The sequence below is a fragment of the Lissotriton helveticus genome, chromosome 7, assembly GCF_964261635.1.
Source record: "Lissotriton helveticus chromosome 7, aLisHel1.1, whole genome shotgun sequence".
Taxonomy (NCBI): domain Eukaryota; kingdom Metazoa; phylum Chordata; class Amphibia; order Caudata; family Salamandridae; genus Lissotriton; species Lissotriton helveticus.
Window position 1 is genome coordinate 743,029,807 of NC_136068.1, and position 280,527 is coordinate 743,310,333.

The following is a 280,527-nucleotide window of genomic DNA, read 5'->3' on the forward strand; positions in this document are numbered from 1 at the left end:
CTCCAATATATAGGGCTTACAACTAGAAACATTTAAATCAGAATACAAGAGCATTTGAGCACCATAAGGACAGGAAAACTAACCACGAAATCGGTGCAACACTGCTACCTGCAAAAACACAGTTACACCTGGGTAGTCCTTGAAAAGGTAATGGGGAACCCACAGAATGTTGACAGGATTTTGGCTTCTAAGGAAGCACGCTGGATATTCCAAGAAAAAAGCGACCAACATGGGCTTAAAGAACCTATTGAATGGAACAAAGTTGGTTAAGGTCAAAGATGGTGTCAGGCTCCACCGGTCGATCCTCAGGATGGTGCAGATGTAGTTTAAGAAGCCCACCTCTAGATCGCCCCAAATCTGGCTCGTGAACCAACACAGACTTAGAGGAAATCAAGCGAGGGGCGCGGGGAGGGAAGGGGGCAGCGGGGAGGGAGATCTTGTGGGAGACAAAAGAAGGAAACAACCATAAATAACACTCTATAGATTATTAATATAGCATATAAATGACAGTGTTAACACGCTTTACTCCTTCCCCTCACCTGTAAAGCAAAATACGTAATGCTGTAACCATAGAAGAGAGAAGAGGGCAGAATAAGGCGGCTACACACCCTCTGAAGGCAACACAAGAGACAAAGAGTACAGGGTTACCCTGGGTTATGTTGCACATGTATCACGTTTCAGACAGATTATAAGGAGAGCACGCATACCATAACCACTGTGGTGCGAGGCTTAACCTCATCTCTCCTTGAGTACTGACCCCCCTACTCTCTCCTGTAAAACAAAACAAGGAAAACGTTGAAGGCTTGTATCCCAAGACCATAGAGTTTCACACGTAGAAATGAGTTCACAACCAAGAGCACTTTCTTTTGTAATCACATTGGTATGTATAACGGTTCTGTATGAGTTGATCCCCAATGCATGGAAGAAACAACCAACAGTTATGGCTTTTTTCCCTGAGGACAAGTTCACCGTACAGCTACCGTAGCAAATACCTCTTTGCTAGATACCTCTTGAGACTGTAAGGGGAGTCCCGTTCAATTGGGGTAACCAAGGTTCATAACAGAGTCCCAGAGCCGAGTCGCTTCTGCAAGAGACCGTTTGGAAGTCACGGTCTCCTCCAACAGAGGAATCGGTCTGGACTCAACAACAGGCCAGGAAACAAACACCGCTCTCGGAGCCCTCCGAGCGTTCAAAGAAAAACACCAGGTGATACTCCCGGGTGGAAGCGGTCGTAGGTTTGGTGAAGGTGCACCCTTACCGCCTCTCCGTGGGTCTCAGCAAGAGTCGCTGGCGCATAACCACCAACACAGGACTGTTACGAATTATCGGCGCTCTCTTCCTCGAACGCGTCATGATATTGCGGCTGCGGGGAGGACGTCGCTCACGTGCTGCGTGCCCCGCCAGGAGTCTGGGTATTTTAGTTCCACTTGCTCCCGTACTCCTATGGCAGACAGTGATTGCCAGTACCAGAAGCATGACAGATGGCTTAGCACTGTTGGTACTGAGAAGCACTTCAAAAAATGTGGGATATACTATAACTACCATCATCAGTGCCTGGGAGTGCTCTTATGTCTCTTTTACTATTAGGGGCTCCTGATATGTTGAAATATTCCTTAGGAATCAATATTTGGTATCAGTGGTAGAAGTACAAAATCATGACCCCTGCTATGGATTTCATAAAAAATGTTCATGGAAAATGCTGTGAAGAAACATATTGAACGATATACCCGGTAACAAGGTCATAAGTTATGAATGCTTATCTGTTTCGTAGAGGAGTATAGTGGGGGGCTAAGTAGTAGCTTGCAGTAATAGCACACACCACTATGAAATAAGCGCATAGACTTTTGTGTTCCATGACAAAGTCTAGATGCGCTAGGAATTTTAGCTGTTCTTTTTTCTGAAATCATTAAAGTTTTTCTAAAAAAAAGTGTGTGACCTATAGGATTCCAGTTACACATAAGAAGACTGAGTGGTAACAACAAGGTTTAAAACGCAATGTGAGAATGGAGCAGTAATCTATTTTCATTTTATTGAATAAATATCGAGATATTAAAATCAATTTTATGGGAAGTCCTCAAAATCAACTTATGAGAAATCTCGAGCAACCGTGGTGCTTCCATTAAAATGCCACTCGTTTGGGTTTCCTTCCTTCCCATTTGAAAATGGCGCTTTCGATCCCACACGACGTGACAGTGACGAAATCACCCTCACGTGACCATACGTGCCCATGTGATCGTCAGGGAAGATGTTCTGGCGCGCATATAGCAGGAACCTACGGGAGCTGACTACGTGCTCCGTGAGGCCCCGGGCGGTAAGGAGGAACAGGGAGGTTTGTTGCGGGTGCAGAAGTGGGTGGCACTTGAAACGGGTAAGAATTTTAAGGGACCTACTTTTGGCTAACGTCAGTTAGACGTTAGATGCGACATTTCTTATGACTACTATGGAAGGGAGCAATAAAATGTGATTATGCTTCACATTAATATAAATGAACATTTTACATCGGGCATTTGAAATAGTGGCGTTGCACTTTGTTCACTTGTCTGTTTAGTTGCATGTGGCTGAACGTTTTTTTGAATCCCGGTGTGGTTTCACTTCATATTGACACAATACACGTATGGTCAATCCATAAGGAGGACTCATTTATGGAGTTTTCTGGCTGACCTCAGCAGCGAAAGCCGGTACGCAAGACATTGGCTATATCAGGGTGAATATGATCATAAAAATCTGATTGAAAACAGAGTTCATTTTTAATTGGGAGAGGGGAGAGTGACGCAGTATGTTGTGTGTGCTTATTTGCATTTGACAGTCTTCCATTACGGGTGCTTTGGCGAAGTGCTTTGGCCCTGAAGAATTTGCCTAAATTTCTGAGGCAAAGAAACATGTTGGCGTTGGAAGTAGTATGCATGAATGGCAACCTGTCCATTTTAATTTGATAAAAAACACTCAGTAAATAATAAAGAGATTGCTTTTGGAGTGTTTCTTTCTCAATTTTAATCACATCTGGTTACATCGTGAGATGTGGCCTGTCTCACTTCCCTGCACCTGATTCTAATTTTTCATTCTTCTTGGACACTTTCTTCTTTACTTTCTAGACAAAATGACCACGATGATGATAAAAGTGGACGCAACTGGTGAGTACCAACCAGTGACCCCATTGGCGGTGCGCACGTGAGGGGTCATTTTGTCTGTTCACATTTTTTATATAGACAATTGTCTACACATTTTGTGAGATTGGGGTTTCCACTAGGTTAAGTTTAAGTACCTTAGTGTTTGACCCATGGAGGACTGTCTACTGAAAAAATTATGATTTTAAAGAAAGGCGGATAAGCGTGTTGTGACTACCTCATAAATAAGAAGGAAAGAGGAGTATATGGAATTTGGTAAATGACAGCATTTCGCACACGTTTAATAACGTTTTTGAATTTGAAAAAGGCGCCTTAGAAACCAGGTTTTGGTATTTTGAGGATTTGTAAGTGGAGGGTGACCTGGTCTTCTTTTCCCTCTGTTGCTCCTTTGTGAATATATTCAATTCAATTCAGTAATCTTTATTTCGGTCATAAAAGACCATAAAAGATATACAAATATACAAGTAATTTCCATCATAAAAACATTTGGGCTTATACAGAAAAACTCATGATTAAAACTAATTACTAAAAAACATTTATAATACAAAAAGGGGAAAGAGAGGGAAAATAGAAATATTTCATACAGCTTTAGTATTCCTAATAATCAATGCACGTGTTCGCCACATTGCCGTCAAGAATTTTGCCATTACAAACACAGTAGGGGGTGCTAGATCTGTCTTAAGGACTCTATAGGCGGGGGCAAAAGTTCTAAAGCCCAAATTCCTTAGGTAAGGGACCAACCAGTACCTCCTAATTCTGTTGTAGGCTCTGCAGAACAAGGCCACATGAAGGTCACTTTCCAGTTTGTAATTGCACGCAGGACATGCCCCTGATTCCAAATTACCTTCCCAAGATTTAGTAAGGGATCTAAGTGGGAGACAACCGTACCTCCATTGCATATAAATCTTCCGGACAGACACAGGTGTCATACTGTCCAGTACATATTCAGGGCTGTAAGAGTCTTTTATTTTAATAAATGAGTCAGATAATGATCCTTCCCGGAGTGAGGTCATAGTTTTCTGGAGCATAGCGCTGTAGAATAAATTTGAGAGTTCTTTCCTAGAAACCCTTACAGACGCTGCTTCCGGGTTGGACCATAGTTCTGGGACTCCAAGATGGGATGGCAACAGCAGGTAGGGATTCTCAACCCACGAGGCAAAAGCACGAACAGCCGCAAAAGACCGGGACCCTCTCTCAGCACAGGAAGCGCCGAGGTCCCTGCCCGCAGTTCTTTTTAAATCCAGGCGGGAGGGGGCGGGAAGAGGACCAGCTGCGGTGAGTCAAGAACACAACGCCCGCTGGTCCTCGCAGTCCCGCAAGGGTGGTAGGCGTCTCCAGCAGCTCCTCTCCCGGGGGTGTGTCCCAAATGTCAATTCTCTCGAGCGACCCCGCGAAGCGGGGGCCGCGAGGAGTAGGGATGGCAACAGCAGGTAGGGATTCTCAACCCACGAGGCAAAAGCACGAACAGCCGCAAAAGACCGGGACCTCTCTCAGCACAGGAAGCGCCGAGGTCCCTGCCTGCAGTTCTTTTTAAATCCAGGCGGGAGGGGGCGGGAAGAGGACCAGCTGCGGCGAGTTAAGAACACAACGCCCGCTGGTCCTCGCAGTCCCGCAAGGGTGGTAGGCGTCTCCAGCAGCTCCTCTCCCGGGGGTGTGTCCCAAATGTCAATGCTCTCGAGCGGCTCCCGCGAAGCGGGGGCCGCGAGGAGTAGGGATGGCAACAGCAGGTAGGGATTCTCAACCCACGAGGCAAAAGCACGAACAGCCGCAAAAGACCGGGACCCTCTCTCAGCACAGGAAGCGCTGAGGTCCCTGCCCGCAGTTCTTTTTAAATCCAGGCGGGAGGGAGCGGGAAGAGGACCAGCTGCAGCGAGTCTAGAACACAACGCCCGCTGGTCCTCGCAGTCCCGCAAGGGTGGTAGGCGTCTCCAGCAGCTCCTCTCCCGGGGGTGTGTCCCAAATGTCAATGCTCTTGAGCGGCTCCCGCGAAGCGGGGGCCGCGAGGAGTAGGGATAGCAACAGCAGGTAGGGATTCTCAACCCACGAGGTAAAAGCACGAACAGCCGCAAAAGACCGGGACCCTCTCTCAGCACAGGAAGTGAATATATATATACACCTTCATTTTAGTGCCAATTCCCCAGCGAAACAGATTGGCGGTACTTCTGGAGTCCAAGGTGTAGACCAAGAAGTAGTGGTTTAGGAAGGTAAAGGTGGACAGCTGGACAATAACTTGGAGTTTTCATTCTCCAACATTCTGGACAAGGGCACCAGACTTCACCCTGTCTTAATGTGCTGGCACCCCCACTGGTGGTCGAAGGATCAAGACTCGATGGGAGTGTCTATTAATATTCAGCCATCGGTTCATTGTCCTTGTTAGATGTAATTTTACTTATGCAGAACACGTTACATGCTATTTAGAGACTCTAGTGGTGGTTAGCACTAATCAAGCTGACAGTTAAAAATGTTGAGCTATGTAAGGCTAACAACTGCATGCCAATATTAAAGGATTGTACGGAGCACAAGTTGGGGAATCTCAAAGTAATAACTGGGCATGAATAAGATACAATAAATGATAGAGGTGAACACTAGGACCCAAAGGGTACAGTTTATGTCTCTATATGCCCAATGTTAGTTTAAAAAAATGAATAATTAAACCAGAATTAAAACATCTTTGGAGTTGACCTTCTAGGAAGTCCCAGCTAATAAAAGAACGTACTAGTGCATGCACTGGTACCTCGGTGCTAGATAAGGGGAATGGGCCTAATACTCTGGGGTTTAAAGGGAAGAGTAAAGAGAACATTGTTCTGTCAGAGAAGCCACCGACTCTGGAACCAGTGACCCATGTTCTCGTGTTGGATATAATTCGCCGGGGAAGAAAGCCAAGAAACTGCGCCCACTCAATCACTCTAAAATTCGAACCATATTTCAGCAGATTCCCTCACTGTGTTGGATTTCCTCAGACGATTTAGCCCATGTGGGGTTTCAGGTGGGGGAGCAAGGGAGAGATTTGATTTTATCTCCCCTTGCATTGCAAATATGGCAGCTAAGGCAGAAATGGATCTAGCAAGTGTTGGTTTGGAAATAAAGATATCCATAAAAGTGAAGACAATGATGAATGGGTCAACCTGCACCTTCTTTTTGAATACGCATGGTGGGTTGGCACCTAGTTAGTGGGAGTTGATTTCATCTTACCCCACAGCTGGATTGATGTCAACCGCTAAGGGATGTGGGCTGGACTGACAGGACACAAATAATCTAAGGGTAGTTTTTGTGAATGACAGAATGCCAGAACAGTGTGTAATCCCAAAGTAGGAACATTAAAATAGATTCGTCCCCTGATGAAGCTTTGAGATACGTGATAGTGGGATGATTGATTCAGTGCTCCATAGAGGGAGGATCATTTTCCCAATCTGAGAATCCTAAAATGGAATATCCATGAGTGTGAGCATTTCAAGAGGATTGTCAACTTGGAATAAAGAATAAAGTCTTACCATGTGGTGTTCCTTCAGGAATCTTGGTTGATAGAGGATAAAACAGTTGAAGGCTTCGTAGCCATAAATAGTAAATGCTTCAAACAAGGAAAGGGTAGAGCTTCTGCAGAGGTAACAACCCTTATCTCTACCAAAGTAATTAAAAAATCCTTTGAGGTTGTCAATCTGTCCAGTGGTTTACAGCTGGCTGTCATAGAATTTGGGCTGAAGAATAGGGTATGCAAACACTTCATATTGATAAACACAAACATCCATAAAGAGGAGTATTGTAAAATGAATATTTGGTTAGAATCTTTTGATCAAGCTTTTCAGGTAATACTGGGGAAATTCCCGATTACATCCTGATCAGATGGAAGAGGTAGTTCAATGTGATAATATTCATCCAGCCTCTTTTCTGTCCGGTATGATAAAGAAGGTGGCTAAGGCACTGGGCCAATAACTGGTAAATTACAGGTTGCTATGTCTCAGTGGATGCTTTAAGAAGCATTGGCATAGCCAATAGGTCTCACCTTTGGGACCTTATAAGTGTTTAGCCATGCAACAGTTGATGTTGTTGCACCAAGGATATTGTGCTGCTGTAATCCCCTTGTTTCCTCAGGATTGGGGCAGCTAAGAACACTGCACACACGCGCTACCTCTCAACAGAGAACAGACCTGTAGGTTGGTTTAACCAGCTTTATTCTGCACCGCACAACAAAATAAGGGGTTACAGCCTGCAAGCGATCACGGTGAACCGTTCACCTTGGTTCCAACCGTCCTCTGCACGAATGCCGGTCCCGGCATTCACCAACAGAGGACATTGTGCTAAGCAGTGGCCGACAATGCCACTCGATCTTATGATGAGGGTGATGGAATTCCTCAGGTCGTCCCCCGTATGAGTGTCGGTCCCAACACTCTCCAACGGAGGGCTAACACGTGTGGCAAGGATCCTTGGGTTTGCGGCTTTCAGTGTTCACACACTCGAAACCCTCGAGTGGGGACAGGGGCCAAGGAGAAATGCTGGAAGCGCCCCTCGCGCTCGATAACCCTCGAGCGGGGACTGGGGCAAGGTATATACAAAGTTAGCATCTCTCGCGCTCGATAACCCTCGAGCGGGGACTGGGGCAAGGTATATACAAAGTTAGCGTCTCTCGTGCTCGATAACCCTCGAGCGGGGACTGGGGCAAGGTATATACAAAGTTAGCGTCTCACGCGCTCGATAACCCTCGAGCGGGGACTGGGGCAAGGTATATACAAAGTTAGCGTCTCACGCGCTCGATAGCCCTCGAGCGGGGACTGGGGCAAGGTATATACAAAGTTAGCGTCTCTCGCGCTCGACAACCCTCGAGCGGGGACTATGGCAAAGGTCTGGCAGCCTGGGCTTCTCTCCTGCTCGATAACCCTCGAGCGGGGACTGAGGCACAAGTATAGCAAGTACAGGCTCCCGTTGGCGTTGTCTCAAGCTCGGTAACCCTCGAGCGGTGACGGAGTGTTTGCACCCGCAGGTTCGTGTCCCTTGCTCTCGTTGCCTTCAAGCGGGGAATGCAGCGCCTCTGACAACAGCGGTATGCAAACTGCTTACCCGAGACCGATGCTCTCTGTCGGTGATGCGTGTCTCAGCGTCTGGTCTCACCTTCCGTCTAGTGTAAGTGTTCGGCAACCTGAACACGGAATATCCGACGCCGCGTCCTGCCACCGATGTCTGTTTTATGGCGGCGTCTGCTTCCGTCCCGCGCGGTGCCTTCCTGGGATTTGTAGTTCAAGGCGTGGGGTTTTTGGGACTTGTAGTTCCGGACTCGCTTCGCTCGTTTGCGGGACGTTCAGCTGCTGCGTGTCCTAACAGCTGCATAACTAAATACTTATATGGTCCCAAAAACGAGACCTATTATCTATGCCAATGCTTGTTTACATTACTGCGGGCAGTCTGCCTGAAACACGGAGGTGATCACAGCTAGTAATCTTACATATAGTGGCCACTAATGCAATCACTTCTGATGTGGTTTCTAATACATCTCTAATAATATTAGTAGCTTGGGGGGATTGTCATTGAGCACAAGTAGCTCTTATCACAGAAAAGGTTGGAAACCCCTGACCGAGATATTGCAGCAGGTGGCTTTGTGCCTGCATCCCTGAAATAGCCAGATGACTGCATGTGAATATGGTGGACAACCAAGATGTGGTGGCAATAGGCTGTTCCTACACATTAGATATTATTACACCTTGTACAGTCCCTGTTCCTCAAATATGGTTTCAGTGGGTCCTTTCTCTGAACACCGTATATGCATGCAGTGTTCTGTTCTCCCACGCTAGCTATGGTAGCTACCACTCTGCCTCTGTCCCCAGGTTTCTAAACCGAGCTTAGCCCAGCAGTCCAGCTATAACTCCCCGGTACACTTTGTCTACACATGATATACATCTGTGCACGGATCCACCACTGCTCCTTGGGCATGGCTGTATAATGCTGCCTGCACCGATTTGGCCATGATTCAGGTGTGGCTTTGCAGGCTTGGCTTCTGCACCCCCTGTATGGCTGTGTCGACACCACAGAGATGCCCGCATAAATATTGCTGTTGATGAGCACTTAAGCACCTGGCTTTCCCTGCACCCTAGATGTGGCCCACCAGAGCAGGTCTGCTTGGTTGAGCATAGAGAGGGCATCGTACACATGAGTGTAAACTGCTGTGTAACAGCACTCCGGAAATATTTGCACCATGATCTGTCCTGGTATTCCAGATACGGTTGTGCATACTCTACCTATACACCTACTATGATACCACATAAGGCAGTGATACTCAAAGTGCAGCCCTCCCGACCTTTATATGCGGCCTCCGGTCAACGGTGGCACTGGGCTGCTGTTTACTTGACTCGGCAGCAACATTAACAAAAATGCTAAATGGTAAGGATTTATTTCATGGTTAATTGAAGTTAAAGAAAGGAAGTAACTAGGGTGTCCTGCACCGCTAAACTTTAAAAACACCTTCAGTTTTTAAAGATGTCTTGCAGAAAAAGTGTTAAAGTATTATAAAGTCTTTTCAAAATTCAAACAGTGTTCTTCATTAGCATGCAGAACCATTTCACCTTAGTACATCAGGTTATATCAAGGCGTTGAGAAGTATATTTTTTAAAGTGATAATTTTCAAACATGAATTTAAAAATATTCAGTTATCTCCCGCCCCACTCTAACAACAATGTCAATAGTGAAATAAGAAGCAGGTCAGTTGCTATGTTAACTGGGTTTCTATCAACATGAACATTATGGTTTATTAAATCGAACACAGAACGTTTTTGTAACACATCCGGAAGTTATGTTTGTGTTAATGAAGAAAAAAGGAGGTACAATGAAATAAAACATCTGCCTAGGATCACACAATTTGGTTAAGAGAAGAAGCTGTGATTAATCATAAGCTTTTAGTTTAACAGTGGGCAATTCAGACTGTAGATGTATATGCTTCACTTCCCCTAAACCCACCATGCCACAATCCCCACCCTTGTCCCCTCTTCCCGACCACCACCCTACTGTGGCCCTTGATCACATCTCGGACCAAACGTTGTGACCCCAGGGAAAATAATTGTGAGTACCCATGACATAGGGCCTTCTCCCTAGTCGCAAACATGGCAGCTTCAGGTTCGGCCCCTGCATTATGGATACAACTGCACATGTCCCCCTGAACCACTGCCGCAACAGCACTCCACACAACATGTCACCGGATGCAACATATGGCCGATCTGCGCACCGGAAATAGCCCCACAAATGTTCTGCCATTGATAGATGGGATCAGTGAATGTGGTGGTGGCGGTGAGTTGAGCGAGCAGAGAGTAGTTGATCTGTGATGCTGAAAGCATACATGCCAATAGACCCTATCCAGGCGGGAGACTCCCGCTTTTTTAAGCAAAAAAAAGTTTATTCTAGCTGTCTCCCGCCTGAAATGGCTTATATTGTTTTAAGATTATTGTATGCACTTATCTTAATGGAATTCCAAAGAGGTCCTTTTATGGTCGTATCTTGACCGAAAGAAAAGCACATTGATTGATTAACTTCTGCTTCAGTAGAAGTAAGTGGGGAAAATACACACCCACCCCGATTTTTTGTTAAATCTCCCTGTAACCGGAAGTACTCGACACTTGAGGATAAGGCGCCTTCATTAGACTGGTGGGTTGCTGACGCCTCGTCTCTCCCCTCTTTTCGACGACCACAGATTGACTGGAGTTACGAGGACGATCCGCTGTGGGGGAAACAAGAGGAGAAGGAAGGCGAGTGGCCCTTTGAGGAGGCGTATACAGCTGTGAAAGAACCGCCCGGGAGTGACGTGGCCACGGGAGCATTGGTGAAAAGGGAGGAAGTCCTAAAGTCGGCGTGTGACGTCACCGACGCTGGAGATCGAGCAAATTCCTGGGTACGCGACCGGAGGGAAGAAGGAGTAGCGGACCGAAGAAACGACTAACGGAAAGAAGCAGACGAGAAGCCAGGAGGCCAACGTCCCGGCGAATCGCCCAGCCAGACCCACGGAGGAGTCTGGCTCTCCCAGGTACAACAACGGGTGTCGACTTGGGTTGGGAGGCGGGGCGGGTCTGACAAGAGGTAGTGAAGTGGGTTAGAGCGGGCACGTCCTTCCAAGCTTCATCACTCCTCTACAACCCCCCCTCCATTTGCACTCTCCGTTACACTCCAGCCCGTAAGGCTATACAAAGTAAAATAGCACTGGTGGTCACCTCACACCCCGGGTCCCCTACAAGCATAATTCTCAGACGGACGTCTGATTCTTGTCCTCTTTTGTTCTTTTGGGATCCATCATGCTTCAAACCCGGAGGAAGACGCTGAACTACCCTATCTACTGGTTCTGGGATAGAAGACCTTACGAAGAGGAGGGACCAGTTTAAAGGCAGATCCCTAAGGCCAGCACCGTCACGACGGATCCAGCTGCTTTTTCCCGCGAAAGACACTCATTCAAAAAGAAGAAATCATTTATTAAAATAAAACCCTATATCCCACGACCTGGTCTCCGGTCTGTCTCTCCTACTCTGCTACACTCCCATTTTGAAATAGTTGGCATGTATGTGCAAGCAAGGGGTTTATCAGTGAGTGAAGATCGATCCGTGAGTGAGGTAGGGTGCAGTGAGTAGTGACTCTCAGGCAAACAGCAAAATACCCCCGATATAATACAAATCTTCACTGTCCTGACAAAGGCCAATAAGCAATTAACAGCGCCAACATCTCCCTGTAATGGATACAGATGTCACCAAGGTTTCTTCAAAAGGCTAACAGTGTGGGGGGCGAGGTGTGTTGTTGACTACATTATGTGAGTTAGTTGATGAGCCGTCTCTGTCTCAGCCTCCCTGAAGTCCTGCCTTTAAAGTTGGGGTTTCCCTATTGAGGTGCGCAGGCCAAAAGATAAGATCTGCCAGAGGCGGGAGCTCGGGCTGAGCGCGGGCTGAGGAGGGAAGGCGCGGAGGCAGGAAAAATGCTTGTCAGAGAGGGAAGTGAAAAGGGCAGGGGAGCAGGCAGAAAACGAAGCGCGGAGAAAAGAGAGTAGCAGTAAAACATGAAAAGGAAATAATAGAGGTAAGGAAAAAGGCACCATCTGTTTGCAAGATAATTGCAAACAGATGTCGCCAAAGCTCGCTCCCGCAAGGGAAACGCCAAACATGCACGCATTTTGCGATTGAAAGCAGTGCAAAGCGTGCAAGTTTTTGGGCAAAATAGCTAATCGATTCCAAGAGGTCTCCTCCTAAGTAGCGCATGCGCGCTGCGTAGGCGAGACCTAAAAATGACATCCCAGCAGCTGAAACATTCCGGCAGGGTTGCCTAGAGGGCTCCATTTACTATTTGTTCATCCCAGCCTGGCAGTCTGGACTTTTTCTAGATTTTAAAGGAACAAAATATGGGGGCAGTGATTATTGGGCTACTGCAGCTGCCCTATGCTTCCAAGAACCAGTGGCAGCCGCAAAGTGCCTCCGCTGGGGATAAGCTTCTCACAGAGACGCACAACACAACTTGATCCAGTCCACCTCCAGCATTTGGCCGCATGCCAAATTTCGGAACATTCTGATGTTTTTCTGTGGGACTAGAGAATAGAATTGTGTGGTTTAATGAGATTATAGAAAATATGCTGGATTATATACGTGTAAACATCAAAACGTCTGGGGCACAGACAACGGACCAAGGCAATGGGAAGGGCTGGTTCCATTCTGCCTATCTGGAAATGAAAAGCCTTCGGAGAAAGGAATCCGAACAATCTAGATTGAGTTCAGAAGAATTTTCCAAACAGGTACTGTATAGCTAAAGTGCCAGTATAGGCAGTTGCTTTATAGAAAAAAAATCACTTTTTATCGTAGTAAGTGGGATGGTTTGTTGGATGTTATATACTCTGGAGATTGGAGAGAGTTTTGGAAGAAAGTAAATGAAACCTGTAGTCCTTATGTGGGGTCTCTAACGTGTATGATTGAAGAGGATATCTGGGCTACATACTTGGAGGGTTTATATGGTATTTCACCACTGAGCCCTTATATGAGCACCTCCAAGAATATGGAGCCCAGTTGGTGCTCTGAGAAAGTGGTAAGGGCGGTAATTGATAATGTTAAGTTAACAAGAGAAATTGACCCATAATATCCCAGTAGTTTTAATTAAGACAAACAATGAATGGTGGGCAAGAGTTTTATCTCTTCTGTTCTTCTGGATACCTACAAAGGGCAATATCCCTCATCATAGAGTGGGTCAATAGTGAAACGATTAAAAAAAAAGGGTTTGTTTTAGTATTTTGGGGCCCTTGGAGAAGCAATGTAAAGCCCGATAGAGAGGAAGACGGGAGTAGGTTTTTGCGGGAGGGGGAGGAGGGAGGGGGAGGAAGGGTGGTGGCTGATGGTTTTTTGTGACATGCCTGTTGTGTTTATGCACTGTAAAAAGCAACGAACATATTTCCCCCCCCAAAAAAAGGGGTATAGTTCGGCTCCCTCTCACTATAGACTTCCATTGTCTCACTTGGAAGATTGGGTGCAAGAGCACCAGATCATACCGGTTGAGCAAGGAGGGTCCCGAGAGGCTCACACAACCATAGGTCACTGTTTTGCTCTCTTGGCAATTATTTGGAAATCCCTGGAACTTAATCAAAGGCTGTGCTTCTGTTTTATTGTTTTTCGTACAGCCTGTGATACAGTTGACAGGGGTCTTCTGTGGGGGAAACTCTGCTCCATGAAGATACCAATTGTACTCCTCAATTCAATGCAAGCATTAACTGGACACAGAATGAACTTCATAAAGCTGGTAGATTATCGCAAAAGATTTCAATTCAGAATGGCCTTCGCTAGCGGTGTTTCCTAGCGCCATTGCTTTTCGGCCTACTCTTGGCAGACCTATAAAATTGTCACATTCACTCTCTCCTAAAGTTGGGGAGTGGCCTATCCTGTGCCTGCTGTATGCTGATGATCTGATTTTGCTGGTGTACACTCCTATCGGTCTGCAAAGGAAATTGGACTCCCTTGGGGCACATTGCAAACAGAATTCCTTGAAAATGAATATGGAACAAAACAAAAGTAATGGTCTTTAGGTGGAAAAGGTGAACAATTTTAAATGGTTCCTGAACTTTCTAGCATTTAAAGTTGTGGACTCTTATAAGTAATTAGTGCTGGCTTTCTATATGGACTTAAAATGGGATATTCACATGGGGCCTACCAAGGATTGGTCCACATTACAGGCTGGCTGTCTGGTTAAATTTTACCATAGGTATGAGGGCTTGGCTCTTACCTCTCTTATGAAAGCATATGACGGGAAGATACCCCCCTTGGTGCTGTACGGTGCAGAGGGTCTTGCACTTGACCCCTCCTGCAGTTGGGAAATGCTGGAGACGGTTGTCCTTAGGAGGCTATTGTCCATCCAACGGGAACCATGGTACAAAGTATAAGAGGAGAATTTAATTTGGTTTCCTGGCACTTGCAGGCAAGTTCCCACATTTTGAGATTTCTTAAAAAGTTATCGGTCGATAATGTAGCCCTAAAGATCTCTAGATTATGCTGGGAAGAAATCTGCACCAGTGAAAGGTAGTGAGCCAGGGATATTCGCACACAGTCGCTCGCTGCAAGCTTTATGTGCCAAGCCAAAGCTCACCCTTGCTGCTGCCTCAGAAAGGTGCTACTTGTTTGCTGTCTAAGGAGGGTTACTTGTTGTTGTGCATATTTGACCACTCCAGACGCTTGCTTCATCGACACTGGGCATGTTTCTTATTTATTAAGAATTTAAATGGAAAGGGTCCGTTTGATCCCTTCAGGACAGAGAACAGTGCAGCCTGTATTCCACGTCGGGAACATTGGCCACTTAACAAACAGTAGAGTGCCCCGGGGGTTATCACAGCTGCCCTGGCTGCGCTGGAGCCTCTGAGCTAGACGGTGTGTTGAGTTAGAAGGTGGTTTGTTTCCACCAACCTCCCCTCCCCCACTGCTCCCTTTGGCTGGTCTGCTCGGAGCTGCTATACTATAGCGTGAGTTGCAAAGGATATGTGTTCTGATGGATCTAGTGTTGGAGCTTGCAAAGGAAATTAAACCAACAGTAAATCCGTAAATGGTAGTGATATCTGTTAAATAATTAAAGATCCTGGAGGCCAGATCAATGCCAAGTTGCTATTAGTTCACAGCCCTGGTTCACCCCTATGCTGCCCCTCGCCTAGGCGCCTGCCAGCACTTCCTTGCCTTCATTCACTCATGCATAGAGAGTGAAACTGGCTGGTTCCACCCTCTGCATTTGGGGGCCATCTTGGAGTGGGCAAATTGACATTATCCCACAGATCTGGTTCAGGAATTCTCCTCTTAACATTGCCCATGTGCTACTGATAAACCATTACCATCGGTCAATAGATCAAGTGCAGCAACAGCGTTGGCAGCTGCAACGTTTCTTCCTATCTACTTAAAGGACACTTTGAGTGCCCTGGCAGCCTCGCCCTCATTTACAGCTGCGCAGCAAGTAGTGGCAGCTGCACCGTTTAGGCCTTTTACAGCTGCGCAGCAAGTAGTGTCAGATTTACGCACCCTGTTCTGAGTACCTCTAAAGGTGGTTACATGATGATGAGGTTGTCTTGCATATTTTGGTTATGCTAGTGAGATTTTGTTTCAACCTGTGCTTTATGCCCCTCATGTTAGTGATTCTTAGGAGATTAGGGTCCAATATTAGTCTGTTGAGATTATGGGCGTACGAGGCGGTTGGTGCCGAATGTGGTTTTTGCTACAGGCTGATGCTAAGTACAGGGATCACCAGTGGATACTGGGTGTTCGTTTATGATCTGTTTTACTTTTACTAAATTTGCTTTGTGATGGTTTTGACAGTGGTCCAGTTGGCCCTGACATATGTAAACAATTCCCTTTGTAAATATCATCTAGTGCTAGGTGGCATCATGTATACCTATTGAAGAGCCCAACAAATACCAGCGGAATCACAGAGACTTCCAAGCCCCTATCTTCTTCTGCTAACGATCTGTGCCTAATCACCTCGCCTCCCGGACGGCACATTAGTTCAGTTATCTTCACCCGACGTCTGGAATATGTGCTCCCTTTATGTCCTTTTACTTTTCCTCATCACTGCTTTCCTAGTAACTCCCTTCTCTTATCCCCCCCACCCTCCTCTTCCTCATTGTCCCAATATGGCCACCACTCGAGTTAAGGCTGGAATTAACTGCTAAAAAATCATTTATCCTCCCAACCAGACGAAAGCTTCAGTAAAACGATTGAAGCATAACACTATTGAACGTTTCCCTGATTCCCTTTTTGTTGATCAATTTTACAATGGTTGGTGTGGGAGGCTCAAAAACGATCTCATTTTCTTCACTCATGACACCCCCTCTTGGCCCACCAGCTTATATAATTCCCTTAACGTCACCTCCTCCTCCTCTATCCCTCATGGGAAACAACTAAAAATGTCCCCATATGCGTGTTTCAACGGCTCCCTTACTATCTCACTCTATAACAACGGTACTGTCATGATCCAAGGCAAAGACACCTGTCTCTCTCTCTTTGACCACCTCTTCCCCTCCCTACTCACCTCTTCTGCGACTGGGTCATACCCTGACTCTTCATCTAGCTCCACCCATTACTCCCTTTCTCCTCCCCCGACCCCCCACACTCGAATAGGCTGCACCCCCGAGAAGCACAGGTCGACCATCAACCCTCCCCCTCTCCTGTGCCCTCCTCTCACATTCCTCCCCCCCACAGTACACCCCCGTCATCACTTCAGCCTTACCTCTAGCTAATTCGCTGCTCGTCCAATCTGCACCGTCCCGGTACTCCAACCTCATCTCCTCCCACCTATTCCTACCTGCCACCCACCTGTTTAGTCCACCTCTCCTCCAACCTTCTCTCCCAGTTAACTTTCCTTACGCTCCCCTTATTCCTCCCTCTCCCCCTATTCTCTACCTCCTCCTCCCCTCGCTATTTACCCGGATTTCTCCACAATCCATTGCATCTCTCTCCTTCCCCCCACTCCTCCAACATTGCTAAGCTATATGCTACCCCCTCTCCCCCCTTGGTAACACTTTCCATTTCCCTCCCTCGGTCCCAGCAGAACCATTTCCTTGCTTCAACTTCCCCTTCTCCCAACGCCCCTCACTCTGCCAAATGCCCATTCCCTCACAGCCACCTCGCCTAGCTGACAGGACCTCTCCAACCACCTCCCCTCCTTTCCGCCCTAACTCCCACTTCCCTATGATTTCACACAGTCCTCCCCTCTCCTTCTACCCCACCACCTTGAGCCGCACCCATCTCCCCCTAAATTTGTCCTTAATTCCTTTCCTTCTTGCAACGCCAACAAAGAGAACCCGCCCTGCACCTCTGATACACCAACTCCCGCTCTCAACCTCCACTTTTCCCCACCTATGAATCCTAGACCCCAACTCTCCTCCTGTCCTCCTCCTTCCCTGTCTTCATCACCAATTTCACCCCCTCCTGTTTCCATCGAGCCACACAACCTTCCGTGCTCTGCCCTACTCTCTCTGGAAAATAAGCTAGGCTCTCTTATCACCTCTATCTCCCAGCTTGTAGCTACCATTTCACTTTTAAGCTCCCAGATCTTCACTTTTCCTTACACCTCTACTCCTCTGGAAAACTCTCTCCTTCCCACGAGATGCACCTCGCCCCCACACCCCAGTATAGCCAAGCATAACCAGTCGTCTGCAACCATCGTTAATCCACACAAGCCCTTGAACGCCACCTTTCCTCAACTTGCATCTCCGAGTAACCCAACCATCTATACTATTCCAACCATCTCCTCTATCAGAGCCAAGCATCCACCTAAACCCGCCCGTGCACCCCCGTCTAAGTACAATATCCCTATCACTCTTCATAGCCCAAGTGCCCCGTCACCAAAACAGTCTTGACAGAGCTGCGCTGTCTGCTCCACAACTGCAGATCTGCAAGAAAACACAAACTTGAAATCTCCAATACCATCACCTTTCACAATATTGACATGCTCTTCCTCACAGAGACCTGGTTCAACGATACCTCTCACTCTATGTTTGATCTCCTATTACCCACAGGCTATTCTATTCTTAGAAATGACAGAACTGACAAAGTTGGGGGAGGTGTTACAGTCATCTTTAGAAACTCCCTTCAACTTAAGGCTTTTCCAATCCGCTCCTTCTGCACTTTTGAATGCCTATCTCTTGAGCTTCAACTACACCACTGCTCACCCCTCAGATTCCATGCCATTTACTGCCCGCCTGGCAGCAGCCCTTCGTTTATGGAGGAACTCACTGACTTCATCAGCGACCAATACTCGCAAAGTGACAATCAGGACTTCGTGGGTGTCTTCAGTCTCCACTGGGGCTTACCACAAGACTCTTCCGCGAATTCACTGGCCACCTTCCTCTCTGCAAACCATCTTATCCAACACTGCTCAGAATTAACACACTCCAAGGGCTCAATCCTGGACCTTGTTATTTCTAAAGCAGGCATGCTTTCTATCGCTATCCCTATTCATGTAGACTGGTCTGACCACCTCCTCATCCCATTCTCTCTTCACCATGCACACTCTATAACTCTTGACCAACCTAAGAGGGCTACCTCCTTGTTCTGTGACACTAAAAATATTGACACTGTTTCCCTCTATGATTCAGCTTTGCTGTCACTTCCAAGGCTAGACCCGAACCTAGATGTTGACAAACTCACCTCCCAATGTCTCACAGTCCTTGCAGTCAAAATCAATAAAGTCGTTCCTCTCCAAAGCAAAAAGAAAAGGCCCATTCCCTCAGCACCTTGGTTCAACAAATCCCTCTATGAACAAAGGAAGCACCTAAGACTCCTGGAGAAACTATGGAGGCAAGCGCCCTCCACCGATAATTTGACCACGCTTCGTTCAGCAAGATCCAAGTACCACAAGCACATCTTCCTTGGGAAAGTGTCGCACTTCAGAACCCTCCTTGATTTAGCCAAAAATAAACCCCAAAAACTATTTGATCTCATCAAGAATACTAACTGCTCTCCCCCAACCTCCAAGCCGGAGGATTCTACAAAGAAAGCAGTGGATTTTGCTGTATTCTTCAACGAAAAAGTGAAATCACTGGTGGATCAAGTCGCTCATCCTATCCCTTCAGAGGAGCGCAAATCACTAGTCATTTGGCAGAACTTTGACCCCATCTCTGAAGATGCCCTCCTCAATTGCATCCGCGAAACAAAGCCCTCCAACCATTCTCTTGACCCCATCCCTAGTGCCATTGCCATTGACTTCTATACCCATTCTCTTCCCTATTGTACCACTCTAGTCAACCTCTTCCTCTGTCAAGGCTCCCTTCCTGTCCCCTTCAAAACTGGACAGGTCACCCCTCTGCTTAAAAAACCCACTGCTGATGCGAATGACCTCAACAACTTCGCATCAGCCATCACTATCCTACCCTTTCTTGTGAAGATTACAGAAAGATGTGTAGCGAAACAACTCTCTCGTCATATCAAGGACCATGATCTTCTGGACAATTTTCAGTCCAGCTTCATCCAAAACTGCAGCACTGAAACAGCCCTGCTGAAAGTGATTGATGACGCGCTGCGGATACTCGATTCAGGAGGGTCTTGTCTTTTAATTCTCCTTGACCTTTCTGCAGCCTTTGACACTGTCAATCACAACACTCTCCTCAACACTCTTCAACAGAGAATGGGCATGGAGGGCACTGTGCTTAAATGGTTTGCTTCCTTCCTCTCTGATAGATCCCAAATGATCAAAATAGCGAACAGTCTTTCACCTCCTTCGACAGTAGGTCAAGGTGTTCCTCAAGGCTCTATACTTGCACCCACACTGTTCAATCTCTATTTAGAACCACTGGGAGATCTCCTAAGTAAATCCGGGGTCCACTATCATCTCTACGCAGACAACACTTAAATCTACCTCAAGGTTGCCTCCACTCACGATCTCTCCGTCCTAAGATCTACTCTGGACTCCATTCAAAACTGGATGTCAACACATCAACTGATTCTGAATCCCTCCAAAACTGAATTCCTCCTCCTCTCCTCCTCACTCTCTCCTCCTCCGGTTCAATCATGGATGGATCAGATGAATCTACTTAACAATAAACCCATCATTGTCGACAGCGCAAAATCCCTGGGTGTCATACTCGACAAAAAACTCAATCTAATCTCCCACATCAACTCCATTGCAAAGTCTGCTCAATACCAACTGCGCCTTCTTTGGGGGATTCGTTGCTTCTTCCTGGAGCAAGACCTTAAAACCCTAGTCCAATCGCTGGTCCTCTCCAGACGACTACTGCAATTCTCTTCTCACAGGCCTCCCCAAATCCCACCTGTCCCCCCTTAAATCTGAGTTTGAGTTTTAAATTATTTATAAAGCGCGCGTACACCTGACGGTTCCATGGCGCTACAGTATGCTGAGTCCTCGAGCAGCAAGAATCACGGGGGGGACTGGTGAAAAATTATAAGGGGAAGGCTTTTGAGAATAGAAAGGTTTTTAAAGCCTTTCTGAAGAGCGAGTATTGGGGAGAGCGTCTGAGTTGAATAGGAAGGGAGTTCCAAAAAGTGGGGGCAAGGGTAGAGAATTTAGAACCTCCCCATTTTTTTTGGCGAAAGCGGGGAACGGTCAGCAGAAGTTGAGAAGAGGAGCGAAGTTCCCTGGAGGGGGCATAGGGCATGATCTGCGAAGAGATAAAAGCCGGAGATAGGTGAGGCAGCCCACCTTGAACTGAGAGCGTTCACGGATGGGGAGCCAGTGCAAGGATTTTAAGAGGGGAGTGACATGGTGAGATTTCGTAAGGTTGTGAACCAGACGAGCCGCTTGGTTCTGAACCAGCTGAAGTCGTCGTACATTGTAAGCTGGCATGCCGTGGTAAAGGGCGTTGGCGTAGTCCAAGCGGGAGACGACCATGGCAAGTACGATAAGTTTCAGGGCCGTGAAGGAGAAGAAGCGGGAGACCTTGCGGATAGTGCGGAGGGATAGAAAAGAGGAGGAAACCACCGAACTCACCTGGGCATGCAAAGTGAGTTGGTCATTAATTTTGATGCCGAGGGTTTTGACAGAAGAAGAAGGGGGTGGGGGAGGTCCAAGGGAGGAAGGCCAGAAAAGGGGGGACCAGGGACTGGAGCAACCACCTGTCAAAACCAGCTCTGTTTTATCAGGGTTTAGTTTCAGGTGGTTGTGATTCATCCAGTCCCGGATGAAGAGCATTGTAGATTGGAAATTAGATTTAGAGTCAGGGGAGTGAGGGAGAGAGAAGATGAGCTGGAGGTCATCCGCATAGTTATATACGGAGACCTCCCTCTGTTGAAGAGCAAAGATGAGGGGGGCTATGTATAGGTTGAATAGTAGGGGGGAAAGAGAGGGGCCTTGGGGGACCCCACATACCAGCTTCCGGGGTTCAGCCGAGAAGTCGTCCAGGCGGACCGCTTGGGTGCGATCGTTCAGAAAGGAGGACAACCAGACCAAGGCAGTGCCGCCGATCCCTGCCGCCCCGACACGGGAGAGTAAGCTGGAATGGTCCACCGTGTCAAAGGCAGCGGAGAGATCGAGTAGCACCAGGGCCTGGGGGATGTTAGTGTCCATTCCCTCTCTAAGGTTATCGAGTACTGAAAGCACAACCGACTCGGTGGAGTGAGCCGGGCGAAAACCGGCTTGGCGGGGAGCCAGGACTCGGTTTGCTTCCACGTAGGTGGTGAGTACTTTGGTGACATGTCGCTCCAAGACTTTCCCTAGGAAAGGGAGCAAAGAGATGGGGCGGAAGTTGGCAGGGATTGAGAGATCAGCACCAGGTTTTTTAGGATGGGGAGGATTATGGCGGTTTTGAGAGCAGGGGTAACCACACCCTGACACAGGGAGCAGTTGAGGAAGGTAAGCGGAGGAGACGGACAGTTCGTGAAAATGTGACGGAGAACATGGGCAGGGCATGGGTCAAGTGGGGACCCAGATTTAACTATAGGGAGAAGGGAAAGAAAGGATTCTTCTGTTAGAAGAGGGAATGAGTTGAGCCGAGCCTCTGTAGGGGGGCAAGGAGGGTTAAGAAAGGAGGAAGGGGGGGGGGGGATGTTGGCTCTGATTGTTGCAATTTTATCTAGAAAATAGGAGTTCAGGGAGTCGCAAAGAGGTTGAGAGGGGGAGGGTTTGAGAGTGGTTCTGTCAGAGTAAGCAAGTTTATTAATAATAGAGAAAATTTCTCTGGGTTTGTTCTCCGCAACTAAGATTTTGGAGGAAAAGTAGTCCTTTTTTGAGGACAGAATAGATTTTTTGTATTGCTGCAGGAGGGAGGTGTACTGTGCTTTGAGGATGGGGCAGTACTGTCGTCTCCAAGCTCGTTCAGCATGGCGGACTGAGAGTTTAAGTGCCTTCAGTTCGTCATTGAACCAGTGGTTAGAGTCGTTTGTCCGTCTAGAGGAGACCCGCCTTAGAGGGGCGATGGAATCGCAGGCTGAGAGTAGCCAAGAGTTGATGGATTTGGCTTGTTCTAAAGAGGACAAACCGGAAAGGTCAGGGCTGGAGGATGAAAGAGAGGAGGCTAGAGAGGCCGCATCCACCCGACCCCAAGAGCGGACCCAGATGTTTTTGGGGTGCAAGGGCTTGATGGGCGGTCGAAGTTGAGAGAAAAAGGAGATCAATGAGTGATCAGACCAGGGACAAGGGGAAATGGACAAGGACGCAATGGGGCAATTCAGAGACCAGATCTGGTCAAGGGTATGGCCTTGAGTGTGAGTGGAGGAGTGGACATGCGAAGTGAAGTTGAGGGAACGTAGAGTTTCAGAAAATTCTTTGGAAGTGGAGCATTCAGCTGGGTTGGAGGGCCAGAAATTGAAGTCGCCTAGCACCAAGACGGATGAGTTATTAACAGCTAGGGTGACCACAAGTTCTTGAAAGCCGTCGAGAAAGATTTGGGAGGGTTGGGGGGGACGGTACATAAGTAGGCAAGTGAGAGGTACATTATAGAATAGTGACCGAACGACTAAGAAGTCGGAGGTGCCTATCGGGGGAAAGCTCAGAGGTTGAAATGGAAGATCCTTTCGGGCAATAAGGGCGACACCTCCGCCGGATTTGCCGGTTGGCCGGTCAGCTCGAAGAGCGTAGTAGGTGGCGGGGAGTGAAGCTAGGAGAATGGGGAGGGAACTGTCACGGAACCAGGTCTCCGTAAGGAATAAGAGGTCTGGTTTATGGAGATCAAGCAAAACAGACAGTTCGTGGCAGTGTTTGACTGCGGAGCGTGTGTTAAGGTAGTAGATGGAAAGGGGGGCCTGTCTAGGCCCGGCAGGAGGATCGGGACTGGGGAGGGGGGGGGAGGATGAGGCAGGAGGGTCGGGGCGTGGGGAACATGGAGGGCTGCCGTGGCTGTGATTCCCATGTTATTAATGTGGGCGGTCAGAGAGGCTTTGATGGGCCAAGGGCCACGAAAGGAAAGTAGTTGCGCCGATGAATATTGTAGTGGCCCAGGATAGTGGGGTGGCCTAGGCCCTAGGCGCGTTTGGTCGCGGAGGGGCGCAGACGGGCTTGCCTTAGGCGCGCCTTCGGCGCGCAATAGTCGCGCCCGCTGCGCTCGTCCGCTGCGCGTTCGATGGTGGCACATGATTTATAGGGGGCGGGAGGGAGGAAGGGGGCGTGGCCTCGGTGAGGGTGCGTGGCCTCGCCGCTCGCCAAAGTGGCGTGAGGGGGTCCAAGTGATCAGGTAACCTCCCGCCGCAGCGTTGAGTCGGCTGCGCGGAAGTCAGATGGTAAAACAAGGTATTTTTAAAAGCATAGAACAACAGTTTAAGCAAGCAGTTGCTGTCACAAATATTAAAATAACAAGAGGTCCGCTCCCGGCTTCCGCCTCAGGAGGACTCGCTATAAGTGGGCCGACGCTCGTAATCAGCGTCTTTAAATACGCACTGGAAGGGGGCGTGGCCTCGGTGAGGGGGCGTGGCCTCGGCGCTCGCCAAAGTGGCGTGAGGGGGTCCAAGTGATCAGGTAACCTCCCGCCGCAGCGTTGAGTCGGCTGCGCGGAAGTCAGATGGTAAAACAAGGTATTTTTAAAAGCATAGAACAACAGTTTAAGCAAGCAGTTGCTGTCACAAATATTAAAATAACAAGAGGTCCGCTCCCGGCTTCCGCCTCAGGAGGACTCGCTATAAGTGGGCCGACGCTCGTAATCAGCGTCTTTAAATGCGCGCTGGAAGGGGGCGTGGCCTCGGTGAGGGGGCGTGGCCTCGGCGCTCGCCAAAGTGGCGTGAGGGGGTCCAAGTGATCAGGTAACCTCCCGCCGCAGCGTTGAGTCGGCCTCGTGGAAGTCAGATGGTAAAACAAGGTATTTTTAAAAGCATAGAACAACAGTTTAAGCAAGCAGTTGCTGTCACAAATATTAAAATAACAAGAGGTCCGCTCCTGGCTTCCGCCTCAGGAGGACTCGCTATAAGTGCTCTCCATTAAGCAGCTCGCTTCATTTATGGGGCCAAAAGAAGCGACCACATCACACCCATGCTATCCACCCTCCGCTGGCTTCCCATCGAGGCAAGATCTATCTACAAGACTGCCTGTATCACCCACAAAGCCTTGCACTCCTCCTCTCCTTGCTACCTGGCGAATAAACTGAAACTCTCTGGAGGCTCTAGACCATCACGTAATGCGGAAAATTTACTGCTTGAACCTCCCACTTTCAAGAAGGAAAGATCGATGGCCCAATCCTTTTCAGGCAACGCGGTGAGAATCTGGAACTCACTTCCGCCTCAGCTCCGGACCACCACCTCCTCCCAGGCCTTCAAAACTGACCTCAAAGTTCTCCTCATTCAAAGACACTTCCAAATGTAATTCACACCCTCTCTATTATCTGAAGGAAGACCCTCCATTATAGAGAATCCTTTTCTCCATGACTACGGAAGTGCCTTCCCAGTGTGTTCTGCCATTTATTGCAGTATTATCCTTCTACCTGTGTTTGGTACCCGTTTGTAACATGCACACGTCACTTTTCTCTTGTAACACATTGTTTGCTACCTGTGACGGGGAGGCGGACTATGGGGATGTCGATGCTGATGTGTCCGCGGATTGGTGGTCCGCTGTGCCGCTGACCCCCCTTTCTGTCATCCCTGCACAGACTGATGCCACAGGACTAGGGAACTGGTGTGCGACGGAGGTCAACAGTGTGTGGAATTACCCTCCGGAAAAAGAGCACTGCCCCTTTAACCCAGGACTACAGTTCGACGAGGCCCCGCCCCCTGAGAGCGAGGGAGAGTCAAAAGCCGGAAGAGCGATAGAGACGACGGACGGCGTTTCCCTGGAGGCGGAAGGTGTATTGGAGTGGAGACGGAGAGCGGAGAGGTCGTGTGTCGGAGGAGAAGAGTACGAAGAGAGCCCAGCTGAGTTCGTCAAGCCAGGAGGCCACCGGTTCGGCGCTTCGCCCTGCCACGGTCCCTCGGGAGGAGCGTGGCTGGACAAGGTACGGGGCAAAGTTGCGGGCTGGGTGGGACGGAGCGACCCGTCGAAACCCCGAGACCCTGTGTAAATATTGTATAGTAGAGTACCCTTCCCCTCACGAGCACTACGGACGGCTGTATATAATTGTGCACTTGGTTTCCCTCACACCCCGGGCCCTTGCAAGTCCAGCACGGACAACCCAGTTACTGTGTCTTTTCTTTCCTTTCCTTTCCTTTCCGGGAATCCTCCGGACGGCGTCACGAGCCAGTGCTTCGGCAGACCACCATCCCCTTACCTCACGGCCAGAGAGAGCGAATCTACTGGTCTACGGCCCTGCTTCATTCTGGCTAGCTCAGGATTCACAAGAGGAGTCAGGACGGAACCCTCTGAATTTGCAAGACTGAGAGTGACTACCAAAAGAAGAAAAGCCTATCTTAAAATAAAACCTTCACTTAGAGCGCTATTTCCTGACTCTGTCTCATTAGATACTGTTCCCCTTGTTTCTGACTCGCCATCCCCTGTGCCCCCTGACCCTGCCCCCTCACACTACCTCTTACATTTTGTTTGCTTTAGATACTTGCACAAGTGCCACCACTGCCTACGTAACGTTTGTTCTTGTGTTTGAGTGTCTGCCATATATTGCAGCACTATACCTCTACTTGTACTTTGTACGCTTTTGTAACCTGCACACATGTCACTTTTTCCTCCTGTAATGCACCGTTTGCTACCTCTTGTATTTTGTTTGCTCACAATTGTCATTTTTGCCTCATGTAACTTAACGTTTGCTTTTGTAATTTGTTCACTTGTAATGTTCTCCTCATGTATCAGTTCTGTTCCTATTGCGAAGCGCTCTGCCACCTTCGGGTAAAGTCCGCGCTATACAAAAACGCATACAATAAATAAATAAAAGGATAAAAGATCTAAAAAAATGCATTCTTCTCGGGGTACATTTGAAACGTGGTTTCCCTTTCCAAGTAAACAAGCACTGAAAGAATCTTTAGAAAGGGCTGGCTATTCTTTGGATCTAGCCTATTTGAGTTAGAAACCTTCTATTAGCTTTATATGAAATTCTTTTGGCCAGCATACAGGTTTCCCTTACTTGGTACCTGATCCAGGTTACGTAATGACATTTTAAAAGTGAGATTAGGGTGTAATCCAATTTTTCTGAGTCTTAAATGGTGTACTGCTGTTTGGGAGGAAAAGGGTTTCTGTATGGACTCCCCGCATGTAAAATGTTTTTTGCCCCATGTTCTTATGGATTATGTTTTTTAGCCCACTCGTATGAAGTTTTCAAGACCCTCATTTTTAGAATATCAAACGTATTCAAGGCTGTTGCAAAGCGGCTATCGTCTGAAATGCGTTATATCGATAATGCATGTTATATGCTTGTTGTTAAGCAGAGTTTTAAATATGGTTTTGAATAGTTATGGATATTTGGATGTTCTTGTGACTCTTAAGATGTTTTTTATTATGTAATAGTTTTATAGTGTTAGAATGCTTTGCTGACAAGTGTCCCAATAAACTTATTTTGTACCTGCCTACCTAAATCTCATTAAGGAGGAAGGTTGTTTAACTGAAACGTGTTATTAGGGTCTTCAGATATAAATATACTCAACTATCAAACTTATTGTATTGAGACAAGCACATTATTATATTTTATTTACATTATAAAAAAAGAAAAGTGACTTTTTCATAAAGTGTACAATTGTTTCCCTATTCCAACAATGTGTTGAGAAAGGTAAAACATGCCTATATCATTACAGACAGTAGCAAGTCAATTCAAAACACAAACTCTATAAGAGAACATAGTCTTAATACCTTGTTTACTAATATATTTAAGATTATTCTGGATTTCTTGGTGTGATCACTAACTACATTGTATGTTCTTAAATAAAGGTAGTCTGTACCACCAAGCATTATAAAATTGATCACATGCTGTACCTGGTATTTACATGCTGATAGCATAACCTCCCTAGCACAATGGCTTAGTGAGTGCACCCTAGGTTTGTGGCACTGATACAACAGATATATATTTAAGGCTCTCCCAAAATAAATATTACTGACGTATACCATTGGAATGTAAATTATAATCCTGATGGACAATTCTTTGCCCTAAGCTATCTTCTTGGAGGATCAGTACATTAATACTTTCTAGTCTAGAAGAATGTCATTTCAACATGTGAGTCAGAATGAGAAACATACTAGATTATTTATTTTTTATTTATTTATTTATTTGTATTTATTTATTTATCCATTTATAGAGCGCATGGTTACTCTGCCGGTGTGTCCCCATGCTAGAAGCAGACTCTCTGATGGCAGGTGTTGGAAGTAAGGCCGGTCACGTCTAGCCCATGAGTATGTATCAGGGGTCTCGGGGTCTATTCTAATTTCCTGGTGGGGAAAAGCCACGTTTTCAGTTTTTTCCGAAAGGCAGCTTCACATGGCTCTGTTCTCATATCAACAGGCAATGAGTTCCAGTGTTTCGCTGCTAGGTATCTAAAAGATCGTCCACCCATCTTAGCCTTCCTTATTCTAGGTACATTTGCTAGAGCCTTTCCTTCAGATCTCAGGTTTCTGTTGGGTGTGAAGGCAGTTATCATAGTTTGAAGGTACCGTGGAACTTTTTTTGCCACGATACAGTGACAGTAGCACATTGTCTTGAACAATATTTTTTTCTTCACAGGTAGCCAATGCAGGTTGGCTAAGGCCTTTGTAGTAGATGTTCTATTAGGGAGATTCAGCACTAGTCAGGCTGCTGCGTTTTGTATTGATTGCAGCTTCATTAGCCGTTTTTTGGATGTCCCTAAATATAGGACATTGCCATAGTCAATCTGAGAGGTGACCACGGCATGTACTATAGTTTTCCTGCCGTTGACTGGTAGTAGGTCGAGAACCTTCCTCAAGACTTTCAGCGTCCCCAAGCGTTTACCTGTTACTTTCCGGATTTCGGTCTCAAAAGTCAGATTGGAATCAAGCCACACTCCAAGGTTTTTTACTTCTGTTTAAGGGGTTAGAAGTTGGCCAAGCGACTCAGGCCACCATGCAGATGTCCAGACCGATGGAGCCCCTCCCACTATTGGCACCTCTGTTTTACTGCCATTGAGTTTCAGGTAATGATTTGACATCCATGCGTATGAAACAATAGACACCATATGACCTTCCACTATGCTGGAGAGTGGCCCCATGCATAAGTTAAACATCGTGGGGCTCAGAATTGAGCCCTGAGTAGCTCCTTGTAGCAGGGGAGATCTTTTGGATGTATATGTGTCTTGCATGACCTGGAAACCCCGTGATGCCAGGAAGGATATCATCCAGCGCAGGGCCATGCCCCTAACAGTACACGTCTCTAATCTTTGGAGAAGTTGGCTGTCGGATCCAGCAGGATCAGTGCAGCTGTATGTCCTTTGTCTGCCCATTGTCTTAGGGTTTCTGTGGCCAGGAGCAGAGCTGTCTCAGTGGAATGTGCAGATCGGAAACCTGATTGTGAGGGATGCAGTAGGGCATTTCTTACGCTACGATTGGTAAGCTGTATGTTTACTACTTTTTCTGCAAAAAAGGGTAGAAGCGAGATGGGGCGTAGGTTCTCTAGCACTTAATTGTCTATTTACGGTTTCTTCTTTAGTGGGTGAACCATGGCCTGCTTCCATTCGTAGGGGACTTCTCCCAATTGGAAGGAGCGGGAGATTAGCTCCGAGATGAGTGGCATAATGCGATTCTCTCCCTGCAACAGGATTTCAGGGCGTGCTGGGTCCTGGGGAGAGCCAGATTTAATTCCGTTAGCTAGCTCCCTCATCTCATCTGGCTCTACCACTTTAAATTCATCTAGGGTTTCTCCCTTAAATACTGTATCCGAAGTGCATTCATTGCTTCTGCCCTGCCGTGCTTCCGTAGGGAAGGTATCATAAATCTTTGCCACTTTCCCTGCAAAGAAGTCAGCAATTCTACTGCAGGACTCCTCCAAGGTTGTAGGGAGCTCCACTAGTTTCTCAGTTTACTGTAGGGATTTTAGTATGGTTAACATTTCTTTTGAATAATTTTTTGCCCTTTCAATCTTTTCGGTATAGAAATTGCAGTGAGTTTGTTTTTATCAATGTGTGCCATATTTTTTGTTCTTTTTTATATTCCTCCTTAATTTTGATACAGTAGTTCTCAAGCCATCTGCGTTCCAACTGTTTACACTTTTGATTGGCCTTTATTCATTTTTCATTGAACCAAGGTGCTGATGCCTTCGCCCTCTTAGTATTTATTGTGGTCCATGCAGCTACTTCATTCAGTGCTTCTGTTATCCATGTTCCCACTTGTCTATTGGCTATATTTATACCCTTATCCATTATGGTCTCATTGTTTAGCAGTGCCTGTGTGAACGAGTTATGATTAAAATTGTCCTACTTCTTGCAGGTCACTGTCTGTTTCGGCTTCTTGACTGATGGACCCTGAAGCGGGATGATGAAAGATTATGTGGTGATCTGACCAGGGAACTGGCCAGGATGCTCCCACTTTCATATCTGTTATATTAGTAAAGATTTGGTCTGAAGGATGACCAGCCAGGTGTGTTGGAGCCTTAACCTTTTGCGCTAAGTTAAACATCATAAGGTCTTTACAAACAGTTTGTACCTCCAATTTCTCAGTTTCATCAAAGTGTATGTCCAGGTCACCTAAAACTAGGAGTTTGTTGTGATGTATAGCTGTATGTATCACTTTTTCCACCAAGTCAGTTATGAACTGCGTTTCTGGTCTAGGTGGACGGTAAATCAGGAATCCTGCTATAGTGTCATTATCTGCTACCGAGAGAGTAAAAAAGATACCCTCACACTTCTCTAGGTTGGCTTCCTTTATACAGCACTTAATTGGTAATTTATAAATTATTGCAATTCCCCCCCACCCCCTCTTTGTCCACCCCAGTCCTGCTTGACTATCCCATACCCTCTTGGTAGTGCATCCAGGATATCTGGGGTAGAGCTATCGTTGAGCCATATTTCAGTGAGAAACATGGCGTTGGGCTTTTGTTACTTCAATACTTCATAGATCTCATATTTGTTTTTAGTCAGTGCCCGACAGTTGAACAGGAGGAAAGACAGCTTTACCCCCTGCTGTAGGTTAATTTTTGTTGGTGTAAAGTCCTTGCTGCAGTTTTCACATGCCAGTGTCTCCTTATCTCCATGAATGCTGTGCTTATACGCATCCCTAATGCGAGGCATTAGGCTCAACAGTTCATTAATAGTATATTCAATTCTATGGCGGGGATTCCAACCTGCAGGGGTTCTGGTCCCGGCCGGGCACAGACGTGCTCGCCTTAGACGCGCCGACCGCTGGCACATCTGAACGTAAGTGGGAGAGCGCGCGGCAACTACTCCGCCCCCCTCCTCAACCGGAAGTCAGGTGCTGTTGGTGCTGGTGCTGCCTGCCACGCCCTCCAAACAAATGGCAAAAGCCGCGATGAACTGGGGCGGGGGAAAAGCAGGTAAAGTGTACTGTTGGCTCTGTGCTGGGTATTTAAAATGCTTAAAAGAGATTAAAATAGAAACTCAGGGAGTTTGATTCAGACGGCAGCGGTCTACCGTGATCCACAGCAAGGATTAAAAATATGCTAACATTCGTGCCAAGAATTTTCAATTCTATTAAGGGCAGGAGGCGAGGATTATGCTTTCTCAATTTCTTTACTGGAAAAACACAGCAGCCAATCAGTACGCAGTAAAGAAAATAACAAACTACATTACCCATAAACCCAGGGTAACCATAGAGTATGAGAATGTATAAATAGGGTCATAGAGGTGAACACTTCCTCTTTCTTTGTCCATAGTCAATTAGTAAAGGATCCAACGTAAAACTGAAACAATCCATCAAAGGAGTCCCTCGGAGAGGTCATTATCCGGCTGAAGTGGGGAAGGAACCTCCCAGAGCCACAGGAACAGCAACAGACCCATCAGGAGAAGAAAGTCACGGCACACATCATTTAAGGTCGGAGCCTGAGGAAAAGACAGAAGCCGTAAAAACTGTTCCCCAAAAGAGTTGAATACAGTAATCAGGACAGGGAGGGAAACATTTCATAAACAGTAACCAAAATGGTACAGCATAAATGCAGTAAGCATAATATAAAGACAATGATGAAATAAGGGTGGGATAATCCTCGCCTCCTGTCCTTAATAGAATTGAAAATTCTTGGCACGAATGTTAGCAAATATTTAATTCTATGGCAGGACGGAGGCTCCGATTATGCTTGTTTAAAGCTTCGCCACTACAACAGATGCAACATCTACAATTGGTTTAAAATAAAAGGTTTTGAAAACAGACTCAGATGACCAATCCGCAGCTCTCATGATATCATGAAGACTAGCACCCATGGAAAAAGCCTTTGAAGCCATAGCTCCTCTCGCAGAATGGGCCCCAAAGATGGAGATATCAATGCCCGCTTCCTGCATGAGCCAACGTAACCAACGTGCCAACGTAGCTGGAGAAACAGGCTTGAAAGGCTTCTGTAAAGCGATGAGCAATTGACCTTGTGAATCAGAACGAAAAGGTGCAGTGCTTACCTCATAATCCTTTAGGCATTGGACTACACACAACTGAGGGTTGTGGGGAAAGCAAGGAAAAGTAACCGCCGCAGTATTACATTTTGTTCGCTTAGAAATGACAAAAGAGACACCCTCAGGAGAATAGGTGCGACCCGCGAGATCCAAAGCTTGCACATCAGACACTCTTTTACAAGAGACCAAACACAGGAGCATAGTAAGCTTAGCTGAGAGTTGTTTGCGGGATATAAGAGTATTGGAAGGCCAATCAGATAGAAAACGTAAAACAATAGAAACATCCCAAAGGGCAACATATTTGGGGCAAGGAGGTTTTACCATCCGGATGCCCCGCAACAGTTTCGATATTAAGGGATGTTCTCCCGCTGGTTTGCCATCTACAGGAAAATGACCTGCAGAAATCGCAGAACGAAAGTTATTAACCGTTCTGTAAGCTAGCCCAGAGGATGCCATGGAAGCTAAAAAGTTAATGATCAAAGAGAGATCCGCTGAAACGGGATCCACCGACCGCTGTGAGCACCAATCACACCAACGCTTCCAACTTGATTTATAGCGCTTATGCGTGTTGGGGGCCCAAGCCTCCTTGATGAAGTTGGTAGCGTCTCCCGATAAGCCCTGGATTTTCCAGCGTTCCCCGAAATTCTCCACGCTACTAGCAGGAGTTGGCCCGACATTACCAGAGGATGTGGCTCCCGAAGAGGGTCCAGCAACAGGTTCCAAACCTGTGGAAGGAGGAGCAGTGACGAGCAACTCATCTCCAGAAGAACTGGAAACCACGCTTGAGCCCTCCAAAGAGGGGTTATCAGAATGAGTTCTGACGAGAAAAGACGGGCCCGGGCTAGAACTCGGGAAATCATGAGGAATGGAGGAAATGCATAGCATAGCAGGGGAGGCCAGACCTGGAGAAACGCATCCGTGGCTAGAGCTTCCGGATCCGGTCTCCAACTGTAGAACTGGGGAACCTGGGCGTTGAGTCGAGAGGCAAAGAGGTCCAGGTGACAAGTCCCCCAAATTCGGGACAACTTGCGAAATATTCGAGGGTGAAGCCTCCAATCGCTGAAATCTCGCAGATGGCGAGAGTTCCAGTCTGCAATCAGATTGCGGGAGCCCGGCAGGTATTCGGCAATAATCGTGATCTTGCGGTCCAAGCAAAGGTGCCAGAAATCCTTCGCAATTTCCGAGAGAAGTCTGGATCTGGTACCCTCCAGTTTGTTCACATAACGAACTGCTGAGACATTGTCCATTCGGAGAAGAATGCAACAATTCGTTTGGAGAGGAGAGAGACATCGAATCGCGAAGGAACCCGCCAGAAGTTCCAGGCAATTGATGTGGAGAGACAATTCCACTGGAGACCAACGACCCCCTGTTGACACTGAACCGCAACGGGCTCCCCAACCCCAGAGGCTGGCATCTGACTCTTCAGAAAAGGGGGTGGTGATGGACAGAGCATCTGAGTTAAACAGAACACTCATACCCAGTCAAAAGATCAGGGCTTGATCCATCACCGTTTTTTAGCTCACTGCACCATCCCAGTTCAGAACCTGGCTACATGCAAATTAGTCTGTCCCTGGCCCAGTGCATCATGGGAACAGGGCAGACCAAACTACCAAGCCAATTCTTTACTGGAAAGGAAACAAGCTTCCGGGGACCGGTTTCTGGCATTGCAGCCGTCTTCGGCCCGGCTTGCTTGAATCCTGATGGTGCAGTGAGCAAGGGACTCATGTCTGAGCATACCCTGCCACTCCTATAGTGGCCAAAACGATTCAGAAAAGGGGGTGGTGATGGACAGATCATCTGAGTTAAACAGAACACTCATACCCAGTCAAAAGATCAGGGCTTGATCCATCACCGTTTTTTAGCTCACTGCACCATCCCAGTTCAGAACCTGGCTACATGCAAATTAGTCTGTCCCTGGCCCAGTGCATCATGGGAACAGGGCAGACCAAACTACCAAGCCAATTCTTTACTGGAAAGGAAACAAGCTTCCGGGGACAGGTTTCTGGCATTGCAGCCGTCTTCGGCCCGGCTTGCTTGAATCCTGATGGTGCAGTGAGCAAGGGACTCACATCTGAGCATACCCTTCCACAAAAACGGTGATGGTTCAAGCCCTGATCTTTTGACTGGGTATGAGTGTGCTGTTTAACTCAGATGCTCTGTCCATCACCACCCCCTTTTCTGAATCGTTTTGGCCACTATAGGAGTGGCAGGGTATGCTCAGATGTGAGTCCCTTGCTCACTGCACCATCAGGATTCAAGCAAGCCGGGCCGAAGACGGCTGCAATGCCAGAAACCGGTCCCCGGAAGCTTGTTTCCTTTCCAGTAAAGAATTGGCTTGGTAGTTTGGTCTGCCCTGTTCCCATGATGCACTGGGCCAGGGACAGACTAATTTGCATGTAGCCAGGTTCTGAACTGGGATGGTGCAGTGAGCTAAAAAACGGTGATGGATCAAGCCCGGATCTTTTGACTGGGTATGACTGTTCTGTTTAACTCAGATGCTCTGTCCATCACCACCCCCTTTTCGGCATCTGACTCTATCACAACATCGGGAGTCCTCCCGAAGAGCGCACGACCGTTCCAGGATTCCATGTGGTTCAGCCACCACCTCATCTCTGTCCGGGCTTCCTCTGAAAGAGGGACATGATCCGAGTACCGAAGACCCTTCTGAAGATGACGGATTTTTAGACGCTGAAGCGCATGATATTGTAATGGACCTGGAAATATCGCTTGGATGGAGGAAGAAAGAAGACCCACAATCCGAGCCACTGAGCGCAAAGAGACAGTCTCTTGAGCGAGAAGTAACCTCAAGTCCCTCTTGATGGATCTGATCTTCTGACCTGGCAGAAGTAACTGACAAGAGAGAGAATCGATTTGAAAGCCCAGAAAATCCATAGTTTGAGATGGAGACAAGTTTGACTTTAAGGGATTCACTAGAAAACCCAAAGATTGTAGAAGATCCACGGACCTTTGCAAATGTGATTGAAGAAGAACAGGACACTGAACCAAGAGGAGAATGTCGTCTAGGTAGACGATTAACCGAACTCCGCGGGATCTCAAAGATTCCATCACAGGACGAAGGAGCTTCGTGAAGCACCACGGAGCGGAAGAAAGGCCGAAAGGAAGGACTTTGTACTCGTACCAACTGTCCAACCATTGGAACTGAAGGTAGCGACGATGAGGCGCGTAAACTGGAACCGAAAGATAAGCATCCTTCAGATCCAGTCGAACCATCCAATCTCCCTCTCAAAGAAGGTCTCGGAGAAGATGGATGCCCTCCATCATGAAATGACGATAGACAACGCCACCGTTGAAGTCTTTTAAGTTGAGAACTGAACGAGACCCTCCCCCTTTTTTCTCCACGAGAAAAACGTTGCTTACGAATCCCTGGGGATGAGGAAACGTCGGGACGATGGCCCCTTTGGCCAACAGGGAAGAGATTTCTGTGGAGATAACCCCCTGATCTTGTCGGGAAAAAACAAGAGGGCGCGGCCGGATATGCTGGTGAGGGCGAGAGTAAAATTCTATCTTGTACCCCTGTACCGTCTCCAGCACCCAGGCATCGTTTGAGATCAAACGCCAGTTGTGCAGAAAAAACTGAATCCTTCCCCCCAAAATCACATTGGAAGCGAGAATCAACCTCACCTGAGGCGGAAGAATCAGGACGTCCTCCTTGGCTACCGTTGTAACCGCCCTTGCCATACTGCCCTCTGCCTTTTCTGGAAGGGTAGAACGAAGATTTGGTGGAGGAATTGCCTTGTCCTCCCCTGTGGGACTTATTCCCCCGTTGAGCGGGTTGATCTGACCCACGGCCGGACGAACGTCCCCTTCGTCCGGCCCTGCCAAAAACCGGACGGAAAGCCCGTCGCAGGTTCGCTTGAGCCTTATCAAGCCCGCTGAAGGTCGAAACAAACTTGGTCAGTTCTTTGAGAAAAGGTGCGCCGAAGAGCAAACCTTGAGCCTGTGGGCCAGATTCTGATGTCGCTAAATCAGTGAGACGTGAATCAAGCTTCATCAAAATGGAGCGACGACGCTCCGCCGACAAGGCACAATTAGCATTACCCAGAAAACAGACTGCCCGCTGGGACCAACCAATTAATTCCTCTGGGTCAATTAGAGTGCCAGACTCCTTTGCCCTGTAACCCAAGTCCAAAATCTTTGTGAGTGGGCCCAACAAATCCAGAAGTTTATCTTGGCACGAACGCCAAGACCTATCCAAGCCCTTAGTAGGATCTTTAGAGAACTTACGCAAATATGTGACCATGGTAGGGTCGACATCTGGCTTGGAAGCTAGCTTGTCTGAAAGGTCAGGGCGAGGGCATTCCGAGCGTAAACGAGCTCACACATCCTTCTCAAAAGGGGAACGGATGTGGGTTTGGACATATTCAGCCACCTCGGGAAATGGCAACCAAGCAGAGGAATTGGGATGAATGATGTCCGCAGGATTGAATGTCAAAACTTTAGGGGAAGATGGCGCATCTACATAGTGCTCCTTCCGAGATTTCTTGGATGGAGGAGGCCTAGCAGACTCAGAAGACGTGGAAGAAGAAGAAGACGACCCATCATCTGTGTCGGACGGAGGGTCCGAGCGGGCAGGCGCAGCACGCTTCTTCGATGAAGGAGCAGAGAGGGTTTTGGCCAATTTGGCAAATTTAGATTTGTGTGGATTTCTTGGCGATTTCTTGCTACGCTTAGAGGCAGGAGGCACCCAACCCTGTTGGGCTGCATAATCAGTGAGATGTTTTTTCAATGGAGCAATCGCCTGAAATAAAGCTTGGCCCATAAAATCATCAAAGGACGCAGAAGGCTCATCCTCTCCATAGTATTCTTCACCTTCCTCATCATAATATTCAGCCATCATGACAAAAATCACCAAGTAATGCCCACAGGAAGGAAGGAATAAGTTTTGAAGAACTTATAAAAATGGCAAAGCCAACTTGGGGGAGTGGTACCCCTAGTGCAAGTCGTTTAAACACAGTCAAAACCTGACCAGAACCCAATTAATTGTGGAGGGAGGACTCGCACTGAATACCAGCAATTCAGCCACTCTAGGCAGAGCCTATTCAACAATTTATACAACCCCCAAGATAAATTTGGTAGAGGGCGTCAGGGAGCTCAAGCGGCAGCAACAGGGCAGGCGTCAAAACGAGCACCAGAATTATCCTGCGTCCGAGGCAAAAGCCGACTGAGGTAAACACACGCCTTCGACGGGCGTGTCAACAAAGCCTTCGCGCATGCGCAAAAGCCGCTGCCGAATAGGGAGAGACGCGCGCAAGGAAGCGCGTCTCCACCAGCTCCTTCTCCCGCTCCACACCGTGCAAAAACAACGCGAAAACGCGTTGAATACTCACCTGAGGTGAAAACACACGCTCCAGAATAAATGGAAATGCGACACAGCAAACGAGGTCAACGACCTCAAAGCAACTCTACAAACGAGGTCAGCGACCGCCAAACAACACGCTAAGCGGCGAGAGAGAGCGCACACAGCGTAAAAAATGCAAGACAAGTAAGCGTTGCAAATATATAACAGTACAATGCAAAAATAGTAATGTAAAAGGATAAAGGCACTTAACTGGCTGCGAAGCAGCAAAGAAAGAGGAGGTGTTCACCTCTATGACCCTATTTATACATTCTCATACTCTATGGTTACCCTGGGTTTATGGGTAATGTAGTTTGTTATTTTCTTTACTGCGTACTGATTGGCTGCTGTGTTTTTCCAGTAAAGAAATTGAGAAAGCATAATCGGAGCCTCCGTCCTGCCATAGAATTAGTTTCTTCTTGCTTTGTGGAGGTAATCGGGAGTAAAACAGGAGAGTACCAGGAAACAGTACTGGAAATACACCACTAGGTTATACCTGTGGTAGCAGAAGAAGAGTTTGCTTTCGACAAAGCAGTAACACTATTTTGGCCATTTTCTTCAAGAATAGTCCCTCAACTCCTCCAATCCTCGGTTTGCTACTATTGATGTTGCAGTTGAAGTACTTGAGATTGTTAATCAGAGGTACACTAGGAGCATCCAACACCTACTGGCCCTGTGTGCGTAATGTCTTTGCTACAGAAATTGAAAACTGGCCACAATTCAAGAAGTACACCAGCAAGAGCAGCAACAACACCCACCGTTGTTACCCAAGTTTCTGTTCCCACTGAGTCCGGCACCACCACTTCACTCAGTTCTCTTGTTACCTCTAAAAAGAACGCATCCCCAGTTTTGTATGTTTTTTTCAAAAGCAACATTTCCATCAACTCTGTAGTCATCTTGGTACAGTGGAACAATATAGTCAATTGGAATGCAACTATGCTTGCATGGGGGAGCGCACAGAAAGTGTACATCGGAAAAGCTTCTGCTTTAGCTTCTCAATCCACAGCACCCATGTTTGATGAAGGAGACAATGGTGTGCAAGGAGACACACCTTTATGTCTATATGTCAGGAAAACAATCATTACCTCCCCTCCATACTATCCTCCCTTCTCCAAGTTCCCTTCATCAACATCCAAATCCTTTATTTCAAGCTTAAGCACCACCCAGTGACCTCTTTACACAGTGGGGAGCTGGCCAAAATGATGTTTTACCCCTTCCCATTTTTGATGTGGTAGGAGAGGGCCTCCCAGATGTTATGGAGTCCATTTGCATAAAGTGGGAGGTCCTATATCTTCACTGCCAACAAGCCAGAGAACAATGGTGTCTTTGGTTGCAAGTGCACTAATGGGGGATAAAAATGCGTATCTTTCACCTGACAATAGATATGTGGCGAAAGGTCATGCTACAGATTATGTGTGCATCACCACTTCCCAATGGGCCACTTTAATGTGCTTACCTTAGCCTTTGCTGTTTAGACATGGCTTTTGTCAACATGTATCCATCGCTCTGTTCAGTACGAAGAAGACAAAGACTTCAATATCCTGAGTAATTCAAAGGCAACATCTGCGTAGTGTTTCAACTTACGGGTGAGTATTGATTTTATACTTCTGTATGCATTCTTTGCAGCCTTCACTGTAGCATGGATATGAATGTGAAAGACTACCTCAAATAGTAAGCAGTGGCTAACAAGATACCCGATCCCAGAATGTTTTTTATACGGATTTCAGACATTAGTTTTAAGCCTGTAAACATTTAAAGATGCTGTAGTGAATCAGTGCTCCTTCCAAACAGTCCCCATACACAGGAGGTTGTGACATGATCCAGTTTCACCATATACATGCTTCAAAGCCTGTTGAAATAATGCGTGGCTTTAAATGACCTTGTGATGCGGAACAAAAAAAGCTGATACATCTTCTTGTCATTGACACATCTGCAATGGAGGCAAATCAAGTACATCATTAAAATACTTGCACCTTTTGAGCGTGTCACACAGACGATGTGGAGGGACAGTGAGCAAGGTCAGTACTAGCATTAGCCATAGAGTTGTGCAAGCCAACAAGTTAACAGGTAGAGCCGGGCCTTGAAAACAATTGCTTTTGAAATCATACAACAAACAACAAGTAAAATATGATAACGTATCTTTAAAATTCAAAGAACTGTAATTCTGTAACATGTGGAAGCTTTGATATGAATACGTCACGTTATAGCACTGCACTTAGAATTGCTTATTAAAAGAAATAGTTTTTAAACATGAAGTATTAGTGAACTAAGAGGCGAGAAAGTTCGCTCCCAGCGGGCGGGAGCATTTCTCATGCTCCCACCCACTGAGAGTGGACTCGGTGTTTGCCCTCGCTTGGCGGAAGCTTTGAAATTGTTCCTGCCAAGTGAGAGCAAACACAGGTTCCCCTGCTCGTACCAGTGTTCGCAGGGAAACCACTATGTCTCGGGGTGGGCACCCTGGGACATGGGACAACGCAGGAGCCATAATGGCTCCAGGAGGGAGGCACTATTTTAAGCATGGCCGGGCCCTGGAATCCCTGGGGCAGAACGCAGCCCAGGGAGGGGTGGCCTGACGACCTCCCCATCCCCATTTTTTGTTAAGGGCAGGCACCAGGCAATGGGGTTTCCTGAGTCGAAATTGGCCAGGTAGGTATGCCACATGTGCCCCCGTTTCCCATATTCAAATGCTGCATAGCCCCAGGGGGTGATGTCCTCGGGGGCCAAAATTGGCCTAGGAAGGGGGCCACGTGACCTCCCTTTCAATTTGACGGGCAGTTGATGGGGTCCCCAGGGCCAAAAGCGGCTCGGGGTGGCGGCGTATGCATTCCCTCCCCATTATATACTAATAAAATTCGCCCCATGCCCTAGCCAACCCAGGTGCATATGAAGCGCAGGAAACAAGCTTTTTAAAAAATATTTTCCTGCGGATCCTCCATGGATTCACGGGAAAATGTAAAAATTAATTTGGGCCCTCGGCAGGGATGCTGTAAGACCCTACCACTAGACCTAGGTGGTCATGGTATTCCTACCCTGCCCCCTTGTCTTTTTTTAAATTTATTTTTTAATGTTTTATCTTGGGACTCCGCTGAATAACTCCAAAATTACAGATTTTTCTGAACCAACATCTAGCTTTCTGCCAAATTTGGTGTAATTCAGTTCAGTGGTTCGGTCTGTGGTCTAAAATCCCTATGGGAAATTGCAGGTGGAAAACCCTTTTTGGGACTCGCACCCCCCCCCCCTTTCTCGGCCCCTGCTTGACGAATCATCCCAAAATTTACCAGACAGCAGCTGAAGTGATTGTCGTACTACTTTTGAAAATTTCACGATGATTCGCAAAACATCACCAAAATTATTAGCTTGTTTTGTTTATGGAAACTAGGCCCCAACTATAAAGGTAATAGATAAATATATATATTCACTGAAAAAACCATAGCTTTCACACCAGTTATAGTTAGGTGGACATTTTACTCGCATAAAACCATTGAAATTCCCACTTTATAGTTAGTTGGACTCACTATAACGTGTGCGTGCAATGCACTGCTGATGACGTCACATATTACATCACTCATGACATGACATGGTCAGTGACATCACTCATGACATCACTGATGACATCTCAAATGACATCACTGATGACAACATCCTTGTGACAAAGTGGCAAACCTCCTATCAGCATAAAATAACCTTTGACACACACATTCAAAAATAGAAACTAACAGGAGAAACCAATACCAATTACAACAACTTATTAGGTAATTCCAACATCTACATACACATCCACTCATTCACCAACAGTTCTATATAGTCCCTCATGCATGTACTTACTCATCATATGTACTCATACACCTATACATCCTGTTACACACTAATACTCATCCATATAGTTACTCACACACAAATTCACACATGCAAATAAACTATCAAAAAAACATTTACTCGATTATACTGCTATATACACACCACTACACATACTTCTACAGAAATGGAAACATATTTACTCTATTAAACAATCAATTATAAAAACACATACTCACTAACCCACCCATACACACAATCATCCACCCATACAGTCTTGCACACATACTGTCTTCAAAATACATACAAATAGTGAGTCACTCATTCATGCATCTGTGCAATATCCCCCACCGAACCATACAGACACTGATACTGATACTCAAAAAACAACTAATAACCCATATACACACTCATGTAGCTACTCACCAACCCATGCAGCCACTTATACACAAAGTGAGACACAGATACAGATATTTAAATATTTAAACATTACTCGCTAATATATGTATTCACTAAGATACATTTAATAAGTCAGTTAACCAATCAATTTTACACAAAAAAACATCCATTTAGACATTTATTTACCCATTTATTCTTCCATCAACCTTTAGATATACATATACAAAAAATATTTATTTTTCAGACAGATACACATTCACTGGATGATGTCATCAGTGATGTCATTTGAGATGTCATCAGTGATGTCATGAGTGAAGTCACTGACCATGTCATGAGTGATGTAATATGTGACGTCATCAGCAGTGCATTGTACGCGCAAGTTATAGTGAGTCCAACTAACTATAACTTGGGAATTTCAATGGTTTTATGCGAGTAAAATTTTCACCTAACTATAACTGGTGTGAAACCTATGTTTTTTTCAGTGAATTTAATAGGTTTTTTAAATGCTAATTCCTAACTATAACTGGTGTGAAACCTATGGTTTTTTCAGTGAATATATATATATATATATATATATATATATATATATATCCACTCCACTCCTTCAAAGAACGAGTAAGGCCACAGCTGGGGAACGTTTTGGAAGCGCTTTTATTTGGCTGCACGTACAACGGAAAATGCAATCTTTTCCTATGGCGGATGCATTTCGGCGTTCTTAGCCTCCTCAGCGCCAGGTGCATGTGCTTGTGTGGATAAGCGTAAGGGAGGAAGATATATATATATAATTTCTATGCAAAATGAAACCCCTCATTTTGTTCCTTTTCAAATTAAATGTATTAAGTGTTACCACTTTATTCCAATCAAGATGACTTCAGGTGTGCCATACTTTTGTCATAAGTAAGACTGTTAGCGTTCTAGTTGTTCTTTAGAACACTCTGGGACATTCTGTCATTGGGCTATAGTTGGGCTACATATGGCTGATATTTGGGCTACATTTGGGCTCTTTTGTCTCTGGTGGCCATCTTGGGAGACTGCATATCAGAATTTTCCTAATGAAATATAAGAGGATTTGAGAAGTCACTCAAAATGTGCCCTAATTTTTCTTTCTTCAGCACTAATCATAATTTCTATGGCAAAATGAACCCCCTCATTTTGTTCCTTTGCAAATTAAATGTTTTAAGTGTTAACACTTTATTCCAATCAAGATGACTTCAGGTGTGCCATACTTTTGTCATAAGTAAGACTGTTAGCGCTCTAGTTGTTCTTTAGAACACTCTGGGACATTCTGTCATTGGGCTATAGTTGGGCTACATCTGGCTGATATTTGGTCTACATTGGGCTACATTTGGGCTCTAACATATATATAGCCCAATGTAGCCCAATATATAAGTTAATTTTCGTAAAAACCACTGGAGCATATATCTTGAGACATAGCAAAGGCACATCGGGGTACCAGTCCCTACAATTTTGCCAAGTTTGGTGGAAATCCATTCAGCCGTTCGGGCTAAAAGTGAGTCCAACCGCCCTATGGAAATTAACATGGGGAAAACACGTTTTGGGACCCCCCTTTTATCTCGGCCCCCCGCTTGACGGATCCCCCCGAAACTTTAAGGGAAGGAACGGAGCGCAGCGAGGCAAAGTTAAGGAAAATTACAGGCAGATCCCTCATTCGGCGCCAAAGTTATTCCCAATAGAATGTTGCGGATTTCCTATGGAAAACGATCCTAACTATAACTACCTACTAGCGACCGCCAGTAGGTAATATATATATTAACATTCTAGTGATTACATTGGGAGTACCTTTACATCGCAAGCCACTACATCGGGAGTGCCATTAATCCACTCACAAGTAAGTTTGTATTTATTATTTTAAACCCTGTTTTATTTATATATATATATATATATATATATTTCTCTCTGGCTAGAGGCGAAACGCGTCATGCGGACTTGCTGGGTGTTATTCTGTAATTTTATGGAATAAAACACTGTTTAGCACAAGAATCTGGGTCTGACTTGTTCGTTCTGAAATCAGTCCAAGCAGAGTGATTGGGATGCGGCAGCGTCGAGCGAAGTAAATGGAATATATATATATATATATATATATATATATATATATATATATATATATATATATATATATATGTATATATATATATATATATATATATATATATATATATATATATCCTCCCAATTCGGTTCAGGTTATACGGGAACTGCAGCGCTCATCGTCGGCGCATTGTCCTGCGGCTGAACCACGCCGCTTCACATTTAACAACTCTTCCCCCAGCGAGGGAAAAAATGGGTCGCACACCCAATAACAGTTCCAAATCTGCTTTATTCTGTATATACAGGGGCTGATAGCACGTTTGATCTACGCGTTTCGGTGTCACGCCACCTTGCTCACGATCACCGAGCTGACCGCCCATTACATTTTTAAATGTTTTCTTCTCAGCTTGTGACTGTTTCTTGTCACATGTGCATGCTAAAAGGAATGTGGTCCTTGTAGTTTAATGTTATCTGATACAAAAATGTAAAAATTATAGTTAATCAACTTACACTTGTGCCTTAGTTTGTGGTTTATATTCGCTATTGTTTGTTGTTCTTAACTCGGTCAGCATTGTTTAACAACCGATAACTGGATTGTTCTCAACGGTCTCATGTTAGTGCCTTGTTTCACAGTCTTTTATCATTACTGCACCATATTCAGCTTTTCATTAGTTTAAATATCTATTCTTTTCTAGTGTTCCAACCATTTCTTATTTATGTTGACTTTGAATGATATGTAATCCATTGTTTTGCTTTCTCTGCCTTCCAATAGGCTTGCTAACTCAACTTATTCAGGTTTAAATCCTTTAACTGAAACAAAGCAACTTGCTTCTCTTGAACCAAATTTGATGTCCCACCGTCAATTCCTCAATATTTTAGATTAGTTGTCAAGTGTTTTTAACGGTTTCTTACAAATGTACATATAATTCTTCCGACTGATTAAGGCCATAAGGATGCAGCGTTCTCAGGTTGAGTATAAATCTTGATTCCGTTTGCCTCAATTTTCTCTCCCGATCGCCGCCCCGATCTCCTTTTGGAATTGTTTGAATGCCATAGAATCTCATTTTTTGCCAGTCTCCTTGATGGAATTGCTCCATATGTTTGGCTATGGCATTCGAACGGTCTTTATGGATTGTTGCCCTCATGTGTTGTAAGATCCTGTTTTTCAGTTCCACTGTAGTGCTTCCCACATACATCATGGGGCATGGACATTCCACTATATAGACTGTAAATGGTGTTTTACAAGTGATACATTGTCTGATTTGCCACTTCTTTTTGTTCGCCAGTGTTATTTCTTTCATTGGTTTCGCAATCTGGCACAGTTTGCATGCGTGACATTTTACAAATCCCTTGGTTTTCAACCAGTCATCCTGTCTCTTTTTTTTGAAAATGACTGTGTATCATGTGATCTTTGAGATTTCTTACCCTTCTATATGTTATCATTGGATGATTACCCATGATTTCTTTGACGGTGTTATCCAATTGCAACAGTTTCCAATTTTTTCTCAGTATCTTGCCAATTTGAGCACTTTCTTGGGAGAAATCCATAATCATTCTGATTTTTCCTTTTTCTGAGTCCTCTTTGGGATTTTTTCTTTTCAGACATTCTTCACGTGTCTTTTGATTTGCTCTTTCCCAACATTTTCTCACTGCCTTTGGGGTATATTTTCTCTTCACAAATCTTTCCATCGTATGTTTGCTGTTCCTTTCCCATTGTTCCTCTTCACTACATATTCAACGGATCCTTAGAAATTCTCCATATGGTATGCTGTTTAATAATGGTTTTTGGTGGAAGCTCGTTGCTTCTAGGGTGGCATTAGTTAAAGTTGATTTTCTATGAAGTGTGGTATGAACTTGATGATCTTTTATATAAATTTCTGTATCCAGGAAAATCACTTTATCCTTGCTGATAGTGTAGGTAATTTTCAAGTTTCTGGTACTATTGTTCAATATGTTGAAATATTCCTGGAATTCCTCCTCCGTGCCATCCCAAATTATCAGCAAATCATCCGTAAATCTTTTCCAACTGATGATTTTGTTCACTACCAGCTCATTTGATGAGTTCCACGCATATATATATATATATATATATTCAATTCCAAACTTAAAATGTGATTTTAATTGTATTTATTATATTTGATCTGTATTAAATTAATATTTTAATTTAATTTAATTTAATATTTTAAATTACAATTCCATTTGAGCTAATAACCCCTTACTATTGTTATATGTTACTCACCTATGACCCCTAAAATCTCCTTACAAACCCTGTAACCTTACCCATCCCTGAGGCCTAACAACTTTAACTAACCCAATACACTACCCATCTCTGACGTCTAGAAATTCCTTTTTACCCCAATACACTACCTGTCTCTGAGGCCTAAAAACTCCTTACAATCCATATACACTAATCATCCTTGTACCCCAACAGTCCATTCCTACATCAATTTAAACTATAAAAACTGAATACCATAAACCCATACTTTAATTTTTTTAATGTATAATCTTTATTAATTTAAATTTAATAACTTAAAATGAAATCATTTTTATTAATTACTTACATTGAATGTAAATTGAATTTGATTTCCTAGTACAATTTTAATATATATGTAAGCTATATATATATAGTCTGTTATGCTTAGGCTGCTTAAAACGAATTTACCTGCAGTATAAAAGTCTCATAAATTACCTGCAATGTAAAGAGTCCCAATGTAACACCCGCAATAATCTGACACCTCATTTTTAAAAAAACGTTGAAGTAATAGTACAATGTCCAGTGGAATGTTGTCAATGGTTTGTGAATGGTGCATTCACACATGAAACAGCATTGTTTGTGAATCAATTAATTGCTTTAGGTCATTTTAGATCTTTTATTGTGGCATATGTTTCATTTGAGAGGTATGTGCGCATTGTCTACATATTAAGCATAGACAAGTTTCACTCCACCACCCAAGTACAGTGGACAAAAAACCACTGTCTTGCCGCAGTGGCTAATCACAAAGATAATACATACAATAGCATATGAGATTATCCAAGTGTGCTCTATATTTCAGTTTTTAGGTAGACAAAATCTCATGCTGCATATAACCTTATTATATTACAATGTATTGATGATGACTGTTTCAGCCTTTGGAGATCTACTATGTCAGCCTTCTTTGGGGTGAAATCTCTATATAAATATGTTAATGCGAGAAATTCTGTGTAGATTATTATATAAAACAACACACCTTTGTGTACTGTGTCTTGGTGATTTATTTTTCCCTTACAGCTTTTGTGGTCAAGATATCTTAGTAAGATCCAGAGCCAAATGATGAGAGATTATTAAGAACTGTCGTGTTAACAAAGATTCTCGTATCTATTTCCTTGCAAAGAGAAAAACACTTTAAAGGAAAAAGTAACCAGCTGTGAAATTCCTTAAAGGGAACAATGTGGTTGCCTAGAACATGGTGGAACATCTAGAGAATTTGATTACATGAAACAGGGATTTGGCTTTGGATTGGACAGATCTTAAAATATGTGAAGATATAGTCCATCAATGATAAGGGCTGGCCATGCCTTCTAAAGTAAAACAGGTACTTACCCATGCACACACTGAGCATCATGGGTAGGTGGCAGGATATGTATTTCCAAAACAAAAAGAGGAAGCATAGAGGTGCTGATAGAATCACCCTCCTCGCAGTATCATATAAACAATGGGATTCTATCAATGTGAAGAGGTGTTAAATTTTTAAGTGTTACATTTTTTAGTATTTTTATTCTTTAAAGGATCCAGTGAGATACTAGGCTCTCTCTTAGGTCTAGAAAGACAAGAGCACTGTGTGCTTTTTAAAATACCCCTCACACACTAAAAAAATCCATTAGTGTCATGCTTCATCATAGGGGTCTTCCCGTCCCTATAACGGGGCGGGGCGTGCTACGACCAAACTAACTACGCGGGAGCACTTAAGTTGTGACATAGGCTATGTGTAGGTGTAGGGGTGTCAGTGAAGTGTAGGGACCGTACTAGTGAGTGCAAAAATACAAAAAGTTAAAAATTCCATGGCTTAGTAGAAAAATATATTTTATTAACTTCTCTAGCTGGGAACATTAAGAAGGGGAATGTGAGGGAGAGCAATAGCTTGCTACCTAGTCGACATGTTTCGTAAGCAGTCCCCTACTGCTTACTCATCAGGACCATACAGTGATCCCTACTACTGATAGCTCAGTTCTACAGTGATATGCCTACTGTCCTACAAACAATACAGCAAAAATAGGCTGACTGTTTGGGCTTCAGGGCATGAGCTGGCCCTAGTGAAGCATGGTAATTCCCAATGGATACCAAAAATATTGACCTATTGTGGTCTCTGTAAATGAAAAGGAGAAAAAAGAGAGAGAGGGAGAAAACAACATAAATTCGTGTTTTTCTTCAATCGAATAATGTCCCAAATATTTTTTGTCATGAGACACAGTAGAAGCAAATTGCCTTGAGCTACTAAAAGCGATTGTTTTGCCTTATGTGATAAAAGGCAGATATTATACACCTCTCATAGCTGGTTAATTCCACCAGATGTATTCTGTAGAGCCCTCATGCTGGTGGGGTTCACATTTATTTCATCACCCATACAATTGCGACTCAACACACTCAAACGAACAAACTTGACAGGTAGAGAAAGTGGGAGGCCCTTTTTCGCGTTTTGAAAAAACAATGATGATATCGACTATGACCATCGTAATGGCGTTATACGTACTCTCTTTATGAGTGTTCAATGCCCCATGAGCTTGCAGGCGAAGGGTGTTCAGCGCGGTCGACTGTAAAATAAAACCGCACCTATCTGTCATATACAGCTCATATCTATGATTTAAATTGCACCCGTGACCCATTTATTAAAGACTCGAGGTCGGAGTCTATTACTTACATCACCGGCATAAGAGCTTCTCCTTATTCCTACCCTCGTGCTGCTCCGAAGACTGCCGGTCTCTTACATGTTACATAGTTAAGAACCCATTCAGTTCCGCATTGTCATCGGCGTGTGTTGACGCCCACGAAAAAAACTAGTGCGTTAACCTAAAATGGCTGCCGCTTTTTGGCACAGTCTAGAGGAAAAAACGGAAGTCTTTCTACGCTTTTACTACTGGCTGCGATGGGGTTTCTGTTTTATACATAGATTCTTACAGATGATCTTATGTTTCCAAAATATTAGTTTAATACGTATCGTCCATACATCCAAATCTGGTGATTGGAAATAACCTCTATTGGATAGTTTGCAGATACCATTCTCATGTGGAATTTCTTAGAGGAAATGTATGATCTCTATGGGTGATTAATTGAACAGCTACTATCATAGGATTGTTCAGGCTGTGTAATGATGGCAGCTAGGAGTTTATAGTTGAACCCAGGGTATATCGTCGTTCAGACCTATTTTATGGGATTGGATGCGAAACACCCATCTCTGCTCTTTTTCCAAGAAGAAGTTTTCATTGCCAACCTGTTCTATCACAGTCCACGAGATCTCTTCAGGTTTGTGATTCAATCAATCAATCAATCAATCAATCAAGGCATTTATAGAGCGCACTACTCACCCGGAGGGTCTCAAGGCGCTTGGGGGGGGCCGCTACTGCTCGAACAGCCAGGTCTTGAGCTTCTTCCTGAAGGAGAGGTGGTCTTGGGTCAGGCGAAGGTCGGTCGGGAGGGTGTTCCAGGTCTTGGCGGCCAGGTAGGAGAAGGACCTTCCTCCTGTTGTCGCTCTTCGGATGCGGGGGACGGCGGCGAGGGCGTGGTTGGTCGATCGGAGGTGGCGTTTGGGAGCGTAGAAGTTGAGGCGGTTGTTGAGGTAGCTCGGGCCATGGTCGTGTAGGGCTTTGTGTGCGTGGGTGAGGAGACGGAAGGTGATTCTCTTGTTGACGGGGAGCCAGTGCAGGTCTCTCAGATGTCCGGAGATGTGGCTGCGTCGGGGGATGTCGAGGATGAGTCTGGCTGAGGGGTTCTGGATCCGCTGGAGTCTCTTCTGGAGCTTGGCGGTGGTTCCGGCGTAGAGGGCGTTGCCGTAGTCCAGTCGGCTGGTGACGAGGGCATGGGTGACCGTCTTCCTGGTCTCGGTGGGGATCCACCGGAAGATCTTCCGTAGCATGCGCAGGATGTTGAAACAGGACGCGGAGACGGCGTTGACTTGTCTGGTCATGGAGAGGGAGGAGTCCAGGATGAAGCCCAGGTTGCGTGCGTGGTCTGTCGGTTTGGGTGCGGTGCCCAGGGCGGGGGACCACCAGGAGTCGTCCCAGGCGGAGGGCGAGGAGCCTAGGATGAGGACTTCCGTCTTGTCTGAGTTCAGTTTCAGGCGGCTGGTCGTCATCCACTCGGCTACGTCTTTCATCCCTTCGTGGAGGTTGGTTCTGGCGGCGGCGGGGTCGTTGGTCAGGGAGAGGATCAGCTGGGTGTCGTCGGCGTAGGAGATGATGTTGAGGTTGTGTTGGCGTGCGATGGCCGCAAGGGGGCTCATGTAGACGTTGAAGAGGGTGGGGCTGAGCGAGGAGCCCTGAGGAACGCCGCAGATGACTTCCGTGGCTGCAGATCTGAACGGTGGCAGGCGTACTCTCTGTGTCCTTCCAGCGAGGAAGGAGATGATCCACTCCAGAGCCTTTTCCTGGATTCCGATGTTGCTGAGGCGCTGCACTAGGGTGCGGTGGCAAACAGTGTCGAACGCCGCGGAGAGGTCTAGGAGGATGAGGGCTGCTGTTTCGCCGTTGTCCAGCAGGGCTCGGATGTCATCGGTGGCAGCGATGAGGGCGGTCTCGGTGCTGTGGTTGGCTCGGAAGCCAGACTGTGAGGGGTCGAGGGATCCATTCGTCTCGAGGAAGGCGGCCAGCTGCTTGTTGACGGTCTTCTCGATGACTTTGGCTGGAAACGGGAGGAGCGAGATGGGGCGGTAATTCTTGAGTTCGGTGGGGTCCGCTGTTGGTTTCTTTAGTAGAGCGCTGATTTCGGCGTGCTTCCAGCTCTCAGGGAAGGTGGCGGTGTCGAAGGAGGTGTTGATGATGTCCCGCAGGTGGGGTGCGATGACAGCGTCGGCCTTGTTGAAGACGTGGTGAGGGCAGGGGTCTGTCGGAGATCCGGAGTGGATAGAGTTCATCATGCAGATGGTGTCTTCTGTGTTGATCTGGGTCCAGGCGTTGAGGGTGGTGGGGGGGGCGTTGGTGCGGTCGTGGGGAGCGTTGTTTGTGGGCTGAAGCTGTTGTGTATGTCAGCGATCTTGTTGTGGAAGTAGGAGGCGAGGGAGTTGCAGAGGTCTTGCGACGGGGTGATGTCGTTGATTCCGGCGTTGGGGTTGGAGAGCTCTTTCACGATGTTGAAGAGTTCCTTGCAGTTGTGTGCGTTGTTGTCCAGCCGGTCCTTGAATGCTGATTTCTTGGTGGCGTGGATCAGTTGATGGTGCTTCCGGGTGGCGAGCTTGAGGGTGGTCATGTTGTCCGGTGTTGGCTCCCTTCTCCAGGCTTTCTCGAGGGCTCGGCAGTTCTTCTTGGAGCTCTTGAGTTCGTCGGTGAACTATGGGGCCTTCTTGCTGCCAGGTCTGCTAGGCGGGGTCCTCAGTGGGACGAGGTCGTCTGCGCAGTTGCTGATCCACTTCGTGAGGTTGTCGGCGGCCTGGCTGGGGTTCGCTGGGCTGGCGGGAGGGTGGTGGCTCAAGGAAGTGGCGAGCTGGTTTGCTGTGATCTTGTTCCAGTTTCTTCGAGCAACCTGTTGCTGGTGGTGGTGGATCGTGGATCTTCTGAAGGTGAAGTGGACGCAGCTGTGGTCCGTCCAGTGAAGTCCGGTGGCGTGGCTGAAGACGATGTCCTTGCTGGAAGAGAAGACAGCGTCGAGTGTGTGTCCGGCGAGGTGGGTGGGGGTGGTCACCAGCTGCTTGAGTCCGAGGATGGCGAGGTTGTCAAGCAGGGTGGTGGTGTTGCGGTCGTTGTTGTTCTCCAGGTGGAAGTTGATGTCCCCCAGGAGGATGAAGTCAGCGGAGGGGAGGGCGTGCGGGCTGATGAAGTCGGCGATGTCTTCGCTGAATTGTGTGCGTGGTCCCGGGGGTCGGTAGATGAGGGTGCCTCTGAGGGTGGTTTTGGGGTCCGTGTGGATCTGGAAGTGCAGGTGTTCGGCGGTTGTCAGGGTGTCGTCGGTGTTGGTCGCGATGCGGATGGTGTCTCTGTAGATGATGGCGATGCCTCCTCCAGTCTGGTTGCCGCGGTCTCTTCGGGTGATCTTGTAGCCCTCTGGGATGGCGATGGCGATGTCGGGCGCTGAGGAGTCGTTCATCCAGGTTTCCGTGAGGAAGGCGTCGTCAGGAGCTGTGGTGTGGAGGAGGTTCCAGAGTTCGATGGCGTGTCTGTGGACGGAGCGGGTGTTGAGTAGGATGCACTTGAGGTGGTTGCTGCTGGTGTTCGGCTTGGCGGGCGCTGGTGCGGGGCAGGTCCGGATGCAGGTGAACTTGCAGGCGTGGCAGCTGAAGGGTCCGTGGGTTCGTCTCGGGGTGGCTCGGTAGCATCCCGGGATTCGGCCGGTGTTGAGTGCGTTGAGGGTGGCGGCGTCGTACGTCCGGCGGGGGCCAGGGGTCCTGGCGCTGGGCGCGGGCCAGGCGCGGACGGGCGCAGACGGGCTTACCTTTGGCGCACCTTCGGCGCTCAGTCGGTGCTCCCGCTGCGCGGTCGCTCTGGGGGCGTCATAAAAGGGAGCCGGTCGGGAGGGCGGGAGCCAATCGGCTGGCGGGGGGGCGGGGCCGCGGGCTAGGGCGGCGGGAAAATCTGGCGCGGCCTCGGCGGGCCTCGGGTGGCTGGGGTGGCGGGAAAATCTGGCGCGGCCTCGGCGGGCCTCGGGTGGCGGGAGGCTGGTGGGCTCGGCGGCCCTCGGGTGGCTGGAGGCTGGAGTGCTCGGCGGCCCTCGGTGGCTGGGGCTGAGCAGGCAGGCACAGGAGCGTGGGGGTGACCAGGCCAGGAGGCGCAGTGGTCACTTCTTTTCCAAAAAATGGTTGGTTAGTTTTGTGCTTGATTTTTTACATTTTATAGTGCTCTTGTGTTCGCCTATCCTGATCTTTACTGCCCTGCTCGTTATTCCCACAGACTCAAGTTGGCAGGGACAGGTGATTAAGTACACAACATTGGCACTATTGCAGTTGCTGAAGTTTCTCTGTTCCCAAACAGTTCCATTGTTGAAGGTCAGTTTTTTGCTTTTGCCAGTTAGGCAACAGACTTTGCATCCTCCACAAGGATCGTGACCCTGTACAAAATTCGGATTCTTTTGCCCATTGATGTTGTTAGATTTTGGTCTTGTGTGGACCAAAACATCTCTTATGCTTTGTGCTTTTTTATGTGAGAAGATAGGTTTTGGTATTTGCAGACCACCGCTGTTCAAAATCTTCCAATTCTTATTGATGATTTTTGTCACTTGGTTTGAGCTCGTATTGTATGTGGTCACACAAATAGGTCTTTTCTCTTCCTCTTTTGGTATTTTTTCTTCCAATAGGCTCTCCCGGCAGTTGTTTTTTGCTCGTTTGTATGCCTGATCAATAATTTTGTTTGGGTACATTCTGGCTTCTAATTTCTTTTTTAGGTCCTTAGACTGGAGTCTGAAGTTTCCGATCTCCGTGCAGTTCCTGCGAAGGCGCAAAAACTGACCATAAGGGAGGTTATCACGTAGATGTTTCGGGTGGAAACTGTTATACATTAAGAGACAGTTTTTTGAGGTGTTTTTAAAGTGAGTAGTAGTCATTAGTCTTCCATCTTTGGGAAATATGTTCAGATCTAAGAAGACCAAATTGCTGTTGGAGGTGGTGCTTGTAAATTTTAAGAAGTCATCTTGTAAATTCAACCAAGTCAAAAATTGTTCAGAATTCCTTTCATCTCCATCCCAGATGATAAGGATATCATCGATGTATCGTTTCCACAGCTTGATGTTATTTCTGAAAGGGTTGTTAGGGTTCAGTATTTTGGTCACCTCTAGATGGTGCACATAGAGGCCCGCTATGCTCGGAGCAAATGTGCTCCCCATGCTGGTACCATGTTTTTGTAAGTATAGGGTGCCTTTGTATTCAAAGAAATTTTCTTCCAATGCTAGGGAACAGCAATCCATCACCACATTACGTGGTGTCTGATATTCCCAAAAGTCTTCAAATAGGACATCTTCGATGATCCCCAAGGTTGCTTGGTGTGGCAAGCTGGTATAGAGACTCTCCACGTCGCAGCTGATCAGTAGCTGAGAATTGGGGTCGAAGGTAACCTCTTCTAGTAGATTTAATACATCTTTCGTATCCCTGAGATACGTTGAAGTTCTTTGAACCATGGGTCTGAGGAAGGCGTCCGCAAATCTTAAGATTGGTTCCAAGATAGACCCGATTCCAGAGACAATAGGTCGTCCCGGAGGGTTTTGCAGGTTTTTGTGAATCTTGGGTAAGGTGTACATATATGTGATTTTTGGATTCTTTTGGCAGAGAAATTCTCCTTCCTTTTTAGTGATCCAGTCATGTGCTAATGCCTCCTCCACCATTGTGCAGATCTTGGTTGTTATTCTTTCGGTCGGGTCTGTTCGAAGAACTTCATAGTTCCTTTCGTCCTTTAGTAGTCTCATGCATTCTATGTCGTATTGCTCTATATTCTGTATAACAGTTGCACCACCCTTGTCAGCTGGCTTTATTATGATACCCTTGTTATTGCTCAGATCTCGCAATGCTTTTCGCTCTTCGTTGCTGATATCTTGGAAAGTGCGTTTATCCAATTGTTGATGTCTTCAAGTTCCCTCATTACCTCTTTCTCAAAAGTTAAAAGTTCAATTGGAAGAGTATTGTCCATAGGGGTGAACCTAGACTTTGGTCTTAGTTTGGTATCCCCGTGTTCTGTCTCATCCTTCTTGTCTTTGAAAAAGACTTGCAACTTCAAGCGTCGCATAAATTCTTGTACTTCTTTACAAAGATGGAATTTGTCCATATTGGCTGTAGGCACATATCCTAAGCCTTTTTCCAGGACTCTTTTTTGTGGCTCTGTTAGTTCAATGTCTGAGAGGTTCACCACCAGACTCACTTCTGGTTCTTCGTGGCGCCTGTCATGCGCCTTGTTGATACCCGTGGGGTTTCTATCTCTCCTGTATTCCAATGTACCGAGGTACCCCTCCGGTTCCTCCCCCTGGTCCGTCCTTGGCGTGCCCCTAAAAAAGGCGTGGATTGATCAAAATAGCCATAGTCTTGCTGTTGGTATCCCCATACTGGGAAAGGTCCCTGTGGATTTTGAAAAGGGGCTGGGCCATACTGTTGTTGTTGGGGATACATCATATGTGGTTGGAAATTATTCCATCCTCTTGTGCCATGATAATTCGGTCTCCGGAAATTCCTCCTTGTACCTTGATATCTCGGGCTTTTGCTGCGACTGGAATTCGAACCGTTTGATCCAGAGTCGGATCATTCATCATCAGTGGTGTTTTCTTTGGTCGTAGCACGCCCCACCCCGTTATAGGGACGAGAAGACCCCTATGATGAAGCATGACACTAATGGATTTTTTTTAGTGTGTGAGGGGTATTTTAAAAAGCACACAGTGCTCTTGTCTTTCTAGACCTAAGAGAGAGCCTCGTATCTCACTGGATCCTTTAAAGAATAAAAAAAAAAAAAAATTTAACACTTAAAAATGTAACATCTCTTCACATTGATAGAATCCCATTGTTTATATGATACTGCGAGGAGGGTGATTCTTTCAGCACCTCTATGCTTCCTCTTTTTGTTTTGGAATTACTGGCAGCGCACAGCTGCGGAAGCCCGATGAAATTTCGCAACCTTGCTCTCACCAAACTACAAAAGTGATTCCATATTTGACGATAAACCCTTTGGTAGATTAAGGGACCCCTTGATAACTACATCTTTCGCAATTGAAAATGGCCGATCTAGGCCTAGCATTCACTGAAGACGAGATTTCTAATCTAATATCAACCCTGGGGACTTTCGAGGGTTTGAGTACTACAGGCCCCTCAACAAGGAATAATGATTGGGACGAATTAGAAGAACTAAGGAGAACACAGATAAAAACTGCAATCCATGGCCTACTCATGACTGAATACCTTCAAGTTAACACTGCACCCTCAGGTCTCGTAGTCCGCAATGAACCCTTTATTTTTTTACATGACAAAACTTTCAAAATCGATTGGTCAAAAATCTCGTGGCGATGCACCCGAGACTGGATTGTGCTTATTATAAAGACTGCAAGCAGATTGGCAAGCGAACTAAAGGTCGAGATACAAACTATAGAAGTACTTCTAAAAAGTTATGAATCTCCTTCTGACCTTAACAAATATCTGGATGAACTGAATAAATCATTGAACGATTTTGAAACCACCTTGAAAAACAATAAATATGAGAAACTGAAAAAAGATACCAGCAGGTGGACGAAGGAAAGAATTTACCCCTACATCAAAGATGATTATAAACCGACAAACGAAAACACCACTGATGATGAATCATCCGACTCTGGATCAAACGGTTCGAATTCCAGTCGCAGCAAAAGCCCGAGATATCAAGGTACAAGGAGGAATTTCCAGAGACCGAATTATCATGGCACAAGAGGATGGAATAATTTCCAACCACATATGATGTATCCCCAACAACAACAGTATGGCCCAGCCCCTTTTCAAAATCCACAGGGACCTTTCCCAGTATATGGATACCAATAGCAAGACTATGGCTATTTTGATCAATCCACGCCTTTTTTAGGGGCACGCCAAGGACGGACCAGGGGGAGGAACCGGAGGGGTACCTCGGTAGATTGGAATACAGGAGAGATAGAAACCCCACGGGTATCAACAAGGCGCATGACAGGCGCCACGAAGAACCAGAAGTGAGTCTGGTGGTGAACCTCTCAGACATTGAACTAACAGAGCCACAAAAAAGAGTCCTGGAAAAAGGCTTAGGATATGTGCCTACAGCCAATATGGACAAATTCCATCTTTGTAAAGAAGTACAAGAATTTATGCGACGCTTGAAGTTGCAAGTCTTTTTCAAAGACAAGAAGGATGAGACAGAACACGGGGATACCAAACTAAGACCAAAGTCTAGGTTCACCCCTATGGACAATACTCTTCCAATTGAACTTTTAACTTTTGAGAAAGAGGTAATGAGGGAACTTGAAGACATCAACAATTGGATAAACGCACTTTCCAAGATATCAGCAACGAAGAGCGAAAAGCATTGCGAGATCTGAGCAATAACAAGGGTATCATAATAAAGCCAGCTGACAAGGGTGGTGCAACTGTTATACAGAATATAGAGCAATACGACATAGAATGCATGAGACTACTAAAGGACGAAAGGAACTATGAAGTTCTTCGAACAGACCCGACCGAAAGAATAACAACCAAGATCTGCACAATGGTGGAGGAGGCATTAGCACATGACTGGATCACTAAAAAGGAAGGAGAATTTCTCTGCCAAAAGAATCCAAAAATCACATATATGTACACCTTACCCAAGATTCACAAAAACCTGCAGAACCCTCCGGGACGACCTATTGTCTCTGGAATCGGGTCTATCTTGGAACCAATCTCAAGATTTGCGGACGCCTTCCTCAGACCCATGGTTCAAAGAACTTCAATGTATCTCAGGGATACGAAAGATGTATTAAATCTACTAGAAGAGGTTACCTTCGACCCCAATACTCAGCTACTGATCAGCTGCGACGTGGAGAGTCTCTATACCAGCTTGCCACACCACGCAACCTTAGGGATCATCGAAGATGTCCTATTTGAAGACTTTTGGGAATATCAGACACCACGTAATGTGGTGATGGATTGCTGTTCCCTAGTATTGGAAGAAAATTTCTTTGAATACAAAGGCACCCTATACTTACAAAAACATGGTACCAGCATGGGGAGCACATTTGCTCCGAGCATAGTGGGCCTCTATGTGCACCATCTAGAGGTGACCAAAATACTGAACCCTAACAACCCTTTCAGAAATAACATCAAGCTGTGGAAACGATACATCGATGATATCCTTATCATCTGGGATGGAGATGAAAGGAATTCTGAACAATTTTTGACTTGGTTGAATTTACAAGATGACTTCTTAAAATTTACAAGCACCACCTCCAACAGCAATTTGGTCTTCTTAGATCTGAACATATTTCCCAAAGATGGAAGACTAATGACTATTATTCACTTTAAAAACACCTCAAAAAACTGTCTCTTAATGTATAACAGTTTCCACCCGAAACATCTACGTGATAACCTCCCTTATGGTCAGTTTTTGCGCCTTCGCAGGAACTGCACGGAGATCGGAAACTTCAGACTCCAGTCTAAGGACCTAAAAAAGAAATTAGAAGCCAGAATGTACCCAAACAAAATTATTGATCAGGCATACAAACGAGCAAAAAACAACTGCCGGGAGAGCCTATTGGAAGAAAAAATACCAAAAGAGGAAGAGAAAAGACCTATTTGTGTGACCACATACAATACGAGCTCAAACCAAGTGACAAAAATCATCAATAAGATTTGGAAGATTTTGAACAGCGGTGGTCTGCAAATACCAAAACCTATCTTCTCACATAAAAAAGCACAAAGCATAAGAGATGTTTTGGTCCACACAAGACCAAAATCTAACAACATCAATGGGCAAAAGAATCCGAATTTTGTACAGGGTCACCATCCTTGTGGAGGATGCAAAGTCTGTTGCCTAACTGGCAAAAGCAAAAAACTGACCTTCAACAATGGAACTGTTTGGGAACAGAGAAACTTCAGCAACTGCAATAGTGCCAATGTTGTGTACTTAATCACCTGTCCCTGCCAACTTGAGTCTGTGGGAATGACGAGCAGGGCAGTAAAGATCAGGATAGGCGAACACAAGAGCACTATAAAATGTAAAAAATCAAGCACAAAACTAACCAACCATTTTTTGGAAAAGAATCACAAACCTGAAGAGATCCCGTGGACTGTGATAGAACAGGTTGGCAATGAAAACTTCCTCTTGGAAAAAGAGCAGAGATGGGTGTTTCGCATCCAATCCCATAAAATAGGTCTGAACGACGATATACCCTGGGTTCAACTATAAACTCCTAGCTGCCATCATTACACAGCCTGAACAATCCTATGATAGTAGCTGTTCAATTAATCACCCATAGAGATCATACATTTCCTCTAAGAAATTCCACATGAGAATGGTATCTGCAAACTATCCAATAGAGGTTATTTCCAATCACCAGATTTGGATGTATGGACGATACGTATTAAACTAATATTTTTGAAACATAAGAGCATCTGTAAGAATCTATGTATAAAACAGAAACCCCATCGCAGCCAGTAGTAAAAGCGTAGAAAGACTTCAGTTTTTTCCTCTAGACTGTGCCAAAAAGCGGCAGCCATTTTAGGTTAACGCACTAGTTTTTTTCGTGGGCGTCAACACACGCAGATGACAATGCGGAACTGAATGGGTTCTTAACTATGCAACATGTAAGAGACCGGCAGTCTTCGGAGCAGCACGAGGGTAGGAATAAGGAGAAGCTCTTATGCCGGTGATGTAAGTAATAGACTCCGACCTCGAGTCTTTAATAAATGGGTCACGGGTGCCATTTAAATCATAGATATGAGCTGTATTTGACAGATAGGTGCGGTTTTATTTTACAGTCGACCGCGCTGAACACCCTTCGCCTGCAAGCTCATGGGGCATTGAACACTCATAAAGAGAGTACGTATAACGCCATTACGATGGTCATAGTCGATATCATCATTGTTTTTTCAAAACACGAAAAAGGGCCTCCCACTTTCTCTACCTGTCAAGTTTGTTCGTTTGAGTGTGTTGAGTCGCATATGTATGGGTGATGAAATAAATGTGAACCCCACCAGCATGAGGGCTCTACAGAATACATCTGGTGGAATTAACCAGCTATGAGAGGTGTATAATATCTGCCTTTTATCACATAAGGCAAAACAATCGCTTTTAGTAGCTCAAGGCAATTTGCTTCTACTGTGTCTCATGACAAAAAATATTTGGGACATTATTCGATTGTAGAAAAACACGAATTTATGTTGTTTTTTCCCTCTCTCTCTTTTTTCTCCTTTTCATTTACAGAGACCACAATAGGTCAATATTTTTGGTATCCATTGGGAATTACCATGCTTCACTAGGGCCAGCTCATGCCCTGAAGCCCAAACAGTCAGCCTATTTTTGCTGTATTGTTTGTAGGACAGTAGGCATATCACTGTAGAACTGAGCTATCAGTAGTAGGGATCACTGTATGGTCCTGATGAGTAAGCAGTAGGGGTTTGCTTACGAAACATGTCGACTAGGTAGCAAGCTATTGCTCTACCTCACATTCCCCTTCTTAATGTTCCCAGCTAGAGAAGTTAATAAAATATATTTTTCTACTAAGCCATGGAATTTTTAACTTTTTGTATTTTTGCACTCACTAGTACGGTCCCTACACTTCACTGACACCCCTACACCTACACATAGCCTATGTCACAACTTAAGTGCTCCCGCGTAGTTCGTTTGGTCGTAGCACGCCCCGCCCCGTTATAGGGACGGGAAGACCCCTATGATGAAGCATGACACTAATGGATTTTTTTAGTGTGTGAGGGGTATTTAAAAAAGCACACAGTGCTCTTGTCTTTCTAGACCTAAGAGAGAGCCTAGTATCTCACTGGATCCTTTAAAGAATAAAAATACTAAAACATTTAACACTTAAAAATTTAACACCTCTTCACATTGATACAATCCCATTGTTTATATGGCAGGATATGTATACCTGGAAAAGCAACCAGTGACCGCATAGGAGGACTATTATATAAATTAACTCTACCCATTTTTCTATGTTATATGGTAGATTCTATTGATTCATCGGCTCTGTCTATGCTCCTCAAACTGTGGTTAGATTATATATAAAGATATAGTTAAATAGATTAGGAATGGCCAGTCGTCTCCATCCCCCTGCCCACAGCAAAGTAGGATTATTTAGCACTCTTACGTTACTGACCAAACAGACTTAACACCATCTGGCAGTCTGGGCAAAAACATTGCTTCTCTTTCACCAATTGCAACCTCCACCAATCAGTAGGAGCAGTCTGAAGGAGCTAACATTAAGCAGTGTAAGTTCTATATACATAACGATATTGGAAATAACAATAAAATCTATTTGGATAGCAGCATAGGTTTGCAATAGGAGTTGGGTGAAAGGAGAAGGTAGCAATGCACTTGTAGAAACAGAAATATGTCCAGCAGAAAAAACAACCTATCTCTGCCGCAGCACCAACACCATCATTTAGGTTTTGGTATATTCATGTAATAAACCTAGATATTACCCACCCAACAAAGAACTTCTCAAAACACACCACAAAAACACACATATCTGACAACTCATGTCTCCCCTTTTCACAAAAGAACAAGACACAACGCACCAACAGCGACATGCCACAAAACTAAACAGATTAACACAACAGAATAACTGCCATCAACCAACCCAGAGATAAGAGAGAAAAACAGGATCCTCAGAATTTATAGGACACCGTCCATACCCAAGTTTCTGGATCTACCATTCTAACAACTAGTTTCTTAACACAACCAGCATCTTTGTGAACTCCCTTTGACAGACTGATTTCTCAACACTTCCTTTCTCAACACCTTTGTTTTTTCCATGTTCTTGATCTTCACCACTCTTTCCATGTTCCAACGTTTATTACCCAGTGCTACTATTCAATTAATAAAAAAACAGATTTTCTGCACTTTGATCGTCTTTCATAACAAATTCCCAAAGCTTCACTTAATTGACATGTACAAAATTGTTGTGCTTTACTTCCTTCCTCCTAATGTACTTGAAGCAAACTTCTTGTTTTCCAGTTATTCTTCCTGGTATGGTCAGTGTCATTCAACATATCCTACTTATCCAAGCTATCACACAGTTCTAAAGAACCCCGCTAGGATATATGGACCTTCCGACCATGTGAATACCATGTCCTTGTTACAATCACTAACTGCCGCAGTGGGAGATTTGGTACGGAAGCACCTCTACGCTAGCAGCAAAACCACTCCCATATATAGATGACTACCTTCTCTTTGACTTCCTTTTCTTATCTCAGGCATATGGTGAAAAAGGTAAGTCTACTTGTTCTAAGCAAAACCTTTATGAATTTCCTCAGATCCTGCTCTTGTGAAGTGTAACTGAAAGGTCAGCGAACCCTGAAAGTCTGGAAGGCATTGTCTCTCCTACAAAAACATCAACATGACCATCTACAAATTTCACTCTAAAATCTAACAGAGAGGGGTCAGGCAACCTTGAAACCTCAGGAACCTTGTACTCCTGGAAGGGACACTGCAGGAGCATGAAATAATGTTCTGAGATAATGAAATCATACATTAAATCTGATTAATCTATACTACTGGCTTGCTGTGCATTATCTGATTTCAGAGAACATACAACACATTTCTCAACCTACAGTGGGTATAACTCTGAAAGTGCTTGCCTGCCAATTGATCAGTTCAGAAATAGTATGCATTTAATGACCTTTGTTCATAATGATTACCATACCATTAATTCACTCAACAGCACTTGTTCATACTACTCATCACCACAGTATCCCAGCGCATTTTGCTTCCAGTCCAAATCCATCTTGATCTTTCATTCAACCCTTCTTTCCATACCTGCAGAACAATTTGCAAGAGTCTGGGACATATTATTACTTCCAGCGTTCATAACCCCACACCCTGTACCTCAGCCATTTCCAGTTATATATTTATTGTGCCCTTATAATTAGCCAACTCTTAACAACAATACTAATTTAAACAACATAAGCACAGTTCCCGCCATTCATTTCTGACAAAGTCTGTTAACAGTAAGCTCCACGCTTCAACCCCACTAGCTCATCATTCCCAAATACATACCTGTTTATGGTTCTACCATCTCCCCGCCATCCCTACACTGGTTCCAGTTGCATCTTCTGTTACTCTGGTGCCACTCCTTGGCTACAACTCACATGTATTCCCTTTCTAGTTCTGCTAACAAAGCCACTATTGCGTCGCTGATATATGATGCTCTAAGATTTGTCATACTCGAGTACATCACGTTTCCTGGAGTTAATGCTTAGCCCCTCATTCTCTGTCCATTTCATTTTCACCCAGTATCAAGGCCAGATCTAAAAATGTACTGATCACCTTCTTAGGTCGTGGATAAAACCCCAATGTGCAGGTATCTGGCTGTGTCCTAATGGTCCTGCATTAGTAGTGTGAGTCACCTCTACACAATAACCTGTCAGGGAGGGGCAGCACCACACTAAATGGAAACGGTCTGATCCTTCAGACTAGGGCATGGTATTTGGTATCCACTCCCGCCAAGATGGCCGCTGATCATGTGACATGGCTGAAGTCTTACTTAATCTCACGAGAATGCAGTCTTTTGGCCCAAACTCGATCTGGGAAGGCTGGTGGTCCGGGGGGAGGGGGGAAACGAGACCAAGAGGATTTCCGGAAGGGGCATATTAAGGCCCTTCATGGGTAAATAAGTGAAGGCCTTTTATTAAGGTGGAAATACTAATAATGAGCACCACAGAGAAGAACAACATCTGAGGCATTTTGCTTGGGTTACTGGACAATATTAATATTGTTTGGGGTTAGCTCACCCCGAGACAATCGTTAACCAGAATACTCGACATCTGTGAATCATATGGGAGATACTCTGGCTACTCAATTAACTGGAATAAATCGGTTCTGTTTATACTGAGTGGCCCCTCCCCAATCATTCCCAGGGGCTGTGTGATCAGAGTGGTGACGAACGGCTTCCGCTATCCGGGTATCTACGTTACAGTAGACCCAGATGAGTTCATGAATCAAAATCTCTGAGAGCCCCTAAAAAGACTAAATCGAGACACAAAACATTGGCAATCCTTTCCGTTGACCATGTTAGGGAAAGCTGCACTCTTCAAAATGATGGCATTACCCAGATTTCTTTATGCTCTACAAAACACTCAATTTTCAGTCCCAACATCATATTTTAAAGCGATAGAAACGGAAGTATGCAGCCTCCTGTGGAATGGTAAATCTGTTCGAATAGCCATGAATAAGTTGGTTAAAGGCTGGTATGATGGGGCCATAGCACTCCCGAATATACAAACATAGCACTGGGCTGCTCAACTTATTGTGATTAATCAATGGCTGCACGCCCCCAGACAAAACCCGCATTTCATATGGATAGGCAGGTCCCGGGGTGGGGAGGGGTCATGAGGGCCCTCTATAACAAACTTCGCAGGGCTGACCTCACTGGACCTACTGCACATACGGTCCATGTCTGGTATACTGTCCTTAAGAAACTAGGCTGTGAAGGTACTATAACGCAACTCACTCCACTCTGTAAGACTGGAAGGCTGGGGAGACTGAGCATATATAAAGGTTTCTGACAGTGGGATTTGACAGGACTATCAAATGTAGGCGACCTCTGGATCAAGGGGACAGTCATCACATTCATACAACTGCAAGAAAAATATGACATGGCATCCACGGAGCAGTTTCGATATCTTCAAATTAAACACACACTGGAGGCCACCATTAAACCGGGCATGACCCTCCCGGAAGCTTCCCCACTGGAGGATAGGCTGTTAACAGATCGCATTGATAAACGAGCCATATCATTAACCTACCGAATAATAATAATCAACAACCAGCCAGACCCCACACACACTCTCCGTGAACAATGGCAGGTTGATATTGGAGAATTAGATGACACTGATTGGCAAGAGGCGCTCGAATCACCACTAGAAATGGCAGGCCCCTCCAGACTGCGATTGGTACAACTCAAGGTGCTCCATAGAACATATTTATCCAGGGTAGTACTAGCGAAAATAGGCAGAGCAGGCACCCAGCTCCGTTTGCGTAACTGTGGAGATGTGGGTACCTTCTATCATACAATATGGGAATGCCCGAGGATCCAAGTGTACTGGGAAACTGTCATGGCCACAATAGTGCAAGTAGGCGGAGCTCCGGTACCGTCAGAGCCCAAGCGTTGTCGCCTAAACAAATGGGAAGCCATAGATCTCACTCGCAGGGCCCAAGGTTGGGCCACGCTGGGCATGATGATAGCGAAGCGCAATATAGCTAAACACCGGGGGGCACAGGCAACACCAACCTACAGTTGACGTAAAACGGTGATGAAAACCGGGGAAATGATTAGTGGGGATTACGAGGTAGTTGGATATGGACACTAGAAAATTCAGGTATGGTGTGAAACTGGAACCTTTTATATATTGGCAATGTACTGTATTTTGTGATGGCATCATAAGTCGTGTCACCAATAAAAAAAGATTTAAACAAAATATGTATTGTTTGGGGTTATGTTCACCCTGTGTAAGTGGTAGAAATGTAAATTTAGATTTGAAACAAGTACCATTGGATATTCTTGTGGCATTTTAAATTATAAATTCCCAGTTCTCTTCAGTGAGAGGCTGGGCTTTTGCAGGTCAGCTGCCTAATTATCCCTCAGCGAGCGTAACAATGTTTTAGCCTGGTACATTAACATGACCACTTTACAGTAGCTTGAAGTGAAGGACATTATTTGTAGCCCCTTATGAACCTGGGATCCGCAATTCACTATTTTTCACAATTACTTCAATGCTGTTATCACAGTGTGGTATATAAAAAATGTCAGCGGGAAACATCATTTTCCTCCACAAGGTCTTTGAACTCCAATATTATGTACCCCCTTTATATGTCCCCCAACCTAGTATTTCCTATATCCACCCATACTGGAGCCTCCTACAACTACCTTCACAATGAAGCTCTTACAAGAAGCCCAGGGGCATGTCAGGCGCATAAGGTACAGTTGTGTGTGTTTTTGGAGGCTCTAGCCCAGCCTTGTTTGAGCCCCTGAAGAGGCTCTTGCACTCCTGCATCTCTTCCCCTCAGCCACAGCAAGGCCTTGGTCAGTTCAGTCAGTGTTGGGTGCAGCCTGGGTGTTTGTATCTGTGATATTCCCAGTTCATTCAGCAACCCATCTTGTTAGCCATTGCAGTTAGGCTTTCAGGTAGCAGGCTTCCATGTCTGGCGCTGCCAGTCCTTCCGCCTCAGTTGGGAGTGCAACGTAGTCAACACCCTATAGAGCCTGCTAGTATCCCATTACAGGTCAATAATTATTGAGTCCCTTTCCTGGCACTATCTTCTTGATAGCACTAGTGGCAATGTGGTGAAGTAGTATAAGAGTCTTGGTAGGGCCACCATCTTTGCCACAATGGCAAAGCTATTCAGCACTTCCACAGCTTTCTCTGGTTCAGTAAGTTAGTCTTTCATGAACATCAACACCCCTGCATAAAAGCAATATGTGAATCACCTTAGGTGCCAGCGTCATACCACAATATTGGTCCCCTTGTCTGATTCTACAGGCAAAAGGTTCCGTTGAAGTGTCGTACAGGAGGAGGAAGAGGGGGCATCCCTGCCTGGTCCTTTTTCCCAGCGCATAAGCTTTTGATATCACTTTGCCTGCTCTGACCTTCACAGTTGGCTTTGTTTAAACAGCTTAGTCCAACCCCTAAACCTTACCCATCAGGTCAATTAGCTCCATTACTCCCAATAGTTATTTCAACCAGAGTGTTTCGAAAGCATATAATAATATAGCCTCTGGATATGAGTCCGCAGATTGTGATAACAACCCTGTCAGTCTTCTGATGTTCGTGTGTATATTCATACTGGGGCTAAATCTTCACTGGTCTGTATGTATCACCCCAGGATGGAGGGCAGCCCTCTAGAAGAGAGGATGGTACTCAGTATTTTGTGATCAATGCTAAGCATTGATAGTGACCTATACATCATCACATCTTCCATGTCACCCCCTTCTTAAGCTATGCCACCAGTTCCTCCCTGGTGGAGAAGGGGAGTCGGTGCAGCTGTCTCGCACAGTTATACATTTTTGTTAACAACGAGACTAGCTGATATGGCGCACATAACTCGAGAGGCAAGCCCTCTCAGCCTGGTGTCTTTTCTTTAATCCAGCTTTTTAACAGCTGCCCGGATCTCCATCTCAGTAACATCCTCAACTATTCAGGCAGCACTGTTTTCAGCGGATTGGGGGATCTCCAGCTCCTCATCCATTAATTTCCCCTTATACAATTTCCTATAGTATCTTTCAAATGCCTCAATAATTTCGCATTGCAAGTGTACCTGTGCACCCATTTCATTTCGTAATGCTAAAATAGATGTACCCCTTTTTTGTGGGTTTGTAAGCTAGTATTACCACCTGTGCCTTATGTGCACTTCCACAAGTTGGATGACCTTTGATAACTTCGATGACAATTTACCCAAAAAGCCAGTCTGCTCCAAATTAGGAGGATAAACATCAACTAAAACAATATCTTACCCTTGCAATATACCTTCAAGTATAATATAGCTGCCTTTCTTAATCGTCATCTCCTCCATCTGTTAGAACGGGAGTCCAGATCTAACCCAGACGAGGAACCCCTGGGCATAGACAGAGTTGGCAGTGAAATATGATTGGTCTCTACCACATGTCTGTAGTGCCTTCCTCTTTTTCATTGTCAGATGTGTTTCTTGCAGAAATGCAACGTGTCCCCTTTTTCTTTAAATGTGCCTTCACTTTGTACCTCTTGGCCATACTGTTTAGTCCTCGCACATTCCAAGTTAATTTTTTTAATTCGTAGGCCTTCTTCTACCCCATTCAGAGAAGTAGTAGTCTCTCTTCTTGTGCTCGCATTCGTGAGAGTTTAAGCTATTGGCATTGTAAATGACAATGCCCTTTATTTATCTGTTTTGATAATTAACACGTAAATAAAAGGCATTGTCATTTACAATGCCAAAAGCTCAAACTCTTGTAAATGTGAGACCTCGACCCCCACGGGCTGCTGGGAACGGGACGGGATGCTTGCAAAGTGCAAGCCTGCATGGCGCCCTGAATGTTGGAGGAAAGCGTGTCGTGCCAGCAGTAGGTAAAACTCATTAAAGAAAAAGTGCTTAAAGACTAAATAAGACATGCCATGTAATAAATGAAGTGAAAGGGCCAGTCGTCTTGGGAGGTTACAAATGAAGACAAGGCGGTACTAAGGAGGGACTAAGAAGCCTATTAACCAATCAGAGGCCAGCATTTAGGAAGGACAATGACACAAGTCAATGACAAATATGGGCGGAGAGTGGGTGTGGCTTCAAATCCATACTTCAATACAGCATTCCTCGCAGCGCATGCGCAGCCCAGGCTCGACCTAAAAAAGCCACCCAGGTTTTACACCCCGGAATGGACTGTGGCTGAGCAAACGCCACACAATGAGGTGAAAGCCTGCTCTCTGCAGGGGATCCCAGCTCATTGTATGCGCACCATGTGATATCAGCTACTCAGCAGATGACCGTATGAAGGGAGCTGATATTGTGTAACACATGATGGCACCCTGTGAGCTGGAAGTTCTGCCGTTGGCTTCCAAGCAGGAGAGCTTATGAGGTGGGCATCTTCAGAGAGGAATGTAGATCTCTAAAGCAAAGAAGAGCTAAGCCGCTCCATATCATATTTTAAGTGTGTGTGTGAGAGAGACAGAGAAATTGAGCTATCGTTATCATACCCTTCTGTCTCTGCTACAACACGTGCCACATTTAACGCTTCTATACCAAGCCCGGTAAGCACCTCTGGGCGAATATGGAACCCTGCATACCCAGCACAGTATAACAATCACGAGGCTACAGTCCCATGTTCTACTTTAAGAGGGGATCCCAGTGTTGTGAAACAATATACACTGCACTCAAATTATGGTGTGAGATAAGACTGACCATCTAAACTAAGGCATTGAGCATCTACCCAGACCTAGAAACAGCTGAATAATTGCTTTTTTTGTGGAAAACCCCATATCCGATGAGCAAACTGTAGATAAGCTATTATAAAAGCTCTCATACATTTAGGCGTGCACATTTCTTGCATTTATCTTTTTCATGATCACACCCTGTGCAAATAATATAACAATAATGATGATGACATTAACCACTTGGCTGCTAAGGGGTGTGCGAGGGGTTCCATTGACTTTCCATTGAAATCAATGGAAACTCCATGACGAGTTACCCTTGTCATTAGCACTGAAGGGGTTAACAACAATAACAACAAAACAATGCATTTATCAGTCATCATTGTAAAATGCAGAATTCTACACTTGAGTGACATTTTGTACCTGATTCAGTCAATGTCGCTGTAATAAATAAGGTTCTTGAATCCAGTATGTAAAGTAAATATAATTTATTGTAGATTAATCCAAGTTAATTAATCAATAGATATAATGATAAAAATCCCACCAGGAGCAGTTCTTCTCTCGCTCAGCTTGTCTGCCATCAACTGCCTCTACTCAGAGCAGTCAGGTACCAAACATTCTAGTGTGTCATCAAACATTCTATTAGATGCAGTGGCTAAGCAATGGGGAAATCTAAGTAAGGGAAATGTAAAGCATGAGCAAGATGTAACACATCCCCTTTCCTTATAAAACAATAATTAAAGATAATAGAATAAATTACATTGCATTCATAAAATTATAACAATTGAAATATAAGATGGGTTGCATTTTCATTTTAAAATATATTGACCAAAGGAACACATTACATTGCATTCTTAATTAACAGTTGAAATGCAAGAAGGATTTCATTTTCATATTTAATGACCTTTCAAATCTAAAGGCCCCATCCCCTTCTCTAAGAAAATTATCCACTAGAATGAAAAATATGGATTATATGCATACTTTAATAAAATCCACTAGAATGGAAAATATGGATTAAATACACAATAACATCCATAAGAATGAAAATGGATGGGTCAAATAAATAAATAAATATAAGCCAGATAGAGTAATCTGCGGCTCTTCACAACAAAATAAATACAATATGAACACCTCTTAACATTAGAGCACTTGCGTGGTTCATAACAGCCAATAGAGTAAACTTGCGGCTTTTAACAACATTGAACAATGGAACTCCTCAGAGTCCATAACAAGAAAATTGAGCAACTACGGCTCTTCTAAACATCAACAATTGAACCCCTCAGAGTCCATACAAGAAAATTGAGCAACTTATTGCTCTCCATAACAATAGAACAATTGAACTCCTCAGAGTTCATATCAAACAAATGGAGCACCTCACAATGAGCACAGATGTGGCTCCGCAAACTACACATACAATAAATCCAAACTCTTCAGAGTTTATATCAAGAAAATAGAGCAACCTACAGCTCTTCACAGCTCAAAGCTAGGAAAATGGAGCACCTCAAAATGAGCACCGAAGTGGCTTCCCAGAAAGTACATATCTATAGTGGAGCGCCTCAAACATGAGCACCGAAGTGGCTCCAGCAAAATTACACATCCAAAAAGTCCAAACAACTGAAAATTAATCTTCATAATAAAATGAAATTGAACACCTCAGAAACAATTGAGCACTACAACAGTACCACGTATAGTAGAGCAGCTATTATACATGGACCACCATACACATGTACATACTCAACACATCAAACATGCAATCAACATCATATTTAAATTTACAATTAAATGTTTGAATTAAATAAACTGAGCACCTCAATCTTAATTGAGCATATAAATGGCTCACTACCTTAAAGAAAACAAACATAAAATTAAACCCTTGAAAATTCTGCACCATAGCACACATGTAACAAACATGTGAGAAAGATGATATGTGTTAAAACCCTTTTTTTTTTACTATCACAAGGTAAATTACCCACACATTGAGCAAAAATGTTTCAGCTAATAAAATATTGTACCTTTATGCACACTGAACTAATTAAATAGTTTTATACAACGTGTTGATGAAACCTAAATATCTTTCACAATTACGCACACTAACATAAAATGAAACACCTAGAAATTTTGATGTTCGTTTTGAAACATGCACAAAATAACTTGTTCTAAAGCTGTGCACAGCAGCGTAGCAGAAATTTCACTGGATCACGTTACCAAAATATCTCTGGAGTCTTCATAAATTACTCTGTCATACGTTGTCAAATTCCGTTTTATATATATATGCAGGAAGTATTCCCCAGCTTGACAGCGATATGAAATAAAATGAAGTTGAGGTGAATTTAAAAAAAAAAAAAACTGCTGGTGATGTAACGACGCTACATTGCATCGCGTACACTGCACTGGGCACGTAACCGTGATGACATAAGCTCCCAATTCAGACGGAGTGAAAATGGAGAACTCCTTGTTGTCAAGGTGACGACAATGCTCTGAAAATGATGCAGATGCACAAGCCATTGCCCTCGTAAGTCGTTCGTTATTATTTTAAAAATTGCCACAGGAGTCAAACGTTGAAAAGTTGTAAAAAATTATTCATCCTCAGGCATTAAAATGTGCAAGAAACATGCGGTTTCTGAATGCTGCTAATGTCATACTCCTTCAATAAAACTGTAAACATTTTCTCCGATGCAGCAGCTCTCGCTCACAACCGCCAGCATCCCTGTCTCTCCAGCAGGGGGCCAAAACAAAACTGCAAGTTCATTCTCATGCTGCTCACACTCTTGAAAAGTCGAATACAAATGAATGCTGCACATCCATTTCCTACAGCTGATGGCAAAGGCGTGTCTCTCCCAAACATGACACACATCTTTCCTCCTTTGAAAGTTTTTGAAAATTCAGGCTATTTCAGTTTAAATCGTGCAGTCATGCATCTTGATAGCGGCAAAATAAAGTTGTTGACAGATGCTTTCTTTTCTATAAACACTACGTGTATATAAGTGCTCAAATCCACAGTCACCAACACATGGGCAAAATTGGAGAATTTTTTTTTTAAAACTTGGCTCTGTTTGAGGCTTGAGTAATTTTTAAAAGTTTCTCATGCACCATGTAGATTAGATATCGTTAAAACAGGTCTTCTTAAATCCAAAAGTAAACAGTGGGAGACTCTCACTTTAAAACAGTTCTCTTCAGATTTAATCATGCAGTTATAATTCCTTCAGATTCAAGCCCAAATCACGCAGTCTGAAATCAAACAATGCCCTGGGATGGCAGGCTGTCCAGATGGCTAGGGACACTGGTGGGGTTAACCAGGGCGTTTTTGTTAATTTACCTTTTCTTTTCCAGCTTAAAGTAGTTTCTTTAGTTGCAGTAGTTATCCATTAATTCCGTCTTCCTTCCACGCATAAGTTCAGTTCTGTACCTCGTCGCCATTTTGTAATAAATAAGGTTCTTGAATCCAGTATGTAAAGTAAATATAATTTATTGTAGATTAATCCAAGTTAATTAATCAATAGATATAATGATAAAAATCCCACCAGGAGCAGTTCTTCTCTCGCTCAGCTTGTCTGCCATCAACTGCCTCTACTCAGAGCAGTCAGGTACCAAACATTCTAGTGTGTCATCAAACATTATATTAGATGCAGTGGCTAAGCAATGGGGAAATCTAAGTAAGGGAAATGTAAAGCATGAGCAAGATGTAACAGTCGCCTGTCACCTGAGGCAACGAACATGCGTCTGCTGGACAAGCACACCGCGGTCTGCAGAGGCAGGCATGAATGAAGGCACGCACGTGAGCCGTGACAGAAGCCACGGCGCCCCAGTGCCACCCCGGTACCCTCTGCAGCGCCAGCGGCCACCCTCTGCAGGTCACCGTGGCCTGTCATGTGCACAGTGACGCGCGCTCAAGGAAACCCTCTCCCTCCTCCCACCCGGACCTCCATGCACCCCCCCTCTGCGTTCCCACCACTAATAACATAGCCGTATATTACCTGCCCCACCTCACTCAGCACGGCAGCCCCATGTCCTCAGTCGTCACGCCAAGAATGCGGCAGCAGCAGCCTGGAAATTCCCATTGTCCGCTCGCTGAAGCCATCCGCACAAAAAAAAAACAGACTTCCCCCTTACATGTATCAAGCACATACAACATCCTGGACAGAAGATGAACAAGACGCATCACAACAGCACTGAAGAGAACTCACGTGCGACCAAAGACAACACTACAGGCAACAGCGATGCGATACTCCTTTTGCTAGCAGCATACCACTGTGTGATTTGGAGTGAGACACGAGGTTAGAGTCCAGGGCAGAAAAGCTCCTGAAGCTGAAAAGAGAGAGCTGGAAAAAGCAGGGGTTGCAGATCCAGAATTCAGGGAGCGGCTAATATAGAAACTAGTCAAAACGAAACCTAAGAGTCGCGCGCGTGAGCTTCTACCGTAGACAGCTCACGTCGCGCGGCTCTTAGGTTTCGGTTTCCAAGACGCATGGCAGAGTCGGATTCCGACACGCGCGACCCAATCCCAAGGCGCGCGTCGGTATCCGACTCTGCCATGCGTCTCAATGTGCGCGTGGCCTGCTCGTGTCCCCCTCGTTTGTCGGCTGACCCGACAACCATAGTGCTCTCTGCGAGAGCGCGCTTTCGCGCGCTTTTCGCAGCGAGCCCTAAAAAGGGGATCCTTCATTAGCTTGGTAACTCCTGCCTCTGTCCCTTTCTTATGCCCTTTGTGTTTGTGCTTCATCCATTTCCCAAGAACTTCCCTTTCATATAACCTCGAAACAATAAACTCTTAACTCCCTCATGCCCGAATAGGGTAGCAAAGCCCTCCCTCAAACTTTCATGAACCACTTGGTTATGTCTGACATTCATACTCCTCTTTAGACTCTCTCCCTTCTAGGCTATAAGAGGGGTGTCAGCTCAGAACAAATTGTGGGCCCTAATGGGCCACCTAATCCTTCTTTGTTCTTACAAAGTGTCTTTTCACCCCTGCAAAACAAAGTTACATCCAAGTATAGCATCTGTATTGTTTTTCATGTCACAGTTACTGAGTTCCTCGCAATAGGTAATCAGCTGTGTGAGGTATAACTGTAAGTATCTTTTCTTCTTCATCTGTGGACAGCGTCAAACCAGTTTCTTGTTCGGAACCAAAGTCCGATTTCCTTTTAGTCTGGCTCTGGATATCCTCTTTGGGCGGGCATGTTGTTAGTCCTGCTACCACTACCATGATGCAAGTCTCCTTTTCCTTCGCCTGCTGTGTTAAGGAGTACCTAAGGCGATTCAGTCCTATGCCTCATGTGGAGCAGTTACCATTGACCACAAAGTTTTCGGCTCTGCCTCACTCGTTTGTGCCTGTGTCCAGTCCCATACTTACTGTGGGTCAGTAAAAATCTGGATCCTATCTCATCTTATTATTTTAAACTTAGCAGAGAATAACAGTGTAGTTCTCCAATATTTTATGTTTAACCTCTATGAAGAAGACCCTGCCTGTTGTTGCATATATGTAGTATAGTCAGGAAAGATCTTTATTGATTTCGACTTGCAGCTACCCTTTCAAATGAGTCTGCTGCAGGATATGTATCAATTTCTGAAATCTAGTAGGTGCACCCACTGATCTGGCCAGTGCCCTGGGTGAGAGTGTGGAGCAGGAACTCGGGGTGTTCTTTCTAAGGCAAAGGAAGGAGCACGTCTGATCTTCTGGGGCTGCCTCTAGCTTAATCTAGTTCTCCAAAAATGTCACTATACATCTGACTTCTATTATCTCCTGGAACCCGACAACTCTAATGTTAACACGCCTCACACAGCCCTACTCTTTATTCCAGATATTGCACTTTTTCTGTCAGGTCCTGCATCTGTTCTTTGAGTTAGTCCGTAGCTGGTTTAATGTCCACAACTATGTTTTCCATTTTGCTAATCCGCACAAACATTTTTGGATATTCATTCTACAGCAGACTAATGCCCAATGTCAACGTGTGTATTTTGGTCTCCAGTGCATCTTTGGTTGCAGTGATCGCTGTAAGTATAGTGTGCAACTTGTCAATACCTTGTACCTGCACAAGGCGGCATGACTGGGGAGTATCAATGATATACTGTTTGCTGGTAGCTGAACCATTCCCGTGACTGTTCTAGTCTTTGGAGTGCCAAGAGATGACAGGGCTAATCCTCTCAGTTGTACTCCTCACACTGTCAGCCTCGGGGGCTGTGAGTCCTTGCCTCGGGGTTTCAAGTGTTTTTTCACAACTCCTGAAGTTTCTCTGACCCACTTTGCTCAGAGTTTCTTTTTTTTAGTAGATCGAGTGAGCTCTCCCCTCACTCTTTCAGCTGCCCAAATCTTCTACTATATTCCCCTACGATGAGCACCTTTTGACATGCTCATCCTTCATTCAGCAATTGTTTATGCAAACTCTTTAGGCTCACTTCAGTACAGGGTAAACCCCTTTTAGTCGCTGTGAGACGGCACTAGAGGGAACTCGCTACTTACCTGCCCCATCGGGTCAGCACACTCGATCCCCTTATCTTCCCTGGAACCGGACTCTGGGACAAACCCATAGCATGAGGTCTAAGAGAAGAATCCCATCTACCTGTCATGTTTCCCCACAGGAAAGACGTGACAGAGACCGCACGGCGGAAGGGGGAAGAGCCGACCCCGAAGAAGTCCCACACGGAATGTGAAAAGGGGCATGATCAGGGAGGACGTGGAGGCGAGTGGAGAACGGCGTCCGAAGAAATGAGGAAGCGGCATCGGAGGTAAAGATGGTACAATCTCTCCAGAAGATGACGAGCAGTGAAGCGAGGAGTGGGGGTATCCACCGGAGGATGCTGGGGAGCAGCCGCAAAGCAGGAGAGTTGCAGCGGAGCTGGTGAGTGTTTCCAGCCCGGGGGGAGGAGCAGGAAGGCATTGCGAGTGGCAGGAGGGATACGGAGCTAGCGGGGTCAGACTCACAAACTTGACGTTCCTGCTGCACGACACTACTGATCCAAGACCACCCCCTCCCCCTCCCTCTCACTTTTCCGATATCCTAGCACATAGTCCATCGAAAAGGGAAACGATCAGGGACAACTGAGACTGGGTGTTCTCACGTTAGGTTTCCTGTTTCCCTTGCTCATACCAACCTGGTTATTTTTTTTATTACTTATTAACGTTTTTTCTCTAGTTTTGATTTTTGACACAAGACGGGTGTGGTGACTGGTATGTAAATAGCCCAAACCCCATTGACTACAGTAACTGACGGCTTCCTTTTTTCTTTTCCCTATAAGAGCCTCCGGGGAAGCACACACGATACCGAAGAACAGGACAAGAAGCCAGTGAACCCCCACCTGGGCGGGGAGAGGAAGGACCGTAGGAGTAGTGAAGAGGAAGATCTCGCTGTGATTCCTAAAGCCCAGAGACTTGCCAATACAACACCTATCATTGCTCATTATATACAGCCTCCGCGTCTGCTTGTCCAGCCCGCACTCCCACAAGTGGTGTCAGAAGTGGAATCTGCCGGAGACATGGAGGCCACAATCGCTAAAATGTCTGAGAACCAGGAACACCTGAGAAAGGTGATGGAGCGCTTTTTAACCGTGGTAGAAGAGGATCGAAGCAAATTACAACAAGCACTCACCGGACAGAGCTAAACCCACGGAGCAGTCATGGATAAAATCATTGAAGCTATCGGTCAGCAGAGGGGACCTACTACACTGCCCTCTGTGGTATTGCAGAGATATGTTAGCGGGGAAGATTCAGACAATTCTTTAAATAATTTTGAGAGAATGTCCTTCGCAGCAGCCTGGCCAGAGGATAAATAGGGACAGTATTTGGGCCCTTTATTGTCCGGTGACTTACAAGCATCTTATCAAGCCACAATGGTACAGGGGGCAACGCCCTATGAGATAAAACAATGCATCATAGAGCGACTGGGAATAGATGATGAGACGTATAGGATAAAATTGCACCAAATAAAAGAGGGCCTGCAAGAAACGCCAAAGGTGCTCTACTTCTGTGTTAAAAACATGATCGACCGATGGTTAAAACCCGCCAGCACTATCAAGGAAGGGATCATGGACAAAATCTATCTTGAGCAATACTTATCCTTCCTCCATCCGCCTATCCAGAGTTGGGTCAGACAACATGCCCATCTACCTTGGAAACCACTGGCGAGATTGTTAGCGCATACAGCAGGGCCCAGGAAATACAAAAGGGTCGTGATGACCCACCATGGAGAGCAGGAACTAGTGGGGCCCACCGACCACCCCGACCCACAGTTGCACGAAAGCCTGAACCTGTCACTATCATTCCAGGTTGTCCATTGTTTAGACCTCCCCCTGCTGGACCACAATGCTTCACATGCAGAGGGATGGGACATATAGCCAGATTTTGTCCACAAAAAGAGAAACCAATGGAGGTCAGAATGGTACGGAACTATTATTGTACCCCTCCCAATGAACGACCCCCTCCGTATCATTGCCGAGTGTCTGTGAATGGACAACCTGTTACAGCCCTGGCAGATACCGGTTGTCGACAGAGTGTTGTAAGACCCCAAGATCTGGAACATGGGATCGGGCCCATTGAGGGAACAGTGACTATCCAGTGTGTCCATGGGGACAAGAAACAGTACCTCACCACCCGAGTACATATCAAACACCAAAGCAACCGTGGATCCTCTCTGAAGGTGGGTCTCATCCCTCGACTGCCTGAGCAGGTCATCCTCGGGAGCGACTACCCGAATCTCTCAAGCCTGATCACAGAAACACCGCCAAAAGTGGAAGAGTGGTGGAAGACGGCCCCCTTCTCTGGGGACGAAGACCATAACTGGCCTTACTCCAAACCCAGAAAAAGCAGGAAACAAAGGCAACCCGAAAAAAAGAAATCTGTCTCAGCCTTACCTGTCCTACCAGATGAGAACCCTTGGGAGATAGACAGAAACTATCACTCTACCCAAATGGAGGATCCTGTCCTACGAGAGGCCTGGGAGCAGGCCCTGGAGAATGAAGATCCTCTTCAAGTAGGTCCCTACTTCTATGTCAAAAATGGGCTATTGTATAGAAAGGGAAGTCCCACTCAAAAACCCCAATTGTTGGTCCCAGTGCCATTTCGAGAAAACGTCCTGTACCTAGCTCATAGTCACCTCTTGGGGGGACACTTTAGCAATGAAAAAACTGAGAAACAGATCACTGAACACTTTTACTGGCCGGGCATTTATCAACAGGTACAAAAATATTGTAGCGAGAGCCCTGTATGCCAGAAAAACAGTCGCTACTAGCCTCCCCGTGTCCCCTTGCATCCTCTTCCTGTTATTAAAGTGCCCTTTAGTAGGGTGGGAATGGACATCATATGTCCTTTATTGCCTTCTCGAAGTGGGTGTCGCTACCTACTGGTCATAGTTGATTATGCCACCCGTTTCCCTGAAGTGATTGCCCTACGCCGCCCAGATGCCACTAACATAGCCAAAGCCATGGTAACTGTTTTTTCACAAATAGGGTTCCCGAAAGAGATCTTAACAGATCAAGGAACCCCGTTTGTGTCCAAACTAAAGAGACAAATCTGCCTCCAGTTGGGTATAAAACAGATACGAACCGCAGCATACCAACCACAAACCGACGGTTTAGTTGAACGTTATAACGCCACCATTAAAACAACTCTCAAGAAGCTGCTCGCCCTAGAATCCAGAAAATGGGAAGATATACTACCCTTGGTATTATTCGCCATCAGGTGCAAGGTACAGAAGAGCACCAGGTACTCCCCTTTCGAGTTGCTATACGGCCACCAACCTCGGTCCCTGTTAGATATGGCACATGAGGCATGGGAAAACGAGCCACACAACACCAAACCCTTGATAGAGTATTCGTCAAACCTCAGAAGCCACTTGGGTCAAATACGAACCATAGTCCGAAATAATATGGAAGACGCACAGGCGGCCCAAAAGGCACAGTATGACAAAAAGACAAAAGAGAGATCCTTCAATGTAGGTGATCCAGTATTACTTATGATGGCCTCCAACTACCACAAACTATTGGGACAGTGGCAGGGTCCCTATACCGTAATGGAGAGAGTAACACCAGTGACCTACTGCATTGAAACAGATGCAACTGAAGGCACTTCACAGATCTATCACATTAATTTATTTATAAAATGGGAGGGACCCCTACCCGCACAAATGGGCATACCCAGAGAACCAGCCCCTTTGTCTGACCAGTGTATTGACGAAGAACTGCCTTATTGACCCAGGCAGAAGCTAAGGGAGGTTCTCCATCCCCTTCGAGAAATCTTCTCTTTATCCCCAAGGAAAACCTCTCTTATAGAACACGCCATCAAGACCCCTCCAGGAAAGCGAGTACGCCTCAGACAGTATCGGATACCTGAGGCGTGCTGATTGATTATTAGAAAGGAAGTGCAACAGATGTTGCAAATGGGGATCATTGAGCCATCAGTGAGTGAATGGAGTTCGCCCATCGTTCTAGTGCCAAAGCCAGACGCGTCGGTGCATTTTTGCATAGATTTTCGTGAAGTGAACAAAATATCCGAATTCGATACCTATCCCCTCCCACGGGTGGACAAAATGATTGAGAGGATAGGCAAGGCCAAATACATCAGCACCCTTGATCTCTGTAAGGGGTATTAGCAAATCCCACTGAGAGAACAAGACAAAGAGAAGACCGCTTTCTCCACACCGGACGGGTTATATCAGTTCAGGGTGTTACCCTTCAGGTTGCATGGGGTCCAGGCCACCGTTCAAAGAGCCATGAATCTAATTTTAAGACCTCATAGGAAGTACGCCGGGGCCTATATAGACAATATCGTCATCTATAGTGAAACATGGGAACAACATTTGACACATCTATGCAAAGTGATTCAGGCTTTGGGATATAACAGACTGAAAATCAACCCTGCCAAAAGCCATCTAGCAGCCATGAGGGTGTATTCAGACCACAAAACAATAAGCTCCTAGCCATTTCTCAGATCCCTTTCCCCAAGACAAAAAAAGACCTCAGCACTTTTTTGGGTATGCTCGGATACTACTGATGGTTCTTTCCCAACTTTTCCCAGACAGCCCCACCCGTAACAGACCTGCTTCAGAAATCCATCAAAACAGAAGCCCTACTACACCAACCTCCTCCTGAAGTAGTCCAGGTCTTTGACACCCTAAAAACATACCTCACATCAGACACTATCCTAGCTAGCCCTGATTATTCCCTCCCTTTTATTCTACAGACCGACACATCAGATCAGGGACGGGGGGCTGTGTTGTCTCAGAAAACACAACAGGGGGAAGAAAGGCCCATACTTTCATCAGTTGTAAACTATTCCCTCGAGAACGCAACTATGTTGTCATGGAGAAAGAAGCCCTCGCCATCAATTGGGCGATTGACTCTCTAAGGTATTATTTAGAAGGGAGAGACTTCACCTTATACACGGGCCATGCTCCTCTAGAATGGTTATCCCGTAACAAAGGCAATAACGGAAAGGTCCTGCGATGGTTTCTGTCCTTACAACCTTACAGGTTCCAGACCAAACACAAGAAAGGGACTGATCAGGTGAATGTGGACTATTTATCACGGTATCCTCATGGACAGGACACTACTAGAAGGACAGCAAGGGAAAGGGGATGTGAGACAGCACTAGAGGGAACTCGCTCTTACCATCGGGTCAGCACAATCGATCCCCTTATCTTCCCTGGAACCGGACTAGGGGACAAACTCATAGCGCGAGGTCCAAGAGAACAATCCCATCTACCTGTCATGTTTCCCCACAGGAAAGACGTAACAGAGACCGCACGGCGGAAGGGGGAGGAGGCGACCCAGAAGAAGTCCCCATCGGGATGTGAAAAGGGGCGTGATCAAAGAGGACGCGGAGGCGAGTGGAGAACGATGTCCGAAGAAACGAGGAAGCGGTTTTGGAGGTGAAGACGGGACAATCTCTCCAGAAGACGATGAGCAGTGGAGCGAGGAGTGGTGGTGTCCACCGGAGGATGCTGGGGAGCTGCCGCAACTCAGGAGAGTTGCGGCAGAGCCGGTAAGTGTTTCCAGCCCGGGAGAGGAGAGTAGAGGAGAGGAGAGGGAAGGCATTGCGGGTGGCAGGAGGGATACGGAGCTAGCGGTGTCAAACTGACAAACTTGACATTCCTGCTGCACAGCACTACGGATCCAAGACCACCTCCTCTCACTTTTCCAATATTCTAGCACATAGTCCATCGAAAAGGGAAATCATCAGGGCCAACTGAGACTGGGTGTTCTCACGTTAGGCTTCCTGTTTCCCTTGCTCATACCAACGTGGTTGTTTTCTTTATTCATTATTGTTTTTTCTCTAGTTTTGATTTTTGACACGTGACGGGTATGTAAATAGCCCTAACCCCATTGACTACAGTAACTGAAGGCTTTCTTTTTCCTTTCCCCTATCGGGCCTCCGGGGAAGCACACACGATACCGAAGAACAGGACAAGAAGCCGGTGAACCCCCACCTGGCCGGGAGAAGAAGAAGGACCGTAGGAGTAGTGAAGAGGAAGATCTCGCTGTGATCCCTAATTCCCAGAGACTTGGCAATAAAACACATATCATTGCTCATTATCTACAGCCACCGAGTCTGTTTGTCGGGCCCGCACTCCCACAATCGCACTCAGTTCAGTTCAAAATACTTTATTCGGTTAAAAACAGAGAATAACCATAAAAGTAGCATGAAAAAATACAATTTACAATGGGTCAGGTGATCATTATTTGAGATCTCAACAAAAGAACATGTTAAAAAAGAACATAGACACAGCATAAAAATTAGTTCATGTGAAGGGTTTTACGACACTTAAAAACTAATTTTAAAAATTCAGAGAGTGACGCTACCATAAAAACAGTTTCCATTTTTTGAAACTCTAAAAACGCTAGGCGACATCTATATACATTTAAGTCTTTAAGAATAGGGATGATAAGTTTTCTCCGATAAAAAGTATAAAATTTACAGAAAAATAAAATATGAATATCGGATTGCGGGGACACATCATCACATGGGCAGGGACATAAGTCTTTCGACCAACAGTTCATCACGGGGAAAGATAATAACCTGAAAACAATATTAAGTCTAAACCGGGTTAAAAGGAAATGTTCATGGTTGGACATGTATAAAGATAAATATGGCTGTAGTTTTTCTCCAATTATAATTGCCTGATGGGCAAAAACAGTCTTTTTTTTCACCTCCTCCAATTGTCTTTTTTCCATGAGGTGAGCGATACACAAGTTTTTTAGTCCTCTTCTTGAGATGTGTACCATAGATAATGGATCCTCAAAATATTGAGCACAGCTTAGTTCTTCAAGAAAATTTCTAACATAACATATCCATTTAAAATTATTAATATTATCCAGTGCTAGAACGTCCTTTAAAATGGCCCGGTTAACAACACAATCATCATTTGTCCAGACCCTGTGCCAAAGAAGAATCGGCTGGATCTTGATTGTGTCAGTAACAAACACCACGCCCAATTCAGCGTGGCATATAAAAGTCGCAGTGCTTTCAGGGATGGACAAGATGTTCCGTAAAAACTTATTTTCCATAGTTTGTATTGTACTGACATTTGAGTAACCCCATAATCCAGAACCATAGGTAGCTACTGCTATGCAAGTGGCATTATAGATGGTTAAAATTTCCTTTATGGGTTTTTTCCCCAGCTTTTTTATAAAACACTGTAACGCCATAACAGTTTTGGAAAATAACAGGGTTCTAGCATTAATTGCAGTAGTCCAGGAGCCACTTTCATGGAACAAAATGCCCAGATATGGGAAAGTAGAGGTCTTCTCTAACGGATTGGAATTTATAAAAATAGGCTTCAAATGCCTGCTTGTTCTTGTCCCACAGTACATAGACAATGTCTTGGAGCAATTGATTTTCAAGTCCAAGCTAAGCATGAATCTATTAAAGGATGTAACCAGAGTTTGAAGTGCCATTGGGGTGCGTGCCATCAGGACTGCATCGTCCGCGTACAGTAGGGCAGGGACAGGCCTCCCACCCACCATAGGCATGTCCCTGCCCTCCTGCACGAGGCGATGCTCCAAACCATTTGTATACAACAAAAATAGGAAGGGCGCTAAGACGCACCCTTGGCGTACACCGCGGCCAATCCCAAAGTGTCTGCTACATTCGCCCTCTTTCCCGTACCGGACTGTTGCAGTGGCCCCAGAATATAAGTCTCTCAAGAAACATATAATAGCATTATCTACCCCTAAATCGGACATTATTACCCACAGCTTGTTATGGGACACGCAATCAAAAGCCGATGATAAGTCGACAAAAGTGAGGTATAGACGTTGTTTTTTAACCCTTATATACTTCTGTTGCAAGATAAATAAATTTAACCCTTGCTCTATAGTCCCTAAACCCCTTTGGAACCCATATTGAAAATCACTTAACACCCCATTTTCTTCTGCCCAGCCTTGCAACTTAACTAAAACCACTCGCCCAAGAATTTTTATGGAGGAATCTAATAAAGAAATTGGCCTATAGCATGTGCAGTTCTGCCTGTCACCTTTCTTAAAAATCAGGACTATAATTGATGTAAACCAGGTAGGGATTAGGCCTTTTGCCAAAGCAACATTAAAAAACTGGACTAGCATTGGCCCCCATAAATCAGTATTGGCCTTATAAAGGTCGGCTGGTATGCCGTCAGGTCCAGCCGCCTTACCCCCCTTAGTTGCCTTCAGGCTCGCAAGAACTTCAGGTAGAGTTACAACCAAGGCTTTAGGTAGATCTAAATTTACCATCGTGGAATCATGGCCTGTATCGGGCACTGGTTCAGCAGCCGTATAAAGGGAGGAGAAATGAGCCACCCACTCATCTTCTGTAACGGCAATTTCCATGCATGCTTTTTTGTCATACAAGAGCGGAGTATTTATAACCCTCCAGAAAGCAGCCGGATCCTTTGATTGTGACGCCGAACATAGTTCATCCCATGCCTCCCTTTTTATCTGGTCCTTCCTATCCTTCAGTACTGTATTGTAATTCCTCCTTAGTTCTCTAATTAGAGTTACATCCCGCGGTCTCTTGTGAATCGCATATCTAAGATTTGTTAAGGCTTTAGTGCACTTCTTATCAAACCATTTCCTATTAGACTTTAGGCAATTTTTCCGTGTAACCCACAAAACCTCCTTAATTGTGGTAGCAATAATATTAAAATGAGTTAAAATATCATTACTCTCTGCATGTTCATCCAGACAGATCAAAAAGCTATTCATACACTTATTCACCACTTTGGACAAAAAGTCATCTGGGACCACTTTACTCCATTTAAGAGTATAACCATTTTGGGAACCTAACTTCACATCCTGCGCCATATAGTTAGAGCTTACTACATTTTCAGATCGGACAAATAGATTCTCTATTTTTACTACCTGTGGAAAGTGGTCACTTAGAGCAAAGTCCATTATGCTAGAGCTAATCAATCTTCCAGCAGAACTATTTGTACAAAGACTAAAATCAATAATAGTCGAGGCCCCCCGACCCACAAAAGTTGGAACAAAAGCCGTTGTGTGGTTAGCTATCTCATTCGTAAACCCAAAATCATAATTAAAAATCATCTCATTTAATGAATCTCCGAGTAGGGTATGTTCAAAGTGCGTTAAATTAATGTCTTGTTCCAACATCAGGCCGCATATACCCTTTTGACCCTTTTTGCACAATGTGCAATTAAAATCACCCCCCATAATATCATTACTTCACCCCTTTTTGTTTTGTCCATTTCAGACTGCATATCTTCAGTTATTGAGGCGAGTACTTCCTTAATCATGCTACTTGGAAAATTATTATAAAAGTTTAAAAAGACAATCCTTGGACCCTTCCTTGTATCTATCACTATTTTCTGATAGTAACTGGATCCAGGGGAAAAGGAAATCTTATCATATACTAGCAGGTTAGATATATACGTTATCAATCCACCCTTGGGTCTTCCATATGAACCCCCCACCGCAGGAGTAAAATAGGTTTTGTAGCCATTTAAATGTATCGGTGCAATGGCCCAAGTTTCTTGTAGAGCTAGTATGCCTACACCAGTAATTACATCATCCCAAGATGGATTGAGGATTTTTTGTTTTATACCTGCCACATTCCAGAAGACCACCTTACAAAATTCTTCTTTAGGCAACGCCTCTACAGCAACCCCAGCTTGACCACCCAGCATCCCTTGTGTTATCATGGCCTCCACTTGAGTTTCATGTGACGCCTCATACCCTAGTAGGTTAATCTCCCTCACGCTTACAGGAGTAGGTGTCTTGAGTTCCTCTTTGGCCTCAGGGAGTCAATCCACCATTTCTAGGCAGTCAAAGCGATTATAATACGGAGTAATGGGAGGAAACTGCTGATTACCAAACCATCCTGGATCATACATTTGCGAGAGAATGTGAGGAATCCTCCCCCTACGTTTCACCACATTCCATCCATCTTCAATCCCCCCTCCCCATTGTGTATTATACTGATTCCTATCATAATCCACACCATTTTCGCCTCTTGTATACCGGTTATCCCTAGTCCAGCTCCATCTATTGTCCGGATGTTCCCCATCAGAATAGAAATAAGATAATGCCCTGGCCACAATGGACAGGCCATGGTTTCTAGGGGCCCTTGTTGTGATATATTCCGCAGTACGCGGATTCTCAAAAGTTATCACCACACAGTCACCCTGTGCCCTTTTTTACTATACCCAATCCATGATACCCTTTCTGCCATTAAGATGTTGCTTTTAATAGCTGGCGGGAGAGGGTAATTATTATTAAGCCAATGGATGGCCTTATTTACGAGTGCCCCATTGTTTTCAATTGATTGTATATCTAGTTCCGGCACTCCAGTCAAAACCACAACATATGGTGACGCTTTTGGGGGTAAGTTTATACTTCTGCGCACTTCACTTTTAGCTGGTTGTCCTTTGTCAGATAGCTGAATAGGAGTTTGTGGAGCTGAAGCCTCCTTGACAGGTAGGGCTAAGTTTTTAGGTATTGGTACAGTTTTTAACGGTTGATTATTGGGGAGTTTTCCTTTTACAGGATTAGTTGTACATAAGGAGGTACTATTTGGGACACTCTTTGTCAGTATAGGGCCAGGTTTATTAGATGTTGTTACTATAGCTTTAGCCTTGGACGCGCTTACATTGACTATTTGTTTAGTCAGGTTCTCAAACTGCATATGTGTGTCTCTTCTTAGATCTTGAATTTGTTTCTCCAACTCCTTAAAAAGTTCTACCAGTGGGGTTAATAAAGTTTTCATTGAGGTCTCCAGCAAATATAGCATTGTACTCTCTCTTACCCTGCTAGCATTAAGACTACCCTCAGGAGAACTATTTCTAGAGCTATTCGAGATTAAATCAGCCATTGAATCATCCAAAATGGTATCATCCGGGATTGCTAGGCACACTGTGTTAGGGGGCAGACCATCTTCTCCTTGTATATCATTGCCATTAACAATAAGTGCATTACTTGTGTCTATCAGTGAGTCTTTGCCACATGTGTTAGTAAGCATATTTTGATTTGTCCTCTTTTTAGGAATAGCCCCTTCCTTTATCCCCTGTAACACAACATTTTTATCTTTAGGTGTGGGTGCTGTGTGTATCAGAACACTAGTAGATGCCTGGGGGGATGTTAAGGTATGAACTAGGGGAGCCTGAGTAGGATTAGGTGTTTCAAGAAGAGTTTGGGAAACCGCTGTATTGGTCAAATCCATAGATAATATATTATTCTCTCCACTGTTTGGGCTCCGTACATTAGCAAAATGGCCCATAGAAGACCTTTTTGCATGTTCCAAATCCTGCGATACCCTTCTTTCCATCAAGGAAATCCCCTCATCAATCAGAATATTGGTTCTTACAATAAAATCATCTAGGGTGCCTGTTAATTTCTTCCCCCCTGCTGCTGCCCTGCTTCTTGTCTCACGCATCTCCATGCTATTAGTAGAGTGACCTTTTGGGATGTCCGTAAGACAGAGAACCCTGATCAATAAGTGCAGTAAAAAATAAATCTAATCACACTACACTCATATAGATGGGCAAATGTCAAATATAGTTACCCCAACAGCTTTTTAGGGCAGAATAACTGGGCCCAGTCCAGTCTCTTCTGGCCGATGAGGGCCGTAGAGGGCCCGCCCTTTGCCCGGGCTTCGCCCCGAACGTCCCGTTCGTCGGCGCTGACGCTCTATTTCAGCACCTCCTGGCGCCAAACGATTGCGAGGTATGCCGCTAGGGCTGCTGGGACGTGTAGTTTATTCCAGCCCGCCCACGCTCCACTCGGCGGCCCTACTCCGTGATCTCAATGGAGTTAGGCGGCGGGAGGCGGGCAGGCGATGTCCCCCTGGCGCTGCACTTCTCGCTACAATGGCCCAGCTGACTCCACTGGCAGACCGCAGGTAACGAAATCACTTTCAGGTTTTGCTCCCCCAATCGCACTCTATTACATTCAGTTCTCATTTGGGTTCTCTATTTACCAGCCCTATTCTGTCCAATTCTCAGTCTCAGTGGGGGAGTTTCCAAAGAGCTTGACTGTCCCTCTTTGTCTTCTGGGGGAGGGTCAATGTACTCAAAACAGTGGCAATTTTCATTTGTCTTGAGCTCAACTGTTTGGTTTGTGGCCCTCCAAGGAATATCACTATTGTCCAAGTCCACTTAATTTCCCATTGTGATACTGTTAAATCACATGGTTTGCCTATTTGGGCTCTTGGATTAGTGTGCATTGTGAGGAATATGCGGGTGCCATTCACCCCACCTGCTGGCAAGAGATCCTGACGTCTAGGTATTTCCAGGGTGAGTTTTTCCCTGTCCTGCCGGCCTCCTTTGTCGGGTTGCGGGATTGCGGTCATGGCGACCTGTCTTTTGTCTTTCACCTCCTATTATGCTTCTGCGAGGTTCTGAGTCTGATCGGGGGGTCCATACCCGCCTAGACCTAGGATTTCACCCTGTCGACGGTAGGGACACTATAGTTTGGAGTCCAATACCCTCAAGGCTCCTCTGGTCGCACTTATGCCACAACTGCCACCATCTTGGCCTCTATTTTTGGCTCTCCAGCTCCCTTCCTTTTTTTTTTTCATAAATATTTTTATTAGAGTTTTTCACCATGGTAGGGAATTTGTACAGACGAATAGAGCAGTATAAATTCAACAAACAATCCATGGTAGTAAGTGTTCTTATACAATGCAAAGTGTTCTGATTCAGTGCAGATGTATCTTGGGCTGGCCAGACAAGTTAAGCATGGATTAAGAGAAGGGGTACATTATTAATATTCCGGCTCCCTTTCTTCCCTAGCAGCCCAGGTCCTCATGGAAAGCTGGAATCCCGGCTTGCATAGTAGTTTTCGCCACACTAATGGCAAAGGCTTCACCAGTGAAGAGTGCCGTCGCTGGGGGAACTGCCATCGGTGGCACTCAACCAACAGAGGCCACCAACTCGATCTCACCGCGTGGCCCTCCATTTTCTTCCTCTATATGCCGGAAATCTGGGCTCTCACTTTGCTATGTTGGTATCTACTGCTTTGTCAGTGTCCACGCTACTCTAGCGGGCTGCGCAGCTGTTCTGTTGGTTCTGCAACAACAATGGATCAACTTGATGGCGGTGGCCAGCCGAGTGCCACACTTGAAGCATGTAGCTGAATTGTTATCAAGCTGCTTCTCCTTTCATCACTCTTGTTAGCCACTCCCCAAGCATATCCCAGCAATACAAAACCCGCTCTCCAACTCAACAGACATCATCTCCACCCTCGATTTGTTTTCCCGCACAAACTAGTAGATGTTCACCCTCTTGCAGGATCTAAATTTGTGTGTGAGTTCATGTTCTTCTCTGAGGCTTTTCAGGCTTTTACTAGGTCTCGCAAGAATTGTATCCGCCATTTTGGACAAGGTTGGGTAGTTAAGCTGCACTCACCATAGAGTTTGCGTTTCTCTTTGTGACTTTCTGACAAGTGAGAACCTCCAGTTTATTTTATCATATTATATTTTGTTTTATAGAGCGCACTGCTACTTATAAAATAGAATCTCCTGGTGCCGTAGACTACCATAAATGAAAACAGACACCACCATGGGATAAGCAAAACTACCAGGATGAATATATGAGAATTAATAGGAGTTTTCATCGACTGAAGATCTACGTTTTGTGATTTGTCCTGAATTTCAGTAACTTAGGCTAAGCTCTTATATGAAGAGGCAAAGTTGTTATTATCAACTCCTGCATTTCACACTCCCAAGTCTCATAAAACATTCAGCATAGTAACGGTGCATATACACGAACCAAGATTCCATGTACTCCATTAGTACAAAAGACATTCCAAAATGCATGCAGGTATGTGAATTCAAAGCTACCACACCTTGGAAGATTCCCATTGTCTTGGCGAAGCTCTAACTCGACAAACTACTAAATAGCCAGGGGCTTGAATGGGAATAGAGGACACAGGAGTGCCTTAGTAAGAGCCCATATATATTAATGTATGTTAACATTTAAATAATGTGCACACCTTTTTGCTGGATAGTCATACGTGGCTATTGGTTAGTTAACAATTCATGTTCTTAGAGCTGGGATTTTATATGACAGCCTAATGCATTCTGAATGTTTAGTCCCTTTTTGCTTTCATTAAATTAATTAGTATAACCTATTTGGAATCTATGGTTTGTAGTTGAAAAGTTCCCGACTGGTGGTAGTGTCCATAATGGCCTAGGAAAAGGTGATCACCGTAACAACTTTCATTAGGGTCATTGCTAGTGTATTGTCTGGAATTAAGGTAATCAGTTGCTTTGTGTTATTGCAGTACTTTCTGCTATACATTCTGACGATTTTTTTTTTACCAAATATTTTTATTTTGGTTTTGTTTTTTGGTACCAAACATACAAGCATGACAATGAGACAGACAGACAGTGAATGCTCAGTTATTATGTAGAGTCCCGGTAGGGCACATGACAATGATATACACTTTTTTGGGTTTTTAACAATAAGACAAGTAAAAAGGCCTGACATCATACAATCACTGAGACAGATCCAGGGGTAACATCATCATCATTAGCGAGCCCATAATAGTCTAACCACCATCCCCATATTTTCTGGAAGTTTACGTGGGCAACCCGACACTTGTCGGCCACACTCTCTGCAGCCATGGACAAATCCATGCCTCTCTTCCATTCCTACATTCTTATGATTAAGTTCTCTTGTCAAAAAGGCTTATGGACACTGACAGTGATGAAACAAAACGTCCCTCCGCAATCTCTCTTTCCTTGCCAATTTTTCCTGCATGCACACCCTACCATGTTATTCTCCGGTGGCATTTTCAAGCATACAGAAGTGTTTTTGGGACTCACAGCGTTCTTGAAGGATCCAGGATCAGAGTAAATAACGTGCTTGTGTCTTCGCAGCGTTGTGTTTTGGACAGGGTTTTATATGCCCACATGAAACTGAAAAGCCTCCAAATAACAGTTTCCTCCACATCATACCACTACCGTAATACAGTGAAATGTAATGATGAATATTGCATTCCTCCGAAAATGTTTTTGTTTCATGAAACAAACCAAATTCCATTATCAGATACTAGTTTCTTAGGGAGCCCTTGTCTCATAAAAACATATGCAAAAGCCTAACCACCATGCTTGTGATTGTCCTCTACGCACACCTCGCCGCAACCAAACAAGCCGAGCGGTCAAAGGACTCAACACAGTTTCGGATACCGGGGTATCACAAGGTAAGGACTCAGGAAGCAGACAGCCAACGTTCTCTACAGTCTACTTTTTAAACACCACTGGTTGTACTGGGGTCAGGAGGTAATGTTTGTTGCAGCTGCAGCATACCATACATTACTTGCAATGAATGCTATGCATCTTACATAGTGCCTTTCCTGCTAGGCTTTAAGCATGCACATGAGAACAGAGCGCACATTATGGTATGCTCACAGTGTAGGTGAAGCACCTTTTTATGATAAAAAGCAGTCTCTCGTCAAACTGTAAAAGTTAAACATATATTATGTTAGTGTCTCGCTCGGAGGCACCTTAAAATGAATGAGTTATGATATCAGGTCTAAAAACACAGATGAAAGTGTGATTCTCCAAGGGGGGCGTGGCTAGGCACGCAATGGAGACAGACGTGCCTGGGTAGAGCTCTGTGTTGAGCTCCCCTTCCACAGGCAATTTCTCCGTTTAAATTCATGGCACATGGTCCCTGTCGACAGTGGAGCTGTATGTGGCGGTTCCCCATGCTTTGGTGAAGTCTGGGGCCAAAGGGCGGCTCCTGGTCGCTGCTGCGGGGGTGGTGAGATCTCGGCCCCTTCTGCGAGCCCTCTGAGCCGGCGTGAATTCCTACGTGAGCCCGGGGTTGGACAGTGCGCGACAGGCCTGGAGACGACGGGACGAGCCCCGACCCCTGCGGACTGCTGAGACCTACCTGCATTCCTCCGGATGTAAGCGGAGGCCGATCGGATAGAGATTTAGACCCCCGATGGCTGCGACTCGAGGTGGGAGAGGTGGCTCGACTTGGAGGAGCAGGACTGAAGCGGCCATATTAATGGGCTCCCTCAGATCTGTGCCCGGGTGAGATCAGGACCGGGCGCTGTGTGTCAGGGACTGTCCGGGACTAACGGGGGAACACAGTCAGGTACTTGGACAAGGACTGGGAACTGGGTAGAAGACGTACACAGAAAGGAGGAGTACAGTGCGGCCCAGGATCATACAGGGAGTCAGAGGAGAAAAAGGGATCCAAAGGGGAAGCCTGTACAAGTGAACAAGATGGGTAAGACTCAGAAAGGAAGGGCACTCACAAGGCAATTTAGCATTCAGACTAACTACACCCAGTACGGACGTGCAAGACATATATATAATACAACATTAACAATAAAGGGGGGTGTGGGGTAAAGCACTCAGGAGCTCCACATGGTAAGACTGAAGCTCAGTAAGTTTCTTACCCGCAATTGCTGTTACAGATACTGACTGCAAATACCCACATGTAGGATATGCATGCAAAGGCAGGGTCTGTGGAGCTTATACCTATAGTGATCTTATAAATGTAACTCAAAGACAAAACTCACAGTGAACAAGAAACACCACCTAGGTAGTCAGCTGAGCCCACGGATCCTGGCGATCAAACAGGAACGTGCAAGGCAGTAACAGCAAAGGGGTAGAACTAAACACAAGCACAATAGACAAGGAGCTAGCAAGAAGTAGTGCTTAACAGGAAAGGAAGGAAATGACAGGGCACACTTGGCAGAAAGCAGGTAACAAACATACAAGGTAACAGAAGTAAGACAGCAGAATAGAAAGGCAGCAAACTAGAACTGGAACCAAGGAAATGGGAAGCAAGGCAGGGACTGGAAACGGATATACAGAAGGGGAGGCTACAAGGGTATACTAGAATAGTGCAGGTTAAGGAATCAAGAAAACAAAGTAGCAGAGAAGGCAGTGCTGGGGCAGGAACAAGAAGTGAGGCTCAGGAGTCAAGGCAGCACTGCAGACAGTGCTGGTTCAGGAACAAAGAAAACAGCAGCAGGTCAGGAACAAGGCATAGCTAAAGCTCAGGAAACAGGGATAGCAACAGCTCAGGGAGCAGGAATGCTAAGACTCAGGGGACAAGGTAGCACTGCTGGCAGTGCTAATTCAGGAACAAGGAAAACAGCAGCAGGTCAGGAACAAGGCATAGCTAAAGCTCAGGAAACAGGGATAGCAACAGCTCAGGGAGCAGGAATGCTAAGGCTCAGGGGACAAGGTAGCACTGCTGGTAGTGCTAATTCAGGAACAAGGAAAACAGCAGCAGGTCAGGAACAAGGCATAGCTAAAGCTCAGGAAACAGGGATAGCAACAGCTCAGGGAGCACTGGAAACAAGGATCGGTCTCACCGGTAAACAGCTACAACGACCAACACTGGGCTGAAAGGAGCTGAAGCTTAAAGGAGCTCACAGTAATCACATGCAGCAGGTGTGAGCAGGCTAGCAGCAGCCAGCCACAGGTGTACTGAATTCCTCCACCCATCCTTGGCCTGCAGGGGTGGAGACAAAGCAGTGAGCAGGGAATTCTGGGTAATGGAGTTTCAGGCATGAGTAGGCTGGCTTTAAGTCTAAGCAGGCTGGCTTTCACAAAACCCGGTGTTGGACAGGCCACATGAAGGGCCGCTCTCCCCCGGCCCAACCAGGCCCGAACCAGCCACGCAAGTACCACACACCACCATTGCACGTCCACCGTCCCCGCAGGGACCCCTACACTCGAACCTGTTGACCGCGTAGGCCGACCCACTACCGGCCTGCGCGCCCATCCTGGGCGCCATCTTGGACACTCCACCACGAGGCCGCCGGGCCCCCGATCGACCTCAACCCGGGGCCTGGCCAGGCCTCAGACATTCCGGCACCAACATCCACCCAGGAGGTGAGCGGGCTACTTGGTCAGTCAATGGGAGCAAGAGGTGTCGATGGCTCTCCCCCGCCAAGTACCGCTCGCCCATCGCCTCCCCGGGCGCTGGCTCCACCCCCCTGCTGGGTGTCTGAACCCCCTCATCCCGGACCTCCCGACCTCCAAGTGCGAGGGTCCGGACATCAAAGCACACCAGCCCTATAACTGGGGCAGCTCCAGAGCAGGACGGCAGTTGTATCTTGGAGTCGAGAGACGCAAAGAAGAACTCATCCTTGACGGACTACTGGCGCTGCCGTAGCTCTGTCTTGTGCACCTTCGTCTTGCCTGCTGGCGCTGCCGCGGCTTTGGGAACCACCCTATCCTTCATCGTCGTCGGGACCTGCTGGCGTGGCCGCGGACCGTTGTAACCACCACCTTCATCGGGACCTGCTGGCTCTGCCGCGGACCGTCGTCTTCCTTCATCCATCTCGGGACCTGCTGGCTCCGCCGCGGCCCGTTCATCTACACCCCCGAGCTCGAGGATTGAGAGCTATTGCCATCTTTTTAGTAACAAGACTGTCCCGCTACCCTCTTCCCAAACAGAGACCAGAATAGAGGGGACCCCTGAGTCCAGACCTCCTTGTACCATTCTACCGTACTTGAAGAATTCCCTATAAAGTATCGTTGAACTTTATCCTTGTGTGGTGTCCGTCTGTGGGGGGGGGAAGTTACTTGTCTGTACGATTCACTGGAGACGGCTCTCCCCGGAGACCTCTCCCCTTATCCTCGGCCGACCCTCCCGGTCCGTCTAACATTGGTGGCCAGCGACGGGATCCGAATCACCGCATAAACCGTACAGAGAGTAGCTCACCCCACGGCGAATCACGATGTCAACTAAAGACAGCGGATCAACGGAGAAATTCCAGATGGAGAAATTGGACGAGTACAGCCATCGTGAACTTAAACAGTTCTGTATCGAATTAGGTATCGCTACCACCGGACTAAATACCAAAGATGACTTTAAGCAGGCCCTGGAATCTTGGGCAGAAACCGGGGCTGCCGGAACCCCCGATCAAGACATCGCAGCACAAACCCCCATGGCCCCTGAAGAACGAAGAACGGGTCTCTCGCCAGACGAGATCCAGGAACGAGAAAGAACCCGACTACACGAGCTGGAAATGGCCCGGCTCAAAATGGACGTTGAACTAAAGTTGGCCGAACAGAAAATCAACTTAGAGCACCTGCGTCTCCGGGAAGAAAGAGAGGAGAAACAGAGACAAAGGGAGCTCGAGGAAAAGAAACTGGCATATGAACATGAGCGGAAATTAGCTGAAATCGACCTACGCAAACAGAATAAAGAAGCAGGGGTGCCCGAGCAACCCCACACTCCAGGGGCAACAGAGAAGAAGGTACACATCCCCAAGGATGTCGTTCGAGAATACTTCCGAGAGGACGACATCCAGCAATGGTTTAAGGCCTATGAAATCGCTATGACTGCACACCGGATCGATAGAAGCGATTGGGGGGCCGGTCTGTGGGGGAGATTCCTCAATGAGGGCCGCGACGCCCTGCTGCAACTCCCGGACCACCAGATGACCTCCTATGACCATATGAAAGCTGCACTCCTCACCCGCTATGGCCTCACACCCGAGATGTACCGTCAGAGGTTCCGAGACTGCACCCGCATCCCAGGTACAACTTGGGTGGACTATGTCAATTACTTTAGCCGAGCCTTCGAGGGCTGGATCAAAGGAAGCAAGGTCACAACCTACGAACAACTGTTCAATCTTATGGTATGGGAGCATCTGTCGAACAATTGCTTCATTGAACTTCGCCAGCACCTCCTCGACAGCAAGTTAACGGATCCCCGGCAGCTCGCAGCCGAAGCAGACCGGTGGGAGATCACCAGAGTGAGTCGAAATGTGTCCTCCGAACAGAACCGGAACAACAATGGTCAGCACCGTCCCCGAGGAGGTGGAGGCCAAGGACGCGGAAGAAGCAACGCTCCGGTCACCCCCACTACCAGCCCCACCCCCCCGGCCAACCGGGGCAGCACCCCAGCGCGACCGGGACATCGAGCCAATGTTACCTGCCATCGATGCCAACGAGTCGGACACTATGCAAACGACCCAAACTGCCCCCAGTACCAGAGCCCAAGACCCCGCCAAGTAGCCGCTGCTGCTCTGGGGGAGGAACAGATCTCAGAGGAACAAGAAGAATATGAACAGGAACACCAAGAATGGGAGCCAGCCGCCATGGCTCTCGCCTGCCTAGGGGGGAGAGACATGGTCCCGCGGGTCCCCCTACCCGCTAATACCCAGAAGTACAGCCAATGGGTGGGCATCAATGGACGCCGGGCTGAAGCCCTTCGTGACACTGGGGCCAGTGTAACAGCCGTCCGCTGTCACCTGGTGACCCCCGAACAATACTTACCAAACATTCTCTGCCCTGTACGTTCAGCCGATAACTCAGAAAGTCTGTGTCGGATGGCCTGCGTCCCCTTCGAATGGGGAGGGGTCTCCGGCATGTTGAAGGTGACGGTCCGAGATGATGCCCCCGTAGACTGCCTCCTGGGTAATGACCTGGAAAGCTCTCCTTGGGCAGCAGTCGAACGAAAAGAACACCTGGGGATGCTGGGCGTCCCGGACTGGGCGTGCGTCACCACCCGGTCCATGACCGCCCGTGCCAACACCCGCCCAGAGGAACTCGAATGGCCGGCGCCACCGCCTCCGGTCGCCCCCGCCGAAACCACCGACCGTGACGTCCCCCCCGAACCAGCTCAACCTCCAGACCTCGCTAACCTCGACCAGTGGCCTCAAGAGGGGGGGCCCACGCAAGAACAATTTCGCCAAGAACAAAAGACCTGTCCCTCCCTCGAGGGACTCCGCCAGCAAGCACTGGCCCAAAGCGCAGGGGATACCTCCGGAACTCACTGGGTCTACTGGGACAATGATCTGCTGTACAGTGAGCAAAGAATCGCGGAGCTGGGGGCCAGCCGAGTCCTAGTGGTACCCCTCCGTTTCAGAGACTTTCTGCTAAACCTGGCCCACGATGTCCCCCTGGCAGGACACTTGGGTCAAGACAAAACCTATAGCCGCCTGGTGACCCACTTCTTCTGGCCCAAAATGAGGGACAATGTACACCAGCATTGCCGATCTTGCCCCACGTGCCAAGCCAGTGGGAAGAGCGGCCGCAAACTGAAAGCCCCCCTGCAACCTTTTCCCGTGGTCACCACCCCGTTCGAGAGGGTCGGAATCGATATCGTAGGGCCCCTGGACCCGCGCACAAAACAAGGCCATCGATTCATCCTGGTGCTAGTGGACCACGCCACCCGCTACCCGGAGGCTGTTCCCCTGCGGACTGTGACAGCCCCGGTAGTCGGCCGGGCTCTGATGGGGATGGGAGGCTTCCCCCGGGAGGTCGTCAGTGACAGAGGCACGAACTTTATTTCGAAATATATGAAATCTCTCTGGCAACAGTGCGGGGTTACCTACCGGTTCACGACCCCCTATCACCCTCAAGGAAACGGCCTCGTTGAGCGGTTCAACCGCACGCTCAAAGGGATGATCGGGGGGTTGGAAGAGCCCCTCCGTCGCCAGTGGGATGTGCTGCTGCCGTGCCTCCTCTTCGCATATCGAGAGGTTCCCCAGAAGTCCCTGGGCTTCAGCCCATTTGAACTGCTATATGGACACCCCGTGCGCGGGCCGCTCAGCCTAGTTAAGGAAGGCTGGGAGATGCCCCCTCTAAAGAACCCACCAGATGTTTTCCGCTACCTCCTAACACTCCGCAACCAGACCCGGCGATTCCGAGAACTAGCAAAAGCCAACCTAGAGGCCAGTCAAGAGGACATGAAAAGGTGGTATGACCGGAATGCCTCCTCCATCGAATTTGAACCTGGGCAACAGGTATGGGTGATGTCCCCCACCGAACCTTGCGCCCTACAAGACAAGTGGACAGGGCCCTTCAGAGTGGTCGAGCGCAAGGGTCCGGCTACCTATCTCATCGACTTGGAATCTTCCCGGAACCCCCTCCGGGTCCTCCACGCTAACAGACTGAAACCGCACTTTGTACGGACAGAACTCAGCCTCCTGATGGCCACAGACAATGGGGCTGAAGAGGACTCCGAGCCCCTCCCGGACCTCCTACGAACGCGGGAGAAAGACGGTTCCGTAGAGGGGGTCCGACTCTCAGAGGCCCTCACCCGAGAGCAACACCAGGAGTGCCAAGTTCTCCTGTCACAATTCGCCAGCCTGTTCTCCCTCACCCCAGGTGTCACTTCCTGGTGTACGCACGATGTGGACACGGGGGACAGCCCCCCTATCCGCCACCGGGCCTACCGCGTGCCAGATCGGGTACGGGCCTGCATCCAGGAGGAAGTAGCCAAAATGCTCACGCTCGGGGTCATCGAGCCCTCAGACAGCCCCTGGGCCAGCCCGGTAGTACTGGTCCCCAAAGCAGCCGCCCCCGGCACCACACCAGAACTCCGGTTCTGCGTCGACTACCGGGGCTTGAATGCGGTCACCAGGACAGACGCACATCCCATCCCCCGGGCAGATGAACTAATCGACCGCATGGGAGCTGCCCGCTACCTCAGTATCTTCGACCTGACGGCGGGCTACTGGCAAATCGGCCTCACACCCCGGGCACAAGAACGTTCTGCCTTTTCCACTCCCGATGGCCATTACCATTTCACAGTCATGCCCTTCGGCATGAAGAATGCCCCAGCAACCTTCCAACGGCTCGTCAATCAGGTCCTGGCGGGGCTCGAAGGATTCAGCGCCGCCTACCTAGACGACATCGCTGTATACAGCAACCAGTGGTCCGAGCACCTCCACCACCTCCGAGCAGTGCTGCACGCCCTTCAGCAAGCTGGCCTCACGATCAAGGCCAGCAAATGTCAAATTGGGCAAGGGTCTGTAACCTACCTCGGGCACCAGGTGGGAAGCGGCCTGGTGGCCCCTCTGCAGCTAAAAATTGCCGCCATCCAGTCCTGGCAGCCCCCCATTACCCAGACCGAGGTACGAGCCTTCCTGGGCCTCACGGGCTATTACCGAAGGTTCGTGAAAGACTATGGTACTATCGTGAGGCCCCTCACAGAGCTCACGTCAAAAAATCAGCCCCAGAAAGTCAACTGGACCCCAGAGTGTCAAGCTGCATTTGAACAATTGAAAGCCGCCATGTGCTCCGCCCCTGTGCTCCAGGCCCCCGACTACAGCCGGGAGTTCATCGTCCAGACGGATGCCTCCGACCATGGCATTGGGGCAGTCCTGTCTCAAGTGAACACCGAAGGCCGTGATCAGCCGGTGGCCTTCATCAGCCGGCGACTCCTACCACGGGAACAACGCTGGAGCACCATAGAGAGGGAGGCCTTCGCGGTGGTATGGGCCCTCAAGAAGCTCCGGCCCTACCTTTTTGGCACACCCTTTCGGGTACAGACCGACCACCGACCCCTGCAGTGGCTGATGCAGATGCGGGGGGAAAACCCGAAGTTACTACGCTGGTCCATCTCCCTACAAGGGATGGACTTCACAGTTGAACATCGGCCTGGGCCAGATCACGCCAACGCAGATGGCCTGTCCCGGTTCTTCCGCCTCGACGAGAAGAGTCCCCAAGAGAATGGGTAACTCTCCCCGCCTTCAGCTGGGGGGGACGCATGTTGGACAGGCCACATGAAGGGCCGCTCTCCCCCGGCCCAACCAGGCCCGAACCAGCCACGCAAGTACCACACACCACCATTGCACGTCCACCGTCCCCGCAGGGACCCCTACACTCGAACCTGTTGACCGCGTAGGCCGACCCACTACCGGCCTGCGCGCCCATCCTGGGCGCCATCTTGGACACTCCACCACGAGGCCGCCGGGCCCCCGATCGACCTCAACCCGGGGCCTGGCCAGGCCTCAGACATTCCGGCACCAACATCCACCCAGGAGGTGAGCGGGCTACTTGGTCAGTCAATGGGAGCAAGAGGTGTCGATGGCTCTCCCCCGCCAAGTACCGCTCGCCCATCGCCTCCCCGGGCGCTGGCTCCACCCCCCTGCTGGGTGTCTGAACCCCCTCATCCCGGACCTCCCGACCTCCAAGTGCGAGGGTCCGGACATCAAAGCACACCAGCCCTATAACTGGGGCAGCTCCAGAGCAGGACGGCAGTTGTATCTTGGAGTCGAGAGACGCAAAGAAGAACTCATCCTTGACGGACTACTGGCGCTGCCGTAGCTCTGTCTTGTGCACCTTCGTCTTGCCTGCTGGCGCTGCCGCGGCTTTGGGAACCACCCTATCCTTCATCGTCGTCGGGACCTGCTGGCGTGGCCGCGGACCGTTGTAACCACCACCTTCATCGGGACCTGCTGGCTCTGCCGCGGACCGTCGTCTTCCTTCATCCATCTCGGGACCTGCTGGCTCCGCCGCGGCCCGTTCATCTACACCCCCGAGCTCGAGGATTGAGAGCTATTGCCATCTTTTTAGTAACAAGACTGTCCCGCTACCCTCTTCCCAAACAGAGACCAGAATAGAGGGGACCCCTGAGTCCAGACCTCCTTGTACCATTCTACCGTACTTGAAGAATTCCCTATAAAGTATCGTTGAACTTTATCCTTGTGTGGTGTCCGTCTGTGGGGGGGGGAAGTTACTTGTCTGTACGATTCACTGGAGACGGCTCTCCCCGGAGACCTCTCCCCTTATCCTCGGCCGACCCTCCCGGTCCGTCTAACACCCGGCATGGATTGGGAATTGATGTCAATTCCCAATAAGTGCCCAAATGGCTGGAAGTCAGGTTCTCTTCCAGGGGATCCTCATCAATAGTCATAAGCATTAGAATATTCCCGCCCATGTGCGGGACCCCGGAAACACTATATTATATGTGCCCCACATATATATACCCTCATATATAATATATATACATATATATATATATATATATATAAAAACATGCAATAGCAGCCAAATAAAGAACAGAGCTGAAATATGCTGTAAAGAATTTCCACCATACATGAGTAATAAGCATTATAAACATGAGAAAACAACACAAGGTTTGTTTCAGAAACTGTTTTAATGCTCTGAAAGCAGTAGAAATTCTCATAACTCACTGGAAGCATAGAAAGCTCCCAGGCTGCATTGCAAACACACAGTCTAAAAAGACTGAAAAGCTAACCTGTAGCTGCATAGCAATAAACTGACACCGTGCCTTTAAGGCACCCATGACCCCGAGTATCCCATCATGCCTTAGGGGTGACAGTTAGGTCAGTTGTTCTTTCCGGCTCCTTCAGAGAAGGACCCTGGTTACACAGCTCCACTATTTTTTCTGTTTTTGACAGAAAAATACTTCACTTTTGACAATTTTTTGCTCTTACTTGACATTTTACATCTAGTTAAGTAAGATACTGCCTTTTTCAGTCTTTTTTGTGAGCATTTTCTCCTGAGAATGCCTTCACTCTTTGACAAATGTCCTTCTTGTGGCAACAAGAAGGCCAAATCAGACAACCACGACGTCTGTATCCTGTGTCTGCCTGAAGATCATGACCCAGGCACCTGTCCTCATTGTGAACACCTGTCAGGAAGAACTCTGAAGGACAGGGAGAGGATTCACATTTATGGCCTAGCTCATAGGTCATCAAGAGGAAGATCTCCGGTGAAGAAGGGCTCCAAGAAGACTCATACATCTTCCAGAAAGAAGTCTTCACACCCTTCACCTTCAGCGTCGGGCTCGGCGCTGAGAAAAGAACCACCGGTGGATCATTCATCGTCTAAACTACCGTCGACGGCGGGCTCGCTGTCGAGGAGAAGACCAGGTACGTCGACGACGACGAAGGATCCAGTTCCATCGTCGAAATCCCCTCCGCCGGCGTCAACCGGGCGACGTCCGACGTCGAGGAAGGGCACTCCGCCGCCGTCAACCGGGCGACGGTCGGCGTCGAGATCCAAGACCCCTCCGCCGTCGTCAACCAGGTGACGACTGGCGTCGAGGGAGGTCACCCCTCCACCGACGTCATCCAGACGACGACCGGCGTCGAGAAGTGTGACGCCTCCGCCGTTGTCAAAGAAACGGCGTTCGGCGTCGAGGACCAAGACCCCTCCGCCGTCGACAGGGAAAAGTCGATCGGCGTCGAGGAGGCAGTCTCTGTCGGTGTCTCGTCAGCTCTCGGCGTCGAGGGTGCCTAATACCCCTCCGCCGTCGTCGCACAGACATTCGACGTCGAGGCAGAAAACTCCGTCGACGGCTGATCATCACCGTTCGACGTCGAGAGAAAGACCTCCGTCGACGACTGGACATCGTCACTCGACGTCGAGGCAGAGAGCTCCGTCGACGACAGGACATCGTCGTTCGACGTCGAGAGAGAGACTTCCGTCGACGACTGGACATCGTCGTTCGACGTCGAGGAAAAGACTTCCGTCGACGACTGGGCTTCGTCGTTCGACGTCGAGAGAGAGAGCTCCGTCGACGGCCGGTACCCACCGTTCGACGTCGAGACAGGGAACTCCGTTGGCGGCTGATCATCGCCGCTCGACGTCGAGAGACCATACATCCTCGCATAGACAATCAAAGACAAGATTGTTTGATCCGCCGACTCCCCGAAAGCACTCGACGACGAGGGAAGAACGCTCGACGTCGAGGTGTTCAGGTGTGGTTATGGTAACAGAGTCAGCTTCCCGTCATTCCACTTCAAGGTCCTCTGGCTCCTCAACTGCATCTTCAAAGTCCAGAAGTCCTGTGCGCAAATCTCCTGAGCGTCGGACAGACCCGTGGGCGGATAAAGTCAGACTGTCACCTAGATGGTACAGATCTCTTGAACATTGGAGAGATTCTGGGGCTGCAAAACGTATGCAGGACTATGCCAGCTCGCAGCACAGGTCTCCCCTTCAGGATCTGGTAGAGGAGATGGACAAGCATAGTCCTCCCAGGCGCAAATCTCCTGTGAGAACACCAACCAGATCTCCCAGAAGGCCCCGATCTCCCAGAAAAGAACCGGAGGATCGAGTCAGGTCTCGCTCTCCTAGACGGGAAGAGCGTTCGAACAGATCAAAAGAGAGGAGGCACAGTGTTCACCGTAGACGTCGACGAACTCCGTCTACTTCCTCTACCTCTTCTACCAAGTCTTCCAAGAGGGACTACTCCCCTACGTTGACGGACAGTCCTACGTCCAGATCCTCCCCAGTGGATGACATTGGCACGTATCTGGATGTCTTGCAAAGAGGAGCTCAGAAGCTGAGCATTGAAATGTCTGTCCCTCAGGTTACAACGACAGTCATTTTTGAGACTTTACACAAAAAAGCGATCTCCCGTTCTCTACTGCCATTAGTCCCGGGGATTATGGATCCTGTCAAGGAGGTGTTCCTAACTCCGGCGGCTATCAGAGCGGTGCCAGCCCGCATTCAGAAGAAATACAAACCGGCCTCTTCTGACCCGGTTTTTGTACGATCTGACCCTCCTGCAGACTCTGTTATTGTGGCAGCAGCGAGGAAGACACACGCAGTTGCCGGTTCCTCTTCAGTCCCACCAGACAAGGACAGCAAGACTCAAGACTCCTGGGGTCGGAAAGTTTGCACCTCAGCTGCTTCGACTCTTAAGGTTTCTAGTGCGGCTGCGCTTCTAGGTCGATACGATAGAGCCTTATGGGACTCTATGGAAAGGTTCAAAGCCAAGCTGCCAAAAGAAGATCAGCAGGATTTTGAAGAGACAGTGACTGAAGGATGTCTGGCGGCGAATCAGATGATAAGCACGGCTGCGGATGGTGCTGTCCTTGCGGCGCATTCCTATTCACATGGGGTTTGTGCCAGGAGGTCGGCATGGTTGTGCCTTACAGGCCTGAAGCCGGATGCTCAGCATCGCATCCTTAATCTCCCCTTTTCGGGTTCCGCTCTCTTCGGGGAACATGCTGACGAGGAAATGACCCGAATGAAGACGTAGCTGGACACAGTGAAAGCGGTGGGCTTGGAGAAAAAGAAAGAATTCAAGCGCCGCTTCAAGGCCAACAGGGGGAGAGGGACTCAACAGAGGGTTCAAACCCCTCAGTGGTCCCAAAACAAGAACCAAGGGAAACCCCAGTTTCGAGGTAAACCTGGCAGAGGTAGAGGAGGTCATCAACAATCCTCTAACACCACAAGAGGAGGAAAAGCCTGAGCAGTGGCTTCCTCTGGCGCCATTGCCCACTCCAGTGGGAGGAACTGCTTCACAGCACCTGGCAGAGTGGGTCAGCATCACAAAGGATCAGTGGGTGCTGAATATACTGCGCAATGGATACAAACTACGTTTCCTTGCTCCGCCAAAGAACATCCCTCCAAAGAGCGCTTACCCTCACCAACTAAGCTTGCTCCGAAGAGAGGTAAAAGTCCTACTACAAAAACGAGCGATAGAGGAGGTTCCTCTCGCTCAAAGAGGAAAGGGAGTTTACTCCAGGTACTTTCTTGTCCCCAAAAAAGATCAGGAGGACAAGTTCAGACCAATACTCGATCTACGACTTCTAAACAAGGTCATCATCAGAGAAAAGTTCCGCATGTTGGCGCTTCACCAAATATGCCCACATCTTCAAGTCGGAGATTGGATGTGTTTGGTGGACATGCAAGATGCGTACTTTCACATCCCAATTGCTCAACAACATCGCAAGTACTTGAGGTTTGTCGTAGGGAACAAACACTATCAGTACACAGTGCTACCCTTCGGTCTCAAGTCCGCACCACGGGTCTTCACCAAATGCATGGCAGTGGTGGCGGCTTTTCTTCACAAGAAGGGGCTCTTCATCTACCCATACCTGGACGACTGGCTCCTAAAAGGTCCATCTCCAGTGCGGGTAAAACACGATCTACATCTGTGTCTTCTCCAGTTGCACAGGCTCGGCCTCCATGTGAATCTGGAGAAGTCAGTCCAGCGGCCTACACAGTCAATTCACTACCTAGGCTCCATTCTGGACGCAAAAGTGGGAAAAGCGTTTCCTTCGGAGGAGAGACTTTTTTCTTTGAACCAGAAATGTGGAATACTGCTAGAATCTCGGCTTCCAACAGCCCGACAAGTAGCATCCCTGCTGGGTTCCATGGCATCCTGCATCTTTCTCATCCCAAACGCCAGGCTGAGAATGCGTCCTCTACAGCAGACTCTGGAGGATCAATGAGACCAGGCGACAGGTCTTTGGGAGGATTGCATCAAGCTCTCCCAAGCGACGAAAGATGCCATCAAATGGTGGACACGGAGAAAGAATTTGCTGGTGGGGGTTCGGTTTCACCAGCCTCTTCCAACCCAGTCGATAGTGACGGATGCCTCTCTGCAAGGTTGGGGAGCGCACATGGGTCCGCTTCAAATTCAAGGCCAGTGGTCTGCGCAGGAGCAGACATACCACATCAATATGCTGGAACTCAGAGCGGTATTCCTGGCTCTCAAAGCTTTTTTCCCAGCGATAGAGTCCAACTCAGTCCTAGTTCAGACGGACAATACGACCACCATGTTCTATCTGAACAAGCAAGGAGGCACAAGGTCTCGCCCTCTGTCTCGAGAGGCTCAGGCAATCTGGCATTGGCTCCTCTCTCAAGGCCTCACGGTAGTGGCAGTACACCTTCCAGGCGAGTTGAACGTAAAAGCAGACGCACTCAGCAGACACTTCGAAGATCAGCCAGACTGGGTGCTAAACGACGAAGTCGTAGAAGAGCTTTTTCGTTGCTGGGGTCGTCCAACCATAGATTTGTTTGCAGACGACGAAAACTCCAAATGCCACGCCTTCGCGTCCAGGTTCCACCGGCCAGGCACTCAGGGGAATGCTCTACTGATGGATTGGTCAGGGACATTCGCTTACGCGTTTCCTCCCCTGGCTCTGGTTCCGAGAGTAGTTTCCAAGCTCTGCAGGTCGCACATGGACATGATCCTGATAGCTCCGGATTGGCCACGGCAGTGGTGGTACCCGGATCTTCTACATCTGTCTGTGTGTCCACACAGACGACTCCCTTGCAGGCCGGACCTGTTGAGCAAGATGAACGGGAGGATAATGCATCCCAACCTCCCTTCACTGAACCTAACAGCATGGCTCCTGAGGTCCTGCAATACGGACATTTGAACTTGCCTCCTGAGTGCATGAACATTTTAAAGGAGGCTAAGAGACCTTCCACGAGAGCGTCCTATGCGTTCAAGTGGAAGAGGTTTTTCTTATGGTGTAGGGATCATCACCTTGATCCGACTACAGGACAGGAGGATGTCATCTTGCCATACCTCCTTTCCCTAGCGACTGCTGGTTTAAAATACGCTTCTATTAGGGTGCATTTGTCAGCCATAGTAGCATACAGAAAATCACCTGATCAGGTTTCTTTCTTTCAGGTTCCAGTGGTTAAGGACTTCCTCCTGGGGTTGAAAAAAGTGTATCCCCCTGTGCGAAATCATTCTCCTCCATGGGAATTGAACCTGGTTCTATCCAGGTTAATGTCACCGCCTTTTGAGCCCATCCACAAGGCCTCTTTACAACATCTCTCTTGGAAGGCGGCCTTTTTGGTGGCTATTACCTCTGCTCGCAGAGTCAGCGAGATTCAAGCTCTCTGTGCGAAAGAACCTTATACTGTCTTTCATCACAATAGGGTAGTCCTAAGGGCACATCCGGCTTTCTTGCCTAAAGTTATTTCTGATTTTCATATAAATCAGTCCATTTCCCTCCCTTCGTTTTTTCCAAATCCTACGACCCCAGCCGAGCGGTCACTTCACTCCTTAGATCTTAAGAGAGTACTCAAGTTCTATTTGGAAATGACCAAAGGGATTAGGAAAACGGATCAACTGTTTGTGAACAATGGTTCAATGCGAACAGGTTTTCCAGCGGCCAAGAGGTCCATCGCGAGATGGATTGTCTCTTGCATTAAATTGGCTTATCAGCTTGCAGGCAAGCCTTTGTTGCAGTCACCCAAAGCGCATTCCACTAGAGGGAAGGCCGCTACAGTAGCCTTCTTGCACGACATTCCAATGTCGGAGATTTGCAAGGCTGCGACTTGGAAATCAGTTCATACCTTTACGAGACATTACTGTCTCGAGTCTGATTCCAGGGCCGATACTCAAGTAGGACAAGCCTCTTTGAGGAATCTATTTGGGTAGCCTACGGCCTGTACAAGCTTAGTAGTTACTAGGCTTAATATGGGTATTACTGTATTGTTACTCCTTTGCCCGCAGGGAGATGAGGTGAGGCTCGCTATTCTATTCTAATGCTTATGACTATTGATGAGGATCCCCTGGAAGAGAAGGATTAGTTACTTACCTGTTGTTGGACCCGGCCTCGTGGCGTGGTCCTACCCCTCCCGCATGGCTGGCCCCGGACGACATCGGCCCTCCATCCAGCCCGGGTCGGCCTCGGGCACACCTCTGCACGACCTACAAACCACCAGATCCGCCACCCGGCGGCCCACAACCACTGACACGGCACACTCGGGCCCCCAGCATTACCGGTCCGGTGCCCACCCCGGACCCTCATTCCAGGCCCGACGCCATCTTGGGCCCATCACGTCACAGACACGTGGTCCCGGACCAGCCGCGGCCACGGCCCCAGCGAGCCCGCCATCGAGGCACCAAGAACCCTCCGGGTGGTAGAGTGGCCACTCAACCAGAGACAAGGAGAGGGGAGTTTCGATGGCTCTCCGACCGTCCCCGGATGCCTGGTTTCGATCGGCCTCCGGCCTCCATGAGCGATGGCTCCACCCCCCTGCTGGGTGTCTGGACACCATCATCCCGGCCCCTCTGACCCCCAGGCGAGAGGGTCCGGACATCAAAGGACTCCAGACCTATATCTGGGCCAGCCCCGGAGTAGGACGGCAGTTGTATCCCGGAGTCGAGAAGCCCTGCTGACGCTGTCGCGGCTGACCCTGAGACGAACTCCCCTTGCTGTTCTACCTGGAGCCTGCTGGCGCTGCCGCGGTCCATCTTCGCTGTAACCATCTGGGAGCCTGCTGGCGCTGCCGCGGCCCACATTTGCTGAACCATCTTGGAACCTGCTGGCGCTGCCGCGGTCCACACTCGCTGAACCATCTTGGAGCCTGCTGGCGCTGCCGCGGCCCAACCTTCCGGAACTCCCCAGCTCGAGGATTGAGAGCTGTGCGTAGAGTCTCCTTGCAACCGACCATCTATAAGACTGTCCCGCTACCTTGCCCTTTGTCACGAGACTTTCCAGATCTCGGGATCTGCTGTAGATATTGAAACGATACTTATTGCCAGATAAAGATTGAAAACTCTATCTACGTGTGGTGTACATTTGTAGGGATGTGGTTACTCTGCTGTACGATTCTAGGAGAGGGCCCTCACGTCGGAGGCCCCTCGACATCGCTCGGTCCCTTCTCTGAAGGAGGGGTAGACCTAGGGGTGGTCAGTCAGACACCTTCTGCCTCCCCCGGGTTCGCCTTTCTAACACCTGTAATCCTAGTTCTCTTCCAGGGGTATCCTCATCAAAGTCATAAGCAACCCTCCCGCCTCCCCGGGCAAAGGACATTCTTTAATAAGGAGATATTGTTAACCTATTTGTTACTGGGTTTATTTTCAGTCTCCGAAAAAAACAACTGACCTAACTGTCACCCCTGAGGCATGATGGGATACTGGGGGTCATGGGTGCCTTAAAGGCACGGTGTCAGTTTATTGCTATGCAGCTACAGGTTAGCTTTTCAGTCTTTTTAGACTTTGTGTTTGCAATGCAGCCTGGGAGCTTTCTATGCTGCCAGTGAGTTATGAGAATTTCTACTGCTTTCTGAGCATTAAAACAGTTTCTGAAACAAACCTTGTGTTGTTTTCTCATGTTTATAATGCTTATTACTCATGTATGGTGGAAATTCTTTACAGCATATTTCAGCTCTGTTCTTTATTTGGCTGCTATTGCATGTTTTTTTTATATATATATATATATATATGTATATATATTATATATGTGTGTATGTATATATATGTGGGGCACATATAATATAGTGTTTCCGGGGTCCCGCACATGGGCGGGAATATTCTAATGCTTATGACTTTGATGAGGATACCCCTGGAAGAGAACTAGGATTACAGGTAAGTAACTAATCCATATGCATGCAGGGGAGGATCTGGAAGCATATTAGAACACTGGAAAGTCCCACAGTTCAGCCCCCTGGTGGTGGACACAAGAGCACAGGGAGCGATACTGTGGGGGCGGACTTGAGTGTGGCCGGCAGCGCGGCGGACCCTGAGGGCCATACCGTTACACCTGCTTTCCCCCTGGGGCCCTCGGAAGGCCGCTGTGAGACGGATCGAGCCCTCTGGTCCCCGAGATCCGGGGAGGGGCCTGCGCGGCCATCTTAACGGACCCTCCTAGATCGGCTCACAGATCGGCACGGACCTGGGAGGCCGCGGCGACATCCATTGCACCTTTCGGTGGCACCGTTGAGTTGACACACCCATTGCCTTCGCCTGCTCTGAGGGACTGAGGAACTGCTTGCTACGCCAAGGGCGTCATGGGGCTGATGGCGATAATTGCGATATTGAGGCCCTGAGGCGGAGGAGACTATACGCTTGGCCCCCCGGCGGTGGTGTGTCTTAACCCGAGGCCGGGCCTGTGGGGTTCGCGGAGATTCCTTCCTACAGGAAGCGAGGATGAGACCTTTTTTGAGCGGTGAGGTGGGCGCGACTGTGGGGCGGTATACAAACACGGGGTGAGCGCCAGACTCTCTTGTTTGGGACAATTGGCTACTCCCTGGCCCTACTGGTGCGTGCTATTGATTGTGAGCTGGGACCCCTCCCTCCGTTGCAACACACACGGAGTGTCACAAACTGCAGACCCATCCCCTGAAATGTGCCTGTGAGATACGGGGGGAGTCACTGTTGGATCGGATTGGGAGCCTGCGCCTGTCCGCATTGCGGCTGGGAACACTGTGCACTTTGAGGGGCCATTGATGGTCACTGACTAGAGACACAACTGTCCTGTATATATTGCTAATGTGAGATAGGGTGACTGGACCCGGCTGGGCGATTGAGCGATCAAACGGGCTGGCCTGGTGGAGGCTGTGAGTTGATTCTATCGCCGATATTGACCCTTCTCCATTGGTAGGACACATATCATCTGAGGGCCCTGATCTAAGAAGGGGGAGCTATTTTACTTATCCCGCTGTGCTCACGGGGCGACAAACACCCTTTCTGGTGTGCACGGTAGTAGCCCATGTGCCGTGGAGATACTGTTGCACTGTTGCTTCTTTGAGCTGCACTTTCCTCTCGTCACGGATACTAAGGCTCTTTTCCGGACTGTTGAGGGTCTTCTTTCATGAGGAGGTGCCGCGCTGGCCTGCACTTCGTTGCCCATGTCTGGAGGACCTAAAACAAGGGCCGGCACTGGCGGCACGCTAATAAAAGGGAAGATGGCGAAACCGGCAGACCAAGACCAAACAGCTTCCAAACTGGACACTGTGCTGGCGGCAATGGAGCGCTTGGAGGAATCCCTACAACTTACTCATACGTCACTGGAGACGAAGATCGATGGCGTAGCCATTGACCTCACGCACCTGCGGGCTGATCACAAGAAACTCTCTGAGCGCACGACAACCCTTGAAACTACAGTAGAGGATATCGCACCCAAAGTAACGCAGATGGATAAGCATGTCCAAGACCTCCTCAATCGTGTTGAGTTCCTAGAAGACCGCGCGGAAGATGCGGAAGGGAGGGCGCGAAGAAATAATGTCCGTATCGTAGGACTGCCGGAAAGATGGGAAGGTAGAGAACCAGAAGTGCGTGTGGAGAAATGGCTTATGGACCTCCTTCCTGACGGATCCCTCTCTCCACACTTTGTGGTAGAACGAGCTCATAGGGTACCTGCGAGGCCCCCCCCCCGGAGGGTTCCAACCCGAGATCCATGCTTATCCGAATACTGAACTATCGGGATCGTGACACTGTGCTACGAGAGGCAAGAAAGCTGTCTGAAGTCAGGGTTGAGAACACGAAGATAATGTTCTTCCCTGATTATACCATACAGGTACAACGCCAAAGACACTCCTTCCTGGCGGTGAAGCAGCGTCTTCGTAGCCTAGCACTGAAGTATTCCTTACTTTTCCCAGCACGGTTGCGTGTGGTGGCCCAAGACAAAACTCACTTTTTTGATACCCCGGAAGCAGTGGAAGCCTGGCTGGACTCGGGAACTGGTACGGAGCCTGGCACTACGCCCTCCACGTCAACTGCAAGACGTAATCGAGGCCCCCGACGTCGCCGCAAGAGGAGACTCTCGCCCCCGGGCCAGACTCGGAAGGATACTGACATGGGCCCCTCAGCCGAACTCATGCACAGCGAACAAAAGGAGGCTCTACGGATGGTGGTAGAAATCAGTGGCTCGATGGAGGAGGACCCTTTCTGGTGTGCATGGTAGTAGCCCATGTGCCGTGGAGATACTGTTGCACTGTTGCTTCTTTGAGCTGCACTTCCCTCTCGTCACGGATACTAAGGCTCTTTTCCGGACTGTTGAGGGTCTTCTTTCATGAGGAGGTGCCGCGCTGGCCTGCACTACGTTGCCCATGTCTGGAGGACCTAAAACAAGGGCCGGCACTGGCGGCACGCTAATAAAGGGGAAGATGGCGAAACCGGCAGACCAAGACCAAACAGCTTCCAAACTGGACACTGTGCTGGCGGCAATGGAGCGCTTGGAGGAATCCCTACAACTTACTCATACGTCACTGGAGACGAAGATCGATGGCGTAGCCATTGACCTCATGCACCTGCGGTCTGATCACAAGAAACTCTCTGAGCACACGACGACCCTTGAAACTACAGTAGAGGATATCGCACCCAAAGTAACGCAGATGGATAAGCATGTCCAAGACCTCCTCAATCGTGTTGAGTTCCTAGAAGACCATGCGGAAGGGAGGGCGCGAAGAAATAATGTCCGTATCGTAGGACTGCCGGAAAGATGGGAAGGTAGAGAACCAGAAGTGCGCGTGGAGAAATGGCTTATGGACCTCCTTCCTGATGGATCCCTCTCTCCACACTTTGTGGTTGAACGAGCTCATAGAGTACCTGCGAGGCCCCCCCCGGAGGGTTCCAACCCGAGACCCATGCTTATCCGAATACTGAACTATCGGGATCGTGACACTGTGCTACGAGAGGCACGAAAGCTGTCTGAAGTCAGGGTTGAGAACACGAAGATAATGTTCTTCCCTGATTATACCATACAGGTACAACGCCAAAGACACTCCTTCCTGGCGGTGAAGCAGCGTCTTCGTAGCCTAGCACTGAAGTATTCCTTACTTTTCCCAGCACGGTTGCGTGTGGTGGCCCAAGACAAAACTCACTTTTTTGATACCCCGGAAGCAGTGGAAGCCTGGCTGGACTCGGGAACTGGTACGGAGCCTGGCACTACGCCCTCCACGTCAACTGCAAGACGTAATCGAGGCCCCCGACGTCGCCGCAAGAGGAGGCTCTCGCCGCCGGGCCAGACTCGGAAGGATACTGACATGGGCCCCTCAGCCGAACTCATGCACAGCGAACAACAGGAGGCTCTACGGATGGTGGTAGAAATCAGTGGCTCGATGGAGGAGGACCCGCTTCTGGCAACTAGCCCCTGTGACCTCCCCAGCGATGATGAACGCATATATGGCCTACCGGACTCGCAGGTATCGGAGGACTTACCTGATGTCATGCCACAAACTGCAGATTTTATTCACTGACTGCCTACTGGATTGCTTGACCCTTCTTGCTGGGCATCGAGAACCTTTGTGTCCTACGATGGACTCTTACCCGCCTCCGTTGTACCCCATTGAAACTCTACTGGGGCTGTCTTGCCCCCCCCCCGTGGAGGTGCCGGGGTTCGCCTGGAGAGTGCCCCGGAGTCATCGTAAACACCAGCTTGAACTATCCAGAGAGGCCTGAGTTACCTGTGGGGGAGGGCACTCTTCGTCTGCCCATGTGCTGAGTTCTTTCACTTTGGAGTCGAGTGCTCAGCGACCTCCCCCCTGAACTTACGTTTTTCTTAGCTCGCTAGAGTGTTTGGACGATAACATGTTCTGCTGTCGACCTTTTGGTATTGTACTACTGTTCCTATGGGTTTCAGGATTATTTGTTTTTTTGTTTTTTGTTCCCCTTTTATTGCTGTGTGATGGGTGCATGTGGCGATTTATTGCTGCTTTCCGTGACCACCTGGGTGGTGATGCGAGGCTGTGGGCCGGAGGGGGCGAGTGGGTGGCAGATGCGGTGGAAGTAAATGGCTATCATGTCTGTAGTTAAATTCTGTACATGGAACGTGCGGGGAATGCATACGCCATCCCGCCGTTACCAGATCTATGCTTATCTCAAGAGACAGCACATCCAAATAGCACTGTTGCAGGAGACGCATCTGTCTGCTGCGGAGGCTCTGACGCTTCGCCGCAAATGGAGGGGACAAATTTATGCTACTGGATATTCGGCTTACGCGCGGGGAACACTGATTTGGGTACGACCTGGGGTTCCCTTTGCGCTCTCCCATTGCATGGTAGACACGGAAGGTAGATATGTGATAATACAGGGTTCCCTAGATGGACAGTCCATCATCCTGGCCTCCCTTTATGCCCCTAACACTGAACAATCTAGTTTTTTCGAACGATTATCGGCTGTGCTTGCGCCATGGCATGGAATACCATTTATGTTAGGGGGGGACTATAATTGTGTCTTAGATGTAACCTTGGATCATTCGTTTCCCCCCTTAGCCAGCGCGCCAGTGAATGGGGCTATGAGAGCACTTAAGGGCTGGGCCGAGCAGTGGGATCTTCATGATGTCTGGAAAAAGCGTAACCCCTGCACGAAGACATATCATATTACTCTGGGGCACACACACTTCACGTCAGATTGGACAGATACATGCTGACGAGCGATCTGCTTCCCCAGGTGGTGGACTCCTGCTATTTGGGCCGCACCCACTCAGATCATAATCCCCATACTTAAGACTTTGCCTGGGAACGTCCACATCCACCGGTGCCCGTCTGGCGCCTCCAACTGGATCTCCTCTTAGACGCCCCGTTTAGAGGAGCACTTGAAACCCGCCTCCTGAAATATTTTGAGGAAAACACTGACACTGCCTCCTCTCCGCAACTGGAGTGGGACGCTTTCAAAGTGGTCGTTAGGGGCCACTGTTTGGGTGCACAAGCAGGGATGCGTAGACAGGTTGAGGGTGAATCAGCCCGAGTTGAATCCTCACTGCTGGATGGGGAGCGAGAGGCGATCGAAGGTGATGACACGGATTTATTGGCAAACAGGGAGTGTCACACGATACTACTAGACAGACTGAAGCACCTGAATTATGCTGCACACTCAAACCGCACACATACTTCTGGGGATAAGCCAGGCAAGCTGCTGTCATGGTTGATAAAGCGCGACACTAATACTACCCCGGTGATGTCCATAACTACGGGTCCGAACACCACAGTATACACACAACGAGCCATACATAATGCCTTCACGAAACACTACGAGGGCTTTTATCGTTCTCGAATACAGGTCACTGCCGAACAGATCTCGGCATATTTATTCACCCTGCCCTTGCCAGCAGTTACTGATGCACAACGAGACGACCTTGGTGCGCCCCTCACATCGGAAGAACTCTGAACGGCCATATTCTCTCTTTCAAATGGGAAATCCCCAGGTCCTGATGGGTTACCTATGGAGTTCTATATGGCCTTTTCCGTTTTATTGATTCCGGAACTATTGCGCATATTTGCGGCAGCTGTTCGTGACTCCGCCCACACTGAATGAAGCGAATCTTATATCGCTATTGAAACCGGGCAGAGATGAAGCTAATTTGGGGTCATACCGTCCTCTGGCGCTCCTAAACACGGACTATAAACTCTTGGCGTCCACATTGGCACAGAGGCTTGCACCATTGGTGCCCTCTCTTGTACATGCAGATCAAAATGGTTTTGTGCCTATGCGCAGCATGTCATATAATATCAGACGATTATTCCGAGTGCAGAGTATAGCCGTGCCCAGAAGGCCCAACTCAGGGTGTCTGGTGCTTGATCTGGAGAAGGCATTTGACTCCGTGGAGTGGCCTTACCTGATGTCAGTGTTGCGTAAATATAATCTGGGCGAGGGCTTTCTACAATTGGTGGAGCTACTGTATCGGAGACCCGTGGTGCGTGTCCGTACGGGCAAACTTATATCCGACCCGATTAGAGTATGCAGGGGTACTAGACAAGGATGCCCCCTCTCCCCTCTTATATTCGCCCTTATGATGGAACCGCTGGTGGCTCGACTGCGAGCTTCAGGCGAAAACTGGGGTATACGACTAGCAGACGGGATGCATTCGGTGTCACTATATGCAGACGATCTGCTGCTTTATATTAAGGATTTGACCTGCTTCCCACCGGAGCTTACTAACATTTTTCGCGAATTTGGCGTCATGTCGGGGATTCATGTCAAATGGGCGAAATCAGGAGTCTATCCCTTTAGTGCTGCTACACAAGAGCAGGGTATCGCTGTTTTGGGAGAGCGGCTGGTGTGGTACTCTATCACATTCCGGTATTTGGGGTTGTTCATATATCGTGACCCTGTTGATGTGTTGGAGGGGAATCTAGTGCGGGCGATCTCTTCGCGCGATGCTCAGGTGACGTTCTGGAACTCTCTTCCACTGAATGTACTGGCTCGTATCACCCTAACGAAAATGGTACTGTTGCCCAGATTATTGTATTTTTATACTAATATGCCGGTTTATGTCCCTGCTCGTATATTTTGTGAACTGGAGTCTCTGAGTAGGGGGTTGATCTGGAATGCGGGTCGACCACGAGTTGCACTGCACACCCTGTATGCGTCGGTGGAAACTGGTGGACTGGCTGTACCAAACCAGGAACTATATTACTTAGCTGCCCAATTGCAGTGGGCAGCCTACTGGCTGAGTGGGAAAAATTTAAACGATACTGCCACAGACGCGACGGTTATGTCAGCCGCCCAGGTGCATGAGCTTTTTCATCCGCTATCCAAATCCCGCTGCCCTGCACAGTTACACCTGGCGGTGGCGCGGAAGTGCTAGATGCGCAGCCTAAAGCTTACAGGCTGCACCAAGCCATATGCCCCATATCTGCCATTATTGGGAACGCCCTGGGACGCCGGTGCGTTCATGGAAGCGGCGCTGGGCAGCTGGATACAGGCTGGCGTAGAAACACTGGGCGACCTATACGAAGACGGCGCATTAATTCCTTTCGAGACACTGGTCATAGATAAGGGACTTCCAGCAGGCCAATTCCTCACATATGCAGCTCTCATACGTGTACTTACAGGAACCTGGGATGACCTTGCGGTGGAATTGCCGCCCCATCTACTGATACAATACTTGCATGTGATGGGAAATGGATCCCATTTGGTGAACTGGCTAGCGCAGGCCTTGCACACGCATACACACTTTTCCTCACAGCGCTTGTGAGAGAAATGGACTAGGGCCCGGGGCGGGACCGGACAGACAAAGAGTGGGATAGGGCACTAGCTGGACCGCTTAAAATCCCGCGCAACTCACGATTCAGAATTATCCAATATTATATTATACATCGAGCATACCTATCCCCAGACAAGATAAACCGCTATTTTAGGCTGGCGACAGCGTCCTGCCCTAGATGTGGATTAATAGATGCGGACTTCTTGCACATGCTCTGGGTATGCCCTTCCCTGCATAGCTATTGGACAACGGTCTCGACCACACTGGCGTCGGGGACGGGTGGTGAATTGGTGGTGAATTGCCACACATATGGGAGGCTTGTCTTTTGGGCCTTTATAGGCGGACAAAGTTGACGAAAGTCTCGGCTAGGTTTTGGGACCTTGAACTCATAAGCGCTGGAAAAATGGTGAACCTCCACAGGCTATATACTGGCGCCATTCATTTGATAATTGGGCGAGAGCAGAGAGTGTGGCGCTGCACAGGGAGGAGACCGCTTGTCTTCGTAAATACCCTATAGCTCAGACCTGGGATGAATTCTTGGCTGCTTTCCACCGGGTGTGTATGCAGAGAGGCATTATTTAGACATGCTTCCCCTTCCTTCACCAGTCCTGGGATGACACTGAAACGGGGGGACTACTTTGATGGCGCTCCCAAGCTTGTGCCCTTACAAGGAAGCAGCTCTCCTTTCCATTTAGACACATGGTCACATCCACGCGATCCTGCCTGTTGCCACGCAGATAACTTTTCCCCCTTCCCCCCGCCTTCTCTCCCCCCCCCTTTGGGGGCCACCGCTGCAATAGCCAACTTACACTCCGGACGGAAGCACGCGCACCCTACACACACACACATTTGATTTTTTTTTAAACTGTTCTGATTTGTATTTTGTTCGGTTCCTGATTTCTTGAGTATAGGTTTGGGTATATTATCCTCAGAATGGGATATTGGATGTTGCCTCAGTTGTGGCTTTTTCTGGGCTTAGTCCAAAGTCCACTAGCGAGTTTTACAAGGTGCTGACACACTGAAGTTCCCGGTAGCGAGTGTGCACTATTTGGATGTTGAACAAATGACACAATAACATGAACGGGAACATTATGACGGGATAGCCGCATCTTGACACATAGGAACGAGCCTAACGTCCAAATCGCACATGCTCTGGCGTATTCCCTGCCCGGAATAATACCTGTTGACAGAACTGGGCCAGCACTGCTTTGTCTTAGACATGCCTGCTGGCTAGTGTAAGCCTTGCCGCGCCTGCACTGTGTGGTTTTGGTGACAGATGTCTAATTTTACTTCTCTGCCATGCAGGGAGAATATGGTACTGGTGTCCATTGCGTAATACTGTTGTTGTTTATAATAATCCTTGCGTACATTATTGGATGTGTATGTTATATTTCATTTCCCTTTGCTCAGGCATGAGAAAAGTGTATAACGAATAATAACAGTACTAACCTGATTGCTGTGGGACTTTATCCTATGAGTCGCATTCATGTAACCTAATATCAAAAATGCATTAATAAAAATATTCAAACAAAAAAGTAAGTGTGATTCTCCAAATCTTGACCGCTGTATTTATATTATTTTTACAAAAGAGAACGCGTAAAAAGTTCTCCTCAAGCCCATTATATGAGGGGTGTGAATATGATTAATGATCATTGATCTTTGAAGTGGAGGGCTGCAGGATGATTCCCACCTCTTTAAGGCTGCAATATAGCAATCAAATGACTCTTTCGGAAGCCATCTTGAAACGGTATACAAATGAATACAAGGCTGCAACTTGCCAACAGCTAACAAGCTGGGGCAAGTCACAGTGACTATAGGATGGAAATGTTCAGGGGATGCAAGTCCGCAAGCTTAGTCTTAGAGTTGAATTCTGAGATCTCAAGAAGAGATACCACACCTGCTGTAACTGCTCTTTCTCCGCCCTTATTGTAGTTCTCCATTACTTTCTACAATGCGCTGCTGCCTTATTTAAAGGTATGTGTTGAAAAAATACTGTTTGCACTCCGTATGAAAGGAGAAAACATTCAATAAGAGATATCTGCTTTTATCCATTTAATTAATAAATGACCTCATTGTTATTTAATTATTGGTGAATATAACGCATGTGTCACCTGTATTTGGATCAAATTTACACATACAGTCAATATCTCTTTTGCGATCTGAGTATTTTATTTAGGAAAGTTGTCATGTTAGGATCTAACTTTAGCGTTTCAGCCACTTTTCCAGTGAGGAGAACCTCAACCAACTATGCATACTCTATCAAAGACCTTACACGGATAAGACTGAAGATATTCTGCCTCTGGCTAAAGAGGGTCCAATCAAAAGGTCTTGGATTTGCAATATCATCTGGATCAAATGCAAGCCAATTCAAGGAGTCCATAAATGTCCCTAAAGATGTTGTTGTTCCTGGACCCGATGACCCTTTCTCACGTTTTCTGGCGGTGGTTATGGAATACCATTGCCACTCATCTGATTGAGTTGATTAGACCCAGTCTCTGAATGCTCATAAACAAAATGGAATCCACTCGGTGGAGTACGGTTGTTACCACAATGGTGGGGAGCAACCAGTGTTGTATAAATACCCCTCACACACCAACAGGCCCCTTGGTGTCATGCTTCATCATCGGGGTCTTCGCAAACCTCTACGGGATGCGGCGTGCTACGACTCACGGCTACGTAGGAGCACTATCTGTGAACTATGTGTTGGTGTGTGTGGATAAATAATGTGAGTGGTGAGGTGAAAGTGAAAAATTAAAAAATACCTGGCACGTGAGTACTGAAATTTTTTTTAATTAGGCTCCGGCTGGTATCGTTAAAAGAGTGCTAGAGTGGTTGTTATCTACTGGTTAGGGTAAAACAACCATGTTAGTGCGTCGACATGTTTCGGAGTTAAAAAACTCCTTCTTCAGGACGAGGATGTGCACTACTTATCCCCACCTTACTCACATGCATGTAGATATAAAAGTGTGCTCTACAAAAATAAGATTAGGTGAAAATGTACCTATCTGTGTTAAATGTTGTAAGGTCCGTTGCGCCCAATTGGCGGATAAGGACACCCGTAAATAGAAAGGGTCTGGTAAACCATAATGTAATACACTTATTAAACTAGTGCTGTGTAAATACACAGAAGGGTAACAAGGAACAAAAAATGAAGGTCCAGGAACCCTATAAAGAAAAAGAAAAAACGAACAACAAAAAGACAGGGACACACATTCATGATCTCTGGTAAGGCCCTTGGAGGAGAAGATATGACACTGATGTATTGCTTACTTATAGTAAAAGGTCAAATGGCCTCATGAGCCAAAACGTTCAGAAGGGGTCCGTTCTACCCGTTATGGCAACCTGTGAGGTATTCAAGGAAATGAGTCAAAGCATTGTAAGTCCTCGATCATAATAAAGGTTTTCACACCATCCATTGTTCCCATACATTCAAACACACTCACGGTTACTTCTAGGGCTGTCTGGCTTCCTACCCCTCCACGCGGCTCCGACGAGTGATTGTTTGGTCAGAGGTGAGCCTTTTTTATAGTCTTCCTTTCTCCCCAATTAACCACTAATTGAAAGCGGAATGAGACCATATCAGGGCCTAACCCTTCGTTTCTATGCCGCATCTGCGCACATCGGGTAGGGCGTTCCCGTGAAATGCGCATGTGCGGAAGAGCGGTGACAGCCAACAGCGCCTGTGCATCACGGTGGTGTCTCTCTGAATGCGCCGGCACAGTGTCTGCCGTTAGCGCATGCGCGAGAGAAGTTAGTACCTCGCGTGTGTCGGCCAGGATGTTTTTAAATGGTCATAACCTTGGATATAAGGGCTAGCTGCCAAACAGAATAAGGGCTTGAAATGAGGCTTTAAAAATATAATCATTTTGGGGGAATTATGATCATAAATTTCCTCGGTATTGAAAAGATCTCTTTAAGTAGCAAGAGTAGTTATCACTGCATGGTGATTTTTTGGGTTGATGTTGAGGGCGTTGTGATTGGCAGGATTTTTTGACACAGGTCACTTACAATAGGAAAGTGAAGAGAGGAGTTGCCTCATATTGCTCATGGTGGGGAAAAAAAGGTTACAGAAGTTCTAGAAAGTGAGATATAATGCAATATCTGAGTGGTTTTGACCATAGGGTATCAGGGGGTTTTCAGTTATTAACGTAGTTGGCTCCATGGAATGGAGTCGTTCAACCCAGTTACATCTGAGCCCAGACGGAACACCCATCTCTGTTCTTTCTCGAATAAGCCTCTTTCTGAAGGCAGTTGTTCAATAACCGTCCAATGTATATCATTTACACAGTGCTGCGCTTCAAGGAAATGGGATGCCATTTTTGTTGTCTGTTTTTTGCATCTCACATTACTCTTGTGTTCATTAATTCTGGTTTTTACAGCCCGTGTGGTCATTCCCACGTACTCTTTTCCACAAGGGCATGTGATGAGATACACCACATTGCGGCTGTTGCAATTCGTGACAGCACGTTGTTCCCACTTTGTGCCGTTTCTGAATTCAAGACTCAAGCTCTTTTCAGTCAGGTGGCAGTTGTTGCAATTACCACACGGGTAATGCCCATGTAGACCTTGCAGCCTTGTTTGCTGTATTGCATTGGTTTGGGGTCTTGTATGGACCAAGATGTCTTTCAGGTTCCTCCCTCTCCTGTGAGCAAAGATGGGTTTCTCCAGATCTAGATTCCCACTTGTCAGGATACGCCAATGTTTATTCACCAGCTTAGATACCTGGTTCGACACAGGGCTGTATGTTGTGACACAGACTGTTCTCTCAGTTTCCTCTTTTGGTGGATTGTCATCCAAAAAAGCTTCCCGGTTGTTGTTCCGGGCTCTTTTCATAGCCTGGTTGATGATCTTATTTGGGTATTTCCTTTGTTGCAGTTTTTTACTCAGATCCAGTGCTTGGATTTTGTACTTCCCCACATCGCTGCAGTTACGACGCAGGCGTAGGAACTGCCCATATGGTAAGTTTTCCCTTAGGTGACGTGGATGAAAACTGTCGAACCTAAGGAGGCAGTTCCTAGCTGTCGGTTTAAAGTGTGTCTCGGTTTTCAAAAGGCCTGCTTCATGATAGATGTTTAGGTCTAAAAAGACCATTGACTCATTGGACATTTGGTGGGTAAACTTCAGGAAATCATTCTGGCTGTTAATCCATTGCATGAAATCCATGACAGATTGGTTATTTCCTTCCCATATGACCAAGACGTCGTCAATATAACGTCTCCAGGAGAGAATCTTACTCCTGAACGGATTGTCCTGGTGAAGGATTTTAGTGGTCTCCAGGTGGTGTACATAGAGACCTGCCAGGCTTGGAGCAAATGTGCTCCCCATGCTGGTCCCATGGCGCTGCAAGTAAAGGGTTCCTTCATATTCGAAGAAGTTCTTAGTGAGGGCCATCGAGATACATTCCAAAACTACGCCTCGTGGGGTATGGTAGTTCCACTGTTTGCTGTATAGTACTTCCTCAATGATGTTGAGCGTTTCATCGTGTGGGAGACTGGTGTAAAGGCTCTCCACATCGAGGCTCAGTAAAATTTGGGAGTCAGGATTGAAAGGGTGGTCTTTTAGCAATTGGAGTACGGCTTTAGTATCCTTAAGATACGTGTCGGTGGCCTGTACCAGTGGTCTCAAGAAAGCATCTGCAAACTTGGAGAGGGGTTCCAGTATAGACGCGATGCCAGACACGATGGGGCGACCCGGAGGGTTCTCTAGATTCTTGTGAACCTTGGGTATCGTGTAGAAATAAGGTACTCGCGGGTTTTTTTGTGTCAGGAAAAGAGCCTCCTTCTTCGTAAGCCAATCATGGCTGAGAGCTTCTTCCGTCATTGCTCCTACTCGGATGCGTATGGACTCAGTGGGGTCCCCATCAAGAACCTGATAGTTCCTTCTATCTGCGAGGAGTCTCCTGCATTCTAGGTCGTATGCCGTCGTTGTTTGGATCACGACAGCCCCGCCCTTATCCGCGGGTTTTATGACGATCAGTTTGTTTTGAGATAATTCCCTCACAGCTTCGTTCTCTAGTCTGCTCATGTTTTGAAAAACTCTAGAGTCAGTATCCATTTTGCCTAACTCCGACATGACTGCTTTTTCAAAAGCTAAGACCTCCACTGGAAGCTGATTATCCTGTGGTGTGAAGGAAGACTTTGGTTTCAGGCCCGTGTCGGATGTCTCGACTCTGGGTGCTTGGTTGTGGAAGAAAGCCTTTAGCTTAATAGTCCTAACAAAGTCCTGGACCTCTTTGTGTAGGAGGAATATATCTGGCTTGTTCGTAGGGACGTAGCCTAGGCCTTTGTTCAATACTTGTTTCTGCATATCAGTTAATGGCCAAGGGGATATGTTTATAACTAGGTCCCTCTCTTGCTGGTTGACGCTTGACCCGCTGTCATGCTCCTGGTGTGCATTCTGGGGTCTGACTCGGTCACCGGTTGCCAGGTGACGTTGTTCCCTCTCTTGTTCCTGCCCCTGTTGGATCCTGGGCCCCATGATAAAAAAGGCTGTTGATTTTGTTGTGGCATGGTGGACTGTTCTTCTCCCCATTGTGGGTACATTGGTCCCATTTGTGGTGGGCCGTACTGGTATTGAGGGAACTGAAAAGGGCCCTGAAAAGGGTTGAACATGGGTGGCCCTTGGAAACCTCGCCATCCTCTCTGGCGTGGATACTGGTTTCTTTGTTGGCGGTAACCGCCCCTTTGTTGTCTTTTGTTCCTGAAGCCCCCAGAGTTGGTACTAGATGAGCTTCCGTCCGAGTTGACGCTGTCGGCATCACTTACGTTCCCACTAGCCACATAGTCTGCTTTGGTGTATGGGTAGGCCCACTCAGCTGTGAAACGGTCTTTGTCTTTTTTAAATTTATTAAATTTACTTTGTTTCAAAGTGGCCTCAAATTCTGACATTTGTTTATTGAGTTCTTCCAACCCTTTCTTTAGATCAGCGGGTTGGATATATCCTTTTAGTTGGACCTCTAATCTCTGTATCTCAATCTTCAATTCTTGGGATTTTTTACTTGCCGTCTGTACTATTAGTACTAACCAGTCCCTGGTACAGTGCCAGGAAATCAAGGACCAGGCTTTTTTGAAGGCGAGGTCATCTTGAAAGATAAAAGGTTCATTTTTCACCAGCAAACCCTGAGGGGCTAGTTTGTTCCTTAAGTACTCCCTCATTAATAGACCATGTAGGGCAGCTCTGATCTGGACTTTCCGTACGTTCGTCAATTCATCCCAATCCCCTACAGTAGGAGCTGGGTTGTCAGTACTTAAACCCTCGAATGGATTATCCTGCGCCAAAATTCTGTCAGTCTCATCCTCAGTAAAGGTTAGCCCATGTTCATCCTCCATGATGGTTTCGGTGGATGGTCAATACAGTGTTGAGTGTGAAGTGTGTCGCCAAAAAAAGTGTTGCTCAGTAAGGGAGGGGCTCCCACAGCTGTGCGCTGTCTACAAATAATAATTAACAAAAGGGGGAGGGAGAGGGAATAGTGGATTCTGTCTCCCCTGGCAATACTCATAAACAAAATGGAATCCACTCGGTGGAGTACGGTTGTTACCACAATGGTGGGGAGCAACCAGTGTTGTATAAATACCCCTCACACACCAACAGGCCTCTTGGTGTCATGCTTCATCATCGGGGTCTTCGCAAACCTCTACGGGATGCGGCGTGCTACGACTCACGGCTACGTAGGAGCACTATCTGTGAACTATGTGTTGGTGTGTGTGGATAAATAATGTGAGTGGTGAGGTGAAAGTGAAAAATTAAAAAATACCTGGCACGTGAGTACTGAAATTTTTTTTAATTAGTCTCCGGCTGGTATCGTTAAAAGAGTGCTAGAGTGGTTGTTATCTACTGGTTAGGGTAAAACAACCATGTTAGTGCGTCGACATGTTTCGGAGTTAAAAAACTCCTTCTTCAGGACGAGGATGTGCACTACTTATCCCCACCTTACTCACATGCATGTAGATATAAAAGTGTGCTCTACAAAAATAAGATTAGGTGAAAATGTACCTATCTGTGTTAAATGTTGTAAGGTCCGTTGCGCCCAATTGGCGGATAAGGACACCCGTAAATAGAAAGGGTCTGGTAAACCATAATGTAATACACTTATTAAACTAGTGCTGTGTAAATACACAGAAGGGTAACAAGGAACAAAAATGAAGGTCCAGGAACCCTATAAAGAAAAAACGAACAACAAAAAGACAGGGACACACATTCATGATCTCTGGTAAGGCCCTTGGAGGAGAAGATATGACACTGATGTATTGCTTACTTATAGTAAAAGGTCAAATGGCCTCATGAGCCAAAACGTTCAGAGGGGGTCCGTTCCGCTCCCCACCATTGTGGTAACAACCGTACTCCACCGAGTGGATTCCATTTTGTTTATGAGTATTGCCAGGGGAGACAGAATCCACTATTCCCTCTCCCTCCCCCCTTTTGTTAATTATTATTTGTAGACAGCGCACAGCTGTGGGAGCCCCTCCCTTACTGAGCAACACTTTTTTGGTGACACACTTCACACTCAACACTGTATTGACCATCCACCGAAACCATCATGGAGGATGAACATGGGCTAACCTTTACTGAGGATGAGATTGACAGAATTTTGGCGCAGGATAATCCATTCGAGGGTTTAAGTACTGACAACCCAGCTCCTACTGTAGGGGATTGGGATGAATTGACGAACGTACGGAAAGTCCAGATCAGAGCTGCCCTACATGGTCTATTAATGAGGGAGTACTTAAGGAACAAACTAGCCCCTCAGGGTTTGCTGGTGAAAAATGAACCTTTTATCTTTCAAGATGACCTCGCCTTCAAAAAAGCCTGGTCCTTGATTTCCTGGCACTGTACCAGGGACTGGTTAGTACTAATAGTACAGACGGCAAGTAAAAAATCCCAAGAATTGAAGATTGAGATACAGAGATTAGAGGTCCAACTAAAAGGATATATCCAACCCGCTGATCTAAAGAAAGGGTTGGAAGAACTCAATAAACAAATGTCAGAATTTGAGGCCACTTTGAAACAAAGTAAATTTAATAAATTTAAAAAAGACAAAGACCGTTTCACAGCTGAGTGGGCCTACCCATACACCAAAGCAGACTATGTGGCTAGTGGGAACGTAAGTGATGCCAACAGCGTCAACTCGGACGGAAGCTCATCTAGTACCAACTCTGGGGGCTTCAGGAACAAAAGACAACAAAGGGGCGGTTACCGCCAACAAAGAAACCAGTATCCACGCCAGAGAGGATGGCGAGGTTTCCAAGGGCCACCCATGTTCAACCCTTTTCAGGGCCCTTTTCAGTTCCCTCAATACCAGTACGGCCCACCACAAATGGGACCAATGTACCCACAATGGGGAGAAGACCAGTCCACCATGCCACAACAAAATCAACAGCCTTTTTTATCATGGGGCCCAGGATCCAACAGGGGCAGGAACAAGAGAGGGAACAACGTCACCTGGCAACCGGTGACCGAGTCAGACCCCAGAATGCACACCAGGAGCATGACAGCGGGTCAAGCGTCAACCAGCAAGAGAGGGACCTAGTTATAAACATATCCCCTTGGCCATTAACTGATATGCAGAAACAAGTATTGAACAAACGCCTAGGCTACGTCCCTACGAACAAGCCAGATATATTCCTCCTACACAAAGAGGTCCAGGACTTTGTTAGGACTATTAAGCTAAAGGCTTTCTTCCACAACCAAGCACCCAGAGTCGAGACATCCGACACGGGCCTGAAACCAAAGTCTTCCTTCACACCACAGGATAATCAGCTTCCAGTGGAGGTCTTAGCTTTTGAAAAAGCAGTCATGTCGGAGTTAGGCAAAATGGATACTGACTCTAGAGTTTTTCAAAACATGAGCAGACTAGAGAACGAAGCTGTGAGGGAATTATCTCAAAACAAACTGATCGTCATAAAACCCGCGGATAAGGGCGGGGCTGTCGTGATCCAAACAACGACGGCATACGACCTAGAATGCAGTAGACTCCTCGCAGATAGAAGGAACTATCAGGTTCTTGATGGGGACCCCACTGAGTCCATACGCATCTGAGTAGGAGCAATGACGGAAGAAGCTCTCAGCCATGATTGGCTTACGAAGAAGGAGGCTCTTTTCCTGACACAAAAAAACCCGCGAGTACCTTATTTCTACACGATACCCAAGGTTCACACGAATCTAGAGAACCCTCCGGGTCGCCCCATCGTGTCTGGCATCGCGTCTATACTGGAACCCCTCTCCAAGTTTGCAGATGCTTTCTTGAGACCACTGGTACAGGCCACCGACGCGTATCTTAAGGATACTAAAGCCGTACTCCAATTGCTAAAAGACCACCCTTTCAATCCTGACTCCCAAATTTTACTGAGCCTCGATGTGGAGAGCCTTTACACCAGTCTCCCACACGATGAAACTCTCAACATCATTGAGGAAGTACTATACAGCAAACAGTGGAACTACCATACCCCACGAGGCGTAGTGATGGAATGTATCTCGATGGCCCTCACTAAGAACTTCTTCGAATATGAAGGAACCCTTTACTTGCAGCGCCATGGGACCAGCATGGGGAGCACATTTGCTCCAAGCCTGGCAGGTCTCTATGTACACCACCTGGAGACCACTAAAATCCTTCACCAGGACAATCCGTTCAGGAGTAAGATTCTCTCCTGGAGACGTTATATTGACGACGTCTTGGTCATATGGGAAGGAAATAACCAATCTGTCATGGATTTCATGCAATGGATTAACAGCCAGAATGATTTCCTGAAGTTTACCCACCAAATGTCCAATGAGTCAATGGTCTTTTTAGACCTAAACATCTATCATGAAGCAGGCCTTTTGAAAACCGAGACACACTTTAAACCGACAGCTAGGAACTGCCTCCTTAGGTTCGACAGTTTTCATCCACGTCACCTAAGGGAAAACTTACCATATGGGCAGTTCCTACGCCTGCGTCGTAACTGCAGCGATGTGGGGAAGTACAAAATCCAAGCACTGGATCTGAGTAAAAAACTGCAACAAAGGAAATACCCAAATAAGATCATCAACCAGGCTATGAAAAGAGCCCGGAACAACAACCGGGAAGCTCTTTTGGATGACAATCCACCAAAAGAGGAAACTGAGAGAACAGTCTGTGTCACAACATACAGCCCTGTGTCGAACCAGGTATCTAAGCTGGTGAATAAACATTGGCGTATCCTGACAAGTGGGAATCTAGATCTGGAGAAACCCATCTTTGCTCACAGGAGAGGGAGGAACCTGAAAGACATCTTGGTCCATACAAGACCCCAAACCAATGCAATACAGCAAACAAGGCTGCAAGGTCTACATGGGCATTACCCGTGTGGTAATTGCAACAACTGCCACCTGACTGAAAAGAGCTTGAGTCTTGAATTCAGAAACGGCACAAAGTGGGAACAACGTGCTGTCACGAATTGCAACAGCCGCAATGTGGTGTATCTCATCACATGCCCTTGTGGAAAAGAGTACGTGGGAATGACCACACGGGCTGTAAAAACCAGAATTAATGAACACAAGAGTAATGTGAGATGCAAAAAACAGACAACAAAAATGGCATCCCATTTCCTTGAAGCGCAGCACTGTGTAAATGATATACATTGGACGGTTATTGAACAACTGCCTTCAGAAAGAGGCTTATTCGAGAAAGAACAGAGATGGGTGTTCCGTCTGGGCTCAGATGTAACTGGGTTGAATGACTCCATTCCATGGAGCCAACTACGTTAATAACTGAAAACCCCCTGATACCCTATGGTCAAAACCACTCAGATATTGCATTATATCTCACTTTCTAGAACTTCTGTAACCTTTTTTTCCCCACCATGAGCAATATGAGGCAACTCCTCTCTTCACTTTCCTATTATAAGTGACCTGTGTCAAAAAATCCTGCCAATCACAACGCCCTCAATATCAACCCAAAAAATCACCATGCAGTGATAACTACTCTTGCTACTTAAAGAGATCTTTTCAATAACGAGGAAATTTATGATCATAATTCCCCCAAAATGATTATATTTTTAAAGCCTCATTTCAAGCCCTTATTCTGTTTGGCAGCTAGCCCTTATATCCAAGGTTATGACCATTTAAAAACATCCTGGCCGACACACGCGAGGTACTAACTTCTCTCGCGCATGCGCTAACGGCAGACACTGTGCCGGCGCATTCAGAGAGACACCACCGTGATGCACAGGCGCTGTTGGCTGTCACCGCTCTTCCACACATGCGCATTTCACGGGAACGCCCTACCCGATGTGCGCAGATGCGGCATAGAAACGAAGGGTTAGGCCCTGATATGGTCTCATTCCGCTTTCAATTAGTGGTTAATTGGGGAGAAAGGAAGACTATAAAAAAGGCTCACCTCTGACCAAACAATCACTCGTCGGAGCCGCGTGGAGGGGTAGGAAGCCAGACAGCCCTAGAAGTAACCGTGAGTGTGTTTGAATGTATGGGAACAATGGATGGTGTGAAAACCTTTATTATGATCGAGGACTTACAATGCTTTGACTCATTTCCTTGAATACCTCACAGGTTGCCATAACGGGTAGAACGGACCCCCTCTGAACGTTTTGGCTCATGAGGCCATTTGACCTTTTACTATAAGTAAGCAATACATCAGTGTCATATCTTCTCCTTCAAGGGCCTTACCAGAGATCATGAATGTGTGTCCCTGTCTTTTTGTTGTTCGTTTTTTCTTTTTCTTTATAGGGTTCCTGGACCTTCATTTTTTGTTCCTTATTACCCTTCTGTGTATTTACACAGCACTAGTTTAATAAGTGTATTACATTATGGTTTACCAGACCCTTTCTATTTACGGGTGTCCTTATCCGCCAATTGGGCGCAACGGACCTTACAACATTTAACACAGATAGGTACATTTTCACCTAATCTTATTTTTGTAGAGCACACTTTTATATCTACATGCATGTGAGTAAGGTGGGGATAAGTAGTGCACATCCTCGTCCTGAAGAAGGAGTTTTTTAACTCCGAAACATGTCGACGCACTAACATGGTTGTTTTACCCTAACCAGTAGATAACAACCACTCTAGCACTCTTTTAACGATACCAGCCGGAGACTAATTAAAAAAAATTTCAGTACTCACGTGCCAGGTATTTTTTAATTTTTCACTTTCACCTCACCACTCACATTATTTATCCACACACACCAACACATAGTTCACAGATAGTGCTCCTACGTAGCCGTGAGTCGTAGCACGCCGCATCCCGTAGAGGTTTGCGAAGACCCCGATGATGAAGCATGACACCAAGGGGCCTGTTGGTGTGTGAGGGGTATTTATACAACACTGGTTGCTCCCCACCATTGTGGTAACAACCGTACTCCACCGAGTGGATTCCATTTTGTTTATGAGTATTGCCAGGGGAGACAGAATCCACTATTCCCTCTCCCTCCCCCTTTTGTTAATTATTACCAGTCTCTGAATGACCATCATCTTGTGTACTGAATGTTAGCTGCACTAGTCTAGGGGTGCATAGTGCTATTTTCATGGTCTGTGAGTTATGTTTTGGACTTTCTTTTCAGCGTTTCTCATTGCTGCCCTGTTTCTTTTTGTGTTGGCCTTAAACTTCTGAGGCTCAAAGTCAGTGGGTTTTGTTTCATGGTCCTCCTTGGATATGTGCTGAACATACCTTTTCAACTGTCTGGTGAATGGTTGGAGGGCAACTGGCAATGCTCTATTTATCAATTGTTGCACAGAATTATCCAGCGCCTTCACCAGACTCTCCTCCTTGTAGTATTTGTCGCAAAAATCGACATACTTGTTCACACCATAACGATTAGATTCTGTCATAGTTCAGCTATAACTAGAATAATTTGACAGTAAATAACACCTCATATTTCCTAGGGGTAACAAATATGGAGGGGGGCACAGGAATGTTTAGAAGGGGCAGCCACCCCAAAAACTGTCACAAAGAAAATTACTATTAATATGCTGAGGTCTTCAATAAAATTATGCTTCTCAGGATTTTCTTGCAGTCAATAATTATTTAGATACCCTGGGAGTCCATCCAGGGTATAGGGGGAGCTTTAATTGCCAGCAAATGTTTTGTGCCGAAGGCTGAAGCTGAGACTGCTCGTATTATGCTGGCCACAACCATGAGGCCTAGTTCCCAGCCCGTAACGGACCTGATTTAGATCTCGGTAGATGGGTTACTCTATCACCACGGTGATTGATATCTCTTTTGCCGAAATATGAATCAGGCCCTTGGTCAGGAGACCAATCGAAGCAACATGGTCTAGCGTGGAAAAATAAAGAGAACTGCACATGCTGATCCTAAATATGGTCCCACTACATGTTTTACTTCTTGACTTCAGCTGGAGACCGGCTTTGGGTCAAAAACTAAAAAAGAATAGCGCCTTAATCAAACATAAGGTGTGTGTATGTGGGCGCCCTTATGACTGGAGCCAGTAAATAGGAAAAGAATATAAGAAATCTGTAACACACAGTCATGTAAAACCATCATTTAGCACAATACATCATACACCAAAGGGAAGAGGTGAGAGACAACACTTATCTTTGGCTGCAGCATAAAAAGAAGAAGACACTAAGCCGGTGTCGGGGACAGTTACATGGGGGGGATCATGGTGTTTGCTACAGTGGAGTGTGACCCATCTGAGGGGAATATGGGTAATGTCGTTTTTTGTGTTTCACAATTTGATTGGCTGCTGTGAATTCTACACTGAAGAGAGAGAATCTGGTCCTGACATAGAATATACTCCTGGCATTATCAAAAGTAAATACCTGACTTTGTCCAGGATGGAAATGGGCCATTGAAATATTCGTAGCCAGAAAATGTTTCTGTTGTTGGTGTTAATAAATGTTTATGGCAGACAGTAGCGGCCCGTGGTAGGAGTGCTGCTGGGCGCTGACCTGGGGCGTGGGAGGGGGTAGTAAACTGAGGAATATGGCCGCACAAAGGTAAGTACACAAACAAATAAAAAAACAAATTTTGTTGCCTGCGCTGTATCACATTTGGCGATGCAGCGCGTGCAACGAAATTTGTTTTATTTATTTGTTTGTGTACTTACCTCTGTGCAGCCGTATTCCGCAGTTCACTACCCCCACCCTGCCCCACGTCACCGCCCGGAACACTCCTACCACGGGCCGCTACTGTAGTACATCCATGTTTTGCGAGTCCCAAACAAGGATTTACACATTTAATTTAAGCTGTTTGCACACCTAAATTAAACTGAGGAGAGAAACTGTCTTTGAGAGCCCCAGGTGTTTTAATAGGAAATCTAAGGCAGTGTAAATGGAAGTATTGAGTGAGTTTAGTTATTCCAATATTTTGGAATTTGATACCCTTGGTCGCTCAATAATAAGTTCTGTCTTTTGCACTGAAAACTTATTTTAGTTAGCATGAAATGTATTTATCGAAGGACATGTACATTAAAGTTCTAGGGGGTTGTATGAATTACTTGTGCAATGAAACTAACGTTTCTAACTTGGCTTAGAATTTTTTTCGATAGGCAACTTCATTTTGATCACTCAGATTTACTGTTTGGTATCTCTAACAAACCAGGCTCTGCGACAATAGATCCTTCTGCTGGTGTTTTCAGAAATACCTGAATCTTTTCACTGCAAGGAACGTCTACATGAGTTATTTCTTCTCGTGAGGTTAGGTTTGTATAGCTGTGGCTAATCATCTGCTGAAGCGATTAAAATGATGCGTTATTAACCAAAGTAAACCACCTTTTACAACCATCCCCCAATAAAAGCTTAGGGCAACGGCTACATTTGCAAACTCTTTTTTGGGGTATTTCCCTACAAAATACAAATCTCATTTAGTGCATTCCTTTAGAAACGTGTAGCGTAATGCTGCAACTAAACTTATGTTGTTCTTTTTCAGTCCCCTGAACCAAGAGCAGTGAAAATTTTGATTTTTAAAATTGTTGTTCATGATGTCCATGAATGTAGATTTTCCTAGTTATTATGACGGAAAGTCTTAATTTTATTAAAGACACGGAGGCGAGTATTATGCTTTCTAATCTTGCATTTATTGCAATAGCTGCCAGAAAGAGAAAAAAACTACAGTTCCCAGAGGGCCAGACGACAACTGGGCCATGGGAACGTGAAAAAACGAGAGTACATTAACCAATCAGTACCAAGTAAATAGATAAGAGGCCATACTGACTGCGCAGCTTCCTCTTTTCGCTGACAAGCTGGTCAGATAAAGTCATTGAACAAAGGAAGAATAGAAAAAACAATAGAAATAGCCGAGGTCCAGGAACAGAACTCTTGAATCACAGGGAGCCAAGGCCAAAGTCCAACTTGAACATCTGGAGAAGGAGCCGGGAGGGCCGAAGAAGTCCACAAAGGTGAAGCACGAAGGCGATGGAGGGAAGACCTCTTATGATGAAGCTGGCGGCAAGGCTGGATTCGCTGTAGGGAGGGAGAACACAAATTAGAATTGTAGAGGTGGGATAATACTCGCCTCTGTGTCTTTAATAAAATTAAGACTTTCCGTCATAATAACTAGGAAAATCTACATTTTATGACAAGACCGGAGGCTCCTATTATGCTTGTTTAAAGCATATTAATAACATCAGAAGCAACAGAATGAATAGGTTTACAATAGAACATGCGGAAAACACTGTCATTGGACCAATCAGCTGATCTCAGAATGTCTTCCAAGCGGGAACCGGACCAAAAGGCCTTGGAGGCCATGGCTCCCCTGGCCGAATGCGCTCTGAAAACAGAGACGTCAATACCGGCAAGAGACATAACCCAACGAACCCACCTGGCGAAGGTAGGGAAAGAGACGGGAAGGTGGGGTTTACGGAAGGAAATAAGCAGTTGGGAGCAAGAGGACGCTCTGAGATTAGGGGTCTTTTGTTCATACACTTTCAAGCATTGTCCCACACAAAGTTGTGGTTGGTCAGGAAAATAAGGATAAAACACTAAATCCAAATGAGTTTTAGTTCTCCTGCGAATCTGGAACAGAACACCTGTAGGGGAAAATTGTCTAGAAGAAATATCTAAAGCTCTAACATCAGAAACTCTTTTGATAGAAATTAAACAAAGCAACATAGTTAGTTTGGCAGATAACATTTTGAGAGATAAGTTAGAATTAACAGGCCAATTCATGAACAGTTTAAGAACAACGGAAACATCCAATAAAAAGTTATACTTAGCCAACGGAGGTTTAGCACATCGAACGCCCTTGAGGAGGCGACAGATCAGGGGATGAGCCCGATTTGCACATGGTTGAGTGAAATCGCAGGACGATAAAGGTTGACGGTACGGTAGGCCTTACCAGAGCTGGCTTCGGAAGCCAGAAAATTGATTATAAAATTTAGAGGGGCTGAAAGGGGATCGATATCCCTTTCCAAACACCAGCTTGCCCAAAGAGACCAGGCGGATTTGTATGCTTTGGAAGTCCCAGGGGCCCAGGCCTGGTCGATGAAGAGAGCAGCTTCCTGTGAAATGAGGATGTCAGGAGGGGAAGGCCGGAAACTTTCCAGGCCGACAGAGTCAAGGAGTTGTCCAGAATGAGGCTGTGGCGAAGGCCCTGGGGATTGAGAAGCAGGTCGTCGAAAGAAGGAATCAGAACAGGAAAGTCTGTTGCCATCTCCAACAAAGAGGGAAACCAGATTTGCGTCTGCCAAAAGGGGGCAATCAGAACCAGAGAAGTGGCCTGGCGACGAACTTGAGACAGAACTCTGCTGATCATCAGGAAGGGAGGAAAAGCATAATTGAGGTGAAGAGACCAGTCCTGAAGGAATGCATCTGTAGCGAGGGCCAGAGGATCCGGCCGCCAACTGAAAAACTGGGGTACTTGACAGTTGAGGCGGGAAGCAAAAAGATCGATAGAGAAGGGACCCCATTTGCGTGAAAGAGAGAGGAAGCTTCCAATCGCTGGAATCGTGGAGAAACCTGGAGTGCCAGTCCGCTACCAGATTGAGATTTCCGGGAAGATACTCCGCTGTGAGGGAGAAATGATGAGAGAGGCAGAATTCCCATAGACTTTTCGCTAAATCCGCTAGAGGCTTGGACCAGGTCCCGCCGAGATGATTGATATAGCGAACCGCAGAAACATTGTCCATGCGGAGAAGGATGGAACATTTGATTCTGTCTTTGGAAAGGCTTTGGATCGCAAAGGAACCTGCAAGCATCTCTAAACAGTTGATGTGCAACTTGGACTCCTCTGCGGACCATGTACCTCCAGTCGAGATTGGTCCACACCGGGCGCCCCAACCCGACAGGCTTGCATCGGATTCTAATACAAGATCTGGGGCAGTAGCGAAGATAGTGCGTCCGTTCCACGCATCTAAATGGTCTATCCACCATTGAAGCTCGGTGCGGGGCTCTTGGTCTAGGGCGACAAGATCTGCGTAGGCAAGGCCCTGACGAAGATGTCTGATTTTTAGGCGCTGAAGAGCGCGATAATGGAGAGGGCCTGGAAATATGGCCTGGATGGAGGAGGAAAGAAGGCCGACGATCCTGGTAAGAGACCTGAGGGACGGAAGGGACGACTGAAGAACGGCGGCAATCTCCGCTTTGATTCTGGAAATTTTGGAAAGAGGAAGGAGGAGGGAAGCGGCCACCGAGTCCACCAGGAACCCAAGAAATTCCATATTCTGGGACGGGATCAAGGAGGACTTCTCTGTGTTGATGAGAAAACCCAAATCCACGAGGAAGAGACTGAGTCGTTTGAAGATCGGACAGAAGAGAAGGTCTGTCGGAATTCAGGATCAGAATATCGTCTAAATAGATGATAAGTCTGATTCCGAGAGAGCGGAGAAAAGCAACCACTGGCTTCAATAGTTTTGTGAAGCACCATGGCGCAGAAGAAAGACCAAAGGGGAGAGAGGTAAAACAATAGGTCACTCCTGACCACTGAAATTGAAGAAACTTCCAATGGGACTGATGAACAGTGAGATATGCATCCTGAAGGTCCAAACGAACCATCCAATCCTTTGGGCGAAGGGTGTCTCGTAAATGGAGAATAGTCTCCATTTTGAAATGGCGATAAATTACAAACTGGTTGAACCACTTGAGGTTGATGACAGGACGCAGTTTCTTGTTTTTCTTTTGGACTAGAAAAATGGAACTTAAAAAGCCGGAGGAGTCGAAGGGAAAAATCTGAATGGCCTGTTTTTGGAGAAGAGTGAGAATCTCTTTTGAGATTAGAGTGGCCATATGGGAGGAGAAGACTAGAGGGGGGGAAAGGAGGTTTGGAGAGGAGGAAAAGAGAACTCTATGAGGTAGCCCTGAACAGTGTTGAGAACCCAGGGATCTGAACTTATGGAGTGCCATTTTGACAGGAACAATCTTAGACGGCCCCCTACAGGAGGGGAAGAAGAAGGGCTTACCATGTTGATTGGAGTTGGAATTGCGGTAGGTTTTCTGTCCTCTACCTCTGAAGCCACAGCCCCGCTGAGGGTAGAATTGGAGCTTGTAGCCCTGGGTGTTATTGAAGGAGCCTCTGGAGCCTTGATTGTAGGGACGGCCGGAAGAGCGACCCCTGCCTCTTGCGGCCCGTCCAAAAACACGAGGTGCAAAGACTTTTTTAATAGATTGTTGCGCCTTGTCCAGGGAGGCAAAGGTAGAGACAAACCTGCTAAGGTCGTGGACCAAGTTATCGCCAAAGAGAAGACCATTGGCTTTGGGACCAGGATCCATAGGAGCGAGATTGGCCAGTTTTGGATCCAGCTTAATCAAGAGTCCCTTACGTCGTTCGTGGGTAATGGCAGAATTGGAGTTGCCTAATAGACAGAAAGCTCGCTGAGCCCACATAGAAATGTCCTCCGCAGAGAGGTCAGCACCCTCAAGACGGGCGGATTCCGCCATGTCTAAAATGCGGGCCAAAGGACCCACCATATCCAAAACCTTGTCCTGACAGGAGGACCATGCCTTGTCAACCCCTTTGCGGGGATCTTTACCAAATTTTGAGAAAAAGGTAAGGAGAGGCTGATCAATAGAGGGAACTTGTGTGATCTTTTCAGGTAAAGAAGGTTTAGGGCATTCGGATTTAAGTCTAGACCGCACTGCAGTTTCCAGCGGAAGGCGTAGACGGGCCGAAATATATTCGCCCACATGATGGGAGGGAAACCATTCCGTGGAATTAGGATGACGAATGGAAAAAGGGTCAAACATGGGGAGACCCTCTGAATCAAAAACTGGTTCAAAAGTAAAAGAATCGGATTTTGGAATTTTGGAAGGGGGGGGAGGGGGGTCAGCCACATCAAAAACATCAAATAAATCGTCTGCGTCAGCCATATCATCGTCTGTGTCCAAGACGGTGGAAATTACCAATTTTTTAACTGGTGACTCTGCGTGCTTAGACTTTTGTTTCTTTTTGCCCTCGGTACCAACAAACCCCTCCTTTATAGGAGGCCTGGGAGGCACTACGTCCTCAGTCATATGCGAGAAGGACTCGCCCATCAAAGTGACGATTTTTTATTAGAATGCACAGAAGCAGAGTGGTCCACCTTACGCTTTCTGCTATCCCCCGCAGACTGGGCCAAAACCTTGGACATAAGGCTGAGCATTGAATTTTCCATTGTCTTTGACATGCGTTTCATGTTCAACTCCACAGCATGTTCCACAGAATTAGTAATAAAATTGCTGAGGTCTTGTTTGAAGGAACCACCATCCTCCTTGGAGGGAACCTCTTCAGAGGAACTGTCACGTTCCATTATAAACAGCAAAACCAGACAAAACAGTGGCAGGAAAGGGTTAAGCAGCCGGGCAGCACTGTGGGCGTGAACAGGGCGGGCCTGAGGAGAGGAAAGACAGCCTGCGGCAAAGCAGGAACACGAAGCCGAGCTGACAGAGGCTTCGACGAGCGCTGAGGAGCGGAGGTCAGAGCACGCGTGCAGCGTGAGGCAAGAAGCGGGACGAAACCACTGGCACAAAAAAGAAGGGGGGGAACACAGCTGACAGGCGGAAAACGAAGGAGAAGCAAGCGAGTGAAGCGCGAAGGGCGAGGGCGCCGCAGCGCGATAAGGAAATGCAAAGCAAAGCGTAAGCACAGTTGAAAAATGCAATATAAACAATGAAATACCAGTAAATACGTAAATAAAATGAGAGCAGAATAGATAAAGGCACTTATCTGACTGCGAGCAGCAAGAAAAGAGGACGCTGCGCAGTCAGTATGGCCTCTTATCTATTTACTTGGTACTGATTGGTTAATGTACTCTCGTTTTTTCACGTTCCCATGGCCCAGTTGTGGTCTGGCCCTCTGGGAACTGTAGTTTTTTCTCTTTCTGGCTGCTATTGCAATAAATGCAAGATTAGAAAGCATAATAGGAGCCTCCGGTCTTGTCATAAAATTAAATTTTAATACATTAAATTTTACATGAATAGCTTTCAACAAGAGAGATGGATTGTACCTCAGGGCTCACAGTGATCTAGAGAATTTGAACTTTGCGCTCATGAGTAACCTGTTAATAATGGACCGCAATCTGTGATTCTAGCAGCACTAGATTTGAAAAGGCAAACTATATCTTTGCCAAGACTCCCTCTGGTGGTCATTTTCAAATAAGCAAGTAAAATACCTATAAAACCAGAACCAAAATCTGTGGTGCATATGTTGTGTCAAGCCACATAACTTTTTCTCCATCTGATATTCTGCCATTAATATGCCCATGAGTATGGCTTCATAGTGGTGAGGCATTATTAGAATGTATGTCAATTCTGCGTCATGATGTGATGATGAGTTTCCGGTCTTCTGGTCTGGCCCATTACCAAGACTGTTACAGTCATTGAGTAATATAAAGAAAAATCGTAGCTTTGATTGTAGTGGAAACTGAACTGTGTAACCTTAGGGAGGAAGATTCGTGTGTGGAGGGGGTTACTGTGTGCTTTCAACTCTCTCAGTAACCAGCCTGTTGTGAAGTGATTACATTTAGACCCGTTAGTTTCTCTGTTCATGTTATTTGTTCATTTATTGACATATTTCTATTTTAGGTGACCACTGCAGCGTCGTCCTCAGCCTGGTAGCATGCAAATGACCACGCGACACAAGGATTGCTGAAGAGCACGTCTTTATTCTTCAGAGTGCAACCTTTAACTAACTGCCCGATTGCGCCATGAACTTTACCACACCCAGACGATTACATATTTACAAGACACTACATCTCCCCCTCTATTAAATAAAAAATGAAGAATATTACACATATACATCATAATTCCTCAATGAGTCGTCAAGGTGCTTGGACCAGTCATCCAGATCTAGTTGTGTGAGTCTGATAAGTGGCGATGCAGGTCTTGCTTCAGGCACCAGGGATGCAGAGGAGGTGGGCTCTCCGGACTTTCAGATGGGCAGGTTTCACTTCTGACATCTGGAGCAAACAAACATTCAGGTATCGCTTGGAGTGTGACAAATCACTTGTGATGTACTTTCCGGGACTTTGAGCAGTCACCAAAAGCCCTTAGCTCATCACAGCCGTCAGGGGTTCATCATCAAATGGAGCATCAGATATGTGTTTTTCTTTTTGCTTCACCAGGACCCGGTCTTCCTCCATGAAAACCGATGTTCAACATTCATGACAGTGAGAAACTCTTTAAATTCTCGGCCGCTGAACGGTGGGCCACTGTCGGACTTAAGAATAGAGGGGACACTCCATGTTTCAATAATGACATTTAATGTCCCAATGATTATGTCATGTGTGGTTGACGACAGGTCTTCCACCAAGGGAAATGATGAGTACTCATCATCAACAACCATTAGATGATGTCCATTGTTAAGGGGTCCAAAGAAACAACTGCAGTCCTCTCCCAAACCTGCTTCGGAAGATCAGACATGACTAATGGATGTTGCATTGTCTTGAGAGACAAGCAGTTGCACAAATGACAGGTCTTTAATTCTCTTTCCACTCTTGCTGTCAAGATGTGCTCCGCAGGATCCTGTTGCCGCAAATAAGCTTTCACCTCCTGATATCACCAACACCCCTAAACACTGTACACAGGGTGTTCAAGTGATCAGGTGAGGGAAAGGAAAGGGAAGGGACAGCAGGGAAAGGAACCTGAAACAACAAACGACAAAAGATATAAACAGAGCACAGTACAAACTACTCTCATATATATCTCACTAAACCCGTTATACCTTGTCAGGGAACTGATCACACTCTCAGTTCAGTTGAACCACCAGGACCTTTCTCCTACTGTGTCTTCTGCCTGAAATCAGAAATGTCTCACAATTAGCATGACCTATTACACATAACACCTTGGCACTTCAAGGGCTTGTCCCCTTCACACACATACCATCATGTAAACAGAAGACTAGTTGAATGGTAGTTCTGGGTTATCAACAATGTATACAGGTGAATTCCATAAGACCTCTGGAATACCACTAAGGACAGTTAGAATCCCTTCCTTCCCTGGGACATCAAATCATAAATCAAAGGAAAAGCAGCAAAGAGTAATCCATAGATACGGTAATGTGAGGTCGTCTACTACCACATTCCGCTCTTCGAAATAATTCAGAAGAAGAAAGTGGTAAAGAACACAGTAATGCATGGTTCCTATCACCACTGCGCTCCACTCTTTAGGCAAATATATTATCATGATAGTCTTATCAATGACGGCAAAGTGTGGTTCAATCACCACTGTGCCCGCTCAAGTGAACTACGGGATGCACCCCGCAAAGTCAAGACATCCAATGAACAAAGTATGGCTCTGAAACCTCCCACCAAACACGGAAATGCGTAGCAGCCAACTACTGCATTCTGCTTTGGGAGCTAAGGGTGAACAAACTCACTGGACAGTCTCCAAACATCCACTAGAGACCGGAGTGCTCCCCGCCTTCTGGAACCCCTGGAATAAAGAGCACCAACTCTCGTTCCGGCACGCAGGAAACGAAAGAGGCAGGAAATCCTTCCTGCCGTTGGACTGCTCTCTCTCCAGCAATGAGTTGGACAGGAAACTGAAAAACGGAATTACGCGCATTGGGCGATGCGCGACCTCGCCTCAAGTACTTCCTCCCTGCTATGCCTCATGGGAGTTGTAGTTCAGTACTTGCGAGGCAGACACGGTTATCCAATCCTGAAACTTTCGTCAAGGCGAGGAACCCACACTTGATCTCGAAGTGCTCTCTTGGGTGCGACAATGCCACAAAGACCCTCATGGGCTAGTTCAATTATTTGTCACAGACTCTTTTGAATGACAAATCTAATGCCTTATTGTATGACAGTGAGTTCCTCTGTCATATTTTTTTTAATTTTCAGTACTAAAAGTAATTTTTAGGAGGTTGGGTGTGTTTCTTCCTTGATTGCTGGGCAATAATGTCTTTAAGAACACACAGATCCTGATCTGTGTTTGTAGCAGCAAGAATTTGCTCCAATAAAAGAGCTGCAGGCGTGCTTGACTTGACTATAAAGTTAACATAGGCCTCAGCCGCTTTAGACGTTATACTGTGGCACTGGACTGGCACACGTGAGAAGTAGTTGGCTGGATTTTTGTTTTTCCCTGGCCTATGCCCAATAGTGTAATCATAACCTTGCACACACAACCCCCACCTTTCGATGTAAGGGGGTATCTTGGCATTAGGATTCTCAAAAGTAGTAAGTAAAGCTTAGTGGTCAGTAACAAGGGAGAAGTGTTTTCCATATAGAAACACATGGAAGTGTTTACAAACCCACACCATAGCTAGACTTTTCCTCAGGTTGAGAATAAGCACATTCAGTCTGCGACAGACTCCGACTCCTATAGCTGCAATGTGCCTTTGTGCATTGTCGTGTCCACTGTGCTGGGCAAGAATTGCACCCAACCCCACTGGGCTGGTGTCTGCAACAATCTCAGTATGAAGTTTTGGATCAAAATAGGCCATTTCAGTAGCGTTCTCAATTACATGTTTGATTTTCTTAAAGCTTCAGTCGCATTCAGGTGACCACTGGAACATAGGATTCTTTTTTGTCAAGTCTCTCAACGGGGTACTAACTGTGGCAAAATCACAAATGTCCCTGGAACAGTAACTGGCCATACCAAGGAAGGATCGCAGCATGGTTACATCTTGTGGTGGAGTAGTGGATGATAACGCTTGTACTTTATCTGAATCTGGTGTCATCCTTATTTCATAGAAAATATGCCCAATGAATGTGAGTATTGTTATGTGAAACTCACATTTTTCTGCATTCAAAGCGAGACCGGCATCAGCCAGCAAGCACCATACTTGTGGAAGTGCTTTGTCATGTTCTTTTTGAGTGGGCCCAAATACCAGTATATCATCACTATGATTAAAAGCATGTGTGACAGGCTGTATTATGCAGCGAATGGCATCCTGAAAAGTTCTGCAGCTGACGACACCTCAAAAGATAGTCTTTTATTTCTGAACAGACCAATATGGGTCGAAAAGGTTGTAATGTACCTGCAGTTTTGCTCTACTTCAAGTTGATGATATCCCTGGTTCAGATCGAGACGAGAAATTACTTTTGCAATCATATATGCAATGTGCGACCAGGATGTCGTTCTCTCTCAATAGCCTTGTTAATTTGGCTGATGTCGACACAATTGTGCACAGCACCTTCACTGTCCTTTTGGGCACTACTACTATGGGTGAAACCCATGGTGTTGGACCAGTAGATCGTTCAATTATATCATGTTTTAACAGTGTTTCCATCTCTTCTCAACAGCTTTCTGCAAGTGAAAAACAATTTGATTATGTCTTTGAGCAACAGGGAGAATGTCCTCCTCATTGATATGAGGTTGCATCTCTTCATGGTATTAAGCTTTGCTAGGCCATGAAACAATTACATAGACTGGGCTACTATGTCTGCATGCGCATTTGTTTTACAGTTGGAAATCATACCCATGCCTGCAGCAGTATTGAAACTGAGTAAACATGCACTTGACAAAGTACTTTAAGAACATGAATCGGTGCTTCTACCTTTGTCTTCTTGTGTGGCATGGTTGCTACAAATGAGCCTTGACTTTGCAGTGGCATGGAGTGAGCCCACATGTAAACCTTTGTCTTCAATGTTGTGAGACGGGGCACTGGTGATAATTCATTGTATTTCTCTGCTGGCACGAACTTAATCGATGCACCACTATGGGTGATAAAAGGTATGGAACAACCATTCACTTTAAGTGCGATCTTGGGGCACTGTGAAACATGGTTTCACATGGCGATCGCTCTTGGACTTGGACTCTTCTCTACATGAAATCAAACCCAAATTCTCATGTCGTTCACCAGTTGACACCATCATCCCACAGCCACCTGGAATGCAAGGATGCATGTGAGGAGGATGACCTCGGGGCGATCCAGAAGTGGGTGGCAGAGGAGCTGACTCAACCTATGGCAGAAGCAGGCAGTGGTCTAGATGTTACACAACCCAGCGGGGAGGAGCTGATGACGGAGGTGGAAGGGATCGGCCCAAAAGACACGGAGGAGGCGGAAGCAGGCGGCGAAGTCGGACGGTGTAAAGCAGTGGACGTGGAGGACAGCAGGGGAGTAGAGATAAGCCTGCGCAGAACGAAGGACGACGTGAGTGAAGAGAAGCAGACGAGGCTGCAACAGGAGAACGCATATTTAATCGCGACAAAACCCGGTGGGCAGAAGGGAGGAGAAGACGCCCCGGGTCCCAGTGCCACAGTCCCGGGAATGGGCCGTGGCCCAAGGCAAGTATCCCTTGGGGGAGCTTTTTGGTGGGGGTGGTGGGAAGGAGAGAGAGAGAAGGGCACTTGAACTGTGGGAAATTGTGTTAAGAACCCTCACGACCCCTCCCACACACAAAAGTTGAAGGTAGCACGAGAAAAACCTAACTAACCAGACCGGTTACTGACCCCAGTTTATTCCTTTGTTTTTCCCATATCCTCCTCTTCCTCCGGCTGTCCAGCACACCCAAGGATAAGACGAGGCTGAGAATAAGACCAGAGGAACCCCAGCCTACCCACATAACCCGAAACCAGGAACCCAGAGGAGAGACTGTTATTCTGCCTTTTATATTTGTTTATGACCCATCCCATAGGAAAACCAAGGTGGCCCCACGTACTTTGCTACTACAACCCAATAAAAGAGGTCACACTCCTAAGTCGTGTCTTGTGGTCCCTCTCACCCCGGTGGCCCCAAGCATAATCCTACAATGCAGTATACCAAACAGTAGGTTACAACAGCACTCTTGTTACTTTGGGTTGCAGATCCCCTAACTTGTTGCCAGTTGTAGCGTTCTCTCCAGCTCAATAGCATGCAAATTATCACGCCCTACACAGAGCTCTGTAGTGCACGTCTTTATTCTTCAGAGTGCAACCGTTCACTAACTGTACGCATCACGTCATGAACTTTATTAACCACACCCAAACAATGATGTCATTCTTCTGAGGAGTCCATCAGGGCCCAGAAGGGTCCTGCTATACATATTTACAAGACACTACAACCACATTAAGGGGTTTCATTTTTGTAAGTGTAAGGAGGGAAGGTGTGTTGTGTTGTGAGCTATGCCTTGATATATTCCCTAGAGTCCGTTTAAGAGTTGGAATGTTTATGCTCATCTCTTGGTGAGTGTTCAAAGCTCCATTTTAATTGTTCGGTGAAGCTTAGAATAGTCGTCAAAGGGGCGCAGTGCACTGTTCTTCTATTTATTCATCAATAAAGCTTATGTCATCCTCTTCCTGCTTGGATTCGTCTTCCCCACAATGGAACAGACTTTCTATTGTGTTGCTAGTTGAAGCCCTTGGCAGTGGTCATAATCTACTACAAAACGTGTGCTTTACTGTAAGCTGTCAGAAGTTATCGCTGGCATTCTGTTTTTAGGTCTCGCCTGTACAACGCTTGCGCTATGCTTGAGAAATCTATTGTTTTTGATATAAACTTAAAAGGGACTTACATCCCTCCTCTCTTTTGTGGCTTCCAATTGGTTCCTGTGCGTGCCACTTACCTTTCCTCCATTTCTATTGGCTGTAGCATATTTTCCTCCCCTTACGAATGCTTGTTCCTCATCTCTTTCTCGTATCATTTTCCCGCCGCCAAAATACTGTTAACATCCACTTTGGTGGAATATATTTTCATAAAGATTTGCCTTTTACTCTTGCCGTAAATTTATATAACAATTTATCACCTGGAGAGTTTAAGTGATATGCATAGAATCACATGATGTTGTGTGGCGCAGCCGAGACTCAAACTGGGATCCCCAGCTCTTCAGTTAGCAACTCTGGCCGCTGCTACACGTCCTCTCCACTCCTGTGTTACCTGTCAGGGAGCTCTTTACTTCTCCCACAGCTCTTTATTCATTACATAGGCGAACCTGATGCATTACCAATGCATGTTATATTTGTATGTATTTAAGTCGTTGGAAAGCTCTATTCGGAGCAGTATGATTCCTAGCTATGAGCCATATGAGTGTTGAGTAAAAAAATGAATCAGAAGTACTTTCTAATATATATTGATTTTATCTGTTTGCTGTCTTTTAAATGCCAAACTCCATGCATTCACTTTTCAGAGTGTTGTACAGAAGGTGTGAAATACCACCAGGAGAAACAATCTATACCGACTGGTAACCTCACCACACATTCTTGCAAACCAAAACACTGTTCATGATAATTGCAAAGGTACAGGAAATGACAATACACGAAATGCAGACAAAAGCAATAAGAAATGAATAAGTAATGAGAAGTACAAGTTGCTAGATGTGTTGTGTTCAATGTTAATCTGTCCTGTGCGGAAAAGATGCATGCATGCTATTACTTACATGGAATATTTTAATTTAATAACGAGTAGTGAAAGCAACCATTTACTTCGAGAGTTCCCTTCGCACCAGGCAGATAGACTTGTTCTAGGTAGCTGACGTCTCACATTGCCCCAGGTTGATAGCCATCGCCAAAGTTATCATCCCGTGGCCGTACTGTACTGTTCGGATTAACAGATGGGTAGCTGTGATGAAGTGAGTGGGCTTCGTTAGTGGAGTGAAGGTAGCCTCTGGGTAACAGAGACTAAGGTGTCACTGAGGAAAAAGCTGGGAGATGAACTGAGGCAAAAAAGCAGCATGCCAATTAAGGCTATTGAGCTGCAGACTTCTACCTGGGGTATCAATCCAAAGATCAGATCAGCTAGAAAGATGCTTGGCCTTGCTGCTGGCCTGAAATCCAGAGCACTGGAAATCCTCTGGAGCGGTGGGACACACATGGGGGAGAAACTAAGAATTGGACCACAAAGAGAGAAAGCAGGATGTCCCCTGCAAGGAAGAGCTATGGCAGGGAGTAGGTGCACAATATAAGGGAGAAAGGGGAACATGAGCAACAGCAAATGTTCTTTCTACGCATTCCTGACTGAAACTTATGATGGCGGAAGATTAGGTTAAAACACTTTGTTAACATTCTTCCTTAGTTTATCTCTTGCTTTAAACTGTTTGTTAAGGCCGCTTTGCTTATGTCTTGGTGAGCTTATGTTGCCTGGCACTCTTTATGTCCAATGCAGATTGCACGTAAAGAAAGGGGAACCTTGCTTTTCAATGAAGTAGTGTCATATTGCCCAGTATTTTGTGGTTTTGAAACAATATTTCACAGACGTCAAATCTCTCTCATTGGAAGGTAGACTCACACAGTGGGAGGCCGGGTTGAGCTCTCACTGACAGCAGGCTGAGTGACACACATGTTAGTAGGGGCTAGAACTATGTGTCCGAAATGTACCTCTATTCAGAACTATGCTTTGTACAGAGGGATTTCTAGGAGTTTCAAAAACCTCAGGATGGTACACATGGGATGCATGAGACAGACTCTTAGGACGCATTTGATGGGAGGAGCCGTTTTGGACACATTGGAGTGTTGCTTCACAATTGTTGTCAGCCCTCCATCTACTTTACTGAGATTTTGGTGTTAATCTACTATATACCAAGAACCAAACATGTAGAAAAAGGGTCCAGAGGCTAGATTAATGACCCTATCAGACATATGCCCCAATACTATACACAAATAACAGAAAGAATGTTTGAGGGTCAGGTTGGAATGCCGATGTGTGTAATGGAAGGTACAAAAGGGTTGGACGAAAGTGCAATAAGTGCAAATAAATAACACAATCCCACAGTTGGGAAAAAGTGCCCATCAGTTCCCAAACGGTTCCGCCCTAGTCATCATCTGGGCTCTCCTTACCCAGGAGAAATTATCTTTTGTATAAGTACGAGTCAATCAATGTTGTTGTGACTATTAAACTCTATATAGATGATACATGAGTTATGTGATGGGTGGAACCAAAATTATTATGTTGTTGTGAATATGGGTAACTGTTTTGCAGTGCATAAATGTGAAAAAACAAACTTGAGATATGTTAAAATTCGGTAGAGATTGATATTTTGTTAAATCTGCCAGTTAATTTACACTTCTTATTTTAATATTGGGAGAGTTGAGAGAAACTATTAAAATGTATTCTTTTCTACTCAATCTCTACCGAATTTATATACAAAAGATACTTTCTCCTGGGTAAGGAGAGCCCAGATGATGACTAGGGCGGAACCGTTTGGGAACTGATGGGCACTTTTTCCCAACTGTGGAATTGTGTTATTTATTTGCACTTATTGCACTTTCGTCCAACCCTTTTGTACCTTCCATTACACACATCGGCATTCCAACCTGACCCTCAGACATTCTTTCTGTTATTTGTGTTAATCTACTTTATTCATTTTGATTGTTTTATTATTAAACCCATGTCAAATCTTAGCTTATTACGAATGCAAAAGTGTGTGTGGCATAATTTTCTGTGATGTCATCAAATATGCTAATTAGTTCCCACTCCTATAAATTTTCAAAACTTTAAAAGTCAAGTATTTAAGATTCCACAGCTTCTTGTTGTACAAGTAACATTAGCATATCATGATTACATTTGTGGGCTGCGTGCAGTAACTAGCGTCATTAACCCCCTTTGCCACAGTCATGGAACGGAGGGATTGTGTGCTGCCCTCCGCCTATCACAGATAGACACAGTAACTAATTGGCTTGTTTTGCAGTGCAAGTCCTTCCATGAGTTTGCCTGCTGGCAAGGAATGGGTGGGGCGGGCGTGTCCTTCCTCATCACCTGAAAACAAGTAAACACATGAAAGTTAATTCTAAACATTTATGACGTGTGTCGGCTGTGTGAAGTATAATAAAGGCCAAATCTGAAGCTGGAGATTGTTCTCCATTTTTTATTATTACCAACTCCAGTTCACAGGAGGTTGTGTATTACTCAGTCTCTTTGTATATACCCCTGATCCTGGCAAGTCCCTGCAATGTTTCCGCGCACTGGGCGACTTAGTCATCTTTCTCCTCCTCTAGGTGTTTTTTCCACATCAATGAAATGAAAGGTAACAGAGGGGTAAGCGAGTACTTGTTACTACAGTGCATATGTCAGAAGGGTGCAAAAAACCAATTGATGGACAGAATGCAGAACAATGTCATACATTCACCCGAGTACAGAGATCTGGGCCTAAATCCATCGTTTCTTTGCTCACCATGTGATTCCAGTTTGGACCCAGCCATATGCAAATCAGTCTTAACCCAGCGCCCATGGGAACAGTCCAGCCCGAACTGCCAAGCCAGGTCCTCCCTGGACTGGAAACAAGCATCCTAGGACCGGTTTCGGGCTTTCAGCCCTCATCAGCCAGGATAGCTTGACTCCAGTGGCATGGAGAGCACGGGACCAACGTCTGGGCATACCCTGTCCCACTCTGGGTGACAAATGCAAAAAGAACAATTGATGGACAGAATGCAGAACAATGTCATATATTCACCCCTGTGCAGCGATCTGGGCCTAAATCCATAATTTTTTTGCTCACCATGCCATTCCAGTTTGGACCCAGCCATATGCAAATCAGTCTTGACCCTGCGCCCAATGGGAACAGTCCAGCCCGAACTGCCAAGCTAGGTCCTCCCTGGACTGGAAACAAGCATCCTAGGACCGGTTTCGGGCTTTCAGCCCTGATCAGCCAGGATAGCTTGACTATAGTGGCATGAAAGCACGGGACCCACGCCTGGGCATACCCGTCCCTCTCGGCGTGACAAATGCAAAAAAACCAATTGATGGACCGAATGCAGAACAATGTCGTACATTCACCCCAGTACCAGTAGAGAGATCTGGGCCTAAATCCATCATTTTTTTGTTCACCATGCCATTCCAGTTTGCCAGTCCGCCTGGCCTGGCAGTTCAGTCTGGACTGTTCCCATGGGGCACAGGGTCAAGACTGATTTGCATATGGCTGGGTCCAAACTGGGGTGACGTGGTGGGCAAAAGAACATGGATTTAACCCAGATCTTTTGACTGGGGGAGAATGATTGCATTGTCAGCATGCCGTCCATCATTTGTTTGCTGTAACACTTTTCGCCCTAAGTGGAAAGGGTATGCCCAGACGTGGGTCCCTTGCTCACTGTGCCACTGGATTCAAGCTAGCCTGGCTGAAGAAGGGTGACATACCCTGAAACCCGTCCCAGGATGCTTGTTTCCGGTCCAGCGAGGACCTGGCCTGGCAGTTCGGTCTGGACTGTTCCCATGGGGCACAGGGTCAAGACTGATTTGCATATGGCTGGGTCCAAACTGGGGTGGCGTAGTGGGCAAAAGAACGATGGATTTAACCCAGATCTTTTGACTGGGGGAGAATGTTTGCATTGTCAGCATTCCGTCCATCATTTGTTTGCTGTAACACTATGCCAGAAGGGTGGCATAGCCTTTCCAGACCCTCCTCAGGGCCTGTAAATGGAAAAAATGCATTCTTTTAAGCTTCCCATCTGTCCCAGAAACTCCTCGTCCATCCTCTGTCTCGTGGTCTAATATGACCTAATGGCAGTGCCTGATGTTGTGTTACTTGCCTGTGCATACAAAATAAAGCTGACCTATGCGAGCTTCCATTACTGATTCTTTCTAATGAGCCTCCCACTTTTGGCTCTTTTTATATCTACATTTGACACAATCTCTCTTTCTCTGTAATACTAATTGGTTTGTTCTGCCTAGTTTGCCCTCTTTCTGGGATCTGGTTGACTGCCATTGGATTAGCTCCTGAAGCGGCAAGGGGAACCTGCTATTACTTTTGTGGGGCCATAGAGGCTCTCCAGTTAATTAATTTTGCCTTTTATCAAAGCAGGACCACCTTACATGACTTACTCCGAGAGAACAAATATTTGCTCAAAGATACAATTTGCCAGACACAGATGTACACGGATATCAACAGCATTGTGCAATCTACTCCTCTTCGTCACAAACCACATTCTGTCCCTTAGATTGGTGAAAGTTGACACAGGACTGAGGAAACTGTCAATGGATGGGTTTCCACATTAGATTTTTGTAAAGAAAGCCAAACAACCACAAAAGGTGTGTGGAAAGTAGCTTGTCCAAGACAGAATTCAAAAGAGAGTGCCTACAGACCTTGACTGTTGAATACTTTGTAGCGGACCTGATGGGTGTCACTTGTTTCTAAAAATTATGCCTAAAATCGTAAGCAGTTTATCTTCAACTTTAGATACACCTACACTTGAAATACGTTGTGACATTTTCCGCTCATATGGGCCTCTCAAAAGATACAATCGATTCATTTTTGTCATTTTGCCAGCCACTGAGGTTTTTCAGAATGTAGTAAAGAAGGAACTGTTTACCGGGCTAGTTTTGTTTCGTTTACCAGGGTTCCTCAACGAAGAATAATATCATGACAGGCTATGGGCAATCATCCAAAAATGGAAAGAGAATGGCCTGCCACTTGACCAGTCTGACTGTGTGTACCTGAAGCCAGCAATAGAGCTCAGTGGGCATGTGTTAAGCGAACAAGAAGAGACAGCAGATATAAAAAGGTACAAAGCATTGAAGACGGTGCCATGTCATGTGATGACTGGAAATAAGGTGTTCCCTTGGTATGGTTAACTGCTACTGGAAGGTAATCCCTATTCTGACATTGCTCACAGACCCATTGCAACACCTACTAAAATCCTTCTTCCACTGGTAACATGGCTGCATTATCATACAGTATTTCATGACACGAATGTAGTCCCCACAGATACAACAAATTCCTGGAATGTGTGAGCCTCTTTCATCCAGCACGGCCTAGTATGCAGGTGAGCCTAGTTGAATACGTCTCCATGGTACTGACTCCAATGGACCAACACTGTACCCAGATAGCGGACAATGCCATTTGCCCTCCTCTGGAGCTGTTGCGACTTGCACCTCTACTTTTCTGGCCACACATTCACAGTTGTTGGTGAAAAGCCAGAATATTCCCTATTCAACGCCCTGCTGTGCTTCCCCAGGCTCACAACGTGATAACTGCCACTTCAGTTACAAAGCCTGACTTTGAGGTGATTTATCATTCTGTGCAGCCGCTTTAACTTCCTGTCTTGACAGGAAAAAGAGCTCCCAGGGCTAGCAGGGTCACCCGGGAAGACAGCAGCCGAAGGTAAATAAAACAACATATGCTGTGATTAATCCTCACCATTTCTGATAAACTGCAGGTTCCTACTAAACTGCCCTTCTTTGTAGATTGGGGAGATAGGGTTGCCATAAAATGCCACAATGGCCAAGTTAGACACCCACTCTGTGCTCATATGCTCAACCGTTACCAGCCAGAAACGAGCTACCTCCCAATATCTTCACCCTAACCACCTTATCTAATTACCAACTCCCACACCGGCCCCAAGAACCATGGCGAGTATCTGAACTCCCAATGAGGGTGCCACCCTTCACCTATGAAACCGCCAGCAGGTGCTGAATGTCAAGACATTGCTCCCCCAAACAAATTTTCCATCCAGCCAAATTCCTGATTAATATTCTGTTCATGAGTAAAAAAACACTCTTACGTGTCTTTCCACAGTATACCCGTCACCTTTTGGCCAAAATCATCAGATCAATCACATACCCACTCCTTAATCTCCCCTTCTTTTTCCACAATATCACCAAGCAGGCTGACGGGCAGCCAAATATAGGTCACTGTTCAAACGCTTAACGTAGATTTTCAAGGGTCATCCCTATGTCTTGTGAAACATCTTGAAATGTGTCCCTTTTCAAGCACCTATACCTTCCTAAACCACCATCGAGGTTTGCGTCCCTCAAAACACTGAGGTCACTCCCCAGTAAGGAGGGGACCAAAAACACTTCTTTCCTGCATTCATTCGTCTTCGTGATTGATCAGGTGTTGATTGATTGACTAGGGTCTCACCCCGGGAGACAACTCTGTTTCTTGGATGGTCAGACAAAACCATACATGTGCGCATTTCAGTTTTTCACGAGCAACAAAGATCTACAGACTTCTGGCGCGGGTTTACTTAGCGGGAATTTAACATTGAGCTCTACAGTCAAAAATAGCCCAAAACAAAATATCGGTGCATGCGTCCTAAAATAAACCAAATGTCATATCAATTTTAGAACAAGCCTGCTCTGTTTAAATAATACATTAGGTAACCTAGGACATTATTCATAGGCTATTCTGGGATGTTCAGGCGCGAGGAGCGTGCAGCAGTGCGCACAACGTGAAGTATCGTGTTACCGCAAACACTAACGTCCATCTGTCAGAGCACGTGCGTCCTGCGTAGCCACAAAGGACGCAGGGAGTTTCCACCTTCCTCAAAGAAAATGCGGGCCATTTGATCATATTTTAAGATTTTTGATGGGCGCGGAGCACCACTCGAATGAAAAATTGTGTAAAATTGTTTGTATTCTTTTTAAGATGCCAACTTTACCATTGTTTGCTTAAATAATCATTTTGAAATACTTAGGCACCTCTAAAACTTTTTATGTGATGCATTCTTATAGCTGCTGCTTTCAGTTTGCACTTCAAAGGAGAAAAATACTGCCTTTTACATTATATTTTTGTAACGGCCTAACATAAATATAGGGCCAATGTCAGCAAAACAATGGTCAGGTGGCAACCCTGATGGTTCTCCTGGGAATGAAGATAGCTTTAGTGTACCAGAAAAAAATGCCCGGTTTTAACTCTCAGAGCTGCATAGGCATCGAGCATATGTGCCAACATTTTGGAATACATTAGAGGGAGAGTTTCTGATCGAAATATGTAATGACGACAACAGGCAAAGTAAATTCTTGTAAGTTTATTTCATATTAGAAGTTCCCACAGGCGAGATTTAGGGTGCGTGCAAGCACCAAGGAGAGTCAGACGTCCAACTGACACTCTCCATGAACTGTCATTCCATAACGGAATCCCGCGTGCCAACGGGCAGCGCGAGTCAGGGCAAACTACAGTGTCCTTGCCCAGGGAGATGCGCAAGGAGAAAACACTACATATATCTCCTTTCCTATAAAGAGAAAAGTAGGAAAGGGAAAAGAGGAAAGAGAGACCAAAAGAGAACTAGAGATAGAAGATATATATATATATATATATATATATACACACACATATATATATATATATATATATATATATATATATATATATATAGAGAGAGAGAGAGAGAGAGAGAGAGAGAGAGAGAGAGAAAGTACAGAGTAAGAAGAACAAAATATTAACACGAATCAAAACCTTCAATTAGGTTAAAAAAAGGTTAGACGGTATCTGGCTGGTAACCTTGTCACTCTACTACTTCTCCTATAATCAAACATGGTGCGTTGAGGAGATTCTACATCAAGGTTTTTTGATACACAAGCACATTTCAAGTCCTTTTCATTGTTCGCACTATGTCTCGAAACAAATTTCTCATTTACTTTTACAACCTTGTTCATGTTCCACCAGTTGCTACGATTGACACGTACAGCACTCACACATATTTTGTCAACGACAACTGGTTCACTGTATTTAGGCATTCCTTTTTTTACAAAACTTTGTTTCTTTATTTTCACTACATCACCTACTGCCAAACTCTGTAAAGAAACATGTTTTCTTTGGGCAAAATACATTTTTTGCTTGTTTTGCACCTCATGGACTCTATTTCTAACCCTTGTATCCAACTCTTGGAGTGGTTCTTTGTTTTTAAACCATTTTGACATCCATGCAGGGGTGAATTCAGTGGAAGGTTTCTTGCCTCTTAGTAATTCAAACGGTGATGACCCAGTGGATGAGTTTTGAGTGGTTCTATGAAACCACAACATGCTTCTCACCGCTGCAGGTATGTCTTTGTTATGTTGTATAGCCCACCTTATACAATCCCCAATGACTCTGTTGAGTCTTTCCACCAGACCATTTGTCTGGGGATGGTAAAGTGAGCTTTTAAGATGCGAAATAGAAGAATCCCTTAGAAATTCTTCTACATCACATGACAGAAATTGTACACCATTGTCAGAAATGATTGTCTTAGGGAAACCCTCTCCTGAAAATCTCTTTCATGAAATCAATTATCTCTTTAGAATCAGCTTTGGATACAAATCTGACCTCAGGCCATTTAGAGTAATAGTCTATAAGCACGATAGCGCATTTGGTTTCAAGGTCTTTCAGGAAAGGGAATGGAGTGAGAGGGGGATTAGCAGTGCAAAGACCCATTGTCGCTGATGGCACATATTGCATATTGAAGTACAATATCATCTATGTCTCTATCCATTTTTGGCCACCAGAAGTACTCTCTAACTCTTCTTTTAGTGAGAGTGGATCCCAAATGTCCCTCATGGGCCTTGGTCAAAAGTGTTTTTCGGACACTTTTCGGGGGAACAATTTTGTCACACCTTAAAATAAGCCCATCTTCTAAAGATAGCTCATCCCATATCTTTACAAACGTTTGAAGATCATCACTTACGCTTTTTTCTTTCGGCCACCCTTTTGTAATGTATAGTTTAACATCTTTCAAAGTAACATCAGAATCCATTGCAGCATACCATCTGCTTTCAGACACTGAGCACACATTTTGTAACTCAACACTTGCAATAATGCAATCTTCTTGCTCATAATCCTCAATGTTGTCTTGACACTGATTCAACGCATGTGTTGCAGAAGGAAGACGTGATAAAGCATCATCACGTACATTCTTTCCCCCTGCGATGTGTATAACATCAAAATTGTTTCGAAGAAGTTTTGATGCCAAGCAGGCTATGCGATGCGTGGTGTTGTTGTGACTGGCGTTTCCTAATATGCTTACTAATGGTTTGTGATCAGTTTTTAAAATAAACTTCCTTCCCCACAAATAACTTTTGAACTATTCAATACCCCACCAGCAGGCAAGTAATTCCTTTTCTATCACAGAATAATGTGATTCTGAATCCCTCAGTACCCTCGAAGCAAAACCAATAGTATTCTCTTGAGAGCCAACATCCTGGGTCAAAACTGCTCCCAACCCATAACAGCTTGCATCAACAGTCAATGTGCATGGTACAGAAGGTTCAAATGGTTTTAATGCTTGAACAGTTCACGGCTGTTCTTTAAGCCAAGCAAAAGCTTGAATACAGTCTTCATCCCATGCAAACTCAGTATGATTTTTTAAAAGATTAGAAATGGGACGAACACGGGTTTGATAATCAGGTAAAAATCGAGAATAGAATTCTGCCAACCCTAAAAGTGACTTCACCCCAACTTTGTCCTTAGGAGCAGAGGCATCCAATATGGCTTGAACCAAACTAGGTTTTGGAGTTACCCCTGCGCAGGATATTGTGTGACCCAGATATTCAACTGAGTTTTTTGAAAACATGCACTTATCCCGCTTAAGAACTATGCCATGTTCTTCAAAAATTGACAAGATACGTTTCAGGGTTTCATCATGTTCTTCCTGGTCATTTGCATATATAAGGACATCATCTTGAAAAATTACTACTTTTTTGATTTCTTTGAGGAGATTGACCATTATCATCATAACAAAGAAGGGAGAGAGATAAAAGTGGATTTGATCTCCCTAGGCAGTATTTCATAAACAAAACAGAATCCACTTTAGGAGTTGTAGTGGCCCCTGCAATGGTAGGGAGCACTCAGTGTTTTTTAAAATACCCCTCACACACCAAAAGGACCCTTGGTGTCATGCTTCATCATCGGGGTCTTCGCACCCCTCTACGGGATGCGGCGTGCTACTACCTACGGCTACGCGGGAGCACTTATACACAGTCTATGTGTGGTGTGTGTAGGGTGGTGGTTTTGTGTGAGTAGTGGGGTTTGGAAGTGATAAGTGTTTGTTAAAAAATACCTTGGGATTTGCCGTGGGATAATGAAACATTTTTAGGGCTCGACCTCTGCCAATGCGCTTGCGCATTGCAGATGTCGAGACATATTGGGGCTTATCCAGAGCTTAACCAAACGGGCGATTTGATGCTGTGCCCGTGAAAAAAGCACGTGCACGCATCAAAGCCACCAGCCTCCCTCCCACAAGCTTCCCCCAGCGTGCGCTCTGGCATTTCTCCTCCCCTAATTATTCACTGCCCACAGACGGCCGGCACATCAAAGGCTGCTGCTCCCCGTGCGTCTCGTCACCATTACTCTCCCCTATTCTTCCCTTCTTGCCTCTCCCCGCCCCCCCTCCCCACCACAGCAATGCCGAGGGCTTGTTTCCATTTTCTATTTGTTGTTTGGACTTTTGTTGCAAGGATATCATCTCATTACGATCAAAAATTCCTATTTAGGAAATAGTGAACCATGTTCGAGTTTTGTCGTCGCTTTAGTTTCGGGCTTTAAGTTTACTAATGCATTTTGTGCCAGTGCCTCTGCAAGTGTTTATTTTTTTAATTTGATTTCTAATGTACTTTATGCCAGTTGCTTTGTCCAAGTGTTTATTTTATTGGAGTCTCAGTGTCATGTTCAGATCTTTGTATGGGCAGGTCTATGCTTTCTGTGTGTGTTTATTTTAAACTGCATTTTGTTGCGATGAAATCGCACTTACAGTCAGAAATCGTGACTTTGGAAATGATTGACCATGTTCAAGTTTCCTGGCTGTGGCTCTGTGCATGTGTTCATTTTGGTATTAGCTGTGTTTCCTCTCACAGAGTTCATTTTACCAGCATGTTGTTTCAGTTTTAGACTGCACTGCGTGTGAGTCCGAGTTCCGAGTTCTTCCAAGAAGAAATCATTCCAGTGATTTTTTTTATTTTTATATGGTGACTTATACAATATACACAATCAAATGTGAGTTTAGTCAGTGTGCTCACTTCTATTCAGCTGCTGTGTTTCTTTACCCCACCTCAAACTCTTGCAGAGTTACAAAAGATCACTCTCCCCTCTCCTTACTCTCCTCTCTCCCCTCTCTTATTCTCTCTCACCTCTCTTCTCCTATCTACTCTCTACCCTCTTACCTCTCTCCTCTCGTCCCGCTCCCCTCAGCACCACCACAGCATCACTCAGGGCCACCACAACATCACTATGCGCCACTACAGCATCACTGAACGCCGCAGCATTACTCATCGCCACCACAGCATCACTCAGCACCACCCCAGCATCACTCAGCACCACTCACCATCACCACTTCATCACTCAGCATCACCCCAGCATCACTCAGCACCACCACAGCACCACTCATCATCACCACATCATCACTCAGCACCACCACATTATCACTCAGCACCACCCCAGCCTCACTCAGTGCCACCCCAGCATCACTCAGCACCACCACAGCATCACTCAGCGCAACCACAGCATCACTCAGCGCAACCACAGCATCACTCAGCGCAACCACAGCATCACTCATTGCAACCACAGCATCACTCAGCATCACTCAGCACCACCACAGCATCACTCAGCACCACCACAGCACCACTCAGCACCACCCCAGCATCACTCAGCACCACCACAGAATCACTCAGCACCACCACAGCATCACCACAGCATCACTCAGCACCACTACAGCACCACTCATCATCACCACATCATCACTCAGCGCTACCGCAGCATCACTCAGCAACACCACATTATCACTCAGCACCACCACATTATCACTCAGCGCCACCCCAGCATCACTCAGTGCCACCCCAGCATCATTCAGCACCACCACAGCATCACTCAGCGCAACCACAGCATCAGTCAGCGCAACCACAGCATCACTCAGAGCAACCACAGCATCACTCAGCGCAACCACAGCATCACTCAGCGCAACCACAGCATCACTCAGCGCAACCACAGCATCACTCAGCGCAACCACAGAATCACTCAGCACAACCACAGCATCACTCAGCACCACTACAGCATCACTCAGCACCACCACAGCATCACTCAGCACCACCACAGCACCACTCAGCACCACCCCAGCATCACTCAGCACCACCTCAGCATCACTCAGCACCACCCCAGTATCACTCAGCACCACCACAGCATCACCACAGCATCACTCAGCACCACCACAGCTCCACTCAGCACCACCACAGCACCACTCAGCACCACCACAGCATCACTCAGCGCAACCACAGCATCACTCAGCGCAACCACAGCATCACTCAGCGTAACCACAGCATCACTCAGCGTAACCACAGCATCACTCAGCGCAACCACACCATCACTCAGCGCAACCACAGCATCAATGGTTCAAATATTTTCTTTCAATATTTCAAGCTGTTTTCAAGCTTTCACACTTTATTACAAATCACAAAAAGATGTTAATATTTCACTTCTGTTCTTGGATTTTCGTCACAATAAAAAACACTGAACATAATCTTCACAAAAGTTATTTACAAAAGTTTAAGCTATTGCCATTACAAATTAAATAAATTATTTAAGTATTAATTATTTAAAAAAATTAAAAGCCATTGTTATTTGTAATATCAATACATCTAAGTCACGTAAATACAAAACATGTTGCATTACAAATGCTATAGGTGTCACATTTGCGAAAGTTATAACTATTGGCATTGTAAATGACAAAGCTATTAATTTAGCTATTTTAAAAAATAACACATAAATTAAAAAAAATTCATTTATAAGACCAATAGCTCAAACTTTCCTAATGCGAGCCCTATTGCATTTCCAATGCATGTTAATATGTCCCCGACTGGTATTGTTAAAAAAGGTGTGGTGTGAGGTTACTAATGTATAGTGATGTACATTAACCTCGCCAGTGCGTCGACATGTTTCGGAGTCTAAAACTCCTTCTTCAGGACGGGGTTGCGCAAATCCCCACCTTACTCACATGGGATACAAAGTGTATTATACAGAAAAGTGAAAGGGACTACTTGTTCCTAATTCACAGTGTGTTCATGGATCTCGCCCAGTTGGCGTTGCTGTAAGGAAAAATAATGTAATTATTATTCACAAAAAAGAGTAATCACGTTTTCCTGGGAAGGTGTCCACAGCAAAGTGATGGGAAGCCGATATCTAGACAAAATTTGCCATTCTATTAGTGATCGTGCCCCCTGTAAAGGAAAAAAACAAGGACATGACAAACAACACATAAAACAAAAAGCACACGCTTCTATATTAACTTTGTACCATGGTTATGTGGTTTTATGGGGGTTCAATGAATAATGGAGGTTATTTTAATTTGTCCTTACTTATTTTTTTGAGTTTGATAAACCTCATGAGCCTCTTAGCGTTCTTGAGGGTTCAGTCGTGCTAATATGCAACCTGTGGGCAAAGCAAGGATTCAGGCTCAAGGTTTTAACTTACAGGGTTCTGTTGGTACCACCATCCTTCTTGGTCAATTACTCACGGATGCTGAAAGATGGGTCTATCTCCCTCCCCTTGACACTGCTCTGCTGGAATGGGTTGCTGAGCGGACCGCGCCCTATATATACCATCAAAATATAGTTGATTGCCAATATAGAAGGCGGAAGCGTCCGTTATTGTGCCCAAACAAGGGCAGACCGGTAATTGTTTATCCCCGTGCGAGATAAGGAGCCGTGGACTAATCTTCGCGCATGCGCGGTAATGAAGCATCAGGACGGAACGACCGCGTGCAAAGCCGAGATGTTCTTGGTGCACATGCGCAATAGTTGAAGGAGGACGTTTTAGTTAGCGGCCATTGTGCTGCAATGGCAAGAGGTTGTGAAACACTAAAATTAAGCATATTGATAGGTTATCAAATCCACTAAATACAGTTTGGGAAAGAGCTCGATGGTTTTACCTAGGATGTTAAAATTAATTATCACAAGTTTGGAAATCGTGGTCTAGGTGATAAATGTAAGGGTAGGGGGGTTAATGGGGTACACAGAATGTGGTTGTTCATCCCCTGAGTTGTGGATTCATTTTGGTGCAAATAGCAGTACGTAAGAAGGGGAGGCAATCACGGCAGATTCAGCGTAATTGCACCCAAGGAATTTCATCGTTGAGGCCATTCTTATTTGTACCCAGACGGAACACCCATCTTTGTTCCTTCTCGAATAACCCTGCTTCTGATTGCAATTGTTCAACTGTTGTCCAGTTGAGGTCATTAACACAGTGTTGAGCTTGCACGAAATGTGCTGCCATTTTTGTGGTGCTTTTCTTGCACCTAATGTTGCTTTTGTGTTCATTTATTCTTGTTTTGGCTGCTCTGGTGGTCATTCCAATGTATTCAAGTCCACAGGGACATGTTATCAGGTACACCACATTCTTACTGTTGCAGTTGGTGAATCTGCATTGTTCCCATTTGCAGCCATTCCTAAAAGTCAGTTCTTGACTTTCTTGGTAAGGTGACAACTGCTGCAGTTGCCACAGGGGTGGTGGCCCTTTATTCCATGCAGTGTGGTTTGTTGTTGGTGTTTTTTCTGTGGTCTGGTGTGCACCAGAATGTCTTTTAGATTTTTTCCCTGTCTGTGGGCGATAAGAGGTTTCTCAAAGTCAAGTTCACCGCTTGTTAAAATGCACCTGTGTTTGTTAATCAACTTTGATACCTCGTTAGAATGGGTACAGTATGTCGTCACACAGACCTGTCTGTTTTTGTTCGTATCATTGTTGAGCTTCTCTTCTAGTAGGGCCTCGCGATTGTTGTTGCAAGCTCTCTTCATAGCGGCTCCCGTGTGTAATGGTTTCCAAGCAGGTTCCGCAGGAGCGTCAGGAATCCGAAGAGTAGTCCACAGCCTTCCCCTACGGCCTTCCGACTCTATCAAACACTAGAGTATCGAATGGCTCGCCAGGGGAAAACAGGGAGACAAAACAAGGAAAGTGGGGGAAAACAATAGAGCTTGACGGTGCACTTCAGGTTGGATGCTGGATAACGGGTAGGCTGTAAAAGGAATATAATTATTACTGTCTATCTTTGTCAACCACAATATCAATGTGCACTATGTCTAGAACATGTATGAAATTCACTACATACCACACTAGATTCTCTGGACGGTAGAACATATAGTATTGTAGTATTAGTTGTTCGTTGTTTTTCTGTTTATAAACAAGACAGGAAAATCGTTAATAACTATTTCCCACTCTAGGCTGGTAAGTATCAATAACCAATGGGTAATTCTTACTCTGTATGTTCTGGGAATAATCTGGGAGATTTCTTGTGAATATGTGCTTGAGCCAATGCCTTGCATCTAGCAGTAACATCTGTTAAACAGGAAATACATTTAGTTCTTCACGCAAGATAATCACCAATATATATATATCATGAAAAAAGGCAGCGCACAGTGCTGTTACCGTGATTCTGTGAGAAGGCGCATGGATATGAACAAACTCTGATTAACAATAAATCCCCACAAGTGGTGTATAGATGGCCCAGGAATAGATGGAGTTAAACAGTGCACCAGGGAATCCAGCAACCAGAGTGGAGTAAGAATTCACAGGCAGTGCTCAGCCGGATGGCGGAGAACCAATCCCGGCCGCCGGGCGAAGCACCAGGAGTTTGGGGAAAGACTACAAAGAAACCTAACTAACTACAGGAGCAGTATGGGCACCCAGCCGGATGGCGGGGAATGGACCCGGCCGCCGGGCGGAGCACCTAAGGGCAGGGGGGAAAGGAAAGTGGAGGCTGAACCCAGCCGGATGGCGGGGAATGGACCCGGCTGCCGGGCGGAGCACCTAAGGGCAGGGGGAAAGGAAAGTGGAGGCTGAACCCAGCCGGATGGTGGGGAATGGACCCGGCCGCCGGGCTGAGCCCAAGGATATGGGGACAATGAGCAAAGAAGAGAAAGCGGTAACGACCGCACAGGAGGACGTAAAGGCTGGAAAACGTCACTCCACAACAATACCGCCAAATATACGAAGGAAAGACAAGGAAACTCAATCCTCCGATAGCGGGCAGGAACGCAAAGGAAGAGAAACCTGAACAAGCAATAACCGGAAGTCAGGCAAAACAGGTTGGGACGGAACCCACAACAACGGGAGCTAGACGCGAGAACGTGAAGCACCGTGTCTTTTATGTCATATTCTTAAAGTTACAGAGCAGGAGGGACATTGGGGCATGACACCGTGGCTTTGGAGGTACAGTTTGTCTTCGAATTCGAAAAAGTTTTTTCTCAGTGCTGTGGAAATGCATTCCATGACTACACTTCGTGGTGTCTGAAAGCGCCATGTGGTTGAAAAAAGTACCTCTTCTATGATCAGAAGAGTCTCGTCGTGAGGCAGACTGGTGTAGAGACTTTCCACGTCAAGGCTCAGTAGTAGTTGAGTTGTTGGATCGAATGGTAAGTCTTTGAGTAGTTGAAGGACCGCTTTTGTATCCTTAAGATACGTGTTGGTGGCTTGGACCAGGGGTCGCAAGAAAGCGTCTGCGAGTTTTGACAAGGGCTCAAGGATAGAGCCGATGCCCGAGACTATTGGTCTCCCAGGTGGGTGCTCTAGGTCTTTGTGTATTTTTGGAATACAGTAAAAATATGGAGTCTTAGGGTTCTTTAGGATAAGAAATTCGGCCTATTTTTTAGAAAGCCAATCATGTGACAGTGCCTCTTCATCATGGCCCCTATGCTGATGCGTAATGTTTCAGTAGGGTCTGATGGTAACACTTTGTAGTTTCTCCTGTCAGCTAGGAGTCTCAGACACTCAGTGTTGTAGGTCGCCGTGGTTTGTATCACTATCGCACCGCCTTTGTCTGCGGGCTTAATTGTCAGTTCTTTATTTGCTGATAATTCCATCATAGCTTCTTGTTCTTTGTGGCTAGTATTCTGATAATAGTTGGAATTAGAGGTATTCAGGATGCTCAACTCATGCATCAGCACTTTCTCAAAAGCTAGCACTTCCACTGGTAGTGAGGCATGTGGTGGAGTAAAGGTAGACTTTGGTTTTAGACCTGTGTCTGAATTGTTTTTGGGGGTTTCTTGGTTGCGAAAAAAGTTTGGAGTTTGATTTTTCTGATAAACTCCTGTATTTCTGCGTGTAATTTGAAAGAGTCAAGCCTATTGGTTGGAACATAGCCCAGTCCTTTGTTAAGTACCTGGTTCTGTATGTCTGTGAGCGGCCAAGGGGTGATGTTGACCACTAGGTCCCTCTCTTGCTAGTTGACGCTTGGTTATGGAGGGCACCGGTCATGCTTCTGGTGTTCATTCAGGGGTTGGTTTCGTCCCCGCCCTCTTGCTGCCTGCTCTCATTGTTCCCTCTCTTGTTCCTGCCTCACCTGGGGCCGGGACCCATCCGTAAAAAAGGCTGCTGGTTATGTATAGCTCCTGTAACTTCTGGTGTCCACTGGTGGTAGATTGGGCCCATCTGTGGCGGGCCGTATTGGAATGGACCATATTGTGGGTGGCCTTGGAATGGTTGAAACTGGGGGGGTGCTTGATAACCTCTCCACCCTCTCTGGCGGGGGTAATGTTGCCATTGTTGACTGTGACCCCCTCTGTTTTGTCTATACTGTTGATAGCCCCCAGAATTAGACACTGTGGAGCTCCCACTGGATCCGACGCTGTCGGTATCACTAGTGTTATCTTTGCGACATAGTCCGCCTTTGTATAGGGATATGCTCTCTCTGCAGAAAAACGCTCTCTATCTTTTTTAAGTTTGTTAAACTTACTTTGTTTTAGAGTGAATTCAAAATCGGTCATTTGTTGATTCAATTCGTTGAGCCGTTTTTTCAGAGCTGTGGGTGTTTGATAGGTTTTTAGTTGTACTTCACTCTTTTGGATGTCTACCTTTAGCTCCTGAGCTATTCTGGTTGCAGTTTTTACTATTAACACTGGGAGACTGGGGGGGCGTGGCTTGACCACCGACGGGCATGGCTGCTTGAGCTCGGAGCTCCGCGCCTGCCTCGCCGGCTTTATCCTGACATTCTGTCCGGGGTGTGGCGCCTCGGTCCTGGAGGGGCTCCCTAAGCTGCGGGGGCGCCGCTGCGCCGATCGGATGGAGCCGACGAGGTCCGCTGCCGCGACCGGAACAGAAACTGTTGCGGGCCTGGTGTCAGCCGGTCGGCCATATTGGTGGGGCCTACCTCCGGCACTTCATCCCCGGCCTTGCGTAAACAGGGGGCCGGCGCGGAGGTGGAGCGGCCATCTTGCGGCCGGAACGGACTTTCTTTGCCGCGGCGGAGACGCAGCGGGGCTGCTGTGCCTCTCTGCAGCGATCACCCTCTGTGATAGCGGACCCGGAGGACTGTGGGACCGTGGCTCTGTAACGTCGGGGAGGGCGCTCTCCGACGCTTGTTCCGGCTGGACCTCGGGGCTGGGTCTACCTGCCTCACTGGTGGACCCCTGGGCCCTTCCATAGTGGTCATGGGTCGACCCTGACCGGGAGGCTCATCGCTGCCTGCGGATTCAACCGCCATAGGGATTTCGGAGCTGGGCCCTGACTACTGACGGCCTGCTCGGGGTCCGGTTGGCGGACAGCGGTGACGATTCCTCGCGGACGTGCCTGGACCCTGCCCCTCCTGCAAACGGGGACCCCACGTTGGGGTTTGTGAGGGAATCTCTGGTGGGAGCGATAGCCCCATTGCCTGGTGCTGGGCGGCGACGGTGTGGAGCGTGACCTGGCTGGGGCCGTGCTGGTGAGGCCTGGACTAGCGGAGCGGCCCCGGATTGTGGTCGCCTGAGGAGCGGGTCACACCCCCTCGGGCCTGCGTGGAGTGCTGACGGCTGCCCCACGATAGTGGCACCTTCACAATTTGGGGCCGGAGACACCATCGGGGAGGACAGATACCGGAGACCGCGCCTTGCACCTGTAACACCCAGCGGCCTAGTGGCGAGGCGGCTGACATGGACTGGTGACCCTGACCTGGTCTGAAGTGGGGAGCCGACCGTGTGCATCTCTTGTTGCCACGGCTGGGTGTGCACTGTGCGGTCGCCGCCTGCCCGGTCTCGAGAAGTGCAGGGACCTTGTGGGACCATGGGGAAGCCGAAGGCAACGAAGGGGGTGCCGCCTCCTGAACCTGTAGAGGAGATGTCGGTGGACCAAGATCAGGACTCTGCTGGGGCACAGGCACCGGGGCTACAACAACAACAGCTGGAGCAGATCTTACAAGCCATCACGGCCACGAGAGAGGCGTTGCATCACGACATCACGCAGGTATCCGTGAGCTTGGGCCTGCTGAGGGTGGATCATGGCAAGCTGGCTGACAGAGTTAAGGCCACGGAATTGACCTTGGAGGTGCTGGAGCCTGCGCATAAGGCGACTGATACAGCGATGGGGGACCTGCTGCGCAGGGTGCAACAGTTGGAGAAGAGGGCAGAGGACGCTGAAGGCCGCAACAGGCGGAACAACGTCCGGGTAGTGGGCCTACCTGAAAAAATTGAGGGGGACGATATGGTTGCCTACCTGGAGACCTGGCTGCGTGAGGTGGCGGCTCCTGAGGGACTATCGCAGTTTTATACACTGGAGCGAGCCCACCGAGTGCCTGCCCGTCCGCTGGCCGTCTGTCGCCCTCCCCAACCTGTGGTGGCACGGCTGCTGCATTTTAAAAACCGTGATGTTATTCTGCAGAAAGCGCGAGCACTGGGCCCTTATCGAGTGGATAATGCGTCAGTGTCCATTTATCCTGACTATTCGTATGATGTCCAGCGCAATCGCTCCACTTTCCTCTCAGTTAAGAGGGCTCTTCGAGAGGAGGGCATACGGTACTCTCTCCTCTTCCCTGCACGACAAACTATTGGTGGACGGTAAAACTTACTTTTTTGACTCCCCTGAGGATACTTGGTGTTGGCTGGAGACATATAAGGCTGGCAGAGATGGCGACGATGCGACAGAGAAGGTGGTGGAGAAGGCAGCGGAAACCAGCCCGAAACCACGAAGGAGGCGGCGACCCAGGGGTTGCATGGCTTCCACTCGGACACCATCACAATCCCAGACGGAATTGGACCGCCGGGTGGCCCTTCAGGCGGTTTCCGCCATTTCGGGTGCAGTGGACGTAGATCCTGTGGCGGAGTCGAGCTCCCAGCAGGGTTCGGAGGGCTCAGCAACTGAGGGTTCTGATGCGGACAGTCGGACCCTGCCGCATGTCACGCCAGGAACTGTGGATGGCCTCATGGATGAGTGACTCTTCTCTACCCGGCTTGTGTACAGTAAGGGGATGCTGGGCTGGCGCTGGGTTGTCCTGTTGGGATGAGAGCTGGGGGGGGGGACTGTCATCTGGTTGGGTGCATGTTCCTATTGTTTATTTGTGTTAGGAAAGGGGGTCCGCTGTCGAGGATTGTTGGGGAGTCCCTCCAGGGCGGGGCGCTGAGTACTTAGGGGATCTATTTTGGAGGATGGGCGCTGATGGAGTCGGGTGTTATTACCGCCTAGCTCGTTCAGGTGTAGAGGCACCCCCCATACTCACGTTAGGTGTGAGACTCTGGTAGTTGCCAGAGAGTTCCCGCTTTTGTGATCAGGTTTAGATGGGTAACTGCAGTTTAGCACCTGTTCTGGGGAAGAGAGGGAGGGGGGGTTGGTTGGGGAAGTTTGGGGTGTTGGGGCGCTGCCAGTGTGCCATCTTGGGGGAGGGAGAAGATGTTTCTTGCTGTATTCTACTATGGGGACCCGCCTTGAATTGAAATGCATTTCCTGGAGCGTACGAGGGCTGAACTCCATGAAGAAACGGTATAAGGTACATGCATATCTAGTGCGTAGGGGGATTCAGGTCGCTTTTCTGCAGGAGACCCATATTGTTCACTCTGAAGGCCGAGCACTGCAGCGCAGATGGCGGGGTCAATTGTTTTATACTACATATTCTGCTTATGCGCGCGGTGCATTGATCTGGGTGCGTGCGGGTGTGCCTTTCCAGCCATTGACCACGGTGATTGACTCGGAAGGGAGGTTTGTAGCAGTGCAGGGGCGTAAGGATGGAAGAGATGTGATCCTGTGTAGTGTGTATGCTCCGAATGTGGAACAGCCGGCCTTTTTCTTGCGCCTGTCTGGAAAGCTAGCGACCCTCCTGACTGGTACGGTGTTTTTGGGGGGTGATTTCAACTCGGTCGCCGATGTGGGCTTGGATCACTCCCATCCTCCACTGGCCCAATCGCCGGTACATCAGATAGCGAAGGTGCGGCGGGAATGGCAGAGCACGTGGGGCCTGGTGGACTCGTGGTGGACCCATCACCCAACGGATAGGGATTACTCGTTCTACTCCGTGCCGCATGATTTACATGTGCGAATAGATGGTATCTTGTGCTCAATAGAAGCCCAGGGCATGGTCTATCACAGTGAGTATCTGGCACGGACGCTATCAGACCACAATCCTTGTTTGATTGCGGTGCGGTGGACGTGGCAGCGCCAGGTGATCCCCACGTGGCGATTGAACCCCACGGCATTGGAGGACCCTGTTTTTAGCGCTGAGGTTAAGAATAGCGTGGAACTTTACTTTGCTGAAAATACAGGTACAGCGTCTAGCAGGGCCCATGAGTGGGACGCGTTTAAGGTGGTGATAAGATGGGTGTGCATTTCGGCCACGGCGGGAGCCCGCAAGATGTTGCTGCGGGATATCACGCGAGAGGAAGACCGGCTGCGATGCGCTGAACGGGCAGGGTACACAGATGCGAGGGGTCGAACAGCAGTTTTGGAGGTGCGTGAGGCGGTGGCCACTCAGGTGGAGCGCCTGCGTTGTCTTAATTACAAGGAGTATCTGGTGAGGGCCCATGCAGAAAGGGACAAAGTGGGCTCTTTATTGGCGTGGTTAGCGAATCCGGCAGCCCGGGGCACTCTGATCCTATCATTGGGCACGACTACTGGGGACCTCGTATATTCGCAGTCGGAGATTAATGACCAGTTCCTTAGCTACTATACTGCGCTCTACCGTAGCGCGATGCCGGGCCTACCGGAGGAAACCCAGGATTTCCTTTTAGCGGCTCAGCTCCCACGGTTGGCTCCAGATCAGGGAGACAAGTTGGGGGAGGCTATTTCCCTGGGTGAAATTCAGACTGCGATCAAACACATGGCGCGGCGGAGGACACCGGGGGCTGATGGTCTCCCGGTAGAGTTTTACGCTAAATATGTGGATCTACTGGCGCCCAGACTGCTCTCAGTATATAGGGAAGCTTGGGATCTGGGAAGACTGCCTGCATCTGCCAGAGAGGCGATTATCATACCATTGCTGAAGAAGGGCGGAGACGCCAGCATGCGCTCAGCGTATCGCCCGCTCTCCATGCTTACAGTGGATTATAAAATACTCAGTAAAATTCTTGCGACCCGGCTTCTGGAGCACATGACGACCCAGATCATGCGGGCTTTATCCCTACCAGGAACACGGCGACGTGTATACGCCGAATACTCCGAGTTATGGAGGGGGGTTGCCAGGATGTTCCGAACGCTGTTGTGCTTTCGGTAGATATTGAGAAGGCCTTTGATAGCGTGGAATGGCCGTATATGTTTCAGGTCTTAAGAGAGTTCGGCTTGGGAGATCGGTTTGTGCAGTGGACAGCGTTACTGTACAACTCGGCCTCCGACAGGGTTAAAACGGGGTCGACCATATCAGCGGGTTGCCAGGTGGGGAGGGGCACCCGGCAGGGCTGCTTGTTATCCTAGCTACTATTTGCACTCGCGATTGAGCCGCTGGCTGCGCATGCTAGGTTGGGGAGGTCATATGAAGGCCTGTCACTGCGCGGAGAGGCCCAATACATTTCTCTATACGCCGCCGATCTACTGATGTTCTTGTCCGGTGAAAATGAGGCCATACGGGGCGCCAGAGCGCTGCTCCGGCAGTTTGGTCGGCTATCAGGCCTGTGTGCAAATTGGACCAAAACCTGCCTATTCCCTTTGACCCCAACTGGGCAGCAGCCTTCAGCAGGGGAGGACCTGAGGTGGGAACCCTGTTGCCTGCCTTATCTGGGCACCCGTATTTATCATACACAGTCTGATCTCTTGGACGGTAATGTACACAAGGCGATAAGGGGCCTGAAGGGAAGTATGGCCTTTTGGAGCTCTCTCCCTCTGTCGGTTGCGGGCCGAGTGGCACTCTTAAAGATGGTGGCGCTGCCGCGTTTGCTCTACTTTTTCCGCACATTGCCTGTGTGGATCCCGACCGCGGTCTTCCGGACGCTTCGGGCTATGACTACGGGTTTCCTCTGGGGTGCAGGTAGGCGGGTTGTTGCGCTTGCCACCCTGATGCGTCTGGGGGCTGATGGGAGAATGGCGGTACCTGATTTTGAATGGTACTACCTGGCGGCGCAGCTTCAGTGGCTTACGTTGGCGGTGGCTCGGGAGTTCCGGGGTCCTGAGGGTCCCCGTGGTAGAGTGATCCCTCGACACGTATTGTCCTTCATAGTTCTCCAACAGAAGATCGAACTTAGCCAGCTCACTCTTGAGGAGCACACCCTCCGCCTATGCTGGAATCGGAGTCAGAAACTAGTCGGTTGTTCCTCTCCGTATGCCCCGGAGATACCGTTGGGCATGTGCACGGCCCTCCCCCACGGGGGTAATTGGACTGCGCTGGCAGTTTGGGAGGAGCTGGGCCTACATATGGTGGAAGGCCTGTATGGAGATGGCGTGTTGCTGTCCTTTCAGGAACTAGATAGCACGTTTGGGTTGCCACGAGGAGACTACTTATTGCATGCAGCGTTGGTAGCGGGACTGCGGCGCCGCTGGAAGACGGGGCTGCATGAACCTCCGACCTCGCTGGGCTGCCAGTATGTCACCATGGCGGCGGGCACTTTTAAGGCCGTCACTTGCGTCTACCGATGTCTATCGACTGAACGCTTATCGTCACTAGATACCTTAAAAGGTAAATGGGAGACGGACATCGGCAGGCCCATACCGGAATCGACGTGGCCCCACCTATTGCGGCGAGCCTGGAAGGGTACGCGCAATGCCCGGTTCAAATTGGTACAACTTTTCACCCTTCATAGGGCGTACCTGAGATCTTGAGGTACTTTGGGGTACCCCATTCAACATGTCCGAGGTGCACTGTGGATGGTGCCGATTTCCGGCATAAGTTTTGGACCTGTGCAGGGTTGGGATCCTATTGGGAAGAGGTCGTGACGTGTCTGAATCGTGTGACGGGGCGGACGCTGGAGGCTGAGATGGCCACTTGTTTGCTGCTTTGGTTTCCCCATACCTCCCGTACCAAAGTTACTAGTAAATTCTGCGACTTGGGGCTGATCATTGCAAAAAGGGAGCTCACCATGCATTGGAAATCTAGAACGGGCCCCCACTACCAGAGATGGCGGACGAGCTTCTTGACCTGGGCGAGCAGTGAAGGCACCCTCCGCCTGCAGTTAGCTAGGCGTTCGAATAATGAAAAGGCATTGGAGACAGAGAGAGCGTGGGAGGCACTTTTGACTGAACTGCGGACCCCATCTGCAGATTCTGAGGAGGAGGAGGGAGGGGAGAGTACTGACACTGAGACTGGTCGGGAGGACTCTGCCGGCGCCAGACAGGTGGAGAGAGTGTTGAGAGAGACTGAGGGGTGCCGGTAGATTGGTGGAGCGCCCTACGGCGAACCAGGATTGATTGCATTTGCAACTTTGGAAAGGGCTATAGGGCTCTATCTCTCTTATGGAAACACTTTGTCATGTTGGTACATTTGATCCTAGGTGGTTACACGGCTGTACAGATGGGTGGTTCACTACTAAACCCCCATTCGACCTACATAAGGCGCACTGGTGGGGGGGGGGGGAGCAGGGAGGGGGAGACGGGTATTTACGGGTATTTAGAGGGAAAGATGAGTATTCGATGCTTGCTTTTATCCTGTGGCAGCATGAACCATCTGCGACATGGCGGCCTTTTCATTGTGGCTTAAATGGTTTCTTGCAAAACTAATAAAATCTGTGCGACGGGTGGGTCGCTCCTGTGAGGAACTAGATGAGTCCCTGGATTGGTGGTCAGCTGTTCCCTTGTCGCCCCTTTCTGTTCTCTTTCAACAGACTACCTCCCCCGACCCAGAGGAGTGGCTACTTGCAGACACTGCACACTGCTGGGATTACGAGGAGGAAAAGGAACAAGGCTCCTTTAATTCCGCCTTTCAGGAGAACGAGACTCCGCCCACCAAAGCCAAAAGGAGGAGGAACCCGGAAGACGACGGACGGCGTTTCCCCGGAGGAAGAAGGTGTCGCGGAGTGGAGAAGGCGAGTGGAGTCGAAGAGTCGTGGAGAAGAAGAAGAGGAAGCCCAGAAGAGCCCCGGTGTGGACATCAAGCCAGGAGGCCAACGGCTTTGCGAATTGCCCCGCCACGCTCCCGCGGGTGGAGCGTGGCTAACACAGGTACGGGGCAAAGTTGCGGGTTGGGTGGGTTGGCGTGGCCAGCCTACCGACTGAAAGCCAGTGTAAATAAGTGTACAGTCTCCCAGTACCTTCCCCCTCACGAGCACTATCGTCACTGTACCAGCGATTGTATATACACTTGTGCACTGGGTTTCCCTCACTCCCGGCCCGAATACCCTGTACCGGACGTCCCAGTAATTGCTCTTCTTTTCCTTTACTTACGGGCCCGACGACTACTGCGGAAGTCACCGGAGGCGGATATTGTGGCAGAAGCATCTCCCCTGCGTGGCAGAACCACCCTGGAATTCCCAGGCTTCCCCAGAGGCGTGAAAACGGATCCGGACGAGTTCGCAAGAAAAAGACTTTCTAGCAGACGAAGGAAAGCTTATATAAAAATAAAACCCTCCTTAAAATCACTACTCGAGGTTTCGGATTCAGTTCCTTCCGCACCACCTGCTCCCGCCCCTGTACAACTGGTGTCAGAAGTGGGATTTACATCTCAGCCCATCTTTGATTCCGAGATGGACGCCCTAATACAGCATCTCATAAAGGGGCAGGAGAAACTCGAGTGGGCAGTCGAGAAACAGCGCTCATCGGCTCAAGCAGATCGGGACCTATTTAAGAACACTATCACTGCCCAGTTAGATAGCATGCAGAAAATTATGACGCCTCAAACCGGGCCGGCACCTATAGAGAGTAGAGTACATGTTCCTAACCCCTCGGGGATCGCCCTGCAGAAATACGTACAGGGAGAGGACTCTGATGCCTTTCTGATGAATTTTGAACGGGCAGCTAGAGCACTGGGATGGCCAGAGGAGAAATGGCCCTTTTTTCTGGCCCCATTGTTGACTGGAGAGGCTCAGTTCGCATATCAGGTGGCAAACCCTGTTGGCAATGCTCCATACCACCTAATCAAGAATGTGATGCTGGACCACTTGGGGTTAGACTCAGAAGCATATCGAGTCCGTTTCAGAAAGGAAAATGGGTCACCTGGTGAGAATCCCAAAACTCTTTTCTTTAGACTTGAGATGATGGCCGATAAGTGGCTGAAACCCAAGTCAAGCACCAAAGAAGACGTGCTAGCCAAAATCTACCTGGAACAATTCATGGAGGCTCTTCCGTACGGGTCACATAGATTGCTGAGACAGCACTCAGGTCTTACGGTAGAGCAGGCCATAGAAATAGCAGCGAACTATGCCAGGGCACAATCTCGTGGTACAGGTTGGGAACAAGAGAAAACCAACAGGAACATGCCACCGGCCAAAACAGAGAAGAAAACTAACACTCTAGTGGAGCCGTTAAGGCCCAGGCCCTCTAGAATGGACTCCCCTCTGTTGCGTGGGCCTCAATGCTTCGAGTGTGGCGAGTGGGGACACATCGCCCGCTTATGCCCTAGAAAACGTCAAACTGAAGAGCCGATGGAAGTGGGCTATCTACCCAAAACAGTTCTTTACTCAGCAGAAATGGGGACCTCGTTCTACGTGAGTATGAGGATAAATGGCTATGAAATAAAAGCCCTGTTAGATTCTGGGTGTAGGCAGTCAGTGGTCCAAGAACATTTTGTCCAACCCAGTCAGTACATTCCCGATACCCTGGTGCATATCCGTTGTGTCCACGGAGATGTCAAACTCTATCCCCTAGCCCAAGTGTCTATACGCCCAAAAGACAAGCCAGCATGCACCGTAAAGGTGGGAGTAGTGGACTCACTTCCTGAGGACATGATTCTAGGGGTAGACAATCCTGATTTTCTTGCCTTATTCCAGAAGACCTTGTGTGAATAACCCCGGACTGCAGAGGGTCCCAAGCCAACAGTAATAACACCAGAGCCTTGGATTCTAGACCGCAGTTTCAGGTTTGCCCAAGCAGAGGACAGAACCCTATTTAACGCCTGGGAATCCGCGCATGCATCACAAAACGCACTAACTCCAACCTTTCCCAGATTCGTTATACGAAAGGATCTGCTATATAGGGAGGCAGAAGCAGGAGGAAGCCCTCAGCTCCTGGTGCCTCTGTCCTTCCGTGAACAAGTTATATTCTTTGCTCATGCCCATCTGACGACTGGACACGCAGGAAAAGAAAAGACTACGGAGAGCATCGTGCGCCATTTTTTTGGCCTGGTATTTACAGGGATGTGCAAGACTTCTGTAAGAAGTGCGAAGTTTGCCAACGAAAGAACACACACAGACCCCCGGCTGCTCCATTACAACCAATGCCCATTATCGTGTACCTTTCGAGCGGGTGGGAATGGACTTAATCGGACTTCTACCAAAGTCGTCTAGGGGGCATCAGTATGCCCTCGTTATTGTTGACTATGCAACAAGATTCATAGAGGCTTTCCCCATAAGGGCCCCCAACGCCGCCAACGTGGCAGAGAAATTCGTGGAATTGTTCGCTCGGGTGGGGTTCCCGAAAGAGGTCTTAACCGACCAGGGGACGCCCTTTACTTCGCGCCTGATGAAGGAGGTTTGCAAGTCCCTGGACATTCGGCATCTGAGGACATTGGTCTACCATCCCCAGACCGATGGTCTAGTCGAGAGGTACAACCAGACATTGAAAGCAACGCTGAAAAAGATGCTATCCTCAGAAGGGCCTGCTTGGGACCGCTTGCTTCCGCTAGCGTTATATGTACTCAGGGCCCAAAAACAGAGCAGTCTTGGCTGCTCAGCCTTTGAACTCCTGTATGGACGCCTCCCACGGTCATTGTTGGAGATGACCAAAGACGCCTGGGAAACACAAGAGGTGCAAGAACAGAAGTCCCTCCTAGAATATACGCTACAATTAAGATCCAAGCTGGGGAAACTTCGAAGCCTTGCGTACACCAACCTGGAACAACAAAGAGAAAAACAAAAAAAGTATTACGACCAAGGAAAAAAACTTAGGAGACTCAAAATCGGAGAGTGGGCTTTAGTGCTGTTACCCTCTATCTCAAGCAAAAACGAATGGGTGGGACCCTATGAGGTGCTTGAGACTATAGGGAACACCACATACCGACTGAGGCTTTCCCCCTCAAAAACCCAATGCTACCACATCAACTTTATAAAGAAGTGGATTGGTCCAATCCCGCGCGGAACCCACCTTGTTGTCCCGACTATGCCGGAGAAGGCGTCGACGATAGAACACCTTGTCATAAACCATGACCTTACTGACCAGATGAAGAAGGAGCTACACGATGTCATACGTCCCTTTTCCGACATCTTTTCAGACGTCCTAGGGAAGACAACCTTGGTGGAACACAGTATTGAAACGGCCCCAGGCAAGATAGTGAAGCAACGGCCTTATAGAATCCCTGCGTCCAGGCGAGAAGCAGTGAGAAAGGAGGTCCTGGATATGCTAAAACTAGGAGCGATCCGACCGTCCAAAAGCAGTTGGGCCTCCCCAATCGTGATGATCCCAAAGCCTGATGGATCCAAGAGGTTTTGTATGGATTTCAGAGCCCTTAATGCCATCTCTACCTTCGATGCGTACCCCATACCCCGCGTAGATGAATTGGTCGAGAAACTAGGGGACGCTGTTTTTATCACTACCCTTGATCTCACAAAGGGGTATTGGCAGGTGCCCCTCCGTGAAGAAGACCGAAAGAAGACCGCCTTTATCACGGATGAAGGACTATACGAGTTCACGGTTCTTCCTTTTGGCTTACACGGGGCACCTGCCACCTTTCAGCACCTCATGAATTATGTCTTACACCCCTACCCCTCGTTTAGTTCGGCCTACTTGGACAGCAAAACATGGGAGGAACACCGGAGCCACCTACACATCATTCTATCAGCACTACGACAAGCCGGGCTACATATCAACTCAAAGAAATCCGTGCAGCCTTCACCAGGGTCAACTACTTGGGATATGTCATAGGGGATGGAACCATTGCACCCCAAGCGGAAGAGGTAAAAGCAATTAGGAATACATGTTTTCCGATCAACAAAAGAGAACTAAGAGCCTTCTTGGGGCTTGTGGGATATTACAGGCGTTTCATCCCTAGATTCGCTGAGGTGGCCGCTCCCCTCACGGACCTCCTAAGGAAAGACGTCAAGCCCAAAGAAATACAAACCCCCTCACGGGAAGCACAGAACGCCTTTGAAGGATTGAAACATATCATCACAACCGCCCCAGTATTGGAGTCTCCCAATTTTGCCAAAACCTTCATACTTGCTACTGACGCTTCAGACGTAGGAATAGGGGCTGTATTGTCACAGGTGGGCGAAGATGGTGTAGAGCACCCCATTCTCTATGCCAGCCGTAAGCTGTTCCCCAGAGAGTGTAAATATTCCACAGTGGAACGTGAGTGCCTGGACATCATGGGCCATTGATAAATTGCAATATTATTTGGAAGGGTAGACATTCATCCTCCAAACAGATCATGCTCCGTTGAAATGGATGTACCAAAACAGGACATTGAATTCAAGAGTACTCAGGTGGTTCCTATCCCTCCAGCCCTACTCTTTTTCTGTGCAACATAAAAAGGGCACAGAAAACGGGAATGCGGATTACCTCTCAAGGGTCTTTCCTCTCCCCAATCGGGAAATTCCAAGGGGGGAGGTGTGTGACGGGGCGGGTCGCTCCTGTGAGGAACTAGATAAGTCCCTAGATTGGTGGTCAGCTGTTCCCTTGATGCCCCTTTCTGTTCCCTTTCAACAGACTACCTCCCCCGACCCAGAGGAGTGGCTACTTGCAGACACTGCACACCGTTGGGATTACGAGGACGAAAAGGAACAAGGCTCCTTTAATTCCGCCTTTCAGGAGAACGAGACTCCGCCCACCTGGAGTGTCACGGAGCCAAAAGGAGGAGGAACCCGGAAGACGACGGACGGCGTTTCCCCAGAGGAAGAAGATGTCGCGGAGTGGAGAAGGCGAGAGGCGAGTGGAGTCGAAGAATCGTGGAGAAGAAGAAGAGGAAGCCCAGAAGAGCCCCGGTGTGGACATCAAGCCAGGAGGCCAACGGCTTTGCGAACCGCCCCGCCACGCTCCTGCGGGAGAAGCGTGGCTAACACAGGTACGGGGCAAAGTTGCAGGTTGGGTGGGTCGGCGTGGCCAGCCTACCGACTGAAAGCCAGTGTAAATAAGTGTACAGTCTCCCAGTACCTTCCCCCTCACGAGCACTATCGGCACTGTACCAGCGATTGTATATACACTTGTGCACTGGGTTTCCCTCACTCCCGGCTCCGAATACCCTGTACCGGACGTCCCAGTAATTGCTCTTCTTTTCCTTTACTTACGGTCCCGACGACTACTGCGGAAGTCACCGGAGGCGGATATTGTGGCAGAAGCATCTCCCCTGCGTTGCAGAACCACCCTGGAATTCCCAGGCTTCCCCAGAGGCGTGAAAACGGATCCGGACGAGTTCGCAAGAAAAAGACTTTCTAGCAGATGAAGGAAAGCTTATATAAAAATAAAACCCTCCTTAAAATCGCTACTTGAGGTTTCGGATTCAGTTCCTTCCGCACCACATGCTCCCGCCCCTGTACAATCTGTTACAAAAAAAAAACACTGGGAGACTGGGATGAACTTACCAACCTAAGGAAGACACAGATAAGGACAGCACTACATGGCCTACTCATTAAGAAGTAAAATAGCACCCCAAGGTCTCATCGTCAAGAATGAGCCCTTCATTAGGGCTCGTGGCGCTAACCGCGCGAAAGCGCGGTCTCGCCAGAGACCCTTTTGTTACCGAAGCAGCTTTCCAGGACACAGCAACTGGCCGCGCGCATTTCCTCTGCCAGAAGGCGATTTGAGCAGGCCATGCGCACGAGAACGCGCTCGCTGTGGCCAGCTCCTGTCTCCTGGAAAGCTGCTCTAACACACACGCATGCGCTAACTTGGGACCACGGGCACACACATCACACTTGGGACCCCCCTCCTGATGCTCGCACTCACCGGGACTCCTGTTGCGGGTGGATGCCGTCACCTGGCTTCTTGCACCGAGACTCTCTCTTCCAGGCGGGAGCCTCGCTCCCTTCAGCACTCCACCGGTAGCTGCTCTGGTGCCGCGGGCGGGGCTCCTCTCCTCCGGAGGAAGTTCGGTGAGTTCCTGTTGTCCCTCGGTCCCGCCCCCGGCCTGCCTGACTTCCTACTGCGGGCCGGGCGGCGGCGGGGACAATCTTTTATTTTTGTAACCAAACTCACTTCGTCTCAAGTAAAGCAAGGGGCATACATTTTTAGTATGCACAATTTGTCAATAATATTACAATATTTTAGTCTTTTAAGCTACACACAACGTATGTTTCATTTGTTTTGGGCTCACTCTGAATTGTATCGCTTCTACATGCGTGCAGATTTTGCAGTTACGGAAAGTGAAATACAGTGGGCTAAATGCGTTTTCTCCTGATCACAGTCTGGGTGACTAGTTAACTAACATGCCGCTTTGAGCCCAGGTATCATGATCAGAGTTTCCAGTTCAGCCACAGTGGTTATCTCTAGAGTTGTACAGGAACAGCAAATTGTTAGTGCATAGTTATCTTTCAAACACAACATTACTACACACTGATCAATGACTTTGACTTTCGAAGTATGATTATGTGGTGCATTTACCAAGCACTTTGTGAGAAGTCTTTCTGGAACTATGAGCGCTAAATCGAAGGCAATTCCTTCAAAAACGGGCAGAAGAATACAAAATGAAACGTAGAGCGTCATAGTTCGCTCAAAAGAAATGCTACACATACCATGTATTACAATGCAATAGGTCTCGCAGTGACATTGTTTGAAGCTATTATCATGATATTGTTTTTTATATTTATTTGGGTAAAAAGTATACAGTATCTATTATCAATTATGCACCATTAGACTGGAGATTGAGAGTAGTGAGTAGTGAGTACAGAGTAGTGAGTGCAGAGTGAGTGTGCAGAGTGAGTGTGCAGAGTGAGTGTGTAGTGAGTAGTGAGTGCAGAGTAGTGAGTGCAGAGTAGTGAGTAGTGAGTGCAGAGTAGTGAGTGCAGAGTAGTGAGTGCAGAGTAATGAGTGCAGAGTAATGAGTGCAGAGTAGTGAGTGCAGAGTAGTGAGTAGTGAGTGCAGAGTAGTGAGTAGTGAGTGCAGAGTAGTGAGTAGTGAGTGCAGAGTAGTGAGTGCAGAGTAGTGAGTGCAGAGTAGTGAGTGCAGAGTAGTGAGTAGTGAGTGCAGAGTAGTGAGTAGTGAGTGCAGAGTAGTGAGTGCAGAGTAGTGAGTAGTGAGTGCAGAGTAGTGAGTGCAGAGTAGTGAGTAGTGAGTAGTGAATGCAGAGTAGTGAGTGCAGAGTAGTGAGTAGTGAGTAGTGAGTGCAGAGTAGTGAGTAGGGAGTGCAGAGTAGTGAGTAGTGAGTGCAGAGTAGTGAGTGCAGAGTAGTGAGTAGTGAGTGCAGAGTAGTGAGTAGTGAGTGCAGAGTAGTGAGTGCAGAGCAGTTAGTGCAGAGTAGTGAGTGCAGAGTAGTGAGTAGTGAGTGCAGTGTAGTGAGTAGTGAGTGCAGAGTAGTGAGTGCAGAGTAGTGAGTAGTGAGTGCAGAGTAGTGAGTAGTGAGTGCAGAGTAGTGAGTAGTGAGTGCAGAGTAGTGAGTGCAGAGTAGTGAGTAGTGAGTGCAGAGTAGTGAGTAGTGAGTGCAGAGTAGTGAGTGCAGAGTAGTGAGTGCAGAGTAGTGAGTGCAGAGTAGTGAGTAGTGAGTGCAGAGTAGTGAGTGCAGAGTAGTGAGTGCAGAGTAGTGAGTGCAGAGTAGTGAGTAGTGAGTGCAGAGTAGTGAGTGCAGAGCAGTTAATGCAGAGTAGTGAGTGCAGAGTAGTGAGTGCAGAGTAGTGAGTAGTGAGTGCAGTGTAGTGAGTAGTGAGTGCAGAGTAGTGAGTGCAGAGTAGTGAGTAGTGAGTGCAGAGTAGTGAGTAGTGAGTGCAGAGTAGTGAGTAGTGAGTGCAGAGTAGTGAGTGCAGAGTAGTGAGTGCAGAGTAGTGAGTAGTGAGTGCAGAGTAGTCAGTAGTGAGTGCAGAGTAGTGAGTGCAGAGTAGTGAGTAGTGAGTGCAGAGTAGTGAGTGCAGAGTAGTGAGAGCAGAGTAGTGAGTAGTGAGTGCAGAGTAGTGAGTGCAGAGTAGTGAGTAGTGAGTGCAGAGTAGTGAGTAGTGAGTGCAGAGTAGTGAGTGCAGAGTAGTGAGTGCAGAGCAGTTAGTGCAGAGTAGTGAGTGCAGAGTAGTGAGTGCAGAGTAGTGAGTAGTGAGTGCAGTGTAGTGAGTAGTGAGTGCAGAGTAGTGAGTAGTGAGTGCAGAGTAGTGAGTAGTGAGTGCAGAGTAGTGAGTAGTGAGTGCAGAGTAGTGAGGGCAGAGTAGTGAGTAGTGAGTGCAGAGTAGTGAGTGCAGAGTAGTGAGTAGTGAGTGCAGAGTAGTGAGTGCAGAGTAGTGAGTAGTGAGTAGTGAGTGCAGAGTAGTGAGTGCAGAGTAGTGAGTAGTGAGTGCAGAGTAGTGAGTAGTGAGTGCAGAGTAGTGAGTGCAGAGTAGTGAGTAGTGAGTGCAGAGTAGTGAGTAGTGAGTGCAGAGTAGTGAGTAGTGAGTGTAGTGAGTGCAGAGTAGTAAGTAGTGAGTGCAGAGTAGTGAGTGCAGAGTAGTGAGTAGTGAGTGCAGAGTAGTGAGTGCAGAGTAGTGAGTGCAGAGTAGTGAGTAGTGAGTAGTGAGTGCAGAGTAGTGAGTGCAGAGTAGTGAGTAGTGAGTGCAGAGTAGTGAGTAGTGAGTGCAGAGTAGTGAGTAGTGAGTGCAGAGTAGTGAGTAGTGAGTGTAGTGAGTGCAGAGTAGTGAGTAGTGAGTGCAGAGTAGTGAGTAGTGAGTGCAGAGTAGTGAGTGCAGAGTAGTGAGTAGTGAGTGCAGAGTAGTGAGTAGTGAGTGCAGAGTAGTGAGTAGTGAGTGTAGTGAGTGCAGAGTAGTGAGTAGTGAGTGCAGAGTAGTGAGTAGTGAGTGCAGAGTAGTGAGTGCAGAGTAGTGAGTGCAGAGTAGTGAGTGCAGAGTAGTGTGTAGTGAGTGCAGAGTAGTGAGTGCGGAGTAGTGAGTGGTGAGTGCAGAGTAGTGAGTAGTGAAGAATACAAAATGAAACGTAGAGCATCATAGTTTGCTCAAAAGAAATGCAACACATACCAGTGCAGAGCAGTGAGTGCAGAGTAGTGAGTACTGAGTGCAGAGTAGTGAGTAGTGAGTGCAGAGTAGTGAGTGCAGAGTAATGAGTGCAGAGTAGTGAGTGCAGAGTAGTGAGTAGTGAGTGCAGAGTAGTGAGTGCAGAGTAGTGAGTAGTGAGTGCAGAGTAGTGAGTGAAGAGTAGTGAGTGCAGAGTAGTGAGTGCAGAGTAGTGAGTAGTGAGTGCAGAGTAGTGAGTAGTGAGTGCAGAGCAGTGAGTGCAGAGCAGTGAGTGCAGAATAGTGAGTGCAGAGTAGTGAGTGCAGAGTAGTGAGTAGTGAGTGCAGTGTAGTGAGTGCAGAGTAGTGAGTAGTGAGTGCAGAGTAGTGAGTAGTGAGTGCAGAGTAGTGAGTGCAGAGTAGTGAGTGCAGAGTAGTGAGTAGTGAGTGCAGAGTAGTGAGTGCATAGTGAGTAGTGAGTGCAGAGTAGTGAGTAGTGAGTGCAGAGTAGTGAGTAGTGAGTGCAGAGTAGTGAGTGCAGAGTAGTGAGTAGTGATTGCAGAGTAGTGAGTAGTAAGTGCAGAGTAGTGAGAAGTGAGTGCAGAGTAGTGAGTGCAGAGTAGTGAGTAGTGAGTGCAGAGTAGTGAGTAGTGAGTGCGGAGTAGTGAGTGCAGAGTAGTGAGTAGTGAGTAGTGAGTGCAGAGTAGTGAGTAGGGAGTGCAGAGTAGTGAGTAGTGAGTGCAGAGTAGTGAGTGCAGAGTAGTGAGTAGTGAGTGCAGAGTAGTGAGTAGTGAGTGCAGAGTAGTGAGTGCAGAGCAGTTAGTGCAGAGTAGTGAGTGCAGAGTAGTGAGTAGTGAGTGCAGTGTAGTGAGTAGTGAGTGCAGAGTAGTGAGTGCAGAGTAGTGAGTAGTGAGTGCAGAGTAGTGAGTAGTGAGTGCAGAGTAGTGAGTAGTGAGTGCAGAGTAGTGAGTGCAGAGTAGTGAGTAGTGAGTGCAGAGTAGTGAGTAGTGAGTGCAGAGTAGTGAGTGCAGAGTAGTGAGTGCAGAGTAGTGAGTGCAGAGTAGTGAGTAGTGAGTGCAGAGTAGTGAGTGCAGAGTAGTGAGTGCAGAGTAGTGAGTGCAGAGTAGTGAGTAGTGAGTGCAGAGTAGTGAGTGCAGAGCAGTTAATGCAGAGTAGTGAGTGCAGAGTAGTGAGTGCAGAGTAGTGAGTAGTGAGTGCAGTGTAGTGAGTAGTGAGTGCAGAGTAGTGAGTGCAGAGTAGTGAGTAGTGAGTGCAGAGTAGTGAGTAGTGAGTGCAGAGTAGTGAGTAGTGAGTGCAGAGTAGTGAGTGCAGAGTAGTGAGTGCAGAGTAGTGAGTAGTGAGTGCAGAGTAGTCAGTAGTGAGTGCAGAGTAGTGAGTGCAGAGTAGTGAGTAGTGAGTGCAGAGTAGTGAGTGCAGAGTAGTGAGAGCAGAGTAGTGAGTAGTGAGTGCAGAGTAGTGAGTGCAGAGTAGTGAGTAGTGAGTGCAGAGTAGTGAGTAGTGAGTGCAGAGTAGTGAGTGCAGAGTAGTGAGTGCAGAGCAGTTAGTGCAGAGTAGTGAGTGCAGAGTAGTGAGTGCAGAGTAGTGAGTAGTGAGTGCAGTGTAGTGAGTAGTGAGTGCAGAGTAGTGAGTAGTGAGTGCAGAGTAGTGAGTAGTGAGTGCAGAGTAGTGAGTAGTGAGTGCAGAGTAGTGAGGGCAGAGTAGTGAGTAGTGAGTGCAGAGTAGTGAGTGCAGAGTAGTGAGTAGTGAGTGCAGAGTAGTGAGTGCAGAGTAGTGAGTAGTGAGTAGTGAGTGCAGAGTAGTGAGTGCAGAGTAGTGAGTAGTGAGTGCAGAGTAGTGAGTAGTGAGTGCAGAGTAGTGAGTGCAGAGTAGTGAGTAGTGAGTGCAGAGTAGTGAGTAGTGAGTGCAGAGTAGTGAGTAGTGAGTGTAGTGAGTGCAGAGTAGTAAGTAGTGAGTGCAGAGTAGTGAGTGCAGAGTAGTGAGTAGTGAGTGCAGAGTAGTGAGTGCAGAGTAGTGAGTGCAGAGTAGTGAGTAGTGAGTAGTGAGTGCAGAGTAGTGAGTGCAGAGTAGTGAGTAGTGAGTGCAGAGTAGTGAGTAGTGAGTGCAGAGTAGTGAGTAGTGAGTGCAGAGTAGTGAGTAGTGAGTGTAGTGAGTGCAGAGTAGTGAGTAGTGAGTGCAGAGTAGTGAGTAGTGAGTGCAGAGTAGTGAGTGCAGAGTAGTGAGTAGTGAGTGCAGAGTAGTGAGTAGTGAGTGCAGAGTAGTGAGTAGTGAGTGTAGTGAGTGCAGAGTAGTGAGTAGTGAGTGCAGAGTAGTGAGTAGTGAGTGCAGAGTAGTGAGTGCAGAGTAGTGAGTGCAGAGTAGTGAGTGCAGAGTAGTGTGTAGTGAGTGCAGAGTAGTGAGTGCGGAGTAGTGAGTGGTGAGTGCAGAGTAGTGAGTAGTGAAGAATACAAAATGAAACGTAGAGCATCATAGTTTGCTCAAAAGAAATGCAACACATACCAGTGCAGAGCAGTGAGTGCAGAGTAGTGAGTACTGAGTGCAGAGTAGTGAGTAGTGAGTGCAGAGTAGTGAGTGCAGAGTAATGAGTGCAGAGTAGTGAGTGCAGAGTAGTGAGTAGTGAGTGCAGAGTAGTGAGTGCAGAGTAGTGAGTGCAGAGTAGTGAGTGCAGAGTAGTGAGTGCAGAGTAGTGAGTGCAGAGTAGTGAGTGCAGAGTAGTGAGTGCAGAGTAGTGAGTAGTGAGTGCAGAGTAGTGAGTAGTGAGTGCAGAGTAGTGAGTGCAGAGTAGTGAGTAGTGAGTGCAGAGTAGTGAGTGCAGAGTTGTGAGTGCAGAGTAGTGAGTGCAGAGTAGTGAGTAGTGAGTGCAGAGTAGTGAGTAGTGAGTGCAGAGTAGTGAGTGCAGAGTAGTGAGTAGTGAGTGCAGAGTAGTGAGTAGTGAGTGCAGAGTAGTGAGTAGTGAGTGCAGAGTAGTGAGTGCAGAGTAGTGAGTGCAGAGTAGTGAGTAGTGAGTGCAGAGTAGTGAGTGCATAGTGAGTAGTGAGTGCAGAGTAGTGAGTAGTGAGTGCAGAGTAGTGAGTAGTGAGTGCAGAGTAGTGAGTGCAGAGTAGTGAGTAGTGATTGCAGAGTAGTGAGTAGTAAGTGCAGAGTAGTGAGAAGTGAGTGCAGAATAGTGAGTGCAGAGTAGTGAGTAGTGAGTGCAGAGTAGTGAGTAGTGAGTGCGGAGTAGTGAGTGCAGAGTAGTGAGTAGTGAGTGCAGAGTAGTGAGTAGTGAGTGCAGAGTAGTGAGTAGTGAGTGCAGAGTAGTGAGTGCAGAGTAGTGAGTGCAGAGTAGTGAGTGCAGAGTAGTGAGTGCAGAGTAGTGAGTAGTGAGTGCAGAGTAGTGAGTAGTGAGTGCAGAGTAGTGAGTGCAGAGTAGTGAGTAGTGAGTGCAGAGTAGTGAGTGCAGAGTTGTGAGTGCAGAGTAGTGAGTAGTGAGTGCAGAGTAGTGAATAGTGAGTAGTGAGTGCAGAGTAGTGAGTAGTGATTGCAGAGTAGTGAGTAGTGAGTGCAGAGTAGTGAGTTCAGAGTAGTAGTGAGGGCAGAGTAGTGAGCGCAGAGTAGTGAGCGCAGAGTAGTGAGTAGTGAGTGCAGAGTAGTGAGTGCAGAGTAGTGAGTGCAGAGTAGTGAGTGCGGAGTAGTGAGTGGTGAGTGCAGAGTAGTGAGTAGTGAAGAATACAAAATGAAACGTAGAGCATCATAGTTTGCTCAAAAGAAATGCAACACATACCAGTGCAGAGCAGTGAGTGCAGAGTAGTGAGTAGTGAGTGCAGAGTAGTGAGTAGTGAGTGCAGAGTAGTGAGTAGTGAGTGCAGAGTAGTGAGTGAAGAGTAGTGAGTGCAGAGTAGTGAGTGCAGAGTAGTGAGTAGTGAGTGCAGAGTAGTGAGTAGTGAGTACAGAGCAGTGAGTGCAGAGCAGTGAGTGCAGAATAGTGAGTGCAGAGTAGTGAGTGCAGAGTAGTGAGTAGTGAGTGCAGTGTAGTGAGTGCAGAGTAGTGAGTAGTGAGTGCAGAGTAGTGAATAGTGAGTGCAGAGTAGTGAGTGCATAGTGAGTAGTGAGTGCAGAGTAGTGAGTAGTGAGTGCAGAGTAGTGAGTGCAGAGTAGTGAGTAGTGATTGCAGAGTAGTGAGTAGTAAGTGCAGAGTAGTGAGTAGTGAGTGCAGAGTAGTGAGTAGTGAGTAGTGAGTGCAGAGTAGTGAGTGCAGAGTAGTGAGTGCAGAGTAGTGAGTAGTGAGTGCAGAGTAGTGTGTAGTGAGTGCAGAGTAGTGAGTGCAGAGTAGTGAGTAGTGAGTGCAGAGTAGTGAGTGCAGAGTAGTGAGTGCAGAGTAGTGAGTAGTGAGTGCAGAGTAGTGAGTGCAGAGTAGTGAGTAGTGAGTGCAGAGTAGTGAGTGCAGAGTAGTGAGTAGTGATTGCAGAGTATTGAGTGCAGAGTAGTGAGTAGTGAGTGCAGAGTAGTGAGTAGTGAGTAGTGAGTGCAGAGTAGTGAGTAGTGATTGCAGAGTAGTGAGTAGTGAGTGCAGAGTAGTGAGTTCAGAGTAGTAGTGAGGGCAGAGTAGTGAGCGCAGAGTAGTGAGTGCAGAGTAGTGAGTGCAGAGTAGTGAGTAGTGAGTGCAGAGTAGTGAGTGCAGAGTAGTGAGTAGTGAGTGCAGAGTAGTGAGTAGTGACTAGTGAGTGCAGAGTAGTGAGTGCAGAGCAGTGAGTGCAGAGTAGTGAGTGCAGAGTAGTGAGTGCAGAGTAGTGAGTGCAGAGTAGTGAGTAGTGAGTGCAGAGTAGTGAGTGCAGAGTAGTGAGTGCAGAGTAGTGAGTGCAGAGTAGTGAGTGCAGAGTAGTGAGTAGTGAGTGCAGAGTAGTGAGTAGTGAGTGCAGAGTAGTGAGTGCAGAGTAGTGAGTAGTGAGTGCAGTGTAGTGAGTGCAGAGTAGTGAGTAGTGAGTGCAGAGTAGTGAGTGCAGAGTAGTGAGTGCAGAGTAGTGAGTGCAGAGTAGTGAGTAGTGAGTGCAGAGTAATGAGTGCAGAGTAGTGAGTGCAGAGTAGTGAGTAGTGAGTGCAGAGTAGTGAGTGCAGAGTAGTGAGTAGTGAGTGTAGAGTAGTGAGTGCAGAGTAGTGAGTAGTGAGTGCAGAGTAGTGAGTAGTGAGTGCAGAGTAGTGAGTAGTGAGTGCAGAGTAGTGAGTGCAGAGTAGTGAGTAGTGAGTGCAGAGTAGTGAGTAGTGAGTGCAGAGTAGTGAGTAGTGAGTGCAGAGTAGTGAGTAGTGAGTGCAGAGTAGTGAGTAGTGAGTACAGAGTAGTGAGTGCAGAGTAGTGAGTAGTGAGTGCAAAGTAGTGAGTGCAGAGTAGTGAGTGCAGAGTAGTGAGTAGTGAGTGCAGAGTAGTGAGTAGTGAGTGCAGAGTAGTGAGTGCAGAGTACTGAGTGCAGAGTAGTGAGTGCAGAGTTGTGAGTGCAGAGTAGTGAGTAGTGGTGCAGAATAGTGAGTGCAGAATAGTGAGTAGTGAGTGCAGAGTAGTGAGTGCAGAGTAGTGAGTGCAGAGTAGTGAGTAGTGAGTGCAGAGTAGTGAGTGCAGAGTAGTGAGTGCAGAGTAGTGAGTGCAGAGTAGTGAGTAGTGAGTGCAGAGTAGTGAGTGCAGAGTAGTGAGTAGTGAGTGCAGAGTAGTGAGTGCAGAGTAGTGAGTAGTGAGTAGTGAGTGCAGAGTAGTGAGTAGTGATTGCAGAGTAGTGAGTAGTGAGTGCAGAGTAGTGAGTAGTGAGTGCAGAGTAGTAGTGAGTGCAGAGTAGTGAGTGCAGAGTAGTGAGTGCAGACTAGTAAGTAGTGAGTGCAGAGTAGTGAGTGCAGAGTAGTGAGTAGTGAGTGCAGAGTAGTGAGTGCAGAGTAGTGAGTGCAGAGTAGTGAGTGCAGAGTAGTGAGTAGTGAGTAGTGAGTGCAGAGTAGTGAGTAGTGATTGCAGAGTAGTGAGTAGTGAGTGCAGAGTAGTGAGTTCAGAGTAGTAGGGAGTGCAGAGTAGTGAGCGCAGAGTAGTGAGTGCAGAGTAGTGAGTGCAGAGTAGTGAGTAGTGAGTGCAGAGTAGTGAGTAGTTAGTGCAGAGTAGTGAGTGCAGAGTAGTGAGTAGTGACTAGTGAGTGCAGAGTAGTGAGTAGTGAGTGCAGAGCAGTGAGTGCAGAGTAGTGAGTGCAGAGTAGTGAGTGCAGAGTAGTGAATAGTGAGTGCAGTGTAGTGAGTGCAGAGTAGTGAGTAGTGAGTGCAGAGTAGTGAGTAGTGAGTGCAGAGTAGTGAGTGCAGAGTAGTGAGTGCAGAGTAGTGAGTAGTGAGTGCAGAGTAATGAGTGCAGAGTAGTGAGTGCAGAGTAGTGAGTGCAGAGTAGTGAGTAGTGAGTGCAGAGTAGTGAGTGCAGAGTAGTGAGTAGTGAGTGTAGAGTAGTGAGTGCAGAGTAGTGAGTAGTGAGTGCAGAGTAGTGAGTAGTGAGTGCAGAGTAGTGAGTGCAGAGTAGTGAGTAGTGAGTGCAGAGTAGTGAGTAGTGAGTGCAGAGTAGTGAGTAGTGAGTGCAGAGTAGTGAGTACAGAGTAGTGAGTGCAGAGTAGTGAGTAGTGAATGCAAAGTAGTGAGTGCAGAGTAGTGAGTGCAGAGTAGTGAGTAGTGAGTGCAGAGTAGTGAGTAGTGAGTGCAGAGTAGTGAGTGCAGAGTACTGAGTGCAGAGTTGTGAGTGCAGAGTAGTGAGTAGTGAGTGCAGAATAGTGAGTGCAGAGTAGTGAGTAGTGAGTGCAGAGTAGTGAGTGCAGAGTAGTGAGTGCAGAGTAGTGAGTAGTGAGTGCAGAGTAGTGAGTAGTGAGTGCAGAGTAGTGAGTGCAGAGGAGTGAGTGCAGAGTAGTGAGTGCAGAGTAGTGAGTAGTGAGTGCAGAGTAGTGAGTGGTGAGTAGTGAGTGCAGAGTAGTGAGTGCAGAGTAGTGAGTGAAGAGTAGTGAGTAGTGAGTGCAGAGTAGTGAGTAGTGATTGCAGAGTAGTGAGTGCAGAGTAGTGAGTGCAGAGTAGTAGTGAGTGCAGAGTAGTGAGTGCAGAGTAGTGAGTGCAGAGTAGTGAGTAGTGAGTGCAGAGTAGTGAGTGCAGAGTAGTGAGTAGTGAGTGCAGAGTAGTGAGTGCAGAGTAGTGAGTGCAGAGTAGTGAGTAGTGAGTGCAGAGTAGTGAGTGCAGAGTAGTGAGTAGTGACTAGTGAGTGCAGAGTAGTGAGTAGTGAGTGCAGAGTAGTGAGTTCAGAGTAGTGACTAGTGAATGCAGAGTAGTGAGTAGTGAGTGCAGAGCAGTGAGTGCAGAGTAGTGAGTGCAGAGTAGTGAGTGCAGAGTAGTGAGTGCAGAGTAGTGAGTAGTGAGTGCAGAGTAGTGAGTGCAGAGTAGTGAGTGCAGAGTAGTGAGTGCAGAGTAGTGAGTAGTGAGTGCAGAGTAGTGAGTGCAGAGTAGTGAGTAGTGAGTGCAGTGTAGTGAGTGCAGAGTAGTGAGTAGTGAGTGCAGAGTAGTGAGTGCAGAGTAGTGAGTGCAGAGTAGTGAGTGCAGAGTAGTGAGTAGTGAGTGCAGAGTAATGAGTGCAGAGTAGTGAGTGCAGAGTAGTGAGTAGTGAGTGCAGAGTAGTGAGTGCAGAGTAGTGAGTAGTGAGTGTAGAGTAGTGAGTGCAGAGTAGTGAGTAGTGAGTGCAGAGTAGTGAGTAGTGAGTGCAGAGTAGTGAGTAGTGAGTGCAGAGTAGTGAGTGCAGAGTAGTGAGTAGTGAGTGCAGAGTAGTGAGTAGTGAGTGCAGAGTAGTGAGTAGTGAGTGCAGAGTAGTGAGTAGTGAGTGCAGAGTAGTGAGTACAGAGTAGTGAGTGCAGAGTAGTGAGTAGTGAGTGCAAAGTAGTGAGTGCAGAGTAGTGAGTGCAGAGTAGTGAGTAGTGAGTGCAGAGTAGTGAGTAGTGAGTGCAGAGTAGTGAGTGCAGAGTACTGAGTGCAGAGTAGTGAGTGCAGAGTTGTGAGTGCAGAGTAGTGAGTAGTGGTGCAGAATAGTGAGTGCAGAATAGTGAGTAGTGAGTGCAGAGTAGTGAGTGCAGAGTAGTGAGTGCAGAGTAGTGAGTAGTGAGTGCAGAGTAGTGAGTAGTGAGTGCAGAGTAGTGAGTGCAGAGTAGTGAGTGCAGAGTAGTGAGTGCAGAGTAGTGAGTAGTGAGTGCAGAGTAGTGAGTGCAGAGTAGTGAGTAGTGAGTGCAGAGTAGTGAGTGCAGAGTAGTGAGTAGTGAGTAGTGAGTGCAGAGTAGTGAGTAGTGATTGCAGAGTAGTGAGTAGTGAGTGCAGAGTAGTGAGTAGTGAGTGCAGAGTAGTAGTGAGTGCAGAGTAGTGAGTGCAGAGTAGTGAGTGCAGACTAGTGAGTAGTGAGTGCAGAGTAGTGAGTGCAGAGTAGTGAGTAGTGAGTGCAGAGTAGTGAGTGCAGAGTAGTGAGTGCAGAGTAGTGAGTGCAGAGTAGTGAGTGCAGAGTAGTGAGTAGTGAGTGCAGAGTAGTGAGTGCAGAGTAGTGAGTGCAGAGTAGTGAGTGCAGAGTAGTGAGTAGTGAGTGCAGAGCAGTGAGTGCAGAGTAGTGAGTGCAGAGTAGTGAGTGCAGAGTAGTGAGTGCAGAGTAGTGAGTAGTGAGTGCAGAGTAGTGAGTGCAGAGTAGTGAGTGCAGAGTAGTGAGTGCAGAGTAGTGAGTAGTGAGTGCAGAGTAGTGAGTGCAGAGTAGTGAGTAGTGAGTGCAGTGTAGTGAGTGCAGAGTAGTGAGTAGTGAGTGCAGAGTAGTGAGTGCAGAGTAGTGAGTGCAGAGTAGTGAGTAGTGAGTGCAGAGTAATGAGTGCAGAGTAGTGAGTGCAGAGTAGTGAGTAGTGAGTGCAGAGTAGTGAGTGCAGAGTAGTGAGTAGTGAGTGTAGAGTAGTGAGTGCAGAGTAGTGAGTAGTGAGTGCAGAGTAGTGAGTAGTGAGTGCAGAGTAGTGAGTAGTGAGTGCAGAGTAGTGAGTGCAGAGTAGTGAGTAGTGAGTGCAGAGTAGTGAGTAGTGAGTGCAGAGTAGTGAGTAGTGAGTGCAGAGTAGTGAGTAGTGAGTGCAGAGTAGTGAGTACAGAGTAGTGAGTGCAGAGTAGTGAGTAGTGAGTGCAAAGTAGTGAGTGCAGAGTAGTGAGTGCAGAGTAGTGAGTAGTGAGTGCAGAGTAGTGAGTAGTGAGTGCAGAGTAGTGAGTGCAGAGTACTGAGTGCAGAGTAGTGAGTGCAGAGTTGTGAGTGCAGAGTAGTGAGTAGTGGTGCAGAATAGTGAGTGCAGAATAGTGAGTAGTGAGTGCAGAGTAGTGAGTGCAGAGTAGTGAGTAGTGAGTGCAGAGTAGTGAGTAGTGAGTGCAGAGTAGTGAGTGCAGAGTAGTGAGTGCAGAGTAGTGAGTGCAGAGTAGTGAGTAGTGAGTGCAGAGTAGTGAGTGCAGAGTAGTGAGTAGTGAGTGCAGAGTAGTGAGTGCAGAGTAGTGAGTAGTGAGTAGTGAGTGCAGAGTAGTGAGTAGTGATTGCAGAGTAGTGAGTAGTGAGTGCAGAGTAGTGAGTAGTGAGTGCAGAGTAGTAGTGAGTGCAGAGTAGTGAGTGCAGAGTAGTGAGTGCAGACTAGTGAGTAGTGAGTGCAGAGTAGTGAGTGCAGAGTAGTGAGTAGTGAGTGCAGAGTAGTGAGTGCAGAGTAGTGAGTGCAGAGTAGTGAGTGCAGAGTAGTGAGTGCAGAGTAGTGAGTAGTGAGTAGTGAGTGCAGAGTAGTGAGTAGTGATTGCAGAGTAGTGAGTAGTGAGTGCAGAGTAGTGAGTTCAGAGTAGTAAGGAGTGCAGAGTAGTGAGCGCAGAGTAGTGAGTGCAGAGTAGTGAGTGCAGAGTAGTGAGTAGTGAGTGCAGAGTAGTGAGTAGTTAGTGCAGAGTAGTGAGTGCAGAGTAGTGAGTAGTGACTAGTGAGTGCAGAGTAGTGAGTAGTGAGTGCAGAGCAGTGAGTGCAGAGTAGTGAGTGCAGAGTAGTGAGTGCAGAGTAGTGAATAGTGAGTGCAGTGTAGTGAGTGCAGAGTAGTGAGTGCAGAGTAGTGAGTAGTGAGTGCAGAGTAGTGAGTGCAGAGTAGTGAGTGCAGAGTAGTGAGTAGTGAGTGCAGAGTAATGAGTGCAGAGTAGTGAGTGCAGAGTAGTGAGTGCAGAGTAGTGAGTAGTATGTGCAGAGTAGTGAGTGCAGAGTAGTGAGTAGTGAGTGTAGAGTAGTGAGTGCAGAGTAGTGAGTAGTGAGTGCAGAGTAGTGAGTAGTGAGTGCAGAGTAGTGAGTGCAGAGTAGTGAGTAGTGAGTGCAGAGTAGTGAGTAGTGAGTGCAGAGTAGTGAGTAGTGAGTGCAGAGTAGTGAGTACAGAGTAGTGAGTGCAGAGTAGTGAGTAGTGAATGCAAAGTAGTGAGTGCAGAGTAGTGAGTGCAGAGTAGTGAGTAGTGAGTGCAGAGTAGTGAGTGCAGAGTACTGAGTGCAGAGTTGTGAGTGCAGAGTAGTGAGTAGTGAGTGCAGAATAGTGAGTGCAGAGTAGTGAGTAGTGAGTGCAGAGTAGTGAGTGCAGAGTAGTGAGTAGTGAGTGCAGAGTAGTGAGTAGTGAGTGCAGAGTAGTGAGTGCAGAGGAGTGAGTGCAGAGTAGTGAGTGCAGAGTAGTGAGTAGTGAGTGCAGAGTAGTGAGTGGTGAGTAGTGAGTGCAGAGTAGTGAGTGAAGAGTAGTGAGTAGTGAGTGCAGAGTAGTGAGTAGTGATTGCAGAGTAGTGAGTAGTGAGTGCAGAGTAGTGAGTGCAGAGTAGTAGTGAGTGCAGAGTAGTGAGTGCAGAGTAGTGAGTGCAGAGTAGTGAGTAGTGAGTGCAGAGTAGTGAGTGCAGAGTAGTGAGTAGTGAGTGCAGAGTAGTGATTGCAGAGTAGTGAGTAGTGAGTGCAGAGTAGTGAGTTCAGAGTAGTAAGGAGTGCAGAGTAGTGAGCGCAGAGTAGTGAGTGCAGAGTAGTGAGTGCAGAGTAGTGAGTAGTGAGTGCAGAGTAGTGAGTAGTTAGTGCAGAGTAGTGAGTGCAGAGTAGTGAGTAGTGACTAGTGAGTGCAGAGTAGTGAGTAGTGAGTGCAGAGCAGTGAGTGCAGAGTAGTGAGTGCAGAGTAGTGAGTGCAGAGTAGTGAATAGTGAGTGCAGTGTAGTGAGTGCAGAGTAGTGAGTAGTGAGTGCAGAGTAGTGAGTAGTGAGTGCAGAGTAGTGAGTGCAGAGTAGTGAGTGCAGAGTAGTGAGTAGTGAGTGCAGAGTAATGAGTGCAGAGTAGTGAGTGCAGAGTAGTGAGTAGTATGTGCAGAGTAGTGAGTGCAGAGTAGTGAGTAGTGAGTGTAGAGTAGTGAGTGCAGAGTAGTGAGTAGTGAGTGCAGAGTAGTGAGTAGTGAGTGCAGAGTAGTGAGTGCAGAGTAGTGAGTAGTGAGTGCAGAGTAGTGAGTAGTGAGTGCAGAGTAGTGAGTAGTGAGTGCAGAGTAGTGAGTACAGAGTAGTGAGTGCAGAGTAGTGAGTAGTGAATGCAAAGTAGTGAGTGCAGAGTAGTGAGTGCAGAGTAGTGAGTAGTGAGTGCAGAGTAGTGAGTGCAGAGTACTGAGTGCAGAGTTGTGAGTGCAGAGTAGTGAGTAGTGAGTGCAGAATAGTGAGTGCAGAGTAGTGAGTAGTGAGTGCAGAGTAGTGAGTGCAGAGTAGTGAGTAGTGAGTGCAGAGTAGTGAGTAGTGAGTGCAGAGTAGTGAGTGCAGAGGAGTGAGTGCAGAGTAGTGAGTGCAGAGTAGTGAGTAGTGAGTGCAGAGTAGTGAGTGGTGAGTAGTGAGTGCAGAGTAGTGAGTGAAGAGTAGTGAGTAGTGAGTGCAGAGTAGTGAGTAGTGATTGCAGAGTAGTGAGTAGTGAGTGCAGAGTAGTGAGTGCAGAGTAGTAGTGAGTGCAGAGTAGTGAGTGCAGAGTGGTGAGTGCAGAGTAGTGAGTAGTGAGTGCAGAGTAGTGAGTGCAGAGTAGTGAGTAGTGAGTGCAGAGTAGTGAGTGCAGAGTAGTGAGTAGTGAGTGCAGAGTAGTGAGTGCAGAGTAGTGAGTGCAGAGTAGTGAGTAGTGAGTGCAGAGTAGTGAGTGCAGAGTAGTGAGTAGTGACTAGTGAGTGCAGAGTAGTGAGTAGTGAGTGCAGAGTAGTGAGTTCAGAGTAGTGAGTAGTGAGTGCAGAGTAGTGAGTAGTGAGTGCAGAGTAGTGAGTAGTGAGTGCAGAGTAGTGAGTGCAGAGTAGTGAGTGCAGAGTAGTGAGTAGTGAGTGCAGAGTAGTGAGTAGTGAGTGCAGAGTAGTGAGTGCAGAGTAGTGAGTGCAGAGTAGTGAGTAGTGAGTGCAGAGTAGTGAGTAGTGAGTGCAGAGTAGTGAGTGCAGAGTAGTGAGTGCAGAGTAGTGAGTAGTGAGTGCAGAGTAGTGAGTGCAGAGTAGTGAGTAGTGAGTGCAGAGTAGTGAGTGCAGAGTAGTGAGTAGTGAGTGCAGAGTAGTGAGTAGTGAGTAGTGATTGCAGAGTAGTGAGTAGTGAGTGCAGAGTAGTGAGTGCAGAGTAGTGAGTAGTGAGTGCAGAGTAGTGAGTGCAGAGTAGTGAGTAGTGAGTGCAGAGTAGTGAGTGCAGAGTAGTGAGTGCAGAGTAGTGAGTAGTGAGTGCAGAGTAGTGAGTGCAGAGTAGTGAGTGCAGAGTAGTGAGTGCAGAGTAGTGAGTAGTGACTGCAGAGTAGTGAGTAGTGAGTGCAGAGCAGTGAGTGCAGAGCAGTGAGTGCAGAATAGTGAGTGCAGAGTAGTGAGTGCAGAGTAGTGAGTAGTGAGTGCAGTGTAGTGAGTGCAGAGTAGTGAGTAGTGAGTGCAGAGTAGTGAGTAGTGAGTGCAAAGTAGTGAGTGCAGAGTAGTGAGTGCAGAGTAGTGAGTAGTGAGTGCAGAGTAGTGAGTGCATAGTGAGTAGTGAGTGCAGAGTAGTGAGTAGTGAGTGCAGAGTAGTGAGTGCAGAGTAGTGAGTAGTGATTGCAGAGTAGTGAGTAGTAAGTGCAGAGTAGTGAGTGCAGAGTAGTGAGTGCAGAGTAGTGAGTAGTGAGTAGTGAGTAGTGAGTGCGGAGTAGTGAGTGCAGAGTAGTGAGTGCAGAGTAGTGAGTAGTGAGTGCAGAGTAGTGAGTAGTGAGTGCAGAGTAGTGAGTGCAGAGTAGTGAGTGCAGAGTAGTGAGTAGTGAGTGCAGAGTAGTGAGTGCAGAGTAGTGAGTAGTGAGTGCAGAGTAGTGAGTAGTGAGTGCAGAGTAGTGAGTGCAGAGTAGTGAGTGCAGAGTAGTGAGTGCAGAGTAGTGAGTGCAGAGTAGTGAGTAGTGAGTGCAGAGTAGTGAGTAGTGAGTGCAGCGTAGTGAGTGCAGAGTAGTGAGTGCAGAGTAGCGAGTAGTGAGTGCAGAGTAGTGAGTGCAGAGTAGTGAGTAGTGAGTAGTGAGTGCAGAGTAGTGAGTAGTGAGTAGTGAGTGCAGAGTAGTGAGTAGTGATTGCAGAGTAGTGAGTAGTGAGTGCAGAGTAGTGAGTTCAGAGTAGTAGTGAGGGCAGAGTAGTGAGCGCAGAGTAGTGAGTGCAGAGTAGTGAGTGCAGAGTAGTGAGTAGTGAGTGCAGAGTAGTGAGTAGTGAGTGCAGAGTAGTGAGTGCAGAGTAGTGAGTAGTGACTAGTGAGTGCAGAGTAGTGAGTAGTGAGTGCAGAGCAGTGAGTGCAGAGTAGTGAGTGCAGAGTAGTGAGTGCAGAGTAGTGAATAGTGAGTGCAGTGTAGTGAGTGCAGAGTAGTGAGTAGTGAGTGCAGAGTAGTGAGTAGTGAGTGCAGAGTAGTAAGTAGTGAGTGCAGAGCAGTGAGTGCAGAGTAGTGAGTGCAGAGTAGTGAGTAGTGAGTGCAGAGTAATGAGTGCAGAGTAGTGAGTACAGAGTAGTGAGTAGTGAGTGCAGAGTAGTGAGTGCAGAGTAGTGAGTAGTGAGTGTAGAGTAGTGAGTGCAGAGTAGTGAGTAGTGAGTGCAGAGTAGTAAGTAGTGAGTGCAGAGTAGTGAGTAGTGAGTGCAGAGTAGTGAGTAGTGAGTGCAGAGTAGTGAGTAGTGAGTACAGAGTAGTGAGTGCAGAGTAGTGAGTAGTGAGTGCAAAGTAGTGAGTGCAGAGTAGTGAGTGCAGAGTAGTGAGTAGTGAGTGCAGAGTAGTGAGTAGTGAGTGCAGAGTAGTGAGTGCAGAGTACTGAGTGCAGAGTAGTGAGTGCAGAGTTGTGAGTGCAGAGTAGTGAGTAGTGAGTGCAGAGTAGTGAGTAGTGAGTGCAGAGTAGTGAGTAGTGAGTGCAGAGTAGTGAGTGCAGAGTAGTGAGTGCAGAGTAGTGAGTAGTGAGTGCAGAGTAGTGAGTGCAGAGTAGTGAGTGCAGAGTAGTGAGTGCAGAGTAGTGAGTAGTGAGTGCAGAGTAGTGAGTAGTGAGTAGTGATTGCAGAGTAGTGAGTAGTGAGTGCAGAGTAGTGAGTAGTGAGTGCAGAGTAGTGAGTAGTGAGTGCAGAGTAGTGAGTGCAGAGTAGTGAGTGCAGAGTAGTGAGTAGTGAGTGCAGAGTAGTGAGTAGTGACTAGTGAGTGCAGAGTAGTGAGTAGTGAGTGCAGAGTAGTGAGTTCAGAGTAGTGAGTAGTGAGTGCAGAGTAGTGAGTAGTGAGTGCAGAGTAGTGAGTAGTGAGTGCAGAGTAGTGAGTGCAGAGTAGTGAGTGCAGAGTGCAGAGTAGTGAGTGCAGAGTAGTGAGTAGTGAGTGCAGAGTAGTGAGTAGTGAGTGCAGAGTAGTGAGTGCAGAGTAGTGAGTAGTGAGTGCAGAGTAGTGAGTGCAGAGTAGTGAATAGTGAGTGCAGACTAGTGAGTGCAGACTAGTGAGTGCAGACTAGTGAGTGCAGAGTAGTGAGCGCAAAGTAGTGAGTGCAAAGTAGTGAGTGCAGAGTAGTGAGTGCAGAGTATTGAGTGCAGAATAGTGAGTGCAGAGTAGTGAGTAGTGAGTGCAGAGTAGTGAGTGCAGAGTAGTGAGTGCACATCATCAGAGCTGTGTGAATAATAACTGTATCAGCCCCGTGCGTGAGGTGCATCATCCACATTGCTCAGGTCACCCAAATTCCTGCACTCTCTACCACACTGCTTTCAAGAACAGCATACTCTTGCACACACTCTTACTGCTCACCAATTCAAAGTTTGCTAAACATTTTATGCAACGCATTGTCATACACAATGCCAATAACTCAAACTTTAATGCTGCAAGCCCTATTGCATTGTAAATGCTTGTTTTTCAAAATGACATGGAATTTAAGAAAGCATGGTCACTGATCTCGTGGTACTGCACACGTGACTGGCTCGTGTTAATAGTAAAAACTCAGGAGCTAAAGGTAGACAAATTGAATCAACAAATGACCGATTTTGAACTCACTCTAAAACAAAGTAAGTTTAACAAACTTAAAAAAGATAGAGAGCGTTTTTCTGCAGAGAGAGAGCATATCCCTATGTCGCCAAAGATAACACTAGTGATACCGACAGCGTCGGATCAAGTGGGAGCTCTAGAGGGTCTAATTCTGGGGGCTATCAACAGTATAAACAAAACAGAGGGGGTCACAGTCAACAACGGCAACAATACCCCCGCCAGAGAGGGTGGAGAGGTTATCAAGCACCCCCCCAGTTTCAACCATTCCAAGGCCACCCACAATATGCTCCGTTCCAATACGGCCCGCCACAGATGGGCCCAATCTACCACCAGTGGACACCAGAAGTTACAGGAGCTATACATAACCAGCAGCCTTTTTTAGGGATGGGTCCCGGTCCCAGGCGAGGCAGGAACAAGAGTGGGAACAATGAGAGCAGGCAGCAAGAGGGCGGGGACGAAACCGACCCTAGGATGAACACCAGAAGCATGACCGGTGCCCTCCAAAACCAAGCGTCAACGAGCAAGAGAGGGACCTAGTGGTCAACATCACCCCTTGGCCGCTCAAAGACATACAGAATCAGGTACTTAACAAAGGACTGGGCTATGTTCCAACCAATAGGCTGAACTCTTTCAAATTACACGCAGAAATACAGGAGTTTATCAGAAAAATCAAACTCCAAACCTTTTTTCGCAACCAAGAAACCCCCAAAAACAATTCAGACACAGGTCTAAAACCAAAGTCTACCTTTACCCCACCACATGCCTCACTACCAGTGGAAGTGCTAGCTTTTGAGAAGGCGCTGATGCATGAGTTGAGCATCCTGAATACCTCTAATTCCAACTATTATCAGAATACTAGCCACAAAGAACAAGAAGCTATGAAGGAATTATCAGCAAATAAAGAACTGACAATTAAGCCCGCAGACAAAGGCGGTGCGATAGTGATACAAACCACGGCGACCTACAACACTGAGTGTCTGAGACTCCTAGCTGATAGGAGAAACTACAAAGTGTTACCATCAGACCCCACTGAAACATTACACATCAGCATAGGGGCCATGATTGAAGAGGCACTGTCACATGATTGGCTTTCTAAACAAGAGGCCGAATTTCTTATCCAAAAGAACCCTAAGACTCCATATTTTTACTGTATTCCAAAAATACACAAAGACCTAGAGCACCCACCTGGGAGACCAATAGTCTCGGGCATCGGCTCTATCCTTGAGCCCTTGTCAAAATTTGCAGACGCTTTCTTGCGACCCCTGGTTCAAGCCACCAACACGTATCTTAAGGATACAAAAGCGGTCCTTCAACCTCTCAAAGACTTACCATTCGATCCAACAACTCAACTACTACTGAGCCTTGACGTGGAAAGTCTCTACACCAGTCTGCCTCACGTCGAGACTCTTCTGATCATAGAAGAGGTACTTTTTTCAACCACATGGCGCTTCCAGAGACCACGAAGTGTAGTCATGGAATGCATTTCCACAGCACTGACAAAAACTTTTTCGAATATGAAGACAAACTGTACCTCCAAAGCCATGGGACCAGCACGGGCAGCACTTTTGCGCCAAGCCTGGCCGGACTCTACGTCCACCATCTAGAGTCCACCAAAATCCTTCATCAAAAAAACCCTTTCAGAAACAAAATACTGACATGGAAGAGATACATAGATGACGTGCTGGTCATCTGGCAAGGGGATTCTCACTCAGTGATAGAATTCTTCACGTGGCTGAACAAACAGAACAAATTCCTCAAGTTCACTCACACAGTATCCAATGAGTCAATGGTTTTCCTTGATCTAAATATCTATAGCAAGGATGGCTACCTCCAGACCATGACACATTTCAAACCCACGGCAAGGAACTGTCTGTTACGATTCAACAGCTTTCACCCTCGACACCTCCGAGAGAACCTTCCGTATGGCCAATTCCTGAGACTCCGTCGAAACTGCAGTGATGTAGGCCAATACAAAAAACAAGCAGCTGATCTAAAAACCAAACTACAGCGGAGGGAGTACCCTGACAGAATCATAAACTCCGCTATGAAGAGAGCTCGCAACAACATTCGCGAGGCCCTACTAGAAGATAAGATCAACAATGATACGAACAAAAACAGACCGGTCTGTGTGACGACATACTGTACCCATTCTAACGAGGTATCAAAGTTGATTAACAAACACTGGCGCATTTTAACAAGCGGTGAACTTGACTTTGAGAAACCTCTTATCGCCCAAAGACGGGGAAAAAATCTGAAAGACATTCTGGTGCACACCAGACCACAGAAAAAAACACCAACAACAAACCACACTGCATGGAATAAAGGGCCACCACCCCTGTGGCAACAGCAGCAGTTGTCACCATACCAAGAAAAGTCAAGAACTGACTTTTAGGAATGACAGCAAATGGGAACAACGCAGATTCACCAACTGCAACAGTAAGAATGTGGTGTACCTGATAACATGTCCCTGTGGACTTGAATACATTGGAATGACCACCAGAGCAGCCAAAACAAGAATAAATGAACACAAAAGCAACATTAGGTGCAAGAAAAGCACCACAAAAATGGCAGCACATTTCGTGCAAGCTCAACACTGTGTTAATGACCTCAACTGGACAATAGTTGAACAATTGTAATCAGAAGCAGGGTTATTCGAGAAGGAACAAATATGGGTGTTCCGTCTGGGTACAAATAAGAATGGCCTCAACGATGAAATTCCTTGGGGGCAATTACACTGAATCTCCCGTGATTGCCTCCCTTTCTTACGTACTGCTATTTGCACCAAAATTAATCCACAACTCAGGGGATGAACAACCACATTCTGTGTACCCCATTAACCCCCCTACCCTTACATTTATCACCAAGACCACGATTTCCAAACTTGTGATAATTAATTTTACCATCCTAGGTAAAACCATCGAGCTCTTTCCCAAACTGTATTTAGTGGATTTGATAACCTATCAATATGCTTAATTTTAGTGTTTCACAACCTATTGCCATTGCAGCACGATGGCCGCTAACTAAAACGTCCTCCTTTAACTATCGAACATGTGCACCAAGAACATCTCTGCTTTGCACATGCGCGGTCATTCCGTCCCGATGCTTCATTACCGCGCATGCGCGAAGATTAGTTCACGGCTCCTCATCGCGCACGGGGATAAACAATTACCGGTCTGCCCTTGTTTGGGCACAATAACGGGCGCCTCCGCCTTCTAAATTGGCAATCAACTATATTTTGAAGGTATATATAGGGCGCGGTCCGCTCAGCAACGCATTCCAGCGGAGCCGCGTCAAGGGGAGGGAGATAGACCCATCTTTCAGCAACCGTGAGTAATTGACCAAGAAGGATGGTGGTACCAACAGAACCCTGTAAGTTAAAACCTTGAGCCTGAATCCTTGCTTTGCCCACAGGTTGCATATTAGCACAACTGAACCCCCAAGAACGCTACGAGGCTCATGAGGTTTATCAAACTCAAAACAATAAGTAAGGACAAATTAAAATAGCCTCCATTATTCATTGAACCCCCATAAAACCACATAACCATGGTACAAAGTTAATATAGAAGCGTGTGCTTTTTGTTTTATGCGTTGTTTGTCATGTCCTTGTTTTTTTCCTTTACAGGGGGCACGATCACTAATAGAATGGTAAATTTTGTCTAGATATCGGCTTCCCATCACTTTGCTGTGGACACCTTCCCAGGAAAACGTGATTACTCTTTTTTTGTGAATAATAATTACATTATTTTTCCTTACAGCAACGTCAACTAAGCGAGATACTCTGTACACACTGTGAATTAGGACCAAGTAGTCCCTTTCACTTTTCTGTATAATACACTTTGTATCCCATGTGAGTAAGGTGGGGATTTGCGCAACCCCGTCCTAAAGAAGGAGTTTTAGACTCCGAAACATGTCGACGCACTGGCGAGGTTAATGTACATCACTATACATTAGTAACCTCACACCACACCTTTTTTAACAATACCAGTCTGGGACATATTAAAAAAAATTCATTATCCCAGGGCCAGGTTTTTTTTAACAATCACTTATCACTTCCAAACCCCACTACTCACACAAAACCACCACCCTACACACACCACACATAGACTGTGTATAAGTGCTCCCGCGTAGCCGTAGGTAGTAGGACGCCGCATCCCGTAGAGGGGTGCGAAGACCCCGATGATGAAGCATGACACCAAGGGTCCTTTTGGTGTGTGAGCGGTATTTTAAAAAACACTGAATGCTCCCTACCATTGCAGGGGCCACTACAACTCCTAAAGTGGATTCTGTTTTGTTTATGAGATAGATTGACCATTAGCCTTTGAAAAACGGAAGCTGCCGAAGCCAAACCAAATGGCATATGACAGAATTGATACATGCCAAAAGGTGAATTGAAAGCAGTAAGATGACGTGACTCTCTGTCTAATTCCACCTGGTGGTATGCAGATGCCATATCAAGCTTTGTGAAAATCTTTGCCCCAGCAACTTCTCCCAACATCTCATTGATGTTGGGTAAGGGGTGTGTGTCTACCCAGATAACTTTGTTCAGGCTACGCAAATCCAGGCAGACTCAACTCATTGTTTTTTTTCGTGCATTAACTAAGGGTGATGCCCAATCTGATGATTCAATGGGTTCGATCACTCCTCTCTTGTGCATTGATTACAACTCTTTCTCAAGCTCTTCCCTTATGCTGAAAGGTACACTTCTTATTTTATGTATAACAGGGGTTGCCTCATTCACAACTTTTATTTTGTTTGACCCCTTAATTTTTCCTAATTCTCCTGAAAAAACTCTTGGATAATTGTTAAGTAGTTCTTCAACATGTGAATGACCTCGGATCGCCAGAACTTGTTCTTTCTTACCAGGACATAGCATCATGTTAAACAAACCTTGGTGAAACCACCCGAGTATATTTAATCCGTGTAAGGCTACATAAATTGTACCATAAATTTACCTGTTTTTGAATTCCAATACATCTTCAAAATAACCTGAAAGTTCTATTTTGCGTCCTTCATACGACACTGGTGCGCGATCAGGGGGTAAAAGTTCTCTATTACTCCATTTGCTCTTAAAAATGGCATCAGTGATCATAGTAATTCGCGCACCAGAATCGACCAGGAGGCGTAAATTCTTATCACCAACAATATTGACATATGGAACAATACAATCGTTAGGGTCACCAGTCCTGATGTCAGAATCATGCACCACAAGGACCATGTCTTTCAATTCCTCCAAAGGATCATCATTTTCACTGTCACTGTAATCTTTTACACGACTAACATGCACTTTTTCTTTCTTCTTTGTTTGGCAAACTTTATCAAAATGGCCCACTTTACCACAAGATCTGCAAACAACATTACTAGCAGGGCATGGCCTACCATTTTTTGTGTGAGGTAAGTTACCACATCTTAAACACATGTCTGTTCTTTTGAAGAAATTGTTTTGATGGGTTTCTTTTCTTTTCTTTACATTGGAGAATTTTACAGAATTTACATTTTCATTGTTCTTATTTTCCCAGTTCCCTCACATATACTTGAGATGTTTCAATACTTTTTGCAATTCGAATAGATTCTTCAAGAGAGGGATTTTCCAGTGTGAGTAGTTTCTGCCTGATACTCCTGTCAGAACATTGACTTATAAATTGGTCGCAAACTATTTGTTCACTAAAATTTTCATATCCACAGTCTGCTATCATTTTCCTAAGTGCTGTAATATAAGTGTCCACATCTTTATCACTCTTTTGCACACGTTTGAAAAATTTGTGTCTCAGAACAACTAAGCTTGGTTGTGCTTCGTATGTTTTAGCTAACTTCCTAATGGTGCTCAAATATTCATCAGGTTCCTCCCCTTCAATTGCTTCTGCATCCGGTAAATGTTTTAGTCTGTCTCTTACCTCAAATCCTAACGAATGTAACAATAAAAAAATTTTCCTTTCGGGTCTGAACCTATGGCACCTAGATAATTTTCAAATGCGTCAAACCATTTGCGCCATTTTATTGGTGGTTCACCAGGTGTGTCAAGGAAAGGTGGGGGTGCATGAACTGCTTGCATGTCTACACTTGATAACCAAATACTACTTTCTGAATGCAGAACTAAATATAATTTAAATGTACCACTCTATAGTACTAACATATGCTGGATTAGAAATTTTCTACCTAGAATTTTAAATCTCAAAGACTGTGAAAATTAACATGCAAACAAATAAGTAATACAATTTGTCTATCCACTACTATTTTCAAATGTTCTATATAAAATCGCAAATGAATTTGAAAAAAAAATGGTGTGCGTGTCACCGATTTAGTCGCTGCGTGCTGAATGTGGTTCCTTGTGTGAATAATATGAGGGAACAACACAGAGCTTTTAAGAGTTCCTGTCTTTTATAAATTAAGGTGTGCGTGTCACCGCTGAGGAAAACTCGCACCAATAAGTGGTAAACATTTTTTTTTCCAAAATGTAATTTGAATGACAGTACCTTTGTGCACTCACATATTTTTCCGTGAAGATTCTTCTTAGATGACGAGATGATGAAAACAAGCTTTGTTTAAATAATGAAATATAACCCGCTTTCGACGCTGGGGGCAGCAGATAAATATTTTCACCTAACTTGTGTGGTGCTTCAGTCCGTTGATTTTCTGACAGGAAAACAAGTGAGTCTCGATCTCTGACGATACTGTCCTTCGTTTGTTTCCTCCCGTAAATTCTTGTAGTCTTCGATGTTGCTCGAGAGAGACGTACTTCTAGAAGCTCCGTACAAGTTACGATCCTCTCACTTCACCTTCACACTCGGTTCCACTCTAACACTTTTCCTGTGTTGACACTTGCCGACAAGGTAACGATGTCTGATGATAATTTTCCATCAGTGTTTACCATGTACTTCTTTTAATCCGATTCTTCTATAGCTATAAATTCCTTTAGCTATATTACGCGTGGGAATGTTGTGGGAACCTCTCGGTCCTCGTCGCCAATCAAAGATGTAATGGCGACAACAGGCGAAGTAAATTCTTGTACGTTTATTTCATATACGAAGTTCCCACAGGCGAGATTTAGCGTGCGTGCAAGCACCAAGGAGAGTCAGACGTCCAACTGACACTCTCCATAAACTGTCATTCTATAACGGAATCCCGCGTGCCAACGGGCAGCGCGAGTCAGGGCAAATCACAGTGTCCTCGCGCAGGGAGATGCGTGAGGAGAAAACACTACAAAATAGTATCCTACCAAAATATTCTGTTTTAAAAATCATCATACAAAAGGACCATCTCCTGAATGCCAACTACCCCATTACGGTGAAGTAAGTATAACTATGTAACTAAATATGGATCTTAGTGCTGCATAAATGTACCTTGACATTATATATATCCACATCTACGTACCTTGAAAATATACATATATATATATCTATTATCTATACTACTATTATAAAGGAAGAACTTTGAACCTTTGAGGCGGGTAAACTCGGGAACCACAGCGCCAATCCACACACCTGATTCATCGTTGTAATTGTCAGGGTGTGCAGATGGACATAGGCTATATAAATTAAAAAAATATAAGTTATTTAAAAAATTTACGAGAAAAAAAAAGTAGTCGCATGGAAGTAGCACCGGCCGCGACGTGCGTGCTGACATCAGGAGCGCGGGGAGGAGCGGCGTCCAGGAGCGCGAGGAGGAGCGGCGGACATGAGCGCGGGGGAGGAGCGGCGGACAGGCAGGGAGGAGCGGTGAGGAGCTGCGGACAGGCTGGGAGGAGCGGAGAGGAGCGGAGAGGAGCGGCGGACAGGCGGGGAGGAGCGGCGAACCGTTTAACTCAGGAGCGCGGGGAGGTGTGGCGGATGAGGTAAGGCTCCGGGGGACCCACGGGCAATGTCGGGGTGGGCGGGGGCCCTGAAGCCAAGGTCGGGACGGGCTGCTACTCCGGGTGACCCACGGACAATGTCGGGCAGGCGGGGGCCGGGGCGGAAGGGGGCCCTGAAGCCTGATTGCTCCCGGACAAGGTCGGGATGGGCTGCTAGTATATATATATATATATATACACATTTTATATATATATAGATATCTATATATCAACGAAAGAGTTGCCCAACACTCAGGAGCCACACAAGATGAGCTTAAATCCATTTAATCAGAGGATTGAATGCTCCTGTCACTCACAGCACAAATGTAGAGCCAAACGCGTTTCGGGCGTGTCACCGGCAAGCAAATGAAGCTGCAGCAACAAGGGAACCATGTGCGCATAGTTAAATATCCCGCCCCAGTGGGCGTATGCGCAATTGCATGCTGGTCTTTGAAGTTCCCTCATGCGCACATGGTTCCCTTGTTGCTGCCGCTTCATTTGCTTGCCAGTGATCAAGGGCGGTGACACGCCCGAAACGCGTTTGGCTCTACATTTGTGCTGTGAGTGACAGGAGGACTCAATCCTCTGATTAAATGGATTTAAGCTCTTCTTGTGTAGCTCCTCATTGTTGGGCAACTCTTTCGTTGATATATATATATATTTGCAGTCTTTCATCCAGTCACATTCCAATCCAAACGGAATGATGAATTGCGGACCCAAGGTTCTTTGTGCCAAATGTGTTTATTTTAAAACACCCTGCATCGCCGCCACGACGCATTTCAGCCCCACCTGGGCCTTGATCACATGACACGTTGCGTTTGTGAAAAGGAACTTTTAAAGTGCTATTGCAGTCAATCAAAGTCAGCTGATCTGTACAAACATAGATAAGGAAGACAGACGTGCGTAATTTCAATACCAGCATAATGCTTAAGTGAACAGAATAAAATATGTCATATGCACAAGAGTAACTGCATAAATGCAAAGCTATAGGCACCAAGGACATAATATATATATATATATATATATATATATATATATATATATATATATATATATATATAAATAACTATATAAATATACATTATATAATATAATTTGTAAGGAAAAAACAATGGCATTTAAAATTCATAAAAACATTGGATAAAATGTAAAAATGCTAAAAAATGGCAAAATAAATACCATAATAGTATAAATCAAGTTTTTGTACCTCAATGTCCTCAACAATTCATCAATGTAAAGTGCAAAATAGCAAATAAAGTGCATATACCTAGTCCGTCCTCCAATAATGAAAACAAAGGGGAAACTACATCTCCTCCTTATAAAATATCGCCCATGTGGGCCTATACAGATATTCTCATATATATCGCTGATTTTTCCTAAGACAATGTTGAACTAACCCATATACAATCTCTAAACCAGCCGGTGAAAAGACTATACAGGTGTGTGAATGAAAAGAATGTGAACCTAAGTGCCTTGTATTTATAACCCAATTAATATAAAATACATAATGGAAATAAATGATTAACAATACATTTTATAGTAAAAAAATCAAATTGCTCAGCGTCATCATGGTAGCAAGATATGTTTCTAAGATTTGAAATTGGATGTAGCACCCAACCAATAAAGACTAAAGGCAAACCTATGGAGACCAACCTATAGAAATGTAATGCTCTAAAGGTATGTGTATAAGTCTTCGCTCGCATTAAGCCCTACGGGAGCCTTGGTATTTAGTTCCAGTATATAACGTGTTTCCAAGAGGTGGAGGGCACTTTCACGATTACCTCTTCTACGCATGGGCAATACACAGTCAATTGCAAAGTAACTAAGATGTATAGGGTTACTCGCATGTGCTGCCTCGAAATGCCTAGCCACTGGGTAATCCTGATCTTTGTTAGATATTGCACGTATATGCTGGAGAACTCTCTTGTGCACAGGCAGTTTTGTGCTGCCTACATATCTTAATGCACAAGAGCACTCCAATACGTACACGACATGACCAGTTTTGCAATTGATTCTTTTGTTAATGCATACTGGTTGTGGCTTAAAAGGCGTAGTATAATCTTTTTTGTTTTTGGCGAACTTACATGCCTTACATGTTATGCACTTGAAAAAGCCCCTCTGTGTTGATAACCAATTAGAGGGTGCTTTTACTTCCGGGCTATTCCTCACTAGGCAGTTGCCCATAGATCTGGCCTTTCTAAAGGTCAGCTGTGGTGTGCGACTTTGTTGTGCCAGACCTACACCTATTATGGGGTCATTAAGTACCAGGTTCCAATTTCTGTTTAGAATTCTCCTGATAGCTTTATGTTGTCTATTGTATGTGAGAATGACCCTGCTGTTGGATTTAACATTTTCTGATGGGGTCTGTATGCCGTTCTTAGGGGCAAGTGCTTGGTCCCTAGTGAGCAAATTTGTTTTATTTATAGCTTTTTCAACAGTTAATGGAGTATAACCCCGTGCTAGAAACCTAAGTTTGCTGTCTTCCTGGGCTATGCGGCAATCAGACTCACTGGCACAAATGCGTCTTACCCGCAGCATCTCCCCATAGGGGATACTCTGGATAAAATGCTGTGGGTGATGGCTTGACGCATGTAACAATGAATTGCCTGCAGTTGGCTTTCGATAAATCTTCGTGGATATGGCATTATTTTGTACAAATACCTCCACATCAAGAAATACCACAGAAGATTTACTTATATTAGCAGTAAACTCAAGGTTGAGATGGTTTCTATTAATCTGGTCAACAAAATCTATGGCCAATGATTCGGGACCCTTCCAGATGATAAAGAGGTCGTCGATATATCTAAGCCAAAGGGGTACATGTATGTCAAGAAAGTATTTAAAGTGCCCCATTAGGACCTGCTCCTCCCACAGCCCCATATGCAAACAAGCATAGCTGGGGGAGAAGCAGGCCCCCAATGCAACTCCCCTAATTTGTTGGTAGATATTGTTGTTGAAAGTAAAGAAGTTTTGCTCAAGACATGTGGTGATCATGTTGATAAGCATTTTATTGTGCATTAAAAGGTGAGCCGGTCAGCGGTTGAGGTAGTGTTGAACTGCCTTTATACCATCTTGGTGACAGATGGAGGCATATAGTGCGGTTACATCCATGGTTATAAGGATCAAATCATCACTCCATTGTATTCCCTGTATTTTTCTGAGGAAATCTGATGTATCTTGGAGATAGGATGGTAAGCTGGTGACCCATTCTTGCAAAAAGTAATCTATATATTTGGTGGTGTTCTCTAAAATGCTCCCTATAGCACAAATAATGGGCCTACCAGGGGGCTTGGTTGTATTTTTATGTATCTTAGGTAAAAAATACAGCGAAGGGATTATTGGATGGTCATTTTTTTTAAAACGATAATCGTCTTCACATAATAACCCCCCACTTTTCCAAGCAATCAATTTACCATAGTAATCATTCCAAGAAGCTTTAACCAAATTGATGTTACTTTTTTTATAACATGCTGTATCATTCAGTTGGAGGCGAGCCTCCTCCATGTACAATGTTCGGGGCCACAGGACAACGTTTCCCCCTTTATCTGACTGCCTCCCAATCAGGTTATCATCGTACTGCAACTTTTTCATCAATTGTACATAACACTGTTCTTGGTGACTGTATTTATGACATGCACAATTCACAGATTTATAAAGTTCCTTTAGGTCTGACACAACTTGTTCATGATAGAGATCGTCATGGAGCATAATAGGTTGGAACACCGATTTTGGTTTAAAAGGTGTTTTCACTGTTCCACTAGTATCCATATGTTCCAAACCCAACTCGCTTGTAGTGGCGGTTTGTTCTTTTTGTAATGCGCCAAATCTTGAAACAAGTTGACGTCCCCAGCTGTAAATAAAGGCGGGCTTGCTATGACATTTTGATCCAAATATATATATATATATCTCCATGGTACGTAGACGTGGAGTTAAGAATAGCAAACCTTCACTGTATTGCGATATTCACTATTATGGCTAAAATATTTTTCAGTGGCAGCTGGCACAGATTGGGGTGGGAGAGCGTTGAGGTGGCAGGGGGTAGTAAAAAAAAGTTTTTAACTTACTTCCTTGCTGCCACTCCAGCCTCTCTTCTTGTCGTCCCTCCTCGTCCTGCTCTCTTTACTCCGACTGGAAGCAGGATGCACCCAGGCTCCCCTGATCACCACACTGCAGTGCAGCGTTGTGATTGGTCTGAGCGCCGTGGTTTGGCGGTCAGCCAGGGACTGGTAGCCTGGGCTTGTTCTCCTCGCAGGCTGTAATGAAGCCTGCGTGGAGAACATGCAAAGTGCGCATGACGGTTTGGCCATCCTTAGATTGCCGGCCAAACTATCATGTGCACTGATAACAGAGCATACCACTCCCTGCGGGTGCCTGTTATCTCCCTGGCCTGGACGCCAAGACTCCAGGACACAAAATAAAACAATAATAAACCATGGTTTATTAATGTATTATTTTCCTTTTCTTTAGATGCTAGAAGGGTAGTGCGACACTCTTCCGCAATAGCGGAGGCGCCGCCGCTGATATTTTGGTAGAACGATATTGTATACAATATTCTCACATACAACTACAGAAATCGAGAGGACTTTAACCCATTTAAGTGCATTTGAGTTTAAAAGGTTTTAGGAGTGAGAATCTAAAAATATCTATATTTGTAACTTGAAAAATAGGGAGATTCCTGCCTAAGTCATACATGAGAGTCTGAAATCGCCGCCTCACACCGGTTCTCTGATGGCCTTACAAGGCAACCCCTGGCCATCCACTTCCCTGTGCTGACGGGCCTGTTCTCACTGCCCCTTATCCGCACCAGAAGCGGATGCTATCAGCCAATCTTACCTCCCCAAAACCCAGACTATGGTTCACAATTCTCCCTCCAAAATCCCAGTTGTAGTGGGCATTAATAGAACTCCTGTATTTACAGGCTCGCCCAGACCCTCTGCCCAACTCACATTCAGCCCTTACAATCTGCGATAGACAATCCCTGCCCTATATCTTATATGCTCGTCAACTGTAGATCTGCAGCTAAGACCCAGACCATGGTTCACAATCCTCCCTACACAATCCCAGTAATAGTGGGCACAAATAGAACTCATATAATTACTGACTCGCCCAGATCTCCTGCTCAATTCACCACCATTCAGACTATACAACCTACTAAAGACAATCCCTCCCCTCTATCTAGCATTATCGTCAACTGTAAATCAGCAGCTCAACAGGCTACAGATATCACAAAACCTTACTCAAAACCCAAATTAATCTTTCCATATTAAATAACGCTGAATACTCAACTTTCTAATACCTCAGCATCGAACTTAAGGGTAAAGGCTCTCCTCCTATCAAACTTCACACCATCTACCACCCTCCTGGTGATCGCACCCTCTTAGCTGAAGAGTTATTTGACCTACTAACTTGGTTCTCCTTAAATGACATGAAAGACGTGTTTTTGGGAAACTTTAACATACACTGGAACAATGCAGAAGACTCCACAGTCAGGCGCCTCATGAACCTTCTGGAAATGAACGACCTAAAACAATCTGCAATAAACCAACACACATCAAAGGTTCTACGCTTGGCGCGATTATCACCAACATTAAATTGGGGTCTCCCTCAATGCTATCTTACCCATCGACTGGTCAGACCACCATCTCATACTGTTCAAAATTGATACCTTTGTTAAACCACACTTAGGCTCAACCACCTAAGCAGTGGACCAGAAACCTCAATCAAGTCCCAATTATGGATCTAGAAGCCAATATCTGTCAACAACTACAACCTCACCCTCCATCTCATACTGTAAATGACCTCACTGCCCACTTCAGCACTGCTATAATGAAAGTTTTTGACCAAGTCGCACTACTCAAATTAAAACAACTAAACTCAATCGAATCAAAATCTTGGTTTATCTTTGATCTCAATAACGAAAGACGTAATCTCAGACAAGCTGAAAGGACTTGGAGACAAAACCCATTATCATTACATCTAACTCTACTCAGAACTGCAAGGATGCATACAAGAAGCACATCTTCAGAGAAAAAGCCCGACAAACCACTTCTTCCTCCCCACACGGAATAATAGCCTCTAATGGGGGCGCTAGAGGGCGCCAAGCAAGATGGCTGAACTACCGTGAGGCTCTTGCTGCTGGGAGGTCAATCCGACCATTATCCTGGCCATCCTGCTCTCATTTTTTTTGTCAAATCTGTTTATTGGGATTTTTGAATAAAGACAACACATTGTATGAGATGGTTCAACAGTAAGTAGACAGTAAGCAGGTATGCCAGGCGTCTTTCAAGAGTCCATACACCATACGTGTAGGCGAATGGCCATCCTGCTTGCTTAAGCACCAAAATACCAAGCATTGCGTGGGTGTACACCGCTATCATGACCGACTTCAAGAACTAAGCCCCTACCTGGCTGCGGAGCGTGTACTTGCATGGCCGTCCTGAAACTGAGGCTGGTTCCAACATGGCAGACGTGAGACGGAGGCCGGAGCAGTAGAGAGAGCTGCTGCTGCGACTGCGGTACTGGTCCCGGCTGTGGCGGTGAGCACTTCTGAACCTCACTGTGAGCGACAACCCCTTGCATAGTGGGAGTGGGAAACGGCAGCCTCTGATGGACTGACGTGATCCGGCTGCTGAGCGGAAGGGCCGGAGGTCTCTTGCGGGTGCTGCGGGTGATACCCCCAGGGGGCCGGTCCTCTGCTCGGAGCCTTGCTGTGTGCTGCTTGGGCTGCCCCGGGTGTCTGCGGTGCTGCGATCGGCAGCGAGGGGGAGGGAGCCTGCGGCGGGCGGGTGCTGCCTGTTGTACACGGGTGTCTCTGGCTGCCTTCCTCGGGGGCTCCCGGCCCTACTGGCGCGGTTGCAGCCAAGGATCGGGCTGACGGAGTTGCGCTGGGGACGGGTCGGAGCGGCTGAATGACGCGGCGGGGCTGAGAGGAGTCGAGACTGCCCCATCCCTAACAGTGGCCTCCCGGGAAGATAACAGGCGGTGAGTGAGGCCTGTAATAGATTGTGGGGCCTGCGGCTGCGCTGGGAATAAACTGCACTGCACTGTGAGAGACCTCTGGCTGGCTCTGATGCCGGATGGAGTGTGAGCCTGAGAGAGACCTGAGAGGTGCCTGCCTGGCCTGAGGTCCGACTCTGGATCCCTCCTGGAGTGCTGGAACTAAAGGGAATTGTGCCCACATAACGGGCAGGGGACATTGTGACTAGAAGACCCTGTGGAGGGAGCAACCCCGGCTTGGAGATATAGCTGGAGAACTTGCTGAGTGGTACGGCTGGAGACCCGTGGGGGGTCTAGAAGGTGCTGGGAAGGCTGAGTGGGACTCTGTACGAGGACTGCTCCTGACCCGCTTGGATACAATTCCCCCCCCCGACGCTCACAGGAAGAAGGTGGGATAGGTGCTTCTCTCCTCCTCTGGGCACCTACTGTGACAGACCCACGGCTGCGTGGCACCGTAGTGTGGAGGGGTGTGACTCGGAAAGGGGCCATCCTTATTATTGCTTGGCTGGGGAGGAGGTCGGACGCCGAGGGCCGCACCTGACTGCTGGATACCATGGGGAAGCCCGACGGTCGCCAGCCGAAGCTGAACTTCGAGGCGCGTAAGGGCACACGCTCGCACACAGACCCCAAAGAGGAACAGGCGGAGGCCCAGGCGCCCTCGACTGCTGATCTGAAAGACCTGCTCCTGGCCATGCAGTCAAGCCTGACCCTATTGAATCCAAAATGGACTCAATGGCTGCGCAACTGGATGGAGTATCGCATAAAGTGGATAAACACGAGGAGCGCCTGGTGGAGGCGGAACGGTGGATCTCGGACCTGGAGGACACATCTGCTACGACTACGTATCGCACGCTGGAGATGGAGAGGGTGCACAGAGTGATTGCGGCCAAAAATGAGGATCTCGAATCCCGTTCTCGAAGGAACAACCTTCGCGTTTTGGGCGTATCGGAAATTACTGTGACTGGGAGGATGGAGGACTATGTGAAGCACCTTCTTATTGCCCTATTCGGAAGGGATGTTATAATGAACAGGGTTAAACCCAAATGAAGTCACTGGGACCTGGGTAGATAAGTGTTATAGAAAAAAAGGGGTCCCGGACTTGAAGGAACAAGATATAGACAATACAAGAATTTAAAGCACAGATTTAGAAAAGAAAACAAATTTGGAGTACCATGTTTTTATTCACAAAGCACTTATTGGAACCTTATCATAGGTTATACGATGTGTATCAACAAGAATTTTTATACTTTTTCAAGTTATTTTATGCCCACATACGATGAAGAATGAGGGAAGGGGAAGTGCCGTGAGGGAGTTCAGTGAAAAAAAATATATTGAAGAATAACACAGTTCTCATTAGTCAAGCAAATAGATTCATTAATCAATACTTATATATACAGTCCTGAGATGGTCCCCTGAAATCGGGGCCACATGAAAAATTAGCACGTCATTCCAAATCTTATAAACCAAACACCCAATAAGCTGTACAAATCTTGCTGGCGATGGGAGTTGGTAAGGTAGGCGAAAACAGTCTACGTTTCGACCCTGTAATATGTAGGGATGATTGCCCTTACAGCGCGGGTCTTCTTCAGGACAAGGGGGCGGTGGGCTGACCTCCTAGGGTTAAAAAGAATTAAAAAACTAATCAAGGTTCTGGGTCTATGAAAGATCCCTAACTAACCATAGCAGGAAAAACCTGTTTGGACAGGTCATTAAAAACATACACAAGGCGAGGACTAAAGGACCACTGGGGTTCGTCATGACATATTAGGGAAAAACACATTAGGTAAAAACACCCTACTGGACTAGGAGAGGGTGTAAAGTATCTATCCCAAACCACGATGTTGCTAAGCTGAAAAAAAAATTAATAAATTACCTTAAAAAGTAAACATGGTAACGGGCGCACAAAGCCTTGGTCCAGGCCATCTTTGGTTACTTTTAGAATTTCCATTGCAAGATCTTTAGACGGATCACAAGCCAGTTTCTTATAGCTAATCCCATCGCCAAGCTGTTTCATGATCTCATCTGTGTATTTGTCCACATCTTGGACAATGATTGCACCGCCCTTGTCAGCAGGCTTAACAATGACATCCTTGTTGTTTTTATAGATGACAAGGCCAACTTCTCTGCCTTACTGATATTGTATTTGGTGTATTTTTTCTCATTGATAATCTTTTTCACGTCCCGTAGGACTATACTTTCATACGCCAAAATCCTTTGGGTCATTGCGTAGGTGGGAGGGACAAAAGTCGATGGTATTCGGAGACCTGTAGTCGGTAAGTTCATCTGTGGTGGTTTACTTTTGAAAAAATACTGAAGTCTAATTTTCCTAAAAAAAACTGTGCAATTCAGCTACCGTTGTAAATACATTAGGTGGGGCAGTTTGAACGTATGATAGACCTCGGCTGAGCACTTTGACTTCGTCATCATTTAGAGTGTAAGATGAAATATTAATCACTGGTGTATTCACAGGTTTCACCACCTGTAGTTCTTGCGACGGGTTGACCTCTCCCCATGTTCCTCTGGAGGAAAGCGGACCTGCTTCACTCCTCTCCCTCTCCCGGTGTCCCATTCCGCTCCCAAATTCTGTTGGCCCTTGCCCGTACCTCTGTTCCAATTGTTGCCACGGCCCCGTGGGGGTCTCCATCCTCCCTGTCCTAAAAAAGGGTTTTGTGGGTATGATGGATCGTATGTGTCTTGATACCCGTAGGGTCTACTAGGACCAGCCTGTTCAGAGTCTTCTCCGGAGCTATACGATGAATCGGAACACGTTGTAAAATTCCATCTACCCCTGAAACCTCCATGTCCCCGGCTGATGAAGCGCCCTTGTGGGTCTTGACGATAGTAGTCTTCTTGTAGGTAGGGGTAGGTTTTTTTCTTATCATAGAAACGTAGATCACGTGCAAGCTTCTCTAGTTTCTTCTTGATAGTAGCTGTTTCAAAATCTTGAAGTGTCGCAACCAACTTGGTCAGAGCTTCTTTGGAGTTGGTGAGTGTCGAGTCACCAGCAATCTCTGCTTTCAAATCGGCTATCTGTTTTGTCAGAACTTGGACCTGCTCCGCCGCCGTCTCGATTCCCAACACCATTCAGTGTCGGGAACAGTTGTTAGCGACGAAGCTGAATCCTTCCCTGAACTTTGGGATATCCACAAAAATGGCCGGTTCTACCTTTTGTAGTGTAGTTCCTATATTCCCAATAGGCTCTGCGCATTGGAATAATATATTCAGCAGTGTAGACGTAGGACTGAGGTTATCTAGGTCTCTACTGACTATATTAGACTTAAGGTTTGCCAGCTAGCTCAGAGGTCACTAGAAACTTTCTCGAATGAACGAGGAGGAGTTTAACCTCCCTGGATAGACAAGAAGGGATTAGCTTCTGACAACCATAAAACATGACAACTTTGCTCTCCCTGAATAAGAGTGTATCTCTAGAGTCGTGTGAAAACAAAAGACAGCTATTTCACTCAGTCAAATGTGCGTACTTAGTTTCACCAGAATGCAGAGAAAAGAGAGACGGGCGTTTTCAATAAAAGGTGTTATTTATTGAGCAGTCTTCTTCCTCATACAAGAGAAATTAATTGCCACGATTGTAATGCTCATGGTAAAGTAAAGTGCGTACAGTAAAAGGAGGATTATAAAATAATACTGTAAAAGCATTGATATGGTTTCTTAGCCATATGATATTTTAAATTAGATAAAATATATACATACATATATACATTGACTAATCGTACTCAACTGGTGCTTCTAAATACGCCTACCCCGGTGTACCTGACCTAAGCCTAATACGTGGGAAGGAGTAAGTAAGTAGCAGTTTAAGTTAAGTTTGTTTTGCCAAGAATCTGACTCAAGAATTCTCTGTAAGGGTTTAGTCAGTTCCGTACCTGGGTAATAGAAAGCAGGAGGTCTGGTATCTCTTTCTCAGGACTCGACATCCCAGCAACCCGCAAGGGTAGGCTGGAAACGCCGGAGCTGGATTTCTCGGCAGGAGAAAAGACAGCGTCTTTCTCAGCGCGTCAAAGAGGAGGGGCAGCGTCCGTGGGCTCTCGCATCAGCTGGGTTTTCGGGCAAGTAGATCGCTGCTCTGCTCCAGATTCACCACCGTGTGTTTGCTTAAGGCAACGTTGGTATATTTATACCTGAAAGGTGCCTGGGTTTGACGTAAGGTTGGACATAAGACGTCAATAAAGATGTCACTAAGAACTGGCCGTTCTTACAGTGCTTTACAGGAGTTCTAGGACGAAATCAAAACAAAAGCAAGGGGGATTTCCCAGGTTGCTGGAGGATTGGTTTTGTTTAGAGAACTCGGTGTGCTTACTAGGGGGCCGGAGAAGTAGCCTTGCTTAATGTGACAGCATGTGCTACGACTGAATTATGGATATGATTATTATGCCGTTGTATGGATATTATTGATTATAGCCGGACAAGGGAATAAAATAGGAATATCGATTTAGGTTTCCTAGTTAAAACACTACACCCACTCCACGAATTAATGTCCATCATTACTAAAAACTAAGCAATAGTAAACATAAAAGGTGCATGTGTATACCAACCGACCCCAAAATACATTTTTGCATTTGAAATGGTGTATGAAATACATGAAAATGATAATAGGTACTGTACGCTTTTTAAGCAGTGTAATCATTCATTAAAAAGGATGCATATATATATTGGCATGAATGATTTGCGAAATTTACACATGAAATGGCTCTTAATACAGAAAAAAGGTTGAGACCATTCCATCACATATAAACACAGTTGCTGTAAATGTGCTAGAGGCTGACGTGATATATTGTCTTTATAGTTCCTAAAATAGAAGCGCTGTTCTCTAAGAATAGTTCTACTTCAAGCAGAGTACATGTGCCAAAAAAAAGGTAAATATTTTGGAATCGGAAAAAAAAAAAATTTTGCTTTCAGGGGAGAGAGAAAAAATATAGTTCCAAATATGTTCAGTAGCTTTTGTTTATCAAAGCCGAAGGCCGAATTCAGAGTTCAGGGAACGCTGTGTACTAGTTTGCTTAAAAGTTATTCTTTTTGTTTGGGGAAAAACATCATTTCAGACAGACTTTCAAAAAAGTGGTTTACCGCTTCAGGTGAAAGTTCGACCAAGTTGGAAAATGCCGCAACTGTGCAGTCGTGAGAATGATTGCTATCATCGATGTCAGGATCAGCAATGCTCACAGAAGGTCGTACCTGGGTGATGTTGCTCTCATCTCGTACTTCACTACCCTTTAGTCGCAGTGGTGAAGTCTCAATGAATGCCGTCATCAGGATTGGTAACCGCTGGGGACAACACGATGCATGAGCCGTTACAGGACTTAGCAAAGTATCTGTATCCAATGGTACTGCTGATTGTAGTGTAAGACAGACGTCCAACACGCATTCTTCTCCGCATAGCATAGATCGAAGCACAGGTAAGATACAATTCTGCCAGATGGGTCTGAATGAAAGAAACCAGGTCATATTCAGATCTCTTAGCCGGGCTAATCCAAGGACTTTAGTTATGCGGTCCCGATAGCGTATAGCAAGGATCGTTTCTTCCATTGTTGCAGGAGTCTTGCCTGCGTTTTGGCTTGCCATAACGAAGCAGAAGTATCAAAAATAAAATGCCTGCTACGAGTCCCAACAGGAGTGGTAGGCCGCCAAAGACAGAATGGACAAAATTAGGAAATATGCCCAGAACTGTTGTGAAGGGTGTTAACAGTCCCGAAAAAATTGGCTTAAATATATGTGGGATACCGCCAGTATCGGACATATTTAGGATTTGGCTTAACATTTCTGCAAAATGTAGGGGGCAATTTGCTGATAAAAGGCTATGTATCTCTGCCGTTGTCCTTGCGACTTGCAGATCATACGTTTCTTTTGATGACGTCAAGGGCACAGTTGTCTGCAAAAGGACAGACTTCATTCTGCTTAAACTATCAATTCGAATAGAAGAGATATTCAAAAATGGCCAAATGTTTTCATCCCTGTCTGGAGTGCTGTTTGGAAACAATACTTGCATACAGCAAGTGACCATGGAACTAACGCTCATGAGATAAGCTTTTCCTGGCACCATGCCACAACATCTGTGGTCCACTATTAGAATATAGTTCCCGTTAGAAAGCCGTCTAAAGAATGGCTCTATTCGAGTTGCAGGTATGCCATGCTGGTGACATGAAAGGTTATTTGAAGTCCCCTCACAGGCCCCATGCAAGTTAATACCTTGACACAGAAGTATACCACTTAGTGAACTTTTACAATTATTACCACTAAGAAATACATTCTGTTCCTTTTCACTATAACATGTGTGTGTGTAAGGTAATTTTCATGATGACTTAATGTACCCTTTACCCAACCTTTCATACTGGCCTGCTGGTATATATTCTTGACAGAATTTAAATTTGAAAGTTGTTATCGGAATAGTTATTATTCCGTGTATTATCCATTCAATGACAGGTCGTTCTGACATTGTCAATGGTAATCTCTCAAGTTTTTCAATGCTCAGAATTGTATATTCTGCTCCTTTCTGTGCCAAGCTGATTTGTGTATCAGTAAGGTTAAAGATAGAGAATAATGACGTTGTGTTGATTAAACGCCAGGGCACGTAGCCTGAATGCAGATTTTGTAACGTCCAGCCAAGCTGTACAATAGAACGTAATTGGGACTGACCATGTTGTAACATTAACAAGTCCTGTTCTATTATATCTATAACAGATGATACAATGCTGTCCAGTAAATATATTCTGGAAGACAGAGTCATTAACCCATTGTCCACAACAGAAAGTGATTTTTCCAAATTAATACGGTCAATTTCCCATATTGTTTCTGCTGTTTCAATTTGCGTTTCTTTCCAAGCTTCGTTGTAAGCTGCTTATATACCGGCCGCTATGAAACGTTTTTGACGCTGTTTGCGTGGTCCCATTATGAAATCACGCAAGTCAGCACCGTCTTTAAGTAAAGTCAAGTGTTGCTTAATTTCTGCCAGTGTGGATTTCTGTAGCCATTCGAGGCAGAGTTTTCCTACACTGTATGTAGTAACTATCCCTGGATGTTGTCTCTGGGAGTATCTAGGGTCTGGCCTGGTCAATTTGAACCCCTGTATTTTGTTCAGGAATCTATCTTGACAGTTATTTGTGTCTGTGGGCCAGATCAACCATTTCTTCCAATCAGGATGTGTTCTGTTTTGGTCAAAAATATGGGATACGTCTATCTCAACATCTGTAGTGCTACTACTGTCAGGTGTTGGCTTTGGAATAGACGGTTTGTTTAAGTCTTTAATTTTGGCTAGGCCAAGACAGGTTGTCTGTTGAATGGTATCATTCAAGAATATAATTTGTTCTGGGATCATGCAGGCTCTGAATAATGATTCTATACCTTGTACCTGCCAATCTTTGGTACCCCAGATCGTTTTTGTTTCAATATTGTTTTTCCAAAAATCAAAACCAAATGTAGTCATTTTTTCATAAAATGCTTCCGAATAGATTAATTTAGTGTTTGTCAGCATTGTTTTCATTCCTGTCTTATTTAACCTTTTGAAATAAAACACTTCTGCTTCACTTGTGTTAAACCCTGAGAAGTATGGGAATTTCTCATAAAATGTTTTTGAACTATCTTTTGGTGGAGTTGCACAGTGTTCCCACTGATTATAATTTAAAATATTTCTAGGTTGAGCAGATTTATGCAAATAGTGATGTGCAAAATGGTTGTAGCAGTACATTTCTTCATAATTAGATGAACCCTGCAAGTAATCATGTTCTGTAAATTTTGCTGACATTATTAAGTCTGACATCATATCATTAATACTTTCAAAGTCCCAATCATCAGAGAATGTGCTCGGTTTTACAAAGTCACTCAATGAAATCTTAAACTGGTGTGGATACTTCAGGAGCTCGACCGGGCCATAAATATCGTAATCTGTTTTGTCCCAAGCTACCCCACCGGGTATTGGATTGGCTGTGACATTCACGGATGATAGTTCTCTTTTCTCGATGTGAGATGACTTGTGTGGCTTTAGGACCAAGTTGATGTTCTGACTTGCTGTGTCCATTGTACTATATTTTCCCTCATTGAATTTTCCCAAACAAAGAACCATGATGAGCCAAAGCAGGAGGAAAAGTACACCTAACACAATCCAAAATTCAATCCATGGAGAAATCAGATAGGTTTCTTTGAGTTGATGAAAGAGTTCTGTTACTTTGTTTTTAAAAGATTTAGTTGTTGGCTGTTCTTCAGGCTCGCTTGGATCCTCAGAAAAGTCATCGAAATTGATGAAGTAGCCAGATGCAGTTCTATCAATTGTTGGAATCGCTTCTGGATTTTTATTTGCTTTTGGAATTTTCTTTGTTTCATTAGCATAGTCTGTGGCTACATCGTTGTAGACAGGTGTTTCTTGATGAACTGTTTCAATTTGGGCTTCAAGAGGCACAAGTTCCATGGCATTATTGCATAGTCCCTTTTTAATCACTGCAGGTTTATCAAATGTGATTAGTCTCTCAGTTTGAACCTCTTGGATAGTAGCAAGATTTGGTCTTCTGCTATTTCTTGGGATTCCACTGGGCCTACTACTTATTATCGGCCACATGATTGTGGTTTTACCAGGTCGATTGATACAACTCGGTTCTCCTTTTTACCAGCAAGGGGCGGTAGTACAACTGATCTCGTTCCGTTGACAGCTAAGACAGGTACTGCTTTTCAGTAAGAAGGCCCAAATTCATTCTTCACCACGATCTTCTCTCTGACCAGATCCCCAATCTTTGGAATCCAGACAGGCCTTGCTGGGACAGGTGGTTTCTCTTCAGTGGCTGTTGGCTGGTGTTTTAGCTTTACGTTGCTCAGGTCTTTTCATGTTTCGATTAATTCCTGTAAAATAGCCAAACGATCTTTGATATCAAAGCATTTTTTTTTTTCTACCACTGAAGTCTGACTATCGAGGTCCTGAATGTGCATTCTAGTCCCGAACAATAGTTCATACGGACTGAAACCTTTTAGAGAATTTCTTGGCAGATTGTTAAGACTACGTTGGACACTTGTTAAATGTTGGACCCACCCATCACTTGTACCTAATACCCTCGCCGTTATAGATTGCTTTATGTCTCGGTTTTTTCTTTCCACAATCCCGTTTCCCTCAGGATGGAAGGGACAAGAGTAATGCAATACAATGCCCATGCTGGTCATGGCCTCCTTATACGCTCGAGAGCTAAAAGCAGGACCCTGGTCAGAATGTAGCATGCCAATTGCGTATGTGCCGATATAGACTCGCAAATCTTTTATAACAGTTCTGGCGTCAGCCGAGCGCTGGGGCCACATCCAAATGAATCTCGTACAGGAATCCACTGCTACCATGATATATTTATAGTTGCCATCCCTTTGTAAGGGACCACAGTGGTCCAGGTAAACAAATGCTAAGGGTTTATCTGAGATTAGAAGGGGCGTCTGTTCTGGTCGTTTCACTGTTGATACTTTCATTCTTTGACATATTTCACATTCTAGAACATACTTCCTAGTTTGTTTCCTCATGCGTGGCCACCAATATCTCTGTTTTAATAACGATACTGTGGCGGAAACACCAGCGTGTGCAGAAGCGAGCCCTTCGTGTGCCGCTGTAATTAGTCCTAACCTGTGTTCCATGTTTGGAATTGCCCTATCCCCCACTCCAGGGATTCGAGCAAATGGAACATTATTTGCATCAGTTATGTATGAGTACTTTACTGGAAAGCCTTTCGGGAGTGATATTATATCATCTTTTACCGTAGCACTGACAGCTTGCAATATATCGCTGTCTATTTTTGTTTTTGACCGGGTGATAGCAGCTACGGAAGCCATTTGCACAGCTGCCTTCGCCGCCTCATCATCCAATGAATTCCCCGCAACGTGAACGCCATCACGTTGATGACTCAGTGTATGGATCACATGAGTCTTTTGTAGTTCTTTTTGTACAAGAACTACTTGTTCCTAAAGCGTTTTATGCTTGATTGTGCCACCTTTTGCGTCTTTGAAACCGTTTTGAACCCAGTTCTGCAAGTATTCATTATAAGACTGGACGCAGTAATATGAATCGCACACTATTAGTGTGGGGAATTCGCGATCGGTATTTTCAAACGCCATCTTAAATGCTAGTAATTCAGCTCACCGAGTTGTACAATCTCCTAGAGATTGTGTTTTAGTGACAAGTGGTCTAAATTTTCCTTCGTGCCAACGACCTTTAACAATCGCGCACGCAGCACTGTAAGCCTGCTTACCCCCAACTGCGGGTTGTGCTGATCTGTCTGTATATATTATACAGCCGTAGTGCTCTAGAGGCCGGATTTCGGTCGGCAGAGGACATTCATATTCATATTGTAGAAATTCTTGTGTTTTCAAATTAGGATCAAGTTCGTAAAATACGTCTGTTGCAACAAGAGAATTAACCCATTGGATCCATCTCGGATGTAGCGCTTTAGCATTCGGAATGCTTGCCTTTGTTACCGCTTCTAGGGCTGGTACTGGTGTAACGATTATTATGTTTTAGGGCGCCTTTAAACCAGAGCAGGTGCTCTTGGTATTTTAATGGGATTTCCACCTCCTTGAAAGGAGTGTATTCATCCGGAGGTTCCCCTATTTTGTAATAGTGGAATTTGTGTGTGACAGCATTTGCTGCTGGAAAGTTTATCTATGAATAGAATACCTCTGTCTGCCGATATTCATGTGCCTCAATTACGAATACGACTATACCACCTCTCGATGTTAGTCCATTCTCTATAAGTTTAAGAGTTATAGTTTTTCTTATGTTGACCGGAATGAGTATAGCATTCGGGTCGGTCTGCAGGAGACTAGTGTCATCCTCTAGGAGTTGAGCTGCTATTCTAGCTGTCTCCCTTTCTTCTTCACTTTCTGTCATTTTTACTGACAGAAAGGTTTTTGTTGCAGATCAGGTTTCAAGGAAACAAAGATTAGGTGCACAATATTTTTGGAACACTGTATCCTTCAACGTTGACTAAACCAAAAACTATACATAGAAATCTCTTCCTACTAAGTTCCGGCGGATTTTTAACCTTTTACCCACTCCAGACGTCTTTTGGAGTATTTACGGGAAAAAGGGTCTGTGTGAAAAAGCACGACTGAGTTACTCTAACGTCTTGCGTTAGATTTATCGCCTTACCAAACGTTGGGCGCCATGTAGTGTAGTTCCTATATTCCCAATAGGCTCTGCGCATTGGAATAATATATTCAGCAGTGTAGACGTAGGATTGAGGTAATCTAGGTCTCTACTGACTATATTAGACTTAAGGTTTGCCAGCTAGCTCAGAGGTCACTAGAAACTTTTTCGAATAAACGAGGAGGAGTTTAACCTCCCTGGATAGACAAGAAGGGATTAGCTTCTGACAACCATAAAACATGACAACTTTGCTCTCCCTGAATAAGAGTGTATCTCTAGAGTTGTGTGAAAACAAAAGACAGCTATTTCACTCAGTCAAATGTGCGTACTTAGTTTCACCAGAATGCAGAGAAAAGAGAGACGGCGTTTTCAATAAAAGGTGTTATTTATTGAGCAGTCTTCTTCCTCATACAAGAGAAATGAATTGCCACGATTGTAATGCTCATGGTAAAGTAAAGTGCGTACAGTAAAAGGAGGATTATAAAATAATACTGTAAAAGCATTGATCTGGTTTCTTAGCCATATGATACTTTAAAATAGATAAAATATATACATACATATATATATTGACTAATCGTACTCAACTGGTGCTTCTAAATACGCCTACCCCGGTGTACCTGACCTAAGCCTAATACGTGGGAAGGAGTAAGTAAGTAGCAGTTTAAGTTAAGTTTGTTTTGCCAAGAATCTGACTCAAGAATTCTCTGTAAGGGTTTAGTCAGTTCCGTACCTGGGTAATAGAAAGTAGGAGGTCTGGTATCTCTTTCTCAGGACTCGATATCCCAGCAACCCGCAAGGGTTGGCTGGAAACGCCGGAGCTGGATTTCTCGGCAGGAGAAAAGACAGCGTCTTTCTCAGCGCGTCAAAGAGGAGGGGCAGCGTCCGTGGGCTCTCGCATCAGCTGGGCTTTCGGGCAAGTAGATAGCTGCTCTGCTCCAGATTCACCACCGTGTGTTTGCTTAAGGCAACGTTGGTATATTTATACCTGAAAGGTGCCTGGGTTTGACGTAAGGTTGGACATAAGACGTCAATAAAGATGTCACTAAGAACTGGCCGTTCTTACAGTGCTTTACAGGAGTTCTAGGACGAAATCAAAACAAAAGCAAGGGGGATTTCCCAGGTTGCTGGAGGCTTGGTTTTGTTTAGAGAGCTCGGTGTGCTTACTAGGGGGCCGGAGAAGTAGCCTTGCTTAATGTGACAGCATGTGCTACGACTGAATTATGGATATGATTATTATGCCGTTATATGGATATTATTGATTATAGCCGGACAAGGGCATAAAATAGGAATATCGATTCAGGTTTCCTAGATAAAACACTACACTTTACTTGTAAACCAACTGGTATAATATTAGATTGTAGGCATTGTGCGAGAAAATGGCCATTGTCATGCCCCAAGCCCCCTCCTAGTGCGCTGGCCCTTTAAACATGCACTACTTAGGTGTCCTTAACCCAAGGAGCGACGCTTCACGTTCTTGCGTCTAGCTCCGTTGGGTCCGTTCCGGTGCCTGACTTCCTGTGCCTGACTTCCGGTTTCTCTTCGTCTTGGTGTCTGTTCCGTTGTGAGAGTCCTCGGCTCTGTTTGGTTCGTTCTGAGCCTTTCCCGGCCGTCGCTCTCTTTTACACATTGCCTCCCCACCGCGCTTGTGTACATTCGACACGTCCAGTGTCTCTACGCAGTTAGACTGCATTGCAGTATTTCTCTTGTCTCGCCCGGCGGCCGGGTTTTTACTCCGCCATCCGGCGAGATTCCCTTACCATACCCTTTGCCTCATTTCAGCTCCGCTTTTCAGCCGGGCTTTGCTCCGCTGAAGAGCCGGGCATCCTCCCTCTGTTTTTGACCTCCTTGGTGTTCCGCTCCGCTTGTCAGCCGGGTTTTACTCCGCTGACAGGCCGGGCACACATTCTCCCTCACGTTGTCTTGCCTCACCGGGTTGCTCCGCTACCAGCCGGGTTTTGCTCCGCTGGTGGCTGGGTTGTTTACCGGTGAACTCTATTTAGTTAGTTAGGTCTTTTCCTTTTCCCTGATCTTACCAAATTCCTTGGGGTTCGTATGTACTGGTGTTTATTCACCTCATTTGGACTTGAACTATTGCGTGGACCAGTGAGGAGTGGGATACAGATTCATGTTCCAGAAATACGGTAACAGCGCATTTCCGCGCTGCATATTATATTGTTATAAGTGTTACTGTATTTTGGTTCTGACTCCTTGTTTTGATCATCATAGATGTTGTTCTCACCATCAAGAATATTGACTATCAAATGCTTGTAATCAGGATATCCTTTGGGGTGTGCTTCGAGGCTGTTAAAGACAATAGAACAGAGTGAGCACGATATATTGTTAGTCCCTTACTACTACAAGTATACATTGGGTCCGTAGACTTATGAGGTTATTGTCTTCTTCACTGCAGCTCCAGTTATATCCCTTTCCAGAGGTTTTCACATATGCATTCAGGGACAGCAATGTACAAACATCTAGGTATGTAAGGTTATGTCATAAACTTGGGAATGTGATTGTCCTCTTCAGATTGAAGAATATAACTCTTTGCATTTCAGTCTCTCCTGATTACCAAGTCCACACGAAGGTTGAGACGACCAGTCTGAAGACCCTCAACACCCACTTGTTACCCCAACCTTTCCTTGTTTTGTTTCCCTGTTTTCCCCTGGCTTGCCTCCTGTGCTCTAGTGCTTGATAGAGTAGTAGGCAGCAGGGGAAGGCTGTGGATTATACTTCGGATTCCTGACGCTCCTGCAGAATCATCGTGTATCCTTTACAGAACGTGAAGCCCAAGTGGTTAGTTCTGCCCGAGCGTCATGGATCTCGAAGCGGTCACACTGGCGGATGTGGCAGGTATGTTGGGTAATCTGCAGGTTGAGACTCAGACATTGATGGCCAGAATGGACTCCCTGCAGAGACAACAGACTTCTAATGCCACAGGAGGGGGGCCATCGGTAGTACAAGTGACTACTCCACATTCAATACCTCTAGCACCCCCTGAGCGTTTTTCAGGAGAAACAGCGCGATGCGCGGCTTTCCTCAGTCAATGCCAACTTCATTTCTCCTGCAAGGCTCAATGTTTTCCCTCCGACCAGGCCAAAGTAGCCTTTGTAATTTCTTATCTCAGTGGTTCTGCCGCTGATTGGGCTATACCCTTAGTAGACAGAGATGACCCCCTGTTACATAATTATGCAGCTTTTCGACGAGAATTCCGTAAACTTTTCGATAGACACATGTATACTCATTCTGCCGATACTGAATTATTGGAACTAAAACAGGGTACTCAGGATCTGGTGACCTATATTACTAAGTTTCGCCGGTTGGTGATTGAGTCCGATTGGCCGGAGGAAAAACGCAGTACCATGTTCTACAGGGGGTTGCGAGAAGAACTGAAAGATGCCTTGTCCCAGATAGTCGATCTTCCTACCTCTTGTAGTGCTCTCATAGATTTGGTAGTGAGGATAGATCATCGTTTGCATGAACGAAAGAAAGAAAAAGGGAAGCATGAGTATCGGTATGTTGCTCCGAAGGATAAAAAACCTGCCCCTGAAAAAGCCACGGAAGACAGCGAACCCATGCAGATAGGCATAGTCCGAGGTCCTCTGACTTCCGAGGAAAGACAGAGAAGACGAACTCTTCGGTTATGTCTGTATTGTGGGAAAGCGGGTCATTTCCTAAGGGAATGCCCAGTCAAACCCGCTCAGTCCAAGGTGTCGGGAAACTAGTCAGCCTGAGTTCTTGTGAGACGAGGAACTCAGGTAGGTCTGGACTAACAGTCTCTTCTTCCGACTATACGTACGCTCCTACTAACCATCTGTATATACCAGCATATCTCACACAAGGCACTCTTGGTCTACACGTATTGATAATGGTAGACTCCGGGGCTTCTGGAAACTACATGGACAGGGAATGGGCTAGGGAGAATATGATAACCGACACTAAGAAGGAGATTGCCAGTAATGTCACTACCATCGATGGCAGTCCCCTTCTTTCCGGTCCGGTTACTCATCACACCAACTCGATGCACTTGGTTATAGCTCCTGATCATCATGAGGATATAATGTTTGATTTAATTTGTTCCCCACAGTTCCCTGTGCTTCTGGGTATCCCATGGTTAAGGACGCAAAATCCTGTCATCAATTGGGAAACATCCACTATAACCTTTCCTCCGGTGGTTCTGGGGCCTATTGTAGGAGTTTCTCATAGAGAGGTACACACAGCCGAGGAGGGTAAGGAAGACTGTCCTGTTCTACCATCCTGTTACCATGAATTACAAGCAGTCTTTGATGTACAGGAAGCGGAGGGTCTTCCGCCGCATCGTGTCTACGACTGCCGTATTGATCTCGAGGCAGGAGCCAGAATACCATGTAGTAGAGTGTATGCACTCACTGAGAAGGAGAACGTGTATTTACGGGAATATCTTGACTCTATGCTTGAGAAAGGTTTCATCAGACCTTCGCGATCCCCGGCCTCTTCGTCCTTGTTTTTCATTCCTAAAAGGGAAGGGGGCCTGCGGTGTTGCATCGATTACAGGAAGCTTAATGAAGTGACCATAAAAAACCGATACCCTCTTCCTCTCATAGCCTCCCTCCTTGACAGAATACGTAATGCCCAATATTTCACCAAGTTGGACTTGCGGGGCGCCTATCATCTGGTACGAGTCAGGGAGGGAGACGAGTGGAAGACGGCGTTCTGCACTAAGTATGGTCTCTTCGAGTACCTTGTAATGCCCTTTGGGCTCTGTAATGCCCCAGCGGCGTTTCAATTCTTCATAAATGAAGTCTTGAAAGACATTCTCGATGACTACGTCATTGCCTACATTGATGACCTGCTGATCTTTTCCTCTACCTTGGAGACACACCAACAACATGTCCGTAACGTGTTAGAACGGTTACTTAACAATCAGTTGTACTGCAAGTTGGAAAAATGTACTTTTCACACTCAGGAAGTTCCGTTCCTAGGATATATAGTTTCCCCTGGTGGCCTGCGCATGGATCCCTCCAAGGTGGAGGCTGTACTGGCATGGCCGGCTCTGCGGACGGTTAAAGAGGTCCAGAGTTTTATAGGTCTGGCCAATTTCTATAGGAGATTCATTCGCAATTTCTCGGACTTGGTATCGCCCATAACATCTTTGTTAAAAAAGGGGGTTCCTTTTGTCTGGTCCGGTGAGGCAGAGCGATCCTTCCAGATGCTTAAGAATGCATTCACTAGTGCCCCGGTGCTGCTTCATCCCGACCCTGCTCTGCCCTTTGTGGTGGAGGTAGACGCCTCGCAAGTGGCAGTGGGAGGTGTTCTATCTCAGGCGGATGCAGTGTCCGGTGAGTATCATCCAGTGGCCTATTACTCGCATAAACTCTCCCCTGCGGAATACAATTATGCGGTCGGGGACAAGGAACTCCTGGCCATCAAGAAGGCATTCGAAGAGTGGCGGCAGTATCTCCTAGGTGCAAGACACCCTGCGGTAGTCTACACCGATCATCGCAATCTCCAATATCTGAAGTCAGCGAAAGCACTTTCCATGAGACAACTGCGTTGGGCTCAGTTCTTCAGTGAGTTCGACTTCACTGTACAGTACAGACCAGGCAAACGTAATGGGAAGGCAGATGCCCTTTCACGGTTGGGTTTTGATACGCCTACAGATCCCATTGAGCCTACACCGATTATCCCTAGAATGAATATTGTAGGAGGAACTAGGTCAGAGGAGGAGTTCTTGGTACAAGTTAAGTGTAGTCAAGCGTCAGCAGACATGCAGGCTCTAGTGGGTTCACAAGACACGACCAAGAAGGGAGACCTCGTGTGTGTACAAGGGGGAGTGGTTATACCGACAAAGAACCTCCAAGACCAGGTTATGCAGTGGTATCATACACATCCCATAGCGGGCCATCCAGGGATTAAGAAGACCATTAGTACTGTGCGTGAGCGCTATTGGTGGCCTACCATGTTGGCAGACATAGAAAACTTTGTGAAGACCTGCTATGTGTGTGCACAGACTAAGGTTTCTCGCCTCAACCCTGTAGGCCTTCTCATGCCATTACCTCCCCCTCCCGGTCCCTGGCATACGGTGTCCCTTGATTTTATAGTGGAACTACCGCTCACCAAGGCAAAGAACACTACGTTACTGGTGGTGGTGGATATGTACACCAAGATGGCTCATTTTGTACCGTTACAACGTCTTCCCACAGCAGCAGAATTAGCCGCCATATACATGCAACACATAGTGCGGCTTCATGGTTTCCCATCTGCATTAGTTTCCGACAGAGGAGCACAGTTTGTGTCAAGGTTCTGGAAGAGTCTGTGCTCTTTGCTTCAGATAGACGTCCGTCTGTCCTCAAGTCACCATCCACAGTCAGATGGACAGACGGAGAGAGTCAATCAGTGTTTTGAGCAATACATAAGGAATCAGGTGTTGCAGTCTCCAGTGGACTGGGATGAGTTGGTTTGGTTGGCAGAAATCTCATATAATAACAGCACGCATTCCTCTATTAAGATCTCTCCGTTCTTTTGCCTGTATGGCTATCATCCTAAATTGCTGCCCTCTGGTGGTTCCTTAGATTGTCCAGCCCCTGCTGCTGCAGATAGAGTAGAAGAGTTACATGAAATACAGAGGAAGGCATTGGAGAGTCTTGAGATGGCCAAGGTGAGATACACAGAGGGGGCAAACCTACACAGAAGATTAGAACCCATATACACACCAGGAGCTGAGGTTTGGCTTTCCACTAAATACATTACTCTCGGGGGTCCACGCAAGTTCAATCCCAAATACATAGGTCCCTATAAGGTGGAAAAAATAATCAATCCTGTTGCCATACGATTACTACTTCCGCCTTCATTAAGGATTCATCCGGTTTTTCACGTTTCCCTACTAAAGCCGGTTGAACCAGGGACTACTCTGCCAGCAAAACCTACTCCGTTAACTCTGCAGGACTCGGAGGAATATGAGGTTGAATCAATCCTAGATTCCCGTAGAGTTAGGGGTACGGTTCAGTATCTGATTCACTGGAAGGGGTACGGTGTGGAAGAACGTACATGGGAACCCTTGTCTAACGTCCATGCACCCAGACTGTTAAGGGCTTTCTATAAAAGATACCCTGACAAGCCAAAACCGGTTGGGGGTTGTTGTGGGGGGAGTATACTGTCATGCCCCAAGCCCCCTCCTAGTGCGCTGGCCCTTTAAACATGCACTACTTAGGTGTCCTTAACCCAAGGAGCGACGCTTCACGTTCTTGCGTCTAGCTCCGTTGGGTCCGTTCCGGTGCCTGACTTCCTGTGCCTGACTTCCGGTTTCTCTTCGTCTTGGTGTCTGTTCCGTTGTGAGAGTCCTCGGCTCTGTTTGGTTCGTTCTGAGCCTTTCCCGGCCGTCGCTCTCTTTTACACATTGCCTCCCCACCGCGCTTGTGTACATTCGACACGTCCAGTGTCTCTACGCAGTTAGACTGCATTGCAGTATTTCTCTTGTCTCGCCCGGCGGCCGGGTTTTTACTCCGCCATCCGGCGAGATTCCCTTACCATACCCTTTGCCTCATTTCAGCTCCGCTTTTCAGCCGGGCTTTGCTCCGCTGAAGAGCCGGGCATCCTCCCTCTGTTTTTGACCTCCTTGGTGTTCCGCTCCGCTTGTCAGCCGGGTTTTACTCCGCTGACAGGCCGGGCACACATTCTCCCTCACGTTGTCTTGCCTCACCGGGTTGCTCCGCTACCAGCCGGGTTTTGCTCCGCTGGTGGCTGGGTTGTTTACCGGTGAACTCTATTTAGTTAGTTAGGTCTTTTCCTTTTCCCTGATCTTACCAAATTCCTTGGGGTTCGTATGTACTGGTGTTTATTCACCTCATTTGGACTTGAACTATTGCGTGGACCAGTGAGGAGTGGGATACAGATTCATGTTCCAGAAATACGGTAACAGCGCATTTCCGCGCTGCATATTATATTGTTATAAGTGTTACTGTATTTTGGTTCTGACTCCTTGTTTTGATCATCATAGATGTTGTTCTCACCATCAAGAATATTGACTATCAAATGCTTGTAATCAGGATATCCTTTGGGGTGTGCTTCGAGGCTGTTAAAGACAATAGAACAGAGTGAGCACGATATATTGTTAGTCCCTTACTACTACAAGTATACATTGGGTCCGTAGACTTATGAGGTTATTGTCTTCTTCACTGCAGCTCCAGTTATATCCCTTTCCAGAGGTTTTCACATATGCATTCAGGGACAGCAATGTACAAACATCTAGGTATGTAAGGTTATGTCATAAACTTGGGAATGTGATTGTCCTCTTCAGATTGAAGAATATAACTCTTTGCATTTCAGTCTCTCCTGATTACCAAGTCCACACGAAGGTTGAGACGACCAGTCTGAAGACCCTCAACACCCACTTGTTACCCCAACCTTTCCTTGTTTTGTTTCCCTGTTTTCCCCTGGTTTGCCTCCTGTGCTCTAGTGCTTGATAGAGTAGTAGGCAGCAGGGGAAGGCTGTGGATTATACTTCGGATTCCTGACGCTCCTGCAGAATCATCGTGTATCCTTTACAGCCATGCAGTTTTGTCCTACGGGATGTGAAAAAGATTCTCAATGAGAATAAATACACCAAATACAATATCAGTAAGGCAGAGATGTTGGCCTTGTCATCTCTAAAAAACAACAAGGATGTCATTGTCAAGCCTGCTGACAAGGGTGGTGCAATCATTGTCCAAGATGTGGACAAATACACAGATGAGATTATGAAACAGCTTGGCGATGGGATTAGCTATAAGAAACTGGCTTGTGATCCGTCTAAAGGTCTTACAATGGAAATCCTAAAAGTAACCAAAGATGGCCTGGACCAAGGCTTTGTGTCTGAACAGGAATTCCAATATCTCAACAACAAAAAAACGCCTCCAGACTATATATACACTACCTAAAGTGCATAAGGACATGCAGAACCCCCGGGCCGACCAATAGTATCAGGGTGCGGCTCGATACTCGAACCTCTGTGCTGCTATATTGACTTTTCCTTGAAACCGCTGGCTGAACATACGGAAACATATCTACCCGATACCACGCATACCATCAATATAATGGACGGTCGTCCTTTTAATTCCAAAGAAGAACTCCTGGCAATATGCGATATTGTGTCGCTTTACACCAGTATCCCCCAGGATGAAGCTCTGGTGGTGGTTGCTATGGCCTTGGATAGACGTGAAGCACCAGCACGTGTCCCTACCCCATTCATCATTCTGCGTCTTAAAATCGCAATGATGAGGAATTTTTTTGTATTTCAAAACTGTTTCTATTTACAGACGAAGGGAGTAGCGATGGGGGCTGCTTACGCCCCTGATCTGGCAATCATTTTTATGTCAACTTTTGAAAACACCTTTATTCTCAATAACTCCAATCCCTTCAGGTCGCACATACAACTGTGGATGCGGTATATTGATGATATCCTCTTTGTTTGGATGGGCACAGAAACCGAAATAATGGAATTCTACACCTGGCTCAACAAGAAATCTCAGGATATCCAGTTTGCCATCAAATTTGACAAGAATAAAATAGACTTCCTTGATCTTTCCATCATCGCTGAAGATGAAGTACTACATACTACTCTCTTCAGAAAACCAGCGGAGCGGAACTCTATATTCCAATACTCTAGTCACCATCCGAGAGGCCTCAGGGACAACCTGCCCTTTGGCCAGTTCCTGAGGATTCGCCGCAACTCCAGTAAGAAGGATGATCACATGGAGCAATCTGAGAACTTAATGGACCGCCTTATTGAACGGGGCTACCCCAAGCGTTTAACCAAAAAGGCTAGAAAAAGAGCCTGGTTTAATACACGAGAATCTCTGCTACAACCGAGCGAACGAACCAATGATGTGGATCAACGCTTAATATGTGTGACTACTTTCTCCACTTAGAGCAATGCAATCAAAAAAGTTATAAACAAGCATTGAAGCATGATTTCGGATGACCTAGACAGTAACAGCTTACCTTTGCATTCCTTTAAAAAGGCCAAAAGCATTCGTGACCATGTGGTATGTTCATTTTTGGATACAACGACTGTATCTACCCTTACCTCACTCTGGAACCTTCCACCAATTGTGGGTCACTATAGATGTGACAATTGTAAAGCCTGCCCATCGGCTATTCAAACGAAGGAATTTCTTTTCAAGCATCACCGCATCAGTTTAAAATCACACACTAATTGCAACACCACGGATGTGGTATACTGTATAATCTGCCCGTGTGATATAATATACGCTGGCCAAACGCAACAGCGTGCTAAAATGCATTTTCTGCAACACTGCAGCCGCATCAGGTGCAAAGTGATTGGGGCGCCTATGGTTGAGCACTGTATAAAAGAAAACCACCAACCTGAAAGTCTAAAGTGGATTGTACTTGAACATGTAAAACTGGGCCCCTGGGGAGGTAATATAGCTCCCATCCTTAATACCAGAGAACTCAAATGGATAGATTCCTTTGACTCTGTGCAAAATGGTCTAAATGAGTCTGAGAGCAGTTTTGCACAGCTTGCTAATCTGTAAACCTTTTTTCTATGACTTTTTTCTGGCCTTTACTACTACTACTATAATTTGTGATATTGTGTGTTTTACCACCATGTTGGGTAGATACATACACGTAGCTCTAACTAATTGAACTCTACTGGTTGCTCATTGATAATGTCATGTGTTTTACCACCATGTTGGGTAGGTACACACACGTAGGTGATTTTATCATACTCCAGCTAATCTAAACGATTCCTTGTACTACGCTGTAGCACCTGTCACTACTGACGTGCACACATTTTTTGATGACGTGTGTTTTACCACCGTGTTGGGCAGGTACACGCACATTTGTCTTAATGTATGCGCCGAACAATTGTCGATCCTTGTATTCCATGTATGAATCACTTAATCTGATAACGTTTCTTTAATACTGCTTGTACTGTCATGTAACGGAATTATGGATCCCACTGGCTTTTTTCCTTTAGAAATATAAAACAAACTGGAATGTAGCGCATATCGCACCTTCAATGGTATTCCATCATATGTTCTCGTAACATTTTCTTTTAAGTGCTTGCCTCTGGTTACTTGGCAACCGAATTAGTACACGGACGCTCAGTCTTTCCTTACTTTTCATGCAACGCGTTATATGCGTGACCACGCCTCCTCTCCCAACTTCCTGGTTACGGGAACGCGAGCTTCTGTTGCCTCCAGATTCCCCAGCGCGACTTCCCCGTGCTCTAATACCAACTGAATAGGTGAGTCGGTAATGAGTGGTAGCTTGAACCCCTTTTTCATTATTAATTTTTGGGAAATCGATATGTACCGGATACTAATTAAGTCCCTTTCCCTTCCAGATATTGATATCCTAATTTCCTCAACTCCTCAGCAATCGACCCACGAGCATTGAGGTAATTCATGCATGGCTAATGCTTTTGCGCTGTGTTCGCTCTTTAACTCTTCGTATTTCAAGTGTAATCTAAGTTTAATTCCGTTCGGGCCCCCAGATCACTACGAGGTCCAGTGGACCAGACCGCGCAGTCTCTGGCGCGCCCGTTACCATGTTTACTTTTAAGGTAATTTATTAATTTTATTTTTCAGCTTAGCAACATCGTGGTTTGGGATAGATACTTTACACCCTCTCCTAGTCCAGTAGGGTGTTTTTCCCTAATGTGTTTTTCCCTAATATGTCATGACGAACCCCAGTGGTCCTTTAGTCCTCGCCTTGTGTATGTTTTTAATGACCTGTCCAAACAGGTTTTTCCTGCTATGGCTAGTTAGGGATCTTTCATAGACCCAGAACCTTGATTAGTTTTTTCATTCTTTTTAACCCTAGGAGGTCAGCCCACCGCCCCTTGTCCTAAAGAAGACCCGCGCTGTAAGGGCAATCATCCCTACATATTACAGGGTCGAAACGTAGTGTCAGGGACTGTCCGGGACTATGTGGGGAACACAGTCAGGGACTTCGACAAGGACTGGGAACTGGGTAGAAGACGTACACAGAAAGGAGGAGTACAGTGCTGCCCGGGATCATACAGGGAGTCAGAGGAGAAAAAGGGATCCAAAGGGGAAGCCTGTACAAGTGAACAAGATGGGTAAGACTCAGAAAGGAAGGGCACTCACAAGGCAATTTAGCATTCAGACTAATACACCCAGGACGTACGTGCAAGACATATATATAATACAACATTAACAATAAAGGGGAGTGTGGGGTAAAGCACTCAGGAGCTCCACATGGTAAGACTGAAGCTCAGTAAGTTTCTTACCCGCAAATGCTGTTACAGATACTGACTGCAAATACCCACATGTAGGATATGCATGCAAAGGCAGGGTCTGTGAAGCTTATACCTATAGTGATGTTATAAATGTAACTCAAAGACAAAACTCACAGTGAACAAGAAACACCATCTAGGTAGTCAGCTGAGCCCACGGATCCTGGCGATCAAACAGGAAAGCGCAAGGCAGTAACAGCAAAGGGGTAGAACTAAACACAAGCACAATAGACAAGGAGCTAGCAAGGAGGAGTGCTTAACAGGAAAGGAAGGAAATGACAGGGCACACTTGGCAGAAAGCAGGTAACAAACATACAAGGTAACAGAAGTAAGACAGCAGAATAGAAAAGCAGCAAACTAGAACTGGAACCAAGGAAATGTGAAGCAAGGCAGGGACTGGAAACGGATATACAGAAGTGGAGAAGTGTGGCTCAATGGTTAGAGCGGCAGACCCTGATGCAGAGGTCTAGCCCGGGACCAGGGTTCGATTCCCCGCCTCGGCGGGTCTTGAGCTCAAAAATTCCACGGACCTGATAATTCTCGCCTCGGTGCCTATTCCAATCATGGAGTCCCACTCTGCAACTCTGGGCAATAGCTTGCTTAATCTCCACAACGGCCCCCACAACGCTAAGGATGCCTGGCCTCCACCTTGGGGGTGCACAGGAGTGGACACCTCACAGGGAAAGCCAGGATGGGTTCCACAGCGGTATTCGTACAAGCGCCTTGAGACCCTTGCGGGTGAGTAGTGCGCTATACAAGTATCAATATACATATATATATGAGTGGAGGCTACAAGGGTATGCTAGAATAATGCAGGTTAAGGAATCAAGAAAACAAAGTAGCATAGAAGGCAGTGCTGGGGCAGGAACAAGAAGTGAGCTAAGGCTCAGGAGTCAAGGCAGCACTGCAGTCAGTGCTGGTTCAGGAACAGGGAACTACCAAAGCTTCAGGAGTCAAGGTAGCACTGCAGGCAATACTGGTTCAAAGAAACAGGACATAGCTACAGCTCAGGAAACAAGGAGTCGAGAGAGCACTGCAAGCAGTGCAAATCAGGAACAAGAAATAGCTAAGCCCAGGAACAAAGAATAACTATAGCTCAGGAACTCAGGAAACAAGGTAGCACTGCAGGCAGTGCTAATTCAGGAGAAGGGAAACTGCTGCAGTTCAGGAACAAGGAATACTAAGGCTATGGGGTCAGGGTAGCACTGCAGGCAGTGCTAATTCAGGAACAGGGTAAACAGCAGCAGGTCAGGAACAAGGCATAATTAAAGCTCAGGAAACACTGGAAACAAGAATAGCAAAAGCTCAAGGAACTCTGGAAACAAGGATTGGTCTCACCGGTAAACAGCTACAATGACCAACCTTTGCCTGAACGGAGCTGGGGCTTAAAAGAGCTCACAGTAATCACATGCAGCTGGTGTGAGCAGGCTAGCAGCAGCCCGCCACAGCTGAATTCCTCCACCCATCCTTGGCCTGCAGGGGTGGAGACAAAGCAGTGAGCAGGGAATTCTGGGTAATGGAGTTTCAGGCATGAGTAGGCTGGCTTTAAGTCTAGGCAGGCTGGCTTTCACAAAACCCGGCATGGATTGGGAATGGATGTCAATTCCCCAAAAGTGTCCAAATGCTGGAAGTCAAGATATGCATACAGGGGAGTATCAGGAAGCATATTAGAACACTGGAGAGTCCCACAGTTCAGCCCCCTGGTGGTGGACACGAGAACACAGGGAGCTAATCGTGACACGTAGACTGTTTTCGCCTACCTTACCAACTCCCCTCGCCAGCAAGATTTGTACAGCTTATTGGGTGTTTGTTTTATAAGATTTGTAATGACATGTGCTAATTTTTCATGTGGCCCCGATTTCAGGGGACCATCTCAGGACTGTATATATAAGTATTGATTAATGAATCTATTTGCTTGACTAATGAGAACTGTGTTATTCTTCAATATATTTTTTTTCACTGAACTCCCTCACGGCACTTCCCCTTCCCTCATTCTTCATCGTATGTGAACATAAAATAACTTGAAAAAGTATAAAAATTCTTGCTGATACACATCGTATAACCTATGATAAGGTTCCTATAAGTGCTTTGTGAATAAAAACATGGTACTTCGAATTTGTTTTCTTTTCTAAATCTGTGCTTTAAATTCTTGTATTGTCTATATCTTGTTCCTTCAAGTCCGGGACCCCTTTTTTTCTATAACACTATTCGGAAGGGAGGCTTTTTCACCAGTGATGGTGGTGGAGCGAGCTCACAGGTCGCTTGCGGCCCGATCGGCACCCGGGATGACCCCCTCACCCAATAATTGCCCGCCTGCTCAATTACCGGGACCGGGATGTAGCCCAGCGCCTCTCCAGGGAGAAGGGACAGCTCCGACATGAGGGGATGGACATCTCGATATACCCCGACTTCACCATGGCGGTTCAGGAGCAAAGGCAGAAATTCCTACTGGTGAAGAAAAACAACCCTTATGCAATTCTTTTCCCTGCAAAACTCAAAGTGACATAAGACCCTGCCGAGGACGGCGGCGGGGAGGGATTCGCCATCTCATCGCTCTGCAGCCGGTGGAGGCACTTCGGATGTGGAATAACTCTCGACCTCCTTTATGACGCCTGTGGATGGACGTACGAACTTTGAGATTCTGAACTGATTGGTATAGGTGAGAGGGGCAGCTATCTATTGCGGGCGGGGACTTGGAGGGAGCAGCTTGTCCCCCCTCTGAAGGGGGGTTGGGTCCCAGTTGAATGGTCTGCTATGCTGGCGATTGCAATGACACCGTCTCAGTCAGACACCCGCCGATCAGATGACCGATATATAATTTCCCGAGCACCCTCGCTACAGCGAGGATGACCCTTGGACGCCCTCTAGACGCAACCTGACAGGTGACCCCTTACTGAGACGTATATGGGTCTCGTACCACTGGTTATGATGGTGGTGCTGACGTTTTCCCCTGTTGGGAGCCTGTTCTTGCGGGGTGGGGGGATGTGGGGTGAACTGGGCCATGGCAGGATTGGGCTGCTGGTATGGGAGGGGGGGTGGGATTGCTGTTGGGGTGTTTGAATTATGATCAATGTCAGACTCTGTCACAGGCCACTGTTATTGGATTTATGATGTCATGAGCAATGAGTTCCGGGATGCTGCTTTACGAACCAGGAATATATGATGCCCTAGTGTGTGCGATGGATGACCGTTCAGGACCCCCTACCTACCGCTTCCTTACCTGGAATGTTAGAGGGATGGGGGACGCTCGTAAACGTAGACACATACTATGATATTTGGATAGACTACAAGAGACACACTTCAACCCCACTGTCCCTCCCACCTTTGCGGCTCGATGGGCCAGTCACACGTACTTTTCTTCATATTCGACATATGCCAGGGGCAAGTGCATATTGGTGAGAAAGTCCCTCCCTTACACCCCATTGGGAAATATCACGGACAGGCAGGGGCGGTATTCTATTATTTGCGGAAGTATTGCTACTCAAACCTTCATCCTGGTGTCATGCTACGGACATAACACTGATGACCCAGAATTTATTCGGGTGCTCTGGGGCAAGATAGTAGAGATTGTGTCAACACATTTATTATGGGGAGGAGATTTCAATGTGACAATTGCTCCTGGTGTGGACCGCTCCCACCCGCAACCACACCACTATTCCCGCTCCCAGGCTGCTCTTAAGTTATTAATTGAAGATGGCGAGCTGGTTGATATTTGGTGACATTTGCATCCAACTAGGCGGGAGGGCACTTGCTACACCACCGCCCGGGCATCTTGCTTAAGGATAGATGCCTGGTTGGTTTCGAAGGGCCTAGCCCCATGGGCAACACATTCTTCCCACTTGCCTTGGACTTACTTGGACCATTCCCCGGTATTGGTTGCTGTGACCCTCCCGTACACAAACTCCCCCTTCAAGTTTTGGCGTTTTAACCCACTCTCCCTATTAGACCCGGTTTTTAAGCAACAGTTGGAGCAGGAGATCGCAGACGTCTTCCCCAGAAATGAGGGCTCAGTGGCACAATATTCCACCATATGGGACGCGTTTAAGGTCACAGTGCGGGGACTGTGTATTGCGAAGAGCGGTGGAGTTCTGAAGGACATCCGCTCTAAGGTGCGTCGCTTGGAGACAGATCTTGGACAAATAGAGACTGACCTGCGGCAGGACCCCACACCTGACCTGCAAGCTAAGCGACGTGAGACCCTTAGTGAATATCAGGAAACTGCGGAGAGGGAATGCAAGTACAGGGGGAAATATCATAGGGCACGACGGTACGGGGAGGGGGACAGGCCTGGAAAGATGTTTGCAGCCTTGGTCCGGCCTCCACGCTTCTCGAACTATATAAAACTCATAGAACTCAGGCTGTGGACTTTGCCCCCTTCTTCGAGGATACGGCTATTGCCTGGCTGGGGGATGGGCAAAGGGACTTTTTACTGTGACACCATGAGGATGAGGAAATCATTGCAGCAATAATGCAGCTACAGTCTGGGAGGGCCCCGGGCCCAGATGGCCTCCCGGCTGAATTTTATAAGACCTTCCACCATCTCCTTATTCCGGAGTTGCGACATGTGTTTGAGGAGGCCCGGGAGAGTGCTATACTCCTCCCACTATGAGAGAGGCGCGTATTATCTCTATACCAAAACCTGGTAAACCGCCTCATCTGTGCCATTCATACAGGCCTCTCTTGTTAATCAATGACGACGCTAAAGTCCTGGCCAAACTCATTGCCAATCGTATTAGCCCCTTATGACGGCACTGGTGCTGCGGACCAATCAAGCTTTGTGCCTACTCAGGGCACATCCCACAACATGCGGACACATTTGGTGCTCCTACATGACATTGACCCGGAGGCCAACGCTGGAGCGATATTTCTTGACGCACTAAGGCGTTCAACTCCCTGGAGTGGGACTACCTGGCTTTTGTCCTGCAGCGCATGGGATTTCCGACCCCCTTTTTGGAGTGGATCAACTTGCTATACTCTGGGGTGCGAGCCAGAGTGGTGGTAAATACAATCCAGTTGGCATCCTTCTCTAATACATGGGGCACCCGGCAGGGCTGATCCCTGTCGCCGCTGCTTTTTGCCATAGCTATTGAGCCATTGGCAGCGAAGATCCGGCAGCATTACTGTGAGCACGCCCTAATATATCCTGAGAGGCAAATATTAATCTCTCTCTACACAGATGATCTAGCACTCTACCTGCGGGATCCTGCTGTCAGTCTTCTCCGCTTGCTTATCCTCTTTGGAAAGCTTTCTGGCATTAGCGTGAATTGGGGGAAATCCCACATCTTTCCCCTTACGGACGCAACGGCAGAATTTACACCTGATTTTCCGCTGAAATGGTGCAAAGACACCATCACCTATCTGGACATCCGAATCTCTCGAGGCCGGGAAGAACTGATGCGTTCTAATTACGGTCCTGCGCTTGACACTAACATGGACAAGGTCGCTGGATGGATCTCGATGCCTCTATCCATGGCGGCTACAGTGTCGCTGATTAAGATGATCATTTTGCCAAAGCTTCTTTATCTTTTTACTGACATCCAAAACGCTCCATGATGGTTTTTCTTTAACTGCCACAAAACGCAGCTTATTCAGTTAACTTGGGGTGGTAAACCGCCCAGGGTAGCGTGGGAGATCTTGACCCAATCCTTCGAAGACAGTGGGTTTGAGATCCCGGATATGGACCTGTATTTTGTGTGCGCCCAAGCGCATTTTGCCGCGTACTGGTTCCATACCCCCCATATATGCCTCACCTGGCTATTGAAGGCGGGTATATGGCACCCACAACGAGCAAAGCATTTCTTAGCACGACTGCGGGGCCTAGACAATTGGCGGCCACTACGGTCCATTGCACGACCAGTGCCTGGCGCGATTTGGCGCCTATACTCCAGTGCCCCCTTCTTTATTCACCCCTAGTGCCATTGCAAGGAAGGCAGGAAATACTGGTCACAACGGAGGGGGGATGCTGACGCATGCTACGGAAACTATCCTATCCAACTTGGGGCCACCTATACAAAAATGGGAAGTTTAAGACGACTGAGGAGTTTTTTGGTTCCTGCACCCCTACCCCTTTAGAGCGCTTTTATTATGTAAGACTTAGGCAGGATGTGTGCTCGCTCACCCAGGACTTCCAGTTGGAACCCCCTATCATGATCCCTTTACACACTGTCCTGCAACAGGACCCCCTGAACATGTAGTATCACGTTTATATAGTTCCACTCATGGAGAATGGAGGAGATGCCCTGCACCAGCTAAGGGGAAGTGGGAGGAGGAATTGGGTGCTCCCATTTCGGAAGAGCAATGGGCCTTCTGTTGTCGCCAAACAGGGGTTATCTCCCCAAACAGCAGGTTACGATTGATACACTATAAATACGTACATCGCTTATATTATACGCCTGCTAAGTTACACCGGCTACACTTGCGCGACACGGACCGCTATGATAGATGTGGGGCTGCTGGAGCAGACTTTGGAAACCTGGCGTGGGACTGCCCGGTTGTCCGGGAGTATTGGAGGGAGGTGCTGCAGGCGCTGGGCGAAATGACTGCGGTGCCTTTGCCTGATGATCCCCTTACCGCTCTGCTGGGCTACACGGAGCACCTTCCCGCTGGGGTACGGAAGTTTGTCTCTCTCACCCTTTTGATGGCGAAACGGCGTATAGCCTGCTGTTGGGGACAGGGCCGCGCTCCCAAATTTAAGGAGTGGCTAACTGACCTTGTATACTGCCAGGAACAGCTGGATATTTCTGCAGACATAATGCCACCTTCCTCACGCCCTAATGACATTTGGGGTCCTCTCAGGACATATCTTCTGGAACAAGCTTATACAGAGGGAGTCTCTTTGGGTGGGGGCTCATAAGATGCTAGAGCGGGGCATTGGAGCGGAGGGTGGGGTACGAGGGGGGGTAGAAATCCTGGACCATGCACACTTGTACTGTAACCTGAGGGGCAACCGGACCAAAGACATAGAATTGAATTGTGGCTCTTGTGACTACTGACATTTGCAGGGATTATGTTTGCGGGGGATGGGAATTTTGTTACCGACCTACATTGACTGCTATCTGCTTTACTTGTTTACCTAACGCGGCCGCCCACTGGGTTGTAGGGACTTGCTGTGTACGCGTACCCCAATATCTTATGCATGGATTGCAATATACTGTGCCTGCCCGATAAAATGTAGACACCCGGCTGTGTTTTCTTACCGGTGTCAATAAAGGTCGAGTTTAAAAATGTAAAAAAATAATTAAATAAATAAAATAAAATAATAGCCTCTAATAAACAATTTGAAGAAATTGCCAGCTTCTTAAAGGACAAAATAACTAAAATTGAGCAATATTTCCTTCAAGCCACAACCCCACCCCCATACCAACAGTTCTCTCTGACACTCCCCCTCCACCGGAGTCACACCTCCTGATCTCTCCAATGACCAAATGGTCCCAAATGGAACACATGGCAACCTTTTTAACATCCAATTGAAAAACAACGCCAATTGGTCGGTCTTCAAACCCATTACAGAACTTGAAGTTTTCAATATTATTGCGAAAGTAAAGCCCACTTCTCACAACAAAGACCCCCTTCCTACAAAAACAGTACATAACCTACCCACAACAGGTGCCCTGTTTTGGACAAAAATCATCAATACTTCTCTTGCCTCAGGTTGTGTACCGGATTCCCTCCTACTAGGTCAATTCACACCCATTCCCAAAAATCCCATGGCTGACCCAAATGATCTCAACAACCTCAGACCTATCTCCAACCTCCCGTTCCTAGCCAAAACTATGGAAAAATGCATCTTACAACAACTCAGCCAGCATATAGAGAATTCCAACCTACTTGTCTCCTTCCAGTCAGGTTTCGGGAAAGGTTGTAGCATAGAAACTGCCATGCTCAATATAGTAGATGACATCCATAGATCCCTAGACAAAGGTGATGCATGAATACTTATCCTACTTGATTTATCAGCGGCCTTTGACACTGTGCCCAGCCTTACTGGAGTTACTGAAGATTGGATCCGGTATCAATAGCATCGTTTTAAAATGGTTCACTTCTTACCTTCAACAATGATCACAACAAATCAGATTCAAGTCTTTCCTCTTGAAGCCCACCCCTGTCTTTCTTGGCGTCCCCCATATCTCCCCTTTACTTTTCAATCTCTTCTTACTATCATCCTGAAGCAATCAGGGATCACATTTCACCTCTATACTGACAACACTCAATTCTACTACAAAATCAAATCACCCAGTGACATCCTACATCTCAACGTCACACTGAGTAATATACAATCTTGGTTTAACTCCTACCCTGTACAATTAAACCCCACCAACACAGAAATAATTCTGTTCTCCCCCAGAAGTAACCACCTTCCAATCAAAGACTGGATCAGTGACCTGAAGGCTCTAAATTGTTCTCTCACTCTTTCCAACTTGGCTAAATCCTTAGGCTTCACCCTGGATAAAAACTTGTCAATGAAGGATCACATCAAAAACTCAGCCAAAGGAGCGATTTACACATTAAAACACCTCCAAAAAATTAAACCAATCATTCCCTCGGAGGATTTCAAATGGGTCGTTCAATCTCTGGTCCTCACCAAACATGACTACAGGAATGCTTTCCTCACAGGGGCCCCGAAAATACACCTCGCTGCCCTCAGATCAGTACTATACATGACAGCCCAGCTCATAACAGATATAAAACGGTATGAACACATCACTCCTACACTTCCCACAACTGGCTTCCCGTTGAAGGAAGATTCAATTACAAGACTGCCTGTATCACCCACAAAGCCATTTACTCACACATTCCTGACTATTTGGATAACAGACTCAGAAAAGCAGGAAGAACCAGATCACTGAGAAGCTTCAACACACTTCTTCTCATTCCTCCCAAACTAAAAAAAGAAATCGACTCAGGCTCGCTCTTTTTCGGGTAATGCTCCCAGCATACGAAACTCTCCCCGAGGGGCATACTATGCAACCCCTCTTTCACTGGCTTCAAATGAAACGCCATAGCCACAGCAAATATTGGAACACAAGAGCAATTTTTTTTTTTTTTTAAATATCTGTTTCTTGAGTTCAATAACACGTATATTTACAGTACCATTCCTTGCTTACGGCGATTATCTGATACATACCATCTTTACACAATGTTCACATCTCTGTCACCACTTCTAGGCAGTTCCAGTTCCACCAATGGGGATACACATACATGTCCATCACCACCCCCTTTTGTACCGCTTTGTTCGCCATAAGTTGACAGGGTATGCTCAGACGTGAGTCCCTTGCTCACTTTGCCACTGGATTCAAGCAAGCCTGGCTGAAGACGGCTGTAATGCCAGGAACCGGTCCTAGGAAGCTTGTTTCCGGTCCAGGGAAGGCATGGCTTGGCAGTTTGGGCTGGACTGTTCCCATGAGGCACAGGGTCAGACTGATTTGCATATGGCCATTTCTGAACTGGGGTGGCAGAGTGGGCTAAAGAACGGTGATGGATTAAACCCAGATCTGTTGACTGGGTGTGAGTGTTTGATTGGTTCAGATGCTCCGTCCATCACCACCCCCTTTTGTACCGCTTTGTTTGCCATAAGTTGACAGGGTATGCTCAGACGTGAGTCCCTTGCTCACTTTGCCACTGGATTCAAGCAAGCCTGGCTGAAGACGGCTGTAATGCCAGAAACCGGTCCTAGGAAGCTTGTTTCCGGTCCAGGGAAGGCATGGCTTGGCAGTTCGGGCTGGACTGTTCCCATGAGGCACAGGGTCAGACTGATTTGCATATGGCCATTTCTGAACTGGGGTGGCAGAGTGGGCTAAAGAACGGTGATGGATTAAACCCAGATCTTTTGACTGGGTGTGAGTGTTTGATTGATTCAGATGCTCCGTCCATCACCACCCCCTTTTGTACCGCTTGGGACACAATGTGGGCAGTTCTGACGAATGTATAAAAATTGTGGGAGAGCCAGTATCTTAAAGAGAGCAGCACGACCCACCAGGGACAGAAGTAGGGACCTCCAGTGCTTTACATCCGCTCGCAGCCGAGCTAGCAAGGGAACTAAGTTGTGGCCGTGGAAAAGGGTCAGATTAGATGGTACAAAGATTCCCAGATAACAGAAGCCGTCCCTAGCCACTTCAATCATACAGTTGACCGGGAGACAAGGGACCTGACCCCAAAGCACGAACAATACCGACTTGCTCCAATTGATCGCATAACCTGAATACTTTCCAAAAGTCGTAAAGATGTTTAAAACCCAGTGAATGGATCTATATGGGGAAGCAAGGTACAACAGTATATCATCAGTGTATAAGGATATTCGGTCTGCCTGTTCTTCCGCCCATTTCAAGCCACTTACCACTACATCTCGACCTATCCAAGCGGCAAGTGGTTCTAGCATAAGGGAATATATCAGCAGAGATAAAGGACAGCCCTGCTGGGTACCTCTACGCAGTGCAAATGCACGGGACGTGTAGTTGTTGACTTTGATTTGTCCCTGTATGTCTGTATAAAGTAGTTTCACCCACCCCAAAAAATTCGGACCAAATCCAAACCTCACCAGCACTTAGAATAAATACAGCCACTCTATAGAGTCGAATGCCATAGAGGCATCCAGCGACAGAACCACTGCGTCCTCCTCCAGGAAATCCCTGCATGCGAGTACGTTGTAAAGTCGATGGATATTAAGTGCTGTATTCCTCCCTGGCATAAAGCCCGATTAATCAGGGTGGACTAAGGAGGATTGTCGGGGAGTTCGTCCCGGTCCCTAGTTGAATGGAGATATGAGTGAGTCTGTGGGTAGGGTTTACAAGCTTTATTGCTTCTTTTTGGTTTCACATGCTCGGGTTGGCTCATGAACAGTGTAACAACCCTCAGGTAAGCACAAAGGGTTCAGTTGTATAGTCACTGAATTAGTTTTTAAACCAAAGAAAGTAAACAAATAGTATATTGACTAAACGGAATGTCAGGTTCAAAAGAAACAGGTTTCCCAAACAAGGTCTTGACTCTGGGTCCCTTCTTTGGGCTGGGCGTATCTTCACGGAGTTGAAGATGTGGACCGGCCTCCAGCACCAAGGGGGGGGGGGAAGAAAAGGGGAAGGGGATTTGTGCACACCATACACCGGTCCCTAACTGTGGGGTGTCTACGTGAGGGAATATTGTGTTAGCGGCGCAGTGAGGTGCTCAGACGGCCCGTCCACCACCCTTTGAAAGAATATCCAGTCTCCCCCGTCACTCGCCTGTTGCCACGGTCCCCGGTGACCGTGGTATCGTGAGATCCCGCTCCTCTTGTTCCCTCAGGGGGCCGGTCTCGCTCGCGTTCTCTGGGGTCTTTTCGGCGTCTTCTTCTTGGTCACTCCTCCTCGTGTCGTCCTCGCTGTTCTCCTCCCGCTCATCGGTCTCCGGCTCCTGCTCCTCTCCCTTCGTCACCGCATACTCGGCCATTTGTGTCCACAAACCAGACATCGTTCGGCCTGGTTGTTCCCGGATGTCTGTAACGCCAACTCCACTTCCGGTTGGGTCCAGCCCGGCAGCCATCTTGGCTTGGCTTCGCGGCGAATCCCTCACACTGCCTTCCCCCTGCGAATGGAAGATCGGGCCATTCGGACAAAGGACATCGGGACAGGAAGTCCACGTTGTTCTGCATGCTCCCCGGCAAGTGGAATGTGCTGTAGGAAAAAGGCTGGAGGGCAAGAAACGACCGCAAAACTTTGGGGTTAGCATCCTTATGCAGGGCTAGCCAGGTCAAAGGTGCATGGTCGGTCAACAATATGAAATCACGGCCTAAGAGGTAATATTGCAGCGCTTCGACTGCCCATTTAATCGCAAGGCATTCTTTTTCAATCGTTGCATAGGAAACCTCCCTGGAGAAGAGTTTACGATTGATATAAAAGACCAGGTGGAGCATACCTTTCTCATCGGGCTGGGACAGTATGGCGCCTAAACCCCTGTCTGAGGCGTCAGTCTGAAGTACAAATGTTTTGCGGAAATCGGGACAGGACAAAACGGGATCTGTACATAGGGCTGTTTTCAGGTCAGTGAAGCTCTGTTCTTGGGTGGAGGTCCAGGGCATTTTGTCTCTTGCAAGTGGTTTAGTAAGTAGGTCTGTTAAAGGACTGGCCAAAGATGAAAAATGGGGAACAAATCGCCGGTAATAACCCACTAGGCCTAAAAAGGATCGGACCTCTTTTTGGGTTGTTGGGCGAGGAATGTGAGAGATAGTGGCTACTTTGTTTACCTGGGGGCGGATTTGTCCATCACGGATATCATACCCCAGGTATTCTGTGTTGTCAGCACCTAGTGTAGTTTTTTGGGGATTGATGGTTAATCCTGCTTCCTGAAGGGCTCTAAAGACCTGATGTAAATGTAGCATGTGGGTTCCCCAATCTGGGCTATATACTACGATATCGTCTAGATATGCCCTTGCGTATTCTCTATGGGGCCCCAGAATAATGTCCATTAGACGCTGAAACGTCGCTGGTGCTCCATGGAGACCAAAGGGCATTACTTTAAACTGGAAGAGACCCAGGGGTGTCGTAAAGGCCATCTTGTCTCTACTCTTAGGGTGTAGTGGGATCTGCCAATATCCTTTGGTTAGATCAATACAGGACATGACCCTTGCTTGACCAAGTGTCTCAATCAATTCATCTACCCTTGGCAACGGGTATGCATCAAAATGGGATACTGCGTTTACTTTCCGAAAGTCGATGCAGAAGCGGATGCTTCCATCCGGCTTTGGCACTAAGACGATGGGAGAGGACCATGGGCTTTTTGAGGGTTTGATTATTCCTGCCTCCAACATCGTTTTGACTTCTTCTTCTATTGCTATTCGCCTGGCTGCTGGGATACGGTAAGGTGCCTGTTTAATTGGTTGGGACGTGTGTGTGATGATAGAGTGTTCCACTAGCGTCGTTTTCCCCGGTTTTCCGGAGATCACGGAGGGAAAAGAAGCACAGAGGGTCTCTAGCTGCTTCTTTTGTTCCTTCGTGGTTTGGGAACCCCAGGAGGGGTTTTCAGTGCTCTTGTGGGTGTAATGTGACACTTCTAGTGGTTTGTTTGTAACCACCAACATCGTGTTTTGCTTGGAACCAGAAGGGAGCGGGGGTGGATCTTCCCAGGCCTTCAGGAGATTTATATGGTAAATCTGGGAAGCCTTATGGTGATGTGGGACAGCCACCCTATAAGTGACAGGTGTGATTTTGGCTAGCACAGGAAAAGGACCTTGCCAGGTGGCTAACAATTTTTTCTCTGGAGACGGCAACAGAATGAGTACCTTATCTCCTTCCTCCAGCTCCCTTAATCGGGTATTCCTATCATACAAACGTTTTTGCTGTGTTTGCGCGTTTTCTAAGTGCGTGTGGGCTTCTTCCCACACAGAAGACAGGGTGTCTCTGAGGTTCTCACTGTATTGGAGGAGGAGGGGTTTTACTTCCTCCTCCGTTTCCACCCACTGTTCCGCGGCCATGTCCAGAAGAGTACGGGGCTTCCTACCGAACACGAGCTCAAAGGGAGAGAACCCCGTCGACTTCTGTTCATGGGTGCGAATTGCGTAAAGGACCAGGGGTAGCTGACAATCCCAATCTCTACCTGTTTTATCAATGTGCTTCCTCAACAAAGTTTTGATGGTCTTATTGTATCGTTCCATTAGACCATCGGTCTGGGGATGATACACAGATGTCCTTAGCTGTTTAATCTGGAGGATGTCACAGACTTGTTTCATACGGCGTGACATGAAGGGAGTCCCCTGGTCGCTGTGGATTTTGTTTTTTGGAAGCCCACCCTCGAAAACAGGGTCACCATGGCCTGAGCTACTGCTTTAGAGGTTGCGGTGGTAAGGGGGAAAGCTTTCGGATACCGAGTGGAATAGTCCACGATGACCAGGATAAAGCGGTGTCCTCGGGCAGAAGGAATCAGGGGTCCCACCAGGTCCATGCCTACTCGGCTAAAGGGAACATCAATAATGGGCAAGGGCTGAATGGGGGCTCTAGGTAGGGTGAGGTTATTGACAAGTTGACAGCGCACACAAGCAGCACAAAACTTGGCAACCTCGTGATACACCCCTGGCCAATAAAAACGTTCCAACAAATAATCTAGGTTTTTTTTTTTCACAATGACCACCCCCTGCAAGGCTATGGGCCAGTAACAAGACCTGAGGGCGGAACGGGCCGGGCACTAAGAGTTGTTCCCTTTTTCCCCTAGCCGTAAGAGTCAGACAATATAATAAAGCCCTTTTTATCACAAAATAGGGACCTACCTTTCAAAGTCAAAGTCAAAAGTTTTTATTTGTTACGGTACTCTATTGAGGACCACAAATTTGATAAAATATAAAAATACACTTAAGTTTCCATACAAATTAATACATTTTTAGTGAAATTTTCAAGAACTTAAAAATTCTGTAACAGACATATTCGTTAGGTGGATTTTTACATAATGTTAAAAAATCTTTAGTATTAACAATCCTACAGGACCGATAGATGGGTTCAATACATGTTAACCTTGCATTTACAATTTTCTCATTTGGACATATGAAAAGAAGGTGTTCCAAGTTCTGTATGCCCCCCTGACAGAGGGTGCATAGCGCGGAGCTATCTAGACTCCAGGAAGAACTAAAGGTTAATACTGGGAGTATGCCTAGACGCAACATCATGATCACTCGCCTTGCGCCGTGTGCCAGAGTGTAACCTAGGTACGGCTGTTTTTGTTTATATTCCTGGGAGTCTGCATAGATCCTATACACAGATAGTTTTTTACAGTAAATATGGTCAAGCTCATAGCTCAGTTTGGGGGAAAAGTTTTTTAAAAAAAGTTTTAGTTGTGCAGGTGTCCATGTTGACAAAATTTCCAAACTAATTTTTGCAAACTGGAATGCCTCTTTCATGTTTATAGAGAAGGTGAGATGGACAGAATCTTTATTAAATGTCTCAACTTTTAACAAGTTTCGTAAAGTTCCTTCTTTTGAATGAAGGAGGTTATAAGCCCACCTGATGATGCTTGTTATCGCTGTGACATATGCGCTCGTGATGGAACATTCTAGTCTCAACGCCTGTACTGGTGTAGATGTAGAAACTTTCATTAATTTTTTTAATATTTTGCCTTCTTGTAGGTCCATATATGCCCATTGTTTTAAAAGGATATATTCCGAGGCGTATGACAAAACCGGTGGAATCTTGGCTTTATAGACTTGTATTAGTGCAGAGAAATGTCTGTTCCCAGCGGCTGAGTATAAGCGTGACAGGGCCCCTGCATGTAGATCACCTTTCTTTTTAAGATGTTCAATTTGTTTGGTATTATTCATTTTATGTGAAAAAATTCTGCCAAGGTATGTATATTCCTTTACCTGCTCTAATTTCTCACCTCCTAGCTTCCATTCATACCTTACACGTTTCTTCTTTTTTGAAAATACGACCACTTTGGTTTTATTTATGTTTGGGATAAGAAAGTTCTTCCTCGAGTAGTTATGTAAGATATCTAAAAGATTTTGAAGTCCGAACGGTGTTAGGTCAAACATGACAATGTCGTCCGCGTACAGCAGCGTATGAATGCACTCGGTGGCAATCTTTGGAGGAGTACATAATCCTAATTGAAGTTGGGATGGTAAGTCACTTAAATACAGAGAGAATAAAATTGGAGCCAGAAGACACCCTTGTTTTAGACCATTAAATGTCCATATTTTCTTCGTCAGGCCCTTATCTCGCCCCATTTGAACCCGGCACCAGGTGTTACTGTGTAAGTTCACTATAAGTTGTAATAGTGATTCAGGAATACCCATCCTTCTTAACTTTGACCACAGTGTCGGTCTATCGACACGGTCAAAGGCCGTAGAATAATCGATGAACGCTGCATATATGGGTTGTTTTTTCCCTGATGCGTATTTATCTAAAATTGTCTGGAAGATTGCTATGTTATCTGTAACAGAGTGGTTCGGACGAAATCCAGACTGAAACATAGGAATTTGTCCGGTTGTAAATGCCCAAGCTTTCAATCTATTCAGAATTTCTGCTGCAAATATCTTCCCGGCTGCGTCCATGAGCGCTATTTGTCTATAATTCCCTGGTGTAGATCTTTTTCCTTTTTTGTAAATCGGGATAATTATACTTCCCTTCCAGGAGTTTGGTATTTTGCCGGTGTCGAATATGTAATTAAATAGTGGTGAAAGCACCAGACCCCACTTTTTTTGGTCGAGTTGGTAGATCTTAATAGGGATCTGATCAGGGCCAGAGGCACCCGTGCTTCTTGCCGTTCTTATATTCATGGCGATAGATCCTGCCGAAATGTTGTTGATTTTAGAATCTTTCGTTTCCATAAGTCGTTCATCTGCCTCTCTTGCCTTATTGATCTGATTTGGTTTGTACAGCTCGCTAAGGTATGTATCCCAGTCTTCCTCTGAAACAGGAGTTGCTTCCAGCTTTTTTTTGGTTCCAGTAAATTTTGCAATCAAGGACCAGTATTTGCGTTGGTTATTTTGCTTGGCTGCTAGTTGGATATCTATCCAGTTAGCGTCCTGCTTCAGTTTTTTCTGTTTAATTTTTTCTCGTCGTATTTGGTTCTTTAATCTGTTAATTTCCGTTTTTGTTTCTGATGAGAAATTCAAATACTGGGCTCGAATCAACCGATTACGTTTTTTTATATTGGGTTGATTCCAATTTTTATTTTTACTGCTACGTTTACTTTTTATCTGTGTATCTATTTGTAACTTACTTTGTAAGGCAAGCTTAAGCTTGTCAATGATAAGTTCAAAGTTCACAATAGGGTCATCTGAATAGATGGTAGTCAATAACTGAGTATGAGAAAGTATAGTATTCAAATGGTCTAATTTTTCAGTGCTCCAATATATACGACACTTCTTTGTGTTTACTTCCGTATTGGGTTTGTGAAATATTAACTGGTTCTGAAAAGAAGACTGTGCATTCCATTTAGTAGTTAAATATAATAGTGCATGATCACTTTCCTCGTTAAATTTAATCGAGAGTTGGATAATTTGTTCTTTCTCTTCAATCCCACATATAAAATAATCAAGGATAGAGGGAGATCCATTTCCCCGCCTCGTGTAAGATGCCGGTTTGTCTCCGTTGGCGTTACCATTTAATATTATCCCATTTATACTCGGAAGAATTGATAATAATGAGCGTCCTCTCTTATCTGATTTAACTCCTTTCGGTAACTCTGGAAGAGATATTTCCAGAGATTCCTCTTTAAATAAGAGTGCCCATTTCTTAAGTTCACTATTTGAGATTTTAGCATTTAAATCTCCCATAATGATATATGGCATGTAAAGTTGATCTTCAATAATGTGCATAATAGTCTCCATTAGATGGTCAAACAACAAGTCATAATTACTATTGGGGGGCGCATAAATATTGAAAAGTAGTATTTTTTCATAAGTAACTGATGTTTGAGTTTTAAGTGACACCTTTACACATTGCAGATTATCAGTATTAGTATTAATTATTTCTTGTGACCAGGAATATTCTTCTTTTAATAAAATGGCCAGACCTCCCTTGGCATGTCCTCTTTTAGATTTTTTTGCCAGAGTTTCATAAACATAGTACCCTTTTTGTATAAAGGGATCAGTTGACCATGTTTCCTGAAGGGCTATAATGTCTGGGAAATCCTTAATTGCATTTTTCATTTTTTTCACAGATTTCCCAGCCAGGTTCCAAGTTAATAACGACAAACCTTTGCTAAACCTGATGTTGTTGAGGTTTATCCATTTTTTTGCTGTTTAGAGTCTCTGATAGCCATGCCCAGGATGTTATAGGGTTCTCTGTGTCACTTAATCTTGGTTCCCGAGACCAAACTGACCTTTCGCCATGCGTTACTTGTATTTTGAGTGTGTCTTTTCTCTTGGTATTTAATACAGCTTCTCCCCTTTTTAAGCCAAAGTTATCATTTCTTCTTTGAGTTTGTCCAATTGTGCAATTAGTTTGTATGTTGGTTTTGAAGTCTGGTGCTGAAATTACATTGTAGCCGTTTCTATGGAGAATTTCCTTCTCTCTAATTATTATTCTAGGAAGAACTGGAGAAAAAAGGATACCTGTACTAATTTATTATTTTCTTTATTTGGAAAGAGTACTAGGTCAATTTCTTTGCTTGTGAGAGAGGTCAAAGATGGAATTTCTTGTAAAAGATTAATTATTCTACTGCGATTGAACGGCATTTTGTCTGTTGGAAAGAGTTCTTCTATTATTATATGTTTAGATGAGATTTCTTCCCGTTGTTGAGATTTCTTTTCATATGAATTATTTATATCCATGGACTTTTGCGGAGTTAATCGGTTTTCTATTATCGGACAATATTCTTCTGCTTTTGGATTCAATGAGTTCGCCAGCGGAGTTTTTGCTTGAGGTGTTTTTTTAATTATTTGAGAGCTCACTGAACTTGGTGGTGTAGATTTTTGAAATTTAAGTTTATCCCCTTTTTTCTTCTGTATTCTTCTCAGAGGCTTTCTTCTCTTTTTCTTCCCTCTTGCTTTTTCCCGCTCATTACTTTTTTCGGTCTTTTCTATCTGACTGGGTTCCTGATCAGTGATAACTATTGATGACTCTAATTTCGTATCCCGAGCTATCCGATCTGAATTGGTGTTGATTACTTTATTAGAGAAGATGGGATAGTACTTAATATCATTTTCGATGGTGTTTTCCGGTTCTTCTCTAAACAGTTTTCTAAGTGAATAGGTAATAGGATGTTTTTTCTTACTTTTTGTATCCTTAGTTTTGGTCTCGATTATTACCACATCAGTCGTTTGAGTGCTTGCTTCCAATTTGTTTAGATTTTTTATTCCATTAGTATGGCAGTCTTCTTTTAGAGGCGTTTTGACTGATTCATGTTCATTAGGTGTTGCTTTGGTTAAATCTTTTTTCCTTTTTTCTTCGACCAAAAATTTTAAGATTCCTATTTGCACGTCTAGTGTATCGTCAGAATTGGCTAGAATTTGACCAAGATGGGTAAGTACTGATTCTAGGATTTCCTGCAGTGAAAATAATGCTTTTGACAAGGGAGGAACAGTGTTTACAGAGTTTAAATTTAAATTAGTAAAGTTAGGGTCAACGGAGTTAGCGTGATTGAAGAAGAGTTTGGGTGATTTTTCTGGTGAGCTGGTTAATGGCTGATTTTGACTAAGTGATATTTCTGATTTTTCGTGTTCTCCTTTCGTGATGTTGCTTACCGATACCTCCAAAAATAGTGCATTATCTTGTAGTTTTGTTGGTGTTATAGACTTTATTTGGGACATATCTAGTAGCGATGTTTGGCGCTCTACAAGAAAAGAAGTCTTTGCCAAGCTGTTCTCTATAATTAAGGATTCTTGTTTGTGAAGTCTCTGATCGGAGGAAAGTAGCAATTCTTGCTGTACCCTATCTATTGTAAGGTCTAACTTATCTTGTTCTTCTAATGTAAAAAAGGATGAATATTTTTTCGTGGAAAGGGTAGAAAAATATTTATTTATGGCTGGAGTATATGATAATTGACCCGGTTTCATTGATTTATCTGTTGATTTTCTAACAGCTGCGTCAGTACCCATGCGTTTCATGTAGATTGTACGTGAGCGTAATTGTTTTAGTGCCCTCATGTTGGGGCCGGGTATCAGCTGTTAATTATAGTCGTCACAGCTGGTTATTCAGATGTTTTGATCAATTTATTTCGGATATTGATGTAAGGGATATTTAATATGAATGGAATTTTTGTTTTCCGGTGATTATCCGTATATTGCTATGTAAGTTCCTCAATTTTCGCCAGCTCCTATACATGAACATGTAAAGAAGTTCTGGCTTACCTAGATTGTGTTGTTTCGAATCCTTTTTCTATTTCAAGTATTCGTAAATCCCTAGATTAGATGAAAAAGGGGTAGGCCGTCCCGTCCTCGGTCGTCCCCGGACGGCCACAGACGGCCCGCCCTTTGTCCGGGCTTAGACCCGCGCTTGGTCCCGCGCGCGTCCCGCGTCGCGGGAGGCGATTTGATTTTTTTACGTTTCGTCAGTGGGCGTGTCGCCTGGGGGAAGAGGAACCAGCTGACCCCAGCTGGGATTTCTGGTCCTCGCAGTCCCCCAGGCTTGGCGCGCTGTAGTTTTTCTCCCTGGCCTCAACCCTTCTGACTCCAGCTGGGAGCGATGGGCAGAGCGTGCGGATTGCAGCTCACGCTCACACCAGCGAGTCAAGGGGAGGCGCACCACGGAGCAATGAGGAAAGAGAGCGTCAGCTCAGGCACAGCAAAACGGGATACAGTCAGCAAGTAGTGATAGAGATCCCTCGCCAGACACAAGTAAGCAGCAGTTCACCAAATCCAAATACCGGTGAGTGGCGCCCGCGAAGCGGGTGTCACGAAGCTTTGTCCTGCCTCGTCAGTGGGCGTGTCCGTGGGCGTGTCGCCTGGGGGAAGAGGAACCAGCTGACCCCAGCTGGGATTTCTGGTCCTCGCAGTCCCCCAGGCTTGGCGCGCTGTAGTTTTTCTCCCTGGCCTCAACCCTTCTGACTCCAGCTGGGAGCGATGGGCAGAGCGTGCGGATTGCAGCTCACGCTCACACCAGCGAGTCAAGGGGAGGCGCACCACGGAGCAATGAGGAAAGAGAGCGTCAGCTCAGGCACAGCAAAACGGGATACAGTCAGCAAGTAGTGATAGAGATCCCTCGCCAGACACAAGTAAGCAGCAGTTCACCAAATCCAAATACCGGTGAGTGGCCTACCTTTCCTTCTTGCTCGTCCTCAGCCTCTGTCCATGCATTCTGTAGTGAGCTATCTTCTCGTTGGTCTGCCCTAAAGTTGCGATAGTTGCTCGGAGTCTGTTCTGGAGAGGAAAGAACATGCACTGTGGGGTTATACCTCTGTTGGGAATAAAGAAGCCTTTCCTCCTTTTTGCTTTTTATCTTCCGCTCTGCGGGTTGTGCTATGGAAGTGTTGGCGAAAGGGGCATTCGTCAACCACTCGGTTGTTGAGGGAGACCCTGTAAATGACTGTAGGTAATCGGAAAAACGAGGTAGGTCTGTCCCTAGGAGGACACGTTCTGGCAGTTCAGGAATCACCCCTACTTTACGCAGCTGGACCTCTTTTTGGATTTCTATTGCCACCTCTGCAAGAGGGTACAGCTTTTGGTCCCCATGAACACAGGTAACCTTAACCTGGGTGTCTGGTATCAAAAGAGACTTGGGCACTAAGTCAGCGGCCACTACGGTTTGCTGGCAGCCTGGTGTCAAGTATTGCTATCACTGGTTTCCCGTTCACATGTATCTTCATGTTGTATGGATTAGTGGCGTCCCCTGTACTATAGATCTTCCCCTTGGTATACCCCACATCCATAGGTCCGGGCGCAGGGGATCTAGCTGGACAATTGCGTGCAATGTGGCCCCACTCAGCGCAATGAAAGCACTGGGGACCCTGGTGTGTTGAAGCGGGGGACTGAAACCTAAGGGTTGGTTTGACTGAGAGAGGGGTACTTCGGGGATCGGGTAGAGGGGTAGTTGGGCATAAAGGAGGGCGGACCGGTGTGATGGGAGTGCGTTGTCCCAGGGGACGGAAGTCTGGGGAACGATGGAAGGCACTGGCTAGATCCACTGCTAAAGCTACTGAGAGATTGGGATGTTGTCGTATCCAGGCCCGGGTGTTGCCGGGCAGAGCCTCAAGATATTGTTCCAATACAACTTTCTCTGTTATGTTCTCTACCGATGCGGTAGAGGGCTGAAGCCAACGACACCCAAGATCGTGAATGCGATAGTACAGAGTTCTAGGGTTGTCGCTCGTTGACCACTTTTCTTTCCGGAAGAGTGTTCTGTAATATTCGGTGTCATATCCTAATCTTTCCAGGATTGTTCTTTTTATATCCGAATAGGGCGTGCTTCCATCAGGATTAGCAGCCTGGTAGGCCGCCTGCAATTCCCCGGATAACAACGAAGCGACATACTGTCCCCATCGCTCGGGAGGCCAGGCAGCAGTGGTGGCCACCCTTTCAAAGTTTACACAAAAAAAAATCAGGGTCATCGCCTGGTTGATACTTTTGTAGTACGGCACTGGGCACGTTGGGATGGATCCTTGCATTGGCCACGACATCCGATAAATGTAGTATGGCCGTATCCTGTACTTGTTGATGATTAACCAGCAAGGCAGCCTAATCCCTGAGAGCTGTGTGTAGCTCCTCTCGGTCCTTCTGGGCTTGTTTCCCCTGCTCTTCCACCATCAATTGTAGGTGGCGTTGCCCTTCCACCAATTGGTTAACTATGGTCTCCATGTCGTTGGGGTCCGACAGCGATATCGCGGTCGAGATCCCACTTCTGACACCACTGTCGGGGATTTCGTCCCAGTCCCTAGTTGAATGGAGATATGACCGAGTCTGTGGGTAGGGTTTACAAGCTTTATTGCTTCTTTTTGGTTTCACGTGCTCGGGTTGGCTCATGAACAGTGTAACAACCCTCAGGTAAGCACAAAGGGTTCAGTTGTATAGTCACTGAATCAGTTTTTAAACCAAAGAAAGTAAACAAATAGTCTATTGACTAAACGGAATGTCAGGTTCAAAAGAAACAGGTTTCCCAAACAAGGTCTTGACTCTGGGTCCCTTCTTCGGGCTGGGCGTAGCTTCACGGAGTTGAAGATGTGGACCGGGCTCCAGCACCAAGGGGGGGGAAAGAAAAGGGAAGAACAAAAAAAAAAACACAAGACAGGCGTCAGGGTCTCTGTGTTCACTATGTACATTCAGGGAAGGGGATTTGTGCACACCATACACCGGTCCCTAACTGTGGGGTGTCTACGTGAGGGAATATTGTGTTAGCGGCGCAGTGAGGTGCTCAGGCGGCCCGTCCACCACCCTTTGAAAGAATACCCAGTCTCCCCCGTCACTCGCCTGTTGCCACGGTCCCCGGTGACCGTGGTATCGTGAAATCCCGCCTCCTCTGGTTCCCTCAGGGGGCCGGTCTCGCTCGCGTTCTCTGGGGTCTTTTCGGCGTCTTCTTCTTGGTCACTCCTCCTCGTGACGTCCTTGCTGTTCTCCTCCCGCTCATCGGTCTCCGGCTCCGGCTCCTCTCCCTTCGTCTCCGCATACTCGGCCATTTGTGTCCACAAACCGGACGTTGTTCGGCCTGGTTGTTCCCAGATGTCTGTAACGCCAACTCCACTTCCGGTTGGGTCCAGCCCGGCGGCCATCTTGGGTTGGGTTGCGGCGAATCCCTTACAAGGATATAACTGTGACTAGTCTAGTAGCAAGATTAACAAAATCGGTCTATACGAGCCGCAGCTGTCCACGGGCTTTCCTGGTTTGCGTATGACCAACATAGTGGCAAGACGTTGGTCTTTGGGCAGTTTTCCTGTCTCATAGCTTTCATTATACATAGCCCGTAAGTGTGGGGCTACTTGAGAAGCCGTTTGTCACGATTCGCTCCCTGTGCTCTCGTGCCCACCACCAGGGGGCCGAATTGTGGGGCGTTCCAGTGTTCTAATATGCCACCAGACACTCACCTGTATGCATATCCTGATTTCCAGGCATTTGGACACTTATTGGGAATTGACATCCATTCCCAATCCATGCCGGGTTTTGTGAAAGCCAGCCTGCTTATACATGACGCCAGCCTATTCATGCCTGAAACTCCTTTACCCAGAATTCCCTGTTCACTGCTTTGTCTCCACCCCTGCAGGTCAAGGATGGGTGGAGGAATTCAGCTCACCTGTGGCTGGCTGCTGCTAGCCTGCTCACACCTGATGCATATGATTACTGTGAGCTATTTTAAGCCCCAGCTCCCTTCAGACCAAGGTTGGTCATTGTAGCTGTTTACCGGTGAGACCAATCCTTGTTTCCAGTGCTCCTGAGCTTTTGCTATTCTTGTTTCCTGGGCTTTAATTATGCCTTGTTCCTGATCTGCTGCTGTTTTCCCTGTTCCTGAATTAGCACTGGCTGCATTGCTACCCGGACCCCTGAGACTTAGTATTCCTGAACTACAGCAGTTTCCCTTCTCCTGAATTAGCACGGCTTGCAGTGCTACCTTGTTTCCTGATTCCTGAGCTATAGTTAATCCTTGTTCCTTGATTCCTGAGCTATAGCTAATCCTTGTGCCTGAATTAGCACTGCCTGCAATGCTACCTTGTTTCCTGAGTTCCTGAGCTATAGCTATTCCTTGTACCTGAATTGGCACTGCCTGCAGTGCTACCTTGTTTCCTGAGTTCCAGAGCTATAGTTATTCTTTGTTCTTGTTCCTGGGCTTAGCTATTTCTTGTTCATGATTTGCACTGCTTGCAGTGCTCTCTTGACTCCTTGTTTCCTGAGCTGTAGCTATGTCCTGTTTCCTTGAACCAGTACTGTGCTACCTTGACTCCTTGAAGCTTTGGTAGTTCCCTGTTCCTGAACCGGCACTGTCTGCAGTGCTGCCTTGACTCCTGAGCCTTAGCTCACTTCTTGTTCCTGCCCCAGCACTGTCTACTATGTTACTTTGTTTGTCTTGAATCCTTAACCTGCACTATTCTAGTATACCTTTGTAGCCTCTCCTTCTGTACACCCCTTTCCAGTCCAGTCCCTGCCTTTCTTCCCATTTCCTTGGTTCCAATTCTAGTTTGCTGTCTTTCTATTCTGCTATCTTGCTTCTGTTACCTTGTATGTTTGTTACCTACTTTCTGCCAAGTGTGCCCTGTGATTTCCTTCCTTTCCTGTTAAGCACTCCTCCTTGCTAGCTCCTTGTCTATTGTGCTTGTGTTTAGTTCTACCCCCTTGCTGTTACTGCCTTGCGTGTTCCTGTTTGATCGCCAGGATCCGTGGGCAAAGCTGACTACCTAGGTGGTGTTTCTTGTTTACTGTGAGTATTGTCTATGAGTTACATTTATAACATCACCATAGGTATAAGCTCCACAGACCCTGCCTTTGCATGCATATCCTACATGTGGGTATTTGCAGTCAGTATCTGTAACAGCAATTGTGGGATAGAAACTTACTGAGCTTCAGACTTACCATGTGGAGCTCCTGAGTGCTTTACCCCACACCCCCCTTTATTGTTAATGTTGTATTATATATATGTCTTGCACGTCTGTCCTGGGTGTAGTTAGTCTAAATGCTAAATTGTTTTTCTAACTGGGATTACGCGAGGTCTCGGAGCTTACAAATTTTGGACTGGAGACCCTGGGTGTAATCTAGGAAATGAGGTGTCCTCCTCTTCCTCCTTCTCCCGTGCCTCTTTAGTCATGTCCAAGAGAGTCCTGGGTTGTCTCCCATAGAGCAATTCAAAGGAGCTACATCCCAGACTGCTCTGCACCTGACTTCTGATCACATAGAGAGCTAGCAGGAGGAGGTGGTCCCATTCCTTTCCTTCTATTGTCAGCATTTGTTTTAGAATCTTTTTGATGGTCCCATTGTACCTTTCCACCACACCATCAGTTTGAGGGTGGTATGCTAAGGTTTTTATATGTTGCAGGTTGAGGATTCTGCACACTTCCCTCATTAGTTTGGAACAAAGGGAGTCCCCTGATCTATCAGGATCTCCTTGGGAAAACCTACACGAGAGAACAGTTCTATTAAACGCTCGGCTATAGCTTGGGATGTAGGGACCCTTGAGGGGAAGGCCTCTGGATACCTGGTCGCATAGTCCACTATGACCAAGACGTATTAGTGTCCTCTTCGTGTTTTGGGGAGGGGTCCTATCAGGTCCATGCCTATTCGCGAGAAGGGGTCTCCCATCACCGGAAGGGGCTGTAACGGGACAGGGGGAGGTTTATATGAGCTTAACTTCTGGCAGGTATCACACTCCTGACAGTGCCTTTTTATCTCCTGGAAGATACCTGGCCAGTAGAAGTGTTTCAGAACATTCTGGGTTAATTGTTCCCTACCTATGTGTCCTGCCGTGAGCTGTGAATGGGAAAAGAATAATATCTGATCCCTAAAACCTGAGGGTACTAGCAGTTGGGGTTTGCTATTCCTGTCTCCTACACGGTATAATAGTCCCCCCTGTACCTTGAAGTAGGGGAATCGTTGTGGGGGGGTCTTGGTCGTCCTTCAAGGAGGTCTGCCAGGCATACTTGAGGGATGGACCGTTTGACTGAGCGAACAGGAAGCCCTTGTCCAGGAGCCATGGCTCTGGGGTGATCATGGCTGGTAGGGGCTCTTCAGGTTTATTGGCAGTGTCTGTTTCCTCCTTCCCTTTTTGCAACACGGCCCTGAATAGTGCAAGGAAATGAGGGTTATCGGTCCCTATGATAAGGTCTTCTGGTAGGTTTGGCATTACCCCTACTCTGACTGAATATAGGGCTCCGTCTGGGGTATTTAGGCCTGTGGTAGCCAGGGGATAGGCTTTTACATCTCCGTGTATGCATCTAATGTGTATCATAGTTCCCTGTATGATCTGTTGGGCTCTTATCAGGTCCCTCTGGGTGACAGACTGTTTGCAGCCGGAGTCTGGAAGGACCTGGACTACTTGCTGGTTTACCCTCACACTTACATAAAAGGCAGGTCCCATTTCAGCCGAGTAGAAGACCGATCTTGGGACACATCCGATATCCATTGGTTCTTCGCTTGTTCTTCCTTTGGGGCAGGCTCTCGCTATGTGTCCCAAGTCTCCGCATTCGAAGCACTGGGGTCCCTTAGGTGTTGGCATCTCGGGTGGTCTATATTTGTTCCTGGCAGTCTTGGGGAGGGGTCTTGGTCTTACTGACTTTCCGTGGAGTGGTTGGTAGGTTCGTTCAGCGTCCCCACTTCCTTAGCGAAGTTGGGCCCTTGCAAAGGTGGCTGCCATTTCCATCGCTTCTCTTGTGGTAAGGTTGACATGTTGTTGCAACCACCGTTGGGTGTTATAGGGGAGGGCTTCTAGGAACTGTTCTAGATATATTTTATCTAGGATGTCTTCTTTTGTGCTCTCATCGGGGTTCAGCCACTTGTCTGCTGCAAATTTGAGCAGATAAAAGAGTATCTTTGGGTTTTCTCCGGGATGTCCTTTGTCTTTTCTGAACCGGACGCGATATGCCTCGTCGTCCAGGCCCAAGTGGTCAAAGATTATCTTTTTTACCTCCCCATAGGGGGTGTTCCCTAGGGGATTGGCCACCTGATAGGCAGCCTGTGCCTCACCTGTCAATAAGGGAGCCAAAAAGAAATGCCATTTCTCTCTCGGCCAGTTACAGGCTCCGGCGGCACCTTCAAAGTTCAGGAGGTACGCATCCAGGTCCTCGCCTGTTACGTATTTTTGTAGGGACACTAAGGTGGGTCCATGACTAGGGGTATGTGTAACGGACTGTGAGCCTGCTGTTTATTCCATCACAATCTTCTGCAGGCCCTCCATCTGAGCCGCCATGGTGTCCTTAAAGATATCTCGGTCGGCCTTGGCGGAGGTCATCTGACGTTCTACGGCCCATCCCAATTTGTCCTGGGCTTTGACGATGTGTTGGATGAGGGCGTCCATTAGATCCAATGGACAGCAGCTCGCATTCTCCACCAAATGTAGCGGGAGGGACTCAGGGGGGTCTACGTCAGAAAAGAAGTCTTCTCCAGAATGTCTTAAACTGGGCTTTATTTTTCTGTATATCCGTCTTTTTATGGAAGCCAGCGTAATCAGACAGGCAAAACGTGGAATTAAACAGTTAATAAACAAAAAGTTCTGGGTCTCCGTGGAAACAGTTTCTTTCCGTCTCTCGTTTCTCTGGATGTAGATTCCCAACTCTGTCTTTCCACTCCTTAGGTTTGCTAAACGTTGCGTCCCTGGGTTCGGTTTGTAGGCTCCAAAATGGGTTGAAAGGAATAAAAGGAAAGAAAAGAAAACCAAGCGTCAGCCCGTTTGTTTATTTCCTCATAAACAATGGGTAGGGGAAGTGAGGGTACACCGGTGCTTAGCTTTGGGCCGACACTACAGTACGGGAGTGCTTGTGAGGGGAAGGGACCAGTTGTGTTATAGCCCAGTTACGGCTATGCGCTCCGCGCTCACTCCTCCTCCCTCTCTTTCCTCCTGACCCAGCCCGACGCTCAGCTCCGTACCTGTGAGAGCCATACTCCTCCAGGAGTGTGGCTGGGCGGTAAGTGGGGTCGGTGGCTCCAGGCACACATTCGGTCCTCCTGTCTTCAGGGTCCTGAGGTAGACTCGGTCCTCCGGTCTTCAGAGTCCTGAGGTAGACTCCAGGTGCTCACGGCTCGGCTTGACTCGCTCCTCGCGTCTCGCAGTTTGTGATCGTCGGTTTCCGTGTTCTCTCTTCTTCCGGGTTCCTCTCCGCCTCTTCTATCCTGGACCGTCGTTTCTATTGGTGCGTTCCCACTGACGTCCTCCCTCCAGGTGTACTTTCCTTGTTCTTCCCAATCCTTAAAGGTATAGATCCCTGTGTCAGGGGATACCTCGAACCATACTGTGTTTAGGACGGGGCTCCAGTTCTCGGGCTGAAAAGAAAGGACATGACTGTTATCAGGGGACAAGGACCACCAATCTTCTTGTGCGTTATTCTCTTCAGGTACTATCATAGGGGAGTGGGTGCCCGACCCTTGACGGCGCTATATTTTAATTCTTTCTTGGAGGAAGAACGTGTTACTTCCGGATGCCAAGACGAACCTCTGTCCGTGTAACTAGAGGGAAAGGACTTTGAAACTTTCATCCATCTTGCTGCAGCAACTACCCAAGGGCCTGATTTGAGCTTGCCTCCTACTGAAGTCTCAAGGACATTGGACTTCACCCATCAGCCATCCGGATTCCGATTTGAGGGGAATTCTCCTCGCAGGTGAGGCCTCTGTTGAGAATTTCAGAGCCTATGGTTCTACTGCGGGGAACGCGGGCTGAAAGTCATCGTTATCGCCATTGTAGGCCGCCGCAGCTGAGGAGCTGTTGCCCGTGAGAGCCCGCATTTGCCTGTGTTACCAAAGTCATCAGTATCGCTATTGTGGGCGCCGCAGCTGAGGAGCTGTTGCCGCTGAGACACAGCATTTGCCTGTGTTACCAAAGTCATCATTATTGCTATTGTGGTCTGGCGCAGCTGAGGAGCTGTTACCACTGTGAGCCCGCATTTGCCTGTTACCAAAGTCATCGTTATCGCTATTGTGGGCCACTGCAGCTGGGGAGCTGTGGCTGCTGCGTGCCCGCATTTGCCATCCTATGAGAATCATCGCTATCGCTATTGTGGGCAGCTGCAGCTGGGGAGCTGTGGCCGCTGAGTGCCCACATTTGCCGTCCTACGAGAATCATCGCTATCACTATTGTGGGCTGCTGCAGCTTAGGAGCTGTGGCCACTGAGTGCCCACATTTGCCATCCTATGAGAATCATCTCTATCGCTATTGTGGGCCGCTGCAGCTGAGGAGCTGTGCCACTGAGTGCCTGCATTTGCCGCCCTACGAGAATCATCGCTACCGCTGTTGTGGGCCGCTGCAGCTGAGGAGCTGTGCCGCTGAGTGCCCGCCTTTAAGCCCCGTACTTCCACAGCTGTGCAGCACTTAGTGCCAGCTGCAACGTTTAGATCTGCGCAATTGCGCACATGGATTCTGCTGCATTGGCAGCCGCCCTGACACTTTGGACATAGGGAATTTTGAGCTCCTTTGAGAAGGCCAGTTGGCCAGAGGGACTGTTAGGTTTGTAGGGCACGAGGCCCTAATGTGATGGATGTGGTGCTAGGAAATGTGATTTATGTAGTATGATTTACGCACCCTGTTTTATGCCTCTAAAAGTGGTTTATGATTATGAGGTTTTGCATACTGTATAAATGTTTGAGTTATCCTCTACTGTGGTTTATGCTAATGAGATTACTTCCTACGGTGAGTTATGCTTTGGAGGTTATGGTCTAATATGTTTAGGCTTATGAGGTTGGCGCAGGATATATTTCACGCCTAATGTGATACTGTGCATAATATGATTTATGTTACAGGATGATGCTGAGTCCAGTGTTTGCCAGTAATTACTGGTTGTGTTCTATGCTTATTATATGTTCTCCATTTACTATCTTTACTAAGTGATGGTTCTGACAGTGGTCCAAGTGGCCCTGTCATGTGTATATAATCCCCTGTAAATATTGCCCAGTGCCAGTTGGGACAGTGTATATTGTGTGATTACTACTCTAAAGTGTTTTATGATAATACAAAGGCTATTTTTGATATAACCTTGTGTGGAGTTCCTTTTGTGGTGTGCCTAGTATGTTGTTGCTGTGTGGGTTGCGCAAATGCTTTACACATGGCCTCCGGGATAAGCCTGACTGCTCGTGCCAAGCTGGTGAGCAGGGGTTATCTTTGGTGTGTAACTCCCTTGCCCTGACTAGAGTGGTGGTTTCTGCCTGGCCTAGGCGCAAACACTAGCCAACCAGAAATCCCATTTCTAACACCTGTGAATAGAAACTCTTTTCAAAAGAAACAGCCAAGAAAGACTCTGAGCCTGCTGAGGACAAAGAAACCCGACACCTGGAACCACCACTGTACCTGATGCCTACGGCCCGAATCCGGGTGGCCCACCGGTCCCAGCGAGGTCCCCCAGCGCTTCAGGGTCTGAGTCCACAGTGGGTTGATGCCTCCAGGACCCCCCAACAGCGAGTGGCTCGATAAGGTGAAATCCGAACTCAAAAGACAGCCTTGCATGCAGCCATCATGCCCCCAGGAGAAGAGAACCCAAGGTGCACCTACGTCCCGAGCCCTCCAACTTACCTGCCCAGCTGTTGGTTCCTTCCGGAAGTCTTCCTGGACGAGCCTACAGCCAAATTCCAAAACCGTCAACTCCCATTGAAAACAACAAGGCACCTGGCACCAAAACCGCACCCTGCACCCACCCGCCCCTGGGGGTGCACCATAGTTGCTACCTCGGATCCCCCTTTGCCCTGATACTAACACCAGGAGCTTTGCTCCCACAACCTTGTGGCCTGCTCATGAGCAGTCACCAAACGGAGGCCCCCTATTCCGATTGGATAACATTGTGCCTCAGCACTTTGCACCCGGCTACCCTAGTGCCACTGATGGTGTTTCAAGAGTGCATCCTCGACCCTGGGGGAACCCTGGTTCTAACCCCAGAATACCAACTCCCACAAAGAAGTACTTACCTGCAAACCATTTCCTTCCATAGAATTGCACTGACTGTTTTTCCATGAAAAATCTTCCAAGTGTAGAGTTGGTTTGTATGATACGTTGAAAAACTGCAAATGTACAATAATTGAATTACTTACCTTTTGTCTAAGAAATGTCTCAGTGTGATATCTAGGCATATCACACTGATTAGAAAAAGCAACTTAAAACGTACTCCAAAAAGTAACGTGCACAGTAATCTGTAAAGTAATTGAAAGTAATTTGGAAACATTGACTTACCTGTAATTCAACCAACTGCATTTGAGCCTACTTTTAACTGTAAAACATTGCATAAGATTTTGCAAAGTATTATTTCACCTACCTGCACCAGGCTTGGCCTGGTTCTAGAAATAAAATAAATTAATATTTTTTTGATATAAGCAAATTGATCTGAGTTCAGTCTTTGAGTGTGTGACATCATTTGCTGCCTGAGTGCGTACAACAAATGCTTACCCTCTTGTAAAGCCATACTGCTCACCCACACTACCACAAATAGAGAGTAAGGTGCTATCTACTTTTACCTCTGCCTACCTTTGGGGTTTCACTGGACACTATACCTCATTTTGAGATAGTATACAGAACCAGCTTCCTGCAATCAGGTAATATGAATGGCCTTATCACTCCATCAAGAGAAAGAAAACACTCACATATATTGCATCGCAGTCCCTTGACATTACCCATCAACAGGAGACGCACCTATCACCTCTGGAATCGGACAAACTTAGGAGGGACTGGGTGGGGAGAGTTGTGAGTAGTACTCTACTGCCCCGTACTGATGGGACGATTGCTTCAGACAGGCCTGCCTCTTCCCTGAAGAAGTGCAGAGTAGCCGTCTTTTTCCGCAAGTCCTTACCTTTACCATCCTGAAAACCTGGCTGGAACCCCTGGAATTGTATGTTTTAGGAAGTTTAGGACTGTAGGCCAGACCTTCATCACAGGATCGGTGAATGCCCCCAACCATGATCGGTCGCACTTCTTCTCCTCCCTATTGAGACTCCTAATGGAGTTCAGTACCAGCAAGTTGATCACTGGAGGGCATTTAATTGCTAAGCTAAGCCCCACCTAGACAGATCTGGGCCGCTGGATAGAGAAAATGGTACAGATAGAATGGTACTATACAACCTGCTGGGTGACTAGGGGTTACAGGATTTTTGATGTTTGATGCACTGCTGGTACAGAGAATACACATGTAACCTGTATCCATGGGACTCGTTCTCGGATTAACTAGATCCTCATGTCACACTCTTTCCTGCCATTTCTAGGGTCATTCACAATGGTGGCAGGAGGAATCTCGGATGATGCTCTGGTCCTGCTGGAGCTTGACTTTAGTCATGTTTCCCCTCCCTCTAAGCATTGGAGGTTTGTGAGAGGGAAGGGCAAAAGGAAAAGCGAGGAGGCCGAATTCGTGGATCAATGGTGATAGAGATTATTCAAGGACAACAAAAATATAGTCAGTCCATAGGTTAGTTTGAGGGATGGCGTTGAAGACTCTTTCCTTGCAGGTTGTTCGTAGGGCTCTTTCTCACTGGTTGGTGGTCTGGATGTGGATATGAACCCCGACAGCCTCAGAAAGATAAAGACACAAATGGCGGTAAGTTGCCTGGCCTCGTTTCCCTTTGGAATAAGAACCATTCACAGAGGCAAGATACACCCTTCATGTTTCTCTGAGGTCTGGCTGGCAACAGCCTGACTGCGTGAAGAGGTTATGGGGAGACAGGTGAGGTTCGAAAACGGTTGGGGAAATAAAGAAAAATAAACAAATTTAGGTAGATTCAGGACGCGTAAGCAGACTTTTAAGAAGAATGCCAAGACTGGTGAGGGATCACAAGGAGGGGTGATACGAGTGTTCAGAGGCGATGCGAACCAATGCTTGGTGCTCATATATACATGTGACATAGCAGACGGGTGTCAAAGGGGTATACGTGCACATATGCAAGTGAAACAGTATCTACAGTGCCCCGTATCTTGATAACCCCATGACCCACTCCTTACATCCCTCCTTCCTCCCGAGTCACGTACCGCGAGAGCCACAACCCTCCTGAGTTGCGGCAGCTCGTCAGCGTCCTCCGGGGGCTTCCACCACTCTTCGGTCCAGGACTCTGCTTCTTCTCCAGGCTCGTGGCAAACATCGGAGCTGGCTTCCAAGCTGGTCTTTCCAAGTTGTCCCCTGTTCTCCTCGATCCTCTCGTCCTCCGTCTGTCTCCTCTCCTCGCTACTCCGCTCTCTTCCTCCTTCTGGTTCAAGAACCCCGAACTGTCTTTCCGGGATCCTTTCGTACTCTACTAGTTCTGCCTTCCTGTTGTCCCATTGGTTCACGCATTCCTCGGATGGGACTCTTCCCCGTGTGCAAGAAGCAGTGGAAGAGATTAACTCCTTCTCTCCCAGCCTGCGAAGAACACAATGGTTCGGTCTTGGATACGAAGAAGGAGGGGCATGGTGTCTACGGAGGCCGCCTCCTCACATTCCCCTTCCCTAACTTTCTTGCTAGCAAGGAAAGAATCAAGGGGACAAAGAGACAAAAAGTCAGCATTGGATTGCTCCCTCCCTTTTCGGTGAAGAGTTGTGAACCGAAAAGGCTGCAAGGCTAAAAACCATCTCATAATCCTATTGTTGTGGCCTTTATTACGAGAGAGCCATTCTAGGGGAGCATGATCTGTATAAAGTGTGAACGCTCTCCCCTCTACATAGTAATGGAAGGTATCTATAGCCCATTTTATTGCCAGGGCTTCCTTCTCAATTACTGCATATTTCGTTTCCCTGGGAAAAAGTTTTCTGCTGATGTAAAGTATAGGTTTCTCCTGACCCTGGTCGTCGGTCTGGGATAACACAGCACCCAATCCCTGGTCCGATGCATTGGTTTGTAAAATGAAGGGTTTGCTGTAATCTGGACTTAACAAAACAGGTTTGGAAGTGATAGCTGTTTTCAGAATGTGAAAAGCGGACAAATGGTGGCTCAAGGGTTGGCGTAACACCTTCTCGGTGTTTACGTTCTTTTGTAAGAGGTCGGTGTTTACGGTCTTTTGTAAGGGTGCTGCTTTATGGGAAAAATCAGGGATAAACCGCCTATAATAACCTAAAATGCCCAGAAATGCTCGAAGATCTTTTTTTGTTTTGGGGAAAGGGATATTGGCGATGGCGTTTACCTTCTCATTTTGGGGGTTTATGAGACCCTCACCCAGGAGATACCCTAAATATTTCACTGACCGAGCCGCTAGTTTGCTTTTGGCTGGGTTAATGGTTAGGCCATTTTTAAGGGTTTGAATAACAGTAGCGAGATTGTAAAGATGTTGTTCCCATGTTGTGCTGTATATGACGATATCGTCAATATAAGCTGCAGCATAATCAGCACAGGGCCTCAGTACCATGTTCATTAATCTTTGTAAGGTAACAGGGACCCATGTAACCCGAAGGGCAGGACAGTAAATTGATATAGACCCCCAGGGGTGGAGAAAGCTGTCTTCTCCCTATCCTGTTTTCTTAGGGGTACCTGCCAATACCCTTTACTAAGATCTAGCGTACTATTGTAACGTGCTTTGCCAAGCTTCTCTATCATTTTGTCCACCTGTGGTAATGGGTAGGAGTCAAACTGTGAGATCTTGTTTACCTCTCTGAAATCAATGCAAAAGCGGATGGACCCATCTGGCTTAGGCACTAATACAATGGGAGAATTCCATTCACTGGTTGATGGCTCTATTACTCTCATCTGGAGCATCTGTTGTACTTCCTTCTCAACAGCCTGTCTGCGAGATTCTGGTAGTCGATATGGGCGTAATTTCACTCTCTTCCCTGGGATGGTGTTAATGGAGTGTTCAATCAAGGGGTTGTGTCTGGGAATAGAGAACACCCCTTGTAAAGGCCCTAACTTATCATGGAGTGTGTCTATCTGCGTTTCTGTTAGATCAGTGTGAGAGGGCTGACGGGCTGACGAGATCGCCACGCTCTCATTCCTGCCTTTACCCCTTGACACCACAACCACCTATAGCGAGACGCTGAAACCGGGAAAGCAGGAGTTAATGCAGTCTGCTTCTCCTCGCTTACAGGAACGTCATGAGCAGCTGAGTGGGGAGGACCAATTAGGAGACAGAGGGGCGGGACCACGCCTACTAAAGGAAGGACCGGGAGACCAGAAAGCGGCGTGGGTGAGGTCGGAGGACGTGAAGGAGAAGGAAGAGGCCGGGCTGCAGGAACCATTTCGGGGACAGAGCGAGTGACGCCACGGAGGGCTCCGGTATCCAGGACCTCGAATAAGACGAAGGATTCGACGCCTGGACGGAGGAGTGGTGGACACCCCCGGAGGACGCTAGAGAGCTGCCGCAGCTCAGGAGAGTTGTGGCTGACGCGGTACGTGGCCTGGAAGGGAGTAAGGGGAGGGTAGTTCAAGGGTTCACCGCATGTGCTCACTGTGTGTGTGTCCCCCACCAACTCCTACACCTACCCCAACCACTCACGCCATATCACTTCCCCATGCTATCACACTAGATAACCTCTTCACTGTCACGTGTACCTTCCGTGTTTTGATCTGGATTTGCTGGATCAGAAGTAACCCACGGTGTTATACAACCGTCAGTCAAGACATTGAACTTCTGTGTTTTTTTGGGATATTTTAATGTGCTTTACCATTCAATCCATCCTTCTTTTATTTACTTTAAAAAATGCTGCACCCCTATGGGCTTCTTGACAAATGGTGAAGGGTTCTGTCCTACATACTGGCACCAGGACAGAGAACCAACCGCTTCTTTCTTTTGTATGTTGCTTCCCTCTCCTGCGAGCCTCCTGGGATATCCTTCTCGTCAACAGAAGACCACCCAAGAATCACGAAACAGATGACTCAATCGCCATTCAGGAGAAAATGACTTTTTAAAAAATATATATATATATTTCTCCAAATAACTTTATTTCCCAGTGTTGTCAACTTAAATAAAACAGAATACCATCATTGAGCCCGTAATCGGGCCTCCTCGTTTCTTCTTCCGCCCATCCCTCTCACAATCAGGATCTAGGCTTACAGAATAGGAAGGAGGGGCTTTCTGGCCAGACTCACTGCGTGGGGTATCTCTCCCTCCCACTTCTTTAATAAGTTCATATTGAAGACCTGAGCATTGGTCTTTCTGGTGGGATCCATTTCGAGGTAATAGGTTACGGGGGTGATTCCTCCATAACCCGAAAAGGGCCCTGCCACTATCCTAAAAGTTTGTGATCTGAGGAAGGCATCATAAGCAGGGCATAATGGCCAACCTTCAGTGACCTTTCCCTGTTGTTTTTATCATAGTGGTACTTCTGGGCTTTTCGGACTTGTTCAATATGTGTTTTACAGATAGAACGGATTTCCTGTTAGTGGGTTTTTAAATTCAATACATACTCATGAAGGGGTCTAGTCCCTTCTGGGATCTCCTCCCATTCCTCTCTTGTCATGTCTAGTAGGGTATTGGGAGGACAGCCATATAATAAATCAAACGGGGAATACCCGGTGCTCTTCTGCGGTTAGCACCGGATTGCAAAGAGGGCTAGGGGTAACATGTCCTCCCACCGGTGGGTTTCCAATTCCAGTTGTTTTTTTAGAGTATTTTTGAGAGTAGCATTATACCTAACTTCCAGCTCATCGGTTAGGTGCTGATAGGCAGCTGATTCATTAAGTTGGAGACAAAAGGGGTCCCCTGATCTGTTATAATTTCTCGGGGAAAACCTACTCTGGAAAAAATATTGATCATGGCTTTTGCGATGTGTAAGGCGTTGGGATGGCGTAGGGCGACTGCTTCGGGAAAGAAAGTAGCGTAATCTACCAGTACCAACACAAATCTACGACCACTCTTGGAGGGGAGTAGGGGCTCTATAATGTCCATACCTACACGATGATGATGGGTAAGGGGCACAAGGGAACTATGGAAGATATATGTCTACTGTTTTTCTGGCAAATTGGGCACTCCTTGCAATACCTATGGACTTGTTGGTAGATACCAGGCCAGAAGAATTGTTCCAATATCGCTTTTTCAGCCTTTTGTTCCCCAAAATGTCCCCCTAGGAGATGACTGTGGGAAAGGAACATTACCTTTTCTCTATAAGATAGCGGAACTAGTAACCATAGGGGTTGTTTCTTTCCTCCCTTCCTATATAGCAACCCTTTTTTTTCCACGATGAACTGAGGACCTACTTGATCAAGCTCTTCTTCGTCCGTGGCCTTATTCCAGGCCTCTCTCAGGGTCAGGTCCTCACCCTGTGCCGAAAAGAAGCTCCGGTCATAGCGCCACATGGCATCCTCTTGGGTCTGGGTGACTGCAACCCGGTTCCAGTCTCTTTTTCCCTCTTCTTTTGTTTCCCGCTTTTCCTGGGTTTTTCTTGAAGAGGTGCTAGGCTGGAAACTGTAGAGAAAGGAGCACTTAAACACCATTCTTCTTTATCCGTGGGCCTCTCTGGTACGACTTTAGGCAAATAAGGGTAGTCGGAGCCTAACAGTAATGACTCAGGTAAACAAGGTATCAATCTTACCTTTAGGGCCCGCGCTTGCACTCGCCTGTTCCCACTACGGTCGACAGAACACGCACCCTACATACACACGCATTTGATTTTTGATCTGTTTTGATTTGCATCATGTTCGGTTCCTGATTTCTTGAGTTTTGGTTTGGATTTATCGTTCTCAGACTGGGATATTGAATGTTGCGTCAGTCATGACTCCCCCTGGGCTTCATTTAGAGTCCGCTAGCGCGGATTACACTGTGCTACCACACCAGGGTCCCCAGAGGTGAGTGTGCATTATTTGGTTGATAAACGGATGGCACGATACCATGAGCAGGGGTACTCTAACGGGATAGCCGCGCCCTGACACACGGGAACACTTTCAATGTCCAGATTACATATGCTCTGGCACATCTTATACCCGAAACAGTACCTGTTGACAGTAAGATGCCAACACTACCTTGCTGGAGGCGTGCCTGCTGGTTAGTACGAGCCTTGCCTAGCGCCTGCACTGTATGGTTTCGGTGAAGGATGTCTAACTTAGTTTATTTACCTTACAGGGCGTGTGTGGTACTGGTGTCTATTGTGCTGGACTGTTGTTGTTTATAGATATCCTTGTGTACATTACTGGATGCGTTTGTCATATTTCATTTTCCCTTTGCTCGGGCATGAGAAATGTGTATAACAAGTGGTACATGCACAAGCCTGATTGCTGTTGTATCTTATCCCGTCTGTCGCATTCATGTAACCTAATATTAAAAATGCAATAATAAAAACATTCAAACAAAAAAAATCAATCTTACCTTTAGGGGAACGAGGGCATAATCAGGACTGTGTTGGATCTGTACTTCCGTTTTGGGATAACGCTTATTATCTCTATGCACACACTGTATGTTTACCATTCCAGTGGTATGTTTTATTCCTCCTGGAACAACTGAGGGTTGTATCACAATCTGTAAACATCCAGTATCCATCAGGGCTTGTTGTTGTTCTCCGTTAACTCTTACAGTGTGATAGTATGGCGTTTTTTTCCCTGCAGGATTGCAATAATAAGAACGGGTGAGACCTGGCTGTATGACCAAACCCTCCACAGGAGAAACATTGGGGTCCCGGTTGGGGTGATGGCCTGATAGGAGTAGGCAAAGGACCAGGTAAGAGAGTAACCGTATCCTGTCTTCGTGGGACCACTGACTTGGTAGTTTTGGAGGGTACCCCACCAGGATGCTTCCAGGAATGTTCGTCTCTACCCCGTTGGAGTTCTTGTGCTCTATTGTATGCCATGTGATTTCTACCGCCCTGTCAAAAGTCAGGTTAGTATGTTGTCCCACCCACTTCTGCACGGGTGGGTGTAGGGAGGACAAAAACTGTTCTAAATAAATCTTTATTTAGCCGCTTTTCGTGAAGTCGACCCGGGAAAGGACGTGCGATCCCAATTTCTATATCAGCGCTTGGACTCTTGAGAAGATATCAAGACAAACCAGGAGACACACGATTGACCATTATATGGGGATTGCATTGCTAAGGGAGGATTTAGAATATCTTTTTAAATAGTCAGAAAACAGGTAAAAAAGGGTTGAACTTCTATCGAGCTGCCATGTGCGATCTGCTAAAGGGGAACAAGACGAATAAATAAAAAAACAGCACAAGGAGAGACAAGAAATAGGAAAAACAGGCTGTATCGTCCCCATAGTCGGCATTTAGAAGTTTACAAGGTGGAGGAAAAGATTACTTATACAACGCACGAAAAAGGAGACAATAAATACGAAAGGGATTTTTTTTAATTTACGACTAATAGATGTGGAAAGCAACCCAAGCATACTAAAAATTTAAGAATTTTTCCTGATGATTGGAATAGAAAGATATGAAATGTGGAACAAATATAACACATATGCATAATATGATTTAAGGATTTGTATGACAGTGGCAACCATCCAGTGCCTGTTATAGGAGAGACGTATCAAATGTGTCTTGAAAAAGATGGTGTATTATAACTGAAACCATCGAAACGCGTCGACGCCCAGAATTAACTTAATCAAGGGATTGAGCCTTTTCTGTAGACACGATATTTCAAGTGTGTCCAAATAGGAACTGTCTGTTGTTTGTCTCTCTCCTTTTTTTTTAATTCATATTGTTTTTATTTGTTGTGTTTATGAAATATAGATACTAATGTGATGCCAATGTACATGTTTTTAATGCAATTGTAATGTATTGTTTTTAGATTTTGCAACATTCATAATCTGTTTTAAAAAAATCCAGAAATAAAGAAATTTATAGAATTTGCTGATTGTGTATTATCCTATGTTAGTGACCACTTCTCATACATGGGCTACTATTGGTGTATAGTAGATTTGTTTAAGTTGTGCCACCAAGGGACTTCCTTTTTTTACTGTCTATCAGTACTCTAATCCCCTGGTGTGCTAAGGGGTCTCTCTCAAACTATTACCTAAATAAATCTTTTCCATGATATCCTCCTTAGTGGCTGTTAGGGGTTTTAACCACCGATCTGCAAGATCCCGTATCCGATAGGAAAGGGTTCTAGGGGTCTCCTGGGGTCCTTCCTTCACTTGTCGAAATCGAATACGGTAGGCCTCATCATCTATCCCGAGTCTTTCCAGCACTGTTTTCTTTACGTCATCATATGGGGTAAGACCTAGGAGATTGGCAGCCTGATACGCGGCCTGTAGGTCACCTGTTAGCAATGGTCCTAAATATTGGCCCCATATGTCGGCAGCACATCCTGCCGCCCTGGCCATTCTCTCGACATTGGCAAAGAAAAAATCAGGATCCTCTCCACTGAGATATTTCTGGAGGACCACCGAAGGCAAAGTGGTATGACTTCTTGGTTGGCCCAGCGTATCGGCTAGTCTGTTGAAGATGGCCTCTTGGGATTGATTGTGTTCGGTCATAGACTTATGGGCTTCTCTCTGTCTTCCACAGCCAGGAATTTCTCCATCACACGGATCAATTTTTCTTGACCTTCCGCCATTTTCTGTAATGCAGCCTCCATCCTTACAGATCCCACTTGTGACACCATGTGTGAATGGGAAGGGCGAAAGGAAAAGCGAGGAGGCCAAATTCGTGGATCAATGGTGATAGGGTTTATTGAAGGACAACAAAAATATAGTCAGTTAGCTCTGTTAGAAATTGGGTCTCTATTTGGCAGTGATTAGCAGCCTGTCCAAGTTAGGATCCTCAATCCAATCATGGTAAGTTACACCCTCAGAATAACCCATGCTCACGCCCTTGGGAGCTTGGCAAGAGCAGCCAGGCTTATCCCGGACGCAATGTGTAAAATATTTGTATGTACACACACAGTAACACAGTGAAAACACTACAAAAGGACTCCACACACATTTTAAAAAGTAGGCACTATTTATCTGAATAAAACAAGACCAAAACAACAAAAATCCAACATACCCAACTCAAGATATGAATTTTCAAAAGTACATAAAGTTTTATTTCTTTAGAAATCCATGGTTGAGCTTGACCAGTACAAAGTGCCTTAGATGCATTAAAAATCAAAGACGATGCGTGACACAGGGAAAGTGAGGCGTCAAAACGGCAGCTGATGCGTTGGTTCTTTACTACTATTCAGGTTGTTGGCACTCGGGACAGTGCATTTCGCAGAGGAGGTGATGTGACGCTGTAAGGAGTGATACGTCGATCCCTTAAGGCGGTGGAGTCATTAAGTCACTAATGCCTGGTGATGATGTGTGGCGCAGGGGAGGTGATGCATTGTTTGTGGGCATGATACCTCAGTTACTTACTGCGGTGCTGTTTCATTGATGAAATCAGTGCCCAGACACCATATGTCGGAAGTCAAGTTGTGCTGCGTCGATTCCACAGCGGTGAAGCAGGCGCTGCGTCGGAGTCGGACTGGTGCATCACAGACTTCGGTGAAGCGGTGCTTGAGACTCATGCAGCTGTGGTTCTTCGGAGGCGCTGTATGAAAAAGTCAGGGTCGATGTTGAAAGCCGCTGTTGTTGCGTCAAACAGGGATGCGCTTTGGTGCCGGCAGCGGCGATGCATTGAGTTTTGCGATGATGAGCCGATTCCAAATGACACTGAGAGCCGATGCGTTGATCTTACTTCTTGTTGCACCCAAACTCACTTCCAAAGGCCCAGAAACTGGATTTGGCACCACTTAGCAAAACAGGGCTCCCAGCAGAGGAGCCCAGGTGCTGTAACAGACATTTTTGATGGCCCTGAGATCTCTTAATAGGAGGCAAGCTCAGATCAAGCCCTTGGAGAACCTTAGAAAGCAGGATGTAGAAAGCAAAGTCCAATCCTTTCACTCCCTGGACAGAAGCAGCAGGCCAGAACAGAAAAGCAAACAGCAAAGTGGCAGTCCCTCCTGAAGCAACACAGCTCTTCTCCTTGGCAGAATGTCCTCAGTCCAGAAGTGTTTGTGTATATGGTGTATATGGTGTGAGAGGGCCAGTACTTATATCCAATTCAGCCTTTGAAGTAGGCAAACTTCAAACGAAAGTCTTTGTAGTGTGCAAGACCCTGCCATTCCTGTCCCTGGTTCCAGGCACACTACAGCGGGTGGAGACTGCTTTGTGAGGGGACAGGCACAGCCCTATTCCAGTGCAAGTGTCACCTCCTCCCACCACTCTAGCTCAGGAAGACCCATCAGCCTGGTGATGGGCCATCAGGATATACAGGGTACACCTCAGCTCAGTTTGTGTGTGACTGTCTAGAGTGAATTCACAAAGCCCAACTGTCACCCTGACCCAGACGTGTATTCAGACACAGGCAGAGGCACAGAATGGTTAAAGCAAGAAAATGCCCACTTTCTAAAAGTGGCATTTTCAGGCCTACAATTTAGAAACCAACTTTTCTAAAAGATGTATTTTTAAATGGAGAGTCCAGAGACACCAAACTCCAATTTTGTATCAGCTCCCTATTGGAAGATACACTTGTAAAATGTTACAAGGCAGCCCAATGCTAATCTATAGGAGAGATAGGCCTTGCTGTAGTGAAAAATTAATTTAGCATTTTTCACTAATAGGGCACGGAAAACGCAACAGTACATGTCCTACATTTTAAATACACTGCACCCTGCCCATGGGGCTGCCTTGGGCCTAACTTAGGGGTGCCTGACATGTTATAAAAGGAAAGGTTAGGGCTTGGCAAGTGGGTGCACTTACTACACACACAAAGAAGAGAGAGTATGTATTCAAACGTCGCCGTGATTTGGGGTCAGGCAAAGAGTTTTAAAACTGCCCTCACAAACAGTACACTGTGTCATGCTTCATCATAGGGCTGCTAACACACCTCCGCACCTCCTTTACAGGCTGAAACATGTCGACATTTTTGCAGAATTGAGGGGTAGGAGACTCATGATAGCCTTCCATACCACCATCCATTGGTCACTTATATGACCTGCTTTATTCTGGACACGAAATCCATGATTAAAATTGGATTCAGGATATCCCATGTCCAGTTTTAACTACTATTTCTGCACCTTTATTCACTTGTGATGTCATGTTGCGTTTATGTGTTTTACCGTCTTCCCCTCCCTATTGCTCCACCTCCAGCATTGGCTTGCGCGGAGGTGTGTTAGCAGCCCTATGATGAAGCATGACACAGTGTACTGTGTGTGAGGGCAATTTTAAAATGCTTTGGTGCTTTCCCTGATCCCGAATCAGGGTGACTTTTGAATACGTAGTCCCTATTCTTTGTGTGTGTAGTACATTGTTACTGGAGGTCGAAGTGGGACTCTTTCTCCTTCTACCCCTTATTCATTGTCTGCAGTTAAGTGGGTGCACGTGCCAGGTCAAATTGGAGGTTTAAACTGCACACACAGACACTGCAGTGACAGATCCGAGACACGCTTGAAGGGCTACTCATGTGGGTGGCACAATCAGTGCTGCAGGCCGACTAGTAGCATTTGACTTACAGGTCCTTGGCACACACAATCCACTAGTACTTACTAGTAAATCAAATTGGCCAATCATGGTTAAACCAAATACCATTACATTTTAGACAGGGAGCACTTGCACTTTAGCACTGGTGAGCATTGGTAAAGTGCCCAGAATCCTAAAACCAGCAAAGATTTAATTGAGCACACAATCAAAAACAGGTTGTCAGAGGGGAAAAAGACAGGTGAAACCATGCCCAAAGATGCCAGGTCTAACAAACTCAATGAAGACGTGGTGGTGCCACTGCTGTATAAACTCTTCAAGGAGCTGGAGGGACGGCAGTGCTGGGACCAGAATATAATATAAAAATAAAAAAAGGTAGTGGTGCACAGCATCCCTCATGCTGTGCAGCATGTCTTATACAAAAAAAGAAGAGCTATATGGCACCACGCATGCATGTGACTACAAAATGACGGGTGCATTCTTAGGTCTCGTCTAAGCTATCGCGTAAGTGATGGCTCTGCGAGACATTTAGTGGGGCTTTTAAAAGTCCTCCAAAAGTCTTCGGGAGGACTTTCATGGCCGCTTTGATGTTCTCAGTGAGCCGCGTGGCTACTGAGAACATCAAAGCGGCCGCGAAAGTGATCACCATTTACCACACTTGATTGCAGATTGGATGATACTTGTTAATTAGAGTGGCCGCGCTTCTTGAATGAGCCACGTCTTTCGCCTTCCTATGCCTTGTTTTATTTGCTTTAGCCCACAAAGCGAATTCGCTGCCTGAGATTTTTTGACATTCTGTGTCCTGATTCTCCACATAGCGCATTTTTGCACGTTTTGTTTTCCCGGCCAAATTCTTTGACTGGCCTCTGGAGACCGATTTCGAGAAAAGCTACATGTTGTGAGCCTTCTTGCTACCTCACAAATGTTAACAAACACGGAGTACCTTCCTTTCAGTCCCACCCAGTTCTACCTGCTCTGCAGAGAGGCCACGAACAGCCTTAGAGTTTCACTGCAATTACAATGTTCCTTTTCTGGTCAGCAGAGGAGTGCTTAATTCACTTCAGCTGTGCGCCACCTGACATACCCACAAGCCATTATTTTAAATTTGTGGAGTCCAAAGAGCGCCCTGTTTAACACTAATCACAGCTTCACTCTGCTTTACCACAGCCATTCAGTGGCACTGCACCGACAATTTGCATAAGGGCTATACTAGAATTGGCCTTTTACGTAGCGCACACCACAGCCAGATTTGCCTCTGAGCACTTTAAAAATAGAAGTGATTTAGAGTGACTGTAGCCTTTACTTTAACATAAAGTGAGCACTGTTCCTCGCCTTGGTCTGTGTCCAGGGTTAATGTTGAACAACCTCTAATAAGCAGGGGGCTGTAGAACTCTCTCCCCAGGGGTACCCCAAGCCCTCAGGCAGAGCTCTTAGTGGAATGTGTATTGAATGGGCTACATGTGTTCAATGCTCTCGCACCCGAGAGCCCCTCAGGGTCACTTGCAGGATCCAGTGGGTTACCGTCCTGTCTATCACAGCAGGAGCCCGGGAGCCCACGAGGCAGGAAAGATGCGTGCATTAACAGGCTCCTCTGGGTACCCTGTCACCTCGAGATAGGTGCCCCTTAAAGTACGGCTGGTGTACGACCCCATCTCACGAGGACTAAGTTTCCAGCTCTGGATGTTCTTTTTACAGACCATCTGTGGCGCGGTGGAGAAGCAGACCAGGACAGCAGATATGTTTTAACTATGCAAATTTATTTCAGTTTGTTCAAACAAGGGGGTTCTGTTAAATGTAGTCCTGGATTTCCGGTTTTCTGTTCTTCTCTCCTACACAGGTAGGTGGACTCAGGTATGATGGGCTTCTTTCTCTCCCACGAGGCCGGGTACACCAAAAGAAAAAGGGAAAAGAAATAAAGGGGTTGTCAGGAAGGTGGTTTACCTTCTGTTATTGACGCGGGAAGCAGGGGAGTGCAAGGAATTTTCACCAAACCCGTCACCAGTGTTTTACGTGCGCAACGTTGGAAGGTTCCTAACAACGCCAGTTGGGTTAGTTTTCTCTATTCTCTGGCACCCCCTCCCTTGGGACTGTCTGCAATACGCCCCCAGACCTGGCCAAACCGTCCCCGTACCTTGTACAGCCACAACCCTCCGGGGCCGTGGCGGGAGTCTGCGTGTTGGCAGCTAGGGTCTGGCTGCCCGTCTGTTGCACCGCCAGGAGTCTCCGGTCCAGGGGACACTCTTCTTGCCGTTGCCGACTCCTCTTCTTGCGTCGAAGGATCCAGGCTGCTCCAAGGTGGAATCGCAAAGGTTTCCACCAGCTGTTTCTCCTGCTCCAACTCTAATACCTCCGAGGGTCCCCACGAGAACGCCTCTTTTTCGAGGTATTTCTGCATGACCTCGGAGAAAGATGGTCATCCTTTCCACCTTGTTTCCGCAATCAGATCAGCCTTAACAACTCCTTCCCAACCTAGTTCACTCCTCCCAAGGTAAAGTTCGCACACTTAAATGCTCTCCAGTCGGGAGATACGGGTGCGAGGCTGAATGTGTAACTAGCCTCTAGATGGAGGTTGTTTAAAGGCTGATTGACTCCGCTTCGAATGCGGCACAGCTTTGACATGGCCGTCTGAGGGCTCTTCCGTGCGACACCTCTTTTCTCATCTCGCTGGCCATCTCTATGATCCTCGGCGGAGGGAGCGCCTCTATGACGTCATTGTCATGTCTTCCGCAGATTGAGGTTGGTCGAAACCGGGTTTGAGAGGTGCTTCGTCCGTGCACTTTTCCCTCCCTCCCGCCCTTCGTCCGAGCACATTACCCTCCCTCCCTTCATCCGTGAACTTTACCCTCCCTCCCACCTGTCATCTGTGCACTTTGTCCTTCCTCCTGACCTTCTTCTGTGCACTTTGCCCTCCAGCCCGCCCTTCTTCCGTGTGCTTTGCCCTCCCGCCAGCCCTTCATCCGCGTGCTTTGCCCTCCCGCCCGCCCTTCTTCCGTGTGCTTTGCCCTCCCGCCCGCCCTTCTTCCGTGTGCTTTGCCCTCCCGCCCGCCCTTCTTCCGTGTGCTTTGCCCTCCCGTCCGCCCTTCTTCCGTGTGCTTTGCCCTCCCGCCTGCCCTTCTTCGGTGCGCTTTGCCCTCCCGCCCGCCCTTCTTCCGTGCGCTTTACCCTCCCGCCGCCCTTCTTCCGTGTGCTTTGCCCTCCCGCCGCCCTTCTTCCGTGTGCTTTGCCCTCCCTCCCGCCCGCCCTTCTTCCGTGTGCTTTGCCCTCCCGCCCGCCCTTCTTCCGTGTGCTTTGCCCTCCCGCTGCCCTTCTTCCGTGTGCTTTGCCCTCCCTCCCGCCCGCCTTCCGTGTGTTTTTCCCTCCCGCCCGCCCTTCTTCCGTGTGGTTTTCCCTCCCGCCCGCCCTTCTTCCGTGTGGTTTGCCTCCCGTCCGCCCTTCTTCCTTGCACTTTGCCCGCCCTTCTTCCTTGCACTTTGTCCTCCCTTCCACCCTTCTTCCTTGCACTTTGCCCTCCCTTCCACCCTTCGTCCGTGCACATTGCCCTCCTTTCCTTCATCCGTGCACTTTGCCCTCCCTCCCGCCGTTCATCAGTGCACTTTACCCTCCCTCCCACCTGTCATCTGTGCACTTTGCCCTTCCTCCTGCCCGTCTTCCGTGCAATTTGCCCTCCCGCCCTTCTTCCAATGCGATTTGCCCTCCCGCCCGCCCTTCTTCCAATGCGATTTGCCCTCCCTCCCGCCCTTCTTCTGTGTGCTCTGCCCTCCCACCCGCCTGTGTGGGGGGGCTCTGTGTGTGTGTGTGGGGGGGCTCTCTGTGTGTGTGTGTGGGGGGCTCTGTGTGTGTGTGTGTGGGGGGCTCTGTGTGTGTGTGGGGCTCTGTGTGTGTGGGGGGCTCTGTGTGTGGGGCTCTGTGTGTGTGTGTAGCTCTGTGTGGGGGGTGCTCTGAGTGTGTGGGGCTCTGTGTGTGTGGGGCTCTGTGGCTCTGTGTGTGTGTGTGTGTGTGTGTGTGGGTGTGTGTGTGTGTGTGTGTGTGTGGGTGTGGCTCTGTGTGGGTAGCTTATTTTTATAGGTGGCTCTATGTGTGGGTGGCTCTGTCTGTGTGAGGCTGGCTCTGTCTGTGTGAGGGTGGCTCTGTGTGTGTGTAGGTGGCTCTGTGTGTGTGTGGGTGGCTCTATGTGAATGACTCTGTGTGGGTGGCTCTGTGTGGGTGGCTCTCTATGTGTGTGTGGGTGGCTTTGTGTGTGTGGTTCTGTGTGGGTGCAAATGCAATAGGTCTCGCATTTGCGAGTGATTAAGCTATTGGCATTGTAAATGACAATGCCATTTATTTATATGTTTTAAAATCCAAAACATAAATAAAAATAATGTCATGAGCAATGCCAATAGCTCTAACTTTAACAATGCCGAGACCATTGCATTGTAAATGCTTGTTTCCGTCCCCATCAAGGTGAAAAACAAATCTTGACTCTGCAGCAGTTCCACCCTTCACTGCCTTTGATCTAACTTCAAAGAGACTCGTTGTAGCTCTTCCACAATCTCATCGTGTCAGAACTGAAGCATTTTTAATATTCTATACAACAAAGCCGTAGATTTTTTTTTTTCTTCCTTATGCAACTAACCACCATTGACAACGCCAATAGTCCTGGCTTCTTGTAGGTGTGATTTGTTTAATAAATCTGGATGCAGTGACAGAAACAGCAAAATGCCAGTCGGAGGGCACTCTATGCTAAACACAGATTTTTCGATTTAGTGTTTTTAAACAAATTCCTTTTATCGACGTCTATTTCAGTTTCCAAGGTAAACTTGACACAGCTTCTGGGAAGAGGATATGAGAATACAGTAGTATATTTTAATTATAAGTACTACAATTTAAAATAAATATATTATGGACAACAGCGAAGGGGATACTGTAAAATGCTTGTTTTGGAGGGGGCTAAACACACACGCTAATTACATGCAAACCCTGTGCTTGTATAAACGCCCAAAGGAAGCAGCTGGTACGTCAATAAAATGACAGCCACGTTGAAGTGGTGCAGATCCTGACGTCTTGGGACAAGCACATAAACACTCACCGCCAGCGTATATTGCGGTAACCTTTGAACTCTCACTTTAACATGACAGTCACGCAAAAAATTGGGAGCTTTGGGGTTCTCGAGGTGCACTTCACAAAAAATCACATTGGAAAACAGACTAAATTTCCAGTCTTAGCAAAGGGGCCAGTGACTGAAGGAGCACAGAGCGCAGCAATCCCCGCCTCCATTATTCCCATTAGGCAGGTCTTCACGGCCTGGGGCGCTCCTACTAACATAAATGAACAAGTTGTTGTCACCAAGCTTCTCAGGAACCAGACCAGCGACGCCATATGGACAGCAGGCAGCCACAACACATCTCCTAGTCTTTTCCTACCATTTTTTATCCCGTCCGTGGTTTGTTCCTCATACGCTTCCTTTCAATATGCCCATTTCTTTTCCACACACACACACAACCACGCACACAACCACACACACACACACAACCACAGCCACACACAACCACAGCCACACACAACCACACACATACACACACAACCACACATGCACAACCACACTCACAGCCACACCC

At 46.7% G+C, this 280,527-nt stretch overlaps 1 long non-coding RNA gene across 1 annotated transcript; it reads left to right on the top strand.

Annotated features, from left to right (window-relative positions):
- Positions 1-2,251: 2,251 nt before the first annotated feature.
- On the top strand, positions 2,252-137,073 carry LOC144767006 (uncharacterized). The gene is made up of 3 exons (XR_013598018.1): positions 2,252-2,311; positions 3,093-3,131; positions 136,730-137,073. It is a non-coding gene; the product is annotated as an uncharacterized LOC144767006 (long non-coding RNA).
- The last annotated feature ends 143,454 nt before the right edge of the window (positions 137,074-280,527 follow it).